Source organism: Pleuronectes platessa, chromosome 9 (genome assembly GCF_947347685.1).
Source record: "Pleuronectes platessa chromosome 9, fPlePla1.1, whole genome shotgun sequence".
Lineage (NCBI taxonomy): Eukaryota > Metazoa > Chordata > Actinopteri > Pleuronectiformes > Pleuronectidae > Pleuronectes > Pleuronectes platessa.
Window position 1 is genome coordinate 6,250,397 of NC_070634.1, and position 202,753 is coordinate 6,453,149.

Consider the following 202,753-nt stretch of genomic DNA (forward strand, 5'->3'; position numbering starts at 1 on the left):
ACAAATGTTAGTGTGTCGTCCTCATTGTGGGTGTGTTAGCTTTACAGTTTTAAGAGAACAGTATGGGCAGTTACTTCAACCGGGTTAATGTAATTTCTGGCCTCAACGGCTTTCACCAGCTACAGACCAGAAGATCTCTGGTCAACGTGGACCAGGCTCTTGAATAAAGATTGGGGGGAAAAACATTTAAACAAGATAATAAACTGTGTGTACAAGATTAAAAAATGTCCCCTGTTGGGACTTTAGGGGGCTCCATCGTAATCAGTCATTCTCAAGGGGGGCTCCCAGCTCGGGGGCCCCAGGCAGCTACCCATGCTGCATACCCTGTTGTTACGCCCCTGCTCTACAAGACATTCCACTGTGAGATATTTCAGCTTCTTGTGTGTTAACTGCATCTCCTCTGGCAGACAAAGGATCAGAGGATGTGTCTGATCTAATAACACCAGCAGCTCTCCACATATTGCACACTGGGCTCTAACTGTGGGTTAAAATGGAGAAGTGGGAACCAGAGTGAATCACCCAGCAGTGAGGTAGCAGCGCTGGGAGGCTGCTGTGGGTCGTGGTGACACCGCTGGCCTGATGCCTTACATGGGCAAACCTCTCCACTCACCGAGCCGGCTGGAATTTCAGAGCGTGACGTCAGCGCCCCGCAACTCTCCCAGAATTTGTTGGATCACGAAGTTTCACTTTTTTTCGCCGGGATTTGAGCCTCAGTTTCCTGGAGAGCGAGGTAAGCCTCACCGCCGAGCAGCCGCCCGGCTCTCCCCGCGTCCCCCACGCCGACGTGTGCCGCTGTGTGAGCGGGCTGTGGCGTGTCCGTAGCCGGGGCTCGTCTCCCCGTGTGTGGAGGTAGCAGCTCCACTTTGTTTCGGCCTTGTCGGGCTGCGCTGTTTGACTCGAGTTCACAGTGAGGGCGTGGACTCGGCACGTTAGCTCAGGCTAAAGTTACACCGAGCTAACCCGTCGCTAGCCGCTGCCGAGCTGGTAACTTTCAGAGACACCGGGAAGTTTTAATTTGAGCTTGACGGAGCCGTGGGGCGTCTCTGGGTGTGTGTGTCGCCCGGTGCGGTGGTGCCGAGCAATGCGGAAGAGCCGACTGTCACCGGAGGAGCACGTCCAGCTCCTGTCGGCTCACCCACAAGTTCTCCCTCCTTAGCTTGAACTGTTTGTCGGTGTGTCCCGCTACACGAGCTGCTAACTAACTGTCCGCTACTTTAAACGAATCCCCGTCATGACGCGAGAGCGAGTGGACGCTTGTTTACGGCTGCACAGATTCGCCACGTTGTTTAAAGCAGTTTAGATCAACTCTCTACTAACCAGAGTCACTCATCCCTGGTCTGAGGGGGACTCCTGTGGGCACTTCACTGTACTCGTGACAGCAACATGCACTGCACATGTATGCACAGGTTACGTTTGTGGCACTAATGTCAAGTGCTGTGACTTTAGGCCTTTTAATTGGTCGTAAAAGTAGTGGGGCAACAGTACAGTGCGGGCCTACACGTATAGATAACAAGCAGGAAACCATCCCTGCCTCAGTGTATGTTGACCTGGCTCCACCCAGAGTCTGACTTCTTCTTACTGTACAGGTGACTTTAAACCTGTGTAGGCTTAGAGGGATAGTTCACCCAGAAATTAAATACTCACTCATTATCTTCTCTCCACTATGCTGATTGAGGGGTGGGTGAAGCGTTTGAGTCCACAAAACACTTTTGGAGTTTCAGGGGTAAACGGCATTGCAGCCAGATCCAATACATTTGAAGTAACTGTTAACCCTGTCTTCACACAGAAATAAACATAAAATGCCACCATACTGCTTATGTGTTCTGCTCGGACATTCAAATTTGACCCGAAACCCGGTGTAATTTAAACCATGTTATATTCCTCAAAGTCTGCTGCTGTAAGTACAGATATAAAGTATGACAAACATCTCAGGATACAAAAGGGCTGAAGTACACATCCAAGATGCAGACAAAGATGTTAGAGAAAGCTTTTGGCGATAAAGATAGACACCGGTGTCGATGTTCTGTAAACCATAACATTCCGAGATGCTCTGGGCCACGTGTGTCCACAGTCTTTTAGCAGTATGGATGCATATCCACCCTGGGCCACATATGAAGGACCCCCTACTCAGCTGACATCCTCTGACCTGCTACAGTTTCACTAAGAATCGAATATATATTTTCTCTTCTGGTGGATTTGTTTGTAACCACCGCCACTATATCAACACTAATCACCACAAAATGATTGATAATTTCCTTAAGCATAACCTAGTCTTCTTAAACAGAAATGATGTACCTGTTGTTTGCAAAAAGCAGAGAGGTGAGATCGGATCACAAAAACCACATACTGTAGTGTATTAACATAGTGTGGATGATGCCTCACATTCACACCTTGCCAGCAGTTCGAATGGCTTGGGACCCCCCACGCTCCTCAGGTATGATTTAGCCCCGGCTGTCTAGGAACCAGCCACCTCTCCTAGTGGTTCAAACAGCTTAGGACAACATGGACTTGGCCGCAAGAAAACTCTGGAGGCGAGAGATACTAAAGGCTTAGATCTAAAGGCATTTTTTGAATTTCCAGGTAGAGTCAATTAAGCCAAAACCTACCAAAACAGGATGATTTTAAATAAAGTTTTTTCAACTGACATGTTTAACCTTTGAGCTAATTTGTCAGCCCTGCCATTTTCATGTGTTTCATTTGTCAACAAATGCAAAAAGAAACTTTCTAAAGACAGTTCTAAGTTACTTTCTTCCTCCTTACATAATAAGTTAGGTGGGTTTTAGCTCGTCCATGTCTCACTGTCCACATCCTGTATTCTCATAGACATAAATGTCTTAAAATAGGATGGATAGATTTAGCCAAAGTAAGTCTCATCCTTTTGAAAGAGTGTCTGACTTTTCAGAGACATTTAGACTATACGGATTTCCCCTGATCTGTCTATAGACCAAGCTTTAAAGCTTTAGAGAAATACACTATAGTCTCTCTTCAAGCAGACTACTCATACCTCAAGTTTTCCTCCAAAGCTTTTCATGGGTCATAGTCACAGATTACTTCACTGAAAAACGATGGAAACATCTTTGACATTGTTGTCTTCCTCTTTGTGACGGACAAAATAACCCAGATCCTTACTAAAGATATTGATCTGCTATAAAATGATGCAAACGTGAAAAATAAGTTTCACTTTCCTTTTTCAAAAGATTAAATTCAAACTTTGACTTAGATGTGAATTTCAAATCAATAACACCAAGGTCCCCCGAGAGTGCTGCCATCAAACTGCATACATCTGCCTTGCTCTAACACAGTCTTGACTCAGGCAACATTAAATGGAACTGTCTTTAAAATCTGTGGTTTAAAAGGACTAGTTTGACAGTGCTGATGATGCTGAAGTTAAAAGACGAGTGCCTCAACTGCCTTCAAGCCTGGGGCCCCCTGATAGATTTAGTCAAGTTATTCTCCTGTTTGTGTTTCTTGGTATATTTTTAATGAGGACGTCCTTTTCTTAAAAGAGCAGTTTCTCAGGCTCAAAATGCACTGTTTTAGATTAGAGGGTGATGTCAGGACAGTCGGCTTTTAGAGAGCATCACCCATGCGGTTGTTACTGCAACCAGAAGCTATAGTGGGAATCTATACAATACATGGTAAATGTGTTGTCTACCAGAAATTAAGAAATGTTTGCCTTTTATGTATTTTTATTAAATTTGAATCACATAGCAGAAGCCTCCGTACAACATTCAATTAAAGGATCACGTTAAATATATCAATCTATAATAACGGACACCTTTAGAGACTCTTTTTACAAATAAGATGCACCCAACTACAGGGAGTTTTGGACAAACCCAGAGACATTACAACATGACAAGTTAAACATGACGTTTTTAAGGATTTTGACAAACTGTAGTTATTTTCATCAGAATGCTGTTGACTGTGTTGCCCTGCAAGCGTGAGGCACATCTCTCTCTGGGACCATGCTGTTCAGTGATTGGCAGAATGCTAATGTGATGTGATCATCTCATGAATTTATGAATTGCTGTATTCCACAACTGTTTTCAACTTTGTTTTTAAGGATTTAACCTCATCTAGATCAAATATCATTGAGTAAATATGCTTTGTTCTGTGAATCAGAGGCGTTGCAACAGATTAAGCAAAGCAGGCAATTGCCTGGGGCCCCAAACTGAGGTGTGGGGGCCCAGATAGATGCTGTTTACATGAGTCCACAGCAATGATAATTGTGAAAAACCCTTAAACTACCTGATCAGTACAGGAGACTGCAATGACCCCATGGTTGGAACCCCCCTAATGAGGCCCCATGCTACTAGCTTTCTGCCAAAAGCTCTGTAATTTTGGAAGTTTGGTTGAAGACTAGAATGTCTAAACGCGTATGAATGATGAAGTTTGCACATAACGTCAATACTTTAGAATTATTTATGTGAGCAAGCACAGTTTGCATTTTGTGTAAACATTTGATAAATACTTTTTTGAAGATTGGAACGAGGGGGTTTGGTATCTGTCTGTCTGGGGTGGGGTTAGGTTAGGAGTGATGGACTATTGAATTCAACAAAACATTTTTTATAATGATTTTATAATGTTAGTTAAAGTGTGCACAGAACATTATAGTAATAGTCATTGTAGAAGAAGAAGAAAAATAAGTAAATGTGCTTGTGTACATATAACACGACAAACACCCAGAGGGCCCAGCATGGACATGTCTGCGCCTGCTCAAACTCTGCTGTTCCCAGGAAGAGGTGTGACATGTAGTGGGCCGGCTCTGCACATCAACACTTGTACTGGACATTTAATTATCCTGCACTACACATGCATAGTATTAGGAGTTGTTCATAGAACCTAACCTTACTGTACTCTGCAACATAAAGAACAGGAGGACATGCAGTGAATTCACATAATTAAACCACTTTTCAGACTCATTCCTCTAGTTTTAACTGCTTTACTTGCACTAACTACAATGTGAACAACGTGTTTCTTTCCACTCGCCTGCTGCGTACTCTATCTCAGTTTTACAGTTAAAAATGTGGAAATAAAAACAATTTAGTCTTATGTGAGGGCAATTGGTTTGCAGGTTTATTGCACTATATAGCTGAATGCATCATGTTTCTTAAAGCAGGCTTCGCAGTTGCATCAGAAAACACCAACCAGAGTGCTGTCTGAAGGAGTTGAGGCAGTGCACTTCTCCAACTTTCATCCACTTTTACCAGCTCATGAAAGCTTCATCTTCATCACAGTAGTGTGCAGATCAGATTAGAGAACAACGTAATAGGATGTAATTATTGGACTCAAACATGGGTAAGGATCTAGTTTGTCAAAAACCAAACTAAATAATTACCGCTAAACTAAACTGGACTGAACACACTAATTAGTTTGAGTGTCACTTTTTTAAATGTGTTTATTAACTAAGTATCCTGACCATTTGCATATTACATTCTGTTTAATGTGAGGATTTGCTGTGTTGCTGAAAAAAAGAAGCAGTGAACATGTTCTGTTGGGGTCTTAGAATATATGACGGACATTAATAAATTATTCAGACAATAGAATAATCAATATTCAAAGCTGTAATCTGTAAAGATCGGGCTCATGTGTAAAATACAGCAAAGAAATACAACTATCACCTGAAATATATGATCAGTGCAACAAGATCAGAATACCCATTAAATTGTGGAAAAATTTGCATGTGTTAATGTTTTCTGATTCCTGTAATTTAATGATAATGAGCTACAATAGTGCGTTGTTACTCATTTGAATAGTGTTATAATATTGTTGATATTCATGATTGTTTCTATCATGAATATCAACACAAAATCTGTTAAGAGATTCCTAAGGGGTCTGATCAATGACCACAAGTAAAACAGTGTCGCTGTGACTTTAACAATGGACCGATTTGTCCCATTTCTGAGAGATACCTTTTATATCAACGGTTACTTTGCCCTGTTTGCTCTTTAGGCTGAATAATTGTCACACTGGGGTGAAATATTTTCTGAGGTGTCACTTGTCAGCATTGTTTTCTACGCACTGTCTTTGCAGTGAAATATTACTTCAACAGTGTGACAGGTGCCCGCTGAAAAATGGCAGGCCAAAAATGGACAACTTACACCCAGGTTCATACAAGATTGATAGCAGCCTGCGTATGGTTCATTCCTCCACAGATGAACAACACAGTCAGCATCCACTAACTCTGACATGTTGAAGAGGCCCTGCACAGAACAATGACAGTTATGCAATTTGAACTTATTAAGCTTATTAACCCACCATTAAACCTGAACTAACACAATGGAAAAGCTCCATTTACAGTGTGTGTGTGACACATAAATAAACCCAATACTACATTTATAAATAACAAGGGCTTATCTTTAATGTGCAAATAGTAGCGTAATACAGAAGTTGAGGATTCACACATGATTACTCGAATGCAGCTGCCGCAAACAGATAACGACATTAAAACAGACCAATGATTGTGCGATTTTTGTTTCCTTTGAATGATCTAGCCTGTGGCAGCCACCAAGTGTCCTAGGGGGAAATACTAAAGCCCAAATTTGCCCCAATAGAAAAGAAGTACTGCCCATATATGCACTGTACTAATGTTTGTGTGAATGGCAAAAAAAACTGTACAGAATTGAGTGGTCATCAGGACTAGAAAAGCGCTATATAAACACATACCATTTATCATATAAATATATCATGATTCACAATATCCCCATATGTAATAAAATTGAGTTTACTCAATCCTAATTTCATGGTCTTTACCTCAACAGATTTCCACGCACAGTGAGGAGTATCACTTTTACTACTCTGCAGAAATCCCAAACATCCAGAGAGGAGAAAGGTAAGAAAGCTTTGCTGTGCTTTCCCGCTACAGTCTTCTTTATCTGTTTTTGTCCTGCTTTTATGTTATGTTCTGGCAGTGGTAGAACTTATATTTGCAAGGTTGTGTGTTTTAACATCCTGTTTAAGGGCACAAATATGAACATTTAATTTATTAACTCAGGGCCAAGTCAATCCACAGAAACCGATGTTTGGGAACTTACAGAAGCTCAGTTGCAAAATAAAATATATGTGGTGGTACCCAGCGTGAGTACTTGTTAGTAAATGATTGTGTTGCATGGTGTATCTTTCAGTGCAGGTTATTATTAACTTCTGCTCCTCCAGAGCATTTGCAAAGCAGGTATAATATTACCTTAATGCTAGGCCGTATTCAAACTGCAATGCTCCGATCTGATTTTGTTGGCTTGATTTGTCACAAGCCATTTTCAGACATACTCTCCAGATATGGGTCCACACTTTGATCACATGTTTTTGTTTTCAGCACATTGACACTGCTGTTGGCTTTCTTGATGTGTTGGTCTGTGTCCTCCCCGTTTATGGCACCGCTTTTGCATTCTATCATATTTGTTCGCTTTTTTGATTTTTCCATCTCTGCGTCCATCATGTTTTAGAAGCGTGATCAATCCCTCCCTCCACTCGCTAGCGGTGAAACCAGCAGAGGATCTCTGCTGGATCTCTATGTTCTCATGTTGGCTCCTCCAGACTTTCTGCAGACTTCATACTATGGGGCCCGACAGAGAAAGTCAGCAGAAGCTCTGGAGGCTCTCACTCAGACATTTGTGTTCACTCATAAACCTCATCCGGAGAAACTGTGGTGGAGCTCCGGACTTCAGTTCATGTCTGAAAGTATCTTATACCAGCCTGATGAATTTGCCCTGATCTGACCTGCATGAGTTGTAACACCTGGGTGCTTCTGCAGACATATACATGGATCTCCCTCAGGTCATGGGTTTGTTGCATACGGTGTGATTTAGCTCATTGTAAAAAGCATACCTTTTCCACGGCTGCTTTTGTTTAAACCTCTTATCTCTGTGTGGACATTGCAGTCACATACTCACCTGGTAATGTTTTTGTGTTTTCTAATATGCTTCCAAATATGCAATGGTCACTTAGGTTATAGTGTGACTTTCATAAAAGCTAAAACATTACCCAAAAATATAGCACCTCACTTTTCTTACACCTTCAATACTTACATGTCTTGTCCAAGCTTTTCTCAATCATCAGTGCAAATTATTGACTATGCTGAATTAGAGCAGGAAGAAGTTTTTGAATTAGGATTAGATTGTTTTACAAATATTTCAATTTGTTCCAGATGTACAAAGATGGGCCAGAGTAGAACTCTATAAAAATCTATAACAGTGATGGAATGTTATGACAAACCAAACAAAGACTGTCTAAATACAAATAAATAGATATATTTGAAGTATAATAGGAACATGTCAGTCCACTGAACACCATCCTTTCCTCTGGGGGTCTGGATGAAATGGGTTGTTCTGTTTAAAGAGACAAACACCCACCTCAAGCTGCTTGTGTAGTGTCCGGTGGCAGCAGCTGTTATGTTACCGTGATCTCTACTGACCGATGGCACTCATGGGGAGTAATCAGACTTTAATTATACCTTCTTAATCACTTGGGGACAATCTGTATGACCGGAAAGCTCTCACAGTAAATGCACTAAATTCACCTTTTAATCTTGCCCGGGTCGCCTGGAGAACAAGAATAATGTTCACCATATATTCCTAGTTTTTTTTATAAACCTTTACACATTCAAACTAACACCTCCTCTCCATTTTGAATTTGTACTATTCACTCTTTAAAGTGCAGGCTCACAGTGTTATCCCTCTTAGGTCAGACTGAACTCCAAGCGATTGTGAAAAGTTCTCTACAATCATCATTATTATTCTTAGTGAAAGGTATGCACCACAGAACTGGCTCTGCCGAGGGACTCTGGCTCACAGCGTATGGCATTCCAGGCTGAAAGCAAACCAAACTGATATTGCCCTCAATACTCTCTTCATATTTTCTCCATATTTGGAAATGTTTACCTCCTCATGATGGTTGACAGAGGTTGGAAGAGGGGATGTGAGTCATTTCAGCTGGATAAGGCTTTCTTGGGGTGAGAGGAGCCTTTCTAAGTGACTGCCATTTAGTGAAGTTAGTAGTTTACTGTGCTTCAGTGATCTAGAGAGAAACTGTGAGTATCATTTAGTGCTCAATATTTTGCTGTATTCATTTAGTTGTATGGTAGCATGTGTGTGTGTATATATATATATATACTGTGAGAGAATGTGTTTTTTTAAGAATAGCTATTCATATTGTTTTATATTTGTTAAAAGAAGCTACTGAAAAGAGGGATTTGCCAGTAAGATCTTTGAATAATATAAAAAAAAAGAATTCATGTACTTGCTGCTTGTGGGAGACTTGGTGTCAGTATTCGTCACAGTTTGATTGAAGGTTTGAGAGATTTTATTGCTATTTCCTTGCATCAGACACACAATGTTCCCGTGCAAGTATTGAACTAAAGACAGACTTTTGACTGTTCACCAACTCACCAGATATTTTGGGAAGGTTTTTCAAAAGTTGGGACTAACTCAGCATTGCAATGAGAATTTTATTTGACCACGCGACTGACCTATTAAAGGACTCTCTGCCGGTAATATGAGGAGGTTAGAAAAGAAGGTGAGAAGCACAAAAAGCTGTTGTGTCCACACACTCTCAATAGGTACTTTAAGATAGAAATTGTTAAATAGCCGTGTGTGTGTAAGTGAGCTAGGGGCAGCTCAGGCCATTGATGAGTTCTGGTTTTGCAAACATCCACTCACACTGGCTACACCTTAACAGGTCTGACCTTCCTCCCGGCTCTTACTTCCACACTTCAAACATTTAGTGGCAGGTTCCTGGCAGTTTTTTCTCTTCACAAGTGGAGGAAAGTGGTAAATGATTTCACTTAGCTTTAAGGGCCGATGCTGCTGACTTTACTGATGGTGTGTTGCGATTATCTAATTAATGTTAATGTTAATCTTTAAATCAAGCTGGGACTGTATCGGCTTTCAGCCTTGGAGCTAGTGTTCCTGTTAACATTGGTTGTTCTTATGTTCATGCAAGTTTTATAGAGCCATTTATCTGCAATGGAAATAAACATACAGTATATTGAGCCATGATTGACCCTGGAGTTCTCATAGTGCTGACCAACTCTCACTAGAGACAGAGTGGGGATCATGACTGAACAGTAAGAAGACAAAGACTCATGTAATGTAATGAGCAGCAAAGCAACATTAACTGAATGATGAAGACATGACTGAAGCATCATGTACATTTTGGTCTATTAATTAGTTGGTTCCTCAGTTTGGTCATGTATGATTCTATTTGTCCTCACAATGATCCATAATACAGTTTTTTGCGCCGTCTCCTCTGCTGCAGGTCCTGAAATGTGTTGTAGATTTTCAAGATTGAAGATGGAGTTGGTTTAATAATATTTGATGATGCTGAAGGAAAATGGTAAATAAATGATGTCCTGAGTATTTATGCAAGCCCATCTGGGTGGTTTCAGAGCCTGCGCCATTGTCCAACTTTAGGATCTACCAGCCTTTAAAGAATGCGGTGACAGCTGCTTTGTGGTTTGATTGTTATTGTCCATTAAGATTCAGGTATAAAAAAGAGGTCAACATTCCTACATATTTGCAGAGTGTGGGAACTGAGCTCTGAGTTTTATACACAGTTATGTGCTTTGCATCTGTACAGGCAAGACTTTCTTTCATTGTCTATCCTCACCTCTAACATAGAGTTAAGACACATTTTCAAATTTTCTTACAAATACAATTCTTCTTTACACGTTTATTGCATAGTTTGATTATAACTGAATCATACTGCAGTCCCTTGAGAAAATTCGGCCCTGTTTTTCTGAATCAATACGATTATTATGATAGTATTATATTTTTTTTTTCTTCGCTGAATGCAATACGCTTCCATAGATGCATAAATACAACCTTTTTGGAATTATTTGTGAACATTAGTTTACAAACTCAAAATCTTATTGACCCTAATGTGCTTTTCCTTTAATGCGCTAATTATTTCAGATTAGCCATCAAAGCTAATCATGCTGCAACTGTTTTGTCCACACCCTGTTAGAGACTATATAACCGACAGTAGAGGTTTACAGTTATCTTAAAGGACCCATCGTATGCCCATTTTACCACAGTTGATATGGTTCCTTGGGGTCTTAATGAAATGTATGTAACATATTTTGGTCAAAATACCACAAGGATAATTTAAAACAGCACCTTTTTACCCTGTCTAAAACAGCCCTCCTCAGATTGACCTGTTTTCTAGTGCACCGACCCGACAGACGCTGATCATGGTGTTACATCAGTCTCTGGCCACATCTCCAACACTCCTCCAATGACTTAATCCGGTTTCACTCTGCTTTGCTTTCCTTAATTTCAAGATGCTGGCGTCCCCTAGATTGGGAGTATGTTTTCAAGACAACACTTCCAAATGAATCTTGTCAACAAATTAAGGCATGATTAACAAGAGCAATTACACTGAGGATCCAACTGAGCTGAGGAGAATCAAGCTAAAGAAGAAGAGATTATCTTTCTTATTAAGGAGAATCACTTTAAGGGTTTGATTACTTTCTGTTTTTGTGTTTACCTCTTGATTACTCTCTAACTAACAAAGCCTTCTAAACAACTTTTTTTTCTTCAAATTGTACCCTTGAGAGTTTTAGAGTGCAGATTGAACACTGAGATAAACACAAGCAGCCAGGCTCTGTTTCTTCTCAGGGCAAAATAACCCTCGTGGCACCAACATTTTGAGGACTGACACGAGAATTATCAGAGCTTTGGATGTCAGCGTCTGCTTGGCACATTGGATTTTTTGGGATTGTTTCCCAGTCTAGATTGATTTTATTCATCTCACCCAGTAAAGCTGTACAGGGTGAGTCAATAAACAACAATCTCATAGCATTATTTTACAATATGTTTCAAGGCTTTGGCAGGGCCCATCATCGCGGTGTCAATTTGGCTGCAGTGGCCATTATTATGTTTTAACGTACTGTAAATCATCACCTCAGTTTAAGCTCTTTGGCACTTTAAAGAAGGTTCCTCTCAAGCCTTCATTTATTGTTCCCTTCCCAGCTATAAAAAAAAAATGACCCACTCCTTCTGCATGATGTCATGACCCTCCTTCACGGTTGGGATGTTTTTAAGATTTGTGATCTGTTGTCATGTAGTCAGCAGCCTCCACCAGACACTTTATATCATTGCTTAGGAATTAAGTCATTCAGTCATTTCACAAGAATAAAGTATCTTTTGCAATTTACTTCAGGAAAGTTTTCATTCCTGTTGTAGAGCCCAGATTTCTCTCTGGAAAGGTCTCAAATCACTGCCAGTAAACTGCAGTGAAGGACTGTTGATGGTTTTTGTGATACAATCTCTCAAGTTCAAGTTAGGACGTCCATTTAATTTGCCTCAGTTCGCCTAAATTTACGAGGCTTCTGCAGTAAATTAGCCCCTCGTGCAAATTTGGTTACTTATCAGTTAAAATAAGATTTCACCCTTGTTATGTATACATTACATGATTATTGAAATAATTAATAGTAATGATAATATTATCAGTATGTGTAATATGGTGGATACAACTTTATCCTTGCTATACATTCACAGGAGGTCTTACTCATTGGACTCTTCTGCTTTTTTGTTATTCATCCGTAAGTTCGATGCATCCCAAAGTCAGAAAATTATGGATTTTGTCTTAAAAGGCACACTGGCAACAGCCAGTGGCCAAGAGGTGTATGAGGTTGGGTGTCCATCTATATGTCCCGTTCTCATCAAAATGGTATCTCAAGAATGCCTTGAGAGAAGTTTTTCCAATTTCTTACAAACCTTCACTTTGACTGATTAAAGATTAAAAATATGAATTGATTAGATTTCAGTGGTCAAAGGTCAAACGTAAGAGTGTCCTCATATGAGTCATTGAAAAATTTATGTACACTAATATTGCACTGGTAGCTGGAGGGATGCAACCGCAAAGTGTTAATTCTAGTTTAATTTGCGGAACAGACCATGCAGACTAACAGAAGAAGAGTCTCGTGATCTCACCATGGTGATTCATTTATTTCATTCATTGGATTTAACACCCCACTTCTGTCTCTAAATGTCCATGTCTTGTCCTAATATGAGTTCCTCTTGATGGTCACCTCTAATCATCTAACGTGGCAGGAACTATTTTAGGATAGGAACTTTTTAGGCGTCAAAGTCCATAGCCCAAAACACAAAAACAGAGCTTTTAGTTAACCCTAAAATAGACTTTCTGTGACTTAGAAAAGGTTGCTAGATTCCCAGGAAAGTTCCTGTGTCTGAAAAGAACCATACATTTGACTTTGAATCAAGTCTGATTACACCCTCGGGTATTCCTGTTGCCCAACACCCATCATTTGTCAAACTACTGTGCTTAGTGAAAATGTCTCTTTGGTGTTTGTCAACACTTTCATTACCAGTAAACAACAGTAATCTTTAACACTGTCATAAAGCTAACAATTCTAGACAGCGGAGTGATTGTGTGCCAGAAGTGACATTTTCTCTGTGCCCCAATCATTTAGGATCAGATGCCACTAAATGATTAATCTGGGATTATGCAGGAGTTTGGGCCTAATGGGACACTTTACACTATGTGACTGATACACTTGCTTGGCATGGACTGATAGATGCCAGCCCCTAAAGACAGTTAAATTACTGAGGCATGTTGGCAACACAGGGCCATTAATAATGTGCCAAAACATATGAACTGCAAAGCACATGAATAAGATTAAAATGACAAAAGGATGAGGGAAGTCAGTGGACACGGACAATGTTATAACTTAAAGCATTGTTTTTATCATCAACAAGTCAGCAAACCAACCAAAAAACAAAAACATTAAACGTGATCAACTTTGAGCGGTAGCTGAAAATTATAACAAGTTTCTTAGATTGAAATTAAACTAAATCTCTACAATTGACCTTTTCTTTTACCAGAAACAGTACTAGACTTGTTTTACTCTCTTAACTAAAGAAAAGCTTTTGGAGCCTAGTGTCTATAAAAGTATTTGTGATAATACACGATAACAGCTGGTGTTATTTGCCTTTTGTATAACTTTATAGCCTTTTTGATTTTATCTTTTAACCTGACTGGGTTTTTCCATGATCTTGATAAAGAAAAGAGTCTTCTGACAGATATAAAGTGGTGAAGCGGTCAGTAAAATTGGATGTTTCCGGGTATCAGTTTTGGAGAAGCTGATGATGTGAGATCTGAGAGCTCGCTTGTGTTTTTGATTTTAAAACCGTGCTTAATAGAGAGGCAAGATTTCAGATTTTCCGCTGCATCAGGCGACAGTACTTTTTCTTTCTTCTTGGGTCACCTTATTTTGTCATGGGAACTGTAAATCGCTGGTGTCAGTGAAAGACATTTGACCCTATCACGCTTTGACAGAGCTTCATGAACAGAATTGCATTTATCAATAAACTGGCACACTGTACATGGTCATATTTCTAGTGGCTCATTGTCATGATTAATCGGCAACTAGTCCCCTGTGGTCCAGGAATGCAATTACCTACTGACCCAAATGATTCCTCTGGCTGTGTTATACCTCGGACTGAAACTTCTCAGACATCCTCACACTCCCCGTAGGCGTAGTCAGATTTGTAGGAGTTGGTGTCATTATAACTCAGGGTGTGTATGGAAATAGAAGAGTGATAGGTTATTTATCACCCCAGAGACCATTTTGTGGTATCTGTGTGTACTGTTCAGGAATTAACCAACATACCAGTTATCCTCTGATTTACATCCTGATTGGTGGTTGACTCATGTTAGTGTGGTGGATGGATGTTGACTCTGGGCCATGTCTGCTGTAAATAGGGTTTTCCTGACTCTTATCTGTGCTCAACATGTTGAGTGAAGCAAAACCTATCAACCAAACCCCAGAGAGAGATTTCAGGTTCTGACATTTGACAAGACTCCAATTATCATGGAATACATTGTATTGGTACTGAGTCAAAACCAGTTACACCGATCAATTCATTATCAGGATATAGAAAGAAAACAAAAAACTTTGATAACTGATGAATCATTGTGTTTTACTTTTATTGGTATTTTTATTTTTGGGGGGGTGGGTTATACAATTGGTTGGACACATTTTTTTTTTTGAATACATCACCTTGGGTTCTCGGAAAATATGATGAATATCATTTCCACTACTTAAAAAATGTATAATCTGTGTGTTTAAACACCTTTAGGAAAAAATAAACATAATCAAATCTGAATCAATTAATAGTTTACATGGTTTTTCAAGTGTTGGACAAATAAACAAATAAACAATAATAAAAAGCCATGGCTTAACTAAATGGAAACCATTTACTGCCCTAATGCATTACGATTTAGACACAAAAGAATTGTTAATGCTTTTACAGTATACAGGAAGAGGTGGAGGGAACTTCCACATACTATTGGTTCATCAAAGCATAAAGAGAAAAGCTTCTTTGTCTCTCCTCATGTGCATTTACTTGCACTATTCCCATGTCAGATATAATACATAAGAGGTTAAAGGTTGTGGTCTGGGTCTGAGTAAGTCGTCCCAGAATCTGCTTCATTAATGGATTATCCAATTGTATGTGATGTATTGTGGATCAAGCACCATAGTGCAGCCACCCTAAGCATTGACATTCAGCACACTATAGATGGCTTGCTTGTTATGTTTGAGCTCCCCGCTTGCTTTTTTAGGTTGCAAGCTGTGGGGTTTAAGCTGAGGGTGAAAGGGTCCTTACGTGTCAGGTTTGAGGTCACTTGTGTTAATATCAGACAGATCCAGTACATTAGTTGCATTCCCTAATCTCTTAAATCCCTCCACTGGCCCAACTTTCATTTGTTGCTGAAGCCACCTTTCAGGGATTGCACTGGTTAGCTCAGAGCTCAGGTCTGTGTAGAAGCTACAGTGTTTCTGCTAATGATTAAAGCATAGAGAACTAAGCATTTAATTTTACTCTTCGGAATTTGATGAGCACTTGTTTTGTAACTTTATCTCTGAATGTCGATGAATGTTACCTCTGGCACACGATCACTTCGCTGTCGGGAATTTTGTTGCCCTTATCCAGCTCATGTGGCTCTGTCCACTGTGAGTTCATGTTGTCGGTTGGTGGATTGCTGGTGTTTGGAAAATACAGTTTTCTTGAGGAACACAACCTTTTCTGCTGTAGCAAAATTTGTTCCAAAATACAAATACTTTAAATACTTTTAACCGACTTCCGGTTGCGCCGTGAGATGGCTGCACCGAGGAGAGCTCCGAGCCCATTCAGCAGAATGTACAGGAGCAGGGCTGCATACACCAGCAGACTTAAGAACAGTTTGTACCATCAGGCCCTCAGCTTCCTAAACTTGTATTCATCTCAGAACTTACAACCCTCTGTACATATTTTTCCTGCCTGCACTTTATTTGGAAATGTAAACTGACACACACGGTGCAATACCTACAAGTAAATGTGCAAGATATTCTTAGTTTAACATTTAACTTTAACTTTTGCAATGCTGAGCTGACTGGTTTCTTCTTCTCCAACACTTTTCATTGTACTGGTGACCCTGTGTTAACTGCATATGACAAATAAAACCGGAAAACTTGAACACTTTGAAAATGTGTTCTTAAAGGCTGGCAACACTTATCTATTAGCATTGTTGACAATTCGAAAGCACTGTGCTCATTAATTCCATGTACTGAAGGTTTTTCAGGAAGGGCTCTCCCTGGGTTTCCCTTAGTTGGGCGTTGTGGATTGTAACATATTTTTGACCCACAATATGTAGAGAAACACAACATGGCTTGTTGTATTTCACTCAGACATTTGCAAGAACAAAAGCAAAACAAATATGCCCACTGGTCCTTTAGGACTCCTGTTTTTAATGTCGCTGAGTGAACACTGTGTCCTAAAGTATTCTTCCAAGTTTTTATGAGCGATCACACTGTGCACCATACAAAATAACATTTGTAAAACAAGACTTGTATAAATGGATTTGAATGGAAATTTTGTTATCCTCCCCTAGCCATCTCACAATGTAACAGCATGTCTTTATTGGGTGGGACGTCTGTAGACGCTTCACTTTCCCAGTGGCAGCTTGTCAGCTTTATATAGTGAGGCCAGTCCTCTCTCACTCTCATTTTTCTCGCATAATCAATGTCACTGACAGTTGACATTTTTCCGACTTCAGTCCCTTGGAGCTCATCATCAGTGGCATCTGCAATTCTTGGCTATTTCAAAATTTGATTGGTTTCATAACTCAACCACTTCCCACCATTTAGTTTTTACATTACTTTAATCAACATAAAACCCATTTGCTTCTTATCTACTTATCAGCATTTGTGTCCAGATTCATCAAATAAAAGAATAATTAACAGTTATTAGTCAGATGCTACAGTTATGAACTGGAAGTGTCTTCAATGTACAGTGGGGGAGCAGAGTTGCTCACCGTGAAGCAGTGACTTTTATCACAAGGCGAGTAGATCTACAAAACAATGTTGAAGGTATTGGTTTCGTAGAAAGATAAAAGCACTTATTTGGTAATATTTTGAAAGTAAACCCAGTGCCTAAAGGGAAACTGAAAACAACACACACACACACACACACACACACACACACCTTCAAGTGCTCCAATCTCCTTTTTTGTTCAGAAAGTAAGCGGATGTGAGCTGACGTGTACAGTATGATCGGTAACACTGTCACTATTCCTCTGCTGTCCTTCCTGTAGTTTTGTCCTGATTCTACCAATCAGATTTCATTGCGGTGCACCTAGTCTGCCAATTGAAGTGCTTCAAAGCTCCTCTGCCTGTGGGGATGAGAAGGGGACAAACCAGGGGACTGCTGGTTTGCTAGACTTCCTGGAATTTGTACCTATGCCAAGGAGGCTAGGTTTTTGTTTGTGTTTGCTTGTTTGCAGGATTTCTAAAAAAAGAAAGGATTTCTAAAAAAACAAGTCAAATTGCAACTTAAAGTTTGTCTCGGATCCGGATGGATTGAGGAATTCACCATTTTTTTTTTAAATCACTGTCTTAAACATTGTGAGTAAAGGTGTTTTAAAAAAAGTGGCTACACTAGGGGAGTGTTGGGCCTGGGCAGAGGTGTGCCATCTATTAAATGCCGTTCTAGTTATTTAGTGTTGAGCTGTGATTGTGTGTAATATAATCTTTTCATGGATTTTGTTCTTTTAAAGGTTTTCTTTGGTTGATGTGGGTCAGTGTTAGAGTTTCATACGTCTCATAGAGCCGCCCAAATGGTGCGGTGTAACACCCACCATAGTTCCAGCCATTTTCAGTCATTTAAACAATTGTTTCTCACGGTAAATGCAGTAGAAGCATTGTGAGCAAAGTGCTTAGAAATTGGAGTCCTCACAGGACTTATCATGAACACGTGGCCAAGTCTGATAGCCTGTGAGGGTGGACTCTTTGACGGGTCATCAGGCAACTAGAAAACAGGAAGGAGGGCTCAATGCAGGCAGAGGAACATGACATGTTGTTATAGACTAACTGGAATCATCAGGGGATCAAACTGGGAAATCATCAGGCGTCTGTCTAAATGTGTCTGAAGAAGCAGAACGGGAGATAAGGCATCAGTACGGTGCTCATGGATTAGTGTGACCAGTAGTGTTGAACAACAACTGAATGTTGACAAGGAAACAAGATTAGCTTTTTATGTGTGCAAACACTTAAATGTACGACTGATTCCAAATGAAGATGTTGTATTGTATGGATGGTGAAATACAAATGTTTCATTCTTGCATGTAACAATATTTTTCTAATTGAATCTAAACTTTTATAAACTTAAGATAGATATATAGGTAGATGGATGGCGACTTTCACATCCACTTTCTCCTGTCAGGCAAACTGCATTGGGTCGAGTGCCTGGAGGACCTGGGGCCGAATGACATGGAGCAAAAGCCACTCCAATGTCTTTAATAATATGTGATGTTAGGGCAACTGGTCTTAGTCGCAGGCTCAGATTGAAAACATATTGAAGGGGCCCTAGTTCAGCAGCACAGGCCTTGAGCATTGTAGGGCACACCTTGTCTGGGCCAGCTGCCTCTCTGGGACGGAGCCTTAAAGGAATAAGTCCCTGAAAAATGAAAATTCACTCATTATCAACTCACCACCAAGCCGATGGAGGGTTGGGTGAAGTGTTTGAGTCGACAAAACACTTTAACAGTCTCAGGGGTAAACAGTGTTTCATCCAAGGCGACCTCTTCTTCAGACGTTATAAAACTACAGAAAAAACCCACAACATGCCTCCATACTGGCTGTAGTTTTTAGGTCCACAACCGGCAATAGCGAAGCTAATTCAAATTCTAGATATTTTGTTTTCTTTTTCTTTCTAGCTGTAAAAAAACCGTGCTTCAATTACATTTCTTTGTCATTAGCTTTTAAAGATCTTAGGAATCATTGGCAATTCAAAAAAGACATTTATCAGTATCGCAAATATTTTACAACTTAACATCAGTATCTCCTTCGGCCTTGAAAAATATCAGTCTGGTTCTAGTATTTCGAATTCTAGTGGTAGGAGATGAAGAGGATGTTTTCTTCCTCATGAAACCGTGTGCGTCTGCAAGAGGTATAATCAAATATTCAGACTGGTGCTTTGAGAGTCACTTTGCTGCAATCGACTTGGGAGCCTGCTCACCTCTAAGTGAGACCCAGCAGTATTCTTGGTTCAGATGAACCTCTCATGGATGGTTAGCAGGTCACATATAAGTCAGATGAGAGACTTGCTTTCTGTCGAGGGTCTTCAATGCACTCCAATCTGCCCTTGGGCGGATTCCTGCAACGCCACTGGACTGTACCTAGTTCAGAAAAGGTAACTCATTTAATCCGAACATGCCTTTCACTTTGCTGTGACGCTGTAAAAAAAGGGTTATAAATACACTATAAAGCCCAGGAAAAGGGCCAAGGTGTTTTCAGGGATATGTATTTTTCATTGGTTTGGTGCTTTTTCAGGCTGTAAACATTAAGGCTCAATCAGGCTGTCCATTGTAGGAGCACTTAGAAAGCATGTGCCTACAAAGAAAATGGACCCTTTGCTCTATAGTTTTGACAGATTTCTTTAACATAAATGTTTGGGTCAACCATTGTAAAAAAAGGCTTTTATGAGTATCAAACCTATCATATAAAGTATAGTCCACAATGACAATAGAGTGATCCAGAGTGCAGCATGAGACGAAGATGAAGGTTATAGGCAGGGTTTGTTGCATGCACACTTTTTCATCTCTTTCCAGCTTGTCCATCACAACTTGATGAATGAAGACTTTTCAGACCCTAAATTACATTTCTTTGACAGATTGTGAGTCTTTAGAATTGTGTTAATGGTCTAATTTACTCGCAAGATCGTCTGTGTTTGATAGAAAATTCTTCTATCTGAATGTCTAATAGCTCTGATAATTTGAGTATTTAGCTCATTGTGTTTTATCCATGGGCTACTGGACTGAAAATAGTTTAAGCTAAGTTATCATAATGGACTTGGGCATTGAATGAAATTGGATCATTTTATTTGACTAACAAAAAAATGGCTGAATATTTCTGAGTGATGGCAGGCAGCGCATTTTACCCAGTATCATTTTGCGTTAATACACGCCCTGTCCAGGTTGGCCTGTGATTGATGCAATATGTTTAGAAACAAGAACAACTTAGACACAAAAACAACTCATCACACAACCTAAGAATGTTTTTAAGTTTTCTTCAGTATCAACATGACCCAGTGAGAGTTATCTGTACATTAATTTGTACAATGCAAACAGGAACTTATCAAAGATAACTTAGTTTACTTTGAATGGTGCCAGTTTGCAGGAATGTAAACAAATGCAGGTTACGCAATGAGACTCTAGTTGAGGTTTATGGTAGAACTCACTGAATCCATGGCAACATTTTGAATCCTATTTATATCTCCCAAAGTAGTATCGGGGGTTTCCTACAGTTGAAGCTGCTCCTCAGTTCAATTCAGTTTTTGTCCAATTTTAAAACCCTACCTGATAAATATTACAAGTTTTGCCACTGAGAGATGTTTAGTTTTTATAGAAATGTGCTTTGAGAGGTCTAAATAACTGACAACAATTTAGTTTGGCTGTTCACCATCAGACACACAAGGAATGTACAATACTCCCATCAAACCAGCAGCCACAGTGGGAATGATTTGGCCTTTTTTGGACTTATTTTCCCAGACTAGACATTTGAAAAATGTAAGTATCATTCAGTAAAGTTTCCGTTACAGCAGGGGTCAGGAATTAGTTTCAACCATGGAGCGGATTTTCAGCCTTTTTATATGTGTTCAAAACATGTCTTGCCTGTATGTTTTTATTTTGATGACCTTAAATTACTTTAAGACTAGATCTAATTGGGGCAAATGTTTTACAGCAGCTTCCGTTTTACCAAAAATGGCTCACATACACAAATATAATTTCCGTTTTTCACTATAAGACTAAAGATGCAATTGTTAGGGCATTCACACACAATATACAATGGCTTGCTTTAGTTGAGTTGAGTAATATTACCGCTGTTGTTGTTGTTGTCAACGTTGTCATCACCGGGATGCTTTTTCTTGATAGCCCATTATATCTGTTTGTAAATGAGTGACTGGTGTAGAACGAGGTAGAGTAGCCATTATTTTTAATGCATTGCCTAGTAGTGGGTGTCAACTTCCTAATTATTGACATTTACACAATATATTTGGGTATTCATCAATTCCATCCCAAAGACTCTGACACAGGCAGACCGGACCGGACCTGTTATGTGCATCTGTCGTGAAGCAGTGCTGGTTATAATTATGCAGCAGCGGGACATCAGCAAAACACTGAACGTAGCTGAAAACATGAATCGATTAGGTTCTGTCTCTACATCACGATGCATCTAAGAATTTATACATTTTCACATTTTTAATCTGTAGTAATTTGTTTTGACCAACCAAGTGACCAGTGGAACGTTAGAATTCAGCCCAGACTGGCACAGTCTCGGCCCCAGCGATGGCATGATTACAACTGGGTTGGTCATCTGTCCTTCTGTGTGACCCATTTTCCTGATCCCAACATGTCAGGAACATCTTGAGGGGATTTCTTTGAAGCACAGACAAACACTTGTTCTCAGGACTTTGCTAATTTCTCAATGTTTAATTCACTAATTATAACACAATTTAACACAAACATCCAATTGAACAAAAGTGATGACATTTTGTATCCAAAACAGTCAAAAGTCAGCTTCACTGTGATGTCATAATATTGTGCAAAACCACTTTTCTGGCTGTTATTCAAAGTCATAACTCAGGAAAACAAGGGGAGATTGTGAACATATTTCCCGCAAAATAACTGGTTGGTGGAGGCAGACGACCACGAGGCGGTAATTCTGGTTAATTTACTTGGCTGGCAACTGACAGCCACACACAAAGCCATAAGCTCAACTGATGTGTTTTCCACAATTTCTGGCCAGATCTCCAATTACGCAACTCCCTTTCAGCTGGAAACTTCCCCAGATGTTTCTGTACAGAACGTGCTGGAACCCTTTTTGTTTTCATCTGTATCTTCAAATTTGTAGACAGATTCCAAGTCCCTAACTTCTCAGAAAAAAATGTTGAGTCAATTGGTAAGAAATTTGTGCTGCTATGTATCATTTATTTTGCCTGAAATTTCGATGGACATGAAATCAGTGCGACCATTAGTTGCATGGATTTCTGTGATTGTGGATATTTTGCAGTTGTGGATAATCTCTGCGACGCTTGAAGACTGCTGCTTGTGAGAGTCTCTGCAAACCTTGGGTTAATAATAATGGAAATTAATATCTAAACCCCATAGCTGTGGCGCACAATATAAGTTGACAGCTGCCCACAGGAAGTTACGTATATTTGCCAACACTTATGGACGCATAAGGTCCACGGTTATCTGTTTTGTTCTCTGCACTGTGTATGAAAAGAAGCCACAATAGTTCTGGTCGACGTAAACAGCCAAAGTCGGTCCTTGGGAAAGCTGACTGTGGTGTCACATGTACTAACTGTTGGCACGCAGACCTTTTTTGGGGCAGATCTGGTTGAATTGACTTTCAGTCTTTTTTTGTCTGTAGTCAGAGAATGTGTTCAGTTTTAGTGTTGGTTAGATTCACATTGAGTGCTATTGCTGCAGGTTCATCTACATGTGGTTTAATACCTGATTTATTTATGTTTTATTGTGTACTTTCAACACATAATAGAGCACTGTTAAATTTAATAAAATAATATTTGATGTATGTTCAGAGCTATATATTCAAAGAGGCTACAAACAATGATTATTTTCTCATTGACTTATCAGTTTTTTTTATCTTTAATTTTTTATTCTATTTAGTTGATTTTCCATTCCAATTTGACAGCAATTTGTGAAAAAAATTCTAAAATTCTAAAATTATTGAAATGAAAAAAATCTGCAGAAGGTTTACATTGTTATTATTGGTTTCTGATATAAAGTTAAAATTGGCACTAACCAAAAACAAACTCAACACATATTTTGACGTTAATTTGTGATAAAGGAAAGCATTTTCCTTGTGGGAACACAAAGGATCCTTTTAAGTTCAATGCTCAACACTGAAAAAGCACCAAATTAAAAGTGGAAACTATAATCACTAACTGTCACTGTGTCTTGAAGACCTCAGACTTCATGAAAAGACCAAAATAAAGCTCGTTCATCAACATTATTTCCCTGGGGAAAGGTGTCCCCAGCTCCTGGTTACTTCTCCTCTGTGGCTACCTGCTCGCTGTGCTTGTGGAACACGCAGCGCCTCAACAACGGGAGCATGTGCTATAACAAGGAGCCTCGATTCAAGCAATACTTGTTCTTTAACATCAGCACAGCATAAAGAAACCGAAGAGAAGTTGAGAAAAGACTTAGTTGTTAGTTACATGTTCTCAAAACATTGAAATATTCTTGCAAAAAAGAAAAAAAGTGTGAAGGAGGCATGGATAACAATTCCAAACTGGCGCCCACCAGTAATTATGATGCGAGTACAAAGAGATTTTTGCCATTCTAAAGGGAGAAGGGGAGTGTAGGTGTATTCATTCTTATTCCTTCCTGCTTCCTCGACTTGGAAGTTCAGATTTAGAAAAATAGACCCCCCCTTCTTCAAAAGAAAAGAAAAAACAAGAACTGTCACATTGACTGACGCCAATCGTGTGTAGCATCTGTGTTCCCACCACTGCTCCCTATAGTATATGCCACACTGTGGCAACGTGGGAAACTGACAATGTCAATTTATCAGAACAAAAACATTCCTCAGCAAGAGGAATACACATCTCAGGGCCCTGGAGACAAAAATCATTCCACCCCCACCCATACCTGTATCTAAACAGAATGTAGGACATTCACAACACCCGAAATAGAAATTTCAGTCACAATTATCATTCTTGAATTTATCCCCTGCAGTCAAAAGTTAGTGTTTCACTTTAGGAGTTGGTGCTGCGCTGTAATGCCAACTTTCCGAAAGTAAACAAATGAAAGTCACTGAAATGAAACAAGCACCCAAACCGCAGCTTCAGACCAAGAACGGAGAGATCAGATCAGAAGTGATCCACATACTGGCCCAAATGATTATCTCTCTGTGAAGCTGTTGTTTCTGTATATATGAGCTGTATACTTAAAATGTTTTTCTTTTCAGGTGTCTGATCCTGTTGTCCCTATCATCACTTAGTGTAAAAATTTGGGTGAGTACTTAATAATATTTTTCTGCCTTTCCACATCAGTACAGCACTGTTAAACATCTTCTTTAATTTCATTCTATTTACTTTACATACATATATATTTATATATATATGCGTGTGTCTTGTATATGCGTGTCACTTTTGAAGCGATATTCAATTTATATATACAATTTCTTAATGTTTTTTAGAAAGCAGACAATCAGAAACCTTCAACTTAATGCTTTACTCTCACTCAGCTGTGTTTTTCATGATTGGAAAAATACTGTACAGACATTAGTGGTAATTATTTAGAGTTTGTAGATATTTTGTAAACCAATTTTATCGTGTTTAAAATGCATAAAATATTGACATATAGACACGGAGAGTTGTGTTTTTAACTTCAAGTGCAGCATAAAAAATGTCCATTTCTATAATTATGAATTCCTACAAAAAATTTAATTTGCATCTTTATTGAATTTAAAGCAGGAAGACCTAAAATTCATTTTAATTTAATCTTTTTAATTGTATAATTATATTTTTCTATAATTTATCCAGTTATTCTATTCATTTTTGTCAAATCGTTCTCGTTATGTTCTAGCTTCCAGATTGGTTGCATCTTAATAACTATAAAACAGTGTATATGCAACATACATAGAACATTATTTAAGTTCTTCCTTTGCTGTGTCTATCGATTGTTCGTCACTGACAGTTGTCCAAAGGGCAGTAAGGTTGCTTTAATGACGTACTATAAATGTTCCCATGATGCATTCTTGATTTATTCAATTATCCTTGGTTTTGAGAAAAACAAGTCATGTTTTTTCAATGAAAATGTGGAAAAAAGCATAACCATTGGAGTCAAGGAAACCTTTGTTGAGTGGGCTTTTGTAACCTCATCAGACAGACATAAGCAACGTATTTGCTGCTCCATCAAAGTGTTTCCACAACCCCTCTGAAGTTGTCTCAAGCGCAGGAAGTGATTCATAATTTAGTCTAGGTTTTGACTAATTGATTGTCGAATCACAACTGCCTGTGTGACTAGACCCTGTGTTTGACTGTACGTCTCATGTGACACTAGACGACAATTTTCTCTATTAACCGGAACAATGAAAAAACGATTCTGAAAGTTTAGAGAGTGTTACACAGAGACAATTCAGATTTTAGCCGGAAAATGTTTTCAGCTTTGATGTTAAAACACGGCTTTGCACTAGGAACATCTTGAACTTCACGGTTGACTTAGATTACAGATAGTCAGTAAGAAAATAACCGTTAACCTTCAGGCTTGTTTTTAGGTTGTGTATATTTTCAGCTGCAACTGAGAGATTGGAGATGCCACTCATCGTTGTGGGTCTGAAAATAAAAAAAGGACTTATTCAAATAATAGATACCTGTTATTAAATGTGGATGTAGACATCATTGCTGCACATCTAGTATGCTTCTGGTACATTAGTTTATCCGACAATGACTCTTTGTCTTTATCTACTAATTAGCTGACTCTTTGTTGGCGTTGTTTCTGATAAGCTGCTGAGAACTCCCTTAACAGCCACATCAGATTTGTGTATGCATGTCCCGATAACACTAATGGCCTTTGCTATAATTGATGTAAGATCTAATGTCATTACTGTTTCAGTCATGCTTGTGTGTTTTTAATTCTAATGGAGCAGTGCAGAGTTGATTGTTGTTTTTTGCTACTGTTACTAAAAAGTATGCCATTAGATAAACTGCATTTCCAATAAGCTGCACTATTATGAAGCAGATATTATGAGATGGTATAGACCACAAACCATAAGTAGCGATGCTGAAATTAGAAAGCTCTGAGGTGTCTGTGCGCAGCAAAGTATGGACTGTTGTTGAATACTAACATTTGACTCTTGAAACAGATGGTAAGGTGCTCGTTTGGGAACCTGAGCTCTTCCTCGCAGAATATGAAAATGTTGAACAGGTGGTGCAAGAAGATTCCCCCCTTCCACGGCTTTCATTAACACACCTTCAGTCTTGTATTAACAATACGCTTATATGTGCCATCAGAGACAGAGGGCAGACAAAAGAGTTTCTTCTTTTTTTACAGACAAAAAAGTGGCAAAGCTCTGTACATATTATGTAGTTTGAGACACAACCTGCTCTACCAACATCGGCAAAATCCTAAAACACACACGCTCTCCTACAGTATGAACATCTGATACTGTAAGTGTCTGTTTGTTAGAGAGAAGGGTTTTGTCTTTCCATACACTATGTGATACTTGTGCAGATACTGTACAAATATCAACCATGAACATTGTAATTGTTAAAGGATTTCCAATAGAGTTATGTTTAAATGTCACACCTTTTTCGAATTGTCCTCCTGGAATAAAGGGCAGAATGAGTTGTCAGGTTTCCATCCAAACGTAGTGCAAATTTGTATTTAATTTCAAGAAAATTAGCACAAGAAAATGCTAAGTACTCTCCTAGTAACTGCTATTGTGCGAGTATTAGGAGTAGATTCATGGACATGGAAACAAATTTCCCAGTCGGCTGCTATTAAACTATTGAAGAAGAAAAGGGATAAATGATCATTTAAAACTTAAAATAACAAAGTATCATGGAAGTAAGTATGTTTGTTTCATGTGTTAATATGAATGCTGGAAAGAACCAGAGAGAGACTGTCTCCATCCAGTATGAACGTCTGTCACATGTTCACAGTTCAGTTCTCATATGTTGTAGCCAGATAGCTGTTGAACACTGACTAGCTTAGCACTGTGGAATCTCACACACTTTAAACTGTACCCATCAATATTTTAATCACCTAAATCAGGTTCCCTTGAGCTTTCAGAGCAGCTAAGAGCAGCTTTTCCTGTCAGTCTGTGAAACCAAAGTAACATTAGTTCATCAGCTAAAGAGGTGAGAGCTGTCAGCGGGATAAATTTAGATTATGTCTTACACCTTAAGCTTCGAGACCAAAACACTCTGAACCACTGACTCGTGAGCGTGGAAACAGCTGTGTTATTGTTCTTTGTGGCTTCTGTAGCAGCCCAACTTCCCTCTCCTCACCACTTGTGTTCTCGGTACAAGTCCGAGGGATTACTTGTTGAGGCTGAGGCCTCTCAACTGCATTCTGACAATAGCAACAAAGATATTGCATTGTTAGAGACAACTTTGGAGATTTTCTGATAACACACCACCCTTGCAAATTATTTATCAAATAAAGACAACTGCAACAGTCAAAGCACCTCTGATAGCTTGTTATCCTGTTGCGTGTATGCTCCTGGTCCCGTTGGTGTGCTGCAGTGCGGGGCTTTCTGTTGGTGTTGGATGGAGGGCTGGGTGAAGTGTTTAAGTCCACAAAACACTTTTGGAGTTTCAGGGGTAAACAGTGTAGCAGCCGAATCCAATACAATTAAAGAAATTACTGACCTATCTTCAGACGTAATAAAACAGAACAAACACAACAAGCCTCCATCCTGCTCGTGTGGTGCCAGGTTAGGCTTGAAGCTTGGTGTAAATGACCTCGTTTCGAGTGGAATTTGGATGTCGGGGCTTTCGGACACTTGTTTGACACGACACGGGCAGTATGGAGGCATGTTATGTTTCTTTACTTCTGAAGAAGGCATCACAATTGACTTCATTTGTATTGGATTGGTCTGCAACGCTGAGACTCCAGAAGTGTTTTGTGGACTCAAACACTTCACCCACCCCCCCATCATAATTCAGAATGAGTGAATTTTCATTTTGGGTGAACTTTCCGTTTAAAGGACCAGTGTGTAATGTTAGAGTTAGGGTCAGTGACATCTATAGGTAAAGTTGCAGATTGCGCCCAACTGAATAACCCCCCCTAACCTCTTCCATTCCAAGGCTCTATCCACATTGCTGTGAATATATATTTTTTATATATATTCTTATTTATCCACATTTTGAAAAATAAATCTTCACCCGCATGACCTTCAATTAACAAAATATCTCAGACAGGAACACAAGAACAACTACAAATGCTCAAACAAGCATGCTGGTCCAGAAGGTGGCAACAATGTCGCGATCTGCGATCCATCAAATACCAGAGAAAACCACTGTGGTCAAGTAATATTGGGTGAGGCAGATGCCTGTGAATGTTTGTGATGTGGTGCAGTGATGCTAAATATAGCTTGTAATAGCTTGTAATTAAACTTGTAATGAGGCCTGGCAGTGCCACTGGCATATAACCGTCGATGTTGTTGTTAGTTCTGGCGCGTTCCCTTTGCTTAAATGAACAGTGGGCCTAGGTCAAGTAATCTGTGACATCATTATTCCCCAAACACTCTGTTTTACATGTACACAAAACTTTGGAAGGCGTTTATAAAATTTGTTTTAGTTACTTAAGTTTGCTTGTGCATGAGAGGCCCAAACGCAGATGGAAAAGTTTGTGTTGCAAATATTTTTTGCATTGGTGTGGACAGGGTGAAAGAGTGTAGAAGACAGTACTGTGGCCTTCAAGTAGGGTTGAAACCGAAAAGGCCCTCTTTTGGGTTGTCCACTGGGGGCTTATGTGAGAACATGCAGATACATGGCAAAATCCAAGGAGAGATGTCATCTAAAAGTCAATTGATTTTCTAGAAACTAATTAAAGGGTGTTGTTAAGGGTCTTTGAAGCCTATCTTAAAGGGGACATATTATGAAAACTCAAAACAGGTCAATCTGATGAGGGCTGTTTTAGAACGGGTATAAAAGGTGCTGTTTTAAATTATCCTTGTGGTATTTGACCAAAATATGTTAAAGACATTTCATTAAGACCCACAAGGAACCATATCAACTGTGGTAAAATGGGCATACGATGGGTCCTTTTAAGGTGAAATACAAATATTTTTTCAGTGTCATGGTTGAGCACTGGTGAAAGAGGTGTACTTTCTTGATTGCTCTATTTTATTTATCTATGTAAATTCATAATTATATAAAATGTATCATTTAATATTTAGTCTTTTTCATTTCAATGTACTTCATGGGAGTTTTGCTTTAATGATCTCACATTAAACAAAATCCCTGTCCAAACCGAACCTGCCTTAAACACTGTTACATTTGGTTATACTAACCTTAACAGCATCATCTCACAGGTGCATTTTAACAGTGACAGTTTAAATGCACGTTGCTATTTGTTTCTTGTAGCAATGCCAGGAGTAATGCTTCAATATGTTGTTTACATTAACACTGATGAATTCTTTAAAAGAGTTGATTTGAGGGTTTACTGTTTTTCCGATTGTCGAAATGTTATATTTACCGTGCAGTCAAATCAGTGCGATTATCTAGAGGGCAGAAGAATGAACCTGGCCGGGGTAGGTTTATGAACTCTGACATCTCTAAATAAAGACAGTGAAGGTTTCCAGGTTCCTTCTCACAACAGAGTGTTTACAGTACAGAGTTGTTGCTTTGGAATAAAGACACCGTGGTGACTTATTTCAAACAAAGAGCAGTATATGCATTTGTATTGATTCAGCTTGACCTTTCTGTCATCCCTTAGAAAACTAAATTATCAACAACACCACAGAGTGCTAAGAATTCTATGGGTGTTATATTTAAGAGGATACAACAAAGCTGTTTATTCAGGGGGGTTCAACACTTGAGCAGAATGAAAGAAGAATGTTTGGAACAGTTATATACTGAAGGAACAACCCAACTAAATATATTTTACCCTCTAACCTTATAGAACACAGCTTTTTTGCGTACATACGTATAATAACTTATACAGTCTGAGCACCCTGTGAACCACAAGGCACACTAATTCACAAAAATCTTTTATATTGCACCAGTACTAACAATCTTAAGTCAGCACTATGTTTTCAAGTCAAGTAGTTCAGAAGTGTTCTCATTAAAGCGTGAGAGTAGCGTGGAGGTGGACTGATGGGGGCCATCTTACGTGACTGGGCCGCACTGAAGCTGTAAAAGGAACCTGCCAAGGAGGGATCTTGGTTTCTCTGTTTGTTTGGATGTCCTGGCTCACAGTTTGTCTATACGGGCCAGATTCTTGAAGCACACATCAAATCAATGGATGACTGGTGAGGCCGGCTGCCAGCTGAATTTCAAGAACACTTTATAGCTTTACTGCAGAATTTTTAAATGCTTAACTCTTTGGTGGACTTAAAGTGAATGGACAAATCCCTTTTTTTTACTGGATTCTCAGTGGACGCACCAGGGAAATATATAATGGCATAGCATCTTTTCTCACGTTCAATAGCCATGCAATTCACTCTTACTTATAACCAGCTTTCTACATGTAAGGTAAACATCTTTTTAGAATGAAGCCAAGTCCTTCGTCTGATTCATCACATTTTCTTCACAGCTTTTACCTGATAATCTCAGCAACGCAGTATGTGTGCATTTAACGTTCAAATAGCTTTTAGGACTGCAAGAAAAATCCATGTAGAGTCATCCAAATGTATTTTTCTATAGCGTTAGCTTACTTCACAAAATATAATCTGGAATGTTTCTATTCTGCTCTTATCCCGTGAATAGCATCTAGTCATGGTAGGTAATCTGCAACTACCAAATTATTGTTGATTATCAAGAAACTTGTGTCAGACCATTTTATGGTTGTGTAGAGCTTTTGCTGAAATCCTTAAAAAACCTTTTTTGCTGCACGTTCAACATACCCACAAAACAGCAGGGCGGTGTTTCCCAGAAACCCGAAAAATCATATATTAAAACATTTCCAACCTTATAACATTATGACCTTAACTGAATAGAGACTTTTAGTAATTGTGCGTCTAGATCTTAAGAGAAATTGGAAATAAAAAAAAAAAGCAGTTCCTCCCGACACCATGTGTCCACCAAAGGACGTCAGAGAAACACTGATTTTAGTGTAAAGCTGCATCATGCAGTGTTTTTACCTGTTTCAATTATCTGGTCCATTTATTATGAACAGTATAGGAGATTTCTGCTAATTCAGTTTAGGGTATAAAAAACTCTTGAACAATTTGCACTGAAGGATACGTGTTAATATTAGGCATGTTAGAAAGTATGAAAATAGGTCTCAACTCAGTCAATATGTAACATTTCAAGATAAAATACATTATTTAAAAGCAACTATTTTCAGCAACTCGAAAATCTGGTTCAGTGTCAGCATATTTAAACGTGACGTGGTGGAATCTCAGTGACAGCTCATGTGTGGCCTAATTGGATGGTCCAGAACAAATGATATGTAAAAAAAATTAGAGAATGTTAATGAATATTGTTCTCTTTTTTTACATGAAGCCTGAAGTGTTTTACTTTCATTCGAGCTGCTTAACAAAGACCCACAGTTGCTGTGTTGTGGATTCTTCTATCATGGGATCATGTAGCTCATTATTATCAAATTTGGCAGATTTGGATGAATGAGGCAGACAGTGCAGTCGTGTCACAGGAGTAATCTCTCAGTCTTTTTTTTCTGCTTTTCCTTTCTGCCTACTTGATTTTCTTCATTTCTTTATCCTTCCTTTCATTCTCTCCCAAAATACACATTGCTGTGAAGTTTGTGCCCAGACTGACTTCAGGATTTAGGAGTCAGTGAGTTATGACGACTGAGGTGGACGTGCTCAATTGGTCAAAGCTCGTCTGATATGCATCTGGAAAATAATTTTCTTGTAGTATATATCTTTAGGACGCCATCCCAAACTGGTGTTCCAAGGTGGATAATAATAGAATAATCTCATTAAGAAGATTAACTAAAGAAAACTGTTTCTTTGTGCCTGAATATGTAAGACTAAGGCCTAAATAAAGGCAACAGAATTTCTTCTCCAGAATTTTTTCCGTTGAAATATTTGGACAATTAATCGGATCTAATCTTGCATCGATCTCAGTTTTGATAAAGTATAACTGAAAAGTTAGATAGATGTTTTGAACATTGATTGGCTTTTTGTTTAAGGTATTTCTTTAGTAGCTTTAAAATGAAGTCAGATTTAGGGCTTTCACTAATCCTTAATTATTTTCTGCAGGTCGTCAGCTGATCAATCTGAAAAATATCTAGTTTGAAACTGGTAGTTTCATACGTCCAAGTTATATTGTAATGTATTGTTGCATCAGACGGTCAAAAAGTCTCTCAGATTTAATAAAGCACAGAAAATGTTTATATTTTTGTAACAAAAAATGATTGGGAATTTATGCCTTTTAAGAGTCACATGATTTCAATAATCAATCAAATTATATTTATACAGCCCATATTCAGAAGTCACAATTTGTCACATATGTCTTGATAAGTCGCAACATCCTCTGTCCTTAACTCTCAATAAGAGAATTATTAGATTATTTTTGATAATAAAAATCGATTTGATGTCTATATTTTTATTGGACCTTTTTTATACTTTTGAATTCAAAATATTTAATAATAATAATTATTTATCAGCATTTCCAAAAAATGGAATCCAGTTTAATTGTTCTTATGTGTTAATGGTGCAGGTTGTTTCATTTAGTCTCTCACATGACGGCTGTGTGGTAAGATTTTCATACTTCAGTTAATGATGGATTTTTACCAGCAGTAATTCAGTTGGTTAACTTGGTGTGTGATACAGGGACATTCGCTGAGTGCACACTTCAATTCTGACACAGTGAGCATGAATCTATTTCACTGAATCAATGCTTCTCTGTTGGGAGGGCCCACATGCCCAACAATGCAGTGAAAATAATGGCGTATTGAACTGGTATGTGATAGAGCAATTATACCCTTTGTTCACAGCTCTGCAGAGATATGTTTGACAGCTGCTATCAAGCTGCATGTTTACACACTGACGCAGAGGTCTGTCCTTAAACAATTAATAGTTTTCCGAGAGAAACTGGAGCAGTGGATAGTACACAGCTGAGCTGTGATCAACTTCTGCAAGGAAAGTGAAGAGCAGAAAACAAGTAAATAAGGCAGGCTCATGATGCACAGATTAGATTAAGACAGTGATTAAGTGGGCTGACATAGATACCCTGGCTGGTCCAATGAGTGGCTTTGGATTTGGTTTTAAGCAGCAGGAAGAGATAAACAGCAAAAGCCTGTAGTCAATTAAGGATAAAGCCTTCCAAAAACAACTAGTTTAACTTTGCTTTTCAATTAATCCTCTCCAGGTTCCACTGAGGGTCATAGTGCTGCAGAGTGAGCAGTGGAGGAGTTAAAGATTAAGTAAGAGTCCAAACAACTGAGCGCAAGCACTAAGGATCAAATCACTTAACCCAGCTGATGCTGCACAGATGCCTCTGGCAGGGTAGGATTTCAGCCATTTGTTTTTCCTCAGGAATTTTACAAACATCTCATTCATTTTGGGGAATTATGATCCGTGGATGAATCGAGGAAGTCCTAAAGTGCTCGTTTTTTTGATTTACACAATTACCTCTGTTGTTAGAAAGGATTTCAAGGATGTGTAAACATTTAAAAAACACAACTATGTTGTGTTTTTCAGAGTAATCTGTAAGAAATCCCTTAGCCTCATCTGCTGCGGGAGAAAATCTCCCTTTCATGTACTCTGGTTTGGATCGAGATAATCAAGTAACATTGTTTACTCTACAAATGAAACAATTCGTATTGACAAAATGTGTTTCAACAACAACATTGGACTCTGATCCCTTTATTTTGTCCCTTAACGTCCTGTCTTTGGTGAAAGTTGGACCAGTTTAACAACACAACATTCAGTGTGAATTAAGGACTTGCGGATCAGTAGGAATAAGAGACCAGATGTCCCATACACCAGTGGGAAAAACATTTTCTATATAAACTGCATAACTATCTTATAGGCATTGGATACATTTTCAAAGACAAAAGCTCATGAACATTCTATTCAACCTGGGTTAAGCCCAATCTGACTTCTGTTATCATGTCTCTGAAAAATGTAGCAAACTCCTCACATTTTGATGTTGGCTTGGTGATTGTGTAGCGTTTGGAGCGGGATTTACGAGGCTGTCCATAGTTCAAGTATCCTGGCATATTCATGGGTTCCAGAAATCAGTTGTATCTTAGTTTTCCTATTTTGGCTCTTTCCAACTTTTTCTCTTTGCATTAATATCTGTTGTCCTTGTTGGTTGCTTTTCATATTTAATAACAAAAAGTCAGTAATCAAACACTGAGAAGTTCCATAGCAACTTTTCCCATCCAGCTTAGTTGAGGGAAGTAGTACATTTAATAAGATCAAGATTGAATTATTTGTAGTTATACCAGATTAGTGTGGGCTATCTGATGTAAAATGGGTCTCACATGTTATGACTATGATGATATTAGGCTGTTGACAAACAGTTCTCCTGGCAGAGTTAAGGGAGTGTTTGTTAAGTAATCCAGGCCCCTTGTCGTGACCAAGCAAGGTAACGGATTGGATTGACTTTTCGATCAGATCAGGAGATGTGATTACAGTTTGAGTGTGATGATACTTACAAGGTGATAATGTAATTAATAAAGAGTAGTCTCATCCATAATCCATGTAGGGCTCTACTTATGTAATAGCACAAATACAACACTGTAAAATACTCTATGACCAATAAGCATCATGCTTGTAGTAATGTATTATTTCTCTGTTGAAGCAACTGAAATTACATTGTTTAATGTGAAGAGCACATTTTTACATGTTGAGGATATGAACAATGACTCAGTCCCACCTCAGCTCTGAATAACAAGTAATATGTTAAATAAATTGTGGCCTTTAAAATTCAATATAATTTCATTTTTCACATCATTGAGTAAATAGTGGAGGTAAACTATCACACTACACAGTGCATATTTCCCATTACATTATAGGTATATAATTTAGTCTCCCCTTTCCTTAATTGTATTTTTACAGCCAATCGCAGGCTCTTTGTTGCTGATAGCTAACACTCCTCCACAGTGGCTGAGAACCCTATAGTGAGCTTAGCCACTTGTATTGTGTGTGATAAAGCGAGTATGAGGAAACCCTGGCTCAGTGTGACATGATGAAGTTATGGACCTAAAGCCCCTCATTGTTCAAGTGCGTGTCTGTGGGCCTGTAGTCCAGCACGGCAGAATATAGAGGTGAAATGCTGCCGTGGCTGGCAACCCACTGGACCTGAGAAGAGTTTACAAACGAGGCAATACCTGCGAGTCAAGATAAAGGGGTAAAGCACCAAGGCTCTTTCATTGGGCCAAAACCCAAACGATCTGGATATAATTGCAAAGCGAAATCGCTGTCTGCTGCAATTGCTTAAATAGTAGCTCAAGTATTTAAAAAAGCGCAGATGAAATCATCATGAGCTTACACTCATTCATGTCTTTATATCCTGTGCTGTGCTAAGGGGATTCTTGAGCAAAGTCATCTGTATTCAGTAAACAAAGTGGTATTGATGAGTTGATTCAATGTGGCTTTGCCAGTGAGCGAGCCGGGGAAGGGATTATGTCCCCAAGCCAAAACCCAATACAAGTTTGAATTAGGGGATAGATGTGCAGTGCTTATTGTAACAGCTGAGGATAAGCTGTGTTGAACATTAAAATAACAACTCAATACCTGTGATATGAACAGGTTTCAGAAAATCTCAGACTCGCTTAAGTGGAAAATATCTGATTACTGCCACAGAATAAGTTTTTCAAGCAAAAGCAAACGTCCCAGTGGTTTGAAACAAGTTTGACTTGATTTCTGTTGATAACCGTGCATAAAGGGACATAATTGAAGGAGTTGTTTCGGAAGGCCTTGGTTGAGCTTTGACTTACTGAAGAATTTAAGCATCTCCAGTGAGTCAGGCTGGTGTAAAGGTGTAACTACAGCAGCATATGGCAGAGACTGTGAGGAATCCAGAAATCCTATAATCCACCATTCTTCCAGAATAGGGATTATATATCTTCTGTGACTTTCTTCTGTTTTTACGTCTCGCCTTCCCTTCGTCTGTCCACATGGTTTCAGTCACTGCTGTTACAAAACCATGAGGGGTGTTACATTTTGTTTAACATTTGATCTGCCAAGCATTTTCCAAAGAAACATCTCGGATTCAGCTCCTTTATTAAAATTTTTCATTTGTCTTGATAAAAACTGTCTGCTGCAAATGAACCTCTCCTTAGGTGCCTTCTATAGATACCGCGATAACACAGCAACAGTTTTGTAAATGTTAAACTCTTTAACACGGTTATGAGTTTATAAATCTGTAATATTCTGAATTTGTCCTTAAGTAGGATGTATTTATATTTTTTGTCATCCAATGATTCGATACATTTGTAGGAACTGTGCATGGACGTCATAACAAAGTGGTGTTGAAAATATAAAAGTAGATGCATTTTGAAGCTAATTATGCAGTGAGATAGCCATATCTATCCCAATCACCATATGTTTTAAAGAAACATGTATTCAAAACTGATTTACAGCTCCTTAACCACACATGTACAATTACAAAGACACACAGAGATGACAGTTTGATCCCCCAATTACATGCTTGCCTCCCTTTTCTCATTTTTCATGGCTTCAGTCTTCACCAGTGCAGCAGTTGGAGTCGTATGGCCAGACACTTGACTTGTTTGTGAGTTCAGGGTCATAATTAACTTCATCAAACCGTAAACTTTGCAAACTTTTCTTAAGAGATGAGGATTCCAGTGTGTCCATGTCCTCATAAATTACATTTCAAAAAGTTTTTAGAGAGTCTCTGGGTTTTTTGTCTGAATAAAACCTAGTCAACTTAATTATCACCTAGCCTTACATTGTATTGCAGACTATCCTTGAAACGCCCAGCTACGTGTGTGCTACAGTCCAAGGCCTCTCACTTTTCATTATTCGCTTTATCATTCGACTTTACAAAGAATGCTCCCAACCTCACTGAGCAATATTTAAAATAGAGGAGACATCCACTGAACTCCTCCAATATCAGTCTACAGGTTCCGCTGATTCACAGTTTACCATCAAGTGCAAATTTCTCTTAAATCAAAGGCAGCAATTAACACATCAAGGCTGAAGATGTTACCAAACTCATTTTTTCCCTCCAGTCCTCACAGGTAGCTACAGGAAATAAAAAAAGTCCTCCTGTTGAATGATAAGCACTTCCTCTGCTGTAATAAGAAGCCCCAGGATAATGCCTGTCAGATGAGGCCAATTAATGATGGTTTGATATGATGTTTGAAGTGTTCAAGGCAAGTCCACGGCTCCTCTTACACACTGTTGTTCCCTCCCAGATAAGCTTTACTTCGTTGACTTTGCCCAAATCCACTTTCAAAAAACCAAAGGCACTTGTTAGCTACCTATCCGAGAGTGACATGCGTAGCTATAGGCCAGCATTGGGTAATGGTCCTTCACTGTCACCTCCGTAATTTGTGGATTAACAGTTTGATTTAATTTTGAGCCGTCATAGGCAGCTGTTTGGCATATTTGGAGGCAAGGACCGATCATCCCGTAAGCTTCTCGGACAGGCAGTTTGGATGTTATCACGCATTATTTATGAATGCTGTACACAGAAGTGTATAATGCCAAACGGGAAGTACTAAATGCTAAAAGGGGGTTGGGGAAAAAATGTAGGCCAGTGTTGTCTTTTTTAATGATCTAGTCTGTTGACCACGGACCTGCATCGAGTAGAACTTAAACTATCCAAAGAAGAACTGTTGTTTGAACCTTTCAATGTATACTACTTGGAAAGTATGTCTATTGCAGAAAGTACTGAAGCCCCCTCCAGAATATTTGGGCCTGTATCAATAGAGAACAACGTGTCCTGATTTAGTTAGAGTTTATTACTCAACAGCTTAATTAAACTAAAATGGTGAAGTTGGCAGAAAACTACCGACGTGTTTATTTGCTGTGAAGTATCAGACATTCACTGCACTCAGAGGATGAATCGTAATCTCCCTTTAAATAATGACATTCCCATCAGCCTCAGTTCTACTCTGTGTTTAGCGCTATTTGACAAATGTTAACGTGCTAACATGCCTAATTAGCACAGTGAGAATAGCAAACACTGTATCTGGCTATCAAACTGATATTATTGTGAGCACACTGATGTGAACAATTAGCTCCACTACAGCCTCTCAGAGCTGCGAGCACGGCTGTCGACTCTTGCTCACTTGCTTTTGCTCTCATGTTGATAAAGATTCATCAAACCGTTTCCATCCTTATCCTTCCTGCTAACATTACCCTGACCTTTTAACCACTTTTGAGTCATATGAGCTTGAAGTAATCAAACTGGTTCATGTACTCGTCTGTAGTTTTCTTTGTTCAAGCTGCTGCTTGTTCCTTTTAATTGCGTCTTACAAGTAAGGAACAGAATGTGACAGCTTATTGAAAAAATAAACGTTGAAGAGAAACCTCTAAGATGATGTCCTTGCTCTTCTGTTATATACAGGATTCACTTCTTTGATGCCGTACACAGTAAGGTGTGCTACTTCTTTTAGTCTGTATTCTTAGTTAAATGCTTTATCTTTAATATTATTAAATATTTGTCTTGAATAATATATATTCAATGTTGTAAAATTGCTGTGGTTAAATTTTTTAGCCAGAGATGTGACATTGATGCCATCTGCCCCTTTTTGTTTCTGTGTCATTACCCAATACGATCACGTGAACGCAGATCGTCTTCTATCATCTGCTATTGATTTGATAAAAATGTGAAATATACAGATCTTTCCTTTGTTTATTGTTGATGCAAATATATTTTTAAGTGCATGTGCTTTCTACCACAGAGGTATGTGGGAGATGGTTATGGTTGTGTTGTGATATATTTACAGCTGTCAGTCAGTAACCCCCTGAGACTCAGATAAGATAAACTCCTGAGACGTTGCATCTTACCACTTGCAGTATCAAGGAGCACATACTCCAGTCATGCAAGCCATCCAATTCTATTTGATACATCCCAAGCCAATATACAAGCTGTCAGTCAGCATTAGAGTCAGATTCACGTATTTACAGAAAAGTTGTGCTGCTGTCATTAGGGAGCAAAGGCCAACAACTCAAGTAAACTACTCAACAGCTGTTCAAAAAAAGTCATGCAAATCTTGTTAGGAAGTTTTGAGTTGTAACTTTAACAAACGTATCTATTATCTAGTGGGATAAGTGGTGTTTTTATGCTCAAGTGATGCAGAAATACAATCCGTGTTTTGGCTGTAATTCTGAAACGCTGCAAATAAACAACGACAGTATTAAGCACAAAGGGAGAGTAGAGAGCATATTCAAACAGCAGATTTTCTCAGCAAGTGTTTTGACCATTAACATTTTCTCTGTGCCGCTCTTGGTGTAAACGTTACATGTTCAGCTTTTTATCACAGATAAAAACATCACATACCCAATGATGAACCGAAAACAGAGTAGGAGAAGTTGAAAGATTGAGCTTTTGGAAGATTTGATACTCTAAGAAAGGATAAGAAATAAATATAGGAGTTATTGAAGTAGTGGATGCAGGGCAGTATGTTGAACACGTCTTCTTCAACACCAAATGATAAATAACAACAGTAATCAATGTCTGTTTTAAACTGCTTTTTAAAGTCACTGCCAGCTTATTTTGATAATTTTATAATGTTTAATTCACCATATCGGACTGAGACAGACACAGACAGACTGACCCTTGACCTCTGAAATAGCTGACATGCAGTGTATGACAAAATAAATACTAAAATAAATACTTTAAACTTCTATATAAGCACATTCTCTTTCATTTGATGTAAAACAATTAATAAGGAATCAGTTAAAAAAAACAATCCAGTGTATCACAGGTTAACTTTTACAGTTTCAGAAAAAAAATCTGCACCAAGCTTCCCCACATGCCAAGCAAACATGTCATTCCAGACGTACGTGTTCAGAAAAGATACAGTCAACAGTTTCAAATCATGTGTAAAGCAATAAGATAAATCTGAAAATGGCCCCTTGATCACCTCCAGTTTTTTAAAGGCTTATATCACATGCTGAAGATATTCCTGACATAAAAATACATTTCACGTGATGTCTGTGTTTAACAAAAACAGTGGAGCCCCTTGTATTTCTCTCACAACCCTATCCATGGGCTGTTTGTCACCTCCTGTTTTGCTCATGGAGCTGCTGTGGGGTGCAGGTGGGGCGGTGGAGTTGTAACTCTTTGTAGTAGTCACAGCTCTAAATCTCATTCGTAATGGTTATCAACTGGTTTAGGTCCTCACAATAGCTATTGGGTAAAACAAATTGGCTTTTGCTGTGTTTATCATTTGATTAACCTCCATATTTTCCATCTGTGTAATTAGCCTCATTATGAGAGGCTTCACACAGGATGAAGTGGTCTGAAATTTTCCGGACTTTAACAAACGGAGCGCTCGCTCTGTTTGAAAGACGGACTCTCAGCGAGGTGGACTGCAGCTGTAAGAAATCTTCTAATGCTTGTGAACCCTTTGATAAAGGAATAATTAGCAATCTGAAAGTTTTCCCCTGTGACAGTTTAAAGGGCTTCCTCTCGTAAGAAAAGTGAAGCATGTGACAATGTATTTTTAATCAAATTGTCTTATGTAGATAGTTTTTGGTTGTGATGGTACGAAACAAAGAACGCACTGTTGCACAGCTGATAACGATGTAGTATCTGCCGACGTAAGTTGAGGCACAACAAGTTTCTTCTCACCTCTGCGGCGAGCACCTTCTGCCTGTTCGCCTCTGTTAGACTGAAATTGGCCGCCTCCTGTCGGCTTCCTCCCTGGGTGCAGACAGGATGAGTTGTGATTGAGACCCTCTTCTTCACTGAGCTCTGAGCACACTTGCTTTGACAAAACAAAAAGGTGATTCTGCCCCCTGGCTTTCTCTTGTCCTCTCTTCTCCCACTTGTCTCGGCGGGTTTGTGTTAAGCGGTCAGTGCAGTAACAAGGACTGACTTACAGCAGGTGAGTGTGAGACTGAGGTGTTGAAACAGCTTGTTGTTGGAATTAGAGGTGAAATTCCTTCACTGTAATGTATCAGGGCCTCAGAAGACCTTTTTTTTCACACAGTTAAGTCAGACCTTTGCGTGACTGTGTAGATTCAACTTTTGTGTGACTGCTTCTGTTTTTCACTGATTGAATTATCCAGACCAAATCTGAACCTCCACAGAAATGATACGGCCCCCATGTGAAATCCTTTCAGAATCCATTTTGGGCTCCACCAGACATTGTCAGTGGTAAAATTATTGTTTGTTATTTACGAATTAATAATTAGTACAAAATAGGGATACATTGTAAAACGGTTATTAGATAGATAGAATCCTTTAATAGTCCCACAGTGGGGAAATTTGAGGGTTTACAACAGCAGCGCAGGTACAGTGCAACAAGAGAAAAAGAAAGAGCAAAAAAAAAAATAGTAAGAAACAAAAACAACAATGAGCAACAAAAAGTAAATAGTAAATAAATTGTAAATAATAGAACAATTAAATAATTAAATAAAATAATTAATTAAATTGCACAAATTGTGTTGTGTGTTAAATGGGATCACAGCTGGTTGTACAGTCTGACAGCAGCAGGAAGGAAGGACCTGCGGTACCTCTCCCTCACACACCGGGGGTGAATCAGGCGGTGGCTGAAGGAGCTGTTAAGAGCTGCCAGGGTGTCCCGCATGGGGTGGGAGGAGTCGTCCATCAGGGAGGATAGTTTAGCAACCATCCTTCTGTCTCCTACCACCTCCACCGTATCCAGTGGACACCCCAGCACACTGCTGGCCTTCCTGATGAGCTTGTTAAGTCTCTTCCTGTCGGCTGTCGAGATGCTGCTGCCCCAGCAGACCACTCCAAAGAAGATGGCTGATGCCACCACCGAGTCGAAGAAGGTCCTCAGGAGTGCTCCCTGCACACCAAAAGACCTCAGACTCCTCAGCAGATAGAGTCTGCTCTGTCCCTTCTTGTAGATAGCCTGTGTGTGATCAGTCCAGTCCAGATTATTGTTCAGGTGAACACCCAGGTACTTATAAGATCTCAGGATGTCAATGTCCGTTCCCTGGATGTTCACTGGTGTCGGATGAGAGTGTTTACTCCGGTGGAAGTCCACCACTAGCTCCTTGGTTTTTCCAGAGTTGATCTGGAGGCAGTTCCGCTGGCACCATGATATGAAGTCCTCGTTCAGTTCTCTGTACTCCCTGTCATCACCGGCAGAAATGAGGCCGACGATTGCAGAGTCATCAGAGTATTTTTGCAGGTGGCAGTTAGTGGAGTTGTATGAGAAGTCCGAGGTGTAGATGGTGAAGAGGAATGGAGCTAGAACGGTTCCTTGTGGGGCCCCCGTGCTGCAGGACACCAGGTCAGACTCACACCCGTGTATCCGCACATACTGTGGACGGTTGGTGAGATAGTCCAGGATCCATGCGGTGAGGTGGTGGTCCACTCCGGTCTGCTCCAGCTTGTCCCTCAGAAGTAGAGGCTGGATGCTGTTGAAGGCACTGGAGAAATCAAAGAACATTATCCTCACAGTGCTTCCAGCCTTTTCCAGGTGAGAAAGGCATCTGTGTAGCAAGTAGATGACAGCGTCATCCACCCCGATGCCAGACTGGTAGGCGAACTGGAGCGGGTCCAAAGATGAGCTCACCAGGGGGCGGAGATGTACAAGGACCAGCCTCTCTAGCGTCTTCATCAGGTGGGATGTTAAGGCCACCGGTCTGAAGCTGCTGAAGTCCTTGGGTCGCGGGGTCTTTGGGACTGGCACCACGCAGGAAGTTTTCCACAGCTGTGGTACTCTCCCCAGCCTCAAGCTCAGGTTGAAGACGTGCGTCACTATCCCACACAGCTGGACTGCGCTGGACCTGAGGAGCCTTGAGCTGATCCCGTCTGGACCCGTGGCCTTCCTCACCTTCATCCTGCTCAGTTCTTTCCTCACCTGGGCAGTTGTGAGGGACAAGTTGGGGGATGGGGGCTGAGTGCCGTGGGTTATTGGGGGGGCGCTGATTGTGGACTGTGGTGTATGAGGAGTATACATTAACAATGCAGATGAAATTTTATAAGTCATGATTTAATCATTTCCCTATAATGCTGAAATGAAATCCCCCAAAACCACTATCCTTTATTTAAATTTCACAAATATAGAGAGACTGTGTATCTTTCTGGTCTGAGAAACATGTTGAATTCATTTACTCAGTCTTAAAAAAAAAATACAAAGCTAATCAAACCAATTAGATGAATAAAATAAACCAGGTCAGTGGAAAAATCAACCTGGCAGCATCTTTGTGCTCAGTCACGATACAAACAAAACAGTGACGAGCTCATAATAACAATGCCCCGCAGCGTTACTACCTTTTAACTGTGAAAATATTGCGCTGATTAATCAATAATTACAGAATGGTTTGTAGCCCTAAACAAATCCCTCATCTCTGTCGCTGAATGTTTGAATTCTGAAGCTTTTTTTAACCAATGGCAAGATCTGTGTTTTGCAGCATTTTTTCTGTTAAGCTGCTAAAGATGTTTTTCAAAGAAGAGTCAGCAGTCTGCCAATGGCTCATCTTTGTCCCCACTGTTCTTTTGCACAGGTTTGAGTGACAGGAGTGTTTTATTGAAAGGTGCAGGCTGCAACTGAAGCCTGACTTAATGTGAGACACAATCAATTAATCAAAGAGATAATATCTAAACCCTCACAGCAATGTAACACATGCAAACATATTTGAAAATGTCCCATAATTTGTATTTATTTATGAAGTAATTATCCCTCTGAGGACTTAACGAGACCTCTCGCTGTTTTGGGACTCACACTGATGTGTTACTTTACTTAATCCATACTCTACATGTTTATATGGATAAGCAAAATAACAAATTACAGTCTCATATTTATTCGCAGTGAATTCCCTTCTTAAGGGGATAAAGAAGTAAATTCTCACTTGCTTTCTCATATTTACATGCAGTAAAATCCTAAATTTGCTGGGGTTGTGTTTTCTAGGTCATAGTGTGATGAAAAAGGATGTACAGGAAATCTACAGAGGTACATTTACCAAAAAAAACATGTAGACACTGAGGGCGCCACAATATTAAATATATCTGCTCTCAGAAATCTATTATATCAAATCTTTTTAATTAATTGCATTTTTTTTAATAAAATGCCATGATTTATATCCACATAAGAGTTATTTCAGTCTAAAATAAAGTAAAGCCTGCTGAAATTAAATATAAATGCCACTTAATTTGCAGCATTAGCAGTAATAAAATCATGATTTGCTCCTGAGGTGATGTGAATATAATCTTGTCATGCAGCTGTACTGTTTGCTGTGGCTACGTTTCAGAACATCATGTTTGACTTGCCCGGTCCTCTGATGCCCTGACACTGCTTTTACGCTTTCACTATAAATGTTTTAACACTTGAAAGAGGTCCAAAACAAGCTTTTTGCTTTTATTAATATGTCAACAAATGGCATGGTGTCAGACTTCCGGCACTTTCAAATATTTACCCTCTCGTACAAAACATTTCCAGATCTATAATGACCACTTGAACTCTTTGCTCTTCCCTGTTTCCAAACAGTAGAACGCGGGGAGCAAGCGCTTGTTTGTGTAATGTCGCATTAACCTGTTCAGCCATTCAACCGTCCCTCCGAAGCAGAGCAAGTCCAATGCCGGGCAGTCGGCAGCAACCTCTTGCAGAACCTTTAATTTTTAAAGCGGTTTCATCCGCATGGCTGATCCTCCGCACGTTGCGTCACGAATCGTGAGTGCTAATCCCAGTCGCCTACCAACCCTCTGTTTGCTATGAAAAATCTGCCAGCCAAAGTGTATCTCCGTCTTCATCTCTGCAGTGTCTTTTTGAAGTGATGTTTTGATCGGTGCCTAGTGAACCATGGGCTGTGTGGTTTTAACTGAACTCTACTCATGGGACGGAGCACAAGGTTGGAGACAAGCAGCATAATTGCCCTTTAAATCTTAGTTCCCTAAACAACTTTATGATTGGCAGGATAACATGCAATATTATGGGCAACACTGACAAATAGTGCTAAATGGCTGAGCTGGATGACATGGGTAAAACTTATATTGAGATACAAATTGCAGTCTATCAATAATTATCTATCTATCTATCTATATATGTATATATATGTGTATCGATATTAGGGATTGGCATTCGATTAAATTGTCTTAATCGATCGTCGGGAGAATTAACTATCGTGTTTCCTCATTGAGATATTTATTACAAGATAAACAACTCTTGTGGCAGTTAAACGGGATCCGTTCAATGGTTACACTTGAAAATATGCGCTGCTGTACTCTTAAGCAGCGGAGCTAACAAGTTGTTTTCGACAAGTTGACGAAAACCGTCGCCCTCATCAAAACTTAAGGTTAGCATATCCATCTCTATGAACTTGCAGATCCATTGCGTAATTTTCAATGTTCGTTTTGAATCGCAGCTCCTCTGTGCTAACACAGAGTTGATGCTAGGTTGAGACCGAGAGCAGGATGCACCGCCACTAACCAGGGTCGGATGTGCGGTATTGACAATTCCATTACGATAGTTATTAATATTGTGTTATTGTTCACCCTCAGTACACCGGATGTTAAATAACGTTTTTATTTTAATATGTAATCACCTCTGTTGTGTAGTGCAATAGAGCAGATTGCTATCAAAGTGGGATGTATTGGTCTAAAGCTTGTTTCTGCCACATCCAAGTGACCAAACAAAATCTGAAAAAGGTTTTTCATTTTATTATTTAAGTAGCGTCTCAGAAAATCATAACATACCACACCCCACAACTACTACAGCCAAGTATCTCTTTATCAATGTACCATCAATACTTTAATATTTGGTATGAATAATTTCTATATTTATTCGTTTTTCCTTCACGTCACGTGAACATAATGTACTGGTTATGTTGACATAGTTAGTTTTTGATTAACTTCTGCTAAGTCACTCATCTGTAACCTCAAAGCTTCAGAGTGAAAAAAAAAAAGACGAAACACTCTTTTACAAGCAGCCAGCTCCCCCATAGATATTTGTGTGCTTGTTTGTAATGGAGAAGACAAAAGAAAAACTATGTAGAGATGCTAGTAGAGTATTTTAAAAGCAGCAGATCCGGAACACTGCCAGATCAAGTTCTGCGGTTTTGTGTATGTTTTCGACATGTGATTCCATTTCTCAGCCACAAAGAAGATTCTCTACACATCGTGTCGTGCCCCCCTCCCCCTGAAAAAAATGTCTGAACCCTGCTATTTTATTTGAGGATTCAGTACTCTCTGTGGTCCTCTTTGGATGGTTTGTTTGATAGTTTCCTTGGTGTACATGAAAGATTAATGCAGCAGAAACACCTGCAGCAGTTCCTCAATGACAGCTGTAAAAGTGCAGCGGAACAGCTGTGAGAAGACAGCCTGACTGCCATGCCCCCATAAAGCAAACTGTTAAACACGGTGTCACAGCTTTGCGAGTCATCTTGTAACTGCCCTGGCAATCACAATTGGTTCGCCTTCCACCAGGCTTTGATAGGGATGCAGCCTGCCCTCTGTGCTTTTGACCTATACCTTCTTCCTCACTTGTAACCATGTCTTGTGTGCTTGTGTGTTTGTGTCTTCTTGTCGTGCGTTCCCCTCAGTTTTTGTGGGTTTTTCTAAGATCGGAATATCTCTCTATCACAAACACATCGGAGCAGAGGAGTGGACCAATAAGGAAATGTATGATCATCTTATTAAGTAGCAAGAGTTGACAGAAGTTAAATAAACACCATTGACCTCAAAGGTCATTTGTATATGGTATGTGCTGCATGTGCATTGTGTTTGTGATGGTTCCCTCTGGTGTCCTAACACAGTCTGGAGAGATGCAGGATGAAACTGAAAGTTGAGAATGTGACTCATGTGATCTCCCGTAGATTTGGAATGTTTAAAAGAGAAAATGGACAAATATTCTGGGTAAAATAAGAAGTAAAAGTCAAGCCATAGCTGACAAAGGCCAATCTCACGTGTCATCACAGCTGTAACATGCAAAAGTGAATGAATTGCTTGGCTTTTGGCAAAGATTGATTGCCTAGTTACAAGCAGCTTTTACAAGACCACATTCTGAGAGACCGTGTTATGCAGGCAATTCTTGTGCTAATAGCTACGAAGCTGAAAGCTCTTTCTGAAGGAGAATTTGTGACTATTGTTGCTGCTGCAGAGCTGCTAGAACTGTCTTGATGAACAAGTGCATAGTAGATTGTTGATTTGGCACAAAATATTGAAAAAGGCCTGGAAGGACACCTAAATAAATTTCTCCCTGGTATTTAATGGAACAACAGACATAACATACAGCCCAACTCTCCATTTTTATGTGTGGGATCACTGCTGATTTTGATACGAGGGTGGGATAACTGTCTTCTAGGGTCAGGCATGACACTAACAAAGGTGAGGATTTGTTTGAGCAGATTGTTTGGCGAAAACCAGCTTTTAGTAGCATCATCAATTTCATCTGACATCAGATGCATCACCAAAGAGAGGCCAATCTAGGCATCGCATCACAAAGGTTGTGTTTTAGTATGGCCATACATTTTTTTTTTACAAAAATAGAATTGGCAGGGAAATGGTTTCCCATCCCCCTGTATAGTCTCATTCCTTGAGAAGTAGGACTGGGGCGACGCATTGATGTAATCTCCTTCATTGATTATGTAAATACGTTGACTCTTGGAACATGTGTCGAAGCGTCTTAAGGAAGGTGGCTGCGCACACTCAAGGCATAGGTCACAGATAGTCAGACTGCAGTCTGGAACCATACCTGTTATTAGATTTTGACGGACTGTTTTTATTTTAGCCTGTGTACTTTGTCTTCAAAAGTGGGAACAAATAGGAAAGTTAAATGTTTGTTAAGATTGTTTATATGTGAAATGTAGTTATATATAGCAGTTTATTTTAAGATGCCTTTTTCAAAAGCTCTTTGGTTTTCATTTGTTTTGTTGTTGGACAGCGTAATGTAGATTGATATAATACTTTTACCTGAATGGAACAACCTCTTGAACAAATTTTATTTTTGAGAGATATGTGACTGTAAAAGGCAGATTAGCAGTTCAGACTGGGCTATTTTCTGTTGTCAAATAAATATCGATAGGTGCAGCCCTATTGAGAATGGGTGGTCAGTATTGCCCAAATCACATGATCACTAATATGAATCACACTAATTGGCTCCTTGTTAATTACATGAGCTACTTCAAAAACATGATGAAATGAGAAAACAGTGTTCTTATAAGTATTGATCTATATACCTTACAAATACCATATGCATACACATCTTCAGTCCAGACTGAATGGCAGTTTTAAAGTGAACTCTCGGTTGGTTTGTGAATAAAAAAGATTATATAATGTAGACCCACACAAAATACACTATCTATACCATAGTGGATTGAAGCTGGACAATTTGTTTTAGATGCTTTATAATATAACCTTAAATGGCATTTATTGACAACTAAATTCTTGGTGAAGGTTTTATGTTGATGCAGTACAGTGTCCTTACATGGGTTTAAAAGTGAGGTGCCGCAGGAGTAATGTTGTGTGTTTGCCTTCCACATTCAAAAGTCCTATAACGCTGTCATTAAACGGAATTCATTCAGTAGAGCCTAAATAAACACATTTTGCTTTTCCAATTTTCCACAGAGAAAAAACTATTGCATTTCTTTTTAGTTTTTTTCTTCGCTGTCTGTCTCTCTGCGCGTCTCCAAAAAGTTGTAAAATATGAAATGCTGAAATGACGTGTGCTGTAGAGCTGAGATAGAGCTGTATTGAGCCTTTTAGAGCCTTACGAACACATCACCGGGACCTTTCTGCTGTGAAACTGCGTCATGACTCATTGAGCCATATTGATCACAGTCAACTAATTAATATGCTGAACACAAAAAAGAACACTCAAACACCTGCTGATTCGGCCTGCCTCCTCAGTTCCTCTGTGGAAGTTGAGATAAAAATCCTCTAAAGCTTCCGGTCAGCCTGGAAATAAGACCTCACTGGATTCTTGATTTTGGCATATGTCCTGTGATGTCCAATGATGGCACCATATTGTGATCTGACATATTGTCAATATCCATTGAAATATCTGTTTGCTATACAGTATATATCTTATCTGATAGTTGACAGTACATGACATCTCGCCCTGGGAGAGAAATGGAGACCCTGTTCTATTCAGTCACTGGTCATGTCCTCCACTGCTCTTTCCCTCTGTCTTTTCTCTTTCAGTCTCTCAACTGTCACCTGATGATCTGTATTTTGAAATTTGTCAACAAAAATCTTGGAATAGACAAAGCCAGCAAAGAATCAATCCTACAATTTCTCATCTCTTCACTTAAAAACTGATAATGTTTTTCTGCATCTCCATTGCTTCATTATTGTTAGAAACATGAAGTATTTAATTAATAGTAAAAACACACCACAAGCCAAACTGTTGCGCTGCCTGACATCATCATAATGATTACGGTCACATCTTCACAGTTAATTTGGACTTAATTCACTGACCCACTGCCAAAAATATTCATCAGACAATCAAACCTTTATTAATCTACTGCTGAAAATAGCTCAACAAATGCTCTATTTTCTTTTGTTGGCGTAACATTTGCTAAAAACTACCGTGCCCAGCTTTCTCATGAAGACTGAAAGTATCTAGAGATGGAACGAGATCAGTCTAAGATTGTTTTAGTAGTTCTTAATTGTTTTTGCTTTTCCTTATTATTCCCATCTTACTATCATATTATCAATCATTTGTGAAGCACTTTGAAATGCACGCACCTGCATCAAAGTTGCTATATAAATGAAGTTTATTTCATTGATTGATGCCTATTGGGTTGTGGACAACCATTGGATTTTCTTCTTAATCTTTTAATGTATTAAAGATCTCGGTTGCTCTTAGTTGCCAGGGTTTGGAGCATCATTGAGATTTCTGCCTCTGGTTCAGGACAATGCAGGCGATTGTGGTGCTCAGTAAGACGTTGCATTTCAAAGCTCGATGGAATATTTCTTTTCACATACCGTGTCCTTGTTACTCTTTACAAACCACAGAACACAGCGCCAACCAGGTTTTATACAGTATATCTCAATCACTGTAATAATTATATGCTTAGGTCTGAGTAGGTTTCTTTGAAATAACACGTAAAGTGATTTAATTGGGTTTAATGTGCACTGTAGGCCGGGGTTTATTTAAAGTGACATCCCACTGCCTGAATATTAAATTATTTTGCATTATCAAAAAATCAAATCTCAAACTGAAATTGAAATTTTTCACTTAGCACGTCATCTGTTGAGTCCTACTCACTCATGCTAAGATAATTTTCTTCTTAACTCCTCCCTCTCTCAGAGTCATCTTTTATTTTGTTAGCCATTTGCGTGTCGGGAAATAAAAGCGCTCACACTGAAAGGACAGGTGGGTGTGAGACATTAGAGCGGCGTCTGAATCACAGCATTAAGAGCAGATGGAAAAATATCAAAAGTGAGAACCATTCAGACGGCAGGGGGGGGCTGGGATTTCAGCAGATATTAAAAGATGATTGTGCGTGGGCTTTTCGGCTGTGCTTCGGTGAAAGAATGTAAACCTTGTATCAGTCGGAGTGAGGATAATAAACAGCAGAACATCAGAACGCAGCACAACAAACAAACAAAAAGAAAGATGGGGAGCGCTGCGTATAAATAGTTCAGATATTTCAAGTGATTTCAGAATGAGATGGTGAAATACTGGATGTTTGTGTCCTCAGCTACGGCAACTTAATCCGAGCAGTGTTTTCTTCACTGTAACTGTATGAAGGACACACAAGTTGGCATATAAAGTAAAAAGTAAAGGCAAGTCATTATATTGATCAGCTATCAGTTAGACCTACGTCTCAATATAAAACGTATATATATGCATTACTTGTGAATTCAGTTCACCATCAAAAAAGGAGAATAAAAAACAGCGTGTACAAATAATATGCATTATATCTTCACCTTCCTACATGGCATGCAGATCAGTGTTCTGTCGTTCCTGAACTCTGATCTGATCTCAGTTTGGACAGCTACATCAACACTTGCAAATCACTCATGGTTACATCAGCATTACAGCATTTTTCAATAGTTTTTCTGCTACAAAATTCCGTGTTTTCTTTTTTGTCTCGCGTCTTGTTTTTGTTCGTGTTTTTGATTTGTTGTTGTAAGATTGGAAACCGAGGATGCAAGCAAAGTAAAGCAAAGGGCTTAGACATAGTTCCGACGAACTTTAAATTGGACACATTAACACATGTCAGACAACCTTGTTTTTCTTTTACAAAATAAGATTATCAGCTGCCTTAACAGTATCACACAATAGTTCATAGAAAAAAGCAGAGTTGATTCTCACACATTTTTCCTGTGGCTTGAGCAGCAGTTTGTTTGACGTTTCCCCCCCTCTACAGAACCATGTGGAACCAAGTGAACAGTAACGATCAGACAGGACAAGTGGCTGCCAGGATGGAGACCACACCGTCTATGGGCAGTGCGAGCATCTCTATCTCCCAGCAGCAGGCACCCAAGAAATTTGCCCCGATGGTTGCACCCAAGCCCAAGTACAACCCTTACAAACAGATGGGAGATCCCACCAGCCCTGACCCCTCAGGTAAAGTCACAGAAGTCGGCAATAGATATTTTAACTAATATCAAGGAATTTAGAAATTAATCTCAATTTAAACTTAATATGAAATTGTGGTTTGACTGTCGAATTTCAACCCGGGTGTCTAAGAGTCTATATTGGTATAGTTTGAAGAATTCCATATTTTTTTGGGGCTAAAGTGATATTTGTATGGGTTTTTACTGACTGCTGGTGGTCACCATCTTCATTTGACGGAACCAGCACAAAATCCAAAGGGGTAGATTTGTTAAGCAGCATAACTGCTTGTCTGCCTGTTATTTGCCAGATGGTATAGTTGATCTATATGTTAGGGTTTTTTGTTGTTTTCTGTCCTAAAACCCACTTTGATAAAAATTTGAGTGAGAATTTATGCAAACTATGGAGGTGTTTAAAAATACAGGTAGCAATTTGTGATTTTGTTGTTGGAATTTTTATGTATTCCTTTGTGAAACTATTGTGATCATCATAACTATCATCAATTATTAAGATATGGGAACAACTTGTGGAATTCCTATGAGGTAGTTTTTTTTACACATTTAATATCAAAAATAATTTGAGTCATAAATGAATAAAAACTGTAAATTAAAAGATCCCAAATATTCGGATGAAAGGTCACCTGCGATCCTTGAGCTCTTTCATTTCTAGATGTTGATCGTAACAGTCCTTGCTTTGTGCCAGTGTTCTTTCAAGGAGTGTAAGTACCGAGGTGAGCAGTCATGTGTGAGTTCAGGAAGATGCTGTTGAGGGTCTCTTTTTGGTTTTAATGTTTGTTCCATTGCACTTTGGTTGTGTTTCTTTTTTCAGTTTTCTCCATGTAGATTTACATTTAACCTAAAGAGGATTTAAAATAATATGAGTAATTAATTACAACGTTATGTAAATGACTGACATTGGGCGAACACAGAAGCTGTGCCCTACAGAGCACAACTCTGTTTTACATCAGACAGGTATGAATACTTTAAAAATACTAATTAAGAAGTAAAGCAGAAGGTATGTAAGTTGACCCAAAGAAAAATAATAATAGGATGACTGATTCAAATATATATTTAAATAAACTACTTTCTGTTTTCATAATAAATTCGGTAATTTGAAATGAGAACACAGGAAGTTATTTTGAGTCAACGGCAAGAAAGAAAAATTACTGCGAAGAGAAGACACTGTAAAGACACCTCTTCATTGTTACTCACAGACATTTTAAAAGCATTGATGCTCATATTTTACGTATGGTCCAAGTGACTGATCCATACCAACCACAACTGAACAGCGTTATTAAAACTGCACTTACATTATCTGAAGTGAGTGAGGTGTTTCAGTGGTTGATTATGACACACAGACAATATTACACACACAGTGTGTATCAACCCACCTCACCATCTGGTAGATATGTTGTCATGTAAATATTCTCTAACCCTCTACCCTCAGACCCCCCTGAGAGCCTTAGATTACCAAAACGGGAAATGATTTTGAAATTCAGCAAGCAGTGAACACGGTATCAGGCGGAAGACACGGCTGTCTGTGGGGGGTTGTGGACCTGTCTAGTACTCCAGATGTTCGTCTAGTGAAACTTGTTCTGAGGCGGCTGTTTTTGGACTAAAACATGTTTCAGAGGCTTTCACACATTTCATTTGGCCTTAAAGTCCCTTTCCATTCAGAAATAGGTTTTTCTTATTGTATAGCTCTACTTGTTTGCAAGTTTGAACTTGTATGTGCATAAATATATGTATATATATATATACATATATATATATGTATTTGAATGTACATGTACCTCATACAATATTTTATCGGTTGACCAATATGCTGAGGTCTGGTTATAATACGATTTCTGTCCTTTTTGCAACACCCACAGTTTCGGGTTGCAGCTGGTTTTAACACTACAAGTCCCAGAATTGTTTGGGCAGCAAAAACTTTGAAAAAACACTTTTTCAAGAACACGGCCGAAGAGCAACTAGTTTACGAGTGTGTATGGTGCAGCTAAACAAACCGGTCTCATTGGCAGGCAATTCAAACTCAGGGCAGGAAAGACAGACTTGACCACCAACAAAGAAAACCACAGCAATCGTAAGATTTCTTTGTAAACACATTGGCTATTATTGAAAATACGCTGACCTTAAATATTATACATACCGGATTTTGATTTAATGAAAACCAAAGATTTCAACTTTAAACCTTGTTTGTAATGATTTTGGAAACACATACTTTTTGCCTAGCCCCTAAAGTAAAAAGTCAATTTCAAGCCCTTTTGTATAAATTGTTTTGATAGGCTCAGACAGGACCAGTGTAAAATGTCTTGGCATCCCACCTAAAGAAATAAATGAACTCTGGATCTCTTCATATTGACCATTATCCTGAGCCTCATCCACGGATTAATTGTAAATTAAAACAACTACATTTTGTTCCCAGTTGATGATGTGTGGCCTCATTAAATCCTTATAATTCCAAAATGTCATTTTGCTTCATAACATTTAATCCAGACTCATTGACACTGTCTTAGTTTCCACAATTAATCATTGTGTGAGTATTAAGAGGATTATTGAAACATTATAAAAAGGCTGGGGAATACCACAGTTGCAGGTGATATTATCAGTGTAAGTTTATACTTTAAATGTTTAAACTTTTATGAATTCAGAAATATCAGGGTTAGATTGTCAGTATCTCATGACCTTCAAGGCCACAATAAAACTCACAGTAGTTACAGAGCTATGGATCCACTTTGAGAATCTATTACCTTCTTTGATTGATTTGGGGAAAAGTGGAAAAAACTGTATTAGCTGCTGTAAAGCTGTTTTTGTTTATATGTAATTTTCTGTAAAATGCAGCATCATTTGGTGAAATTTAAGAGATGAGATATTCTGATACAGCACGAGTCTTCATTAAACATGAGATGATGACAATGATGATTGCTGGCTGTCAGCATTTTGAACATGCAAATATGTAAAGCCATCTGCAGACATCGCCACTTGTCAAAGGATAAGACGTCTTTATGAAAAGATTATCTAGGACTCTACCGATTTATTTATTTATTATGTTTTATATCAAATGTAGGGACTGCCTGATGTAAAATAGAGGATTAGCATAAAAATTAGGGACAAGTCAATTTGGCACGACGCCGCACGCTGTCCCTTTTGTCTATCAGAGGCCAGTGTGAGGGCTGGAATGAGCAGTCTGAGGCCACGGTTACCGCGCAGACAAAGAGGCTGGTGCAGACGGGGCGGTGCGCAGCAAGCGAGGTCGGCCCTCACATTTTTTTCGGGATCACTTGTCCTCATTAAGGCCACAGCAGGAGGAGGTGAGAGACATATAAGTCTCAGACATTGACTCAAAATCACTCAAAACTCCTTACATCGGATCAGATTTTAGGCTTTGAGCTGATCTCATAGGCACATGTGCTGTTAAAGGTCGAACATGATCGCTTTATGAAATATAATGTTTGCATATAGTGCAGTGTCTGCTTCACTTCTTACATACAATTACACGTATGTAACTATTAAGTGATTAGAGTCATGATAAACTCTGCAACATACTATATGAGAGATGGAAAAAATACGATGAATAACTATCAGTCAATGCAACCCAGTGCAATATCCCTGCAGTAAGAACTACACGGTTCAGTTGTGTTGAAGCAGTATTGACAACACCGTGTCATTTACTGTCTGTTGTCAAGCTTTGACATTTTTTACAAAAACCCTTCATATTATTGACAGGTGTATAGTCGAGCATGCTCGGATGCATTGTGGCACAAATGGGCCTTTCTAGAAATCTCAAACAATAAATCCTGATTTTTCTTATGGAAAAAAAGGAGCAACCTCACATTCCTCTTAGGTGATTAAGTATGACCTTCCTTCTTGACATCGTTTTTGGACGTACATCCTGGTTAAAATGGTTTGCACACTTGTTATCGGATTCCTGTGCAGCTGTCTGCATAGATCAGCACACGTTGATGACTCGTCAGAGTCTGCGTAGTGCTCTCTGAGACTTCTCTGTTGCTATAGCAGTTTTCAAACCTGAGGATGACCTGCGGAGGAAGTCCAGAGAATTGGGTCAGGTTTTCCTTTTGCACATGCACAACATAACGAGAGATTCTTTGCTCAGACACATTCACAACAGCAACACATTCTTCCGTGAAAATCTCGTGTTTTTGTTTTACACTATCAACACTTGAGTCGGCCCTTATTGCCACAAACCTTTTTAACTTCTTCGTAAATATCTTCTATATATATGGCTCCACTTTTTCAACCTGAGCTATTTGTTTTCTTTTTGTTTTTTTTGCGTTTGTCAACTCCCCACTCGCTCGCGGTGACTTCTGTGGGGAGCTCTGGACTTTCTGCTGACTTCACACCAGGGAGCCAGGCGGTGAAAGTCCACAGAAACATTTGAGGCTCTCACTCTCACTCAGACATTTGCGTTAACACACACACGTCCTCAGGGGAAACTCTGGGTGTTTCTGTTGACTCTGTTCAGACTTCCCAGCACCAGTTTCTTATATTGTCTTTAATTTTAAATGTGCACATGATGGTCTGATTGATGTCTGGGGATACCTCACTGTGTCTTGAGTTGCATTGCTGTTTGATTCTCTGCTTATGGTGTGATCAAAGAGTCTGATGGTCCACAAGGCAACGAGTCACACTGGAATGAGTCATCATTAGCAGCATGATTCAGATAGTAATTCATTTTATGTAAAAGCCTGAAAACCAGATGAGTTAACACTGGAGTCGATTTGTACACCGTGTCGTTTCCTTTCATAATGTCTGGCTGCTGATTATCAAACTCAATAAGTTTTTATAGTGGAATAATCATAAAGAAAGTTACACATCCGAGAAGTGCTGTTGTTGATAAAAACTTCTCACACGAAGTTACAGAAAAAGACTTGCTAATTGTTTGCTCAGAGCGATTCGAAAAGTGTTGAACATGTGCATAAGCTGTTTTTATTCCTCCTTGCTTGACTGGCCAGAGGCAAACTGACTACCGGTTGTTATGTCAGGGTCCCTCATGGGTGTCACCAGGAGAATTTACAGGAAATCCACCAGTGAGCGTGTCACTGTCCCCATAGAAACCACAGGCTCATGCTCCGAGCACACACAAAGGCCACTTTAATCTAAGTGGAACACATACCTCAACTAATTGTTGTCTGTACTTTGTGTGTGTCTGTGTGTGTGTGAACCAAGTGATGTTCTTGCTTGAAAGATTATGATTCTAAAATGTGTTTTTTTTTATAGCCTGAGTCTTATGAATTTTTTTTAGGCCGATGCTCATGTAGATCGTAAGGAGTAAAAACATTCTTATACCAATATATTGGTGATAATGTTTCCCAGAATGTTGTTGTCTATGATAAAGACAAAATATTTATTTACAGTTTAAAGTTTAAACAAATAATGTGTTCTAAAGAACTATAAATTCGAATAAACACAAATACAACCAAACCAAATATCAATTAGGAAATTTTGAAATCATGTTTTTTTACATACAAACGCGTAGATTCTGATAAGTCAGTGAAAGGCTAATATTTACCAATTTTATTGGCCAACATTGGGTCACATTTATTTTCTACCTTTACGTAATTCTTCTACAGCATTGGATAAGATTGTGTCAGCTGATCGTTTTGAAACCAATGTTTTCTGTTCCCTGAATGAAACGTTTCATTCTCTAAATCTCACTGTTATCCTTGATTCGGTAATAGTGTTACGAAAACAGCCTTTCCAAGTGATGTAATTTATATTTCCTTACACAAATGGCAAAGTAAAGTTCACTTTAAAATTCCTTTAGCTGTTATTTTAAATAGAAGATGATGACCAAACACACATAATCTCTACACATTTCTTGTTGCAAATGTTGCCGAGAATGCTATTGTTGATAAGCAAAAGGCTACTGATGGTGGTATATTGGCCTGGCTGATTTGTTAGTCTAACTTTTTATTTCTATATATTGTCTTTTATTTGACAACATTTTATTGTCTATAATTAACAAGCCCAATAAAAGTGTTCTTCATCAGAGACGCCTCAGTGTCCTTTAGATTGTAATAAAATGTAAATGTCATCCTATAGTTACACTGTGGAACTGTACTTGTTAGCTTCACATTCCAGTCTGAGAGATGTAAAACATGTATGGTCCATTACCTCACGTAGCCTTTCACACTTTCAAGGAAGCTTTTGGTATTTTTAAACCTTTACCCTATTTTCCCCTCTTTTTGGGACTAAATGATTAATAGGGGCAACATTTTTTGGATTCAATCCAATATTGAGCGAAAACTTTGGCAACGGTGAAACGGTTACATTGCAATCCCACCTGGTATTTATCCAAGTCAGTGTTCTGATGCCAGGTCAACAGAATAAGTGGAGCTCATGACATCACCTTCAGTCTGTCTGCAGCAGATCTCCACATTCCTGGAACCGTTTCTCTTCAGGAAAAATTGCGCCTGCTATTTGACCAGCAGTTGTTGTTGTGGTCACTTCAAACATGACAGTACTGACAGTGTGTGGGTAATAAATGTGGTGCCTCGCTTTACCACAATTTGGAAATGTTCAAACATAAAATCTTTCAGACATAGTAAGCTGCTGAAACGCTCTCCACTGCCTTTCCTAGTGCATGCTCATATTTACACTGTTGTCCACCTGCAGCTAATCACCTCAGATGTTTATAATAAAAATCAGAATGTGTCAGTGACAAATAACAATGACGTTGAATGGACTTAATTTGACGCAGCCGTTTTGAAATAGTCTTTTATAGCATTTGAGCTCAGTAGACAGGGCGGACTCCAAGCATTTTTGTCTTCATTAATTATTTAGGAAAATAGGGCCCAGGTTAAGAAAGACAAAAACAAACACTGGAATTGTTTTTTAAAATGTAGAATAAAAGGCTTGAAGTCCACAGTAGTGTGTCAGCGTTGCAGCGGCTGCTTGGAAAGGCTTCATGTTATGAAAAGGGATGAGTTTACGCAGCAGTGACTGCCTGCTGTGACATTTGTCTGGCTTCATTTACTTGCTCTCTCATTTGTTTTATAAGAAACAATAGTAAACCCTTTACATCTTTTGATGAATCACGCTCTCACTCATCAGAAAACCATCACAGTTTAATGCACTAATTGTTCGGCTGGCTTATTGGTTCAAATGTTCGGATAAAAAAAGAAGAAGAAAGTTGGCTCCGGTTTGAAACCGTTCACCCTTTTCACAGTATTTGTTTCTCTGCTTTCATACAAAAACATAATCCCTCTATTGTGCCTGATCTCCATTTCTGCTCCCAGTGGGAATTCTCCTCATGAGTAGCAGAAGCCAGTTTCAGTCTGCTCCTTTACACTTAAAACAAGCACATCTCCCAAGACCTCAAATCCCTGCCTTGCATCTCGAAACCGAGTGCAGTCACAAATCACTCGTCTATACATATCATGCTAATTAAGAGCAGGGCTCAGCAGCTCTTCTCCAGCGGAAGACAGAATAAAACGGGTCCATAATTATGTCAAAACAATGCGCTCGCAACCTCTGCCACAGCACACTTTGAACGAGTGTGCCTGGAAGGGATTATAGGTTTTCACTCCTGGATAAATGAATGCCCTTTCTTTTATTTTATTTTGTTTTAAATGCACATTAGGCTTGTGCAACTGTAAAAGGATGAACAGTTTAGATTTCAGGCGCCAGGTATTGTAGAGTTTCTTTTCAGTACAGACCCATCCACTTCCAAGCAGTAGATGACTGTCACATGACACACGTGGATCCACACTGTCGCTCTCCCCTGCCCTCACTTTGGCACGATGCTAACTGTCACAAGCGAGAGACCAGCTCTCAGCAATAAATTAAGTTATATTAAGTAATAAATAAGCGAACATGGTGTGATTTATTTAGTTTTTTACAGTGATAGAACAGTGTCTGAGGTTTCTTCAGCTTCTGATCTTTTTTTTTGCTATCTGATCCTTAACTGTAGTGTTTTATGCATTATGCAGGAGGTAGTTATATTCTGTGCCAGGCTTTGTCCTAAGTCCTTAAAGGCCAGATGGCCCCCGCTGGCACACGTGTAACTCTGATAATATTGTACATATTTAAATCTGCAAACATATGCTCACCCCCCCTCTATATTTTAATCCTCACAACAGAATATAAAGGCTCATCTGCAACCTGCAAAGTATTTTTTTTTTTTTTTTCTCCTTCACAAATCTCTACTTGTATTTCTCTTTTCTGTAACAACGTAAATAATTTCTAAGAATTTACACTTGTAGATGCAGGATGAGACGATCAGAGTGGCCTTCCATTAGTCATATACAGTGCTTGAAGTATTATAAATGCATCACTTACTTTAAAAACAAAGTTTAATATTAGTCTCACTGTCACAGCTGGATCCACCTCCACCCTTTTAAATATCCTCTTAACAATACTCCGCTTCCCGATAGCCGGCTATATCTCTTATGGCCTCTCAGATAACTTTAATTACTGATTAGGATTCCTTGTTCACAAAGCAGCTACTTAAAAGTAATTGCTCAATAAAGAGAGGGGAAGTTGTCGTATTAAGTAGGTGTTCCTGCTGCTTCTCTCATTAGTGCTCACTTGGAGCTTTCAACTCCCTGTTGTCACAAATGGAGTCGGCTTCATTCACAGCACAGAAGCCGTTCTCACTCTGCCTCGCCGCTCTAAATCACCGGGCCGAACAAAGCATGCTTAACAGTTCGAGCTGGTGTTGATTTTGAGTTATTAGAAATGGCCGCCACTGAGACCCGGGATTCGATTTCCAGTGGCGGTACCGCTGGCTCAGTCGCTCTTCTCAATACACAGTCAGCTGAGTTGAAAGTAGGAAGTCAGTGGGGAGCTCACGAGCCTAACTTATCAATGAAGTTCCTCATTTTCAGTTTCTATACTGATCTTTACAATTTCAACATTAAACTGATTTCTGTCAGACATGCTGTCCCCTCTTTCCCTGTAGTTGACTTTAAATAAGGCTCTTGTTCTATAAGCCAGTTTAGAAATTGAATTGGCGTGTGAATGGTTGTTTGTATTTGTATGTTGGCACAGTGAATCGCTGGTGACCTGTCAAAGGTGTAGCCTGCCTCTCGCCCAAAGTCAGCTGGGATTGGCTCCTGCTCCGCCAGTGACCTTTACAGGATATGTGGTAGAAGGTGGATGGATGAATGGATAAAATGTGACCGAATTGTAAAAACAGTATGATATTGAGACGTGTGAAAACAGTCTTAGTCATTCTAAGTCATTCTGAACCAATTGTTTAAATGTCCCACTCCAGTCTTTATATTGATACTTGCTGCAAACAGAGCTTGATCACGGTATTCATATTTTGAACACATGCTGTATCAGTTTTGAGCGTGTTGTGTCTCACGAGGCAGGGATATCCAGCACGATATAAGTATATATATATATATATATGGAAATTATTTACATTGTATTTACAGATATGTTACATGCAGCCTTTATGAGTTAAAACAGATCTAAAATGTATCAATGAATAAATTGTATTTAGATTGCTTCAATTTCATACAGTCTAATTCCTAATAATTCCTAACTAACGGTCCATTACTTCCTCTTCGAACTGTTTCTTTTAAAAGCTGTATAAGCTCTTTTACTTTACTGTTAACACAGATTTTGAAATACAAACGATCGTAAATTGCTCTACCAGAAATTCCTCTTAATGCACCGGCGTTTGCACTAATCATGATTTTCAATGCACACACAAAGGCTACATGCTTAATAATGATGAAAAATATTCATACTACATTTTCTAATAATTCACAATATTTGAAATATTTAACTGTCAGTCAGCATTAAATATTTAACTAGGAATAAGGAGTTGGGGGGGTCCCATGCTGTCTTATGTCATTATAATCTTTCAGAGTGATGTGATTGCAACAATTGTTTGCATGACTTCAAGTCACTCTTAATAGAAAGCAATGCAGTCCTTGCATTCACAGGAAGTATACAACATGCTTCATGGAGCCTTTGTATAGAAATAAACCTCTAAAATGTGAGGTAAATTACTTCATTGTTTTATTTTCAGTTGCTTGAACAATGATGAAGTAAATAATTCCTTATAATGACTGAAACATTTGAGCTCAGAATAACTCTGCACTTTCTCTTCACTGATACAGTAAAGCTGTTCAGTTATTGTCAGTTTTTGTCAACACCTCAGGTTTGAGAAAAGGACACATTTTTCACTTTGGAAACTTTATAAAATAATATATAGTAAAAAATTGGCCACTTGTGTGCAGGTGATGTGAAACCAGCTAACACCAGTTTTATGATATTTTATTGATGGCAGTAAAATGTTCAGAAGTGTAGCTCTGCTCTCAGTGATGAAGAAAACGTAGAATGAAACCTCGAAACGTGCACGTGAACGATGCAGAACGTTCATCAAATCTGCTTGGCAAATGTTTTACGAGGAAGGAGATGCGATGAGCGTGTTTGTTTGACGTCAGTGTTTGTTCCCAGTGTTTGGGAGAAACACTTGATGTATAGACACCTTTAAACATTTAATTTGCATCTTTAACTGTTTTTTTTTAACCGTGTTGTAAATGTTCTGCAGTGGTTATGAAAATGTTTTATTAAATATCTCCAGTTTGAGTTACAGTGTTGAAAAGGTGTTTTGTAACTACTCCTTGGCTCCGGCGAATTGAGTTCCTTGAGGTCCCTGTTTTTTAGTGTTTTTGTCAGAGAAGCCAGTGGAAATGTAATTATTTGAATGTGCACTGTGTTTAAAAGGCACTGCTGAAGATCATCTGGTCATCAGCGCCTTATTTATAAAGGACAGATAATTATTTTCATAGTAGAATGTTAAATTACATAAACATTGTAAGCTATGACATTAAGCGTCACTTGCTGACCCTGAATCAGCCACTAACAACTTCAAGGTTGAGTGCAGTCATTTATTGGAGAAAATGATTTTTGCTTGGAAGGACTGTGGGGAAATACAACCACTACGAATGATTTGGTGTCACATTAGCACATTAACACATTTCAATCCTAAACGACTGGCGTGATGACAGATGCAAGGAAAATAAGGCTGACTCTGGGGGAATATTACCAGAAAGATCCTCTCAGCGAGGATACTTAATGACCCCTGTCCCCGCTCCAAGTCTTGCTTCCCACTGTTCCACATACAGAACTCTAAGACCTTTTCAATAAAACATGCATCTCTGAAACATTTACAACTCTTGTGTTTCCTGAAATGATAAATCCAAAACATCTTTGATGTTCGAGAGACACGTACATGAAACTTAATGTTTTAATTCTCTGTAAGCCACAAGTTACAAGTGAGTTATATTCTGGCAAAAAGGATCTACGCTGGAGCAGGAGGGGAGGAGGGTGGCCGGCGCAGAACCTTGTTGTCGAGCAGCATGTTTTATTTTCTCTCCCAGAGGTTTAGAGGAGCTGTTACACTGGAGTTTTAGCGGAGGTCGGAAGGTTATTATATAAACAATTCACATGGAGGCCCTCAAGCACCCAGAGGGAATGTTTAATGCAATGCTCACAATTTCTGCATTGTTGTAACGCTCAAGACGCATACGTGTCCAGCTTTAACCGTGCCGCATTATCTCTCTGTCTTTACTTTTTCTTCTTTCGGCTGTTTTGTCAAACAGACGCTGAGAGCCATGCTTAATTAATTTGGTCAGCTGCCTTGGATAAACTACATTGATGACATCAATTAGATTCTAATGAAAACAGATAAAAGCCATGGAAAGCAAATGGAATTTCTTAACAGGACTCATCAAAGTCTTAGCATTGGAACAAATTCCCATTACATCTCATGAAAGCCTTTAATTTGCAAAGCTCATGTCTGGTTTGGTACTTAGAAGTACATGGTCAAATGATTCGGTCTTAAGTCCTGTGCCGTACGAAGCCAAATCAGAATTTAATTTGGCATGTAACTCTTTATCCTGTCTGAAACATGTGGTAGGATGCAATCCTTGGATTAGCCTGGACTTTAGAACTACACATGTGGCTTGTTTCTCCCTTCCTGGCAGAGCAGACACCTAGTCCACCTCATTTGTAACATTAACATTTCCAATTTCAGTGGGAAAGAAACCATGCTTACTTCAGATAAGTACTTCTTAGGTACCCAAATTGCTGCAAAGTATGTGTCAGTCATTGACATGCGTTGAAGAGGGTCCATTTATTTCTCATTCACTTTCTTTCTCTCCTTTGTAAAAAAAGAGCCTTTTTCCATTGACTGATTTGATTTTACAGTTAACACAGATTTTGAAATACAAATTATGATGAATTGCTCTATTATAAATTCCTTTTTATGCACCAGTTCTTAATCATAATTTCCCAGCATGTGGACAGATACCGGCTGCACGACATCTTTCAAACCAGCAAAAAAAATATGAAAATGTAGAATATTTGTGTTAGTCCGAGTTAAATATACAACTCAGATTAAGGAGTCTGGGTTGTGCTGCTGTCCCATGTCATAATAATCATTCTAGTTGCAAAATAATGAGCAGGTTGTATTTGAATGACCTCATGTCCCTGGTGTGCTATGCTGTCCGATTGCATTGAACTACTTGTTGTAGTTCAACACCTTAAATAAAAATGTATAAACAGTTCAAACTGAATTTGATATTGATGGGGTAAACTCAAACTCAATCAACAATTACAACAGCTAACAGCTAAATGTTTTTCTATGATGGCTAGTCGCCCAAATCTGGTGCCTGACATGTAGTGTCAATTTGATTTTAAGAGCTTTAGCACTGAAAGCACCTTCCTGCTACAGCCACAATTGACACAAATGAGAGCAGTGGGAGTGAATTAAAACAGTTTTCAGCCTGAAAAGCAAAAGAAAGTGCCGAACAATGCTAAAATGCTCAATAGAGCTAAAAAGAGCAAAAGGATCCGATTGTAATTCTTTGAATTTAACAATCTCTTTATACATTTTACATATTCCACAATGACATTTTGATTATCACAGCTTGTGTCTGTCCTAAAATCTAAGCATTTGTGGCTAATGTGGCTAAAATCACGCTTAGACCATCTCAATGTACATGCTGGTGTCCTTCAACTCTTACCATAAGAATTGCTTAAACAGTTGCATTCTAGCAAAGGTTCAGTTCTATGTTCATATATTTTACTTATTTATGTTTTATCTATGGATGTTCTTGCACTGGGATCACTCCACTGCCAGTTACATCCATCCATATATATGGAGTCAAAGTAGCCTCAGTAACCTACAGTCTACATTTTTCATGAAGTAAATCCAGTAAAGTGTTTAATATTTACATTTCTTATGTCTCATAAACTTAAACTACCCATTGGAAAGAGTGTATGTAAATTCTTCCTTTCTGCACTTGGGGCACTAGCATGATAAAAAACAGAACTTGTATTCATTATTCATTAAATTCCTTGGTGTCTGTGCTTCAAAATTATGACAATTTAAACTAAGCTGTTGTTTTCCTGTCTCCAAGCAGACTACCCTCCCCCTCCACCACCTGCCGAGGAATCAACCGGTTTCTTATCATCCCCTGGTTCCTTACCACCACCGCCGATGAACTCCTATGATTATCAGGTGAGCTAGGCTGGTATAGTATTACGTTTGGATGTCAGTAGCTCTCTAAGAGTCATTGCAGAAAGAAAAGACAGCCCCGAGCCCCACTCTGAGTTCATGTACCGAGTCCAGAAAAACTCTGTCCAATTTGAGTTGCAGCCAACTGCAGAGATGTACAGCTCCAGCTCCAGATGCAGCCTGGAGCCAGCCATACTAACTTCAGGACCCCCACACAAACGCACTTTCTTCAGTTTCTGAGAGCTAGAATGCAGGAGGGATAGAAGGCTGACACCTATTGGCAGAGCCTTGTCACTTTTCCTTGCTTTGCTGGTCAAAAATACCCACAGGCATTTGGCCCTACCGGGATATCTGGCCCCTGTGATCCCACTGACACTCTCAGTACTTGACCTCTGCTGTGAAATCCTCCAAGTGCTTCACATTCCTTTGTTCAGTGTAAGCAGGAAGACAAAAAAAAAACTCCTTTCCCAAGCCCCTCATTTGATCCAACCAGTTTATATCCTAAATGAATGCTTCTTTTGTAAGTTTGGAGACGGACAGTTACATAATTATAATAAATTGTCAATGCACTGCTCCTCCCATACAAACTGTATACATAGACAGTATAGAAATCCTTTGGGATTTGAATGTACGTGACCATTCATGTGGGCTTATGAAGTTTATGTAAACTATGGGCCTCTAATAGTTATATAGTTGTTCTAAAAGGTGCAGTTTAATAACAGTTACAGTTGTTAGTGTCATGATGTTGTTTAACCAGGGGGATGTTTGTCTCAGCCTATGGACAGGACTGCTGTCTTTAACACTCAGGTGGAGCAGGGGGCTCTGTCTTGATGATTTCAGCTCATAATCTAAAGCGAAGAGAGAGAATATATTCAGTGCTGGATCTAGCAAAGACAATTAAGTAGACTTTGTGCTTCTTTATGTCACTTGTGCCCCAGGACACATGAGTACCTAAAAATAAAATATATCTTCAAAACAAAATGTACTTCTCACAAATCTAATTTTGTCACGAGTTTTTCTGCAAGTCATTAGATCCTCAAACTTCCTCAGATATTATTTCTTTCATTGATCATTTTATGAAATCACAGATAATTATTTAATCAAATTACTAAGGCAAGTGAAAAGAGTCCTTGTCTGAGTATAAGATAATAGTAATGGAACAAGGTAACGCAGGTAAAATCCATCTAACAGCCTTCAGTGTCAATTGGAAGATATTACATTCTTGGTTAACGCTAACAACCAGTTCCCTTGATTAACTCAAATATATCATTACTCGCCAGTAAAATATGTATCTATGAATTTTCTGGTTTGAAATTTCCTGTTAAAAGTGCTTTACATGTTTATTCATGGGTTGAGGAAATTTATCTCGTTCTTTAAGTATAATTTCCCAACCTCCTGCAAATTAAAGGATTATTTTGGTCGTTGGTCTCTACCCTCTGGTCCCAGAGGAGTGTTTCCTGAATTACTGCAGATACCAACAGCTGAAGACATGGCAGAAAATAATCACTGAGGACAAACAAATAGTCGTTTATTTATGATGAAAAACTACAATGGTAAAGTTTTGGTTGGGTTGAGGCTTATTATCAACTTGTTTAGGTTAAGGGTACAATAATCTAAACAAAAGAGACCTTCGATTTCACTGTAGTTAACATTTAGTTAAACTTACAGAATGATTATGATCACGGTAAAAGGAAATGATGTTCCATTCACCTTGACCTCCTCCCTACACAGGCATTGTTGATACCTTGTTTGTACCGTCCCTTTAAGTAGGGTACATTTTTTTTTGTAATGGGAGACAGATCATTTACAGTTTTACATTGTGCTAGCCCCCTTCTCTCTGAGACCAGTCAGCCCTCAACAAAATGACACCACACTGTTGCGCGGTGCACACTCTTTAAAGGGAAGGAACTGGGAAGTTTAAAACAATGTCTGGTTTCCGCCGCTAACACACCCAGTCCCTCTCTATCTCTCTCTGTTTCCAGGAGTGTCAGGCGCATCCCTGTCACCCAAATACTAAATGCTCACAGCCTCGCCCCCTGCGCCATGGCCCACCAAAATAGGTCCATGTGTTTTTAGTGCAAATGTTTCCAAAACAGTGTGTCCTCAGAGTCAGTGCAGACAGTGTGTGTTGATAATTGAGCCTACATCATGTGATTAAGTGAAACGTTTCATCTCTCATCCAAGAGGCTTCTTCAGTTCTCTTCATCAGGTCTTGTTAGTTAGTTAACAGATTCATATCTCATGGCCACGAGTGATCATGTTCTCATGACTTTGTCAGTCGTGGCCTCGAGTTAAATGACTGGAAATTTAATCAAAACCAGCCTTCTTAAGTGTAATATGTTACCATGTCATCACCAGTAGAGGTGGACTGGAAAGTTTCTCTAAATTGGAGAAATTAATTCGTTTGGTTGGGTGATGGGCAGATGAGTCAAGCATTTACGTACAGATCTGGATATCTCCAGAGCCGATCTGTGCATCTCTAATATATACATATCGGCTGATATGGTATCAGGCATTTTTACATTCATCGGCATAGGCCCCAGACCTCCATCCTCGTCGGGCTCCACAATAACTAGTACAATGCAACCGCTTTTGTCTGCTTGAATTCCTCCTGGTTGCACTTCGCCATTCAGAAAAAGAAGTAGAAATCAATTAAAATGTCTGTAAGTCTTTTTGAATGTGCCTAAGTAGTGAAATTATACACAGTGACAGAGTAAATCAGCGACTAAATGGAGGCAGAAATACTCTCTTGTCTTTATTGCCCTCCCTGACAGAGATGTCTGGATTATGACACCTTCATGCTGAAAGCTTGAGCAAGAGAAAGAAAGACAAAAGCAGTTAGCGCTCATCAAGGCTGTTGTCCACATTACGAAGGCCTGCACGGTGAATTCCAGTACATCACAAAGACTGCACTGTTCCCTTTCATCCTCCTCGTTATCACTGTTAAACAAGTTTGCCTGCTTTTCTTTTTGTTGATTTGAGACAAGCCATTAGTGTTTTGCTTTGTTTACCCCCGCTCATGATTGCCTTAGATGTTTTTTAAGCAGCAGCTTGGCTTCGAATGGAGGCAGACTCTTGCCTGTAATAGGTTGTGACAGGTAATCCAAACACATAACATTAGAATAAGAAGCAGTCACTGATCCAGCCAACTCAAAAAGCCCCCGCAGGCAATTGCAAAAAGTCTTCTTGCCGTTGCAGCATAGTTCAGAAGACTAAAAATATATCTGTCATTCCACAGAGAAATTCCCGGGAATTCTGTAGAAAACCCAGCGCCTCTAACGGTCAGATCATTTAAACTCCTTTCCACAATTTTTGTGCAACAGCCTTGTTTATTTTTTGCTCGAAGATTTTGTAGTGAGTTGTGCTTTCTCTGTGGTGAGGAAATGCAGATAAATAAATCAGTGAGGTCTCAGAGAGCTGGAGTGATCCTGTAACTGGTGCTTTTGAGTTTCTATGGAAATAAATTAGTTAGATAAAAACAAGGGCACCTCTTTTGATCACATATTTTTTTAAATGAGGAATAGACAAAATCTGACTTTAATTTGAAAGACTCAACCTTTTTGTTTGAAAGTTGCTGTTTGAGATTGTGATGAATAAAGCATGAGGAAGGAGTTACTGTAAATCCAAGTGCAGTGAAAAGCAGGAGGTGAATAGTGCACTGTGTTATGAAAGTTGCCTCACAGACAATACATCACTTGTAATTTCTCAGCGCATATCTCAGAGAGAAAAGTCTCTGCTATTGATGTCTGGCTTTCAAAAGGATTGTCTGAGGTCAAGGTGAAACATGAACTTCCAAGCAGTAATCTATGGTGTAAGACGTGCAGGGGGGAAAAAGCAGCAGACAGCGCGAATCACTTGTCACTGATGAATGTCTGCCCTTAACTTTCAAGAGCAGCTGGTCTAGTAACCAAGCATGGTCACTGACAGGTTTGGTTCGAGTTCAGTCAGTGGGTAAGTTCACTGTGTTTTTGTGCTGATTGTTCACAGGTGAAGGGACCGGAGAAGACGCTCCAGGAGAGGCGCTCCAGTCTGGATGCCGAGATCGACTCTCTGACCAGTATCCTGGCAGACCTGGAGAGCAGCTCGCCCTACAAGCCGCGGATCGCACAAGTAGGACCACCAATGACACAACCTCATACCCTACACACATATGTACACTGACGCTGAGCCGCCGTGATGATGTTATAGTGATGTCATCAGGTTTACTTAATCTTGGGCTCGAAACATCATAATCTTAACTCAAAGGGAAAGACTGCGTCACAAGTTTGGTGTGTAGTTTGACGGAGATAGGTGTTGATGAAGCGGGGGGGTCTGATGACAGGTCATCACTGTCAATGTTGTTCTCAAACATTTTTGTCTTCTGACCTCTGACAAAAGTCAGGGTCGACTCTCATGTTTCAGATTTCACCAAGAAGTGTTTTTATCTCTGAACTCTGATATTTCATTTAAATAATTCCCTAAGAGGTTGAATTATCCATATCCTCCTAAAAAAGAATATGTATATATATATATAACTTTGCACCTTGTGAACATTTGGATGTAACCTGGGACCCACAGGACTAAACGACCTATATTTTAATCAATATTTTGAAAACAAGCACTCTCTGAACCTCTAACAACAGTAAGATGCTCTTTCTGAATGAATATATTAGTTACAACAATATAACTATGTTCCAACCGACATAAAATAGATTTGTCGCATGACTCTTGTCTGTATTGGACTTTTGTCAGATTAACAACTAGTTTTTTGATAACACAACAAGATACTGTGTTATTGGATTCAATTAAACCTCTTCATGTCATAACACATAACATAAAATTACCAGGTTGGGGAGTTCTTTTGTTTGTTTTATTGAATATAATAACAATGATGACTTTTAACTTTGTCATTTTATGTACAAACTATTATTATATTGTATTTTTAAAGGTAAAGTTATATATTTTTTTATTCAGTTAAATCCCTGTTGGCTCACTCTTATCAACAATGTATTGAGATGGAAACAAACCTTTCCAGTATATTTAAAGTTATGCAGACACAAGACATGTAAGTTGTACAAACTTTACATTTAACATTGCTTCCACACATTTTATCTAAATTCAATGAACTCGAAATCAGAAACGCTAAATATTCATCAACCTAATAAATTGCAGTGAAATATACCCCAAAATCGGATTATTGCTGACTTTACGTTAAAATTGTGTCAAGGGCACAAGGGACATGTCTTTGTGGCACCTGAACAGTTTTAATGTCTTTCAGTTAAGTAGGATTTTAAAGTCACGTCATTTTACTTATGAAAGTGTTCCTATCTTCTGTTCTACTTTGTGCTATGGCCTTCCTCAACCTAGTATGATGATAGACACAATTAACAATTAACAATTTAGGACTCTGAACAGCAAGTGAAAAACCTTTAGGAATAGTCATTGTAAATGTTTGAAAATATATGCTAAGATAAATGGGGTTCCTGCAGGACCCATATGTTGCATCTTTAAAAAAAAACGTTATCACAAAATGAGCCTTGACCTATATCATTAGTTGATATTAAATGATATTAGGAGCAACTTCAAAAAGTCAAAGCCTTGGGCAGTTGCTAAATTGTTTGACACACAATGAATGTAGGACAGACAGATGAAAAAACTCAAACCAATTGTGTTTGGAGTAGAAAGGCTTAGAGCAACTGCGAGCACTATGAAGATGGTATCTGAGATAATCAAGTAATATTATACCTGAAAAAGTCTTGCACTGTGTTTTCATATTTCTCAAAAACCTTGGGTAGTGTGTTGTTACCATGTTACATAAATAAAACTGAAAGCAGGGTTAAAAATAATAAATTATTGACAGATGTATTAAGTTAGCAACAGGTGAAGGACTGTGCCCTTATACAAGATGTACATACTGTTTTTACATTAAATTAACTATTGAGTTTGTTTGCATCAGATTAGTTAAATACATTTATTAATTTATTCTCATAAAATTTTGACTTTTACTTCTTGTAATACATGTGCTACAACTTTATCATCAAATCCTCTTATTTTTCTGTCAGTGTCCCTAATACTTTGTTCTAAGATAGTTATTCTAAAGTGGGGTTTAAAAAGTGTTCATAGCATGTCAGGGAAAGTGCTCAACGTTTTGACATGAGAAGAATTCACATCCAAAGTTTTACGATTGTTGAAAATAAAAAAAATCTCAATTGGTAGTGAAATACAACTGGGTTCACAAGTCGAGTGAGAAACATGGTACTTTGGGTGAAGTGTAAAGTGTGAGGAAGACAAACAGAAAGTGTGATGGCTCTTAGTCCTGGTTTTCTGGTCAGAGGGAGGAAGATGGGGGAACGACAAACAAAGTGAAACACATGCACTGAGGTTCTGAAATGATACACATTAAGGGCAATAAGTAAAGTACGACTTGATGATCGTGTTCCTGGGTGCTGATGTGACTATAATAACATGACATTATGTGGTCTTAAAATATGTTGAAGTACTTCAATCATTATATATATATATAGCCTGTCGTGTAGATCTGACCTTCAGTCTGTGTTGATCATAGGCCTACAGGTATCTGTACAGGTTTACCGTACAGACACCTGGTTCAACCCGTCCTGAGTGGTCGGAACACAAGTGGTCAGCTCTAAGTACAGTTTTGAACACACGCCACTTTCAGAGGTGATGTGGGACGCATGTGGCCTCATTCTTTTTTGCTGTGTGAACACAAATCTATCCTGGGCCACGTACTCAGCCAACATCCTCTGACCCACAACAGTTTTTACGCACACATTGATTGGTTTGTAGCCGCCACCACAAAACTTCGTAAAAGCGTTACCATTTGCTCAGCGAACAGAAATGACGTACGTGTTTGTTTGCATATAGAGGTGGGAATTGACATCTGATCACAGTTGGCCACAGGAGTCACATTCAGGACTGATGTTAATACCAGGTGTGAGCAGAGCCCACGATAGAGCTGTGTAAGGTAATGCTCAGGGCCACAGGTTACTGTGCCAGCTCTGGCTCTGGGTCAGGAGCTCATAATTGTGAGCGTGTTTCAATGTGGAGAGCTGTTTGCATTCAGAGGAAATTAACTGAAATAATGTACAGTGTCTGCTTTCTTTTTCCCGTTCTGAGTTGTTTTTAAACTAATAATAAGTTTAGGCCACACGTGCACAGTTGTTTTAGGATGTGGGGCCAGCAGCTGGTGAAATGTATGGCATTTTTTCTAAATAAAATATAGTATGAGTGCATACGTTTGTTGGAGCCTGAAAGCTTTTGTCAACAGGACTTGAAAAATTGATGTGCACCTGTACAGCTTGGTGAGAGGCCAGCTTTTTGCGTATGAGCAGGCGAAAACAGTCACACTAAGTAATGTATGGATTCCACGGTGGTTTTACCTGTCAGGGTCAAAGTCGCTTCACGTCTATTTTTATCGTAACCTGCTGCAAGCTTTTGGAGTTATGGGTGAAGAGCCACGCCACCTGTGTCTCAGCAGAGTACACATACGCCATGTGACATGTATAAATCATGAAACGCTATGTATCAGACATTTTGTTGACCTAACCCTGGTTTTACAGCTACCTCCGTGCCCCTCTGTGGATTCTGTCTTCTCACTGAGACTCTTTGCACGTTGAAAATATTTCAGTTTAATTGTTTGTATTTTAGCATCATGTGCACATGCATTTACACACGTACACACACACACTCTCCTCAGCTGATGCTGATTCTAGCTGATTAACTCAGGTTGACCTTTTCCTCTACGCAGCTGCTCCTGTCAGTCCGTGGTTGCTTTCTTTCAATGCATTATTCTACAGCGTTGTGTGTGTGTGTGTGTGTGTGTGTGTGTGTGTGTGTGTGTGTGTGTGTGTGTGTGTGTGTGTGTGTGTGTGTGTGTGTGTGTGTGTGTGTGTGTGTGTGTGTGTGTGTGTGTGTGTGTGTGTGTGTGTGTGTGTGTGTGTGTGTGTGTAATGGTCCAGGTTTCAAGCTCCAGCATTGGCCGACTGCCGCACAGTAATCTTCCGCTTGTATAAGCAAAGAGTAACGAGCACTCTTGATTTACAGCTCTCTGCGCACAAGCAATTACAGAGCCAGCTCTCCAAAATCAATAGGCCACCCCGCTCTCTCCCTTTCAAGCGTCTGGGAGAAGAATCTTCCCCTTGACGTTAAATTTGGAATCAGCGAGGGGACCTTATGTGCTCTCCATTCCCAGATGAAATGGAAAAGGATGTCGCTGCTCATTCATAAAAATCCAAGTAGCATTCCTGCAAACGTTCAGCCGGCACTGATGCTTCACAGACATCAAGACAATTTTGTTTGCTTTAGTTGGTATTCTCTGTGGCATAACAGTGGGTAATGAAATGTGATCATTATATAATTCCCATTTGTTTTCTCTCCACTTCCATCTTAGATGTCACTTGTTGTTTGACACAGTTAACTAAGTTTGTGTTACAGTTTGTTGGCTTAATCCTGCAGCAGCAGAAATTAAGCCACACCCAATAACGATGTTTGAGGCATTATTCTTTTAGAGGTTATTATTTCTTATATTATTACACAAAATGTCATGCATGTTATTTTGTCATTCATTTTCATTATTTTCACAACACAGATTTGGTAATTGTGTAGTGGGTAATTAATTTAGTGGGATGTGAAAGATATTTTCCAGATGTGTTATTTTAATTTAACATTCTAAGTTTCTCTCGGCACATAATGTGTTGTACATGCAACATATACAAGTGCTGTTTGAATAAAATACAAACTCATCAGACAAATAAGTGAGAAATACAAGATAAGTAGTTGTAGCTGAAATGTGACAATTTTTGTTTTATGTGTGACATGTTTGGGCTTTTCTCCTTTGCTAATAGGACTCTAAGCAGGTAGTGGAGGAGAGACATGCAGCAAAGGGCCAGGCTGCACCTCAACCTGCAGCCGCTGCAGAAGGGCTCAAGCATGTGTATGCAGAGCACCGCTGGCACAGCTGATAGCTTGAGAGAACTTATGCGTTACTGAGCTTTAATGTGTGGAAAGGACAGGGCTATCGCTGTTTGGGGTTCAGTGCTGGAAAAAGTGCATGTGTGGAAGTGCATTCCTGTACTTTACATCTGTTTTGTGTCTTTTAATTTGAAAAGTGACAACATTTAAACAATTAATTAATTGAATTAATTCATTACGTGCATATTACCTTGTAACATGAATACCTCTGCCGTTCACATTTTGATTTGTTGAGAGATAAGATGAGATCATTGCTGCTTAATTTCTCAAACATGACTTTGTGGATCATATTTGATGTGGAATCAGCTCCTGAAACGAGCTTCGTTGTTTTAATGCTGTTTTCAGCCTTAACACCTGTTTGGGATGAGTTTGTGGTTAAGGTTAGAGGGTAGACTAAGGGTGTAAGATACAGCTTATATCACTGATTGTTCTCTCAAACTAATCACAACCAAACACCGTTACAGTTCTACAGCAGCTGCACCTGGCGAACCGCCTGGGTTACTAAGACCTCCGCATAGTTTCAGCCCTGCATTTGAAATGGTTTAGGATCCTGTCATAAGACGTAATAACTCTTGTTGTCTTCGATCTAAAGTGTATCTTGTATATTCGAGGAAACACAACAGAGCGTGTTGATGCTAAACCCTTCAAGTGTGCTGCACTGCAATCTGAGCCCAACCAGCCCCGCTAATGTGCAGCGTAGGCCTGTCCAAACACATCAGATCTGTTGTGGGGGAGTTAACAAGGAGGCCAAGATGAGTGTCAAAATAGTGTGCACATCAAGCGCCAGAGCTGCTTTGGTGGAGGCTGCAGAGGCTTTGACTGCGTGACCTCTAGTTCACACTGACCTCTCCTGTGTTTCTAGTAATCAAATGAATCAGCTTCCCACCTACTGAGATTCCACACCATCCAGTCTGTGCTCCACTGTGTTCGCTGTCAAAGTGAATATCAGGACGATTTTATCTTTACACATTTGGTTTGTGGCTTTAGGTCATTAATAGGAGCATGAAAACAAAGTTGGGGCAATCTGAGCAGATGTCTGCCACTGGATGGAAACATAATAAGACCTCAGCACATGAATCTGTGTTATGTTATTTTTTTTATTTTTTTTTATTCACAGAAGCTCTTTCACATCAGATTGATTTAGTGCTTTTTCCCTGGATAACCTCCTTAATAGACTTTTTTTTCCCCAATGATAAAAATGTTTACCCTGCAAAAATGCACATGAAATATAACAATGAAACTTGAAGAATAGACAAAGACTTAAACAGTAACTCAGTCATACTCGGTTTCCACATGTACACAAGTTTATCATACTTTATCTGATTTACAAAACTGTCTTGACAGAAAACATCAAAACCCAACCTGATATTAGCTTTAATTTATTGAGGAGAAATGTTTACCATGCATATGTACTTAACTAGTTGTCCTCTGTATATCCAATAAATAACCCAAGTAGGTCTAATATTTCTTCATAAAGTAGGGGCATTTTTGTCCTAATGAAACTCTAATGCATTCCTCCAAAAAGCTGTACCTCCTTCTGATATGATTCAATCTGTTGTGATAAGATTCAAGTTGAATTTAAAAAGCTTCCTCCGTCTGATTCATTCACAGAAAACGATAACATGCAGCATAATAAATAAAATATTGAAAGCCTCAGCTTCCAAATGACATACACTTACCAGTATTGTGTGTGTGTGTGTGTGTGTGTGTGTGTGTGTGTGTGTGTGTGTGTGTGTGTGTGTGTGTGTGTGTGTGTGTGTGTGTGTGTGTGTGTGTGTGTGTGTGTGTGTGTGTGTGTGTGTGTGTGTGTGTGTGTGATTGCTTGCTTGCTTGCTTGCTTCTTAACTTTTGTAGTGTATGTCTAGATGGATTCATGGAAGGAGAGCTGCTCCCTCTCCCCAGTGCCAGAACCTCTGGGACAAGAAATATGTGCCCCTTTTCCAGTCATGGTTCCACGTCAATTAGCGGGAAGTGCCCTGAAGTGGTCTGTTTGTTGGCGTCCATGTTAGAAACTGAAGTGTGGAGTTGTTGATGCTTTCTAGAAAGTTGGGTCAAGCATGGTCGTTGGCATTGTGGCACTATGACATGGGCGATCCTTTTCATTCATGTGTCATACCTATATGGGATTTCCCATTGATAGTGTGAGAATTGATGGCTTCACTCATCCATGTGTTATACTGCTGCACTGTTCTTCTTTAATAAGGTCGCTTCAGATCTATCACAAGAATGCCTGGGGGGCAATTTATTCAAACTTGGTACAACTGTTCAGGTGGACTTATCGGTGACACAGAATTTGGTCAAATGTCGAGATCACTCTGACTCCCCGAAACCCTTTTTTTATCTTGTGAAAGAAACAATGCCTCAAAGATCCTTACAAACTTGACACTTATGTCCACTAATGGATTAGCTGAGTCAAAGTTCAAGGTCATGGTGGACTCACAAAACATGTTTTCAGCCTCTTGAACATGATATCTCAAGTCTGCCTTGAGGACATTTCTTCAAATCTTGTCCATTTGTCACTTGTAGGCAAAGATCAAAGTGTAAAGTGAGTATTTTATGAAAATGTGAAGTCTATAACTTCACTGGTTCCGGGAGGGAAACCACAGGGCCTTAATTCTAGCTTAAAACGGTAGTTTATGCATGACTAGTACGATAAGGTTGTCCATTGTTTGATAGTCATAGTAAGATTTGGTAAACGATTCTGGGCCCTTAGGGAGATGTAAATTAGAACCTCTTGGCTTTGCCTCTACTACATGAACAATTTGTTGGCATTCACCATGTTACATACTTTAAATATTCTGAAAAGATTGGCAAAGTCAATGCTGTTAATAGTTATTATCACACACACAGTAATTTTATTTTGTCAGTGCTAAAGATCCCTAGGTTCATATCCCATCTGATGAAGGAGGCTGCAGGCATGTTGGTAGATGTACTGCTTTAGAAATAGTTTTAATAGACAACCCTTCTGCTTTTTCTCCTTACAAGTCATAGAATAAGAATTTACATTTATGGCAGCAGACAGACTATGCTCTGTTTGGTTCAAACTGAATGTAATACCATGGAGAACATTACTGTCACTTCAGTACCATGTCAGCAGACGAGCTGCAGCATAGCCCACATCGGTCTGTTTGTGTTTTTACTCTGTGTCAAATAGCCTGATGTCTGTGTAATAAGTTGTCATGTCCACACAAAACAGACGGGAATTATTGAAGTCTGCTGACAGTTTAGCTAAAGCCGAGTGCTTGAAATGCTGCTGAGATGGATCCTTCCACGCGAGTGCCCTAAGGAGGCCTGACTTCACACTGTGCCAGTCAAGCCATGCCATGACACTTCCATCTCTCAACAGGCAGAGCATTGTGGATGGCGCTTGCTGTCAAAACATGGCAGAATGATAGGCCCTCGCTGCTCGCTCCCATGTCTCCCACTGATCATGGCGTCTGCTGAACGATCACAGACAATGCAGACTCGCCACCACCCTGGCGGTGTTTCAGCTCCCTGAGGGTATGATAGGGTTGGTGACCTTTCCTCTGTTTTCTTCATGAGGCATAAACTCTGGAGGCATCTCCAGGGACAACCTCTCCATTTCAGTTCTTTCTACCAACCCTCCAGGAGCAACCGTTTCTGCATCAGAGGTGCACAGAACAAAATATGTTAATGGTTTTCTATTAACATATGATAATGCTCAGATCAGGTATAATCATGCGACATATTTTGTTTAAATGTAAGGTTTAAGTTGTGAGACACAATGATGCCAGTTCATATGGAAGTGAATGCATCACAGTAATAAAGCTGATTGTTTATATAGATGGAAGAAATGAAAAGATTATAGTGCCTGGTAGAAAGAATCGTTACAGAAAGGGAAAAGTCATTGAATCGGCTCAGGAATAGTTTGATATTTTGTGAAAAACAAGCTTTGTGTCCACAATTGTTGAAAGAATTGTGTCACGTTTGGACAAAGCTAGGCTAGCTGCTTCCTCCTGTTCCCATTCTTTATGTTTTTAAGCGTTCAAACCCATTTTAAATTATTTCTTAAAATTTTAGATTTTTAGACTAATCTTTGTTGTTAAACTTTTCTACTTTGCTACCATTCAAGTAGCAACTAAACTAACTTAAAACAGGTCTGGCACTCATCTGGCCTCTTATTGGTCAAGCTATTGATGTTTAACTTGCGAAGGAGTTTGGCCTCTGGGAAATGGTGAATGGTTCATTAAAGGTCATTGAAACAGTTTTTTAGAAATGACTGACTTGAATGAATTCCTTTTCAAAAACATACAGTCGCCATCCAGGAATGTGAAGTGCATGATGTGCTGCTGAGCAAGGCTGTGATCCCAGGCTGACTTTTAGTCATTTGCATTGTTACAAATGTCAATGTCAAAATATTGGTCACCACAACTCAATATTTAATGATGTATTGTTGAACAGTAAATAGTGAATGACTTTGGTAAGTTGTCTCATATTATATTTGACATCTCAGGTGTCAGGAGATTCTGTTAAATTTTTTGGGAGGAGATATAATCTCACTGTATTTGTTTTGTGATATTTGATACACGTAAAAAGAAACCAATTCAAATAGTCTTTAAATGTATTGATTGCCTATTTGTCTCATGAGGCCAGTTGTAGCTTTTGCAGTGTGCACTGTGACATTGTGTGCCCTTGTTTTCAGTGTCTCTTTTTTACTGCCCCCCGTGTTTACCTGTGTCACTGCCCTACTATAATGACACGAATGCTCCTCACATGTTTTAGCTGCTACAGCAATGAGACACTCTGGTTTAAGCTTCTCTTAAGGTGGAATGAATTAGCATCAACCAAGAATACGTGCAATGACATGTTAGATTTCAGTTGTCATAAAGTTCTCAATAACTCAAATGTCAATCTTAGAGATCATGCAGGCTCAGCTGCAGCCATGCATTTTATTACTATAAAAAGCAGGTTGTGAGATAAAACGTCACATGTTCAATATGACGGGTAGACAACAGTCAACTGAGCAGTGGTATGTCTCCAACAGCTGAGCGGAGTGCATCAAAATGACACTCCTGTGCTGTAATTATAGGACTGGGTGGCGTTCAACTCTTTCTTCGCTGTTTGTTTATACACTGCTCTTCACTTTGATTGCTTTGTTGCTGCGTGAAGCAGAGATGTTGCCACAGTGCCGGTGGCACCCATTGACCTTATGGTCAATCTGGCAGCAGGTTCTGAGTTTTGACAGGGGCAGCCAACTGTGGAGAGAAGAGCATGCCTTCAGGCGCTCAGTGTGTTGCGTCAATGTTTGTTAGTCAAATAAACTGCATAGTATCATCCTCTTGTCTTTTATTAACAGGGTGAACCAATGTCGAATTTAGTTTGAGCCAGGAAGCTGTGACAGTCAGTGAAACCTGCCTCTTTACATGATGAAGTCCTAGTAACAATGCTAAAAGGCTCACCAACAACTGCTTTCACTGACTATTATCCTTCTTCCCAATAACATGTGCAAGCTCACACACATACGCACAGAGAACGGTTATGTTTGCTGTCTCCAGGATTGACAACATTAACACATTATAAGCCATGGGCATTTTGAACTGTGCAGCATTTCACCTTCTGAAGCAGGAGGGGTCACAAGTGCATGAATAGCTCATTACGGGGATGAGTCAGAGATGTGTGGTGAGAGACTCGCCTGTACTTCTGCAAGAGGTGAATGAAACAATTAGTCTCTGCTGTGTGAGAACTACAAAACACACATTTGCCTCTTTTGTAAAGGCAGCCTGCAGAAATGCCACGATCAGTGACTCTCAGGGACTTTTTTTTTTCCTACAGTTGCCCAGAAAATTATTTTTTGTTGCATCAGTGAGTAATACGCCCTACTTTGTACAATGTTGTTACATCATACCAGAAATATTACGTAACAGTGAATTTTGAAGCATGGACTTAATGTTCAAGTACACCATCTTAGGTTATTTGGTGCTTGTGTACTGTACATGTGATTGCTACCTACCTTGTTCACAGTTTCTCTGGTTGCATTTTAAATGCAACTATAATTATTGAATAACAGACTAGAATAATTACTTAGCCATTATGAAAGTGTAAAATGAAAATAAACCATACATGTAGATCTAATGTTATCTTTATTTAAGACCTATACAATATTTGAATGCAAAGAATATGATTGCTTAAGCAGTTCATGACCTTTTGATACTCAACACAAGTATCTATGAATTTTTAAGTTAAGAAATTATAATTTAATTAAGAAATTATAATTATAAAAATAAAGATGAATGATTTATACATTAAAAGCCACAACCAATGGTGATGATGATATTGTTATCTTTAGTGTTTTGAAAAAAAAAACTACATGAAGATTTAAAAACAGATTTTGTAGAATTGGAAACTTAAACAATTAGTTTTATCTTATCTACAACAATGCCACTACTTTCTGATGATAGTGCGTTTGTCGAACTCTCATGTCTCTCTATGTTATGCAAATATTAGTGACTAACTGAGAAGAAGTGCCACACCAACCCAAACAATACAATTAAAAGTTCCATAGGAATGTGATTGGAAAAAATTATTTAAATTAATTTGTTAGTATTAATTTCTATTTGAGGAATGCTACATTCTCTTTTTGTGTCTCCACTGTATTCATTCTTCAGTGGAAGTTTGATCAGCAAATTAACCTCATCCTTCATGTATGCCAATATTTATTCCTTAAGTCTGATTTATAAAGGAAATTGTCACATTTTGTCTTTTACTATACCAATTTGTCCATTTTAGACAATAATAGAAATTGTTTTCCCTTTTAATGTCCAAATATTGCACTTTTTTAACATGCAAACTGGAAGTATACATTAATAATAGGTGGATAGAAATGCACTTGAACCTGTTCCAGTAAATGCACCTTGCCCATTCACCATGAAGAATAAACCGACATTATTGGTACTGTAACTTCATTATTATAAAAAATGCAACGACTACTTGACTGAAAAATAAAAGCCCATAAAGTGACCAGTCACAGTTGTAGGATTCCAGGTCAGTTGTTATACAGTGCACCCATTAAACATTGATTATACTTTATGTATGCAGGCTGAAAACATTAATGAAATATCCACTTGAAAGGGTGAGGATTTCCACGCTACAATCATTTGAAGGAGTAAAAAAGAATCAGATATAATATGTCAGCAGAACGTTCTCAATATGTGTATAACGCAGTTTAAGTGCAAATGGAAAGATAGTTCATAACAGCTAGAGGTCTTGCCACGGTCCACAGAGACATTGTTTAATCATTTTTAATGTGGCTTATCTGGAACTATTTTAGGAAGAAAATTGATATCCTCAATTGCATGACTGAACTGTCAGATTGTTAAATGTGACTGTTGTGCCTGATCGTGCACAGACGAGATGACTGAAAGTGAAGGGAAGATTAGAGAGTGTTGACCGGGGCTGGAAGAGCCGACAGTTCAGCTTTGTATGAATAAGGAGCAGGGGAAAAGTTGAGAGAAAAATATCCGAGGTCTAAGATGAGTCTGAAAAGATGCAGAACTTCTCCCTCTTCAGGGGTTTTCCTCAAGCTTGCTTAAAAAGAATCCCCCACCCTCGTGGTTTGAAATGCAAAGTTAACAGTTTTACTCAGCCCCCCCCCAAGGCTCGTATAGTCTCTCCTAATCTCTTTTAATGTGTCAAAAGGCTTTCTTGAGAGTCTCTGTGAAATTTCACACTTAAGTTGTTTGCAAAGTCAGTCTGAATTACAGCATAGAGTGAGGGTTAACTTCTCCAAAGGGGTTGGGGAAAACTTTATGTGTAGTTGTTTGTGTGGAGGGGGTGTTGGAGACAACAACACAATGTGCACTGACACTGATGCTGCACATTAGGTCGGACGCTTTAAACTGTGCCTCATTAGGACAGCTGCACATACCGCCTTTCTTTGCATTATGACTCTTAACTGAGTAGCATTATCTTTTTGGAGGTATAATTAATTGTTCTATCAAGAACACAACTATGCTGCAATAAACCCAAAACCATTTATATTTTTTGAATGTTTTTTGGTCAGCCAATGGCCGGTGGCATTATGTTTTCAGTTGTCAGTCCGTCTGTCCCATTCTCTAGAATGCTATGTCTCCCTGTGGGAATTTCTTCAAAATTAGTACAATTATTCACTTGGACTCAATAATTAACTGATTACATTTTGGGGCTCAAAGGTCGAGGTCAAAGTGACCTCACGTCCCTGTAAACATGACATATCAAGACTCTCCATTGGGAATTTCATTACATCTGGCATAACTCACTTTGACTCATGGATGAGCTGATTGGAATTTTGTGGTCAAAGATCAAAACCTTTGACCACCAGTCTGTCACCAAATTCTAATTCTCTATATATCAACTTGCAGTTGATATCACTGGGATCCTTATACTTATTAAAGGTACAGTAACAGTTTATAACAGTAGCAATATGCCTCGTTAGATTTAGTTTTCCTGAAGGACCCCACCTGTCCCTCCCGAGAAAGCTGCCCCTGGCCCCCTCAGTATTTTGAAAAGTGTATTTGTTCTGAGCTGTGGTTTCAGTGTTCTGGATGTTATGTTATTAACAAAAAACTAAAGTTTCTGGTAGGACCTTTTCAATATGATTTCATTCTGAAACTGTTGGGCCTTTTTGTAAGTTTGCACTTGACTAAGTGCAATTCTAGTGTAGAAAAGAACAGAAATCCTTATTTTCCACTTTCATGGGAATTTTTCTTTGGATGCAAATCAGAGCACATGGTGTGATGAAATAAAAACAAATACACATGGCAAAGAGAGTGCACACATGTAATTACTGCTCCATGAATACATACTACTTCTCTTTTTTTTCGATCTTTCTGGATCATGAAATAGAAGAAATGCACTGTAACATCATATACCGTATCTGACATGTTCTTGTCGTATCATGAAATCACAATCACCTATTGTCCTCCAAAATCTTCATAACAGCACGAGGGAGCCTTTTTCTCACTAGGACAAAACATCAATTTGTATAATGAACAACAAAAGCCACCTTTTAGCAGACTTGGGTCACATGACCTGACAACATATGAAAATGCTTGACAGTTTTATTAATGAGCTAATCTCAGTAACACCATGTACCATAAGATGATATAATGGATTTGTTCCAATTACTAGTGACCAGAACTGTGTTAAACGTTTTGTTGAATCTGTGTACTTATATTACTCTAAATGTTTCCAACAATGTTCAAACCCAGGGAAACCCCAGATTCAAGTTAAGGGGACAATTCGTATTGGTCGCCTTTTAGTCCCATCAAATCTACGTTTGGCTTTACCCGTCTCTGCCATAACAACCGGGACAAAAGACTTATGATGAGAAAATGACCGACCTGGTTAACATAAGTGAACAGCTTCATATCCATCCTAATTGAGGCAATATACTGACGAGCTGCCCAATTCATTCCAAATTAATGCTGCCATTCAATTAGGCCATTGGTGGAAAACATGAAGGACCACTGAAGAAAAAACTTAAAATTGAATAGCCAAATAAACATATTGCTGCCAGGATCTAATCTCTGACCTCCCTCTTTATCATCGACAGGTCAAAGGCATACAGCAGCTTTAATGATCGTTTAGTTAATATGAAAATTCTTGCCACTACACAGACATCTCTGGTTGAGATTGTGTGCATTTGATTAGTTTCATCACCCCCGGAAAGAGATGAATCCATTCTCTTAATGTAATTTGTGGAAAATTTACCATGACAGTGTAATTATTTTGAGGGGACCAATTTGCATTTCCAGTGCTCGGTTAACTAAAATGTTACTGTAGGTTCTGAGACCTTGAAGATAAATTAATAATCTGGAGTATTTAAAACCCATGAAACATTCAAATTAAGTAATTTCACTTCCTAAAGGGCATAGTGGAGATTTTGCCATACATATGCAGACAGACACAATTTTAAGTAAACATCAGCGCTAATCACTGAGACAGAATTCTGAGTGAGAGCAGGGAATATTTTCTGGAGCTTTTAATGGTTCCTTAGGGGCTTCCCTCTGACTTAGATTCGATGCAATTTAGACAAAGTTGATGCATGCACCTCTTTTGCCAAAACTTGGAATTCTGTTTTATCTCCGTACACTATTAGGATCACAGACGTTTTACTGTGCACTATCACTGATAGTACAGCAACAGAAGGGTTTCTATTCAGTTGGGGCAAGGAGTTTCAAGGGAGCGTTGCTGAGCTGCAAACCCCAGCTGTCTGTGACATTTCTCTGCAGCAGGCTTTGATCAGCTTTTAAGAGAAATCGATTGGAATTGTTGCTCTGCCCCAATTTAGAAGACGTCTCATCCAACCGAGTTGCAAAGGGTCTAAAGACTACAAGTTTTCATTTTTGTTCCCCCAGTAATGCAAATTTAGTAATTGACTCTGAATTTTGGCTTCAGGCAATAACCTAATAAGGCCATCCAAGGTTAATGATAGACCCTTTTTAGACTGGCTGAACGTCTGACACCGATATGTAGTGGTAGTGAAAAACAATTATTACTTACATGAGAAGACACCCAGGGCAGAAGCCTCTGACATCTGAGTGAAACGCTGTTACACTGTGTATTATTAGCTGCTGTGTTTAGCTACAGTTTTGCCTGTGCATCATGTGTAGCCATTGGACATGAGATGCCTCAGTCTTTCAGATGTCAGAATCGCAGCAGCGGGTTGTGTTGCTGCTTTACAGCCGTCTCTTCCCAGGAGCACAAGTGCCACAAATCTTTGTGATTTAACATCTTTCACATCCAAGCAGCTGGAGTCAGCACAAGTGTCATGTGCCATTGCCAATCTGCTATCATGGCTTCCTCTGCCAAACAATTTATCCTTTCCCCTCTGGCTTTATTAGCCATAAATTATGGGTGATCGCGACAGTGTAGAGCCTCTGCTGTCGAGGTAGCCTTGTAATTGACTCTGGGAAGGCCGAGTGGATAATGATTTGAGCATAAACTACCTTATCATTAAATAACTGTTCATCTATTGTAGTTTCACCATTTAGCAGGTTTTCATTTATCAAAGTTTTTACTTCATGTTGTTATAAGCCCATTAAAATTGTCACCCACTCCACTATTATGTGGACTTTATACACATTCGTGGTCCCCGGAAGATAGATAATCATGTCCTATGACTTTTTTGTCTACTGCTGTATTATGGCCCAAACTTAGAGTTTTCCGGTATTTTGGTTTATGACATTGCCGTCATCCACATGTGCTTGTGTATTACCAAAATATTTTCTAACGTGTTGAACTAAAATGATGGTGAAGATTTAAACCCACTTGACACAGCCCTTATCATCAGTATGTCAGGACAGTCATCATGAGCATGTTGACCTGCTTATGTTAAAATGTTCAATTTATTGTTTGTTAAATTCTTTGTCTCATGTGAAAAATGCATGGCTTTGTTCTGAGGGGTCTAATGCCAGCCCCATGTTAAGTGGGAACTTAAGTTATCTGGAAGTTTGCATTAACTGGAGCACATATTTTCTGGTGTTTTTCAGAACTCTGTATCCTCAGCAACCTCTTCTCCCAGTGCTCCTGTAACTGGTTACAAGCGTATGGTCATTCCAACTCAGCCACCCCTTACTGCAACTAAGAAGTCTACACCCAAAGCTCCGATTCCTGGGGGAGTCTATGCTACCCTCCCTTCCTCTGGCAGCCCGGCAACCAAGCCTCAAAGTCACATGGCTCCTCAGCCTGTCCCAGCCTCCTACGCTACAGCTTCAACCCCAAGCCAGCCCACTTTTAATGTCCAGGTGAGGTCAGCCCAGCCCGGCCCACAGCATCAAGCCCCTGGAGGTCACCATTTTGGCCAGCAGCCCATTCGCAGCCCTGCACAGGTCCAGTATATGCCTGCCCAGCCCCGAGGTCCTGACTTTGCCTACGGACCACCACAGCCTGGCTTCTCCCCTATGAGTCAAGGTGCATATCAAGAACAGCACCATCCAGGAGTAGCTCAAGCTGGTGGGCTAAGCTCAAGGAGACCTGAACCTGCCCCCACCCAAGCATACCAGCCTCCTGGCCCCAAGAAGACCTACATCACAGATGCACCACCAAGCCTGGCTTCCTACACTTCTGGACCAACTGTCCCACCAAAGGTAAGAATATTCATAAGTATGATACTTAATTTGTTATTGTAATCAAATTTAAAGTAAAGACATATTTCTAGCTGATAATAGGTAAAAAAGCTATTTTCCCTGCGTATTGCTGCAGTTGTTCACACATACAACATGACACAATCACTGCAAATCAATCCAATCATTTGATAATCCACCCTTTAATTAATTGATTATTTTAGACAGTTTTCTTGCACTTTTTCGATCTGATTTGATGGCAGTAGGCAATGAAGTTCAGCCCAGCATCAATTTCCCCAGCTGCTTTTCCCAACTCCTTCTTGAGAATTGAATTCAGAGGCCTTCTCAGGCTAGCTGGGAAATGTAATCCCTCCAGTGTGTTCTAGGTCTATCCTAGAGCCTTCTCCCACATAGATATCCCTGGAATACCTCCACAGAGAGAAGTCTTGGAGGTTTCCTGATAGGATGACTGAACAACCTCAACTACCTTCTGTGAAAAGCGTAGCTCTTCTACTTAAATCTTTCATGGGACATTTGAACTCCTCTACTTATCTCAAAGGGTGGACCCTGACACATTGGGGGGAAACTGGTTTCCACTATTTCAAGCTTAGTAAAGGGGAAAGTTTAGTATAAGCTATGGTGGCCAAATCCTTCTTTGTCAGTTATTGTTTATTTTTGGTATTTTTTCAGTCATGTTGTATACTATAATATAGATGTAGACATGTTAGTATGTGTACTTGTACAGATATCTTTATGAGGACGGTTTTCCCCCAACATTTTGGGCCCGTCCCCACTTCCTGACCCACTTTAAATGGGCTGATCTAGGGACTTGGTTTTATGGTTAGAATTAGGTTTAGGCATCTACTTTTTCTTTAATGGTTAAGGTTAGGGTAAGGGGCTAGGGAATGCATTATGCCAATGAGTGTCCTCACTAAGATAGATGTACAAACGTGTGTGTTTGTTAGTTTGTGTAGGGGTTGACGTACACAACTACAAGCATGTGTACAAGATTGTGTGTATCAGTGTGGTGTTTACTCTTACAAGATTTTGTGTGCGTTAGTGCGTGTGCATGTGCGTGTGCGTCTCTGTGTACTATATGCATACATTTGTACAGCATCAGATGGCAATGCAGTGGGGAGCTCCTTGCCATCTTTCATTGAACTGCTTAGTATAAACAGTTGTTTTAACCTTTATGAATATTTGAAAGATCCTCTCTGTTGGGGGTTTCCACCATCTGATTCCATTTGTCTCATAAAAGGCAGATTGTATTCAATAGTATATACAGTATCTAACCAGGCTTATGGTTTATAAAATATTAAATAAAATGTTTTCTCCTCAAATGTAAACAGCAATTGTTAGTAAGTCAAGTTTACTGATTAAACTCACAAATTAAAAAACCACATTCAGAATAGATTAATTATTATTTACAGTTTTAAAACAACCATATAAAAACAATTGATGACTCTTCTATTATAGTATATCCACATTTAGCAGAAGCTGGTCCAGAATTGTAATTGACGTTTGCAAACGGAGATTGCTATGGGAATTTCACAGAATGCCTTGCGATTCACCAGCATGAGGGAAGAGAGACCCACAAAGTAATTTGTTCTCGATTAAAAAGGTTTTAAAAAATTACGATAATGGTTGTAATAAAAATCTTACTTTAATATAATTTCAATGTATTATGGTCATTCATTTCACAGCAACCTTAACAAATGTCATGTCAAATCTTAGCACCCAATCCACAGAGATATACACACAGACTGTATTCAGAAACTGTGCCTTAAAATGATTCTATAACTTAACAACTAAAAAGTCAGCTCACAGCCCACCCACACCAACCGTCCAACCTTTTGGATTTGGTGATGACCTGAAATCTGCTATTTTGACACTTTCTAACGTAAGTCTTCGGCCTACTCCTGGTTTACTTTTATCTTAATTTATGTTTACCCTCTTATTAGTTGAATAGTATTTTGAGTTATACTTGGACAGAAAACCTGTTAATTTTTTTATTGCTGAATGTGGACTGCAAACTTACTCATTGTTAACCACTGGCTGGAGTTAGAGCTCTGAAAAATAAGCTGGCTGCTTGATTACTTTGTTTCTATAGTTGCTGCCCAGCAAAGCATATATCCAGAATAATTTCTATATATTACGGTGGCCCTGAGATCACAACGCACCGCAACTTACATACAGGTAGACAAACACAAGCAAAGTAAGAAAACATCTTCATCAATTTGACAACACAAAACAACACAACACATTACGCACAACACAACATATTACAGAAGCGCGCTGCAATTACAAAAACGCGCTGCAATAACAGAAAACGACAACGGAAGTTTATCCAGGGGACACCTAAAAGCGATGGACACACCCGATTGTTTAATTTTGTGTATTTCGTTGTATTTGGTATTCTTGAATTGGCAGGCTAATAGTAAGAAAAACGTCAACACTCTGTCAACATTAGACATCTGCAGTAATACCTGAATCATGTGATCACATTTTCCACTATCAGACGGACACCGACTTTAACAACTCCAAACTGCGGCAACAACAACCGGACGTGTCCATGACTTTAAGGTTTCCCCTGGAAACACTTCTGTTGTCGTTTTATGTAACTTCAGCGCATTTCTGTAATGTGTTGTGTTGTCAAATCGATGAAGATGTTTTCCACTGTAATATATACCGTTTGCAAGCAGAGCGCTGGAGGTAGGGGCAGCAAGTGGCAACTCCATCACTGGACCTGGTCAGGACAATATTAAGGACAGTTGCTGTGACCCTGTGTTTTACCAAGCTATGGTACAAGTCTATAAGTCATTACTTGTAGTTGACTTGGCCCTGCAACACTCAGTAAACAACTAACAGCAGAGAGGCTCAGAGCACAATTTCATACAAATGTCAAATAGGGTAAAATGGTCAAGGGTCAATGGTTAAAGGTCATCATAACTGCGACAGCACCGTGTTCTGCAACAACACATTTTTGGCCATTACTCAATGTCATAATTCTGGAACAGGAGGGGAGATTGTGACCATATTTCCTGCAACTTGACTGATTGGCTGAGGCATACAACAACGACAGAGTTGTTCTAGTTAAATTCAACCATCCATTCCATGATTGTGTCATATGTGCACTATTTAATACACAAATTTAATATATCATTATTTAACATAAATAACGGTTGTAAAGTTAAAAAGCACTTCAGTGAATATTGGACTCAAGCCTTCTCAAACAATGCAAGATGTTGAATGCGGCACTACCTTTTTATAGAACTGTATCTGATTGGGAAGAATACAAAATTACTGTCATCCCTTAGAACATAGTAGTCAATGCCACAGAGACATCTATTCTCATCTCTATATCCAGCCGTCGACAATCTCTGGAAATTGCAAGGCCCATGAGTTTTCTTTAATTCAAGGATTTTATGCTGGTTCCAAATACAAACTGGGCCTCCCAGCCTCTGGGAATTGCTCATCAAGGACTGTACTTTACTAAATACAAATTAGCTTCAACATTGCTCTGAGTATCTTAAAAATAATCTAATTATATTTGTTCAAAACAAAAGTCTACATTTGCTTGAAAAGCTCTCTTTGGTCCCAGTATGATGCATTATTAAAAAACAAAAGGTGGCGTTTAATAGATTTGTGAGTATCTCTTTGATTTCAGATAAAAGCAAATCACTATCTCTCTCTCTCTCTCTCTCTCTCTCTCTCTCTCTCCCCATATGTATATATATTATATTTACTTTAATAAACACTTAATTCCCAAGGATATGATGTAGTGTAGCATGATAATGGGCTCTGCGTCCTTCCTTCCATACTCCCTAACCCAACCCATGTTTCGCCTGACCCTTCTCTAAAATATCACCAACCTTAGCTCTAATCTGTCCTTTGTGTATTTGTGTCCAGTATGGCCCGATCTTTAAAGCCAAAACAGACTAGAGACTCTATAAAAGCCAGATTAGAATTAAAGCAAAATCTGTCAACTTTGCCTTTATGATAATCACTCTGCTTAACCCAATGTCGTGACATGTTTATTACCTTTGACAAATGGTGTTATATCAGCTTAAATGAAAAAAAGGGTTGTGCCTCTTTTAATCTGTTGTGTAAATAAACCAAAACACAGTCAATTAAATGAACTGTTTACATATTTTTCATAATTATCAAATATTATCTCAAGTTATGTAGAGTTTATGGTGATTTAATGTAATACCCGAGACTTTCTCAGTAGGAGTCTTGTGATTTTGATTGAGGACTTTATTAAAGAGATCATTTCACATAATTGAGTGTATTCATAGAAGGTCAGTGTCATTAGAAGTCCAAGATCGACTCTGTGCATGAAATTCTAGGATCTCGCCTGATCTGCCCTTCCTGTTACCCCACATCACCCAGCACCCAATCCCCTAATGTGTAGTTACTCACACGTCGAGTGAAGGTGTAGGAACATCAACCCGCTCCAAGGACGCTTAATTACCCAAATCCACCAGTATTTGATCTCTAAAAAAAATTAACAGATTTCATGGCTTCTGGTTAACATACCAACTTCCACGAGTCTCTCAGTCTTTGCAATTGGAGGAAAGCTAAGCTGGATGATGACTTGTGTTATGGCTGAGCTTGAGTGACGTTTGGCAGGGGAGGATTATTTTGAACTATTCAATCCCTGCAGCCAGTTAAAGTTAAAGTCCCCTCGAAGGTCAATGATGGTTTCAACTGTCAAACATGTTTAAATATCTGACATTTCTCAGCCTTCCAGTTCTGGCTACTGTGACTTTTGACCTGCACAGCAGCATTTCCATATGGTTCTATCAGTATTCAGCCAGACGACCTATTTATATGTGTGACCCGACATAAACAACATCAATCTCTAAAATGATGTTGGCAAAACAAGAACTAAAATGTATTGTAAAGAAATACAATTAGTAACAGCAGTGAAAATATATAAAAATGTACTGTTCATTTGCCATTTAAATTTATACTTGACATGGCATTAACATATTATGCTGAAAGTAAAATTCCTGATTTTATATATAATTTATTTTAGCTAGCAAGTGCATGAAATGCATCACAAACTGCACTTGATTATTATTAAACCAACTGAATTGGTAATTTGAAGATAAATGCCTAAAATAAGACTACACCACTTTATTATTATCACCAAAAAGCAACTGGGAGTCTAAACTTACCTGAGATCACATGCGCTTTCCTTGGCATTGAACTGGGAATTTAAGACTTCAGTTGGAAAGGTTAGGTTGAATTGAGTCATATCATTGTTATGCCAATGATCATCTTTGTGTCAGCAGATGATTTGCCCCAGAGGTTACATGTAAATTAGGAACGAAAGGGGGCCCAATATACAACCCTAAGGCACTCCAAAAACAAAAAATGGCATTACCAGATGCTTCTGGGTCTTCCTGGAAGTGCTAACATGGGGTTTTCTTCTTTACTATCTGAATCATATTTTGTTGAGCTGTTCCTTTGGCATTTCTATTTATGCCTTGAAAGACAATCAGGTGTGAACGCTTGCCATCTTTACATCAAACACGACGCCTTCTCCTCAGGGGACTGACCCTAGCTTCCCCAAACTCTAGAGCTGTGTGTGGCTCCTAAAAAAAGCCGGATGTCTGGGTGCAGGATTACAGCTCTGCTTTAGATTTCCAGAGTGAATTCTTCTCCTGGCTCAGCTTTACCACGTGTAACTACAAAGTGAGAGCCTTGGGCTTCAACAAGATGAAGATATTATCCATAATGCTGTGATCTTCTCCCTGTGTATAGATGCACCATGAAACACATTACATTTTGTTCAACAAAACAAACTAATTTTAAATCAAATATTGACTCACTAATAATTGTATTTTTTTTTTAATTTGTTATATATTATACTATATTTCTCTGACCCACTGATCTATTTTCTTTTACTTAACTGCACCATTGCAATATTAAATTGAATTCTCTTCCGAATGTTTTTGTTTGCTTCCCTTTGCAAACTACACAAACCAACAATCTACAAAATGTCCCTCTGGCTACATGAGAAAGAATAGTTCTTTACAATTCCTTAAAGCTACTTCTATTTCTGCTAAACCACAGTAGAAGAACATCTTAATTCTCATCATTTACCTAAGCATATTGGTTTATTTGCTATTCAAATGTCACTGTGTTTCGTTATAGCAATTTCTGCCAAATTTGTGTACAGTGGTGCTTGTGAGCTATGCGAGTGTCTATGTGGGTATGCAAGCAGTGAACCTCAAAATATAATTAGAACACATTCCTTGCAGTTATATCTCAGTGATATTGTCTCCACAGTGCAATTAAAAACAAAATGAGTCATGATTTAGGAATAAAAAAGGACACCCACTCACATCTAAGTATGAGTACTTTACTTACACCTGTGAGTGACTCTGTCTTTTCAAAACTCTGTTTATCTTCTCATACTGCTTAAGAAAATAAGATTACAGAAAGAAGCACAAATAATAGCTGATTTGCACTTTCAATCACATCGTAATTCATTCTCTTATAGTCTTTCACCTGAAGTGAACTTTTTAACAGAAGCAGAGACACTACATATTTGATATGATACTGCATATTAACCCAGTATCTCCTTTGTGTATGTAATAATGATACAAGCAGGACACGTGAGGTCGAAGTCTTGACCTCAGAGATGGATGGTATTCATGTAGGGATTTAGAGGCGCTGTGAGGAGCCCTTCTGTTTGCATTCAGGTACTCACTCAAACCCTTTTTTTGGAAACCATGAGGTCTAAGAAATGTGTTGAATGTGGACACCCCCACCTCCACCATTAACACGTCTTGAGGAATGAAGGCTTTTTTTGTTATTATTATTGGTTTGAAAACCACAGCAGTGGGTCTTTCAAGTCGACTCCTCTTATAAACACAGTAAACACAACCAGACTTCTAAATTCATTAAGATCATAGGCATGTATTTGACTTAAAGCTGCAGCAGACATCAGGTAGGGATGTGCATGACAATTTGTTGTTGATGTTTTGAGACGAGTCTGTGAACTCTACGAGGTGTCAAAATATCGACAGGGAGGTGGGAGCGGTGAGTAGTGCAACAGAATCTGTAAGGTTGAAGGAATCAGCCACAGGAGTCTATGATTTTAAAAAGCTGTTTGTAACTTAATTTATTTACTGTATATTTACACAGCAGATACACTTAACCGTTTATGTCATACCACACTGTATTTACTAAAATTAGCAACAAAAGTAGATTATGTGGATAGTGTAAATATAATTATGGTTATGTAAACAGGAATCCATGCAGAGACCCTGTCACATGCTACAGAAAACACCACATGAGGCGGTTAGATATTCTCACCATCATTGCTCATGTTATTTTGTAATATAAATCCCACCAGCACGTATCAGCTGACTGACTTATAACTTTGTTGATCATTATGTGACAGTGATCTGTGATCAGCTGCATCCCTCTCGCATTGCACGGTTACAAGCAAGTGTTTGTAATTATTGCAGTGCCTACAACCACATAATTGTTTGACATGATGTTTCGTGGTGGGTCCAATCACGATCTGGTTACCGAACGCCTCACACACTAAAGGTCAGCTCACTAGAGCCGAACCTTGAGGTCAGTGATGGAACATGGATCTCCTTATGTTTCACTTTCTCATGCCCACGTGTCAGAAACATTTCCTTCCAGTAGCTACTTCCAGGCCTCGAGCTGTGACAAACCTCTAAGGCAAATATAGCTCCAAGCGACAGAAAAAGTAATCAGGCCCATTATGGGAAACTGGCGCATTAGCAGCATTGCTAAATATGTGATTAGGTGATTGATTATCATGATAGGTCTCTACAAATATATTTTAAGTTATATTAGTTATTTTTCTACATAATTATGGTCAGTTACAGGAAAAGGGTCACATTTATTATTATTATTATTATTATTATGTATTTGCTTATTTAAAGGGGCTTTCCACAGCAAAACCATAATGTGGACTGCTACATTAATTAAAGAATTACAATTTAATTGAGGTTTTAAATGATTTATTAGTATTAATGACAAACTCATACAGTGAACACCAGATTTATCCAGATTTACTGTTTGTTATAGAAACCAATGGTTGGAATATTAAAGGTGCACAGTGGAGTTTATGAGCCACTTGTAGTTTTATGGGCCATGTTTTTGATGAGCAGATTTTGTTTGCACTGCACAACACATGTTTCTGCCAGTGGTTTCAGGCTATTTGACAGTTGGTAGTGGCAATGAGCCAGTGAGTAGTAAAGCTTGTACAATTAAGAATGTAAACAGACCTCTGTCTGTTTACAAGACGCTAAATTAAAAATGATGAGTGCCGACCGACAAAAATGTATTAACAAAAATCATCAGCGGACGCAGATAATTAAGTAACACTTTGAATAGGATCATGCGCAGTAGCTAACAGAAAGCGATGCGTCTTTAGGCAAGGCTTTATAGAGCACCTTTCATACACAGAAGTAGATTCAATGTGCTGAACTGTCTTTATAAGTGTTGTTTGACTGTTTCATTGCAAAAGAGAGGTCTCATTTCTCTAGAGTGGGAACAAAGAAAGAGGTATAGAGAGAGAGGGGGAAGGAAGGAAGGATGGATGTCATCACTTTAAGGTGGAAGGAAGGATGGACAGATGAACCTCATGTCACTTTGTGATGGAAGGATGGATTGATGGTAGGCATGTTATTTAATGACAGAAAGACGGACGGACGTCTCGTCACTTCATGCTAGAAAGAAGGTATAATCACATTTGCTGTTCTTTAGTTTACAGATGTTGACCTTCACTTCAGTCATTCTAAACGGCATTTAATAACACAGCTGGACTGCTAACAAACAAATGTCAAAAAACCCATGCAGGTTCCCATGAGTGTTTTCTTTGGGAAAGGGCAGAAGTTGATGGTGAGCATTCCCGAGAAATACCCCAGTTCTGTTTCCCAGCATTAATCTCAAGTGTATACATACACAGATGCCATTTCGAAAAGAAAAAAAAAATTGATGTATAGAGCGTTAAACTGTAATTATCAACCAAACCTGGCAATGTGAACTGACTCAACATGAGATAAAGACCAGTTTAAGGCTTTGATTTATCTTCATTTTTGGTCTCACTTCGAGGTAAAGTGCTTTTCATCCGCATTCTTTTTTATTAGCTGTTGATTGGCCGGTTCATCTGGTCAGTGGTAACCCTCAGTATATCAGAAGTGTTTGTCACATAACCGCTCATAAATAATAGCCCCTGCCACCCCAGCCTCAGCCGGCCCCCTCTGAGACTAGCAGCACGGCTGGTAAATAACTGGCTGGATCGATAACTGTCATTGCAGTTCAGTGAGCTCCAGCAATCTAAAATGTCTGAGAGCGGTTTGTGTGTTCTGTTGTTGTGCGCCTCTCCTCGCTGGCCCGTAGGCCATAGTCCTGCAGTTTATTGAGATTATTCTGCCTTCATAAAAACAGTAAGTTGATGATGCTGTGGTGTGCAGGGTGACAGTTGGATGACCTCTCCTCATCCACTGAATGTCACATGAAAACCAGAAATTCCTTTATAAAGTGCCTGTATTCCAGCAGTGTTGCTTACTTATTTAAGACAGTTCACTTTCAAGTAGTTAAACATTTTAGTGAGAGTAAAAAAGCAAAGTTATGTTAAAAAAAGTATTTTATGAATTTACTTTTGGTTAATGAAGAAAAGCACTAGTCACATGACTGACACTCTTGACCTTGTGAGTTGATTCAAGCATTTTGCTCACTAAGTACAATTTACAGGAAGAAATTGTCATCTGGTTCAGTCAGAAACCAGGCCGCCAAAATCACCTGCATAAACAGTGGCCCCTGCTGGCTTCTCCTGGATATGGTCTCCTGTCAGTGTTGACACCTCTTCGCCCACAAACAAGTCTCCTCTGTTTTTGTGTTTGAGTGCTGCTGAGGTCGGATCTCTCTCCGCCCTCCTTACATCCACATCTGTCCACAGAAGAACTCTCATCCGCCCCTGGCTCCGACTCCATGAAACGTGTGCACTTTCTAAACATTTTCTCTCATCAGGAAAGCGTCTGTGAGTGGATCCGGATTTTTGTATTCTCCAGTCCAGCAATTTGGCGGTAGTGTTTGGTCAGGAGATATCCTCCAGGGTGTCATTCAGATAAACCACGTGGCCGTTTAGGTGGAAAGCAGAGTGATATATCATGGTTTGCCTCAGAGGCAAAATTACACAGGAGATCGACAACACTGTGTATTACAAAAGGGAAGTGCAGGTTGCCAATACATCGATTTGAAGACATAACCTGCATGAATCTTCATTATGTCCACCGCGCGTGTTTAAATATAGATCTGGGTGACCGCGTGAGGAAACGGCAGGGACAACTGCATCCTGTGTAATGTAGTGTTTGCTACATTCACAGGATTGTAATGGTACACAAAGAGATGCCAAATAAGTTCCATCTCCGTCCCAACAATTTGTGCTGTCATTTGTTGTTGTTGTAGTTTTTTTTTTTTGTTAGGTTTTTTTTTTTTCAGATTGCTTGTGGCACCCCTCTCTACACTCTCAGATTTTCAAATATCTGTTTGCAGGGGGATGTGTCAGTTCCTAACAGATGACCTAGTTTTTACTCACGCACAATCTTACAAACATTGAGAGGCCCCTCTACATACATTACATGTCGGTGAGCGCTCTGATGTTCATCCCTTTAAATGAATTCACTTTACAGCCAGATATTTGAATGGCTGTGAAAAATGTCAATTATGGAAAAGGTTAATTTTTAATTATCGCTGGCTGCTCTGTACACAGCTGCTCTACAGTTGCCTGCTATTTTTTTCCCCAGCATTTAATTGGAGCTGAAACAGCATGACCTATTTTGTTTGGAGAGAATGTATACTTTATCTGTGCCTCCTCAAAAGGTGGCCTTGAGCTTAATTTGCAGCGCAGCCATGCTTCTTCTCCAAATGTAATGCATTACAGATTACTCATAACCTGTTTAACATTGCGAGCAGAAAATTCATCTACTGGATTACATAAAGCCACTCACATGTGATTCCTCTCACAGACTTAACACGTTCTTCAATTAAACATGCAGCTGCCAGAAGAATGACAAAGCACAGATCCACAAAAAAAATGTTTTGTCCCGACAAAGCTCTTGGATATGAAGTGGGCAACCAACTGTGTTATAAGCAGTATAAGCAGGTGTCCATAACTCTCAGCTCTGTCCACTCCATCTTGTGAATGAATCACAATACTCAGGTTTCTATTAAAAAGCGATGCTGTGTCACCATGTCACAAATAATATCTGTCTCTGCACTTTATCACTGTGTGCTGTGAATCAAACAAAGCCATCCACTTTAAACAGATGCCTCATACACTCATTTAAAAAAGAAAGCATCTTAGAGTGTTTAACCCATATGTATGATTCTAGCTACACGACATACTGTAACCCCCTCTGCTCAAAACACTCACTGACACACACACACGCAAACACAGTAACTCAGTGTAAGGATAGTGTGGCTGATCCAGCAATCCTTTCATTGTTTGGTCGCCTAAGCTGCTATAATCACTCGTTTAGTGTTGTGGCAATAAAGGCTTTTTTCCCCCCAAATCGAATACAAAAATGTTCATCAAGAACCGTAACTAATGCAATGGTCCATTTGCTCTTGTTGTGTTCATTACTGATATTATTATTAATAAGCCATTTCCCTTTAAAAGGCTCTGTGTCCATTTCCAATTATACCATTGTGATTTAAGGAGACAAAAGGCAGAATGTCAGATTGTGAGCTGACTAAAGCTTCTCTCTTTTTAAAAGCCTGAGTTAAAGCCGCTGTTCCATTGACACTAAAGAGCATTTTGTATTGTAAAGTCCATCATCATTTAATCTGTGGATAAATATGCCTGTGAGTGATTGTCTTCCTTCAGTTTGTGCTGATCGTGCAGGAAATGCAAAAGCTATTGTAAAAAGGAAGACAATTGTTTTTGGTGGAAGGTGGAATGTTGCGTTCACAGGAAGTAAAGCTTACTGATAGATAGATGAGTGCAGGTTTAGAGGCACAGATTAGTGGTGTTTAGCGGTTGTCTTCCACTGGGCTCGCTCCACAGTGCTTTTACTTTCCCCCTTCTGGTTATCACTTTCAGCTCAGTGGTTTGTGCAGCGGCTCTCAATCTCATTGTCTTTGCACATTGCTTTTGAACCCTGCATAAAAAAGGACTGGCCTAAATAAGAAGATGCATCATGATTCTTCAAACATTAGACGGAAATTTGAAATTCTCTCCTCTTTTTGTGCAATAAAAATGTAAACCATAGTGATATTGCAGCTCTTGGACAAAGACAAAACAGCCATGCATAGCCTAAGTTTATGTTATGTACATGTTTCCCTTCTTTAACATTACAGATTTGTTGATTAAGTGTAACCTTGTCAGTTATTATAACATTGTAGAGGATTTAAGACGGAGAGCCTGCACTGCTGCTTTTATTTGTATTCATGGGAGCTGTACTTACAGAGTAGTCATTGTTTAGCTTTGTCAGAATCAGAGTTCATTAACCGTTTCTCAAATCTGTTGTGAAACTGATTTGTCTCAGAAAAATTCAAAGAAAATTGGGGAAGCACGTTTTTTCAGAAAGGCTGATGAAGGAAATGCTGAATGCGAAAGTGTATTCACATAAGCTTGAGAAACAGAGGGTAGCCCTTTACTCATCCTGTGCTGACAGTACTCAGTACGTTGCATTGATTCTAATCATGACTGATTCTTATAACGACAGAGTGACATAGATAGTTGAAGCTTTTTTACACCAATATTATACACAGGTTATTTAAAAGTGGGTTCCTCGCTTTAAAAGGAAAATTTACTCCTTTCCCATTGAATGTAGAGGAATTTACCTTTCTGTGTTTTTTCCGTGGTGCGTCTTGTTCAACATCACAAATGCAGCAAAAAAATACATCAAAAGAACTATCGATGATAATATGTACCCAGCTTTCATTTTATTAGGTACACATAGCTATAAACCCTGCAGTAAATCGTTACCCTCTTGAAGGTACTGTTGAGTTGCAATGCATTCATCTGAATGTTGTCTCTAACACCTTCATGCGAACCACACATTATAACCTTCAAGAAGATGGGATCTTTTTGGCGTGTTGATAGTTTTTTCCTGAATGAGTTTCAAATATACCTTTTATAAACTGGCAACTCAGTGTATATACTGCTTCTTATTTAAAATAAAGAGAAGAATTGATTATGTCAGCTGCATTTCTATATACACAAAGACACAATGTTCGTCTCATGTGGACATATAACTTAAGTCATCTGTTTTGTGTATAGCAGAGTTGACCTGTCCCACTATTATTCCACCTGCAAATCTGTGCGTTCCCATTGTTCTGCACATGGTGGGTGATGATATGCAAATAGTTCCAGCTTCCTGCTCGCCTGCGCTCCTTTGTTCCTCCTCCACTAACAAAGGTGTAGATCAGATGCCCTGAGAACATTTGTCTCTCCTGTTCACTCTCTATCGCTGCGGTGGAGGCAGGAGACACAGAGCCTGAGGTTTGGTTCTTAGCAGGACATGATGTTGTCAGGGCATCAGGTGAGAGCGCTGCACCGAGCCCCCTCTGCCCGCCCTCACCCTCCGCTCCTCACTTAATCACTTCTGACACAATGCCAATTCCACAGTGGGTGGCGCACACAGCTTTATTCGTAGATGTGGCAGCCACGCGGAGATCAGATCTCCGATTGTGTTCACCTTTCATGCTGTATCAGGTACAGCACGATGGTGCCTTCCACATGTCTCCGTTGTTTTTGGATTGTAAGTGGTCAGGCCTTAAACAACGCTCCAACAACCCTATGATGGCCCATAAGCATGACTTTCAGGGGTATTACAACTGAAAGGCTTTCTGCCATTAAAAAGCAGAGAGCAGATGACCTGAAACTATAAGCCTCGACGTACGGGGGGGGGGGGGGGGGGGGCAGTGGGAAATAGGTGCAGCTGTTAACCCAGTCACTGAATTTAAGCTCCAGCTTCAATGAAACCACATCTGAGTGTCCTGAGGGCGTCGGCAAACAATTTACTGAATTGAGCCAGACATAACTGAAAAGTCATGTCTGCGGCACGTACATGTATAGCCGCTGTATGGCTACTATTGTTGCCTCTGAAAAGTTGAACAGGAACTGCGAAGCAATCATAAAGCATGCAGGGAAGCAATTTCTTTCTCTTATTCAAGTGAAAAATTATTCTGTGCTGTCACAAAAGACTCCTTAACAAGGTGCTTTAAACTCTCTGGCAGTGCACTGCTGCAGGGTGTCAAAAAGTGGATAAGGTATAAATGAAGCTTAAACTCAAAAGTCTGTTTCTGGTAATAGCAGCATTTCATTCCCTCTCCAATGTGCTTTTGATGTCGAGCTAAGATTAACAGTGTTAAATCATTCTCTTCACTGTCTCAAACTCACAACACTGGCATAATGAGCAGAATGTTGAGAACAAGAGAGTTTCTTTGAGGTTTACTTAAACTCTGCGGACTTCTTATATTTTCTTTTGGGCAGGTTGTTGTATTATTATTCAACCCTTGGTATATAAACCCCTATTGACCACTGTGTATTCTTGTGTATTATTTTTAAAAAGTCACGTGATTTGAGGTGACAAAGGAGGAATACCCAACCACTGTTTCTTTCATCTCCTCCTAATCCTCCATTATACAATCCCGGCCATTAATGCTTGAGTGGCTGAGGCGGCGCAAGGTGCTAGGGAATCGAGGGAATCCGGCCGAGCAGGAAGATTTGCACGTCAAACGTGTCGATCCCTGAGAGTTAATGAGGCCTGTTGTTTGGGCTTCCATTATCAGGCTGCTGCATCCCAAGCCAGGCCTGAGCACAAGTCATGCATCATAAAGTTTAGACCCTGCTTGATACATTGTGGACAGTAAGTAGAGCTCAGCAGTTCTCTCCGTCCCTGTAGATAAATGCAGTAGACCATTGAATGTTCTTACAGCAGATACAATATACAATTGCATTACCAGGTTTAATACATATTAAAAAACAAAATATACAAATTTTATACATTACTAGTGCAGGGTGAGTTCAAAACCTGTCTGTTCTCAATGGACTGTTCTCTTGTCCTGTGTTCAAGCTCTGGAACTACTTCAGAATTATCGTCATTAGTGAGTCCTCTTCAATCAGTTCTACAATATACTGTCACTTTTTATTGTTTGTGTGCTGGACGTTGTGTGCAGAGCTTTTTATAAACAGTCTATGGTGCAGAGTGAAGGTAGAAACCTTTATGTTCATCCTCCCTGGTTTGTAACATTTTATAGTCAATGTTTTTGATTAAATGAAAAATGAATTTGTTTCGTTACTTTTCAAGTGAAGTATGAATACTTTACTTAACTGCCGTTATGTTTTAATGCATTCATTTCATGCAGAGGTCTGTTTAGCAATCGACACAATCTTCAGACTCAACTTCACAACTTTTCAAAATAAAAGCTCTCTAACTCGGTTTAGAAAAAGGGATGAAAAAAATGTGAGAAACATATTGCCAAACAAGAAGTGATTCTATGAATATTGCTGCCATGGCAGAGTTCAGCGCCTGTGCTGTGTGTTTCAGTCCAATATGGTGAAATAAACAAAAAATAATTATCTAAATGATCTGGCAGCGATTTTGCCCACAGCTGCAGACCACTGCTGTAGTTTATCTGAGGATAGTAGACGCGTTCAACTCAGTTTACAGGCTGACTATTTTCCCACTGCCGGCCCCATTTGCCTCCTTATTCAATTGTTATCAAATTGAAGATACCACGTGTCCAAATCGCACCAAACTGGGCACTGCACTTTCCTTGGCCATTACCAATATGCAAGCCAATTGTGAAGCCGTTAAATTGAGCGGTTTGCAAGATCTGCGTTACACAAACAAACATACAGCAGATATTTGTAGAATTTGTTCTAAATTTGTTGAATTAGTAGGTAGATGTGTTGTTGAAACCTTGACTGACACATACAATGAGTCCATGTGATTCAGTCATCAATGAGAGCAGAAGAGTTCTGTGACAGGATCTGTCACTACTCTGTCATCTTGAATACAAAAACAGTTTTCACTCAATCTCTATTGATAAATCTGATTCCTTTATGCGACACAGATAAATGAGGACTAGACCAGACTGGCTGCTAACATTCACCCAGCTCCCAGACGTCACAATTAGAAACACCTCAAAGGTCAACGCAGATCTCGGCTTGCGCAACAATATTGAAAATCAAAACTACTGTAAAGATCCAGCCCTGGATCTAGGGAAGGTCATCTAAGTGTCACCGATTTCTGAAAAAGCTCGGCCGCGCAGCATGAAACGCGTCGGCTTCAGGCCTCTGGGGCGTTTGCAAAGGACTCGCACACCTGTGACGGGATTGCACCGTGAGCCGGGGCTCAGGGAGGCAGAGAGGGAAGCTGTGTTCTGGGGTTCTGCGAATGATTGGCAGAAACTGTCAGGCACACCACGTCAGCTCCATGCAGACGCACAGCAGGCGGATGCCAGAGACTGCATGATAAGGAGGGCAGGCTCACAAGGAAGAGGCATCTTCAGAGAGTTATGTCATCCTTCTGAAGTCTCTTATAGATTAGGCCTCAACATGGCTCACACCTCAAGTCTTTAGTGCTCAGCGTATGTCTAAATAACGATCTCCTGACCCATGACCCAAAAGGAGTTTAAAAAGTAGCTTTCTTCTTCTGTTTCCTCCCCTCTTTTCTTTCTCGTATCATTATTTTCCAAACAGAAGGATTAGTCAGGGTCACATTTTTGTCCACATGCTTGAATTGCACAGATATGCGCAACCTTCTGGGCTGCACACCACTGGGGCCTGAGCCAGGGTCAGATATCTCAGAGGAGAAAGGCAGACCGAAGACTATCCACTGCATGTTAATTACAGTCAATGTGTTTTGTTTGACCTTGAGACAGGGCCTCGTCCTGATTTATGAAGTCAGGTTTCTTCTGGCTATTTAAGTTGAACCTGGTTGTATTTTTGTAAAGCATTATTGCACTATTTTCATTTTTTGCAGCATTCACATTGCATAAACCCCAAAATGACCCTCATGAGTCAGGTGTAAATGACAGCAAGAATGTGCTGAAATCCTCCTTGTTATCTTGGTCAGTGTTGTGTATCAAAACTATATTTCTTCTCTGGTCCTCAGGGCAGTGCGCCTATGGCCCATCCTGAAGACGAGCTGGAGCGTCTGACCAAGAAGATGCTGTTTGACATGGACAACCCTCCATCTGAGGAATTCTTTGGTAAGAATCATCTACTATAAATGTTGTTAGCAATAGCATTTTCATTGGAAGAAATTTTGATCTGTCGCAGTGAGACGATGGTTGGATTCCATTTATCCAACCAGTGAATTTAGTGATTCACTGCTGCTCTTTCTTTTACCAAAAATGTCTAAACATTTTTGTGTGTGTGTCTGTTTTGCCGACAATACGATTTATTCTATTCTATATTTCGCGACTCGATTTAGCAAATACAATTCTAAAGATAAAAGATAACGTGCCTCGGAAAAAGAGAGAGCTGCTTTCTGTATTTTTGCTTTATTGATATCAACACAAATACTGAAACGTGTAATGCATCATCCTAATCAAGCTTTAATTTTTTATATTTGTTTGGGAATGTGACCGGGCAGGACTATAGTTTTTTACATCTGTTGTCATAGCGATTTCATTTCTAATTATTTAGCTTAAGGATACTAACCGGGCTTGAATAAATTCTGTTTTCTGCTAGTATGCTGCTAGTATATTGTGTCTATGAAAAGGGGCATTCTAATTACATTAACTTTATTGCATAGGTTCTAGGGCGGGGTGATTAATTGAATTTCAATTATGATTACGGCCTCCAATGATTATGAATTTTTTCCTTGATGACACCAGGGCCACACAGCCTGAGCGGCTGTGGTATTATGTCTGTATTTCCTCGAATAACAGTCAGGGTATGAACTCAACTCAATGCCAGGACACCCTAGCAGATAACACTTTGATAAAAATTCCACATTTTGCCCACATTCAGTTCACCTGCTGCTACACACATGATACGTAATGTGACGCACACAGCCAGGACATCAGGGTTAAAGTGACCGTAATGATCCGGTTTCATGATCAAACACCATCTATTGATAAGTAAATAAATATGTCAGCTTGTCCAAAGAGCGACAGAGATGAACAGACTCCTGCAGACAGAAGAGTAGTAGGGGAGAGTGGGGTAATGTGGGACATTTTTTACATTTGCTCCCCTCTAGGCGAGCTAAAATGATATATCAGTAAAATGTACACATTTCCCATTAATTCAGGATGTTTTTTAAGAATGGAAATGATCAGAATGTCTTCAGGACAAAGGGCAGTGAAAATATGATTGTTTTAAAAAAAGTGGTATTGTGTCCCACTTTACCCCCACTACGGGGTAAAGTGGGACACTTACTTTTTCCAACTTAAAAACTACCATAACAACACATGTTGTAATAGTTAAAATCCTGACCGCTAGATTGACAACCACACATTCCAAAACTAATGTCGGACTACTAACAGAATCATGGGGATTGGTCAATTAAGCACATTTATGATTATTATGATTCATGTGATCTCTTGCACACCCTAGCTCCTTTAAAGCTCAATAAATGCTGGATTTAATGCGTGGGTTAAAAAAGTATTTGGGTAAAATAATCATACTTGAGATTTTTGCCATAATCGAGCATCACTGGTAGGAACTTGTTTTGATTTTTAATCTAGTAAATGGAATAAAAAATAGTCATCATACATATATGGCTTTTGTATGGTTACTATTGTTGCAAAAACAATAATTTTACAATGAAGCCTTTATGGACGAGAGCAGCCTGGCTGAATGTTCCATGACTCACTGGTTGATTCACATGTAGCACTGACACGGGGAAAACCTTGCACGTTCACACGTATATCTTTTTGGATGAATTGCAATCACAAAGGTAGTGTGATGTTCTGAGGAGCAGCTCACTCAGTCTCTGGCCTTTCACTGAGATATTTTGTGGAACTAGAATAAAAGTTGTGCCTTCCAATTACTCTTGAGAATTGCAGGTTGTACTTTTAAACGGACCTGCCTCCTTTCTGGTGATGAAGGCTAAATAAAACAATGTGGGATAATGGGTTAATAGAATAAAACTGGCATACGCTTTCCTAGATTAGACTACCCAGTGACCCACAAAGTTAGTTTTGTGTCATGAGAGCAATGTTTTTATGAAATGGCTCCACTATTGAGACTGAATATTGAGCCCAGTGCAGGTGTGTAAGATACAGACCAGACTAAACTTAAGTAGAATTCTTGGCACGTGTTCTCCGTTGATTTCCTCTGAGTAGATACAGCATGTTTACCAGTCTAAGAAGCGGTCCTCAAGGTAGTCTGTCTCAAGTCTGAGACCTCTTTTGGGAATCAGTCTGATCAAATGTTGAGACGCAACTCTTGTTCGGGTTGTAATGGTAATAATGATAAAGACAGTAAAGAATCTAGGCAGATAATATCCTGTTTTGATTGTCCAGTTACGTTCAACAGTAATTTTTTCTCTGAAGGACTTGATATTAATTTTGTTATTATTGAAAAAAATTAAAACATTAGTGCCAGGATTAAAGAAAATACAAATTTTTATACTATTTCACAAAATAGGATTCAAAATACAAGGATTCTTAGCATTTACATTTCATTTCAATTTTTCCGCCCTCCATACCCTCTGCTGCCAGCGAGTGCCATCCCTCGGCTTCTCTCGCTTCTCTAGCCTTTAATCCCCTTTGCCCTGGAATTAGTTCCCGTGCCCATTAGATACCTCACTCAATATATTCAATGGGACTCTGGAGCAGGCTTTATATCAGCACATAATCACACAGCACACCATGATAACGTGGAGGTGTATTATAGCTACAAGAACATGTATTTAACCGGCATTAAGGGATATTCGGCCTCACATTGGTGCGCGCTGATGTAAAGACCTTAATTGGTTAACATTAGACATAGGTCAAATGGATCTGCTGGCTTAAGCAAAGTGTAGTCATTTTACAGAAGAATGGCCCTTAAAGCCTCGTTGGCCTAATTTCTATGCGTGAATGTGTATGCAATGTAGACCTGGCATGAACCCTTCTCTAGCGCCATACCATGCATGCAATGGTCAGTGTTTGCCAACTATAAGGCTGACTGGCTGAGGGCTGGTTAAACAAGGACATGCGAGTTGAGAAATGGGTCATATGTGAGCTGAGGTAGCCAGAACTAGTTGGGGATAGCGTGCGCGTACCCGGCTGACAGCGGCTCGCTGTTACTGGAGAGGATGGGAGGGAGGAGGGTCATCTTGTGGTTAAACTAGGCGACAGCTGAATTAACTGCAAGATAGAAAGAGGATGAGAGCAGGATCCCGCAACTGAGGTGACTGCAGGGACTCATTAGGAGAGAGTTCAAGCGCAGGCACATGCTGTTCTGCAAATCCACAGAGCCTCCTTTCTCCCCCGCTGAATAATGTACATATAGTCGCCGCAGTAATGTTAAAATTGACTTTAGTCTGGCGTGTTTTCTGACTGTATATGCAATTCTGTGGGAGAATGGGTCCCAGAGCATGAGACTTTTGTAATTACAAAGAATCTGATGGCGCAAAAGGCTCTTCTTCTTTTGGCGGGGTACAGGGGGAAAGAGGGCCAGCAGTTGTTGAAACCCTGAGGCTAGTAATTAACAAGATTAATCAAAGTGGGGCTGCGATCTCTAGTGCACGACTGGACTGGATCATTGTCTTCCTATAGCAAAGTTTTATTGGTGCCACTAATGTCTTTGATGAGCTTCTAATCTGAAAAGGCTATAGTGAGTTTCCACAGGTCCAGAGGGGGTTAATGGAATTGAATTAATGTTACACTCTGGCTCTGTGATGTCACAGGGGAACTTTTCATCAGACTCCATCTCTGGCTTATAAATTACATACATAACATTATTATGCCATTTTACGGCAACTGCAGTCAAGAAATTGCACCGGACATGGACTCTCAAACACAAATGCTCCTCAAACTGTAAAAAACCTGAAAATGATACATAATAAAAGAACGGCTTTTCTTGTGAGAAACCCAGTTTGCGAGCCAGAAATCCCCCCTCTGATTGAAGCCTCTTTGAAAAGCCACTGATTAGTCCTGATTTAGAGTTCCAGATTAGATTTGAGTAATCTGAAAGAACCTTTTCTCCAAATGTCATCATCCGTCATATTTAATCCAATTAGATTGTGCGTAGGTGTACTGTGTTTGTGGAAATCTAATAAGACACAGCTACTCAGCTTGCAGTACAGATGCCTTGGCATCAGAGGAACTTACGATATTTTGTCATCACGACATTTCTGTCAACCAAAACCAGGACGTAAGGCTGAATAATTGAAAGGATGAGATGCTTTGCATTATTTACAATTAGTGTTGATGATACTTATGCAATGTAGTTCATTCTGCCGCAGAGAATATGTTTTTTATTCCCCCTTTAATACCAAAATGACAAGTTGAGAAATCCTCCATGTGATCACAGACTTCAGTTTTCCACTGTATCGAATTAACAAAGACGTGAAATATTGACGTCCAATCAATATTTATACAGGGTGATTTTACAGAGAGGTTTTTGAGCAGTGGCATAAATGTTTTTGTAATGTTATTACCAGACAGTGGAGAGATACTCATTGGAAATTAGCAGGGCGCATCAGATGAGCGTACTGTACTCCACACAGGACTCATAGCTGTCGAGAAAAGCCTCTCCTCCTGGTTTTAGCTAGCTTTTGTTTCATGATAAGAGCGAGAGAAGAAAAGGAAGGCTTTGCCATTTTCCTTCATAATGTCAGCTGGAGGAGCCCTCATAATTTATGAGACACCTCACATAAAAAGTTCATGAGGAATCTTGGAAGAGATACAAATGGCAGTGGAGCTCCAGTAACGGTGCAGGCCAGAGGAGGCGGAACAGATCAGCTAAGGTAATTGGGTCAGAAAAGTTTAGGTTCACACAGTGCACACTGGTGGAGCTGCCTTTGTTGCTTTAGAACACAACCAAGCATCATAACTTAATGTATTAATAGGCTTCCAGTTTAGACAGCTTTGTGAATTGTCTAAGATACTCTGGTGGAAGTGATTTGCATATTACTGAGGTCGCCCTCAGCAACCTCTCAGGAGTTTGCTTTTAGATGTGCCTCTACATGTCATAACAAGTGGGATGTGTGTCAGAGTAAAACCTTTCTGCTGCTTTAAAATGAGCCCCCCCTCACCCACCCCCCTGACTCAACTGCGCTTCCTCACCAATCTCCACCCCCACAGTCTCCAAACGCCTTTAGCCAGCCGTCTCCCCCAAATTAGACGACTGTTTCCATTTAGTGTGAAGCTTTACCTTTAAAGTCGTGTTCACTCGGCATGTACACAAACAATAAACAAGAGCTCTAGTGAATATGCAGGTGAAATATGGTAATTCAGCATTAAAATGTCTTAGAATTAGTCCTCAGTTAACTTGTGTTATTTATATCATCCAAAATGTTTTTAACAATGTTAAAATTCAGAGAAATCCCCAATTCTATTCGAGATAATTGTATGTTTGTCTGGTCGCCTCATTATTTCATCATATCACTTTACCTGTGACTTTACCAGGTCCAACGACGTATGGCAAAGGAAAAACACACTGCTCACCAGTTAGCGCTGCTGAACACTAGAGGATAATCTGGATGATTTTTGACTCGATTCACCCATTCCAACAATTGCTGGGGCGTTCATGACTGGAGGTCAGTCAGTGACGATATCTGCCCAAATAATCCTGAAGTGTGAGGAGTGTACAAAATATTCGTATTACCACTTCAGTTAGAGCCTCCCTGCTCTAAAATTATAAATATCAAAAATATTTGAAATGTTGCAAACTTGTATAGGCGAGAATAAAAACTTTTGGACAAATTTTCATCTCACTTCCAGCTTGCACTGCGGATTGTAAAAGCCAATTTCACTTTCTCAGCGATGAATTCGTCCTTTTCTTTCCTCTTTACGATTATGAAATAAAAAATCTGTTAAATCTGAAGTTATGTCTTTGGGCTCTTATGTTTTTTAAAATTGGTTAAGAGTTGAAAATCCTCTAGAGTGCACCAGACCATAGCCAGCCAGACGTTTTTTTCCTTCCACTGTTTGTATTGGTCACTCAACATTAATGACCACTCTCGTTCTCCGTCCTTCGATGTGCCTAAATGAAAAGCTTTAGACAGGGAGAGCCGCAGCAGGACCCCCAAAGGGAGCAGAACAGAGGGGGCATCACTGAAATCAGAAATGACACTGAATAAATCAAACGCAGCATGAAAAAGGGTGGAGCTGGGGTGGAGGTGGGTTGAAAAATGGCTTTCAGAAGAAGCAGCCAGGGTAGGCAGGCTGAAGCAGCTGAAATAAGGATGAATGCGTGTATGGATGTGGGCTGGCTTTGAGATCAGCTGCTGTAGCTGTCAGGTGAGCTGAGCTTGACTTTGGGGCCTGCCTGAACTAACGTTATGCTCAGTTGGTCTCCATTAGTTTGGCTACAATCCAAATATAGCACAAATTTGAACAGTATTTAGAGCAAAAGAAAATGCTAATTAATATAAGTTTCCATTAAGTACTTTGAGAAGATGCTTCATCAAGATAAACGGCTGCTTTAGCTGTTGCATAGGAGGAGGGAGCAACAAGATGACCAACAGGGATTAAAAGAAGGCTAGTAAAACCTCAACAAAAAAACCATGATGAGAATTTAGACCTTTCTGTTTGGTACAGTCTTGTGATCGCGTCACACAGATCTGCTGATTTTAATGGCATTCTTTTTCCTCTCACAGTGAAGCAGATGTTTCAGTCAGATGTTTCAGTCACATGTTTCGTGTTCACAATGATTTCTTCACTAGATCTGTTTCACATCTTGTTTTTGTCAACACACAAACTTCTACACTTCAGTCAAGCATCAACGTTTTTGAGTCAGATTTTCTCCATTCTTCTCTTTCTAAAATGAAAATACACATGGAAACTAGAATAGCACTCACTAGAGAACAGTCCCCTTAAGAAACCACATTTTATTTCACTAAATGTGGATTTTTATTTGGATGTAAAATAAGTTGAACGCATTCACAAAAATTACCAGATCTCACAATGAAGTTTGTGAGATTTGTGCTCGCTGATCCAGGTCTACATCAGGATTTAATGGGTTCTTCCTTGACACATGTACCATCCAAGTTCTGTGGTAATCACTTTTGTGGTTTTTGTGTAATCGTTATCGGCAGAAGCCTGTAGTGTTACTTGGCTCACCATGTGGAAGAGGCCTCTTTTGCCTCTACATGTCCTCCACTGTCGCCATGTTTGTGGTTGTCTGAAACTCTTGCCTCTGTATTGCCCTCTAGTGGAGGTATGCATTTCAACCATGCCATTCAACGTAAAACACACCTGGAAAAATTTGGGCGGTGAAGCATAGGGATCTCTTTTCGTTCATTTAGGCAGCACAAATGAACTTTAACATGTAATCAAATAGCTGAAAAAAAGTAAAGCATTGGATCAAATACAAAATCAAATCAAAGCCCTGGACTGGATTTTGACACAATTGGACAAAGCAACAGTTGTGTGAAGTTTCATCTTTTATCTAAGCTGCCCTCATTTCCCTCACAACAAACTCCTCGTAGGCCCTTACTGTGAAGAGCCCATTTCCTCTTTCACTATCAGAGGATTTCCTCCATTCACAGTGACTGAGTGTTGGCCATGACTTTGTTGTGCTGTGCTGTACTCCGTGTGTTTGTGTATGTAAGTGCAGTCACTGTGAGACCGCGGAGCATAATGCTGCTGGAAGGAGGTCAGAGACCACCCGAGGGCAGGGAGGCATCATATGAGGCAGTCTGGTGACATGGCAACTCATCTAAAGCCCATGCATCAGTATACCACCTACAGTGGATTATAATGTACGACTGCAAAAGACTAGATTATACAACACAATAGCCACGGATGAACCAGAGTGGCTGCCTTTCATAAGGAAACCCTACAGGATGTCATGTTAAAACTGTCTATTATTCAGTTCTTTTATGAATGAGATCAGTTTTCTGCTATGTCATCAGCTTGGATCTGGTCACAAGATGTTTTCAATACTTAATCGTATTTGGCAGCATTTTTAGCGCGGGGGTCGGTTTTTACAAAGCATTAAGTATTTTTTTGTTTTCAGTGTTGTACATGGATCCTCCACGCCACTTGTTTCCTCTCATTATTTTGTCCCAATGCTGCCACTGACCTCGCAATGCTGCTTTCTAGTTTCTCGCCGGATGCAGTGGGCCAGCACGGGGGCCTCTCTTTGTGGCGTCACAAGCCCACTTCTTTGGCAGCGGTTCACGTGAGGTGACTGCCCCATCCGACCGCCCCCACCCCACCACCACCACCGTCCCCCTCCTCTCCCTGCTCTCCCTCCCCTCCCCTTCCTCCCCCGGCTTGCTCGGCACTTGCTATCCTGCCTCGTTGAGACAGCTCCACTGAGGCTTGCAAGATCAGCTGCCGTGCGAGCCCAGCTGAGGCTTCCGGGCACTCACGTTGCTAGATCTCATTTGAGAGTGAGCGTTTGACCTCAGGAATGAGTAGGAATCCGCATGCTCATGCACGCAAACGCAGACGTACTTTGCAAGCACACGGGTGCGCACGGATAAACAGCATATACTGTAAACACGGGTACGTCTTTGAGCCCACAGCTTGTCCATATACTCTGCTGCTTGCTCATACACACACACAAACACACACATTCACCTGCTCCCTGCTCTCCATCTCTCTCTCTCCCTCCCTCCCTCTCTCTCTTTCACCCCATTCGCCACCCCACGCTCACTCCCTGGCACCCCTCCATGTCGCCCCTGCCAGCCTGTTTCTAAAACATGTAACCTACACTCAGCACCCCCATGCACCGCTGCCGCAGGCCGTGACAGCCCGGGCTGTAATGCTTAGTGGCACAGGCTTGCCTCTCCTCCACCCTCCACCATCGCCGCAGCAGTTCTGCAGATTGCTATTTGCTGACATTGGGGATGAGATTAAAGGCAGGGGTTAGGAAAGAGGCATTCAGAGATTGAAATGCAGCGATGACAGCTATTTCTCTTGTCATCCCAAGGCAACTGAAGGCCACAGCATTGTCAGGCTGCGCAGAGGGCAATCCGAAGCAACAAAGTAGATTAACCTAGAGGGGAAAGAGATGAAACACTGAGCAAATGGTGGCCCCTGGCACTTCAGTAGCTGGCAGTTACACGCCTAATGTGTTCGGCAGACTTATTTTCTGCCGTTAACCACTCGCTGACCTATTGTTTATGTCTTTAATTAAGTGTGAAGAAGTTATCACAACTTTGTACCTTTATTTGGCTCACCTTTTTATGGGTGTCACAATAAATTAATGTTTTATTAGAGGGTGGAAACACTTAACAGCAAGATAATGTGTTGTAGCAACATTTCTATTACTTAAGTTTAAATATCTTACTTTTTGTGAAACACAAACACATATTAGTTGGTTGAATGTTTTATGGGTTTTACCAATATATATATAATTATATATATATATATATATATATATATATATATATATATATATATATATATATATATATATAAATATTGGATATTTTAATCCAAGCCCAGAACTTTAGTTTTTAGTCCCAAATGGTTCTTTTATTAGTTTTGGATACGAGCTATAGTCGCTGGGTTTACCTCTGGGGTTTGCAAGGGTTGCACCAGCAGAATTGTATTCTTTAGTAACCCAGTGTGAAAAGTTTGGTCTCCCACGAAAAAAGTTCCTTGCGATCCTTTTTTACATGCACGATCTTTGATTTCTGACGATGTAAGATCAAATTGAGCTGCAAGTGTGCTCCCTCTCTGCCTTTCATGCCGCTTCAATATCACGGCGTGAAAAAACAAAGAAGGCAAAGACTGAGGGAAATCTGAAGCGTTCTGCCACTCAACATCCCCCATTCCCAAACAACAGCGTCTCACTGCCACTACAAATACATTAGAAATCAATTATTTATGGAACAAAGTCAGGGCCTCTTTTATCTTTTCCTTTTATCCAATTAAATTGTCTAACCATTCTAAGCCTCTATAGCTCACAGGGAATGTGCTGCTTTTAAAAAAAAGAAGAAAAGAGTTTCTCTTCAGTCCTTCTTTTGACTTTCGACGTAACAGAGAAGAGACACTTCTGAGGGTTGAAGAATGAAAGGAAGAAAGTGAGTAAAGTGTAAATGAACTCCCCCTCCCACCCCCGTCACCATTGCATTGGTTCTACAGGAACTATTTGAAGTTTTGATATTAAGACTTTGGTTCCATTCCGTGCGCAAAGGGACACTGGGAGTGGCGAGGCCTTTCATGATTCCTTTATGCCCAGCTGAAATAGTTCGAAAGTATTTGGGATCATCTCCACAGGGGTAAATACGATGTTGCTTCAATTGCTGTCCTGTATTATTTACGAAGTCAATTGATGTAGTGTCGCAAAAAATCGAAAATGCTTATTTCAGATGCAGACGTGTGAAATTATTGATGTTAAGCTTTGTAAAATTCTCTGCACGTCTCTGTATTATCTTACAGTACGACTGTTAGAGGAAAAACAGCCACAGATTCACTGAATAGCTTCCCAGTTTGTCACTTTGTAGAATCATTTTCGTACACTACAATAAAACACATTACAGTTAATGCATGCTCTTGATCTACAGGTGTGTCTGTAAAGGTCTTAAAGAATAAAACCTATTTTTATTATAATTGTTAATTTATCCATTGTTGAATTCATTATGCAAATATGACAGCATTGTCCGGTGCAACCCTCTCAAATGTGAAAATGACCTAATATAATGATATATTAGTCGTTATAAAAAACTACCTAGACACTAGTAAATGAGTGAATAGAGCTGTTTCCAATTAATCAACCGAAAATTTACATTTAATTTACATCACCAATTTTTGATGATGAGGTTATTGTATTAAGTCATTGTATTGTGCAAAAATGCAGTAACGGCTCTGATTCTCAAATGTGGTGACTGGTCATTTCCTCTTCTTCCTGTGATCGTAAACTTGGACACCATACAGTCCTGTTTTGATTATTCATTTGTCTGACAAAACAATCAATGTGGCGGCGTGCCCTCGGAAACATGATTAGACAGAAACATGAATCTGTTCATCAAGAAAATCTTAAGTCACATCCTTTGTTAGTTTACATTCCATGCCCAGTTTATTAGCTCGACCTTTTAAGTGTCATTAAATGCATTTGATACCTGCAAGACACTTTTGTCAAGGTCTCAGTTCAATTATATGCATTATCAGTAAAGTCTCAGTTAGTGGTGGTATTATACGGGACTACATCATACCCAGAGGTGTCTCTAATAATCTAAACAATGGTGGGAAGAAAAATCTCTCGGTGTAATGCAGCTTTAACTGTGGCCTCGGTGATATTAAATATAACTGAACATGGAAGCAGAGAGCAGGACTGAAATAATGAAATGATTCATTTATTCTCAAAATTGCAGATATACTTGGACTTTCTTCTCTTCTATGATGGTAAACTGAAACATTGGGTTTTCAGAAGCAAAAAAATGTCACCTCTGCAACAGGACAATTGATTTTGAACCCTTATCCTGTATTTTTGAGGACTAACAATGAATACATTAACTGAGAAAATAATGAACAGATAAGTCTTTATTAAGTCAATTTTTTTTTTGTTCTCAACAGACTGAATTTTGTCCGTTAACCCATTATATTAATAAATAGTCAATTGTACTACTTACAAAATGCAGTACGAAAACAGTTTGGCGCATTGGGAGAGAATAGTGTGAGCGCTGTCAAAACAAAGGCTTTTGTTTCCTCTCAAACAACAGAGATCATGGTGTCATGTCTGCCATTATACGACAGCCACTTTATGATTAACAATGCGCTTACAAACTCTTAATCCTATCATTAAACTGTCCAAAACATATGGGGGGAATATTTAGAAATAATACACACACACAAGTTTGAGAGCCGACTGAGCAGCCTCAGATCCGCTTTGTTACAGGATCATGTGTGTTCATGTGTGGGCTGGTGATTTGTTTGTGCAGCCTGGCATGACAGGTCTGAGGGCTTGTATATACAGTACATGATACATGTGTCTGTGTTTGTGTTTATCGGTCTGCATGTGTGGCATGTCTGGCTCAAAGAGATTCTTTTTTTCACTGTATATGCGCCTGTGTGTGTGTGAGTGTGTGTGTGTGTGTTGGGGTAAAACTGTGTACACTGTAAGCAGAGTCGCGCACAAATAGCTCCTGAGGGCCCTTACGATCACAGACTGCCAAAAGGAAAAGGATTTCCGAGAGGTTTCCTTCTCGCTATTTAAAGTGGGAGCCCTGTGGGACATGTTTGGCATTCTCATCCACTCACTGAAGATGGCCTGTGATCTGAAGCCACTAACAGGCTCGCGTGCTCTGTCTCTGTCTCTCGCTCACTCTCTCCCTTTCTCTTTCCCTCTGGCTCTCTGAAGTGATTACCCTGCTTGTGATTCCACTGACACCCACATGTCCCCTGGAGACGTGCCTTCACTAGTTTGTTTAATCTGCCTCCCTGTACAGTAGGTAACACAGCCGTAATTGAGGTGTGGATAGAGCTGTGGGAGCAGATGAAAACGATAGCAGGTTTAATGAAAACTTGTCTGCGCTATAAGTCGCCGTGGATGACAGCATTCGCTAAATGAATGTACAAAATGCTGCTGTGATAATTTTTTTTTAAAGGAAACTGTCTTCTGCTGCAATCTGTCAGTCCTTTGTTTCTTAATGTTTCCCCAGGCGATAAACGAAGAATCCTGCACTAAAAAAGAGTCACAAATATCTCTGTTGCAGTAAGGATTTGGAAATGTTGCTGGGAAAGTTGTGGCTCCCATCGCTCTTCAAGCAACTTTTCTCAGTTTCCAGTGAGGCTGCTGATAAGATAATGAGTTATCTGAGATTAGAATACCATTAGCGGGCCTCGCAGTCAAGCAGATATTTGATCTCAACAACATATGACTTCCAAAGTTATGCTGATACCTGAGACAGATTCCGCTTTACACTCCGTTTGAGTTTTTTGATATGAAAACAGCAAGTGGAACTGTGAAAATGCAAGCATCAGATACTCTATCTCCCCCGGTTAGTGTCTCGCCTCTGTCTGTAACACGCTTGAACTTCTCTGTTCAGAACATACAGGGTGTCAATCATCGCCCAAATCAGCCTTTAGATGAGGCAAAAAATGAAAAAGGAACCAAAAGGATCCATAGAACTGAACTTGAATTAATTAAATATACTGTATCGTACTTCCTCAGAGAGATTGCATCTGTCCTCAGATGTGTAAAAAATAAAACATTCTCAGATATCTTCTTAAACCCTATTATTGTAAGATACCAGTAATTAAATTGACAGTGTCATTAATTGGGTTGAAGATAACTTGTATTGAGTCGAGGACATCTTAAACTCAATTAAAGATATCTCTAACTCAATTAAAGATATTCAAATGCCATGTCCCGCAATATGCAATCAGCCCCTTTCTGGCGCAATAGTATCAGTTCACTTGTGCCCCTTTTACAAAGACTTAGTTGTACTTCTAAAGTTTTCTTTTTTATCGTTTAAAGCTTGACTTTTTCAAATAGATGTCACACTTTGGTGATGTCTATAGCTCTTTTAATGTGGCATAATTATAGTATTTAATCCGTCCTTATCCGTTTTTTTAAATAGAAGTGAAGATAAGACGCTTCTGGCATCATTGAAAGGAGGCATTTAAAGGGAAAGCTTATAATTTTTGGGGGGGAACAAGGTATGATGAGTTGGAGCCAGGGCAGCCGTTCTGTCTGCAGATCTTTGGGTCAAGCAGGGTCAGTTACACAGCAGCCTGTCAGAAATAAACAGAAATGACTGGAAACAGGTGATACCTTAAGATGCTTTCTGACATGCACCGAATTCTAGTTAATGTCCGGATATTCTCCGGTGGGGCTGTATGTGAGAACTCAAACTGTCCAAATGAGAGGCTCCGGACATTCTCTGGCCAGCCCCCTAGTAATGACTCTAGAGAATGTCCAAATGACCCTATGTGAGAACACAGCAGGGGGATCCGCTGTGAGCAAGTGGGTGTGTTGATGATGTTTCTAACGCGGACTGACACAAACCTGAAAGAGAAAAAAGAAAAAATACATACACACAGAAGACACACACAAAGATGTAAAGATAGTGTTTGGTGGTAAGACCTGACACCGGTGTTGATGTGCTGTAAACAAAATCATATGATCTCCGCAGCAGAATTAACCTTGTGCCACTGCCTGCTGTTCCACTTGTCTCCTAAACTCTCCAGAGATTTCTGGGATGTTTTGAGCAGAGCAGAGAAATCTCCCGCGGCACCGTTCATGTGTCAAAGGTAAACTCCGGAGAACGTCCAGACCCAATTGTGAGAAAATTCTCCGGAGGACACTGGAGGACACCTAACCCTAACCCTAACCCTAACAGTTTAAAACGGTTTAAAACACTCTGAGTAGCATTGAAATAAACATTCAGTATACATGACAAACTTTAACATTTTCATTCTATTCTGATTATTTTTGTATCTCATTAATAAGTGAATCATCATAAAGCTGATAAACAATTAGAGATCTCAAGGCAAGCCATTTTCAGCCTCTCAAATATGAAGATTTTCAGCTTTTTTCCTTTTCTTAATTTAATTGTGACGGGAAGACACGTTGGTTTCTGCTCTGTCTGCTGGACGTCACCTCAGAAGACTTGTGGTCTGCATTTCCGACAGTTTTTAAAATAGTAAAAAGTAAGAGCTTAAAACGTGTAGCAATGTTGAGGCCGACTCTGGGAAATTTTTTCCAATTTGTGCTTTGAACGATATCCTCAATTTTTTCCTAAATAGAGAAACATGTGAGTCCTCTGGATAATTAAACAAGCCTACAGGTTTATGTCATGGCCACCAGTTTTAATTATTTCAACAAAAAGGATATTCTCCATTTTATTGGCATGGCGGTTGGCTCCAATAATAAGAAGAAGCCACCCAGAGGCCTGAACCAGAGCTGTAGCACTTTACAAACATTTAGTCGTTGCAGTTGTGAACAAAACACAACACTGTAGTTGCCAAATTTACCCTGAATTGACCAAGTAGACTGTTAATTCACTGAAGCTGCAAATTATAAAATTTGTTTTCTCGACAGCCGTGATCTTTCGCTTCAGCCCACACAGAATTGTAAGCTCTGTGAGTGGATGCTTCCTACCAATATGCACCTTGGGAGTTTCTTTTTATACTAACCTTGAATGTTTTTTATATATAGTCTAACATTTTCTATTGAAAGAATGAACTGAAGTTTAAAAGCACAGGTGCCAGAAACTCCTAAACTATGATCAAAATCTAAATAAGCCTTTGTTGCAGCCCTCTGGTCTCATATCTCTTTGCATCATTTTGTATCATTCAAGTTTTAAATAATTGTTCCAGAATAATGTGTATGACATCTCTAGCCTTTCCTCTGCCAGTGCATGGAAAAAGAGTCAAACTCTACAGTTCTTCCTCACTATAATATTCAGGATTGGATGATTTGTAGGGACCTTTCGATTGTTTGCATTGAGTGAAATGGGTCTGTTATTTTCCTGATAAATGCTACCTGACCTTAAGTATCTGTGGATTTATGGTGAATCTGAGCTCAGCCTCTACTCCTCTTCCTACTCCTCTCCCCAGGGCGCTGTGCCAGCTGTGGAGACAACGTGGTGGGTGAAGGCACCGGTTGCACTGCCATGGACCAGGTCTTCCATGTCGACTGCTTCGTCTGCATGACCTGCAGCACCAAGCTGCGGGGCAAGCCCTTCTATGCTGTGGAGAAGAAGGCTTTCTGCGAGCCTTGCTATATCGTAAGTAGCATGATTGCATTTGAAAACCACCTGTCCCAGCACCATGTTTAAGCTCACCCTGGTTATTGATGAGTCTGTGGGGGGGGACCAGGATTGTTCACATTTCAGGTCATCAAAAATGCTCCTATCACCACACATCTTCATTTCCTCTTTTGTCTTTTGGTTTTGATCCCTCAGAAAATTAGTTTCGCTTTCTCTGCAGCATTTACCAGAAAATTCATTCAAACTATGGCAGATGCAGGACTGCACGTGTACCCGCATTGACATCACTCTCACGTTCAACAGGTTGCGATTGACAGGTACAAAGTCTAAAGAGTGAAAGACAAGTTCTTGCGTGACAGAGAGAGAAATGCATTGATGCCACTTGCGAGTACGCTCACTGCTCACGACTGCCGCCATAACTATGAGAACTTACTGTGTGGATGGTAAAACCTTTATGGATGATAGCATTAGTGCACAGTTGAGCCAAAAGTGCTGTGCATATAAATGAAGCAAGGAAGCAGCACATCGTGTTGGAGATCTCATGTTATTATGAAGTTTCAACCTTTTTCTTTGGTTCGTTTTGAAAATGTAGTCGGGAAGAGTTTGATATGGCAGCTGCCACAGATTAGATGTTAATGGGAAATAATATTAGATAATGGTGAGGGCATTAGCAGAAGTATGCACTCTCAGAGCATACTTTTAGTTCTCACAGCTATCAGCGGCAACTCTAGCAGCTTTTCCTTTGAAAAAAGTGCTTCTATGTAGACAATTAGCTGGTGAGCATAGAGAAGCATTTACCAGCTACATAGTTGGATACTATTCTCAGTAGTTAGGGAAGTGAATTTTGGACGGAAACACGACTCCAAATACATTTCAATGCTGCTCTTTGTCCGCTGGATGTGTAAACCAGCTGCTTGCTGACACATTAGCCATATCAGCTTCATAAGGTGATAATGTGTGAGCATAATATTCACAGCTGTCCACAAGGGTTAAAGACACTTCAAATGTCCAGTGTAGTGTTGCCTGTTGTTCACAGTGACATCCAAGCCAAATGTTAATAACAGATCAAATAATTGGCAGAGCTTCAGATCTCACTGTCTTCACTTCTCACCTTTAACTTTTTCTAGCCGAGGACGTGATAGACCTTTGTCATTTGATCTCCCTGTCCCTAATCATCTTTAAAGGTAACATGGTGATACATCTCTGTGTGTGGATAACAGAAAACAAATTTTCATTTTCATTTTCTATCTAAATTTGACAAAACAGAAGAAGAAGTCATTTAGTGAGCGGTAGTGTTTTTCATTGCACAATATTATCAGGAAAGATCTGAAGGGACCACAAGGAAATCCCCTCATTTTGAATTTCATGAGAATATGTTCAGTTTCGTCATAAATCAGTTCAACTGCTGGAAATGACGACAAGTTTTGTATTGTCAGCAATTTCAAGGGTAAGTTCTTGGGTCATATCTGGAAGCTGAGAAAGGGAGGAACTGTGCAATGGGTCATTACAATGGAACTATCCCAAATGCTGCCAACTCTCGGATTTAGAGTCTGAGTCTGCACAGTAGTAATCAGGGGATGGAGGCGTAGTGAGGTCCTATTGATACACGTGTTTGAGTCACTCAGCTGTCAACTGTGACATTTCACCACATTCTTATAGCCTCAAATAGATGACAAAACCTGAAGCAGGAATAACACCACTGTGAAGATAACTACAGTGAATAACAGAAACCATATTTAAGAAAAAAAATCTTTAAGGTTCTTGATATTTTTGTATTAGTTTGATGTCCCGTCTGCTAACATGGTTAAGAAAGGATATATGACCTTTGGTGCAGCCAGATTAAGATGCTTGAGCTGTCATATTGTCCATCTTTTTACAAAGTCTATTGGTTAATTGCCATAAGCCTCCTGAGACAGACAGGGGTCACTTTAAGTTATTTGTGTTCCACTAAGGAGAAATCATTGTGCTTGTACGAGTTTCAGTGTATTTAACAATGTGCTAGTTAACGAGGAGGTTAGGCTTTGTTTGTAGTAGATGAGAGATAAAGCATTGCAATGACCAGAGTAGTTACAAAACAACAAGTAATAAATTAATTGGTTAGAATTTAATTCGAACACTGATGTGCTGGATTCTTCTGGAACAGCACATATTTACACACACATACAATTAATTTGCCTTCCTTGCAGGATATGAGTTGACGTGCACTTTACCAGTAAATTCTCAGAGCTGAGCTACTGTACATGATGTTTAAACCAGCGACAGGCCATCTCCTAAATCACCCCCTCTCAGAGGCACTCACTGTGATTGTAGTTGTCTTGTCTGGAAGTTCTCCAACTCTGATACATGCGCTAAAGAGGAATGGGATAATTTAAGAACTTTATTTATGCATTTCATCAGCATAAATGTTCTTCTGGCACAAGATCAAAAGGATGGGGGAAATCTGAATTTCTTAATGAAAGTAATTTCTACTTCTTTTATTCCCATCCTCAGGGTCATACGCCTCTGTACGATTAGAAAATGAACGTGAGCGTTGAGTCTCTGAAGAGAAATGTCATATCCCAGGGAGGAAGAGGAAAACTTCAAGTTATAGCCTCCGAGTCAGTCAGTCCAGGAATCTCTGAGAGCAAAATGAACATTAATGATATATTTTGAATTGTGTTTTTATCTGTATATTCTCAAACTACTCTCACTTTCCAAACTGCTATTTTATATCTGTAGCATATAAACCTATTTTTACCCTCAGTTTTTTTTTATCTTGAAAAAGCACTAGAGTGATTTACAGCTGCACTTCCATAAGATTGGCCGACCTATAAGAGATACAGCCAGTTGACAAATTAAAATGAAAATCAATATTAAGTGTCTAAATATACCATGTGCCACCAGAACAGTTTTAATGCTCCTTGGAAGTTTAGAATGTTTGTGTTTGTGGAGTTTGCATGTTTTCCCGTATCCGAGTGGTCGTCTCCGGGTATTCTGACTTCCTCCCACTGTCTGAAGACATTCCGTTGAGAGACAAAGTGAACTGGCTGGCGTTCAAGATTATTTGAATTACTTATCTCACTTACCCATGTAGAATCAGACTATCTAAATGGGGTGGCTGTGAATTATTCACACTTTTCAGCTGAACTTCCCGACCTCTTCCACCTGTGGGCCCCTGATCTACAATGCGATCTGTTGGGCATCAGCCAGGTCAGTCTCAGAGCTCTGCCTGCTTAGATGGGACATATGGTTTCAGTACCTGAGTGATTTTTGACCATCCTCACACATTACATTTGTACACTATTATCAGAATAGGGCCTGTCTCATTTCACATATACTCCCTTCTCTCTCCAAGCAATACCCAAGGTCAGGTTGTAGATAAAGAGCCAACTAGCAGTACATTGTAGTGTCTATATTCAAGGACTTTCATATCTAGCTCAGATCCGCCATACAGAGATCCACCAAACTTGAACTCTTTTGGGTCTTACACCAGTGGCAAGACCCATTTAGGAATGCATACGTTAGGCTTAACTATCCAGTAGTATGTGAACACCTACATGTAACATAGAGAGTGACAGCAAGCCTTTCAAGGATGTGCTGTTAGAATGGGTGACGCACGGTGAGGGAGATATATGGGGAGGCTGTGGGAGACATGGTTAGACTTGGGTGTGACAATTGCTCATGTTACTCTGTTAGGGTTTGTTTATTTCACCTTCTGGTCTCCTTGATGCATCAAGTCTACATTAAACTCTTCTGCATTAGACATCAGCTGCTGCCGGAGTTCTCCTTTCACCAGCTTGCAGAAACCTTCCATCACAATGGGGAAAGTGTCCGTGTGCACAATGAAGTAGTGTTGTGAAAAAGACTCTGTGCTCTGGGTTACTGTCTAGAGAGTCTTGATTGGAGGTTTGTTTGTTAACAACCTTAGTTCAGCTGTCGTTGCTCTCCTGAGTCTCTCAGTTGTGTCGCTGTTTTGTGCGTTGAGTTGTCCACTAAAAATGGATGTAACCCCACTCCAAGACCCATGTGGAGAGTATTTATTTCCCTATTCGGCCATGCTCTAACACTGCACCTTAACCAAAAAAATGAAGATATGAACAAATATTATAATGTGTCCTAACACATGCAGACTGGCGGTTAGGTGGATTGTAAATTCTAAATTGACTCTAGGTGTCAATGTGTAAAATGTTGTTTTTCTCTGTATGTTAGCCCTGTGATAATCTGGCAACCTGTCCAGGGTGAAGCCTACCTCTAGCCCAGCGTCAGTTGGGATTGGCTCCAGCTCCATTGCGACCCTCGAAGGATGAGGGGTATATATAATGGATGGATGATGGTGAGGGAGGGGGCTGTTTACCACGTCAGTCCAAAACCAACCTAGGTGTTGAGATTGTCATCGCATCATCATCATACTTATGAATTTAGTTAAACCTTGTTATGAAACGCTACTGTTGACTTCCCTAGTTTGACATTTTGGGAGAGACTCTCGCTCACTTTATTTCAAAGGGAGATGAGAGCATTGATGCTACTTTCATGTCTTATGCTAAATATTAATCTAGAGGAGGCAGCTGGTTACAAACAGCAAGTGTGGCTCAGTCCAAAGGTCACAGAAAAAAATTACAATACTAATTCAAGTCAAAATCAAAGCAGCAGATCCTGAGATATCTTTAGTTTTGTTTTGAAGAACACAGTGCCCCCATTTTCCAATTTAATATTGTCTTTATAGACTCCCCATGTTAAATATGTGAAGTCCCAAGTTACATGCAGTATGTGTGTTTGTACATACATTTATTTGATTATAGAGTGTAAATCAAAACTACATTTTTCAGACCACACAATAGATGTTCTGTTAAGACTTTGAGTATTAAGTTATTGGAAACACATTTTATATTTTTAATCCCTTATGTAATGTACTCTAAGTGTGAAGTAAATGTTTGTAACTGCCTCTGGCAGTGTATTACATTTTGATGTAGAATATCTTACAGGTCTAACAGCTGCCTGAGGAAACAAACTGTTAGTAGAATCTGTACAATGTCAAGTAAAAAATCTATTAATCCCTTTGCCACGGATTGTAGGAATACATTTTGTTTGCCAGAGCGACTGTCATCCAATAGAGTTCTCTGCTCTCTATCAGAGTAAGGGATCAGCAGCTCCTTTATCTAGTCCAGAACTTTACATATTCTGCAGAACAATAGTGGCATTTATATTGACAAGATCCACCTGTTCCTCTGGGTGATTTGCCTCATTCATTTGTCTAGATATATTTGATTCCTTTTTAGTAATGGGCAGGAACTCACCCCCATCTGTTATTATCTATATTCAGATTTTCCTACCTGCTAACTGTCAGGCGAACAAACCTCAGTCAGACGACAACTGCAGGGCAGCACTCAGACTTCGTTTTCGGCACTTCCCCTGCCTGAGTCCTTATCGCTGCGTATTTAAAAACATGATCATGATGATAAAGTCGACAGCCGCTCAGTTAATGTCCAATTTTGCATGGAGTCATTTGTAATCATGTTAATGTGCTCACCATTGTTTTTTTCTTTTCTGATATGAATTAGTCGGTGGTGTCCCACAGCTCCTGATACTCCCTGTTTGCATGGATGATAAGACTGAAAGTATGAGTGAGTGTAAAAACACCATCCAGAGAGCTGTCCATCACTGTTATTGAAGACACTAGTTTGGCTTTAGTGCATCTAAGGGCTTTCCCAGAAAGCTCAATTTAATTCAGATTATTCTTGAATGTGTGTTTTCTGCAACTTTGAGCATCAATCAAAGGGCTTATGGAATTCTACAAATCTGAATGGAAGACACATCCCGTGGGGAAAGACTATATAACAGATTATCTTTAACTGAACTTTTTATCTTTTTAAAGCTCACAATCAAGACATTGTATCTAATTGTCTCACAAACTGCTCCTGGTAAAAACATAAAACCCGTTACTGTTGCAACGGTGATTTACATTTAAGGTTTTGTACAAATGAATGAAATGAGATGTGATAAGTGGGTTTATTATCTGCTTTTGTGCACAGACATGGTGGTATCAATCTTCTCATCAAAGTAATGATGATGTTTACAGTATGTTTTCATGTGTTGAACCAAAGGGCCTGCATGGGTTGATTCAGGTTTGTTCACATTAATCCTTCATACGCATGTAATCTTACCCACAGACGGCTTCATTGTGCGAAGCGTCAGTTTTTTTCCAGTAAATTTTCACATTAAGGTGAAGAAACTTTAGGCTTTTTTAAGTTAAGGACACAGTCTCAGACAAATCTTGTGAGGGACGTTATGAGATGTAACGCATTTAGGAAGATTGCTCCAATTTTGAGGTAAAGTGGTGTCATTCGACAGACAGAGAGGCAGTCTGGAAGCTTTTGTGTTACAACACCAGATACAGACAGCATCGAGTCCAGGTATATGTTGGAGGGATTCACTACAACAATGCCTCATGTAATACAGCACATCTGTTTATAATGTAATCTCTTCACTATCTGCCTCATTGTTTAATTGTCACTCTCTTCACACCATATCAGTGGTGAATAAAGTTACTGTTAATGCTAACATAACATTTTCAACTGCTGCTGTTCAAATTGCATCATTTTCATTGTAAAGCAGTTTCAGTAGGTGAAATGTACAAGTCACAAAAGTAGCTGTAATTGTTCATCAAAAATGTGTCTACAAAGCAACACAGAAAATGCAATTTCTGCTTTTAAATGCTATCATTTTTTGTATTAATTTCATTAGTGAGCAATGAACTAGAGGCAGCAATTCTTTGCAAGTTTCATTTCCAAAGAAGTAGCTCTGCTGTAGAATGAAACCACCAGTTACAACACATGTCACCAAATCTACCTATAACGTCGACTGATTGACTGATGGAATTACCTAGCAACTATGACCTTCTTTATAGACTCAGAATATAAAATTAAAGATTCATTTGAGACCTTTTCACAACTTCACATAAAAAAAAAAAAAAAAATGTTCATTGTGTTCTAGCAGTCATTATACCTTCCACTGAGTTCAAGCCACAAAATGCTATGAATTAGTGGGATTATTAAAGCCACTGCATGGTTTTGAATATGTAGTCTTAGAAATGAAGAGTAATTTTCTCCTTCCTTTCACTTCAGGAAGTCTGCCTGTAACCACGCGATCATATTATTGAACAGAGCTGAGAGCAACAGGGGCTCCTCATCCATCTGATAGCTCAGCTGCTCTTTGAACAAGTTCAGCCCTGGGACTCAGTGTCACTGAGGTTAATTGCTTACACAGGGTATGTGCCCACTGTTCTTAAGTCCATTGGGTGCCCTGCATCTCAGCCTCATTACTGCAGCAGTTTATTGCAGATTTCAGCAGCATTCCCTCAGACGAGTTGATGACAAGTTAATGAATTAATTCATTTAAAAATGGTTATTTACCTGCCCTTTGCATCTGGTTGGATGCTGATAAACAGATCCATTCAATCTTCTTTACTGACACCAGTGATTGGTGAAAAGGCTTTAGACAATGCTCAGTTCCATGTAAGGGGCAGAATCACATCCTGGCCTTCCTGTTTATACTACCACTCCCTATGAATTCAGCGAAGCAAAGTGCAGTATTGTAATGAGACTGATGTAAGTAACACAAGGTCAAGCCAGGAGCAGAGCTTCATATTGAAAGAGCAGTAATAAAAAGATAGGGATTTGCCCACATAAAAACCTTAATCTATTTCTGCCTCTTTTGACAAAATTTCGGAGACCAGCAAGGTCACGGACACAACTTGCTTGAATGTAATTGCGTTCATTATCTGGTGTTGTACCGTAGCTCAGTTATTTAAAATAAATGGGCTCCGGTCTCGTTGGTTACACTCTGGGAAAGATTTTCAATTCTGCTATTGAAAAGGAAGAAGTGCACGGAGCAGTCCTGACCTGCCAGTCACCAGGAAACATTCATGATTGACTGATGAGCTGTTACCCTCAGCGTATATTTGCCTGTACTGGAAAGTAGTGATGTCGGCCTCGTTGGACACCCATTCATCCGTCCTTAACAGCTTTAATCCTGGGCTGCCTTCTTGTAATTCATTTTCACAGTTTTTTCAGCTCAAACTCTAACTATGATTTTATGATTATTTGCAGTAACATTGATCCTGGGAGAAAGACACTGTTGGGTTGGAAAAATCATGAAGGAATTAATTGCTATCTGACATTTAGAAAATCCTGCTTGGTGCTTAATAGTCTTGTAAAAAGTGATTGCTTTTATCATCAGAAACAAAGAATACCATGCTTTATTAATGTAAAATGTATTTCAAGCAAACATTTGTGTAAAATGTCCGAACTGATTATTCTCACCATTTCTTTTCTTGATCCATGTCTCATTCTTCCACCAAGTTTTGTGGAAATTCTTTCTGTAGTTTTTGTGTGAATCTGCTGACAAACAAACAAACCAACTAACCAACAGGGTTAAATGCTTTTTGACTTTTTAAATAATAGATCCTCAGAAATGTATCAAACGTATTGTTTCAGAGCCACAGTTATTCCACTTTAACTGAAACAACCCTAAGACTGTGGAAAAGTGATTGTGATTCGGATTTACAGAGCATTTTGCAATGGGATCACACCAGCCTGTCAATATGATGACGTTCTGACCCATGATACTTCACAGGTCATTACTACACTATGACAGAAGTATTCAGTCCTCATAAATCAGACCAAACCTATCTTTGAACTCACTCTTTGGTTTGATCACAACTCTAGTGCTATTACAGAGATGGGATCTGTTTGCGAGCTGGTTTGTTACGTTCTCACTTCAGTTGATTTCCAGGACCACATTTTGCCTTGATGACACACACATACAGAAACTCACCAAGGTTCACAAAATTGGTCAAATGCTAGCACCAATAAGCTGATTCTGACCAACCTGAGTCCGTTTTAGTTTTAAATACCATGTGTTTCTACCGAGTGTGAAGGAAAACCAAAGCAATTGTTTAAATTGTTGATATTAACTTATTGATAAACAGGTTTATATTCTACAGCATATGTTGATCAAATCTGTGAAATATTTAGCTGAAAAAATGTAATGTAGAGTGAGCTGAACTTTATGGATAGACAGGTCAAATAAAAGGTGAAAGTGAAAAATCCAGCTTCTGCAAATTTAAGCTTTACAAGTAGAAGTCAATTTTTGACCAAACCAACTTAAACCTTGAAGAATACGAAAATCTTGTAACAACATCCATGTTTTATAGCTTAACTTAAACTCCACCTCAAATGAATTGAAATAAATATTTTGTTGGTGAAGGGATACTTGAGTTTATCTGACAGCCACGTGGGCGTACATCACACTACAAAAAAGGTGAGGATCTACTGCTCCAGTTGTGTTTACAGAATTTTCCACTCGACTTCAAACACACCATAATCATACGATCGAGATAGCAAAGGGAAGTTTCCGAGGGTGGCACAGCACCCAGAGGCGACAGGAGTGGTGCCAGCTGTATTGGGGCTCCTGGTGATGGATGTCCTCCACAGCACATCATATCCGACTATTCTCCCATCTAACAATGGGATATCCCCCAAGAACTCCCCTCAAGCTGCTGCTGTCATTGAGAGCGGAGATATACAATACATTCAATCACAGAGGATGATCTCTCTTCTCACATCCACTCACAGCACAACACAGAAACAGAAAGCCCATAATGTAGCTTCTCTGACAGTAATATGGCTCTAATTAGAAATGACTGCACACCACCCCACACACCTGTCACTCCCGTGTGATGGATATCCAGGTAGTCAGATCCAGAGGCTCACAGCCAGCATGGTGCATTCAGGGTCCCCATATGCTCGTCGTTGCGCCGCTGTAAGTCGGTGTTGGCAGTGCTGCGTGTCTGGATGTGGCCACACAGATGCTGCTAAGAGAACAGCCTGGCGCATGCCGAGCAGGGACGACAGGTGTATTTGCACCCTGGTTTTTACTTGTCGTCTGTAGCACCATTGTGAACACACAGAGACTCGCTTTCTGCTGACTTCGTCATCAAATATTCATGGCTGTCTGCATTAGCTTGCAGAGTTCTAATTGAGTTCTGTATATTCAGACGTGATTAACTCGGTCTAATTCCTCAAAGGAGTGAGCCAATTAGATAGCACTTGCATGAATAGGATTTCACATCTTAGTACGTTTCCAGAATTGCCAAGACAATTATATGTGTGTATAATTCCGCTGTACAGTGGGTGTGAGCCCACTAAACTCAAGCAGGTCATTATTTCTTATTACCGACCCGCACTACAGGAAATACAGCCGTCCAATCCATCACCAGCAAGTGGATGAAAAGCCGGACTGTTGTTATTAGAATTCACTGTTTGGACAAAAGACGAGAGAGCGATTCCAAACACCAGGCCCCCTAAACCGTCCTCATGTTTTTTGTCGAAGCGCATTTCCCCCCCCCCCCCCCCCAGGAGAGAGCGGGAGAAAAATATCTGTGACCCAGTGCTGACCCACCACAATGTCACTCTAACTCATGCCATGAGAGAACTACTGCCGGGGTCTTTGTCAGTTTCTCTCTGTAACCAGAGCAGGAGACATTGCCCAAAGTCCAGAGGGGTCACATTCTGCTGCGGAGCCTGAATTTAAGGCACAGAGGCAGACAGGCAGTCAGGCAGGCCGGCCACTTTGCCTAAGCTGGAGAGAGAGAGATCAGGGCCCCCCACTGCCACCTTTTATTCTTTGGAGAAAGGCCTGAGTAAGGCATGATCTCTGTGTCGGCCCTGTCCCTTCATGTCGGCTTTACAATGACGCTCTCACGCAGCTAAAATAAGAAATCTCTGGCAACAAATACAGCAACACAGCTGAGCGTAATAGAATGTATGAATATTTAAATCTCATTTCATATTAGTTAGTTTGTCAAAAGTTGTGGGTAACCTGCAAAGGCAGAGCAGCTGCTGGTGAGGAGGACATCTGAGTCCGAGGCTGCTCATAAAGTGTCCAGGCCAAGACATAAAATAAATGTAAAGAAACAAATCAGGAGAGGAGGCTCTGGCATGTTGCCATCCTAATCCTACACGCGCCGCTCGTCCATAACCCAGTGTGAATTTATTACACAGACAGACTGAGCCGAGCAGGGTAGACCTGCACCCAGAGGAGGCAGGGCCATTCCAGGTCAGAGACATCGAAACCTCTGCGCACTCGTCCTGCCTGAGTGGCGGGCACACGGATGAGTGTCACAAATGCTCCGTCTGTGATTTACGCGCCTGATACTTTCAAGGTCACTGATCCTGGGAGTCAGCAGACCATTAGGAGAATCACTTTCCACTGCCTGACGGGCTCACTCACACCCACACGTAAACAAAACCAAAACACACACACCTCAGTCATCTGCATCCAGGCAGCAGAGAAGATACGAGTGGGTGATTTACATAACATGCTTATAAGTGACAGGATTTTGTAAGGGAGTAAGGTCCTGTTATTATATCTTCATATGCTCACACTGTTGGCTGATGCTGAGAGTTGGACTGGGGGGGGGGGCTGTTCACTTTTTAACCTTCGCAGAAATGAGAATTGCGAAATGATCATGATCACTGAACCCAACCAGCTGAAGGGAAACTCAAGTTATCCTCACACACAGTCACACACTGACCTCTCCGCCTCGGCGACCTGAGCGGACCACAGATCAGGGAAGGGTGACGCTCCTACAGTCTGAAAACACTGTCATGGTGACTGTTTTACCATATCTGCTTTTTTTTTAAATATGCATGAAGACAAGCTGGTGCCAAGTCAGCTGTGAGTAAGGAAACTGTGTCTCTCGTGAACACACTTTAGACAACAGCATATAAACTGCAGACTGTTGGGAGCTTTTCTATCCAGCGTTGACCTTTACGTTTATAGTCTGCTGTGGAATAATTCAGATACTACCTGGAGTTGACATTTAATGACAGGAATCTTTAAAGAGAGAAGCAGGCAGAGTGTCACAGGAGTGTGTTAAGAACAAAATAATTTGAATATCTTTTTAAAAAGGGCAACCCCCATCCACCGAAAAAAGAAGTGAAACAATTACAAACAATTATTTGTGATGTTTTGATATTGTCAGAGGTGTCAGAAGAGTATTTATCCACTTATAATAATTTGACGTTTTTATAAAATGTGCTTCCTCTCTTTTTTGCAGAGAGTTGAAAAGGCGAAGATTGATACCACCCTCATATATGTCTGCTAGATATAAAGCTGCAGCTGCACTGCAGGACTTAAATGTAATTGATGGCTTATCCACACTCAATAAACCTAGACCTGCTGTCATGTGTTAGAGTACTACCTATTACCGTTAGTAAGGTTATGTTTATTGAATGTCAACTCCGTTATTTATATTCAAAGTGTGAAACTGCTCCTTTACCGTTTGATAAGACTTTCATGGTATCGTGACGTCAGTTTTGTTGAGCCGTGCAGTTTGTAACTTTTTCACACTTTCTCTATAGTATCACTCATTAGGAGTCATAGTTTCCTCATCTCTCTCCTTTCCACTCATCTCTCTCCTTTCCCACTCATCTCTCTCCCATCCCATTCATCTCTTCTTCTTTTATAATATAGCACTTTCTGTTGAAATATACGCAACCTGAGTGCATAATTTTATAATTGTAGATAAAAAAGATTTTTCTTTGTCCTGCTTGATTGACCCATATTAAGCAATAAAAAGGGAGAAAGGCTGCTTGTCAAGGTTCATTAAGTCAACAGACACCTTCCCTCGGGAAGTAGGAGGGTCAGTGATTTGACTCATAGTTCACGACCGAGTCAGAATCTCTTATTCACTGCGGAGGAAACCAAATGCTGCGGCAGATTTGTCTTTCGAACAAGCCCTTGTTAGAAAACACAGAACCACCCTCAGTAGGGTGTATTTAATTCACACAGCATGAGCTGGCACAAACCAGCACATTCTTTGAGGGTGCAGGCGCACGCACGCACGTGCACGCACACGCACACACTGAATCAGATCATCTGTAAATTTGGCCCACTCTGAATTCAGCATGCCAGGTCATAAATCGCATGCGGTCTCACTGAACTCCAGCCTGCCTTCTGTCAGCCCGACTCGGCCATGTGAAAAAAAAAAAAAGATAGGTATAAAAATGTGTGTTGATGTGGTCGGAGGAGAACAGCTTCAAGTTAGCAGTATGCCACAGCGGATTTCCAGCTGTTCGCTGTTACATCAGATTTGTTCCAGCATTGCTGAAAAAATACATAGTGTAACCTCAATTATTTGTAATATTTTGATTTACAATCAAAATGACCCATAGCTTGTCTATTTTGGTTAATTGATTATTTTTTTACATAATTACATAAACAAAAATCCCAAACATGTGATGGTTCCTGCCTCCATGCGTGAGGAATTTTTGTTTTACTCTGTGTTGCATTATTGCAAACTGAACATTTTACTTTTAGATTATTAGTTGACCCAAAGAAATTAAACAAAGTTATCTGAAGACAAGACTATGGGCTCTGGAAATTAAATTGGGAGTTGCCCACAATTGTCTATAGACCAAAAAACAACTAATTGATTAACTGAGATAATCAGATAATTTGCTAAATTAATTTATTAATTAAGTATTTGTTATTTGTTCAAAATAACTTGTATATGATTACGTGTTTAGAATCAGAAAACTTTCATCATTTGATCCAGGCAGTAACAGATTACGAGCTTATTTACAGTCAAATCTGTCAAATGGACTCAAACCATTACCATTATTTAAATACAAGAGATTTTCTGAGACTCAATATAACACAAAATTACTTGGATTTGTGTGTGTCTGAATGTTGATGTGTGTTATTTAACCTTCTGTGTTTCTTTCTCAGTCCATCAGGCCTGTGTCACATGTTCGGAGCAGAGCACATGGGACCTCTTAACTCCCTCTTCAATGCTTTGTTTTCCATCACACTCCTCATTCTAACAGACAGCTGTGTCAAATGTGGTTTGGGGGCCCGTTGCTAAATAGTGGGGAGCTTGGCTGGGGTCTGTTTGGTGTTAGAGCATGGGAGCACTTTGTGGCAAAAGAAACAGCTCACTATGAGAAAAGGGGGCCACAATTGACTTTAGAGCACTCCACTCACCCCTCAGTTCAGCAAGAGGCTGTCTGACCTAAATTCACTTTACCTCATCTGCCTAGACATTTGTTTAGCCTTCTGGGCAAACACTTAGAGAAATGTATGAGGGAGAGAGAGGGAAAAAAAAAAGAATACATATGCTTGAATACATCACATTTAGTCAGGGGAAAAGCTAAACCCGGACATCTGCAGACATATACAGCCCTCTAGTGGCGATCTGCAAAGGACCTGGATGTGTGACAAAGGGCTTGAAGTGATTTATGCAGAATTTCCTCAAGCATCTGTGGATGTTGCACCCAGACACTGACCAAATTTCTGCACGTCTTCTGTATTGACATCAGACCCAGGTTTCTGTAACAGCAGTTACCTAACATCAAATAATAGGAGTCACGAGTGATTTAAATAAAAGCAAAACAACGGAGGCTGAGCAAAATGAATGAATTGAGGTCATAGAATATTACCATCAGGGAGAAAGAGAGAAATTTTGTCTTTTGAGTACTGTACTCATTACAATGGCCTGGAGGAAGTGTGTGCTGTGAAATCATATGCTCTAGTTAAGCTAAACAAGGGCAAGGTATTCCCACATGAAGGACAGATGAGAATAAGTAAGTGGAAATCCAGACAGATGAGTAAGAGTTAAGGATGCTTTAGTGCTGTTTGGCCTCGGTATCTCACTCACATTCTCAGGTTGCAAATATATTCTCTCTCTCCCTCGCTCTCTCTCCCTCGCTCTACCTCTATCTCGCTCTGTCTCTGTGTGCGTGTATGAGGCAAACCTCAAGGGTTCAGTGCAGGGAGCTCATTAAAGGCTTTATTCCACTTCCAGGATCCAGCAGGATTGCAATATGGACATTGTTTATACACAAATGTTGCCCTGGGAATAATGTTTATTTCTATTACCGTCTTGGAGGGGAAAATAAATAAATAAGGATCCAGAGCTTGTCTGCGCACATTGCTTTTCATGAAATAATGCCTCTCCAAGAGTGCTTTGAAGAAACGGCTATTTTTCAAACCACTTCACTCCAGCCTGGAGTCATACATCAGCTGCTCTCATCTTCAGTGGCACATGATGGTGTTGTGAGGAGGCCTGAGCAGCAAAAGTCACAGAATGGCACCACACAGACTCATGTCAGAAACTGTTTCAGATTGTAGTTTCACTGAACCTCGTCCTCGGAAGACGCTCCGCTCATTAGCATATATACTACAAATGTCACTGCGCGTCCTCCGCAGCCGGACGGCGAATGGCTCAGAGTTTATCTAAGCCGAGCGGTCACAAAAGTGTCATTTTAAACGGCAGGACCCGGCGGCACGTCTGGGAGGCAGCTGATGACGCAGCACAGTGTTGCTACACACCCAGAGCTGTGTTTGGAAACACTGAGGCAGCTCACTACTACAGTGGGAGCCAATGGGAACAGCTGAACCGTGAACTCTTTAGCTCAGCCAAGCGCAGAAAGAAGGGGGGAGAAGAGAGACACACAGAGATCCAGGAAATGCCTGAGCAAGCTGCAGTGACAGCGAAGCCCATCAGCTCACACACAGCCACATCAGGCCGCACACTGATCACACTCACATGATATATCCATCCCCCTGTAATTGCATTGCTGTTTAGAGAGGCGGTCATTACTTATAAAATATCGAAATAACGAATGGCGTCTCCCGGCAGATATTAAGAAGAGAGATGCCACAGATAAGTCAGAGGCGGGCGGCCGCCACATCTAACCCCCCCGCCCCCTCATTTGTGGGCCGCTTGCCCAGTCGCCTGGCTGCAGAAAACCTGCAGTCATCACAAAGTGGAAATATTTACTGCTCACACTCTTGCATATGGGAGGATGGAGTGTGGTTGAGGGCAACTGATAAATGACTGTGTTTGTGTTTCGAGGGGAGTGCTAATCAGATTCCTTCAGCTTCAGAGGCATCTGAGGACAGCCGAGCTAAAGGTAGCGGGCGAGGATTTATTTGTGACACAGGCTCCAGTGGAAAGAGAGCCACCACGAGTGTAACACAGGAGACGGGAGGTTTAATTCACAAAGAAACGCAGGAGATTTTTACAAAGTTTTCATGCTGTGTAAATTAGTAATCATAGTACACAAGCACTTAAAGGCCCATTGAAAATGACTCATGAGAATCACTCCATTCATGGTTTGTTGTGTAAACATGTGAGTGTATGTGTGTTTGTTTCTGCAGAACACCCTTGAGACCTGCAACATCTGCAGTAAGCCCATCATGGAGCGCATCCTGCGGGCTACAGGGAAAGCCTACCACCCTCACTGCTTCACCTGCGTGGTGTGCCACCGCAGCCTGGACGGCATCCCTTTCACCGTGGACGCTTCCAACCACATCCACTGCATCGAGGACTTTCACAAGTATGACATTCATTTGCACCAATCAATACGTTTTCTATTAACAACCAATCAAATAACTGTGTATAAAATGAAAAGAGGTCACGTGTTGATGAACCCAAGAATTATCATCTGCCTCTGTTTTTCCTATTTTCCTCTCATTGATTTTTTTTTTACATCTGTCTGCTTCACTACAAATTCAGCAGTTAACTGTGAAATCAAGTATCTGATCTACCAATTATATCAGCACTAACAACTGACTTTGGGTCAGATAATTCCCTCAGGACAAAGAGTGACTATTAGTTGAACTTTTGGCTGGAGTAAGGTTTGATTGCCGTTTCACAACCTCCGAATTCTTAAGAGAAAAATAATTTTGTTGATTGTTTATTTTGTAGTTTGGTAACTAGCAGGCTGCTGCTATGCCTGGATTTTGTAATTATTTTATTATGGCACTAATCAAAGGCTTCAACTGAGCACGGGACATCTGAGGTGCTTCACACAGTTAGAGCCTCCAAACTCTATTGGTAGCTATTGTAATCCTACATTAACCTGCTTAATAGACAAGACCCATTAAATACCTGTGGTCGATGCTAGTTGTTTGCAGTTTTGCTCAACTAAACACATCCTCTTCTCAAACTTCAAATTAGGCAGGTAACTAGCATGCGTCCAAAATCTCCTCTGCTCCATGGAGAATACATATCTTTCATCTGTCCACATTGTCCAGACACATGACAAACAATAACAAATGCTAAGGTTGCTTTGTGTCTCCCTGATGTGTTACTGTTTGCTAACATTATAAGATGGTCATCCAACCAAGCTGCTTCAGTATCCTTAATTGACATACAAATTATATATATATATATATAAATATGGAAGTTGTGTTAATACGGATCTTCTTGCTTCCTTTTCTTGAAATACTGCAAATCATTTCACAAGACCACTGACCTTATGAGATGCAGCAGTGGACATGAATAGTAAATTCCTGCCATTGTGTCACACTCTGATTGCACAACCGCCACCTTACCAGAAATGTTCCCTGACTCAGTGACCAGAAGGGAAACAGAAGTAAACAACTGGCTCTTGCTGTGAGTGCACAGTGTTTGCTGCACGGATTGGCTGCACTGGGCTGTTGTTTAATTCCACCTGACAAGTGTGACCTCAGCAGCGTAGCCCTCTGTGTCGAGGAACAGTCACGCCGGAGCTTTTTCTGTTTATGATTGTCAGACACCGAATGCGCTTGTAGAAGAGTTTTTTTTTTTGCCACTCAGCGTCCAGCCAGTGGACGGGACCTGAGATCTAAGCGTGCGGCTCATATCCTCATTGAATCTATTACTAGATCGACCTCTTCCTGTTAAAGGCATTTCCAAATTTACCAGTTTTTAGGCTTGTTCTGTAAATGTTGCTGGGAGAGTCAGTTACAATATTTGTTATAGTCTCACTATTTGTAGACATTTCCTCAAAACATTCTATTTAAATGAAGTATTTCAGAGAAGAGCAGATTCATCTTTTAGTTTCATCTCAGTGTCTCAGTAAGCTGTTAAATAATTAAAAGGCCTATGTATGTTTTTGCTATTGCTACATAGCCGACATTAGCATTAACAGCTTTTTACTTGAGAGAGATGCTGCAAGTTCCGCATCAACCTTCAAAGGTGTGAGGTTGTGTATCAACAAACATTGGAAGTCCACTTGTTTGTTCTTAATTTTGAGAACATAAACCATTGAAGTAATTTAATACTGTCACAGTTCAAAAGTCACAACCCTGTTGCTGAGGTGCTTCTCTGTCAGTCATCATAATCAGACCCGCCCCAGTTTAGATAAATGGATGGAATTGGCAGGCGAACTCAGGAGGGGGATATCTGATACATCCTAAACATGATGACCTTGCTGAATGTTTTGGTTTCTTATTTTTGCTCTTGTGTGAACAAATCAAACACAAATGGATGGATCAGTCAGTGCAGTGATTCCAAAACCTGAGGGGCTGGAAGAGAAATCTGAGGATTCATAAAAATCTAATGTCTGCATATGTATTGGTCATTTCTTCATATTTGAATTTCTGGATAACCTTATCCTTTTGACCCCTGAATTTAAATATAACAAGAAGACAATATTACATTCAGTTGAATTGGTTATGGCAAAACGTGTAATGCAAAGGTCAAACATATTTTATTTCAGCTTCTCAATTGTTGGGATTATCAGTTTATTCTTAGTTTTCTTGTTGTAAGCTCAGGCTCTGATAGAAATGTTGAACCAACAGCCCAATTAATCTAAAATCCTAATGGTGCTTGTGTTGCATACAGTCACTGAAAACCTCTCCCTGCCAAATAGTGAATGACGTGAGTTCCCCTCTCAAAAAGTGCATTTGTCTCAAATGAAAGATGACATAATGTCACATTATATTCTGTTCTTTCTCACAGGAAGTTCGCTCCACGCTGCTGTGTGTGCTCTGAGCCTATAATGCCAGCGCCGGGCCAGGAGGAGACCGTCCGTATTGTGGCCTTGGACCGCGACTTCCACGTGCAGTGCTACCGCTGTGAGGTACGTGTGATGTGTTCATCTGTCCTGGTATGTGAGCACCCTATAATTAGCAGTGGTCGTCATGTACCACAGCTACAAGTGACCGTCATAATAGCAGGAAGGTGTAAGGCACGATGTACATACCCATCCCCAGGGTCACCTTTTTAGCAAGAAGAGTGAATCATTCCTCTCCTACCTGCCTCAAAATAGCTTTTCATCTCTCCTCTGCAAAGTTCATGGACTTACATAGTAACCAATCAGTCAGCCGTCGCTCGCCGGCTGATAAGCTGCACATTACGTGCCCGGCTAAAAGAGAAGTAACGTGTCACATTGTCAAAGAACTATTTCAGTGTGAGAACACAGAGCATTTGGCAGACATAAAGGTCAAATGAAAGCAAAGCAGATTAGTTCAGCTGAAGGGGCTCAGCAAGAGAAGAATTGTGTCACCAGGGAGACATGAGTAGATGGAGTTGTAATTCTGTGTTTGTGTGTGTGCGCGTGCATGAGTGTGAGAGAAAGAGAGAGACGGAGAGTGGTTGAAAGTGTCACAGGGAATGAGATAATATTGCTAAAGCAATTTGTTCATCATATTAATGTGAGTGAAACAACAAGACCAACAATTGACAGGTTGATTCTGAGGGCAAGAGTCAAATATAAGATCGACATACTCTCCTTTAATAAAGGGACATTTTGACTGAACTGAGGCTTTTTAACCTGACCAACGCAGAGTGGAACATGGTTTATACAGAAGCCTTCTCTTTTGCACCTTTTGTTTGGTTCAACCTTATAATAAAAACGTTTTCAATAAATGTTTCTCCCATCACTCAATGCGTCAAAATGAGTAAATGTATAAAAAAGGGGGGGGGGGGGGGGGGGAACTGAAATATCATATTAGTTCTGTTGTCATACAATTGTCCAATGAATTTGAAGAAAACTTTTGAAATGTCACAAAAATGGAAATAATTTGAAGCAAATAAAGTAAGTAACTTCTGTTGTGAGAAGGTTGCGGGGAATCACCCAAGTCATAAGAGTAAATCCTCTGAGGATCATGAATGCTATTGCATCCATCTATTGGTTGTTTAGGTATTTCAATCTGGACCAAAATTGTGGACTGATCAACTTCCATCCAGCTCGCTGCTAGCATGGCTAAATATTATTAATATTCACACAATTTTATCCCAAAATCTTTGTCCCAAGTACAAACCCTTTAACATAGGTTTAAGATCAACATCCAACTTCAAGAAATGGTGAGGCTGTAATAATCAGCTGTTGCTGGTACAGATTCACCAGCTCACAGAAAACCAAAATGCTGACTTTGAGTTGGAGAGCCTCCTGTAGGTTGATAGTTTAAACAGCTGTAAACGTCTCATTCAGGGCAGGAGCTCAGCGAGTGTATGAACGTGTGGTATTGGAGAGCTTGGTTAATGGTTGTTTGTGATTGTGGACTCACGGAGTATCTGTGTCCTGCAGGACTGTGGCTCTCTGCTCTCAGAGGGGGACAACCAGGGCTGCTACCCTCTGGACGGACACGTCCTCTGCAAAAACTGTAACTCCAGCCGCATCCAGGACCTCACCGCCAAGACCACCACTGACCTCTGAACAAGCCGGCGCCCGGTCACCTCCACTGTGATAACCCAACGCTTGCTCACTCTCTCTCTCTCCCTCTTTCACTCCCTCCCTTTCTCGCAGGCATACCCATCCACAGTTGCTTGCATTCACCATATATATATATATATATATATGAATATATTCTATATTCACCTTCAGAAACAAAAAAGACCATCACATGTTCACCTGCAAATATTATCTATAGACTCAGTGCAGTGACAGCAGAAGAGACAGTACTTGTGTCTCAATCCAGGGGCTGTCCTACTTTGAAGGCTCCTTTAAATGCTTCCCTCTACCCACCGAACCATATCCATAAAGCTCAATAATTTTGTATCTCATTTGTGGTTTTTCAGGGGGTTATTTGCTGTTTCTGGCCAAGAAATATTCCTTCACATAACCCACCACCGTCCACCACCACAAAGCCACAATATGGGCAGCATTGGAGGAGCTCATTTTCCAGATTTTGTTGTTTCTGGACAGACCTATGTTGGCTAATTTCCCCATTCCTAGTGTTAACATTAAGGTACTAAAACAAAATAGAAGTGTTAAACTTCTCATCCGACTCGCAACAAGAGAGCAAATAATCGTATTTTCCCAAAGTGTTAAACTGTTGCTTAGAATCACTCTGAATCCATCAGTTACAATTTACATCATCACTCAGTGTTATTATCTCATATCATAATTATCTTCAGCCTGTATCTTCCAGCCACTGTGCACATCCATGCGTTTAAGCATGCAACCCAAATTGTACACACTGACTGGTTCTCGTGATCTAAAATGTGAGAACATGCAGGATGTCTGACACATGTGCCCTGCAGGTGGAGAGGGTGCGTGTATGAGTGTGTTCAGAAAAAGCCACGGCGCGTTCAGTAAATCATTTAGTTTGTTCTTTCATCTTTATTAAAGTGCACGTGCACAGACAGCACACAGAGGGATGTAATTACACAGTGAAGCTTATTATTATAAAACAGTTCTGCATAACTGAACACCAAAGAATTGAATTCAAGCTAGCATGTGTTGTTATTGTGTTTGCAACTACATGAAAACATTTCCTTCAGTGTGTGGCTCGTCGGAAACACAACAGACACACAACAAAATCTGCAATAGGCGGCTGTTCTTCTTCTTTGTTCGGTTTATAGGCGGGTGGCAACCAATGTCAAGGTGCGTTACCGCCATCCACTGTGTTGGTGCACCGGTCCTGGAGGTACTGCAATACCAGGTCGATAAATGCAATTCTCCTTTTTTAACATAATATTGTCTCTGTACTTTCCTGTAGACCTTGCTTTGATATAAACAGCATTTAACGTTTGTGTTGGCCTGAACTGTACAATCAAGACATTCCATTCATAGAAACGTGGCTGGTTGGAGCAGATAGACCATAGATCATTCACCATGCCATGGATTAGATCAGTGACTGCACTCCAAGCAGTCGGGCAGGGAAAACCAATATGACATGGCTATGCAATTTTTAATGTTAATTGCATTGACACTTTATAAGAAATTTTTATGAATAAGGAAATATTTTACCTGTACAGATCCAAGCATAAGTGTCCTTATAGTAAACCTTTAATCCAGACTATAATGGTACTGTGTGACTTTGTGCGTCACTGTGCTGTGTGTCAGTATTGATTGTCCAGTGACGCGTCTTTTATATCTAGTGTTTGTTTAACGTTGATGGGCGAAGAAGGGACCTTTCCCAAATATGATTTTTTTTTTTTTTGTTATTGTTTGTTCCAGTCAAGGTGATGGACCAGTAGTTTGACTGCTTGATTTGATCTGAATTAATGAGACATTCAAAGATGGTGAGTTCAATGTACCCTGTGGAATTTTCACCACTTTTTGAATCTTGTCATTCCTGTGTGAGACAGTGAGGGAACAAAGACACACAAAATGAATACAAAACGATCACAGACACATGCAAAGAGATGTTAAATGGCTATTATATGGATTTTTGTTTGGGGATGTGGCATTTATGTAGGAGGGCTCAGGCACCTTTGCACATGCACAACATCCAAGGGTCCAATATCCATGGCGATAGGAATCACAGGTAATATGCAACAACACTTTAAACAACTGTTTTCACACCATTCCACTGATCAGCAATAGTGTCTGTGATGTAGAGATGACTACACACCTGGAAAAAGTATCTCAACATTCCATTTGACATTATTCAAACAGTTTTGTGAATGCAAAATCTTTTAATTGAAATTAAATCAATTCAGAATCTTTGACGGTGAACTCTGATTTTAAGCCAAACTTCATCATCCACAGGGTACATTTAAACACCACAGACAATGTTATTCATACTGGTCGGCCAGTGAATTATCTGGACTGGTTGCTTACAGTCAAACCACATCACGCAAACCAGAGTATTTCAAAACCCCTGATTACAAATGTCATGTGTATTATAATTTCCAGAGACTTCTCTCTACTTCTTCTTTCTGTCTTCCTGTCACATCCAGTTTGGTGCCATCTGGATATGTGATAGGAAGTGATAAACGAACAAATTAAACTCTATTTACTTCATGTATAATAATCTGAAAGTGGTCACAGGAGACTTGTTAGATCAGTTTGAGTGTGCCACTATTTTACCAGGGTATCACAATGTAAATGTATGTGCTAATAAGATCATTCATTAATTAAATATGATTACAACAAAATTGCCTACAGCAGAATTATAGGAAAGAACTGGGTTTTTAACATCCCTTAACATCCAGTAAAAACTTGTGTTTGAGCTGAAGGTGAGAAGGTGGCACAGAGTGTGAACTCTGTTTATTTGGTTCTCAGACGTGCACAGACAGAAGCAGCCGCACAGACAGAAGCAGCCGCACACGCCTCGAGCAGGAAGCCAGGGAAGGCTGCTTCTGTGGAAGGTTAGGCAACCTCAACTCCATATCCTGAGGAATTTATTTCATCAATATCTGACGCGCATATTTAGCCAGACAGTTCATCGGTCACAGAGAAAAACCAACAGACAACGAGACCCTCGCAGCTGAGGAAGATCATCTCCGTGCAGCGCCGGAGAAAGACTTCTCAGAGCGTCTTAAAAACATGTTGAAGTGTCTCAAAGGTGTCACAGAACTCCAGCTAGTCAGTCTATTTATATCCATCCTGAGCATCTTTTATAATTTTATTAGTCTTTTCTCAAGTAACAAACTAAACTTATATTCTGCTTATTCTGTCTCCTCCACTCACACCAGCTGCATCCTGTCCACGCTGACTGTGGCCATTTGACACTTCTGATTACCTCTGGTTGCCAGGCAACAGGGGACACAAGAAAAACACACACTCCATATAGCATTATGTCACTTACTGTACGTTGCTAGGTTTCAGCTCAGAGATGTAGCCGGGGATCCGACCGAGTTAGCATGTGATGTTGGCAGCATGGTAAAGGTCGCCGCGGGGCCCTGTGACCTGCTGCGATAATTAGACAAGCAGTGGTGAAGGTCACAACACGAGTTTTACATCCGCTGATGAAAACCCAGAGGAAGAAGTCAAGTGACCCAGGAGGCAGAGAAAACAATCAACCATCACCGCAGTCGATGAATTTCGAAAAAAGCCCTATAGTGGTGCTCATTTGAAATTATTATTCAGGTATCGGGTGCAGAGTTCGTTCAGTCCTTATCGCCTCAGTTTTCTATAGTAGCCTGTGTGTTGTTATTTTGACACTGTTGATGCCTTCCAGAGTTGTTTAACTTGGTTTGTGACAGTCTGAGGAAGCTCCATGTAAAGATGTAGTTCATATCTTTGCAGAGTGAGACCTCTTACATCAGACTTACAGTGTGTTAAAGGGACTTGAAAGCAGTTGATGAAGCCGAACGTTAAATATTTAACCAATATAAAAATGTGAGGTCATTTAAAGGTTTGCTAAAATAATATAATATTAAAAGTGGATTCAATAATTAGGTGTAATGTAAAACATGTCTCTCCTGGTGATGATCCCTCAAAGAATCGTCACCAGACTTTGCAGTTTCACTCTTTAGTTTCTTTCAGCTCAATGTTTTGGTTTTGTGTTGTGCACCTTAACTCTTCTGGTCCACACTCACCGATCTAAGTATCTATTAACAACATGTGACATAAACCAAACTCGCAAAACCAGAATCGCCATAATACTAATCCTGATGAAAGTCTTTAGTGGTTTTAGGTGTTAAATAATATGTTGTCAGTATTTAAATATGATCTTACTAGCATGTATTTTACAAAGTGTACCCTGGCCTGGCCCATGAGCACAGAGGTGAATCTATGCTTTAGTTTTCCATTGTGCCATTACAGCTGTCTTACAATCTATTCAAGACGTCTGATGCTTTTATTACAAAGTCCATCTAATGATTTTTTTTAAAGTATTTGTTAAGTGTATTTGTGTTGTGTTACTGTCTTTGTTTGTGTAAAAGTGCCCTCGGCTGAGCAGCACTGAATCACTAAACTGTTGTGTGTTTCAAACGTCGCTCTGCCTCGCTCAAAGATGTTGCCTTGTTTACTTGTGTTTTGCCAAAGTAAATAAACAGGCTGCCTTTTGTTTGTGAGTCCGTACAGTGGGTGTCTATATCAGGTGTGGTGACTTTAAGACCAGCAGCAGGGTCTGAACCGCTGCTGTGTGAGAGAGAGCTTGACCCCCTGTTGATAAAGTTAAGCGTCTCATCTGTTCTTCATCATTGGAAGGGGCATGTAGTCAACTGTTGTTTTCTCTTCTTCAATAAAAAGCTTTTGCAACAGCATCTCTTCTCTGCATCTCTGTGGGCTCCCAGTCTTCTTCCTGTCACATCACATGAGAGGATATTAGAATCTCTTTCTGATTCAGGGAAAGCCCCCCGCCCCCCCGCCGCTGGTTAACACTTGCTCTTTGGCTCCTGGTCCATTCGATTTCCCCCCGGTAATGAGCTCGCTCTCTCCGTCTTCTCCTGGCGCTCCGCTGAAACCTGCCGGTGACCTCCTGCGCAGCGTACCTGCAGATGAAAGAGATTTATTTCCAACAAGTGGAACCCAGGGCTCCTTCACTCTTTTCAAGAGGCATTTAAAAGCCCCTCAGTGGCTGCAAATGCCCCCATGCTTACACAGCGCAGATTCATTTCCTCCGTTCTCATGCGGCGCTCTGTAGTGCTCTTTAGTTGAATTGGAATCACCTGCTTAATAGAAATCCTACACTCGCAATAGTCTTTTGAGTGTACATCTGGGACAGCGGTTTAATTACCACGGAGATACAGTGAGCGGTGGCCACCATCAGCAGGTCTGCGTACTGCTGCCGTCAGCGTGATGGAGTTCTTAGAATAATTTAAAGACCTCCTGAAAAGACTTTTTTTATTTCCTGTCGCCTTTCCAAGAGCCGCTTGATTTAATCCTTTCCATTTGTCATCTTTACTTGTGTGCCACATGTCAGCAGTAAGTCACGAGCGTTTCATTTCAATCCTACAGATTCCTCAGTTGGAACGGCAACCTGAATTGTTCAAGCGTTGAGAAAGTGAGTCGTTGGACAAAAGGACGCAACCCGGATATTATTTTAAATGTTACAGACAAATTAGCCGCAGCGTTTTGTGATGTACATTACAGAAGTGATGTGCGTTACAGATTGAAATCAAACAGAAATATTTATCCACAGCCAGTCTGGTGCTGACAGTAAACAGAGCAGGTGTATCATCAGCTTGCTGCTGTCCTGCCTCTGACTGAACTGTGACCTGTAAAGTGTGTGTTCACCCCCTTGTTCCTCTTTTAGTAAACAGAAGATTAAGGCATGCCGGCAACGTGGAGATTTCCTCGTAATTTTTCACTAAATATGCTGCAGGCAAATGTGTGTGTGTGTGTACATGTGCGTGCGTGTGAGTGTGTGTGTTAGTGCGTGTGTGTGTCTGTCCTTTTGTGTGTGTCTGTTTGTGTGTCTGTGTTTGTCTGTGTGTGTGTTATTGAGTGTGTGTCTGTGTGTGTGTCTGCCTGTGTGTGTGTCTGTTTTTGTGTCTGCCTGTCTGCCTGCGTGTGCGTGTCTGAGAATGAGAAGCCCTGCAGCAGTTTAGCCGAGGACTTGCTTTACTGCACATAAATCTGGTGTTTACAAACAAATTGATGAGTGATGGGCCCTCCAGCCAACATGATGTACCCACCAATTTCTTCTTCTGCATAAAATCCCAGCGTCAAGTCTCCAGGGGCCTGCTTCGGCATTTTTGAATGTCTTCTTGTAATATGCAGAATTATGGCTTGAATGATTTACCAGGACGCAGAGATGAGTACAAGGGAGCAGAATGGGCCACTATCATGCATAATCTCACACAATGTAATTTAAATGAGGTTGTCATATGGTCAGATTTACATAACATTACAATGTGGGCCAACATTGCAGGGCTCTGAGCTTAATGTTATTAGCTTAAAAGTGATTTCCCACTGTGCATTTGCATCAAGAGCATTGATTTTGTGCATCCTTGAGTTTGCTGAAGATAGTGATGTAATCAGTGAGTCAGTGTTGCTCTCAGTAGAACTCGGAACACTTTGCATTTAAACCTTTATTACGTTCTCTCGTTCTACAACTGCTGTTCCCATCCAAGGACTGGCCAAGGTGCCTGCAGAGTTCAAGGGTTCCACACACTGCTACTCTTGTATTTTCCCGATAAGACGTCTTAAAGATTAAGAAACTTTTCTCCATCAGTTTTGTGAAGAGGAGAGAAACTTGTGTTTGCAGGAACAGATTCATCAGAGCTCTGGACAGGGAAAGCAAACCTTATTCCTCAGTGTGCCTTCATTACAGACTGATGCAAACCTCCTAATGTTGCATTCATGAATGAACAATAAACAGTTTTAAGTGCCATTATCCATGCAGCAGACTTTCTAAAACAACTGCAATCATGTAAAATGAAAATTTCACCTCTGGCAGTCCCTCTGTTCTTTACAGGCGCCAGTCAATCTGGTTTATGTGAACTGTTTTTGGTTCCTCGCATATTCTGCTGCTGGGGTCTGTCACACTCCAGATTGTTTCTTCATTAACGTTTAACAACGCGCCGAACATTTTTGGCATTAAAATGTTCAGTAAAGTACAATAATACGAATTATGTATGTTAGCGAGGGACAAGTCACGAATCTACTTTGCCTGTTGGTAACCACTCGAAAACTAAATCTGTCTTCAATTGTACATTTCTTTTTTCCAAGTCAGCACCGTGCATGTGAGGAATGAACTATGCTGGCTGAGAGGTCTAGAGATGACAAACTGGTTTGGGTCAGTCATCTTTACGTTTAGCTCAGAATGCTAAAATGCTAAACTACACAATGAACATGTCCGTTAAAGCACTAATTCAGGTTGGGTTACGTGCATGTAGTTAATCTTATATTCTATATAATTCTACATATAACACTATAGGGGATGCTGCCCTCCAGATTTTGATTCTTTGTGTTTTATATCCCAAGCTACTAAAATGAACCTTTCCTAAATAAATAATTTGTTTTGCTTCTAGTAAAGCAGCATAGCACATTAGAAAACATTACCATGGTAACAAAGATGGTGTACATGGAGAACATTCTTTTTATAAACATAAACATATAAGCATTATGGGTGAATTTTAGCATGCTAATGTTAGCGTAGGTTAAAACACGGGGTGTGCCTCCAGCTTCACAAACCTGCTCTGACCCTGAATCTTTCTCCAGGGTTATCTGACCCTGTTCCAGCCGTCATGTTCTGTCAGAACTGACTTTGGAAACTGAACCTTGGGTTCACACTGAACTGTTACACATTTGTTTCTTTACTGTTCCAGAGACTACACAGAATTGGGCTCGACAAGAACATGCGGTGCCCAATTTGTGCCTCTTACAGTTTATCTGTGAAAAATGGACTTCAGATTCAAAATCATTTTTTTTGACTAGTCTCAGGCTTTTTCTTTAGAATAATAAATGCCTCCAGTGGCAGCTTTATGTTTCCTGAACTTTTACACCCAGCGGGAAAGAAAAAAAGAACACTCACCCAGAATGCAATGTTTTCTTGCAGAATTACTGTAGACATTGTTTTCTGGGAAAATTTCCCCTCAGCTGAAGAAGATCATTTTGCTGAGGGAGCTTCAACCTAATAACATCAGAAAATAACCTGCAGTGACTCATCAGTGTCTGTCACACATGCACTTTGTGCCTGGAAAGATGGAAATGCAACAGCACAGTCATACTTTTAAATGTAGTCACAGCACATGTGCAGACTGTACAGGGATGAAGCTTGTGCCAGAAGCAGCAGAGCATCTTTTATTAGCCTGGTACTTAGTTATATCATTCATCACATGCCCTCATTAGAGTGAAGAGGCTGAGTTCACTGCTGATACAAGCAGCAGGTTATCTGCTACCGATGTGATCAGGATTTATATCTGAAGCAGCTGCAGCCAAGGAGCCCCACTGAACAGGATCACACACTGTGGGTTAGCGCACCTACACCTGAATTTCAAGGCATTAAATTCAATGTAAAGTGCCTACAAGTGTCCCACGTATTGTACATCCCTAACACAAATGTGGGACATTTCTAGGCATTTTGACTCATTGATAAGTGCCTAGAAGTTGTACGGCTCATTCTGATTGGTCGGGACATTTCTATGCATTGTTTCTATAATGTTAAGTGCCTACAAGTGTCCCACTTATTGTACACCCCTAACCACAAGAGTGGGACATTTCTAGGCATTTTACCTCAATGATAAGTGCCTAGAAGTGTTCTGGCTAATTCTGATTGGTCAGGACATTTCTAGGAATTTTGCTATTATAATAAGTGCCTAAACGTGTTAGGCTCATTCTGATTGGTTGGGACATCTCTAGACATTTCTGCTATAATATTAAGGGCCTACAAGTGTCCCACCTATTGTACTTCCCTAACACCAGGAATGGGACATTTCTAGGGATTTTGCCTCAATGATAAGTGACTAAAAGTGTCCGGCTCATTCTGATTGGTTGGGCCATTTCTAGGCCTTTAGCTACTATGATAAGTGCCTACAAGTGTCCCAAGTATTGCACTTCCGTAACCACTAGTGTGGGACATTTCTAGGCATTTTGCTTTAATGTAAATGTACCTACAAGTTTACCACGTATTATACTTCCCTAACACCAAGAGTGGGACATTTCTAGGCATTTTGCCTCAATGATAAGAGATCCTACGAGTGTAGCTACTGTCTGCCACACATTACCACATGATTTAACACGGGGAGTGTGAGGCGTTAACACAACATGGTTCATTCATTGTTTACACTAACGGTTCGTTGATCTTTCCAAAAGAACGTCACAATGCAACACAAAATCAACTTCACAGATTGATCTTGGAGCTGCTTCGGCCAAATCTGTCCCCAAATTGTTATTTCATTCACACACAGGGAGAGATAATGGGCCGAGTCCATCAGGAATAACAATTAACTCCTTTTATCTCTTTCAAATTACAGATCATTCTATTAGCGTACGATCTTTTCACAGTTTGTTCAGGTCTGACCTCCTCCAGCATCCATTCCTGCTTTGTCTCTAGCTTCCAACTGGATATAGTTAGTAGGTGCAAGTCAAGTGCTTAACTGATCAGTTCAAACAGCCTGACATTGGTAACGTGATCAAACAGACAATGGTTTTACAAACTTACAACTAGCTCACTTTGTTCTGTGGTAGCTGCTCATTTTAGATGATGATGTGACCTCATCATAAAAGTTAGTATCATCCCAGGAAGGAGTTTTTCCAGTACAGATCTACTCGGCCATCACACCTTTCATATAAGAAACAGTTTGTCTGTAACAGTTAAAATACTGTCTGTTAACTGATGGCTTATAGCCTACTACTGACTGTATAAATCCTACCTCCTCCATGTTAGAGTTTAGGACACAGAGTTAGCAAAAAAGTAAAAGTACACGTCAAATAAATTGTTCTCAAAGATGGGTTCTGTCATTTTAGGTAGTTCTTATATCCATGTGCTCATTTTTCCAGTAATGACACTCGTTTACAACTGAGACAGACTTATGATTGGTTGAGCTTGTGTATTGACAGGACCCTGTTAGAAGAGCTCCATCCCCTAATCGCTACTTTGCAGACTCCAAATGACAGGATCCGCCATTACGATCACGATCTCTGATTCGCGATCCACCATCATAATCCACGATGTGGCTGCAGCCGCAGCCCTGGATCTGCGGACGATGAGGCATAGGGACTCTGGGGAAGAGGTCAAGTCAGTAACATGAATTGATGAGATATTAATTTCTTTGATGTGATAAGGAGGGAGAAGAGGAAGGAGCAGCTCGGAAGAGAATCTCAATGAGAAGCTGAATGATCTTCCCATACGCTAACCGATTGTTTTAGCTGCAATTTCACAGTTTTTTGACATTTAAGAGCTTTTACATTGATCGATTTAGATTCATTTTAGCTACTGTTATTTCTTACAGGGACACAGAGGTCATCTCATTCAAAAGTACAATGGATTTAATATATGGATAGAGCTGCATTCATTTTACAATCAATGTAAAGACAATAATATCACGTTCATATCCAGTTTTTATTGTGTGAGTGTTATTTTGATGCCAGTCGTTGTTGAAGATCATGAGGCTCATTGCTTTAAATACTCACCAAATTTCTCAACTGACAGGCTGGACAACACATTTTGAAACAATTGAGTAAACAGCAGAGTGTTACAAACAGGGAAATATTATTATTATTGCCTAAAATAGTGAACCTGTTTGCCTGTTTGTTTAACTCAAAATGTCTGTGTGACTCTATAGAAGGTAATAATAGAGTTCTGCTCATTGCCCTCTGCCTGTCTCCACATTCCAACCATCACTCACCCTCGCAGTCTGTCAGGCTCACACTGAACCCACAGTCAAACCAAATGATGGCTGATTTATATTCAACACGGGGGAAACGTTCAGATCCGTATAAATCCACAGACTTTACTGACTTAGTGTAGGTGCTTCTCTGCAGCTCCATTGAAAGGTAAAGCAGTTCTCATGATTTAAGGCGTTCTTTGAGCTGTCACCTCTTGACCTCAGGGTAAGAGGCAGAGTCGTCCGTGGGTTTAATGCAAAACCTTGTGTTGCAGTGTGAATTTTCATTCTCACACTAAAGCAGGCCGACTGAATAAGTCACCTGAGTATATACAGTATCTGAATAGCAGAGAAAATGGCACAAAATGTATAGCATTCTTTTTTTTTTTACAGTAACAGTTGCTGGGGTTTTTGTGTGAAAACAATTTTACCTGAATATCCAAAGACACGATTTCGAATGGCCATAGAGGCAAAGCGTTTCTATGGGATCCAGGCTGCCTTTATGCTTACAAACAAGAATGTGTTGTATATTTGTGTAAATAAGAACAATCCTTTGGGGAAAATGATCTGCTTCTGAACAGGTATATTTTTATCTGATGTAGCCCCACGTGTGAGATGACCTCAACAACCTGTTCATCCAGTACACATCATGATCCAAAGAATTTAGTTTTCCTTGATGTTTAAAAGGATGTTGAGGAAAAACGTTTTTCTCACAAGAAGTCAATGGCCCAGGTCAACGATTTAAGCTATTTCACCTATTCTATTTTACAGTATTAAAATTAGTTGGTAGTTTATATTCCTAGAGCAGAGCCCATTCCACACCTGCGTGGTTTATCTGTAGTGATGATGACAGTACAATGTTTTTAATAAAATGAAACTGTTGAATTTGTTTTATTACTGATCACATACGTATGTAGTTTATATATATATATATGTCAGCCTGATATGGGGAAATAGATAAACAGCATTATTAAAATGATCTGGCGCATTTATGTTCCATAGTTTGACCCTGCTGCCGATCAATGCTTAAGTTTTTCCGTGGACATAGAAGAAGACATGTTCAACATTGTGCAGATGACTGTTGGTGCACTGCCCTGCTCCCACTGATTGCTACAGAGAGCTGGTCGCCTGTTTATTCAACATGTCCAAAAACCCAACCTTAGCACTGTACTTCTGTGGTATATTAACAATACAGATGCCAAGTTTGAAGCTGATAAGCTGAGGTCCGTGACATATGCTTTCCACATACGGACTTGGAGACGTTTGTGGAATTAGTAGGTAGATTATTTGTAACAAATTTTTTCTAATGGATGTGTTTACTGAGCAGTTAGCCAATCCCAGAATTTCATTTATTATGTAAATGTAATAAATCGAGATCAGATAAACTTATTTGAAATGTTATTTTACTTTTAAACATCTTTTGAATTAATCAAGATACTTAATCTTTCCCCAAGGCAACAGCAGAACTGTAGCTCGGTGTACAACAACTGGTTGGGAATCTCTATAGGCAGCAAGTGCTTCAATTATGTGTGAATCATGAACTCTTTAGAGGTGTCCATCGTCCTCTAAATAGGACATCTACTTTAAAAATAGATATTCCCTCTTTCTTCACAGAACTGTTCTCAGGACATATTTATTGATGTAAACTATCCCTTTGCAATGATGTTGAAGGTCAGTACCTCTTTGGAAATAAGACAATTTTGATCAAGTGTTTCCATTTCCCTTCTTTTCCCTGCAGAGGAGGTTGTGTAATTGGAAATTTGCGTCAGAAGTTAGCCCTTAACGGAAAACCTATTCACAGTACATCCATCTATCTTTTTCTTAACTCAGAAGCTTTTGATAAATGTGCGTTTGAGGTGTCTGAATTCTCTCAGACGTGCAGAATATAAATTGTGTTTGAAACTCCAGACATTGCAGAGTTCAACTGTTAACACCAGTTGATAAAATGAGACGACTTCCAATCACGTCAGCTTCGTTTTTGTCTCTGGATTTCCCTTAAAGTCTCCGTCCAGGGAAAACCAAGTTTTAAAACATGTTATCACGTCTCCTTTGTGCCTTTTATATCATAACAAGATAATTTTATATTTTTTTCCCCTTTAACTCTATCTTTGTAGCATAAAGTATAGTACTATTGTGTATCTTCAGTAGTATAATCAAGCATAGTGTATATTAAACAGCGTGAGGAGATTGCATAAGGGTGGAATATCATATCTCCGTTAAACAAAGGCATCTTGCAAGATTGTTACAGCGACAGATTACAAATGAACAAGTGTGACTAACTCTCTTGCTGGATCCATCTGCTTTTTCCAGTTATTCTTACTGTGAACTTTTGCCAAAGTAAATGTTTAATCCCATAAATGATTGAACAGCTTTGATGAGTGTGTAGTCACTGAAATACCCGAGACACATCTGTATGTTTTTGCAAACTTTAAATTAGAGGGTGAAGGGTGGGGAGAAATGGGTGGTATACCCATGTGGCCTCAATAACTTAGAATTCTTGAAAAAAGAAGGGAAGAATTCTTATTTCATAATCCCAGGACTGAGAATTATTTGATCACACATAATAAGTCCAGCCACAAACGCTATTAAAACTTAAAACTCGGATCCTTTGGACCTAGAACAAAGGCAGTGGAAACATCAGTGATAAATTATTCACATCATCTTGTCGCCCCTCCCTCCCCCATCACTGTTTTGCTCAGACAATCCAAACTCATCCAACTCCACCTCTTTGGTTTGAATTACTGGAGAAGAAACTTAAGATATGTGAACTTTGGCACCTCTGCTCTGTCATAACTTCTCATACTGTCTCTGCCTTCTTTACGCTCATAATAATAATAATAGGAGTCGGGATAGTGGCTCTATAGATTAGAGTTGCTCTGTCAGCCAGGTCAGAATGTTAGATGGATTGCCACACATCCTTATTTTTTTAAATATACTCATGGTCCCCAGAGGAGACTTTTCCTGTTTTCTCTCGCGACGATAGGTGGTTAACTTTTTTAGATTTCCGTAACATATCTCAGTAACGTTTAAATGGATTAACAGAGATTGTTTTCTGGACATTCATGGTTCACATGTACCACAGACCCAGCATCCGTTTCCTCTTCAACCAGCATGAGGTGGAAATTTGGTTCGCAGTGAAAAGTTTTCATAACTATTAGATGGTTTGACACATGTCACAAGATAAATTAATATAACATGAATGATTCCCTGATTTTCAGTTAGCACCATCATCAGGTCATAATTGAAGATTGTTAGGTTATTGGATTATGACCAAAAATATGCCAAACATTTCAATAAACTATAGCTGTACTTTTGTTCAGTGTCTATTTGCAGTTGTTTAATGTTAGCACACTAACATGCTAAACTGAGATGGTGCGTGTTAAACACAGTTTCAAATATCACCATTTCGGTAAATCAATTCAGACGTATATATAAACCAAACAAATGTGAATAGTAAATACAAATTAAATTCATTTTATTTTATGAAAAACATTAACATGTAAACTTCACTGCAGATGAACCAGGTAGGATGAACACAACGTTTTCTAATTCACTCTGCACCATAGATTATAAAAAGATCTGCACACAACATCCAGCACACAAGCAATAAAAAGTGACAGTATATTGAAGAACTGTTTGAAGTAGCTCCAGAGCATTTACACAGGCAGGTTTAGAACAGACACGACACTAGTAATATATAATATTATTTGTTATCTTAGCTAGTTCCGATTTTATTAGTTCGTTATCTATGTCATCCGTAAATATAATATAAAAAAAAAATATATATATATATATATATATATATATATATATATATATATATATACAATTTTTTTTTTAAACTAACAATTTAGTAGCACTTAAATGGCACTTACTTATAGCACTTTGTAGTTTTGCTTTATTTTGAAGACATTGTACTTTCTTGATTCTTGTTGTCCTGGGTCTGTTCCCTCAGGGTTGAATGCACTTATTGTAAGTCGCTTTGGATAAAAGCGTCAGCTAAATGTAATGTAATGTAATGTAATGTTGTTTACCATGTATAGCAAAACTACATTTGAAGCTCTTAACCCAACATGATCATTTGATCGTCTGTCTCTGCCATCGCGCATGTTCTGCAACACTAATGATTCAGCTCGACATGACAGGTTTAAACCATCTTTTTAACCTCCATCCTCTGTCAGGCTGAGGTCTCCAGTTGATCACACGCTCCTGAGTGAGTGATATAGACTAACGGTGTTTTGTCCAGGCTCAGACAGCTATGATTAAGGGGATTTTGGGGGGGGATTTGTGGATTACCATTCCAACATTTGTGTGTAAACAGCTGAATGTCACAGGTTGTGTGTACGATCATGACCGAGTCTGTTCCCCTCCGAGTGGATTGAGGGGGAACACATCGACATGATGCTGCAAACAGAGATGTTGAGTATCTCCACAGAGGATGGAGTGTAAGTATATATCAGCAACAAACAAGGATTGAAGTAAACCATTGACAGATACAACATGCTTTCTCTTGGAATGCTGTAAATAATCATGTCAAAAACAAGGGGGAAAGAAATCAAAGAAAGAAGAAATGATTTAAGCAAAGAAGCTGTTTTAATAGAATCCTGTCTTTGTGTCTTTGAGCTTTTAACATCTCAGGACTGTTTTCCGTCTTGCTCTGTGTTTTATGGCGTAATCAACATTATTGATTATGTCTCCAAGGCTGCGTCGAGCAGCTGTGCTGTGAATGAACAACTCTTGAGTAAATTCTGGCCTTTGTGCTCTTGGGTCTTTGACGGACGAATCTCTCAGACACTGACAATACTCGGTGGTGGTGACTTCAACCTTGTGTCACCGACAGATGTAAATAACATGGTGACATTTTAAGACACAGTTTGACAACCTTGTTATGCAGTCCATGAATTTTTTATGTAGAATCCAATCAGTAACGAATGACTGCATGGCGATGAGGCTGCATGGATTCATTTATGGATTAATGTCTTAGACGTCGTTAACTATTAGGGACCGGGTAGGGTTCATCGTTTTCAACTATCAAAATTTCATGCAATACATTGAACACCTTAATTAATCCCTCAACTCTTAATCTGTGAGGTCTGCTTTGTTGATTATTATTTGACAGCAAATCATTTGTAATTATGAAATAAAAGAGATGTCACAATTTCTGTGTGTAGGCAAGATGTTCCCAGCTGCCAGAAAGCGTATCTTAGCCTATCAAATCTTTCTCAATGGGTTGAGCTTAGACCTGTTTAGAGACCTCATCATTCACACATACAGTCCACTCCAAATGTTCATGCCCTCACACTATTTGATGAGAAGATACAATTGTCTCATATCCTACTTTTAGTTTGTACTCCATCCACAAGGAGCTATGACACACGCTGGTGAAGTATTTTTGGCATCTTTTCACCTTGTCCTCTGCTAAAGGTCAGTATTAATACCTTCCTTGGGTTCTTTCTGTAACAGTCTCCTAGCAACCTGTTGTTCTTCGACTGTCCTTATTCAGGTAATTATTTGAAGAAGGTGCTTTTGCCAGCTGATAGCTTTCCTCCTGTTCTTTGAATTATTACACATCAGTGACGTTAGTAGAGCCATGAAAAGCTACTAGGGATCATTTAGTACCCTGATATCTAGCGACATATCCAGGAGACGAAATCGCTGCTTTGATTCCAACAGATCAGGTGTTATTGGTGTGACTGGTCTTTTGTGAAGGAATGCAAAATGCACTCCATCATCTAACGTTAACATTGTTTTGAAAAATGTGACTAGCATCAGTTTATACTTCTTAGTTTCCTGAATTAATTAAATAAATGTTTTGAGAAATAATGTTCTCTTGTTTGCTCCGTTATCTTATCTTTTTATAATTCTCATCGAAGCCTTCAAATAGCTCCGTATGTAGTGAGCTATAAAACATGGTTAGAAATAGAGAAAATATCTCCCACCTGTTCATACTACTACTAATATTAAAATTTTGTAATGTTTTGCATGGGGATTCATAGTTAACATCTTATGACATGATGTTACTGTCAGTTAAATGGTCTTATAGTTTCAGATTGTGTTTCTCTGTGGTTTGTGAAACGTCAGCATATAACTTTCTGTAACTCTGTAGAATAATGTCAAAGATTGTTTCAACTAAAACATGGAGACCCTTCCAAGCTTTTCAGAAAGCACTTCTTACATTTTACAACTACTACTAATTATATTGTATATGTGCTGCGAGCCTGGCTGCCAGTTAGCATAACTTAGCATAAAGATGAAGCTAATTCGAAGCACCTAGCGTGGCTTTGTTCAAAGATAAACAAATCTAGCTTGTTCTAATTTGTTTGTAAAACATAAATTTGTTAAAATTGAAAATTAACATGTGTTTCTTTAACGGTATGTTACATACTGGGCATAGCCAGCTACTTGGCTAGAGGGAGTGCACCAAGCCAAGATATAATTCTAACACCTTACTCCCTGTTAAAAAAGCAACATGCCATTTTTACATTTTTTCCTTTTGTGCCATTTTAATTCTCATGTTTGAAAGAATGACCTTTTCCTTCTACACTGTCAACCATGTCACTGCTGGTTAACTCTTTCCTGGGTGTGTGAGGCACTATGACAATGTGCAAAGCCTAAGACCACAGGGTCATGCTAACATGCAAAATAAATTAAATGATCAAATTTTTAACATTTGTAAGGTCTTTGATTGATGCTCCCGAGATAGAACATATACATCTCCCCGATGTGGGCCCGATATATAAGTTGCATTGGTAAGTCGTAGAATGGCGACTATTTTTTTCTAATTGACACAATATTACAAATGAGAATTTCGATTTTATTTGCTATTACAACTCGATTTCTGACATTAAACACAAAATTTCATAAAACTGTAATATAAACAAATTATACATTCACATACAATTCAAAGCGCCGCCTAAATAATGGCAGCATTTTCACTCACTCGCCTGGATTAGTAAAAGTTAGAGGTAGTCAGATCTGTGTGTGTGTCTGATCGGAGGCCCTTTCCCCTCCTCCGCTGCCTCTACTTACATTTTGATGAGCCCTTTTGAGGATAACCATGCTTTCCGTGTTTTTAGCGTTAGCCTCATCATCGCTCACTACCCATGTGTGTTTCGCATGCTCTCCGTCGCAATAGTAAATGATTCAGAACTACATGATCAAAGTAATTTTGAAGACCTACTCTATGGTTCCGGTTTGCGTGGTAGACAGCATACTCTCCTGCTTCTGGCACGCTCTTCCGTTTCCACAACATCCACACACACTGCCAGCTGAAACCTGATTTGTGGATTAACCTTGGATTTACATCTTGGAATGTGGCACCTTCGGAGGGAAAGTATGAGAGATACCAGCTCGCATTTGAAGAAATCATTAACAATTAACATCAGAGTAAGGGATGACTCGAAATGGTTGCAGAGCAGCACGGAAGCAGCAACGCCAGCTGAAATAGTAATGTGTTTTCCTGTGTAGCTGTCAGCTCTCTTATCTCATATCCTTTGAGTGGCAAAGACTTGACGTGGGATTCCAACAATGCGAATGATGTTCACCCCCTGCTCTCAGACACAGTTAATGGGAAAATCCATCCTAACACAGATTTCACATATGTTATTCCTGTGTTAGTCCATCTACTGTTTGGAAAAAATTTCCTTTTTAAACCATAGAATAGGAACTTGTCTGTCTGGGATGTACAGCCTTGGTGTGTGGATGCTGCATTCTTCTAGATGAGAGTATGAACACCGTCTCCTTTGAGGAGAAGGAAGCAAATAAAAAAATCAGGATAGGCAGAGTCGAGGGACTTACGCGTTAAATTATTTGAAATACACTGTAGCAGTTAAAAATCTACAGGTTAAAAGGTTAGGGGGTCATGAATTCGACACGCACTCTTTATATTTAGTCTGTTCTCCAAGGCAGTGCTCACCTGACTCTCCCAATCTGCTCATGTTTTATACATGTCACCCTTCACACTGCGTCTTCATCCTGCATGTTCCCCAGGCTTACATAGAAAAACTGGAGAGATCTATGTTTTGTCTCTGTCAGATGTTTTCTCCGGGGTAGAGTTTGGACAGCCTGATGATTTAGGATATGAAGAAGAGAGATGCAGGGTCCTTGAACACAGTCTCTGCAGGCCTTTGGTGAAGCTGTAGAAACGCTAAGCAGAATGTTCGACTTGTGAGGAATTCTGAATTTACCAGCGTTTCTGCAGCGCTGCTGATTAATTTAATGTAAAGATTTGACCGTCCTGCCGAATTAAACATATTAATCCTTTAGTAGTTTTTTAACCCATTGGTGAAACTCATTTTAAGTTACAATATCCTCAAAACTTGGAAGGATGTGGTAAAGATGCAGATCTGGATCAGGGGCTGGATCCAGTCGTTTTCTTTCACTTTTCACAGCATTGTGAGATCTGACCTTTCCTAACATATTCCCGGATTTCTCCGAGAATAATTCATGGATCTTGATGATGACTGATATTTATGAGATATTAGTGCATATCCCCCCAAAAATATCTCATATGGGGACTGTTTGGCCTCGGTGAAGGTATGACCTCTACTGAGTGACATTTTAATTTCACCACTCTCTGTTGGTTTATTCGTTAGTTAGTTAATTTGTTAGCAGGACAACACAAAATCTAGTTAAAGGTTCTGTGTGTAAGATTTAGGTGAAAGGGATCTATCGGCAGAAATTGGCAGGATTTTTTTTTTTACTCTCTTTAAAAATACAATAAATATAAACTTCATTTTTTTCTTTTATATTTCTACCATAACTACTAGACTATACAGAATTGTTGGGTTTATAACTGTATTTCACTTATGGTATATGATATGTGAGGGATCTTCCTGTACAATATGAACAATATGAATTAACAATATTTTGATTGATTTTGACTTTGGAATTATTTCATAGTGTAGGCAACATCAAAATTATATATTACCATTTGGCTGTTGTGTGTGCATGCACTTGCAAAACCATCACCCCCCCCCCAGGCCAGGATCCCAAAGAAGATAAGGGATGAAGAATAGTTCGCATTCTTAGCTCTCATGCCTCACGCACATGTTTTTATTTTTACCTCCAGTCTTCTTGGGAGCCATCTGTTCAAACATTTAAAGAATACCTTGCTCTGGCCAGCAAGCCAGAGTGGAGCAGCTTGACCAACAAACATTATGAATAAATGTGCTGTCGAATAAATATAGCTCCCTGGACAGAAGGGGCAAAGAGATTTGTTTGAGATAAAACCAGGAAATAAGAGTCAACTGCTGCTACGAGAAATTTCATCATGACACTGTGGCAGAGCACACAGAGCGACTGTGGATGTGATGATACAGCTGGTCTACATTCGACCAGCTGAATCCACATTTGGCCAATTTGAAGAGCTGATCAACTTCCTGCTGTTCTCTCTGCAAAACCATCCGCTGCACATATTTGTGGGGCGCACAGGGGACAGCTTGTTCTTGGTACCGTGTCTCAGGACCAGTCGAGACATTCCGACTTTGGAGGGAAGATCCAGAAACACAGAGACAGTGGAAGCAGGACCCATCACATTAAATACCCAAATCATTCAGTTCATATTCTCTCAAGATCTCACTCTGAATTACAAAACACTTAATGACAGTGTAATGCATTCTATTCAATAGGTCGCAGGGATGTAAGGTAAAGTAGAATAAGAGCTGCAAAGTCAAATTATCTGTGTTATTCAGATAAGAGAGAGCATCACTGCAGCTCATTTTCTGAAGAATACCAGGTTTAAACTTCCTGTCTTGAAGATACTTTTTTTTTTTTGCGTTGCTCTCTCTGTAATTGTCTTTTTAAGCAGATGGCAGTTTTTACAAAAAGCCAAATTGTGACGCTTAGTGGGTCCCTCAAGACTTCTCCACCATTTTCTGAGAAAGCCTCTGAATAGATTCCGACCAGCCATTACTGTTCTTCACTTTCCCCCCTGTTTATTTCTGTTTACAGCGGTTAATGCAATTATTCCCAGTCGTGACCTATTTAAGCAGTGCATGCTACGAGCCATTAGCATTCAGGGAGTCTAAAAAGTTACTACATTGATGGATATGTGAAAGGAGGTTGTGTTTTTTTAGTGTGCGCGTAGGTGGAGGTTCAGAGGCCTCCTGTTTGTCTTCATTTAACTGATTTTCTGTTGCCATAGGAGCTGGCTTCTTTTTTCTCCCATGAAAGTGCAGCACTTCAGAGCGCACTGTTTGGATTCAGATCTACAAGAAGGTGTCAGGGGAGTTGTCCAGGATTTTACACTTAGCATTGCTTCCATTAGATGACTTGTAGCTCACTTTGGAGAAACGTTCAGTTCAGAATGTCTTTATTACCCCAGAACCATTCATGAGTGCATATTGATGTGGATTTAGTGGATCTTTAAAAACATCATATATGTACAGCAGCATATAGCAAGAGAAGATAAATGATCCTGGGTTGAGTTAAAGCGCAAATGTAGGATTTTTTTTAGCCTTTGTTTTGTCGTCCCTGTGCTTTGGTTTCTTTTTTTTTTAAGATATTGTAAGTTCTCTTTTGTTGCTTTTGATTTATCGCTCCACCCGGGAAGAGTTCAAAGACTCCTTAGTAAATCAGCCAGAAAAGAGAAAAGTCAGCAGACCATTTTGGATCTAAGCCATTCACTGCCCTCCGCTGCTTTGGACCTTTTTCCCAGCCAGAGAGCTAGTCAATCAAATAACTCACACATGTCCCGACAGGACCCTGTAGGTCAGTGGTTCTCCACCTTCTTTTTCCTGATGTACCTCACCACCTCTTAAAGTGACCTCAGATATCATCCACTGTTTAATGTGAGTTAATTTTTGTTCATTTAATCTTTTCTCCTCCATAGTATTCTATTGTTCAGTCAGTGTCTGCGCTCAATAACACATGGCGACTTCTTTAATTGTTTATCTTTTGTACAGCTCATTACGCACATCTGTAACCATAGCAACCAAAGTTGTTGTCTGCATGTCGTACGGATAGGATCGCCACAACGTCCGGTGCAGGAGGTCATCGCCACACAAACAGTCTGTGTCTCAGTATCATCATGTCAGTGCACAAGTCTTTACTTGTGTTCAATTTCTGCTTTAGACATTTGGATTTTATAACCCTATTTCTAACAGCACCTAAGATTTCCATCACAGTCATTTCATTCTACTTAAAATTTCTAAAGCTATCATAAGAGACAGAGGATGGATCTTACAACCTGTTATCTATCAGGCTACTTTATGTGATTTCAACTCTTTCATTGTAGCGATCTGTGAGCCAGTCACTCTGATTGGACAGTATGAGCACTAAAGCTCATGGGACTGTTAAGTGTCCTGGTTAAATATATAACAGTTGTATTTGCTGTCTAAGTAATGTTTTGTGAATGTTCTAACTTGGTTTATGTTTTTTTTATGTTTATGTGTTCAGGATAGTTTTAAGTCAAAGGTTTAATAGAGATGTGGCACCATGACTGTTGGGTATGGAGTGATTGATCATGTTTCTCTCTTGTTAAGAAGATTACATTTAAACCCAATGCCTTTGGTCCAGCCCCTCTCTTCCATGATAACTCATCACTTCATCATACATTTTTCACCCAAAACTTTGACTGTTTATCCATAACAAATATTTATCCATTAACTCTGGGTTATTATGTTAACTGTTAACTAAAAACCAATATCACATCAGCTTGAGTGGCTGTATTTTTATGGTTATTGTCCTCGACAGACCATTATATGGATAAACTCTATATCATTTAATTTGATTAATTAATTGGGTTTCTCCACAGGCTCCAGTAAACTGCAGTACAAGTACCCGTGGTTGGGATTCACTGCTGTAGACTATATGTCTCACTCTCATGCCAACAGGAGGTAAAAACACCGACAATAACGTCGTCTTTTTACAGCGATCCGATGGAAACTGCGTTTTGTAATGAGAACCTTCCAAGTGGGTCCTGTCAGTGTTCAGACAGATCACTGACGGTGGAGACACACACAGCAGTGCACAACCCTTTTGCAGCAAATGGGGCAAAACCAGATTCAGGCCTGGCTCAGCCTTTAAAGAGAAGAAAAGCATGTTGTGGGTGATGTCATTGTAACCTCAAGATTATTCTGAAGCCATGTTGACTGGATGTTTCTATTGAAGGTCTTCTCTGATGTGATCTATCCTTTAAAAACAAATGCGAGTAGGGTCCTATTGAAAAAGTGGGTCAATGAAGCTATTTTTAGTAGCCAATGCAACACCCCTTTTTGTAAACAAGCAGAGGCACAAATTCAGAAGGAAACCTCAGCCTGCTTCGTTGAACAAATATTCTGGGAGAAATCAAGGTGTTCAACTTGCGGGTAAGTGGGGTGAACTCTTTATCTGGTTTCAAACTTCACCACCCTGCGGAGATGAGAAGCTGCGCGAGGGCATGAAATGACTGGGGTAGGGTGGGGGGAGGGGCTGTGATAAACTGGGGACTTGTGAGATTTGTAAGGCTCTCTGTTCTAAAGTGGGCTTCTATTTCATCATCTCCAAGTCCCGGCGCCTTGCGTGGCTACCTTGTTGTAATTCCTCCTCATTTTCTGGCTTCCTCTCTCGTGCTGCCTTTCATTTCCAAAGACGCCACTTGAAAAGGAAGTGTCTGCTGCCTTCTGCCGTGTTAGAAGTGACACGGTGGGCGATGATGTGATGGAGGCGTACCAGAGACAACATCCTCACATGCACCTTTAATGTTCTGCAATTGCACACAAAAAAGTTTGTCAACTAAACAGAGCGTGAGGTGACATATGTTGAGAGGAGCGTCTTGAAGCCGTGCACAAAAAACCCACGTTCGGCAAGAAGTGAAGGAAATGAACAATACAAATTTGGTTTGCCTGTTTCAGGATTATACTGATGGCGGTGAAGCAGTGAATTACTGCTCGTCTTGCAATCAAGCCCAATAAATCACATGAGGCTGTGCACTGCCCCAAACAAACAGGCAAGAGGATGTCAGTGAAGCAGAAAGCGATTTAGCGGCAGAGCAGAAAATGCACTGTATTCCTACAGGCATTGCATGACAAATCTGTGAACTTCCACTAAGTAGATGGGAGCTTTTTCTGTAGGAATTCCTAAATGACTTGTTCACCTGAAGCAAACCTGGGACAAAGACTTCATAATCATTCTGAATTACAGTCCATTTAATCAGTTTTCATATGACGTCAAATTAATGGGGATTTTGTTGTTGTTAAAAGAAAACATTCGCACTTTGCTTAGCAGGCTTTTCCTGGAGTGACTTTGGCTAGTTAAGCTTCCCAGGGGACATGTGACACCTCAGCCCCAGGGGGAAAACATGCAAAGCCATTAGTTACCAAAGGGGAAATCACTGTTGTTGTAGCACCAGCGCTGCAGCAGGTTTATGAGCAAACCCACTGCAGCTTTATACCTTCATCCATCGAGTCATAGTGACAGAGGCTGTATGCTTCCAGGAAACCCCACTAATATTACTCACCTTGAGTGAAACTCCTGTGATGTAATAACCAGTTAATCTCAGACCTCGTGTGAAGAAGTTTCATGTTTCTGTTGTAAGATGAGAACTTAGAGGAGAAAAAAAAAAATGTTGATCAGAATCAGAATCTGAATGTATTTTATTGCCAAGTAGGTTTACACCTACTAGGAATTTGCTCTGGTTATTGGTGCATACAATGAACATAGAACATAAAAACATACAAACACAATAAATACAACACACATAAGAAAAGCAATAAAAAGAAACAATATATATTTACTAACTATTTACTTCTTATTTACTCCCTTTTTCTAATATTTATACAAAGTAACATTTATTTAGACATAAACATATCTAAATAAAATATATATAATAGATAAAAGATATAAAAAGTGAAGTAAAAGTGAAATGTAAAAAGTGAAATGCAAGACAGTGAACAGTGTCAGATTGCAATATGCAATGTAGTGCATTATAATATAATATAATATAATGTGTTAATTTAACACATCCTTGAGGTGTGGGGGCGGAATACAAATAAGAGTCAGGTGGGGGTCCCGGGCCTTGTTGCATTATTTTGTAGCATGGAAAGTGTGAAAACATGTTTCTTACAGGGTTGATAGAGGTTATGTAATATCAAACGAGCAAGGGCACTGGCAACGCTTAGAATATACTGCCTTGCTAAAAAGCAGCAGTTAAGAATAAATGTGTTACTTGCCATCCTTAATTCATCAGCTCCAATCTGGCTTTCATCCTCCTGCTAGTGCCACATATCAAAGCTATCATTTGGCTACTTTTCAGTGCCAGTCACACTGCGAGCTCAAGGCTAAAGTGCTTCTCAGCTGAGTCTGAAACACCGCGATTTATGATGAATCCGATCGGTGCTTCCTGCAGCACGGACGGGCCATGTGGGAGCAGTCACTGCGTCCAGGGTGACAGTATGTCACAGGCAAACAGTTTGGATTGGTAATGACACATGCCAGGAGGGCTTGTCTGTTTTACAGTCAGAGGTGATGTGAGGAGGATGAGACAGAATCAGGATGGCAATGAAAAGGAAGGAAGAGAGCAAAGGCACGTCAGCTTCAAAGCAGCAGGTGAACAATAAGATGGAATGAGACGATGTCAGTTCATCATTATATACTCTCTGCAAAGTTATTGGACAATTAGCAGAAGTTGGCTGCTGACTTAATACATGTTAAACATGTTGTAATCACACATGTAGATGTGAAAATGCTCTGCATGGCCCCGTTGTCCTCTGCTGCAGTTGTATCATCACTGGATCAACACTGCCCCTCAGTGGTTGCATTATCTCTCCCTCTGGACAAAACTCAGTGCAAGGTTGGTTTAAGCATCTTCATACAGCTCATACAGCTCGTAGCTCTGACCGATGTTTGAACCATAACTGAACTCATGAGGATCACTTGAAGTTTGGTACCAGGGTGAAAATACTTTTAATGTGTAAATATGGGGCATGGGATCGCTGTTATAATTTGTAATACCATGCTTTTCTAGTATCACATGATTTTTACACAATGTTGTTCCACCAATGTCTTCCTTTAGAATGTTGCATACATCTAACTGTCTCACTGATATATCATGTTGTTAAACAATACTGTTTGTCTGAATTGACCTGATTAACCTGCAAACCAGGACCCTTTGGGGCAAAAGTTGGCTTCCAGCCCCTCCTTTACATTGTGTTCCTATGCTCTAATACACCACATTTGAGAAGCATATGTACATTTTTTTTACCTTAGTCAATGTAGGCCACTTCATGATCCTTTTAATGTCACTTGACATTGTAGTTTGAAGGCGAATATTCCGAGATAATATAAATAAGCCAGTTACCTCAAACAAGATGACTCAATCTAGTGGTCGAGGGTCCCAGGGGAGTTTTGCCCAGCTGGTCAAAGAAGAACAGTCCTGTATTAAGTGCAATTATGTATGAAATATTGGATTTTATTTTGTGTTTTGCCAGTGAGGGAGAGATTTGTTGTTGAATCTAGAAAGAGAAAGAATAGGTGTTATTCAGTGCTTCTAGTTTTATGCCTATTTTTTTACATAGGGGCGAGGCTAGCAGTTTCACACTGCTTTCAGGCTTATGCTAAGTTTAGCTAACCATGCGTAACTTTTGCCAGGCAAGGGGACAATATATTTCTCAAAATGAATAAAAATGGCTCAAAATGATTACTTAACAAAATAAACTCGAATAATACTGTTTAATCTTTCAAATTGCTGTTTATAAACAATGCACCAAGCTGTCTCTTTATATATACCAACTTTCAACCTGAAAACAGAGTTTAAGAGCCACAAACTATTCATGTGAAACTTTGTCTTAGACCTGGACAGAAAGGGTCAGGGCCTTGCACCCTTTATCTTGGAGAAACAACAGCCCCATGTCACACTGATTTATGTGTGTACTATCACTTTCAGGCTCACCAGGCACCAAGCCGACTCTCCTGAAACTCTCCATCACTGACCTAAAACGTCCCTGTGAACCACACCTGACAGGTCAGGTCTCGGCCTGGTGGTCATAACAGCCAAGGTCAAGTGAAACTGTTGTCTGCAGTCATCTGGGAGAGGAGCCTCTGGGTCGTAAACGCAACGGTCAGCTGGCGGTCAGTATGGGCAGCGCTCCCACGCCACATCATTGTCAACTGAAGCCAACATACAGTGGTCCTCAGATGCACTTAACTGTCTGAAGGAATTTGGGTTATTCCAATTGAGATGGGAAAGTTAAACAAGATAAAAGATAAAGATGAAAAAAACAACTAGTTGAATGACTTGGACCAGAGTCTACAAGTGTTTCCCTTGATTCACTTCCTGTCATGTTACCTGAGAGGATATGGCATAACAATCCAAAAATGGAATTCATACACATACGCATCAAATTTCAGCTTGTTTGCCTTTGTCTGCTAATCAATGGTCTCAGCATACACATTTAACAACACTGGGTGAAATTACACTCCTACAGTATGTGGAGCTTTTGCTGGACTAAAACATTGAAGTTTAGGAGTTTTCCAGCTCATCAGGCTTCAGCTGAGTTAATGAACCCTGGTGGCCCAGCCCCTACGCTCTGGTCTGAGCATTACTCATGGGCTAAGCAGGGGAAAAAGGAGCTGGCAGTGTTGCTACGCCTCAGCAAACCACTGCACACACACATACACAGATCATGACTGTGGGACTTTCGAGGTCACAGAGGTCTTTGCAACATCTGCCGATCCCATGTGATATCCCAGGAGAGTTAAATCAGGCATCGCTGCGATATGGGTAAACAAACACAAACGTGCTGGGACATAATTGAATTACTTCCATCCGCCAAGAATATTGAAGATGAAGGGTGCATGCCCCTGGACATGTTTGTGTGTATGTTTGAGCTGTAAAGTGAACTGATGCCGTCTCACTGAGAGGACTCTCTGGCCCAGATTCCCTGAGCCTCCTCACGTTGTTTTCCAGAAGTGTACAACATGCCCATCATGAGGATACTTTCAAATCACTTATAGTTTCTTTCATTCTTCTGAAAAAGTAAAGGGAAAAGAATAATAAAGTATGGAGAATCTTTCTGCTGTTTGATTCACACAACCCGACTAACCTCCCTTCTGCCTCCACAAGATAATATGATATGTAGTAATGTGAAATAATAAAATAGTCTACCATTGGAACTACTCAGCTATATAGAAATAGGCTGTATGAGTAAATAGCTCTAATTTAGGCAAATACCCCTTCTTTGTTTGTTTGCCACAACTTAGATAACAACACTGATAAAAACTTCCCTTTCAGCTTTGTGATTGGTCTCAACCATCTCAGGGCTCTTCATGAAGGACTGTGTCTGTCTGGTGTTTGGTCAAGGGGAGGTAGCATTGATTCTTTTAGCTTTAAAAGCTGTTTAAATTATTTTTATCATCTTTCACCCTTAATGAATTTAAAGAAACCGCAGTCTGATATCAATTTTCTCTTTTTATGAACATCAGTGACCAATATATATACAGTTTCTATAAAAAAAAATCATTAAATGTTGAATATTGAAGCTTTATATTATAAAAATATCACTTGGGGTATCTGGGGCTTAAGTAAGAAAAGATATTCTATTGATTTTTTTCTTAAACTCCCCAGTTGTTAAGCATACATTTTACATGTGCAGCACTATATAGTGCAAGCATGACATCATAAAATAAAACAGAAAACACTCAAAACAGTCTCAGATACACATGTATGATGCATACATATGCAAGATAATATTAAGTTTGCGGGGAACATTAACTGCACTTATCTACAAAGGAGAGCACATGCTGCACTACTCACGATGCCATTATAATGCACTACATGCAGCACTTTTTCATCTAAAACATCCAGTGGAAATATGACATGTATTATTTAACCTATTATTAATTCATGTTAAATTCCATCTGTGATAAACATGTATGTCTGTGGAGAGCACCAAAAAAACTGAGCAGGGAGACTGAAGCATCAACTTAAGGAGATACACAGTAGTACCAAGTGAAACGCTTACAGCTTGGCATCAGTCAGCATTTCCAGTTATGCGATGTTGATTACTTGGCCTAGAAACAACAATATGGATTATTCTTACCCTCACTTCTCTGAATGATGTGATGCATCAAGGGGCAAAAGCTTTTTAAGTTCACTGGTTTACTTTAAGTGTGTGGCAGCAGAAATGCAAAGCTCCAGTACGGCACTGTCATGATGAGGTATTTCCGTTTAATGATGACCCAGTCTGTGATTCAATTAAGTTCTGGTCTTTAGTTTGCATTTATCACAACATCAATTCACGGTAAAAAAACAAGACATTTATGGATTGCATAAGGATGTTGAAGAAATTCCAGCAACTTGCACTGATGCTTCTATTTGAGCAGAAGCTAAATCCAGAAAATGCATTATGAACTCATCACTGGAGCAAGGAGGAGCTCTGGATTGATGGATGTAATTACTTGATCGCAGCCGAAAAACCCCAAATGAGATCTGTACTGAATAGCCACTGGCCATTCACGCCAACACTAAAGAGCATGGAAATCTCAGCCGGCAGTATGTGGGAGTAGTTAAGCAACCGTGCCGAGAGAATGCCTTTATAAATCTGTCTATATTTCTTTGACGGCTACAGATTACAACTGGATTGGTTTTGAACTTCCGACAAGGCGTTGGAAGAGGTCCCTGACAGAGTTGGGACTGGGAATGAGTGGCTCCATACGATGCTGTGTCGGAGAACATTAGCGCAAACGCAGATTGGTGTTTAAGTGGTGTTGCTATTCAAGGATTGCTTGGAGGAAGAAGTCTTATTTGCTTTCAATGATCTGGTTCATCCCACAATGGCTTGATTGTGTTATTGTCCAGTCCAATCATGGATGCCATTCATTGGTATTTTAAGAAAAGATGTCAAGACAGGAACATAATCTCGAGAGAGGAAATTCAAAGCAAGCCAAACCTTACATAAGCAGTATAAATAGTGTGTTACAAAAATGTCCAAGGTTAATCTAGGCAGCATTTTAATGTTTCCCATATTCAGTATGGATTAAAATTCCACCCAAAAATGTTAGAATCCCTCTTGAGACATAACATATACCATGGAACCTAACTGGTTAACATGTTATGTCTGTCTGTGGTTGTTAATGTTTATAAACTCATTTAGTGGGTAGGATCCATGTTTTCCCCCTTAGCACCAACAACAAAAACAGCAGGTACTTGTCCTAGAATTCATAAAAAATATAGAGCCCATTAGCAATTTACAAACCTTTATACATATTAAAAATGTTGTTCCATCAGTATGTTCTGTAAATCCTATCTCCACATAAACAAAAACAGATTCACAAAGTAAAGTCACCAGCCTCAACAGTTCCCTTAAATTCAGTCCAGCTGATCAAGACGCACATACTCATAGATATAAGTTCCCTGAATTCTTTGATCAACATCTATTTTGATAGAGGGCATTTGTCAACATTTTCTTATATTTCTCTGAGAATAATCTCGGATCTTGATGAACAAAATCAGGCAAGTTCCGAGGACTGATATTTATGAGTGTGTGTCATTTTTGAGTGTCATTTGAGGTTTGTGCCATACTGAGTAACTAGTTACAGATGTTTTAGATTATATGCTAAGGGAGAAAACATGGATCCATTGCATTGCAACAATATTTGCCAATCATCCTTAGGCCAGCGTGAAACAGATGGAATACACTGAAATGCACAAAAGTAGGATTCAACCTCTGTTTCTCGAAACGGAGGAACAAGTGCCGCATGTCTGCTGACCTCGGAATTATCTCCTACTCTTTGTTCCTCAGCTCCACCTCCTTAATACGGAGCACCAAGTGGAGCTCCTCGGCCGTCATGCCAGCCTTAATCATGGGATCCATGTTTGGTTGGGAACCAGGCATCGCTTTGCCCTCAACATCTTCCCCAGTAGCAACATGACACTTAGGAAACAAACCCTTCTCCTTTAGTTTTTAACCAAAATTCGTTTTAAATCTTCCTTTTTTTTGCATTTATAGGTACTTATACCTCGAAAAGAACCGGCAACAATCCACGATTTATCCAACTTTTAATCAACATCCTATCAATATGAACAAAAAAAACTGGCAACCAGAAGAAGACATGTATTATCTGCCACCACTAATCAAATGAAACGAAAATTCAACCAAAAAAAGAAACGGACGAGCCCCCAATTCATGTTACGACCCCGCCCACGAGAAGATCCAGTCGCAACATTATACATGAGTCTCCCCTTTTCTCAGCTCCCAAGAACAATCAGCAACAAACAATTTACAGACTGTTTAGGTTTATTAATTATTTTTGCTTCAGGGTGGGCTAACACCAACACAACGAACAAAAACAACCTTAAGGCGAACAGCCTTCCTGGAATGAAGACAAAATAAAACACTGGATTTATTTTTTATTTCAACCTTCAGCTTCTTCACACATTACATTTTTATGGCTTTATGCATATATAAGAGATTTAAATGTATATAAACATGTATAAGAAACACATGTGATGCGAGCTGCAGAACATACCCTCAGAGAGACTCGATCAGGACACTCTCCAATGGAACTGCTAGTTCAGATCATGAAAATCAAAAAGAACAGATAGATAGAGCAGATAAATATGCCTGTTTGCTAAATATGTAAATACAATGAGTACGAGTGGATTCACACTTTACAGAGATGAGCCGTAATAAAAACAAACCAGGTTCCACATTTACAATGTGACCAAACATCCCATCACACTGATGGTCTGTAAATCCAACCAGAGTGTAGTTGATCTGTTGGACATGTTGACGCTCTGAGTTCATTGATCATTTCATCAGTAAAGTCTGTTCAGTGACTCTTGTTCAGTGATTTCATGGACACACAATCAGTTTGTTTCAGCTCCATCTCACATGTGGAAAAGAAAAGAACAAATAATCAGCTCATTGATGAGGATCAGGATCAACACAGGTTCTAAAACATCTGTCAGGCGTGTTGGTTTATCTTAAATAAGAGATGAACCGGACTGGTCCAATTTAAGTATTTATTGAGATGCAATGAAAGTTGAACAACATAGCTAAGGACAATTATCACAGCCTAGGCTAAATCAGTTAGCAAAAGGTAGTTAATAATGGCCCCGAACAAAAGGGGTTTGATATAATTATAACAGTATATTTAATATGATTGGTTATGAAAGATTGAAGGGGAGTCACCGCAAATCAATTTGGTTCTCCCTTATTGGTCCACAGCTGTAGTCCCCCGCCTCTTGTCAAGGAATCCAGGAAGTGACAAGAAGCCGCTCTCCGTGACGCTACTACTACTCTGATAGTTGCTAAGCAAAATGTTCTCTTCATGAAAGGCCTTGACACAGCTGATGCCATGTGGGCCATTGGAGAAAGGAATATGATGTTCCTGCTATATCCAAACAAGTTCCCTATGATGTAAACATTAGGATCCTCGAAACCAAAACAACGAAACAAAACAATGTCAACAAAGTCAGAATTCAGAACAATTATAAGATTCATTATTAACACTATTCAGCAAGGGTTATTTATAAATCATTTGTATAAAGGCCTTATATCTGGCCCAACCTGCTCAAGGCCCCCCTCCTGCCTTTATTGAAAATAGTACAGTCAGACCCACACAACAGCTAAAATATTGAATTATCACACATCACAGAACCTTACTTCTACATTGATTTAGAAAACAACAGCAACATTAGTTCTTTCAAACACATCCATGTCAGTGTAATTATAGATTCATGTCTTTACAAAGTGAGGATCAAATATGTATGATAAAGGCAGGTCAGTGTTTGATTGACAGCGGATCTCTGTGCGGAGCAGAAACATCACCACGATGAACTTTGAACAACAAACATTCAGACAAAAGAAGTTAAGGATTTAAACACAGAATCTAAATCACTGCTTTTAATGACTCCAGTCTATGTCAGTTCACACAACTCAGCTGTGTCTCCAGGATAACAAACCCTAACTCCAGCATAGAGAGGCTGAGTGAATGTGGTCTGGACTCTGTGGAGAAGAGTCATGGTGTCAGAGACGCTGTAGAAGGACAGAACACCTGCCCTGTGATCCAGGTACACTCCTACTGTGGAGGACGGAGGACCTGAGACTGAAGTCTTGATGCTGTTGTAATGAAATTTACATACGTTTGCATGACAAGAAAACAACAACACCCAAGATTTATCATTGAATCCAAATCTTAATTCACCTGAGTCTCCTGCTCTGCTGATATCCTTGTATGATACTGCTACACCAACTGCTCTCCCCCCCAACTCCACTTCCCAGTAACAACGTCCAGTCAGACTCTCTCTACTCAGGACCTGATACCAATTAGTGAATCTGTCTGGGTGATAAGAATAAGGCTGTTCTTCAGTCACATATGTTACTTTTCTGTTTCCCTCAGATAATAACAGACGTTCGTGTGCTGTGTTTGGATCCAGTGTGATTTCCTGTGAATATTTTAAGAAGTCAGCTCTGGTCTCTGGCTCTGGTTGTGGCAGTAAAACATCCACTTGAGACACAATCTGTAAAATCTCTGTCTTTGTCTCACTCAGAATGTCCTGTAGTAGACCTCTGACCTGTGACACACAGGCTGTCACGTCCTCAAAGTACCTCAGAGGACGGATCCTGATGCTGGATGAGTGTGTAGATTCACTGAGTGACAGTGAGGGGTAGTTGTGTAGAATCTGGTTGTGATCCTTTGTATCTGAGAGCTGCTTCATTTCATGGTCTTTCCTCTTCAGCTCAATGATCTCCTGCTCCAGTCTCTCCTGAAGCTCTCTGACTCGACTCACTTCAGTTTCCTGCTGGGATCTGATCTGCTGATTCACATCAGAGCTTCTTTTCTCCAGCAGACGGATCAACTCAGTGAAGATCTTCTCACTGTCGTTCACTGCTTTATCAGCAGAGCCATTGATGGCTCCCTCTTCCTGTTGAAGCAGCTTCAAGTCTCTCTCTCTGTCCTGGAGTCCCTTCTGGATTTTTTGTCTCCTCTGCCCGAGCAGGCTCTGCCTCTCAGTCCTTTCTGCTGCAGCTGACACTGTGTCGTGGTCTTTATGTTCATCCATAGAGCAGAGATAACAGATAGACTGCTGGTCAGTGCGGCAGAACATCTTCATCACCTCATCGTGGCTAGAGCAGAGGTTCTCCTGGAGCTTCTCAGAGGGCTCCACCAGCGTGTGCTTCTTAAATGGAGCTAACTGAAAATGAGGCTGGAGGTGTTTTTCACAATAAGAGGCCAAACAATCCAAACAGGACTTGAGAGCTTTCAGTTTTCTCCCAGGGCAGAAATCACAGGCCACATCTTCAGGTCCAGCATAGCAGTGATCAGGAGGAACAGCTTGGAGTCCAGTCTTCTTCAGCTCCTCCACTAAATCAGCTAACATGGTGTTTTTCCCCAGGACAGGCCTCGGTGTGAAGGTCTGTCTACACTGAGGGCAGCTGTAGCTTCCACTCCCATCCCCATTGTCCCAGTGGTTGTTAATACAGCTCAGACAGTAGCTGTGTCCACACACAGTAGTCACCGGATCCTTCAGTAGTTCCAGACAGATCGAACAGCAGAATCTTTCTCTGTCCAGTTGAATTTCTTGCTGCGCCATTTCAGCAGGTGCCAGTGACTGTAGAACAGTTTCTCTTCCTCTGAACAGAAACAGATCTCTGCTCCTCCCCCTCTCGTTCACTTCCTGCAGTGACTCATCTCCCACAGCTCACAGCTTGTTGTTCACCGGTCCTTACACTTACACACCTGTAAAGGGAGGAGACAAAGACATATATGACTGGGAGGAGCTGGTTGTGTTTGAGGTAGAGGTTGTTGGATTTTCAGGATTTACTTCATTTCACTTGGTGTTAAGAGGAGCTTTCAGTGAGAGGCAGAGTATGTCATCCCTCATTCACAAAATACAGTAACAATTAAAGTCAAATCAATCTAGATGCATATAATAATACAAAATCACATCTTTATTCATAAAGCACATCTCAGAACGAATAAACAAAAACTTGCTCACGCCCTCTGACAACACCAGCCAAACAGGAACAGGGAACAAGGAAGTTGTTTCACCTGTTGCTGCCTCTGACAACTTTAAATCCCTGAGACCTCGATTTTCAGTGGTAAGTAAATCCTCTTTATAAACTTCTTAATCTGTCCAATCTGTCCACGAAGTGCTTTACTCATCTTACATGTAAAAGTTTGGATTGTGCTTCTAGAAAAGGGTTGACGGGATGTACAAACCTTCACTTAAATACACGTCACACCTCCGTGCTGTCCATCTCTTTAGAGCAGGTGTTTAGAGCCTCCATCATGACAGAGGCTGAGGGGAAAGCAGCGTCCAGTGACGAGGAGCTGCAAGCGGTCAGTCTCTCCTCCAGCGGGCCGGAGGACGGTCAGCCTAGTGCCCTGACACAGAGCGCCGAGGAGCGGGTAGAGGCGGGAGGAGTGGCCCGACCAGAGAGCACCGAGGAGCCGGTAGAGGCGGGAGGAGCAGCCCGGCCAGAGAACGCCGAGGAGCGGGTAGAGGCGGGAGGAGCGGCCCGGTCAGAGAACGCCGAGGAGCGGGTAGAGGCGGGAGGAGTAGCCCGGCCAGAGAGCCCCGAGGAGCGGGCAGCCGGAGCGGTTCTCTCGGCCAAACACGATCCCATCTACGGGACCTTAGCTCCAGACCTGTTCAAACGGAGGAAGTTCTTCGTGTTGAGGGTAAACACGTCAACATTTCCACCTGCTACTTAGCAAACAGTTCAAGTCATAAATCCTACAATCACATTACAGACCCATATTATTATTTACCCGTTGGTCAATACAGGAGAAATCGAGAAGAACCTGTACCGTCATTAGAGGAATGCAGCATGTCCTCGTGGCACTATTTAAACCTATCAAGATACATTTTGCTACAGTATCTCGGACTTTGGTACATTTGTACTTTTTATCTCATTGGCTATGCTTCTCAGATTTAGTTGTCAGCTAGTATAAGACTATAGTATTTTTGTATTATTTCCAGGGGACACTGTACCTCATTTAATATTAATGCTGTTTTAATTGGTTAATTTTCTTTCTTTTATTCACAGTTAAAAAATACAGTGAATGGCTGTTTTCTTTACTGTTTAAAATGTTTCATCCAAGACTAACATTTTACTTGTATAGCCCATATCTACAAATCATAATTTGATTCATAGTGTTAAATATGGTGGGACATCCTCAGTCCTTAACCCTCGATTAGAGTGAGAAACAAACAACGGAAAAGACCCTATTATCTGCGGGGAAAAGATAGAAATTTCAGAGAGGTGAAGGATCCCTCCAATAGATGCTTCTTGTAACGGAGCACATGAACATAATTACAATATTTACAACATTCATGAGAAAAGACAGTGTCTAACATAAATGGAGAAGTGTATCAATGTTTAAAGTTTTTATACAAAAGAAGACGTCAGAGACAGAGATGAAGGGAGCAACAGTAAGTGTAATGATAGAGGCATTGGCAATAATAGAAGAAGGCATATTGTACATTTAGGCAATCTATTTGTAATTAAAATCCATAATCTAATATTAGTTTATCGCGGATATATTAGTATCTGTGTATATGTTGTCATAAAGTAACTAGAGATTACAGTCCATGAATGTCAGTCAAAAGCAGTTTTTAAATGTCATGGTTTATTTTTCAGTGATGTTTGTATCTTGAATACACATATTTAGTATTGGCCTTAAAGGTTCAGTGTGTAGAATGTTGTGACATCCAGTTGTGAAGTTGCATGTTGCAGCTGATTACCCCTCACCTCACCCCCCTTCCAAACATGAAAGAGAACATGTAGCAGACTTCAGTTGTCCTAAGCACTGTGTTTAGTTTGTCCAGCCTGGGCTACTGTCAAAAACATGGCAGCCTCCGTACAGAGGACCTGCTCCAGATGTTAATATAAAGTATTTAAATATAAAGGGCCCATTCTAGGGTAAAGAAAACAATTTGTTCAATTTAGATAAAGCACAATATAGTGAAAACATCACTAGGATTATTTTATATTCAATATCTGCCAATAGGTCCCTTTCACATAAATCTTACACACTGGACCTTTAAAATCACACAATTAGTGCTATAATCTATAATCTATATTTTGTCCTTTTCGTGTGAAAACCATGTTATGAACTCCAGTAAAAGAACACATCTCCTTAAAAGTAGGGATTAATCAACAGCGCTGTGGCACAGTGTCAACAGTAGTTAAGTGAATATTATCAGTGTCTCAGAGGGAGTGGGCCTGTTGTATTGGATTGTGATAGAGAGTCAGTCACACCTCCCATGTTTCCAGGCCGACTCTGCACCAGGCTCAGATTACACTAAGACTGTCAGGAGTCCTTAGTGTGAACTCCTAATCTTTTTTTAGTTCTCCAGCTTGGCATAGAAATGAATCACAAAGTTCAAGGATTGAATGGCACGTTGTAAAAAGTGAGTGTGTTGTATGGGTAGCCTTGGTAAACAGATGCTTTGACTGTGTAATGTATTGTGTGCTGAAGCTTTCTCGAGTGTCTCCAAATACCTGAGTTACTCAGATTTATACTTGGAAGCTGCGTGCTCAGCTGTCTTCATTTACAGTCATTTTCATATGCCAAGGCTTCATGTTTTTGTTTATTGTTACTCTGTTTGACACGCAGACGCGCTGACATTTTGTTGGAGTACCGATCCCAGCTGCGCATCTGCCTCAAAGATTACCCCTTAAGCTTTCTGTGTACATATTGTGATTGTCACAAAGGAAAATTAGAAAGTGACACCCGTGCATTTCTGTCTCTGCAGCCTGGCACTCTGAATCAGGGCATCAAAGACGTTGAAGCTCTGGTGGATAAAGAAGTAGATGGCAGCATTCATGGCATCTGGCTGATGGCAGAGTGAGTTCATGAGAGACCATGTTCAGCTGTGTGTGCATGTTCACATGCAGAGTAACATGTGCAAAGTGAAAAGCTTGTATCCTGAATTCATTAACCCTTCATCTTCTTCATCTTCTTCTCTGTCTTGTGTTGGTTTATCCTAAATATGAGAAGATGAGCCGAACTCGGTTTGTTCAATCAAGTATTTATTTAGAAAGCAATGAAAGGTAACAATCAGCAAAGCAATGAGCATCCAACAAGTCGCATCAGAACACGAGACCCATCAGAACGCATCAAACAGTCTATTTTATAACAGTAGATCTTGGTTCTTCCTCCTCGAAAGTGCGCAGGCGTAGGCCATCCTCTTGGTATTGGAATAAGGAAGTGACAAGGAGCTGCTCCCAAGGCCTTGACACAGCTGATGGCATGTGGGCCAACGGTGTTGACAATTGGAGAAAAGATTATTGTGTTCTTGCTATATCAAAACAATGTTCTGTTTGTACAGACATTCAAAACAATTTAACCAAAACAACGAAACACATTCTGGCGCTCACACATTCTAATTTCAAGATTAAACACTAGAAGGAAAAAGTTATTATTAATCATTTGTGTGAAGGCCATTTATCTGGCTCAAACTACTTCTTTCATTATTGTTAAGAGTACAGCTATAATTTGAAATGCTTCTATCTTTATTTATTTAGAGTTCAGTCAGACACAGAATATAGCTAAAATAATGAAATCCTGACACTTGTTGGTGATATATGTCCCATTTGTTACACTTTTCAGCTTGAACATATTAGAAAACACACAATGGTAACACACTATAATTCAAATGTTTTGTTTAACATATTTGTAAGCAAACAGGGATATATAATTTCACACATGAACCCATCCGTAGAGTATCTAATCAAGCATTTATTACCTGTTAATTAACGTGTACAAATTAATTCACCGAAGAGTTTGAAACTATTAAATTAAAGGTTATTCTTGACCTTGGAAATAGTAAATGGAATTAATAGTCAAGGTCCACTTACTGAATTACGCACAATGCTTTCACTGCATGAGATGACTGGACAGTGTGTATTCATGAATTAATAATTAGCACACTAGTAGTTAAAAAAATGGAATCATTCAATTTGATGAATAAATTATGATTATTTCTTATTTATATAAAATAGAATTGGAATTTTGTAAGATTTAAACATATACAGTATAGACACAACTGTGTTTTTATGATATTGATGTGGTAAGTGACGGGGATGTTATGATTCTCAATGTTCTTAATTGTTTTTGGGCAATTTTTTTTTGTCTTTTTAAGAATCTGGATATTATCCATCTTTACCATATTAAACTAGCCGAATGTTTACCTCAGGATAATCAATTGATCATGATGTGATCAAAATAGTTACACATGCAGTAAGAATACATGAGGTAGGAGTCATATTTACAAAATATGTATATTGTCCTGACTTTAAATATAATAATAATTTTATGATTTACTTGTTACAGTGGTAATAGGGAAATGTAAATGAGAGCCTAGAGATTGGTCTGTAGCGCTAAGGACAGAACAGTTTGAGTTTTATCTTGGACACTCGTGGTCTTTGGACACTTGGGGTCATAAAATAAACAGGAATACATCCAAAGGTTAACTATAGATGATTTAGAGCATTAATGAGGCAACAGCATGACGAACATCTAATAAGAGTTGCGAGATGTTATATGATGGAGACTTATGTGAAATAATTCAGTTCATTCTAAGAAAGTGATTATTGAAGATCCAGTTGAGGACAAACTAAGTCAGAGACAGGAGTTGGGTGGGTGGGGGGTGGGGAGGTCTTTCAATGTCCTCGAACAGCTTTCTGCATTGGAGAAAACAGGGACACCAGCAGAAGCTTACTGATCAGTGGTATTAAATAAAAAGCTAGGACTGTGCTAGTTGGAGCCGATGAGCTTACAGACATATTTTTCTCCCGCATCTTTAAGTTTGCTGTTGAAAAGACATTGATAAAGACTTTATAATAATAATGCTCTGAGAGGAGGCGTGAAGACAGCGACCGCCTGTCCTAAAGTCCACACATGTATAATGTACTGCAGTGCAGAAGCGTGACGCCTTAGCATCGTCAGATCCACTCGTCTTCATTAGTTAACCTCTCACTCAAATATCAGTGGCCTTATCAAACCCAAAGCTCACGAGTCATGGCAGGGGTAGCGATCTATGTGACTGGAATGCAGAGTAAAAGGAAGTGACTGCAGGACATTTACCAAGTGCATTTGCAGATGTCAGGTTGCATCACTCCTGGACGAGCTTTCAGGAAACATTAAGGCTTCCCATGTGAGACTGAATAATACATCCCATTTATACAGCTCTGTCCAACACACATTTATGTTTGTCCTGCATTTTGCCTGCAGTTATTGTTGTGGCAACAGATGCCTCTGCAGGATGTCTTGCATTAGAAAGAGTGAATTGATTCTGTAACGTTGCGGCCGAGTCAGAGAATCACGACATCTAAGAATCTAAGACTCTGTAGTGTGTCCTATGGAAGTAAATCACTGCAGGCCTCCATGTTTTTGACTTGGCACTGTGTTATAGTGTCGAGCCTGAGCGGCAGCAGTGTGTTGCACCATCCGCAGTCTGATCCAGGATCTGTGTAACACCTCTGTTCCATCAGTGACCCTAGCCAAGGTCAACTTATTTTATTAGTCCTGTCAAATCTCTTCACCAACACCTTCCCCATGAGGGGTTATTCAGTCAACTGTTTTTAGTTTTTTTGTTTTGGCCTGAGGCTGCCAGCAGCAGTCAAGAGAGTTTCATTTGAATGTGGCCACGTGCACCCGGCTCAGTGGGCTGTAAGAAAGAGAGCCACACCAAGAGAATCCATGCCAAGATGAATTAGTTGTGTCTGTACAGCGGCGAGGGAGAGAGTGTGTGTGAAACGATGCTTTTTCTGACTGCTTACATGCTATTGTGACATTTTTAGAAGCACTTTGAGGGCATAAGAGAAAGTGGATTTCTTGCTTTGAAGGTGTTTTATGTTTATTACATTCCTCTCTCTTCATTTCTCTTGAAAATAAAATGAGGGACTTAAAAATGTTTGCATGCATACTGCTTGATCCAAGGGCATTTTCCAAAATTGTGAAGCTTTTACTGAACATAATTGAGCAGTTTTGCTATACATTTTTTTTCCGTCCATCCATATATTATCTATAACACTTATCCTTTGAGGGTCGAATGGGGACTGGAGCCATTCGCCGCTGACTCTGGTTGAGAGGTAGGGTACACCCTGGACAGGTCGCCAGTGTCACAGGGCCGACATACAGAGACAAACAACTATTCACAGTTACCTTCATACCTACAGTCAGTCTGTAATTAACCTACATTTAACCCTATTCTGCATGTCTTTGGATTGTGGGTCGAAGCCAGAGAAAACCCACAGAGACATGGGGAGAACATGGACACTCCACACAGAAAGATCTGGCTGAAACCGGGATTCACCTATGCTTTTTGGTATTAACTGCAAATAACGACAGAATACAAACCAGTAAACTTTTCATTACCAATAGATCTGCTGCAGTGGTTAACCAAGTTCAGGTTTCCCCTAAGGGGTCATGAGATAAAACCTAGGGGTCATGACTAAGTGTCCTAGCCTTTACAGGTTTACAAATTGATGGACATCTACCTAAGGGTCCTTTACACCGATACATCTCCCCAAAATAATAGAAAAAATAAGCTTCTCATAACGGAGAATCATCACGTTTCTAAATTTTCCGCAGTGACAAAGAATTTCCTCCACTCTTCCCTGAGTGTCAATAGGTACATTGCAAACTGGAACTGGTCATTTTTTATTCCCCATAGACTCATGGGAACTGTTGTTCTAAACCGTTCAGTATAATTATCCCCAAAAATTAGTTAATACAAATAGTAACCATTAATCGTAACATATTTCACATTGTTTATTTTTACTTAAGGATCAGAATGTCTCATTGGTTCAAGTTCCTTCTGAGGTTTGGAAGCACTGAAGATGAACATGTCTTCAGAGAATTTCTTCAAATTTGGTAAAAATTTTCCCTTGGACTCAAAGATGATTTGATTCAATTTTGGTGATCAAAGTTTACAGCGACATCATTATCTTGTGAATATGACATATCAAGAACACAGAGGTTAATACCAAATTCACAAGGACTTTCATGTCTTATTAGATTTTACTGTTCAAAGATCGAGATCACGATCGACTCACATGTTTGGGCCTATTGAACATGATATCTCAAGTCTGCCTTTAGGGGCTTTTTAAAAATGTTGACCACTTGTCACTTGGACCCAAAGATGAACTGATTAGATTTCAGTGGTCAAAGGGTCAAAGGTCACAGTGACCTCATATGAGTCTGAATATGAGTTTTCCACTATAGGTCTAACACAGTGTCCCCTGTATGTATTTTCTCAGGGTGGATCACTGGAACAACGAGAAGGAGCGTATCGTTATGATAACGGACAACTCTCTCCTGATCTTCAAGTACGACTTTGTCATGTTCAACTGTGACCAAGTGCAGAGGATCCCGCTGAACTTTGTGGACCGCCTCACTCACGGCCCCTTCAGCTTCCCAAAGCGCTCCATACTCCGGTAGGTTCCCTCATTGTAGTCTTTATCATTCCTGCAGCAGTGAACAGTAGCCCGATGAACCTGCAGCTTTTTCTGAGGTTAACATCTTGTAATTTGTGGTGGGAAGTGATAACCAGGAAACTTCAGCCAAACAGAGATGTATTCATTACAATTTGAACAGGGTGCAAAAAAAGAATTATAATATAGAGAAAGTCTCAGAGCTCCCGTCTCATTTTCAGTAAGTCTTCTCAAGAAGAGTAGCTAATTAAAAAACTAAAACCCGACTTAGAGAATTACAAATATTAGCCCTAATTATCTGCTCCATGTTCTAATTTGCTGCACAAAGGAAATGTATCTCTGAAAGAAAGTCCTTTGTCTGACGATTACCATTAAGCTCTGCCACAAAATCTGCCTAGTCACATTTTTTTCTAGGTTTCCAAACTTTTGTCTGAAGTATTGTATTGTATCATACAACACGTCTTTATGTAACAAATTTATTAAGAAATTTGAAGATGTCATGAAAAATGCAAGACGGAGCCTTTTTCGTAAAATTTCAAAGATTGCAAGAGTATGAATGATTTACTAAAAAGTAGTCGCAGTGATTTGTATCGTCAGCGAGGACAGTGACAGGAAGCGGAGGGCATCGATCAGAAGGCTGCGTGGTGGTGAGGGGGATACAGGCAGAGGAGCGGCTCAGGGTAGACGAGATCAACCGGGGACACGTGGAGCAGCAGAAGTGAAACGGGGATGGCAGCGAGACGAGTGTGCTGAGAGGTTTTCGGGGGTAAGGAGTGCAGAGCTGTCAGTTGGAGCTGTCACTTAACTGATTAGTGGCAAAATTAATGTAGTCCTTTCATCTAAACCTTTTAAAGACGGCTCAGGGGATACCAAACCAACTAAAACTAATTTGATGAATAAAACGTAATGTGCTGTGAAGAGCTTAGAGAGCGCCGCCTTTATTGGAGGCTTTATCTCTGCACATTACGTTAAATTATACATAAAACGCTTGTGAAAGCCACCCGGGAGTCAAACAGTAAAGAGACGGTTTCAAATAAGAAAAGCCAGAGCCTCAAACATCTCCTCTTTCTGTCTTCATCTTCACAGCTCCCTCCCTCCTTCTCCCAGTCTTCCTCTCTGTCTCTCCCTCAGGAAGTGTCTTCCTTTTTTCGTCTAGGTCATTCTGTTTTATTTCTGGCAGACAGTGATCAGTGGGTACATGTACAGATGAAAATGAATCCTCGCTGCCACTGTAACCGTACACAAAACTTTGTTTCCACATCACTTAATCGCGGTGAGAGAAAAGTGTTGAAAGTCAGGCTGAGGAAATTATTCGATGTCACATCCATTTTTTAAAACCACTCATAGTGTGGAGGAGTTATGGAGGACCACAAGTGTCACTCAAATGGTAATACAGCATTTCATTAATACATTGCTTTACAAACCAATTCATCTATACACTAAGAAATAAAGCTATAAACATATAGACTACATTTGAAAGCAATTCATTATTTGATATTGTATTTGTATGGTTTACAAAACAACGCAAAACTGTCAATAACTACATGATGAAAAAAAGAAAAATGTATTTGAAATGCAGTTTAAAAAAATGAAATACATGACTTAACTCAAAACTGAATCAAGAATTCACATTTTGAGCAGGTATTTAAAAAGACAATTTGTTTCCCCATTTTCCTTTTCATTTCCCTTTTCCTTTTCTTTGTGATTCCAGGTATTTATCTACCTTTAAACTGCATTTTGTAAACCCCCTGGTAATTTGAACTATTAATTGATAGATTACTATTTGATTTGTAAATAATTCATGCAATTCTTTTTACTTACAATTAAAATATCAAAGAGTTGATATAGTTTGTGATGTTGTGATTTATCAGAAGGTAAAGAAGGAAATCGTGTTGGCAAACAGTTGTCTATTTACACAACCAGCAGGCATGATACTGCATCAGCATTTATCTGGAGTCATGCTTCTGTCCACCTGATCAATATAAGGCCAATATCTGCTGTCACTTCTGCTCTGTTTTACGATAAACATCAATTCATTATCCACGCCGTTAATTCTTTAAGGGCCATATCGAGCTGGTGCCAATCCCAGCAGTTGAATTGTTCTGAAAAGAAATAGGGGACCTGCAGTGGTTGATGATAATTATCTGTGCGTTGTGAGGCAAGAGTTAAATCCAAATGTATTTAAGTTTTTGTGATGACGGCGGTGTCAGTGTGGTGTAAACAACAACACGTGATCACCCTGTCAAATACGTTACATCCTGCCTCTGCCTGCTGCACCAGCTCTCACCTGGATGCTCTTTCTGTTCTGCTGTGAACGCGTCTGAGCAGAGATTATACTCCCGCGTTGTTCATATGTGAAAGGTAAACTCCGGAGAGACCCAATGTGTGGATAATCTCTGGAGCTCATGTCTTAAAAAACAGCTGTACATGCACATATTTAGTATTTCCAGTCGTCACTTTGAGGGATTAAGACAGTGTTAACTTACAAAATGTAAATCTTCTTCTGGTGTTAAACATACAAAACATGAGAGAACACACACACAACAAATAAAAGAAAGGAAAAAAATTGGGGGATAATCTCAAATTAATTGATCACATAGAGAACTATCTACTACTACATAATTAACTGTATCTCTGTTCCCAGGCCTTCTCCAGATAACTGACTGATAGTTTACACTGATTTAAGATGTCACAGTAATGACACTTGTCTTGTGTGTGAGATAGCTGCTGTTGATTTGATTGCTGACAGTTGTCATCTGACCACTTGATGTCAGTGTGCACCCTCGGTAGTGAGGGTTCAAGACAGCAGCACGCCACATCACATTCCTTCATCTGTTTGATGTTGTCACGGATGATCCTGAATCTCTGCTGCTAGAGCGCCTGTTCACTGTTTCGCCTGCAACAAATACAACGTCGTCACAGCAGAAAAAGAACCCTTCTTTCTCCGTGCTGAGGCAGTTAATTGCAATAGATCTTGCATAATAATTCTTTAATGTTCTCCATATTCAGTTTTTCCTTAGCAGCACATCCACTGCTCGTAGATTTTTGTTTTCAGCCTATTTTGCAGTGGGCTCTTAAGTTTTGATGCCGTGAGATCAAAGATTAGTGTTTGTGAAATCACCAAAGGACACTGCTGCTGATAATAGAATATCAGAATATTTTTTATCAGAAGTAATGTAATTTAACTTATGTGATTGAGACTGAAAGCGCTCTGATGAATGTCTGACCCCGGTGTTCCCAGACCATCACAACAAAGAATATCAAACTCCCCCTGTGCAACGTCTTACTTGGCGTCAGTCGGCTCGTCTGTGCCCCATCAGCTTCCCAAAACCTTGATGATGCCAATAGAAGGTGTTCGGGGAACGTCAGTATTTTTAGTCCTGATGATTTTTGTTTTCATCACACATTCTCCAGGTAGAAGGAAAAAAAAACACATTGTATTTGACATCTGTGGGGAAAGATGTGTTTTAAGTGCCTTCTTTCCAAACTGTCTAGACAAACTAATTACCCAGAACATCAGCTATATTTTTTATTCCTGTCTGAAAAAGTTGGGTGTGGAGGCTTAAAGAAGCCTCGCTAGAGGTTGCTTCAGTAACTGTTGTAAAAAATATATATATTTATGAAGGCTGGAAATAATCTCAGTACTGCTCTCCTCTGTTTCTCATCTGATTGGATGGAGGGTTTTCTTCTTAGCAAGGCCTCAGAGGGAATCATGCCTTATTTAGCTCCCCACCTTCAACTACTTAAAACTGTTTAATTAACTTGAAGATCCTCCTGACTCTGTCAATTGATATTCTGACATGAGTGAGATCATCCATTATTTATTATGTTGTTTCAATAGGTTACAAAGTCTGTAGGTTGAGTCCGTCAAACCTGCTTTTAAAAGTCATCCTCCTCTCATTCTGCTATGTTTCTGGCCACACCTATACAAAGCAAAGCAGCTAACACATTCAAACAGCAGAGGGCAGTGAGTAATTGAGATCAGCCACATAACATCTCACCACATGATCATTTAGACCCTCATAGCTGGTGTAATGTGAGGCAAGAGTTAAATGCACATATTTATGTTTAAGGTGTAAAGCAAGTAAGACGTGTGGCCGCACCACACGTTGTCTTTAAAGCAGAACTATTATTCTCATTTCTAGCTCTGTAGCGATATGCAGCCTCTGACTGAAACAGGAAATATTAACTCAGGCCTCCTTAAAAGCTCACTTTTATTCTGACTGGCTAAACATCCAGAAAGCTGCCAGGCTCTCGTGAGCATCCTCTCACCAGTGTGGAGGCTCTATAAGTTTTGAATTATGTGACAGAACATAATTGATTCGAAGTGGCAACTTCTCAAGTCCATACATTCATGTCCAAGATTGAATCTGATCCTGAATATGAGGGAGGAAAGCACAAACATTTGCAGTTTGTCTCTGCCTACCAACCCAGTCTTTCAAACATAATTTGTATATATAATTGATTGTATAACCCCTGTTTAAGGTAAAGTTGTTTCTGTAGCCCGGGCCACACTGTTGTGGACCGGTTGCTTTTGATTTCGGCGCCTGTGTTTACAGATTGCAGGGGCCACACTGCCTGCGGTTCAGCTGCAGTTCAGCTGCGGAAGCCGCTCTGCTCTTCTAGAGATTACATTTCTCACCTACTTTCTCTGCGTACCTGGCGCGGTTCACAGCAGAATAGTGAAAATTAACTTTTCTTTACTTTTATGTTTATCTGTTGAATATGTCACAAACATAAATGTTTGCAACCCTTTGTGTACCCGTTTCAAAGTAAAAGCACTCCAGTGTTTCTGTTGATTGAATCCATTCATTTGGTTTTTAAAGGGTTTTTATTAGGAAATATTTGCAGGAGCGGAAAATGTATGGCTTCATACTGTTTAATACTGGAATGTATTTGAGTATGCAGGACTTCTTTATTCAAAGAAAATATAGAAGCCATATTCATGACCATTTTCAAGGTAAACCCTATGTAAAGTATAGCGCTGGCAGTAGCAGCTCTGCTGCAGAGCCGCTAGTGTGAACCCCAGACCCCTGTGACATGCAGCAGAACTGCAGCGCAGCCGTTCCGTGACTCAACCCCTGACAGTGTGACCCGATGTGACACCTGAGCTTTTGTCTTACAATATTCACATTACCATAAATAATGTTGTCACCCCTGTCGGTTTGTTAGTTGGTTTGTTTATTTCAATCAATCAATCAATAAAATGTTATTTGTATAGCACATATTCACAAATCACAATTAGTCTCATAGGGCTTTAACATGGTGTGACATCCTCTGGCCTTAACCCTTAACAAGAGTAAGGAAAAACTTCTAAAAACACTTTTAACAGGGTAAAAAGAACGTAGAAACCTGAGAGAGAGCCACATGTGAGGGATCCCTCTCCCAGGATGGACAGAAGTGCAAGGGATGTCAAGTGTAGAGGAGAACATCATCAGGATAAAGGTTTTAGCAGCATTGATAAGGGTAAACATTTTGAAGGATAACTGAAGGTCAATGAATTGATGGATTATTGTCAGTAATGGTATTTGTTAGCAGGATTGTATAAAAATGACTGATTACCACGGAACTTGGTGGTAATAATGGTTTATGGGCTAAGAGAAAATTCATTAACATTTGTAATGATCTAAACAAAGAGGGGGATCAAGGATTGTTTTTCACTCATCTGTGAGATAGGCCTTTTTTTCACCAAGTTCCCAGGGAATAATTCATGGAGCCTTGAATATTCAGCTGACTGATCTCTATGAGTGTTTGTAATTTGTGACATATTCATTGAATTTGGGTTGAACCTTTATTTGATACTTGGAAGTACAAGTTATTTGTTTATAAAAGGCTACCACTATAGCACAGAATGTAAATACTAAACTCATACTGTACTTAGTACAGTCATTGTCTAATGTACCTGTAGTACAGGCCAATCACATACAATACAGAATCAAATTTCTTTGCTATGAAAATTTGTTTGTAATGTTAAATTGTAATACTTGTATTTATTTATTCATAAACATTGTAAGTGCAAGCATTTCCTCATTATACTATATATTTTTTATAGGAACACTGGAAGAGTTGTTGTTCCCATGGTAACTACTAGTGAACATCCAAATAAAGAACAAACCACATATAGGCCTCCCCTGCATTGTGACACCTGGGACTGGCATTGTACAGTCTATATGTAGCTTGATAAATGAAAGAGGAGGAACATGAATAATCCCAAGTTATTCTGAATTCTTTCACAAACACAAGACTTGAAACACAAAATACAAAATACATCTATCCATGCAAAGAGAGGAGAGAGACAAGTGGGTTTGAATTCTCTCAGCAAATCAAGTCTGTGTATCACCAGAACACAGCATCGCCAAATATCCTAGTTCAACCTGTAGCATGAGTCCTTAAACCAGGCAGAACAAAAAAGAAAAAAGCTCACATCACAGAAACAAAGCATAGATCAAGAGCAGAGTGTGCACGCTGGCTGCTCCCAGGACACACAGCATAAATGAATCAACGGCAGTGGATGTATAATGTTTGGGGCATGCTGCTGTAAACTCATCCACCTTGGGAGCATCTTCCCGCTTGTGGATGTACTTTTTCAAGGAGGAAATATCTCAACAGCCTGCAGCTATGATATCACAGCTTTTGCATCATGACATTGGAGTAACTGTATTTTTTTAGGATTTCGACGCAGCCTGAGCTGCTTTATCATCAATAATGTAAATAGCTTTTTGAGCTGGAATATCAGAAGCTGTGTCTTACCGGTAAACTAAACTCTTTGTCTTTGTTTCTCTAGCCAATACTCCACCCTCATCTTTTTTATCAGCCCTTTCACATTTCTTATGAAACCTTGTTGGATGGATACATGGATGATGGCTGACAAACCTGCAGGCTCTATTGAGCAATCAGAGACAATGTGGGACACTTGCCATGACAACTGCAGCTGGGCTGATATTTATCTTGTGTGTTGACTTGCGAGTCTGAAGCGCTTGTACGCCCATTCAAGGGAGTCATTTATTTGTCACTTGCCCCTAAGCTCAGAATACAGTGCTGCTCCCCTGCATGGGTGTGTTTTGTATAAACACTGTTGACTAAGTGGAACTCCACCAGTGGAGGGTGAACAGTGGACCCAACTACTAATAAAGTGTTAAACCTCTGAATGACAAAACTTTGGTGTAGCCTGCTTTTGCGCTGTCTGTTATTTTTTGACTGTATCGAAGTGAGGTGCAGTGAAAGTACAAACCCCAGCTCTGCCACATAAACACAGTGAAGACTTCCAAGGCCTCTGGCAGCACAGCCCAGCCCTGCTTTGCCTGTTTGGGCCGGTCCCGCTCCCAGTGATAGCTTACCTGTGGAATTTGCCAAAGCTTTTTTATATCCCCATGTATACAAGGGCAATAGCTGTGTGCACTTACAAAGGACAATGTGTACCAACGTAACCCAACCATCCTCACTCGCTTTTGCTGAAATATAATCAGTCTTTTAGTCGGGGCTTTGCTTTTGTACCAAGTTTTTTCTTTCTTCCTCCGTGCATAACATTTACTCTGGAGGAGGCACAAAATGTTCAGCGGCAGCAGTATTGTCATTTTTTAAAGTGCTTGTGTAAACAGGACTAGATGATTGCATTATGATGCAGCCCCTCCCTGGGACTGTGACATATCAATAGCTGCACCACTATTGTTTAGCCTCAGGCGTTTAATTCTGGTTGGCAGGAAGTGCTGTTGCACAAGCAGTGTGGTAAAATGAGCACATCAGCATGACAGATCATTAAAGATATGTCACACCTCGATTGGGAAATGGCCTGCATGCTGATTTATTTATTTTACTTTCTTCATCGTTACCTATTTTTTGCAAACCAGCAGGTACATGATGGACAAAACAGCGCTTTTTTTTACTCCTTTAACGCTGACAATGGTATTAGTCACAGCTGTTGACAGATTTACAAAAATACAAACACGTTGTGTGATTGTCATAATAAGATACACTTTTTGCGCAACTTTTAACATGCACACTGGGAAACCGGGTATTGTTTGTTGTTGATTGTGTGGTTGTCATTGTGGTTGTGTGTGTGTGTGTTTGTGTGTGTGTGTGTGTACTTTGGAGTGTATCTCCAGATGAACACATTTTCCAAGATAACCTCGTTAATAATAGAGAGACAAATCTAAAGTTTGTAATGCTCAGAATTTGATTCCTCCTCATATGATGCCAAATGATAAGTGACATCATGAAGAAGTCAGAAAGAAGGCCGATGAAATGACTTCATGGTATGTTTGCATTCTAAAACTATTATCAAGTATTCAGAATGATGTCATCGTGACATCATGATGTGGTCAGAAAATTGTGTGATATTGTAGAAATTCATTAGCTTTAGACCGATAGAATTAGAGACACAGTCTATGGCTATTCGGCTCATTTGTTATCATATGGTCAAAATTACATCACGATCACCATTTTAAAAAGTCTGCATATTTGTAAAACACATGGGCAGGGTATGCAAAAACATGACTTTTGCGTCTTTAGTAGAATATCATTTTGTAACAGCATCATCTGTGTCCATGTCCATTTTCTCCATTTCATTTGGCTCATGTTTATTTGACTTCTCTCCAGGAGGATCTGTCCTAAAAAGATATGCAGCGCATGGTGTTTTAAACTCTCTCTGACCCTCTACCTTTTCAACAGTCACAAAGATACCGTATTTCACCCATATAATACAGTCTTCGAGGTATGAGAGGCCTAGATCACATTCAATGTACAAACAGTAAACAGAGAATTGTAAAGATCTTCACAGCGTGTAGATCAACACCAACATACTTTCAAAGATGGGATCTCTGAGTGTGTGGAGGTCTGTTTGCTCTCAGTCTTCTGAGGTTTCATTAGGCTGAGGAAAGATATGACCTCAAGGCATTTTCATTAAAACCTATGGTATTTACAGACTAACGAAAGAAAAGCAGAAGAAAGAGAATATGAGAGAGTATGATGAACACACTGTAAATTACCTCTAAGCCTGGTAAACATGAGATTGCCCTCACATTAAGTATTAACCCTGAGGACAGATTAGTGGCATTTTTTTTTCATTATTCTAACACCGTTACCATGGAGCTAACACGTCTGGTAATTCCCCTTAAGGGATATAATGTGAACTGATGTTAATACCACAAAATAAATATAATGGCCTATTAAGGGGTATTAATTTCATATCAGAAAGTATGCTTTTCTTTTTTTGCACACAAATCTGCAGTTGGAGATGGCAGTGACTGCTAATTTTTTGTCGGTCTAGATTTACCCCGATAATCAATTGAACTAACTACTGACTCTCAATTAGTTTCCCTCATCATCAGCGAGCTGTCAGGTAGATTCTAAATTATATTTCTCAATGACAGAATACAGGCCGTAAATTTATGCAAAACTAGGTAGAGCGTTTATCTCCCCCGAGGCCTAATAGTCATAATAATCAAGATGCAACAAACTGCACACACAGATATCAGTTCCCTAAATTAAGTGAGAGTTAAAGTTAGATCCTTGAATTTTTCCCTAAGAAATCTGTGAAAATGTTAAGAAAACAAACGCCCATTTAAAAAAGTTAAAGATTCCTGGATCTGTCGATTTGTTTGGATCCGCTACAAGTTTAAAGTTTCAGGAAAATCTGCTGTGTAGTTTTTGTAATCCTGATGATAGACAAACCAACCAACCAACATAATTATCACTTAAAAAACACCTCTAGGATATACTAGTATTTGTATGTGGCAAGAGAGAAAGAACCTAATTATATTCAGCCCTTTGTCCCTGATTCTCAGGAACAAAACCATACATTGTTTTTAGAAAATGTTGATGTGATGACAACATGAACTGCAGAAGCTGAGGTTTTATCACCTAGTGAAGTGGAATGTGTCGCTGACAGCGTGATACTCGCCGTGTTTTGATGTGTTCAGGAGAGAAGGGGAGGGGGTGCGAGTCTTCTGGGACCGGCTGAGAGAGCCCTCCTTCACCTCCAGGTGGAACCCCTTTGCCACTGACTACCCTTTCAACACCTTCACCTACCACCCTGTGAGGAACACCGATGACATGTTTACTGCGCTCTGCGACGTAAGTTGATGGTGGGAAATGGTTGTGGTCTTATTTACAGACGTACAGTGCAATTAAAGTGAAAGGAATTTGATTCGTTATGCGCCCGGTGCTGAAAAAAACAAACACAGGCAACGTTAGTTGTTAGCATCAAGTAACAAGACGTATAGTTATATTGATATGATATGAGGTCATTGAGGGGGACTGGAAGCTAAGCCTGACCCACTCAAACTGGTGAACATAGACCTGGAAGAACATTTACTAAGAATGCAGCACAATCCCGCCTCCATTATGACCTGACATTTAGATATGTGCCTGGTGGGGAGACTATTGTCATTGTAGACAGTTGGAGGGATCACAGCAGATAGGCAATAGCTATTTGACCCCTGAACCCTGTCTCTCAAAACTTTCTTTTATAAACTATTATTTGTTGATTTACTGATGTCAAAAAATAAATAAGATGCCAGTGGGGCAAGCAAAGTAGGAGGTTTCTAAGAACCACCTCTGACCTGTTGACTGAGACTGGCTCCAGCCCTCCCACGACCCTCAAACCATAAGCAGTGTGCAGGATGGGTGGATGATTGATCTTGATTGAATAGGATCAGTTACCATTAAACAAGTTTAATAATTTGATGCAATGGTGCTTGACAAGATGTCCGATTGATGATTGTCTCACACTGAAATAAGCAGTTTTTAGTGTAAGTGTAACTAAACCTGGAAATAAATGTGTTTTCTGATGAATGTCTGATCATCCCGTCTTCTTGTCCACAGATCGACAACTTTCGTGTGCAGCTCCTGGACGCGGCACAGAAAGCCCATGCCATAAAGCCCGTTCCTGGAAAGGCCAATGGTGTCCTGGTCTTGAATCAGCAAATCCAAATTGAGGCCTATGTAGGCCTTATGTCTTTCCTGGGAAACCAGAACAAACTTGGCTACTGCATGGCTCGAGGAAATCTTGGCTTCTAAACATAATCTAATAATTTATTGCTGTGTGGAATTCAGGTTGATTAATTTGTTTACAGAGAGTTCATAATTCTTGAAAGATTGACCAGAGATTGTTTCGGTGTTCAGGTTTGCTTTTGTTTTACGTTGAAGCCCTGCTTCCGAGGATGAGGTGCATGAGGTATAAACAACTGTGTGATCTCCCCCACTGCTTAATACCAGTTTGTGGTGTCTGAGCACTCACAAATATCCACATTTCAACACCGCTCTTCTCTGGATGACGGATCTCCCGCTGCTCTCAAGGAGCTTTGTATTTGCTCCTCAATGATATGGTAATTGAACTCTTTTGCAACGGGACTCCTTTCTTCCTCCCCCAGTGTCTCTGCTAAAAGCTCATTCCCGTGCCATTCAGCCCCTTAGAGATTCACTGGAGCATGAGGGCACATTTGTCAGTTTATCATTTGTAGTGTATTTTTACAGTGCATACAGTGTTGGAATTTCCGTTTGATTTGTGTGTTTACTGTGTGTCATTCCGCCTTGTCTAGTATCATGTGTTTGTCTTGTAAGCCTGTCCCTGACATGAAAACATAAGCTCACATATTTTGTTATTTTCCCCTGTTATCGTTATAAAAAGATGTGCTGTTTTTTAATGTGCTCTTGGTTGGTGTATTATGCCTTTAATAACTTTTTTTAATAAATAATAATTCATGCTTGTTGAAATGTTAACCTGGCGGTGCCATCTGTCTCTTCCGCAAGGCCACAATTTGTGGCAAAACAAAGCGTATCGATACCTGAGTAGTATCAGCCCTTATGTAGAGTTATTTCATTAAATTAATCTTTTTGTCCTGGTTGGTATGGCAACACCTGTAGTTACTAGCCTCTTTCATCAGTAGTTTTAATTTGAAGCAGCAGCAGTAGAACGTGCTGAATTTGCATTAGCAGTGTGAGCAGTAAACACTGAGGTTGGTAGCGTTGATATTAAATTACAGTCAGTAACTCTGAATTAGCTGCTGCACCTTTTTATTTGACTTTGTAGTTTGGTCCATATCCCATCCGCTAACATGGTGGAAGCAGGATTTATGGCCTATATGGCAGCCAGACAACAGGGGACATTAACAGCCTTTGGCTTCAATTTTGGGGAGCATTTATGTCGTCCATCTTTATATTCAGTCTATCAATATTTATAACAATGTAAACCCTCCTTCCTGCACCTCGCACTGATCATTGGAGTAGTGACAGTCTTCTCATCCATTATGTCTCAGCATGAAATTGATCAGGTGTAATTCCAAAAATGTCCAATGTCTTTAAATACGAAGATGTGATCATACCTCTGCCTTCTGAGGTCATGTCTTAAGGGACCTAAAGAAGTGACCTCAGATTGTCGGATTAAACGAAACTAAATAAGCATTAATGTAGTGATGTCCTGATGCAAGACTTAAAGAGTTCGACTAGGCTTTATCTCTGCTTTGAGACAGACCAGGTTCACAGCCACCTCCCTCAATAACAGATATTCGACTTCCTGTCTGATGGAGTACTGAGCCTCACAGCTTTTCAGATTATGTATCACTTCATCATGAGTTGCTACTGAATCAAAAAATAAGCTAAATATGCCACTGAACACTATTACAGGTTCATTTCTCAAGTCATCCCTGGTAGAAGGAGGCAGTGGTGATCATATTGTTATGTTTTAGATGTGACTATCTGTTTCTATGTAATGTAATGCTCTCACAGCATTCAGTATAGTGAAGGAATAGTTGGTATCTTCGGATATAAATAAGGTGCATGAAAGGGCATGACTTTTAGTGGATGAGGTTGTTTTCATCCGTGTGTGTTTAGTAGTTAGCAGGATTTTGCAAAAACTACTATTGAACTTAATAGTGGTTTCATTAGAAGACTTGGTGGAGGTAACCAGAATACGTTCAACAACAGTCCCCTGAAGAAAGTTATGTTTTCACTTTGTATCTCTGTCTGTTATTCCTAATGTAAATACATTGAATGACTATTGAAAAATGTAGATCATTTGCAGGGTCAAAATCTTTGATTCTCAAGAAACTGGAAAGAGTTTCAAAGCTTCATCAAAAGCTTCATCAAATTGCACACATTGAAATGCAGTCTTGTTTGAATGACAAGAGGGAAACAGCCCGCAGTATTAAGCCTCTTCAGGGAATCTCAGCAGGAAACCAGAAGCAGTGTGCCCCAAGAAGAGGGTCCCAGGTTTACATGCAGCTGTTTCCACATGGTAAGGTTAAGTTCAGCGCCTTTCGTATCGTGTATCATAACCTTAGGGTTTGAAGGGGTTAACATGCCTCCTCCAAGAATGAGGATGTGTCCCTCACGCTGGATCAAGCGCTGCTCTGGCCCCGAGCGAAGGACCTCATCCATATATCTGCTCCTCCGGTTCTAAAAGATGTTCAGACCACAGGATTAACTGCCAAGTAGATGAGAATTTGCATCTTAGAGTTTCACATGTGGGTCACCTGATGATTCAGTGGGCTAGTAAAAATCCAAGTGTATTTATCTTGTTTGGTTTCCATGGATTAAATTTGTGGCTGTAATCATTTTATTCTTTAATTGTCATGACTTTATCTTAGCTACAGGTAAAGTGGTTACTAAAAACAGTGTGCAGTAACATGACAATGGATGCTTCAATCTCAGTCATGTCACAAATCATTGGAAATAATGAAGGACTTCCTAAGATAATAATAAGGTCATATTTGTGATTATGCTGTTCACATGGTGCTCTGTACAAGTCCCGTCATGTTTAAAGTTGACCTTAATGGCGCAGCAATCATATTTTTCTCTTGTTTTCTGTGAGCCTTTATTTTTGTAACTGTTAAGAGCATGTAGCATGATGAGACCTGCTTTTAATGTCAGGATGCAGGATAAATATGGGCCAATGTGTGTGTGTGTGTGTGTATGTGTGTGTGCAGATGTGCGTGCAGCAGGCAGGAGGGAGTGTTGGTGTGTTCTTGTGCGGGATCCATCTCTGTCCTCGGATGCTCCTGCTTTGCATTAGAGATAATTAAGTTCAGCCCTCGAGGTACCACATCTGAATTAAAGCTCTGATTTGCTCTTAAGATTGGAAGCACACACTGTAAAGTACTCAAGAGTGACTACTGAGACATGGTGTGCAGGGACTATTTGTTCAAACATAATGAATTAGTAGACATAATAAACATAACTGTAGTGCACCTGGGTTGAGAAGATAAATGTTAGATATGCAGTAGAAAAGGTACACTGTAAAACACAGATTCTTCTGATTGAAAAGACGTGTGCAGTTCCCATTGTAAACCTGCCAGTTCTCTTGTCCTGTGTTGATGCTCTGGAGCTACTTCAGAATTACCCCTTGTCATTAGTGAGTCCTCCTCAAACAGTTCTACCACAAACTGCCACTTTTTATTGTTTGTGTGCTGGACGTTGTGTGCAGAGGGAAGTTTGAAAACTGATTGCAGAGCACCGCGCTTTCTCTGGAAATTTACAGTAGACATGCCAAGTGTGATGTCGATAAGATGAAAGATTTGCGAGATATGCGTTTCACACATAGACCGACAGACATTTGTAGAAATGGTATGTTGATGAGTAAACTACCACGATTCATTGTCAAATTCATAAAAGATGCAAAAGAAGTGACCTCTCTGTAACATTGCAAATTTGTTAAAATGTATATTTATACATGAAATTTATATTCATTCATTGATTGGTGTTTAAAAATGATACATTCGGCTATAAAGATGATATAGTGTTTTATGTTTCTTATTTAATGCTGCACACACAGTGTTTCCCTCTGTAAGCTCCACAGTTCCATCGTGTACAGCTGACATGCACATCTTCACCTGAGTTTGGAGTCATGCTGACTAAACTTTCCTCATAGGTCCGGTTTGGTTTTTAGCTTCTTCTGAGGTGACAGTGTATCTTGCTCTTTAGTTGCTAAAAGCTTGTATGTAGCTGCTGGATAGGTGGGTACAGTGGAGCCATTGAATCTGAAACCGGCCTCTGTTGTTTTAGGAAATAGGATTGGGCCAATAGAAATGAAGCAAAACACTGAAACAATGAGGTGAAAGAGGCTAAAAAAAACTCCACACAGCTAAAGACAACTGCATTCAGGTGATAATAAACTATTGAAAGTGATCAGTGCATTCTAAGTTAATGATAACACAGGATTTCACATGAGAATATAACAGTATGAAATTTAACATTGTAGTGGGTATTAGGGATATATATTTATAGCTTTTGAAATGTGAATATTACATAATACTATAGATTTACTGCAGCTTACATATAACTAATCGTTGGTCCCCTTATATAACATATGTACACTTTCTGGTCTAAAGCTTATGATGAAACAAATTGAGGAGCCATTTTCCATGAGTGTGATTTTACTGGTGAATCTGCTGCACTGAGGCGTATATCACTGCTTTGTCAAAGAGCGGCACACGGACTCACAAGATAAATGACTTTCAAAGATAATGATTGCATTCCTGTGTGCAAAGGTAAGTTAATGCCCAGGGCTAGATAATATGGCTTGTTTTTTCACTCCAATTATTATCCACCAGTAGAACATCAAACTGATCAACTAGCAGTTTGCCACCATGGACTGACATTACTTCACACTTTAGACAGATAATATAAACCAGAATGTGTCTGAGTTGTTATGACTCGTCTTGTTTCCATTATTTAGTCCGTTACACAAACTAAACATGAGTTTTGTGAAAACAGTTTTGAGTTAGTAATCAGGAAATTAGCTAGTCCACGTGAGACTTGTCGGAAAAAAGACGACAGGAAGAGGTTCTGTTGGAGGTCAAGGTCGCACAAGGTCACAGCGGAAGTCTCTTATGTCTCACTCGACAGGTCCAAGTGGTTATTTAGCTTCATTGTGATGTGAGATGATTTCGCCACTGCCCTGAAGTGGAATGCGATCAGGAAAGTGAGAGGTTTAAAAACTGCCCATCAGGGCCTGTGACCCCCGGAAGGCCCTGGCTAACAACCAGAGCTGCCTCGGATGCTTGGGGCAAGTAACATAAGACAAATTCTGCGAGACACTCTTGCAATCCTGGTGTGGCACGCAGACTTCTCATCTCTCTGAAATACCTTCAAAGCCCTCGTAGATATGCCAGCTTGGATAGCAGGCTTCTTTTCACAGGTCATGCAACCTCAAGTCGCCATTTCCATTTCTCTGACATGTGTGTTGCTTGTTTGTTTGGTAAACATGTTACACCTGTCAGAAGAATGCTGGTTGCTAACGGGCCAAGTGCAACACCATTTATTATCCTCTGTGTGGCACTTTCCCCTTCTTCTCACCTCCCTCGCTCTTCCATCTGTTGCCCTCGCAACAGTGAATGCAGTAAGTGTGAAGGAGTGAATGTGTGAGGAAAAGGGTGCGCGTGCGGATGGGTTGGTGTGCACGTGTGCACGGAGGCTACTGGGTTGTTGTCTGGATCGCTGCAGTGTAATGGAGACAGAGACAGTGTTTTTATTTATCCGTGCCCCAGCTGTCACTGTTGTGTCTGGAGTGTGATCGCTGAACTCAGGGCTGTGGGACTCTTGGAGATCTGTCAAGTCCACTGACCCTCCCAGCCACGCAGAATGTTACAGCCCTGAACACACCCTGGATTCTTGTTACAGAAAACAAAAGCTGAGACAGACGACGTTCAGGACACGTGCAACCTTTACCTGACTCCCCTTCCCCTTAGATTTTTAGTTTACAGAGCGGCAATAGCTGTGGTTAATTCAGGTTTCATTAAATTTGTATATGATCAATAAATGTGCAATTATCTCATGAAGGGAAAGGTCTCTCCACAGTTATCCACACCCTTTTGTTTGCTCATATTGGGATCTGTTGGGTTTTCTATAATTATCCAAGGTCTGGAGCTTACTATGTAAAGTGCCTCGAAATAATATATGATTTAGTGCAACACAAATATTATTGAATTGAAGTGAATTGAAACATCAATGGCTGCAATGGAATCTTTACATTTAACCCTAGAACACATTAGACGACAAACTTGGTCACTATATTTAACATGTTTTTACTACTCACAGAGAAATATCAAACCAACTTTCTAAACGTATCAGAAAACAATTTTAAAGTAAATTGAAATATATAGATCATGGGCACTGAACCTTACACAAATAGAACCTTTTATATTATTATTACTAAAATGAACTTAAATTAAAAGTAAATGTACAGACTACTATCTCTTAGTGTTTTATTATTACAGTTTATACTCTATATTATAAAGCATATTAACAAAATAATGTTGTAGCTGGTTGATGAGGATAATTTCACTATATGGGCAGTTTAATCAATTAAAAGAATTTGATATATTTTGTAAATTAAATATACTTTGTGTAATAAATCTGAAAATAGAAAAATAAAATAAAATATTATGATGTCCTTTTTCTATTACGATGACAGCAAAGCTCCTTACACTTTAAGCTCCTCTGCGTTTTATTCAAAAGTAGAGGCAAAAAGAACACATGGTCATTTTAGGTTGGAAAATTGTTCTTTCTACCTGTATATATATCGTTTTTCTACTTATATATATTGTTTTCTACTTATATATATTGTTGTTTTATGTCTGATGCACCAACCACACCAAGTCAATTTCCTGTATGTGAAAATATACTTGGCCAATAAAAGAATTCTGATTCTGATTTTGATTCTGATAAATATGATCATGTTTGGCCAGCAGGAGGCAGTTCACTTAGCTTAGCATAGTTCATTATAAAGATGGGGGGAAGTGTCTCACTCAGGTTGTGGACCTATTTCGTCATTGCAGTACATCAGCAGGTGGGAGACATTGACCCTCCTTGAGTTATCTTTTTATGTAGACATTTGCTTGAATGAAACAGTTTCACGTGATCTGGGATTAAGGTTTAAAGCTGCTAAGGGGTTGTCTGCAAACAGATTGTGTTTAGTCCTGAGGGCTAATTTGTTTTCACAAGTCACTCAGTGTAAAAATTAAGTATAAAAAGCTTGTTAACGGTAACTACTTAATACATTTGAGACACTGAGAGAAAAAGTGTATTTTCTTGTACAAAAGATGTATTCAAGTACTGGATTATAGTCTATGTAATGCAAATAAATGATTCTACACTCTCAGAGTAAAGTCTATTACAATTACCTACAGTGAATAAGGCTTAGCACGGTGTGTCAATAATTATATTGTAAATGTCAAGTATCAAGTAAAAGTTGCTGACTGAGCTGCAGTTCCAGTCTGTACATGCGGGTTGTGTAACGATGAAAATCACCATACTGGCACGTATTCAACATCAGACCTTTCACTGACTTGATGAGGGCTGCATTCTTTGCCATATCTCACCTGTCACACGGTGTATGTGAGAGAATCTGTGTTGCCGTGTCAGTCATCCAGCTCCTTGTTTTAGGATGCCCCCATTAGACGCTGGGCAGACGCTCAGCAGGGCCGAGGCTAAGCACCGATGACAAGCTGCTGGAAAGGCTGCGGTGAAGAAGAATGAGCCGAGGCTGCAGGGGGACCGGCCCGGGCCTCAGACACACACACTCAAACTAAACCAGCATTCATGTTCAGGTCCGAATACACATACACAACAGTGCAGTGTGCAGTCTGATGCCCATGATGAAATATTATTGCTGCAGTGGAAACCTTGTTTGATTTATGTTGTTGGAGTTATGGTTTACACTGGTTTGTCATTAGCTTGAGTCCATGTTGCATTTCTTTGTGTTCAGGTTTGACTTGAGCACTTAACATTCACTTTGTTGCCAACAGGGGGAAACAGCTGTCCAGCAGTGAAATTTAGTGCTGTTTGTTATTTGTACGGTTTTGGCTGTTTGTTGTAAGTTTCATCGTGTGCAATGTACCATCATCGTATGTGCCATTTGATCAAGAGTTAGACCTGAGCTCATCAAATAAGGGCTCTAGATGAATGTTCTGCAGTTTTGACTCTGTCAGATCCACTGATGGGTTCATGTGTAAAACTTCCTGTTGTGTAGCCAAGATTTATACAAACTGCAGATCTTAAGTGATGTGGCAACTCAAAATTTGTCAGAAATGTGCTGAAGACATTTAGAATATTCCTATTTGAATGAATTGTGCTGCCATAAAAAAAACGGTTTACGATTCGGACCATAAAACTTGAATGCTCATAAACACAGATAAGAATCAACATGAAATCCATTAAAATTGTTTAAATTTTTATGCTGGCCACTTATTCGAGCCATGGAAAATAGATGAAACTTAACTGAAAATGCATTTTAGTTTAAATCACATTATTGATGATTCAGAATGAACTGATATGGTAAGAAAAGAAAAGAAAAGAAAATATTACAGAATGCATTCAACTATTTCAATTGATTATTTGAATGCAAAAATGTCAAACATTCCCAAGTTCCACCTCTCAAACATGATCCATCGCTTTTTTGAATTGCTTCAAATAAGCTTTTTTTGTATAAGTTTTTATATTTTAATTTTAAGTAAATATATAATTGAAAGGATAAAATACTTACAAAAAATACTGACTTTATGTTAATCTTATGGAATGTCATGCTGAGATTTAGTAAAAAACCTACAGATTAAAATGCTGTTTAAATTAGTTAAATATTGACAATAGTTATCCAATAATACAATAATATAACACTGACCGGCTATTCTAAATAGTGCTACTTTTAAAACGTCACACAGATGCCAGTACACATTTGTACTTTTTAGTAATTGAGTGTTGCTGGCTACCTTTTACATCTAAACCCTCGGCGTTTAAATTCTTCTTCCATGACCTGATCATGTTCAAGGGATGTGGGGATGTTTGTTTTTACTCTTGGCTTTTTTAACAAATGAGTATCTGAAAAACTCAGAAATACAAAACCACTCTGAAACCCAGTCTGTCTGTGTGAAAACATACCACATGAGCCTTATGTCAAAATAGTGTTATTATCCTTTAAGAATGTTAATCACACTGATCTGAGCATTGGCCATTTCTGCCTCAAGGGCCAGTTTCCTCAGCAAGTGTTGCAGTTTATGAGTGAGGTTAAAATGTCAGTCTTAGCCTTGGTTAAAGACAGCGCACATTTAACTGTCCCCCAGCCTGACCTCCGGCACTGGAGGGAAGAATGTGATGTCTTGACGCTAAGTGAGCTCCCCAGCTCTCCCTCCCCTCTGACCCTCTCCGCTCGGCCAGCGTACCGGCAGCAACCCCTGTGTCCCCAGCAACCTCCTCACAGTTTGCAAATACAGTATGTCTTTGATATGGCTGGCATGTTGTACGCAGATGTCCCAGTGGTGGGAGATAAATTTGAGAGCAAGGAGATGTCAGGCTGGCAACAGCTGTGGGCTACAATTTCACCAGATGTCCGCCGTTGCTAACCTTCAGTAGACATGTGCTGGCCACCTCCTGGATGTACTTTACATGCACAGTAAAAAAATTCTCAACATGAAGCTTGTAGGAGGCGCAAACCAGAATTTGTTTGTCACGGCTCACATGGCCGGAGCTTTCAAGGGGACATGATTTATATTCACGTCCTCCTGACTGCTCTACAGGCACATTAAAAACCGCACAGAGATGAAATTAAAAGATATCAATTAGTAACAAAAGCACAGTTTGAAACAAATTTCAAGCTAATTTATTATAATTACATAAAAAAGAGTAGCATAAAATAAATAAAAAGAATAAATCGCAATGAAGAATTTAAGAATTACTTTGAAGGAGTCAAATTATAAAAATAAAGAACCTTAAAATGTGTGAAATAGTCATATGAAAATAGTATAAAATGCGATGATGGTACAACCTTAGATATTGGAAAAATCTTAAGAGGCACTTGAAAAAGATTTCAATCTGGATTTAAGGTGTCACATGATGAACCTAGAGTGAATTAATCATCTCCTCTCAGTCTCTCAGAGCTTTGTAGTAAGGTCTTTGTGAGCTCGTCCTTTAAGGTTTTTAGTTTTCAACTTTAATGTTACAGTACACTGCCCTCACAGTGTTGTTTTAGTAGTGGAAACTCCCATGGTACTCGTGCTCAGCACCGAGCAGCAGATAGACAAAGTAGATAATAGATTGTAAACAGCAGCATATCAAGCATGTCAAAATATTTCCTCAGGA

The 202,753-nt window shown here is 39.8% G+C and overlaps 3 protein-coding genes across 11 annotated transcripts; 2 read left to right on the forward strand and 1 right to left on the reverse strand.

Annotated features, from left to right (window-relative positions):
* The first annotated feature begins 381 nt into the window (after positions 1–381).
* On the forward strand, positions 382–144,308 carry lpp (LIM domain containing preferred translocation partner in lipoma). 7 transcript variants are annotated; one of them, XM_053429856.1, is made up of 13 exons: positions 382–730; positions 6,762–6,832; positions 24,491–24,536; positions 33,531–33,667; positions 51,602–51,801; positions 65,198–65,298; positions 69,283–69,405; positions 85,755–86,351; positions 103,457–103,553; positions 118,962–119,131; positions 135,317–135,495; positions 137,886–138,006; positions 139,456–144,308. In XM_053429856.1, exons 4-13 carry the CDS (start codon positions 33,654–33,656, stop codon positions 139,582–139,584), a joined length of 1,731 nt encoding a protein of 576 aa, XP_053285831.1. In that variant the 5' UTR covers positions 382–730; positions 6,762–6,832; positions 24,491–24,536; positions 33,531–33,653; the 3' UTR covers positions 139,585–144,308. The 7 variants fall into 7 exon arrangements, with proteins under 7 accessions (XP_053285831.1, XP_053285828.1, XP_053285835.1 ...); XM_053429853.1 differs by lacking the exon at positions 33,531–33,667 and adding an exon at positions 38,709–38,739; XM_053429855.1 differs by lacking the exon at positions 33,531–33,667 and adding an exon at positions 38,709–38,739 and having other exon boundaries at positions 387–730; positions 65,201–65,298.
* A 26,322-nt stretch (positions 144,309–170,630) lies between these two features.
* LOC128448683 (tripartite motif-containing protein 16) lies at positions 170,631–174,610 on the reverse strand. The gene is made up of 2 exons (XM_053431454.1): positions 174,462–174,610; positions 170,631–173,978 (listed from the first exon to the last, which is right to left on the reverse strand). Exon 2 carries the CDS (start codon positions 173,830–173,832, stop codon positions 172,156–172,158), a length of 1,677 nt encoding a protein of 558 aa, XP_053287429.1. The 5' UTR covers positions 173,833–173,978; positions 174,462–174,610; the 3' UTR covers positions 170,631–172,155.
* tprg1 (tumor protein p63 regulated 1) lies at positions 173,916–193,405 on the forward strand. 3 transcript variants are annotated; one of them, XM_053431457.1, is made up of 7 exons: positions 173,917–174,107; positions 174,203–174,340; positions 174,508–174,923; positions 177,004–177,095; positions 181,514–181,690; positions 191,605–191,758; positions 192,509–193,405. In XM_053431457.1, exons 3-7 carry the CDS (start codon positions 174,531–174,533, stop codon positions 192,701–192,703), a joined length of 1,011 nt encoding a protein of 336 aa, XP_053287432.1. In that variant the 5' UTR covers positions 173,917–174,107; positions 174,203–174,340; positions 174,508–174,530; the 3' UTR covers positions 192,704–193,405. The 3 variants fall into 3 exon arrangements, with proteins under 3 accessions (XP_053287433.1, XP_053287432.1, XP_053287431.1); XM_053431458.1 differs by having other exon boundaries at positions 173,916–174,340; positions 174,513–174,923; XM_053431456.1 differs by having other exon boundaries at positions 173,917–174,340.
* Positions 193,406–202,753: the final 9,348 nt, after the last annotated feature.

Coding starts and splice junctions, on each gene's coding strand:
- lpp (XM_053429853.1), top strand. Junction 65,299..69,282: donor TGAACTCCTATGATTATCAG/GTGAGCTAGGCT, acceptor GATTGTTCACAG/GTGAAGGGACCGGAGAAGAC. Junction 119,132..135,316: donor TCTGCGAGCCTTGCTATATC/GTAAGTAGCATG, acceptor TTGTTTCTGCAG/AACACCCTTGAGACCTGCAA.
- LOC128448683 (XM_053431454.1), bottom strand. CDS start 173,832: ATGGCGCAGCAAGAAATTCAACTGGACAGAGAAAGATTCTGCTGTTCG.
- tprg1 (XM_053431458.1), top strand. CDS start 174,531: ATGACAGAGGCTGAGGGGAAAGCAGCGTCCAGTGACGAGGAGCTGCAA. Junction 174,924..177,003: donor GGAAGTTCTTCGTGTTGAGG/GTAAACACGTCA, acceptor CTGTCTCTGCAG/CCTGGCACTCTGAATCAGGG. Junction 191,759..192,508: donor TGTTTACTGCGCTCTGCGAC/GTAAGTTGATGG, acceptor TCTTGTCCACAG/ATCGACAACTTTCGTGTGCA.